At 42.0% G+C, this 256006-nt stretch overlaps 8 protein-coding genes across 11 annotated transcripts; 3 read left to right on the forward strand and 5 right to left on the reverse strand.

The window, feature by feature from the left end:
• Nucleotides 1-13479: 13479 nt before the first annotated feature.
• On the reverse strand, nucleotides 13480-31171 carry FBXO40 (F-box protein 40). Of its 2 annotated transcripts, none has more exons than XM_077174232.1 (5): nucleotides 31125-31171; nucleotides 27056-27141; nucleotides 19222-21117; nucleotides 18218-18703; nucleotides 13480-14193 (listed from the first exon to the last, which is right to left on the reverse strand). In XM_077174232.1, the coding sequence occupies exons 2-4, from the start codon at nucleotides 27062-27064 to the stop codon at nucleotides 18506-18508; spliced, it is 2103 nt and encodes a 700-aa protein (XP_077030347.1). In that variant the 5' UTR covers nucleotides 27065-27141; nucleotides 31125-31171; the 3' UTR covers nucleotides 13480-14193; nucleotides 18218-18505. The 2 variants fall into 2 exon arrangements, with proteins under 2 accessions (XP_077030347.1, XP_077030348.1); XM_077174233.1 differs by lacking the exon at nucleotides 31125-31171 and adding an exon at nucleotides 28992-30936 and having other exon boundaries at nucleotides 13481-14193.
• On the forward strand, nucleotides 30950-89237 carry KPNA1 (karyopherin subunit alpha 1). Its single transcript, XM_054653004.2, has 14 exons — nucleotides 30950-31096; nucleotides 43449-43582; nucleotides 44401-44508; nucleotides 46222-46321; nucleotides 46882-46976; nucleotides 50322-50453; nucleotides 58399-58487; nucleotides 59763-59862; nucleotides 60437-60600; nucleotides 61734-61812; nucleotides 64004-64129; nucleotides 76661-76788; nucleotides 77540-77718; nucleotides 78649-89237. The coding sequence occupies exons 2-14, from the start codon at nucleotides 43454-43456 to the stop codon at nucleotides 78834-78836; spliced, it is 1617 nt and encodes a 538-aa protein (XP_054508979.1). The 5' UTR covers nucleotides 30950-31096; nucleotides 43449-43453; the 3' UTR covers nucleotides 78837-89237.
• FAM162A (family with sequence similarity 162 member A) lies at nucleotides 85719-93811 on the reverse strand. Its single transcript, XM_054655081.2, has 5 exons — nucleotides 93677-93811; nucleotides 92554-92673; nucleotides 90244-90352; nucleotides 87043-87151; nucleotides 85719-85967 (listed from the first exon to the last, which is right to left on the reverse strand). The coding sequence occupies exons 1-5, from the start codon at nucleotides 93690-93692 to the stop codon at nucleotides 85881-85883; spliced, it is 441 nt and encodes a 146-aa protein (XP_054511056.2). The 5' UTR covers nucleotides 93693-93811; the 3' UTR covers nucleotides 85719-85880.
• A 114-nt stretch (nucleotides 93812-93925) lies between these two features.
• On the forward strand, nucleotides 93926-103194 carry MIX23 (mitochondrial matrix import factor 23). Its single transcript, XM_054627996.2, has 5 exons — nucleotides 93926-94055; nucleotides 95123-95248; nucleotides 95721-95867; nucleotides 98192-98251; nucleotides 101721-103194. Exons 1-5 carry the CDS (start codon nucleotides 94005-94007, stop codon nucleotides 101769-101771), a joined length of 435 nt encoding a protein of 144 aa, XP_054483971.1. The 5' UTR covers nucleotides 93926-94004; the 3' UTR covers nucleotides 101772-103194.
• Nucleotides 103195-107815: 4621 nt separating this feature from the next.
• On the forward strand, nucleotides 107816-115081 carry LOC129117411 (cystatin-A-like). The gene is made up of 3 exons (XM_054628059.2): nucleotides 107816-107945; nucleotides 112754-112855; nucleotides 114868-115081. Exons 1-3 carry the CDS (start codon nucleotides 107880-107882, stop codon nucleotides 114994-114996), a joined length of 297 nt encoding a protein of 98 aa, XP_054484034.2. The 5' UTR covers nucleotides 107816-107879; the 3' UTR covers nucleotides 114997-115081.
• Nucleotides 115082-115537: 456 nt separating this feature from the next.
• On the reverse strand, nucleotides 115538-120487 carry LOC129117410 (cystatin-B-like). Its single transcript, XM_054628057.2, has 3 exons — nucleotides 120251-120487; nucleotides 116482-116583; nucleotides 115538-116102 (listed from the first exon to the last, which is right to left on the reverse strand). The coding sequence occupies exons 1-3, from the start codon at nucleotides 120314-120316 to the stop codon at nucleotides 115974-115976; spliced, it is 297 nt and encodes a 98-aa protein (XP_054484032.2). The 5' UTR covers nucleotides 120317-120487; the 3' UTR covers nucleotides 115538-115973.
• Nucleotides 120488-123297: 2810 nt separating this feature from the next.
• Nucleotides 123298-197111, reverse strand: CASR (calcium sensing receptor). Of its 2 annotated transcripts, none has more exons than XM_054627968.2 (7): nucleotides 196847-197111; nucleotides 164940-165377; nucleotides 156518-156824; nucleotides 153224-154102; nucleotides 132917-133147; nucleotides 129336-129459; nucleotides 123298-126486 (listed from the first exon to the last, which is right to left on the reverse strand). In XM_054627968.2, the coding sequence occupies exons 2-7, from the start codon at nucleotides 165122-165124 to the stop codon at nucleotides 125036-125038; spliced, it is 3177 nt and encodes a 1058-aa protein (XP_054483943.1). In that variant the 5' UTR covers nucleotides 165125-165377; nucleotides 196847-197111; the 3' UTR covers nucleotides 123298-125035. The 2 variants fall into 2 exon arrangements, with proteins under 2 accessions (XP_054483943.1, XP_077030349.1); XM_077174234.1 differs by having other exon boundaries at nucleotides 196819-197111.
• Nucleotides 197112-222440: 25329 nt separating this feature from the next.
• Nucleotides 222441-233581, reverse strand: CD86 (CD86 molecule). 2 transcript variants are annotated; one of them, XM_054627930.2, is made up of 6 exons: nucleotides 233352-233581; nucleotides 233185-233234; nucleotides 231556-231897; nucleotides 227213-227524; nucleotides 225027-225167; nucleotides 222441-224241 (listed from the first exon to the last, which is right to left on the reverse strand). In XM_054627930.2, the coding sequence occupies exons 2-6, from the start codon at nucleotides 233228-233230 to the stop codon at nucleotides 224222-224224; spliced, it is 861 nt and encodes a 286-aa protein (XP_054483905.1). In that variant the 5' UTR covers nucleotides 233231-233234; nucleotides 233352-233581; the 3' UTR covers nucleotides 222441-224221. The 2 variants fall into 2 exon arrangements, with proteins under 2 accessions (XP_054483905.1, XP_077030350.1); XM_077174235.1 differs by lacking the exons at nucleotides 222441-224241; nucleotides 225027-225167 and adding an exon at nucleotides 225449-226392.
• Between the last annotated feature and the right edge of the window lie 22425 nt (nucleotides 233582-256006).

Below are 256006 nucleotides of genomic sequence, written 5' to 3' on the forward strand. Positions count from 1 at the left end.
CTACTGGGCTGTTGAATGTCTTCTCCCTTGCTACTGATGTAACTTGCCAGGCAGCAGTGGTGTCTGTCCCAAATAAGCAGCATGTCCATGTACACACTTCCACTCTTTCATGTCCCCAGGAGGCTGGTTTCCAGTGCATGTCTTCATTTGTACCTCGTAGGGCAGAGTGGCTGCAGAGAGCCACTCTGGTGAAGCAAAAGGGAGCCCCAGGGGAAAATTGAAGCTCTGTGTGTTATCTGTACCTTTCAGCATGAAAAGATGGGAGACTACTGGGCAGAATCATGGAAATAAAATATTGTAGGACTGAGAAAGTCCTGCTGGAGACTGGGTGGAGGGAACCCAGTCTCTCTTCCTAGGAGAATTAATTCAAGGTGAGTGGATCCCAGAAGACTCATCTGGCAAACCTGAATTAGCTGCTGTAATCTAGCTAACTCCCATCTGTTAGCTGACTCCCAAATGTAGCTGACTCCCATCTGTTGTCCATATTTCAGGGTAAGGGATATTGTTCCCTGGAAATGGTGTATCAGACAGAGTGCTGAAGAAGCCCAGTGACCCAGACCCTTTAGCCACACACCTTTGTGTCCAAGCCAGCTGCCATCTTCATTACTTGTGACCTGTTGCCTTGCACGAGAGAATCAGAGTCACCAAGCTCTACCTCTGCTGCACATTCCCTCATGGAGGATCTCTCAGCCAGATCCACAGCTCCACAGGCACTGATCTCATTCCAGTCCTGCTGCTATGGGACCAAGTGTGGAAATGGCCAGATGAAAATTCCCACCCACTGGCACAGCTAAGCTAAAACACATCTGGAGGCTGGGTGGACAGTCCAGGCTGGAACAGCAGCCAGCAAACCTATAGGACTGGTTCTGCATCTGCCTTGTCCTGAGGGGCAATTAATAAATGGGCAATCAAGATGGAGCCTCTTTGACGTCCCCCCACCCTCCCCTGCTCTCCCCAGGTGAAATCTTCAATTTCCTCATTCCAGCCCGAACAATATAAACATTATCACAGCCACATGACTCCCTGGCTCTCTGTCCCCACCCCTTTCCTGATCTCTCCTGCCTGTTCCTGGAGATCAGAGGCAGAAGCAGCCAACTCAGACCAGTTTTTCATCCGGCAGCTGCTGCTCCCCAGCCAAGAGGGATGGCAGGGCTGGGGCTGGTCCTGCGAGCCCAGGGCAGCACCTGCCTCGGCACAGCTCCGTGGATGCAGGTGCTCCCTGCTGCCTGCCTGCAGCTTTACCAGACCTGGTGATAGGACAGCCTTGCTTGTGTTTAGCTTGATTTTTGACACTGCCTCATGTGATTTTCCAAATGCCCTCCCCAGGCACTCCCATCCCAGTGGTTTCATGTTGCTTCTGCTTCTCGGCTCTGCTTTGCTGATGGTGATCTCTCCTCAGGAATACAAGCCAAAACCTATACCCTTGAAAAGGGAATCCAAATGTAATTAAGCTCTTAAGAAGAAAAGTCAATCTATAAATCCTGATTCTTTTATGGGCAAGGCCAGATTTCATAGCCAAATGGCCCAAGGGAGCACCTCCCACCACACCCTTCTCCAAAGGAGGAGCAGAAGGCATCACCCCCACTTTCCAGTCTCCCTTTTGTTTGTTCCAATGTTCAATTCATTCTTCTGCTTGAGAGGTTTTATGTCTTCCCTTGCAAGATCTTAGGCTGGCAGTGACGCAATGGTCTGGAAATGGTCTGAAAGGTCTGGAATGGCCCAGGAGGCAAAGAGCCTAAATTTTGTTCAAGGTGTAGCTTGATAAATTCAAGTGAAGCTTTAGGTTAAAAGATACTCTTTGGTGTTTTCTTGTTTTTTTATAATCAAGTAATCTGAGGTTTGTCGTCTGTAGGACTCAGAATATCTGGATTCATATATTAATTTTTTTATTTGTTTGTTTCATTCTTTCTTTTAAGCAGAAAAGTTTAGCCAACAAAACGTGAATCTTAGTCAAGCCATGTGACTACTTCCAGTGATACTGAGAAGAGTGAGATTTCTTCATTATAGTCACTGTCCCATTCTGTCATTTCATCTTTTAACTCTATATCAAGATTTCAGCTATCTCAGATACATCTCACCTACCAAGAAATTTCTACTTCTGGGTGAATTTTGGGGTTGGGAAGGGGTTTTCATCAAGTGAGACACATAGATTGTTTTTTTAGAGAAAGAATCTTACTCTGTACCTTGAAAAATGGTCTACTTCAAGGGGTCTCAGGCTTTTTGTCTTTCATATCCCCTGCCAGTAAAGAATGTCAAAGTATTTGCTCCTGGTATGAGAATATGCATGTTTATCAGCTGAGGCAAATGATCTTTCATGCTAAGGACTTATTAAGATGTTAATGTTATTTCATGGGAGGATGGGTCTGTGAGGATGATTTAGGTATGTACAGAAATATTAAAGAAGGGAAAACCAGCAATTTGTAAAGAAGCCAATACTAAACAAACACAGGGCTTCAGAACTGTTTTTAAAAGACAGAAAATGAAATTATAAAAAGTAGGGTTGAAAACAAGGGAAGGAGAGGGAGCTGAATGGAAAGAACAGTAGTAAAAGAACTGAAAAAAAGAAGAAAGTTGTGCCCTCCTTCTCTGCAAGCTGCACCTGGATATGGTGGGAAATCAGTGTTACCACCCCATACATCCCTCTGCTACTACCCTTCATTTATCCCTAACCCCTTTTGCTTCCTCTTGTCACCACACCGCTGTACCTGCTGGGGCAGCGTGGATGTTCCCTCTTACTCCTCTCTCTGTGACATTCCAGTGCCCAGCACTGATGACCTATAACAGCACCTGCCCCAACTGCTTTCTGCTGTGTGCCCATTTCACATTTTCATTGCCCGAATTCACTCCTGTCACACTTTGCCATCCTTGGTGACTAGGCACGCTCATGGGCTGAAAAACGGGGTGAACACCTTTTTTTGTGGGCTACAGAAACAATTGTCCAGTGGGGTAAGGGAAGTTCCAAAAAGCATCTGAAGTTGTCTACAACTGGAAAACTAGAGAAACTTTGTAATGTTGCATATGGGAAGGCAGCAAGTCAGGTCGAACAAGGAACGGCTAGCAAAAGGAATCAAAACTAGCAGATCTCTCTTGAAATGCATCGGACACCTGCCAGATGTTCTGAAGGGCAAAACAGTGATCAGGCTGGGCAGGGAGTGCCCAGCAGAGATAAGGCCATCACAGACACCTCTGCAGCCTAAGTGCTGAGTGATGAGATCAGGGTGGCAGAACCCATTCTTCAGCAGGGTGGGGTCTGCCAGCGAACGTGTCTGAAACCGAAGCGCTGTGGAAAAGGCTGCTCTACACACTGACAAAGCAAACAGTAACAACTTGCCGGGAGCAATGGCACTTGTCCAAGAGTCTTAAAGGATCTCCGGAGTAAAATGGCTGAAACTGCTCCAAGCAGTGTGTAACCCCATGTTTACCCCCAGTGTGGGACCTCAAGAGGGGAAAGGGCTGAGTGATGCCCCAGTTTGGGCAGGGGCAGGTGGTGGAACGGTTTCTGGGGCTTGTTTGGGCTTCAGATGAAGATAATATGAATAAAAAGATGAGAGATTAGTACAGCTAGAGACTAAGAGGCTCTGGAGCAGCCTGGAACACCACTCCATGGTGCTTATGTCCCCAGCAGGACATCCATGCTGTCCTCTACCAACCTGACAGTATGTGGGCTCTGGTCCACCTCCTGAAGGTTTGGATGCATGCTTGGATGAATGCTGCCTGTGGTACTGCAGCCAGCCAGGACTGGTGGAGTGGTTGGCTCTTGCTGCAGGACATAAGGGATGTGGTGGTCCATGTGCTTTGACCCTGGTGAAAGCTCCTGGTGAAGGGGACAGCAGCAGTGACAGAGGGATGTGTTTGTGTCTCTTTCCTTTCCTTTCTCCTTTCCTGATTCAGGAGAAGGAGCTCCCCATGCTGCCACCTTCCTGAGGACATGGGTGGGGATGGTCTCCATTCCTCTGCTATCTCCTCATCAGGGGCTGCTGCCAACTGCTGCTGGTGCTGGAGTCTGAAATCAGCCTTCTCGACTTCAGATGGGCTTTTTGAACTCCTCAGATAATTTTTCATCTGGAGAGAATATCTGCAATTTTTCAGCATCTGCTCATTGCTCATTGAAGGAAATGCATGGGAACCCACCTGGGTGTGCTGGGAGAAGTGGAATTTTCAACTGACCTGGGAGGAGGAGCATGCTTTTGCAGTGGGTGGGAGCTGGACTGACTTAATGTTACACATCATGCTCTGGAGGGAAGCATGAGTCCTGTGTTTTGTCTGGGACACAATTCAGAGCTGGAGGCCTTGAGAAACAAAAAGACTGATCCTTTTCCCTTTTCTTCTTTCTCCTTTTGTTCTTTTTTGTGTGTGTGTGTGTGGTTTCTGTTTGTTTGTGGGTTTTTTGAGAGACAGAGAATAGGAAATTTTACTGGCACTTTGTTGTCCATTGTAGCTTATCAGTGCTCATGTTACTGAAGTTCAGGTGAAGGACACATCAGAGAGAGTGTTCAGTGCAGAAGATTGGTGTCACCAGGAGAAGCAAACACGCAGCACTAGTGAGGACATGTCTTTGGTCAGCATTTTGTACTCCTCAGGGAGTTGTATCCTTGTAACCCTTCAGACCCAATAAAGGGTTCTTCAGTGTCTGATCTCTGATGAACTTGGCAATTACATGTGAAGGTGAGCACAACTCTCAAGGCTTCTTACATTTTCAGAGATGCCAAGAATCAGAGAATGGTTTGTCAGGGACCTTAAAGATTATCTAGTTCCAGCCCATTGGGCAGGGTCACCTTTCGCTGGGCCAGGTTGCTCAGAGCTCCATCCAGCATTCTCACGTGTTTCTGGAGTGACATCTCTAGGCTTAAAAAGCAATCCTTGGTAAGCCATGTCTTTCCTGTGGTGCACATACACTGAATTCCAGTGTCTCAGAGGTGCAGGTGCGTGGCTGGTGGGGGCCAGCACACTGACCTGGAGGGCTGGGAGTGGCCTCTCCTGTTCTTGTGTCTGCCATACTCCAGAAAAGGGCTTTGGCTGAGCATGGTGCCTGTGCTGCTGTACCTGTGCTGGAGAAACCAAGCCCAGAGCTTTGGAAGCACTGCAGAATGTGTGGCTGTGATATAATGTGAGGTTGAAGCAAACACAGTATATTTAAATGATGCACCTCTGGTCAGTGTATGCTTTCTTGGAGGCAGCTGAGCTTCAGCTCTGTTCATAAAGTGCTTTTAAACCAATGTAGTTAAACTGCTGAATCTATTTTGCTAATTGAAATTGAATGAGCAGAGGCATAATCAAACAAGCCTATGGGGAAAATATAATCCTGAGCTATGCTTTATTCTTTGAAAAATATCTGCTCTTTTAATACCACCTTAGACCTTCTGGCTTGTCCGTATCCACAAAACAATGCAGCCACAGCCTCCAAGTAATCTTTGTTGGCTCAAGTGCAAAGAACTTAATCTTTTGTTTTGCAGGTTGACAAAACATATATAAAATTTTGTATCTTATATCCAACAATTCTACTAAATAGTTAGTTTTAAATGCCTAAATTTAATATTTATTTGCACTGACACAGTGTGCCTTACAATGGGCTGGTGTGCCCAGCAGCTAATCAGATGATGACCAGAATCCTGCTCCTCGATCCACGTGGCCAGGCAGTGATGCCATGTGGCACTTGGCCACGGCACATTTGACCTTGGAAGGCAGCGTGGCTGTCTCCCAGAGAAGCAGAAGGACTAATATTATTTATCCCTGTCTTCTTAATGCAATCAAGTTTATATTTGATGCACTCTTAGTCTCAGTGACATTTTCTGTAATAAGTGTTTTATATTTAAAGTGGAATGAATATTGCTGTTAAGCACAAGGTCACCTTGTTTATCAGTGAGTATTACTTTTTTCTGCTTCAGAGTATCTACTTCACTTGTTTTTGTGATTTAGAACCAGCCTGAGACCTTCAGGGATGCAGTAATTGCAGACTCTAGTGGGGAGTATCAGAGAGCAGGTAGTCAAATAAAATAAAATGCCATGGTATATTTCTCCTTATGAGGAATATGACCACTCCTAATGCATTTCTTCCATATCTCCATTATTTTTCCTTCCTTCCAAGTCAGTTTATGGGCCAAAAAGCAGACAAACTGACAGCTCTCATTTCCGATGTAACACAGGCCTTGGAATTTTACCCAGTGGCTCTTTTCACTGATGTAATTAATTTTTTTAAAAATTTTATTATTGTTACAAAAGGACAGCTTGAAAAAATTATCCTGACCTTTATTTGAATACCTTGAAAGACAGTCTGCCCCTCTGACTGCCTGCTAGCTAGGACAGTCACCCTCACTGCTGGGGATGTGATGTCTTATTCTGCTCTGAAGGTGCCTGCATTAAACTCGCAGTGGTTGATTCTCACTGTGCCTTTCTCTGCAGGTGATGGTGCCACCAGCACTCTGTGTTTTCTCTGCTGTGACTGAGAGATTCTGGTTTAGCTAGACCAGAGCAATGGCTCAGCATGTTCCCTGTCAGGCATTGTCTGACCTTCCTAATTGCTCCTGTCATTTTGCTCCTGTCACCCTCTCCAGGCTTTTGGGATAACAAGGAGCCGTGTGGGCGGCTGCTCTGTGGGTGGGTGCTGCAGCTGCAGGCTTTGCTGGGCTTTCAGCTCCGCACTGTTGGTCACAGGTGACGGTGACTTCTCCAGTGGCTGCCAGCGAGGCTCCTCTCTTGGCAGCTTGTCCTTCCTCGCTGTCTGTACAGCAGCCAGTGGTCACTCACCCACCTGGGTGTGTCCGAGGGTGTCCAACTCCAGTGGGCCGTCCATGAAGGTTCTGTGAGTCCTGAGCCAGAGCAGCAGCATCAAAAGTGAAGAGGAAAGGGTTTGAGCAGAAACTGCTTCCACCAGCAGTTACACTCTGCCCCTGGTCACTCTTAGGTGTTCCCACAGGTCAGACAATTCGGAGGGATTCAAGGATCAGCAGCACTGGGGGAGCGTGGTGGTGCAGGACCTGAAGAGACTCCACCAACACCCCTGAGCATCCTGTCCTGGCTGAGCATGTTCACCTGGCCAGGTGACTCGTGCTCATCTGAAGGACTCCCTTTCCTTTAGCTACTGACCTTGACATTTGCAAACTTTATCAACAGTGTTTTTTACAGTTGTATCTTCTGGTGCAATTATTAAACTGCACAGTTCTTGCAAAGAGACACACATTTTCAGCAGTGATTGGTGCTTCTTTTCGGACAATGAAGTTTTGCCTGTTAGCTGCTAATTAATCCATGATGCAAATTGTGATGTATCCAGATACTACCGGTTTTTTCTTCAGAATTTACAAGTTTCTTCATTTGTTTGCACCAGTGCTTTCATCAACCAAATGTATTATTTTGTCAAAGAATGAAGTCAGGTTTGTTTCCCCCAACTTTTTAAAATACTAAATTATAAAAATTATTTTAATTGTTGGAACATCTGCTAGCTAACTTGTAGTAACTTCACACTCTCTTACCTATGATTATTACAACAGAACCATCTAACAGTCAGGTGTCATCTCACTTTCTGTCTCTGGACACTGGCACATGCTTTTCCACGACCTTGGGATTTCTCTAGTACATCAGGATTTTAAAATACCAAATTCTATTGGGTCACGTGCCTCTTCAGTAAAATTTTTCTATGATTTTGAGATGGATTTGCTTGGCTACTGATCTGAAAATACTTATGCTTAACAGATGCTGTTAAAACTTTCCTGATTTTGCAGAAAGATGAAGTTTTTTACTATCCTCTTGTAGCATGAATACACAAATCCATTTCTTTTTGTATGCAAACAACTAACTTTTCTGTATCAAAAAGCCTCCAAAAAAGTCATCACTATCAACAGTTTTACCTATATCCACCCAGTAAGAGCCTAGGCTCTCACTGCTATTTCTTAGTTTTCAATGTATTTTGAAAAAACTGCTTCCAAGTGCTGTTAGCACTTGCAGCAATCCAGTTTTTCCAGATTATTTTGAACGCTCCTTATCACCTTGTATGCTTCATAAATTCTCACTTTTATTGTGTGCCATATACCTCCTTTCCATACCCCTTTCTTCTGCTTTTTTTTCCCCCTGTTGGTTTTATACAAGATTTCTAAGTGTTAACCTTCAAATTCCCTGTTAGGGCAGAAAAGGGCTGAATTGTGTCTTTTTTTTTTCACAACTACAGACACACAGATCTTCTTCATCTTGTAAACTCCCAGCAGTGAAATGTCTATTAATAAAAATTTTATGGCAGCTTTCTCCTGGGGAGTCCTATTTTTCTGATTGCTTGATTTCCCATCAGTTTAACTCATAACTTCCCCTGCTTAAGGATTTACCATTTTGAAATACCAATTTTTGCCTATGTATATGCTTAGCCTCACACATAAAATGCACAAATACATAAAGATCTTGGTTAATGGCTTGTAGGCATTGACTAAGTGTACTTTGATACATCTACAGGTACACATCTGTATACATGTAGTATAGCATGTACACATACATGCAGGTACCTGCATTTCCACATCATACATGCAGTTGTACAGACACACCTCTATGCAATGTATTTTTCTCTGGAACCAGAGAAGAGGCATTTCTCAAAGTGTGTGCCTGTTGCCTGTAACACAGCCATGCAGCACAGAGCTGAGGCTGCCCAGGCTGCCCTCCCTGGATGAAGATGTGTTTTTCTGTGAGTCCATCCCTGAATGGTCACTCAGCTCCTCCACCAAGGGCAGCCCTCCCTCCCCATAGCAACCAAGCACTCTGTTAATATTTGGACAGGGCTGGCTTTTCTGAGCAGGATGTGTCAAGGGACAGGAGGCAAAGCACTGTAGGTGAGTGGCACTAAGGTGCCCTCTATTCTGAAGCCCTTGGACATTACTGAGGCTTTGGTTTATCTGAAAAGGAGAGAGAAACAATAAAAGAGGTAAAATGCAGTAAGACCAAAGCAGTGCAAAACATCACCTCATACTGCTTTCCACCAGAAATGAGTCTCCAGCTCATCCACTCTCTGCCTCTCCCTGCAGGATCCTGGGATATTCTGCCCTCCATCTCTCTTCAGCAGCAGTGCAGGGGAGAGGCAGATGCTGCTCTTCTCTTCACTACGAGGGCAGAGGCTCAGCCTTTTGAACTCCCACCTGTTCCTCTCCTGAGCACAGTGAAGAGGTCAGTGATGAAGACAGCAGCAATAACATCCCCCTCCTGTCCCTTGCTCTGCAGAGGAGGAGAAGGGTCAGTGATCTTGTGTTGCCTGGAGCAGCAGAGTACCCAATGAGTTGTCACAGCTGAACAACCCCGCAGCTGGCCATGTGTGCTGCTCTTGTCACACATGTGACAGGAAACAAGTGAGCCAAAGCCACACAGACCCGGGGTCGGGTGTGCTGGCTGCACTGATGTGTCATAACTCGTTAAACTGCAGGTATAGCTTGCTGTTCCCTGCTGGGTCACAAGGAGACACAGGAGCAATGTGACATCAGCAAGGAGAGTGTGAACCCCAGCAGCTCCAACAGGGGGAAGCATTTTTTAATAGAGCTCTCTAGTAGCTTCAGCCTCCAGCTGAACATTGGGTCCAGCTGCGTGCCCAACTCCTTGGGGCATGGGTGCTTTCTTGTGCCTGTGCACTTGCTACAGACTTTTGTTCTGTTGCTTCACCTTCAGTCATAAAATCTCTTTTTCCCTGAAGGAAATGAGCTGTTTGCTCCCTCAGAACCTCAGGGAGTCGAATAAAAGTTGAAGAAGTGAAAGGGTAGAGGAGGGCAGAGAGAATGGGTGTGAGAGGACACCAGAAAGAAAGCATGGGGAACCAGGAAGATGTGGAGTGACTCAGAGGTTTTGATCCCCAAGGTGGGTAGATGAGGTGCGAGGAGGTCTGGGCAGGATGAAGGACTTGTCTCTCTGACACCTACCTGGTGCCTTGGTGAGATGGGTACTCCCTGAGATGGGCTCTGCCAGGACAGCTCTAGGTGGCTGTGCCTGCATTGGGACTGAGCTGCTGCTGAGGCAGGAGGTGATGATGGAGGGGCCATCTCAGCTTTGCCAGTGACTGGAGAAATGTGTGTTTGGGAGAGGAATTTCTGTGTTGGGGCAGGTCAGACTAGTCTTCACATCTCTCTTGAATGATGCCACTGCTGGAATGACAGGAACTCTAGGAAGTCCTGGAGGAGGTAAATAGGGAATTGATTTATTGATAGCACAGTACAGTGACAAGGGAAAGAAGTTGAGCAGCTGTGACAATGGGTGTTGGGAGCAGTGGTAGGAGGGTGCAGGGCAGTGTCAGTGCCTGAGGACAGGGGACTCCTGTTGCCCCCAGGCACTTCCCTTCCTCACTGGCCAAACACAGCTGGGTGATTGCTGGGCCTGGTGCTGTGGGGTGGGCACACAAACAAATGCTGCATCTCTCGTCTCCCAGGCTCAGTCCTTGCAGCCAAGGGATGGGTCCCCACTTCCTAGCAGCTTTGATACATCCACATGGACTTTTGGCCACCTGGTCACCTGTAGTCAGCACTGTTCCCTCCTTGGCTGCTGCAGTGGGTTTTTCTGAGCAGCAGGGCAGTGCTGACCCTGCTGGAGAGCCACAGAGTAACCATGAGCCAGGATGTAAGGCAGGGCCCTCACCAGCCTGCTGAAAGCTGTGTGTGGGGATCTCAGAATCCACCTCCTCCCCATCCTAGACCATACACAGCAGGGATTCTGCATGGGGGATGGATACGACTGTCAGTGGACCCCTCTCATCCTGCACCATTTTCCCCTCTGGAAGAGCATTCAGCTTTGGGAGGACCCTGTTTTCACTGGGTGACCTTCACTACAGGGGTGGGGGTGCAGGAGAAGCCCCACACTGGCTACCAGAGCTGCTTCACTTTCACTCTGACAAAGCTACAGGGCAAAAAAACTCCCTATATTTAAACCTATTAACTCTTCCTGCACCAAGCTTGGGAGCCTGGAAGCAGCAGGGAAATGAGGCACAACCACTGGGGTTGAGGAGCCCTTCCCAACCTGCAGTGTTTGAAAGCAGTCACCTCTCTGCATACTTGCTTCTTAGACTACTTTATATTTGTGAAATACTTGGAGGCTGAAGTGGGTTTCTTTTTCTCTTTTTCTTTTTCTTTTTCTTTTTCTTTTTCTTTTTCTTTTTCTTTTTCTTTTTCTTTTTCTTTCCCTGCAAAACCTTCTTCAGCTGGAAAGAAGATGGTTGCTCTGCAGTGGCAGAGCCAGCTCCAGCTCCCCTTTAGCCCCGTGGGAGTGTAGTGCCATCAGCAGCTGCCAATTTAGCCCTGGCTTTGCAGGAAGAAGTCACTGGGGATAAAAGAAGCTGTGAGAAAGGAAATGGATGAGCTCTGAGGGTGTTTAACTGCTGCCTTTTCTCTGTCTTTCAAACACACAGGGAGAAGTTGACTGCTTCTCTGCTGGTTTGTTTCCTCTCCTCACAGTAACAGAGCTCACCCTTGCTGTGGGCAGCTGAAATCATGGATACATACCTGCAGGAAACCATGATAAGCACCAGACACAGCTCAGAGGTCTGAATACAGCCTTACCCTCTGCATCCCAGTCCCATCCTCACCCACCAGTTGAGTCCTGCTTGGAAAAGCCTTACAAGGAATATAAACTCTTCCTGCAGAAGCTATGCTCAGGAGCCATGAGCTGTCAGATGTGGCCAGCTGCTCTGCCTGGTGCTCCCTCTGCCTCTCCAGGCTAAGATCACACACACCTACCAGCACATCCTGTGAGTCCCTGCCAGTCTGAGATGCACTCACCTGTGCTCCCCTGGCCCTACAGGTTATTGTCCAGCATTACCCATGCTCTCAGAGGGGCACCCACATATTCCAACAAAGCACAGCTTTACCATGAAGGCATCGAGTTCAAGGGAGCTATTCAGTGGTGCTGCAGCTGCTGGGGGAGTGCTGTGGATCTGTTTTCCTACTCAGGGAGATGAAAACCTGTAAAATCACTATGTGATGACAGATAAGAGGTATCAATGAGCAGAGGCCTAGACATCAAGGGTAAAGAATACACTCCTTGTGATGAGAGAAGCAGCAGCAGAAAAAAGCAGCAGCCAAAGAACCATCTAGTTCAGCCAAGGGAAGCAGGTGAGGCCAGGGTGGCACTGAGGGAATCTCAAGTGATGCTGTGGGATCAGAGAAGTGATGCTGGGAGGAGACCTCCAGGGGTCTCTGGTCCAACCTCTGACTCACTCAGGTCACCATAATTTTGTCTAAATCTGGAAACCCTCCAAGAGTGGAGATACTGCCACCTTTCTGGGGACCTGTCCCAGTGCGGCTTTTTTGCCCTTCTGGTAAAAATGTCGTTCCTGAGGTTCAGCCTCAACCTACAAAGTTTCATTTTGTTGCCACTGTCTCTTGATACATCACCTGGTACTATTGAGAAGACCTTGGCTCCATTATCTTTGTAACCACCTTCTAGATATTAGTAGGAAACAATATAGGGTGTAAACTAGGTACCAGGCAAGTACCAGCAACATGGTAGCTTAACAGTCATCCCCGGTGTAAAACATTCTGCTGTTCAGGGCTGGTAGAAAGGAAAACAAAACCAGTTCATTAATACCACATGTATGATGTTACAGGTTGTTTAGATGGAACTCAGAAAGCTAAAAGAGGCTTTTCTGTGGTGCAGCTCAGTGTCAGCCATGAACTGCTCGAGTTCATACCTGGATATGTAGGGAGAGAGCAAATATTAAAAGAGATAAACCCCAGTAAGAACTCTGCTAACATGGGGAAAATAACTTCAGAGTTATGGACCAGTGAATCATCTCTCATCATCATAATGGGCCTCAGGCCTGTGATTCTCAGCATGACATGACAAATTCCTTCACCAAACCATCACTGAACTTACAAAAGATTTGCTAGCTGTAAATAGCAATTAAGTCATAGAGCAGGTGGCCATCAAAAATAAATTTGGAGTGTGTGATCATAATTTCCTTACATATAAATTCAGTGGGAAGATAAATAAGAATAAACCTGCACTGCTTATGCATGTTTTGTTTCAAAAGAAATTAAACCCCAAGGAATTTGAGAATCTTTACTGCAGAACGCAGTGGTAAGGAAACTGTATGTGAAAGATGCTCAGAATTTCTGACAGAGATGTGCAGTATCTCTGGAACATGCAAAGCAAAGAAGCAAAAGCCCCTCTGTAGCTACCTGGATGAACAACCACAAGGTGAAGGGTAAGGAGAAAAATTTTCTTCATATGTTTGTAGATATAATGTAGCATCTGGAATCTGGAATCTGGAAAATGGATTTTTAAAAGAAGAGATAGTTTTTCATTTAAGTAAATAACTGAATCAGGAAGGAGAAAGTGGCTGTGTAAAGAAGATGAGGTCAAACCTAAAAATATTTGTTAAAATTAAATAAATATAAAACATATATAAATAAAAGTCTTCAACCAGGAAAATGATAGTGAAGAGCAGAGCAGAGGACAGGAGCATAATGAATATGAGACTACAGGAACTGCCACACCTCGTTTGAAGGCAAAACATACATTTATGTGATGAAGTCAAGAAAACAATCTAGGACCTGAATTTGAATGGATTTTTTAATACCATAATAATTTTTATTCCTAAGAATGCAACAAGGAGTTACAGAATTTCACAAAATGACAGGCACTGTTCAGATAAACTTCACCTTATCTGTGCTCTCTCCGTTTTGGGAGTTGGAGGTCCATCAAAAAATTCCTTCCCTCAACCCAGACTTAGGATACATGTCAGCAGGTCACTTGCAATTTCACCCCTTAAAAATTATCTTCTGCCCCATGTTACTGTATAGCACCAGTTGGGAACTTCCAGAGTCTTTCTCAAGGAAATCCTTCTATCCAGAAAACCTCTGGTTTTGGCAGCACATCCCAACCCCTTTCATTCCTGTGCCCTTTCACCTGTCTCCTCTTGCCCCTCCTCACACCACCTACAAAGAGGCAGGTCTCTCTATCCAAACCCATTACCTTTTCTGGTTCCTGTCTTCTCTTGTCATGAGTTTTTTTGCCCTGCTCTGACCTTTCTGATTTCCACGATGCCTTCATTTCAGTTCCACTTTTCCAGTGAGAGGAAACACTGCAAGACACATCAGCCTGGAGTGTGTGGAGTATTGCTCTTGCACTTCACAGGACTTGAGGACAGCACAAACAAGATCAAAGTCATGAAGATCCAGAGTGTGGGGGCTGGACTGAGAGCAACCTCAATGCTCTGCTGGAATTGGATCCCCTTTTCCAGTTCAGACCCTGCCAAAACAATAGACTATTTTGAAAGACACCACATGATCAGTTTCTTCTAATCAAATTACTCAAGCTGAGATTTAACCAAAGTTTTCTTTGCCAAATTACAGACTCAAACCAGCAGCAAAGGACTTGCTGAACCCAAACCAAAGCCTCTCACCTTTTAAATAAGCCAGCATTGTGCTCACCAAGACACACAGTGCAGGAAAATTCAGTTCCCTCCAGCTCCTAAATCTTCTGCTGACTCTGCTAATGGCAGGACCACCAACACTGAGCTAGCTTGGCGTGACCCTGAGATTAATAAAACTGCATCTGACACCAGCCCAGAGCTCTCCACCCCTGGTAAGGCTGGGATGAAATGAGAAGCAGCTCCCTGCTGACATTGGCCAGGTGAGTATGCAGAAATGCAAGGGTGATCTTCCCGTCCCTGTACAGCTTTGCCTCTCCCGGATCAGGCTGACCAGACTAACCTGAAGATTTTGGCTGTGGACTTTCAGCTTTGACTGGATATGCTGAAGGTTACCTAATCAAATTTACAGTTTTTCAGAAATACACCTATATATTCACAGGAGCAAATATGTCTCTCTATGAATGAACACTCTGTGTCTCTCCAGCATGCCCTGTAGGGAAGAAGGGAAATGAGCCAGAAGGGAAATGATCCAGTCTCCTGGATGTTCTATGCACACCCTGGCTGATCCCACAAGGTAAGGGTTGCAGTATTCCTAACTCTGACCTCAACAATCATATTTCCAAAGGTTGCATCCCCCTGAAGTCTGACTCAGGCATTCCCTATGGAGGGAATAAGCAGAATCCATTTTAATAAGGCTGGAACTGAAGTTGTGCCATCTCCAGGAGCAGGGAGTGGCAAGAACAAAATCTTCTGGAACTGACAGAAGGCAGCCAGGAGCAGAATGGCAGCGGTGCTGGTGACACTGCCACTAAAGGTAAAATGAGCCAAATTCACACCTAACATAGGCCAAAATTTCAGGGCAGCCACAGCACTTTACAGCAGCTAAAGTGGCTGATCATGTGAGAGATTGTTCACAGGCTGAAATTTTTCATCGCCTCCTGCCAGCCTTGAACACTGACTTACTCTGAGACCTTATTATTTAAGCAATCTTTTTTTCCACCCTCCCCAAATTATCCATAAAAGTAAGTGGCTCCGTTTTCACACACCCAGCATAGATTCTGGCACCCAATTTTTTGGACATGCATTTGCAGATATTGTGGTCTGCAGCTACAGTTGGGTGCTCAGCATCCTTCAAAATCAGATACATGGTAAGTGAAGAATGAGTCCCTGATGTAGAGACCTAGGAATTCTAGGTCTCTTAGGTATTCCTAGAGACCTAGGAAGTTAGGAATTCTGGCTGTATGTTTTCACATCTGTCAACTTTGCTGGGTGAAACAAGGAGATAATATTGGGCAGCTCATGTTATGGAATGATTTGAGGACACATGAGTTTTTGTAAGCAGTTTTAAAGGATGGACAGTTTGTTTTTGTGCAGTGGCTTAAGCCTCAGGATGAAGGATCAGAGTGGTTCTAACTGCTCCTGGCCCAGCTTAGGTTCCCTGTGCTCATTTCCTTCCATTTCCTCTTTATAAACCTGGGATGCTACTTGTGTTTTCTGCAGGATACCTGTGCAGAGAAGTTAATTTTCATGTCTAAAGCATTGTGAGACTTCCCAGAAAGGATCTCTAGGGGCAGAAAATAGAGTAGCATAAAAGAAAAGAAGAAAAAAGAAAAAGAGAAAAAGAAAAAGAGAAAAAAAAAAGAAAAAGAAAAAGAAAAAGAAAAAGAAAAAAAAGAAGAAAAAAGAAAAAGAGAAAAAGAAAAAGAGAAAAAAAAAAGAAAAAGAAAAAGAAAAAGAAAAAGAAAAAGAAAAAGAAAAAGAAAAAGAAAAAGAAGTGCTGCTTTTCCTGTTCCTGGGACCATTCCACTGTCCTCACAGCTCAGACTGTATGCCCCTGAGGGTGTGTGTCTGGAGATGAAAAACATCCTCATATGGTTAAAAATCTCACAGGGACCACTTAAGCTGCAAGTGTAGGCAAGGCTGAGCTGTACTCAGGGTGGTTTGGGTCACCATGCAATTCATGCCTTTGGTTACCAAGCACTCAGCTCAGGTGCATCAGAAACCTCTCTGGATAAGAGAGGGCTCCTTCTTGCATGGCCACCTCATCTCACATCTGCAGTGAGGTCAAGGGTGGCAAGGGCAGCACATATCCTCCATCTGCCTGAGCCAGCTTGCACCTGGCCAGCACAGGTGAGAAGAGCAGTGCTCCAGGCCAGCAAATATCCCAGCTCCCAGCAAGGTTCTCCTGCCTGAGACAGAGGGATGAAAGACAGACCTCAGTCCTGAGCTCACATTCTGGCTAAGAACTTAAAAAAGAAAGGGGGTGAGTCAGCACCCTGTGGCTGTGCAGTGGCTGGAAACTGTCCTAAGCTGACAAATTTACAGCTGTTTCAGAGGAATCTCACCCGCCATCACATCCATGGCATTTCTGACTAGCACCACTGGAATGATTTCAAGCAGTATAATGAGACAGACACTGCTGGTAACATGTCTGTTCCCTCTCATCCGTTGCCTCAGCAAGCCCATTCTGGTTTTGGTTATTGTATTTATGAAAAGATAAACCAAATCCTAACCAGTCTTCTGCTCTGTAAAAAAAGATTCTATGCTCCAGACCATTCAACTGAAGCAAACATTATCCATACAGTTACTTGTCTTGGTCTCTCTGCGAGCCTCTCAGGAGCCCCGGGCCAGTCCTGAGTCGGCAGACACCGGGGGTCAGCCCCAACACGGCCGACAGCAGGGAGACACTCTCTGTGCCCCGAGGGTACTGAGGGCACCTGGGCTGGCAGGGAGACACTCTCTGTGTGTGCCCCGAGGGTGCTGAGGGCACCTGGGCTGGTCGCCTTTGCTGCAGAAGAGACACCAGAGACATCGGTAGAAGATAAAGGGCCGACCCTTAGCAGGGGTTAATCCAAGGTTTTATTAGGATCCCAAAGGAGCTCCTGCACCTCAGGGGCCTCCTGCTGAGAGCCGCGGGAGATGTGCCAAGGTTACATTTAAAGGGAGGTGGAAACCAAAAGTAGATAACATTTTACCAACCAATAAGTAACTCTAAGGGATGGGTGCTGGGGGATAGACATCTAGGACAGCATATGGGGCAAGGCCTGGGGGGCTGACTCCCAGCCTCTGGCTAATCACTCAACGACTTGGACCGAAGCTTCTAGATGGAGGGGATGGGATGCTGAGTGATTGACAGAGAGCCAGAGTGGGGGTTAGGGGATGATCTCATCCCGGGAGAGGGATAACACAGGTAAAGGGAGGGGAGTACAGTCTGGGATAAACCATTTAGGAAAAATATGGGGACACAAAACAAAGCTACTTCAAAGTATTACAAAATATAAAAATGCACTACAACAGTTACTGAATGGGTTACTGAATTACTTTTCTTTTATAGAAAAGAATATTATTTCTTTGACATCCTGTTTTAAGTTGCTTACAATTAGAATCTGTAAAACTGAGTTGGTAAGGTGTTCTGAAAATGACTTCAAATATTCTTTAATGGCTTTAATGAATTTTCAGATAAAACACAGAAAGTTGTTACCTTAAAATATAAAAAGTCAATTGAGTCTCCGAAATTATTTGCCACTTGGTTACTTCTAACAAAGAACAAGTTTGCTTGCTTTGGTTTGGTTTGAATGCTCCCATGAGCTCAGCCTTAGGCTTGCACTCAACTACGTGTGCTTGCCTTAGGGTCCTAAATGATGGTCTGTGGCTGCACAGTGAATTCCCAAGTTGTCACTGGAGTTCTAATTAATTAATGTAATTTTGGGGTGTCCTTTTCTTCTGCCCACGTCTCAGAGCAGGTTAGCAGTCCCTAGGTCTGCCAGGCAGGAGGGCACCTACTTGTGCTCCGAGAACTTGGCTTTTCAGACAAAACTAAGGTGCTTCAGATCTATTTGAGCTAAGTACATTAACTGCTCTTGCTTATCTCAGGCACATGGTAAAGGAGCAGCAGCCTACCTTCAAGGATGTAAAAATGCTGTTTTCAAATAAGATCCTCATTGCTTTCTTCAGGATGTTGTATTAAACCAGGAACAGAAAACAGAAAGCATGTGAAGTTAGTATGCAGTGGTCGAAGCTTTAAAAAATTAATGTAGGGGAAAAAAATGCAGAGGTTTCAAATGCAGCTGGGGAGAAGCCAATTTTGTACGTCCAAAGAAGAGCTGGAAGCAACAATCTTTACACCTGAATCCCCAAATCTTCATCTCAGAGCCCTGAAGGGAGCATGGCAGAGGGGAAGTAAGTTGTTCAGACTCTGTGCTTGAAAGTAGAGACCAAAGTCTTTCGAGTCTGCTCCTGAGACTCGCTCATGCCCGTCAGCAGCACGGGGTCTGTCCTGTGCTCTGCCTGGTAGAAGGGACAATTCCTCAGGTGCTCCGACATGCTCGGGACATCGCTGCGCTGCCAGTTGTGAACTCTGGAGAACAGGCTGCTGAACTGCCAGATCTAATGCAAGAGAGGGGATAAGAATTGGGAAGAGAAAATGAGGACTTTAAATGCCTGTCTATGCTTACAACGGGTGTGCATTACTCACTCTGGACACTGCAATGAATGTCTGATGGTGCAGGGCTGGCATAGCAAGTGAAAATGGGTCTGTATTGTTATGTACCTCATACTTACTGGTTTTGCTGCTTTAGTTATCACCTGCCATTTTTAATGGGGATGGTAGTACTTAAATATCAGGAATTCTTAGTTCTCAGTGCCTAGAAATGGTGCACATGCAAATGGGTTACCCAAGATGAGCTTGGGTGGGGACTTTCAGAAAATGCCTAGTTACACCTTCATCCTTTTGTTAGATGTACTCCACCCTACAGCCCTGGGCCCTGACAACAAACCCCCATGCAAATTCACAACCTCATGAACCTTCCCCACATCTGCATATTTATATGCAGCTTTTCTTGTCATCCCCATGTTTTATCTGAAGAGAACTCATGACTCTTTTTCCCAGTATCACAGTCACTTGCCTTTTTGCGAGCTCTCCAAGAAGTACCACCATGGGAATATCTTTTTTTCTCCCACACCAGCAGAACCATTCCCCTCTCTTGAAGAAGAGTGGCACAGATGTCCCTCATGAGCATTGACACTTGTGATAGCTGAGATAAACTGAAGCTGTCCAGGAATCCTGCAATGTACTTGAGCACTTCCACTGGGAGGCTGCTCAGCAAGTCCTTGCTTCTCCCTCGACTATCCACTATGAAATTGCACTTGCCTGGTTCAGCAAGAAGGGTGTCCACCTCTGGCTTAATGGCAAATGTCTTGAGAGGCTTGCTGTAAATAACCTTGGCCTTAAGTCCCTCGGGGCGGAAGTGATTTTGGACAAAAGGACATCCCAAGTAGGCCAGTGGGCAGCGATGCTGGAACCATCCGTCCAGGCACGACTGGATATCAGCGTGCACATTCTTGAAGTGGAATGGGAACTCATCCCTCCTAAAGAAATGACTGCAAGTGAACGTGAAAGCTGAACTGCTTTTGTTGTGTCTTCTGGTTACACATTCAGTGTAGAGCTCCATGTGCAGTTCTGGTGGGCTGTTTTCATCCAGAATATCTGCTAGAACTGCGCTGGAGGAGAAGGGCTCCAAAGGAAAGCTGTATGTCTGTGTTGCAAAATCCACAAAGAGTCCATCGATACCTCTTGCTTCAGAGATCTCATGGCCTTTCAGCTCTTTCTCCAGAGCACACAGCAGTGTGGCTTCAACTATATTTGTCTTAGGTAGTTCTTCTATGTTTATTCCCAGTTCTGAGGTATCCACTGACTTGTCTGAAGTTGGCATCTTGTGGCCCAATGCATCTCCTAGTCGTGCTCTTTTGCCACAATAACTAACTGGCACTTTGAAGGTGTAGACAGTCTTCACCTCCTGGGCTTCTAAGTTCCCATAGACAAAATCTTTTTCTCTGGGAGTGCAAGCAGCCATCTGGCCAAAGCGGATGAGCATTCCCCCGTGATGGACCAGATACATGTTGTAATCCGCTACACCGACTTCCTTCTTCAGCCTCTCCAGGACCCCTTCTTGCCAGGGAGCCAGTCCATTCAGTTCTCTACTTGGTGTTACTTGTTCAGACTTTTGGCCCTTTCCCTCTTCTGCACCATCAGGTCCTTCCTTTGCCTTCTCTGTGGAGCTGGCAGCACGGGAGGCTGCTGCTGTTTTCTTGGAAGCCTCCTCTGTCTTTTGTCCTGTGCTGGTTGCTGAGCCTGTTACCTGGCAAGCCAGAAGCTCTTTGCTGAAAATGTTCTCCCATGTTTTGTAACTCCCCAGATCCATTCCCTCTTTGTCCTTTGCCAAATCTTCCCGCTCACGTTGGCTGAGCTCAGACTGGTCATTGCCCTCTTGGGAACCACAGGCAGCTCCTCCCACAGCACCTGCTTCCCCACCCATGGCTTGATCCATTAGTTCTTCCAGTTCATCCTTTTTCCTCCACTCTGGAAATAATTCAGCTACTTTCAAAGCCCTGAAAAGTATCTGCTGGTCTCTGAGTGCCAAAGCTGTGTCCAGACATTCTTCATTCAAGGTCTCTTTCATAATATTCTTGTGCAGCGTTGTGTCTGAATCCACGTTTGGCCAGCGGTTCCACTCCATTGAGCAGCAGACAACACTGGCTGGACAGACCTGGAGGTGCTTCCCCAGCTTGAAGCGGGCCATAGAGAAAGGGCAGCCATAGGCTGAGTTGAGGCAGGACACCTGCTCCAAGGGGCAGAGCAATTTGTGCTCCTCCTCCTTGCACATGTGGAAGGTGGCCCCGCAATGGAGGCGGCAGCTGATCACCATGCAGGACACGGAGATCTCAATGGGTGCGCGGCAGTGCCGGCTGAAACATCGCTCACAGTGCCTGTGTTGCCCAGGGGGAGCTTTCTGGGCCTGGTGCTGTGTGTGGCAAAGACAAGGAGACAGGAGTTATTGTCTGAAGGAACGAGGAGGGCCACAGACCCTCCATGCCCATAGCTGGTTTCTACACATGAGGTGTTAGCATGCACTTCTGGTGGGAATGAGGCTGTGAGAAAGTGACTGCCAGCTCCATGCAGTCACGTATCACCTCTGAGCCCCACAGTACAGCCTGGCCTGGTAGAGCACAGACACAGACAAGGTCTTTACTCCTTAGCTCAGGCAGCCAGGGTATGAGCTGTTTTCTGTCCCAGCATTTCACCAGGCTGCTGAAATCAAGACTGCTAGGGGCACAGTGAAGGAGCATCCCACTTCCTCAACACTGAGTAGGAAAAATTACATTCCTTTTTCCTCTCTAGATTTGGCCTAGGCCTCTTCTCATCTCCCCACAAAGACATGAATGTTTCACAGTGAACCTCCCTTTGCTCTACACCACCAAGGTCAAGAGTGAGGATTATCTTCAGGATTATTCCAGTGTGGGAAACAGCCTGGGTAAGAGCTAGTTTCCTTGGCCTTCTTTACTCTGCTTTCCTGATTTACCCTCACACTCCAATTGTTAGCTTACAGAACTAGAGGCTGCTCAGTCACTACTTCCCTGTATACCTTCAACTGGTATCAGTAACTTGGCCCATAGAAAACCTGCTGCAAGTAAAAACCTCCCAGCTTTTGACTCCTGCTCCTTACTATAGGAGCTGCATTCCACCTGGTTCTGGAATCACTGTGAATCTTTGTTGAAAGAAAAAGCTAACGATAAGGAAGACCATGAGTTTTGTTTTTAAACAGGACCCAGGGTGCTTTTCTTTTTTATGTGAAAATAGGAAAAAAATTTTGACAGATCTTCCCCCCCTGCCATTTCATGCAGTAAGAACTATCATAGCCCCGGTAGACGCTCACTTGGCTCTGAGAAAAGACAGGAATTGGTAGTAAAATAATCTAGACTTTGTATTATTTTTCTTAGGTTAAAGAAAACAAGTTCAAGAAAAGTAGTGTTTACCTAGATGCTTTTCTTTTGCAAACCCAGGGTTAAGTGACCTAGCTATGGGGAGAAGTGTGCTGCAGAGGAAGTGGGCTCAGGCTGAGGGAAAGAGATTCTATGTGAAGAACTTCCTCTGTCTTTCTTGAAGGTGTTCTCTTAACTTCATATCTTTCACATCTTTACACCCTAGCAGTGGAAGCCATGAACAACACTGGAGAAGGAAAGACATCTGGGAAAGGCAATGCTTGTGGGTCTCTGCAATAAATACCAACGCTCACATTTGGAAATTTGATGTGCATTAATTGCTCAACACAACTTTGTTCTTTTGCAATTTCCAGTGCTGATCAATACCTACTTACACCTCCTAATGAATCAACCCCATTCCTTCTTGGCCCTGCAGAGTAAAGGAACACACACCCTTGGCGGTCCCTTTACTCAGAGACAAACTTGAACTCTCAAGTATAAGGTACCACCACCTTTGCAAGGAAAGAGCTCAAGACAGCAATGCAGAAAATAAAACCTTCCCTTTATAACATCCCTGCCTTGCCTTAGGAAATGCTGGCTTCTGCACAGAGGTGACACCAGGGTGCTAGCCAGGGTGGCCTCAGCCACACCAAGCCCTTAAATACATGTGGTTTGGGGTGGCACCTGTCCTGCTTTAGGCTGCTTAGTTACATCTACTTTTATGCAGTTCAGAGAAGCAGGAGATACAGATGGATTTATTTCACACTGGCGGCATCCTTGCTGCTCTCATTCTTGTAGCATTTTGCTGCAAATATAATCTCTAAAAATAGTCCCAGCCATGACTTGCATAAGGTCAGAGGAAGGCTGGGTACATTACACTGCAATAAAAACATGACTGTGTGAACAATACTTTCCACTGCAAAAGTAACTCTTGGGGAGAAAGAGTTGATAAAACCCCCCCTACATTAGAGGCATAGGGCTTCTTGTTCTCCAGAACACAGAAAGGACTGATGGCAAAGTTTCTGCAGAGAAGCTTGCTTTCACATTGTTGTGTGCTGAAATAAACCCTGTCCAAATCATGTGTAGAGAAAGAAAAGACATGCTTTGTTTATGAAAAGTGACCATATCACAGCATTCAGATGCCGAATCAGTCTTCCTCATTATTCAGACATTTTTTAGTTTAGTTTACCTCATCTCTAACTTGTATATGCTGTTCTTTTCAGACAAAAGATATCTATTCCTCTGTTCTCATTGTCAAATCTGTGAACATAGAGGACAGAAAGAAGGGACAGAGAATTTCTTTCTGATATTTATCAGGGTTTGAATGCTTCTTCTATTCTGACATGCCAGTAATCAGGAGCTCTGTATTTTAATTGATAATTTAGTTGGCTAAGGTTTAGTTGATGGTATTATTGCAAGTACACAAACTATAAACTCAAATCACTCAGCAGAAAGTTTACAAATTTTGCCTCAGTAGGTTTGATATGTAACATCCAGAGGCAGGTGACACACAGATAAGTCAGGTGACAAAACATTTCTCTAAACTTGTACACTTCTTGATTCCCTGCAACTTGCAAAATTTCTCCAGGTCTGGGTTAGGAAACAAAAAAACCCAAACAAACCAGAAATGATTACTTCAATCATGTTCAAGCTACTGTGTAAGAAAAGAATGCACATTACAGTCCATAGTCTGTCCACTTTGGTAAATATTTTTAGACCATAATGACAGCAAATCAAGTAAGGTTTAAAAATATACAGCTGCTATTTTAACTGCAGCTATGTCTGTGTCTGGAGTGGGCCAGTTCAGTGATAATAACTTACAGTTTATAAACCAATTAAAATTTATTTTCAGGAGACATTTAATTAATTTGCAGTCAATGAGCCAAAATAATACAAGTATTTTCTCATTTGGTATGTGATTGACCATTTGACATACTAAGGTCATACATTGTACCTGAGCTCTTTGCACAGAATCAAGAGATACCTCCCAGTTTGAAGAAACATCAAAAAGGGCCACCAGAACCCCAGATAATGACCCTAAAGAGTGCCTCTGAGATGAGATTGCAAATGAACATAAAACAATTTCTAAATTTTACAACATGATAACAAGCTCCTAAAAAAATCTCACGAAACTTCACATCCAAATACTGGAGCCAAGAATGCTGAAGTTATATATAATGTTACACCAGAAGGAATGTGAATACTTTTGGTGAAGTGTATGGGTCAGATGGGCAATGTTCTCTATTTCTTTTAATCCTTGTTACCCAATATATAGCGTTTATCTCATCTTTATTATACTGAAATCTTGAGGGGAATTGTCTTACCATATAGGAATTTTCATGTCAGTATATTTACTATCTTAGATCTGATTGTGTTCACAATAATGAATTTATCTTTGCAATACTAGAGAATCACTTGAGGTTGAAAAATACTATTGCTTCTATTTGGCAGATGTAGAAATAAAGTTTAGAAAGATAAAAATATATAGAATTAAATATGGTATTTTATACAAATATGTAAATGCCAGACAAAAATGCCAAGCATAGAGATGCTCAGGTTCTTATGTTTCGCTTGCAGTTGCATGCCTCCTGCACAAAAACTTTGGCAGAGCCAGCTGTAGAATCACATTTTCTAGGACACCAAGTAAGTTCTTTAACTAGTGATTTTCTTTTCCTTTCATGCACTGCTCTTCCTCAATCACTACTTGCTTAACAACCTTGTCAAGAAATCAGGCTTGGGTCTCCTTTTGCTAAATAGATATTTTTATTTCTTAGAGGTGAGGACAAAATCACTATGCCATTGGAAACCATAATGCACTGCATTTGTACATGAATCCTAGGAGCCCAAGTTTTCTTAAGTCCTCTCCTTAGACACAAAATAAAAAGCAAATCCAAGAATGTCACCTGGAATCATGGGGACCTCTAAGTAAGTCAAACTCCACACCTCAACACCCACAGCAGGGTGAGCTACAGCTTGGGTGACCTCCTTGGCACTCAGCACAGTGGGTCACTGTCCTTGATGGCACTCCTGCTCTGCAGTTGCCATTTCAGACTGACCTTGTACAATACTCACTGCCAGCCAAGCGTTAAATGAGGCAGGCAGTGAGTATGGTACGGCTCAGGGCAGGTGGAAAGGGAGAATTAAAGGTGTAGATGAAATCTTCATCAATAAGACTAATAGTGAGCATAAACAAGACCTGCTTTTGAGGTGACCTTGAACAAGTTCACATGGATTTTACAGGGGCACTTTGATTCCAGAACAATCCTGGTGAACTTCAAATCCTTAGCATAAGACATGAGGAGGAGTAAGATTTTCTGTGAAACAACTGACTTGTTGGATAAGCCCAACAATGGAAGGATGAAGCTGTGACAATTAGGGAGCTACCGCCTGTATTTCCTTCTGGGTATCATCTGGATGAGGCTGTGGTGTTTCATGGCAATAAACACTATTTCAGAGTTGCTGAACAGGTTGGAATTGCTTTATACTGAAAAAATAAATCCACAGTATAGTGCAGCAGTTGGGCAAGGACTTCAATTCATGTTCTTTGCCTTTCTTCTGGAGCATGCCTGTTGCTTAGGTTCTCAGAACAGCACATCAGCTTCTCCTCAGCTCCCTACACCTGACATGCAGGACCATGGAGATCAAGAGAAGCTGTTACACCATCAGGCCTCCCCCTTGCCTGGAAAATCTGTGCTGCACACAGGCAGTAAAGTGGCACCAAAATTTGCTTGTGCAATTTCTGTCTGGTGAAATGCACTAAAGCTGTTACAGGAGGAGCAGGGAGACTTCAGAGCAGTGAGGCACAGGTAACACAGGGCACTGCTGGTGGGAGCCCTGCACTGCATTCCCCACTAAAACACCTGGATCATCAATGTTTCTTGCTCCTCCCTACCTGGTGCAATGTAGCCATAGTTCATCTGAGAGAATCCCACCCAAAAATTCCAGGTGCTGAAATGGTCCCCTGGGCTGATGGCATAGTGCAGGATAGCTCAGCACCAGCATCATGTGCTGGGCTTGCTGGGGAGTCCTGTGGGAGACAGGCAGATCAGCAGGCTGTGACATGGAGCTGCTCTGCTGCTCCTCAGACCTGTCAGGGGTCCCTGTGCTGTACTTGGTAGACACAGTAAAGCAAAATTTCACTTTGCATTGGTAACTAGGAAATGGGTTTGGTCTTGGTTTGAGTTCAACAGGTGCTTTAAAAGAATAGGTCCAGTTTGGTTGCAGTTTAACGGGAAAAAAAAAAAAAAAAAAAGGAGGGTAATGGTCCAAACCATGGTTTTTTTTCTCTTTGGGCTCGGGTTCTATTTTATGCTCTGGTAACAATCTCATTAACATACTTTTCTGAAAGGTGCCCAGTATAAAGAAACTCAGAGCTACTGGTTAAGATCTAAGTCATAAAATAAAAATAAAAGAGATTAATGAATAAAAATTGCTAAGCAGTCACAAGACTAAATAGTACAGTAGTACCTTTAACTCTTGCAATTCTTACTCCATCATTCATTCAGTCTAGATTTCCAACATAAAGTTTGCAGTCTCAATCTACAAAACTCATTTAATTTTAAGTATAAGCACTTTTGCCATAAGATTGCTCTTGCCTTTCCTCTGACCCTTACTGTATGTTCTTGTATTCTCTGAGTTTCCTGAAAATAACAGAAATTGAATTTTTGATTTATCATCTGATCTGCTGCTGAAGCTCCCATCTTACAATCATTTTGCATGCAGTGCTGCAAACTACAGCTAATTCACTGAATATATTATGGAGGGTTTTTTTTTTTAGAGTAGTATGTCACAGAAGTGCTCACAGTTACCAGCTGCCTCTGTTTTAGAGTGTCATTTAAGACATCTCATGATTATTCTATTTCATCTTAATTACTAAGGCTGTTTTGAAGATGTCTTGATTTTTATAGCTTGCTATAGTAACCATTACATTCCATCAAGGTATGTCCAAAAAAACCTCCAACTCTATTTACAAAGCCTTACCTTGATCATAGAGTCCCTGTGCACGTACCAAACACTTCTCTCCTGGTTGTGCTCAGCTGGGCTGAAGTGAGGTGGGTGAAGGAGAACTGCACACAAAGAAAGAGAAGAGAACAGAAGGACACGGAGCAAGCCCAGGCAGAAACATCAAGTAGTTTTGGGATGTTAAAAATAAAACCTGTGCATGTGACCACGTAGCTCAGCTTACAGAGCTGTCTCCTCCACTGTATTTGTTAACTCTGTCACTCCTGGAGTGATACTTTGCAGACAAGTGGAGAGGCAGAACCAATAGCAGTCTGTGTCCCCTGCATGAGAGGAAAAGATCAAACCCCTTCCCCAGATCTGTATCAGCTTCCTGCTGCTCTCTGATGGAGTTTTGCCCTTGACAACTTAACTCCTCTTGGTGCTCACACCAGTTTGTGGTTTCTGCAGTTGGAATTGTTACCCAGTTCCCATTGTCACTGGATGCAGCAGCTGGCACAGACAGCAGTGGTGGTTTTCTGATCTGTCCAGGCAGGGTGCACACAAGGAGAGGAAAGTGGGAATGGCCCGGACTTGAGCAGCTGGGCAAAGGTGCCCGCCCTCCTTCTAGGGACCCCCAGGAGACTCCCAGGCTTCAATCTCTCCACTGCACAGTGAAAAAGTCCCACCAGCCACCAAGAGTAAGCCCGAGGGTAGAGCTCCCAGCACCACCCTTCCACAGCCAAACCTGGGCAAAGCAAAGGAGAGCAGTCAAGCTTTACTGCAGGCATGGACCCATCAAAGCATGTCACAGTGACTCCCATGGTGAGCACTTCATACTGATGGTGAGTATGGACAGGTCCTCCATGCCAGTGAGGTTCAGGGGTGCAGACGGGGCAGGTGCTGCTCCTCCCTGGTGGGTGCTCACCCCATGTGGCTGCAGACATGCCTTGTGACCCTGCTGCTGTTTGCTGCTACCTCTCACCGCCTCAGAAACACAGAACAACCCTTTTGGCTGTGGTGGCCTTGAGATCCTAAATCATGATGAACTTGATACTTTGCCTTATCTTTCTCTTTCCCATCTGTGAGTCCTCGGTGACTCTCATGGCTTGAAACATTGCAGGCAACTGTTTTCATTTTTAGGGCTGAACAAAATGTCAGTGGGTGACAACCAAGGCTTGCTGGTGCCAATTGCAACTTAGTAGAGCTAAATATGGTCAGCAGTCTGGCTCCGTGGCCTTTTTTAGAAAGGGCTGCATTATCGTGATACCATTTTCTGGCATCCCATTGCACTGGGGAAAACAAGAGCCAGGGGTATTTTGCCTAAACTCAAATTTAACCCAATCACAGCATGATGGTTGATCTGTTTACTCTGTCCACTTCCACTCTTCCTCCCCCAGCTCAGGGTCATTTGTCAGCCTTCACTGTTGTTGTCATCTTTTCAGGCTGTGTTTAAAAACATGTTGAGGGTGTGCCTTGCTTTTGCATGAAGAAAAATTCTGCTCAAAATTGTGTATTGGTTTAAGAGTAAATTCCCTCCATCTGAATTAACTCAGATTACAAAAACTCTCAGGGCTTCAGAAGTTGTTGTCAGAAATGAAGCTACCTTCTGTCTTAATTTTACCTGCACCTGATGTCAGCCTGGTCTCAGGTATCTCTGCTTTCAGACAGCCGGAACTCTGGTGGTGCTTTTTTGCTGTTTTCATGCCTTGCTCTGTGACCACACAGACCCAGACAGCCTAGACCTGCCTCTCTCTCTCTGGTAGGCTGCCTCACAGCCTCACCCCACACAAGTTTTGCAAATCCTTGCCTGCAGGTGATGACTGTGATCCAAAAAGGAGTCATCTGTGGTGACTGTTAGGTAGGTTATCACAAGACATGGAGAATGAACATAGTTATCCTGCCTGAAAATATGTACTTGGTGGGGAGAAGGGAGCAGAAGAGCAGAGAGACAGGAAACAGGAATTCATCCTTGTACCTGCATTGCATTAGCTCCATTGCACCTGAAACCAGACTTTCATCAAAACCAGGAGAACCAGAAGATCTCTGCTGCCACCCATAACTGTGGTAATTTGATTCAAGGTATATCAGGAATGCCAGCTAATACTGTAACCAGACCTCCTGCTGCATTACAGATGTGCTTAGGTAGGGTACAAGAAACGTGAAATCCCTGAAAGAAAAGCAGAACTGGTGTTTTGGTGTTTTTTTGTTTTGTTTTGTTTTTTTTTTTTTTTTTTGGGCAAATGCTTTGGGAGAAAGCTGTTGCCTGTCTGCTTTAATCTATCTTATCTCAATTCAATGGGTAGAAATGCTGTGCTTCGACATGAAGCCCCGTGAAATACACCAGTGTGTGTATGTACACAAATATATGTATCTATTGATGTGGCAAAATGATCTGAGATCTGGTAGCCTGAGAGAGGGGAGGCTGCTGCAGCCCCATGTCCATGTCCAAGCCATAGCCAGACAGAGTTTGTATTCCCTACAGGCACATGCACAAATTCACACATGCACCAATTAAGCAAATGCATATGGACACAGATTACACATCCATCCACGCAGAGCCCTCCCACTCAGCACTGGCAGCCTCATCCCACTCTCTGCTCCAGCTGAGCAGGACAGAGGTGCCCTAGTGAGCCTCTGTGTATTTACAGAAGTATTTACACACGTGTACAGGGTGTCTCCTTCCAGCAGCTGGGCTCAGGCAGTGCCCAGTGGCTGCCCCTCAATCCCGGCCTCTCCAGCCCCCAGCAGCAGCTCCCTGTGGTGCCCTGACCACGAGTCCCTCACGCAGGGCAAAGTGCAAAAGGAGTTTAATGAGGAGACCCGACAGGCTGCACTGATCAGGTGCAGGACGTGGACAAATCATCACAAACCATTGACACATGACTGGCCCTTTTTATTCCTGTATGCTATATTTGTTTCTCTGTGTGACCTAGATCACCCCTGGTTCCTGCCCTAATCATTCCCTAATGAGTCCTGTGCAATCCCCAAATGCTCTTCCCCTGCATTTCGTCCTGTATCCCAAACTTCTGAAGACAGCTACACCCCTAATCCTAAAGGTGCTCGGGGGCTGAGGCTCCTGGGATGGGGCTGGACAGGGTGTTCCTTTCTCTGAGTCCTTAATTTGGGTTCCCACCTGACACTGTGCTCCTGTGCCCCTCGAAATGGGCCTTTATTGGGCCGATGCTCCTGGGATGGGCCTGGAAGCAGCCTGGCGGGTGCTGCTTGGGCTCCCCCTCCTGCCCTCGTCACCCTGTGCTCCTCTGAGGGTGTGCGGGCCCGCTGGTGCCACACAATCTCATGTACGTGTCTGTCGCACCGTACACCGTGGCTGACCAGCAGCCTGTCCGGCCCGCGGCCGCCGCTGTGTCCGAGGCGGCCGCGGCATCGCCCGTGGCACAGCGAAATGGCTCCGCTGCTTGCCGCACCCGCAGTGACGCGGTCTGCGGTGGCACCGAGGCCACCGCTAGGGGACCTGCATTAATTAAAGTGGAACCATCAGCCCGCTGCACTATCCTGGGCCGTAACAGCCTCGGGAACATCCCTGCCCCTTTCAGCGCTTCAGCTCCCTGGCGGCGGCGCTGGCGGGCGGCGCGTTGGGGCCTAACACCGCGGTGACATTGGCGGCTGCTGCGCCATAGCCACCGCCACCTCCGTGTCCCAGCACACGACACTCCCGGGCGGCCGCCGCCACCGCCCCTCAGGCGGGGAAGGGACGGGGCGCCTCCTCCCCTCTCCCCAAACCCTCCCGGGCACGGCGCCACCGCCCGTCGCACTACAACTCCCGGCGTGCCCCGTGGCGGGAGAGGCGCGCCCGCGCGGGGGCGCGCGCTGCTTGCCGGGAGCCGTAGTCTTTCCTTCGGGGCCGCGCCGTCCTGAGGAGGGCGCCGCCGCCGCCGGCCGGCCTCGCCGGAAGGGCTCTTCCTCCCAGAGGGCGCCGCGGCGCGCCCCGCGCGTGCGCAGTGCCGCTGCCAGCCAGCGCCGGGCAGGCAGGGAGGGAAGGAGGGAGGCAGGGAGGGAGCGGCGCTCGCGCGCCTCGGGCCCGAGAGGAGACAGCGCGGTGCCGCGCCGGGCCGGCAGCAGGTACGGGGGCGGGGGGGAGGCCCGTTACCTCGGCTCCGGCGGAGCGAGCGTGATGGCAGCCGGGCGGTGCGCGGGGCCGCGTCCCCGCGAGAGGAGGGACCGGGCGGGGATCGGCTGCCGGCGGCTCGGGTTGTGGCGGGGGGGGAGGGGAGGCCCGGGCCGGGGGTGCCGCGCGCGGCGGGAGCCCTCTCGCGAACCCCCGGCCCGTGCGCGCGCGCGTGCAACAGGCGCGCGGGGGCCGCGCGCGGGGCGGGGCCGGGGCCGGGGCCGGCGCGGCGGGAGCGGCGCGCGCGTGGGCCGGGATCGGGACCGGGACCGGGACCCGGACCCGCAGCTGGCGGGGGAACTGGGGAGAGGCGGGCCGGTGCTGCTCTGCCCGGGGACAGGCTCCTCGTGGCTGGAGGGACTCTCTTTGGCTTCCAAAGCGCCGGCTTCGGAAGTGACCGTGGTTGGCTGCGCGGAGTCGGGCAACTCCGTGCCGCGGGGACGGGATGGCCCCGGTGCCGCTGCTCCCACCGCGGGACGGGCTGCGAGCAGAGGCAGGGCATCGGCTGGACGAGAGGACATCGTCGTAAGCTGAGCCAGGGGAGGTTTAGCTTGGACATCAGGAGGAATCTCTTCAGGAGAAGCGTGGTTAAGCATTGGAATGGGCTGCCCAAGGAGATGGTGGAGTCGCCGTCCCTGGAGGTGTTTGAGGAAGGACTGGATGTGGCACTGAGTGCCGTGGTCTGTTTAGCATGGTGGTGTTGGGTCACAATTGGACTCGGTGATCTGAGAGCTCTTTTCCAACCTGATCGATTCCGTGGAGGGGAAGGGAAACTTTCTCCTGGATCTTCCAAGCTTTTTTTTTTTTTTTTTTATCCCATGTGGTGTTAGTTGATTTAAGAAAGCTCTGCCATCTCCCTGCAAATATCACCCCGTAGCCTCGCATTATCTCACCTAAAATGTTATTTCTTTGGCTGCCTGTATACGATGGAAGGTTAGCGCTGGGTGGCCGTTTCCAGTTGTCCTGTTCCAGAGACTTTGTATGCAACAGAAACTTGTCCCATTCATAGTCTCTAAATCTGTGTTGCCCGTAGCGCGGTCTCTGTAACAATGATTTTAAACTTTGCCTCTTGAGGGCGTTTCATGAAAATGAAACACCGGGCTGAAAAGATACGTCATGAGCTGTGAAAATAGCGGGCTGCTGTTTCTGCAGAATTCCCAAATGGTGCTGAATGGTGGTGTTTAATGGTCCCTTTATCCTTTATTCAAGCTGCTGTTCCTCTGGATTTTTTTTGTTTGCTGGCGTATTTTCTGCTCTGACTGCTTGATGTTAATGACAGACTTAACAAAGTTGGGATATGTCAATGAGCTCTCAGGAAATGGGATTGCAACTTTATCCTCAGAAGGTCTTTATTTTAATGCTATTTTGGATATACCTCTGGCAGTTAGTAGTTAGCGTAGAATTCCCCCCAGCTGTTAATGAAGCACTGTGTAAATTAATAGATTGTATCAAGCTGATCTTTTGTGTATTTGGCCTTGTTTTTATTGTAACTTCATTGTGTTCTCCTTTCAGTGTTACCACCTGCATTGACATGTGAACTAACTCATTCAAAACAAGTTTTGAAGTTTCTACTTGAGCTGTGGTTGCACCTTTTAATTACCCTTTAGACATACCCATAGGCACAGGGGAAAGGAATTGTAGCTTGAGGCACCCTAACTTTAGATCACACATGAGGTGATTTTTCTCATAATGGATTTTCTTGTCACAGTCTTTCAAACAGATTCAGTGATGCTTCACTTCTGAGAGATGTGACTGTTTTGGGCCCTTGGCATCCCCCACTGACCCCCAACTTCAAAGCAGAGTCTTTGTTACATCCCATCTCTCACGCTGACACCGTACCAGGGCGTTCACCTCTTGCTGTCAGTGTCCCTGCCATGTGCTGATTTTTTCTATGTTGTCTTCTCTGCGTTGATGACTTCAGAGCTGGCATGCTCATGTGGTCCTGTATATTCAGCTGAGTGGTGGCTCCTGGAGAAGTCCCAGTTTAGTCCATTTGGAAAGGGAAAGGCAGCCCATGGCAGCAGCACTGGCCCAAGTCACCACGAGAACTAAAAACTCCTACAGTCAGTTGTAGCAGTTTCTGAAAGGTTCTTTATAGAAACTTTTAAGTGTAAATGTTTATTTAAGCAGGTTATTTGATAGTCTTATTTCAGCTTCAGTGTTTTTGTACAGTGCTCTTTACTATTTTTTAAATTTTTTTTATTTCCTCCCCTTCTGTTGAATAAGCTAATGTTAATAGAATGGTACATTTTATTTTACGGTCCTGTTTCTGCAGGCTTGCTTTAAAATCTTTCTGTTTGTCCCTCCCCTGGGTTGTGAATTTTTTCTTCTGAAGTGTTTCACAAGTTATTGAGGGGGCTTAATTTCTGTCTTTAAGAGCACAAAAGTGTACCTTTAAAGGCAACTAAAAAAGTTCTTAAGTTGCAAAATTTAACTTCTATGGCAAGAGGTTGATGGATGTAAACCAGTGCCTCCCTGAAAAACTGAAATCTAGTTTTTCCAAAATAGCATATAGCACATAAAAAAACCTGAGTGATGTGATTTAGGGCTAGGGGCTTTAATGTTAATGTGCAACATAAGAGAAATAGAAGGGCAGCAGCAAATAGCTTAATTTATTGCATTTGTTTAAATACTTCTGAAGGCCAAAGGGAATAGTGAGTGAGCCTGGTAGGCTCTGAGCAAGTAAAGAAAAATAAAAGACATTAAAGGAATTACACACTTGATGAAATATTCTGAGTGGCTGAAATATCTGTACTGGAGGTTCTGGAATGATGTAATGGGCAAACAAGTTAGAAAGACCAGACCACCTCTTTTTCAGAGAACAAGTGGAAGCTGAACTGATAGAAAAATTATTCAGCTTCATACTAAGGGGTGAAAGCATAATGGATGTACTTGTTTAAATAATATAATAATACTAAAAAAGAAATGGTGATGTAAATTGCAGAGAATAGAGGCAGCATTATGATAGGAAGTCATTTTTTTTTCTACTATGAAGAAAAAAACCCCTTGTCTGTTACAGTTTTTAAAGTCTGTTAAGCAAGTAAGTGGATTAAACTGCTCGGTGTTATTTCCAAGAATAAGTGTGGGGTTTTCAAGCCAGCAGTGGAATGCAAGGCCTGTAGAAATATCAGTACTTTTAAATTATTGTGGACAAGGTAAAGGGACTGTGGAAAAACAGAAGAGGTAATTTTAAGCTAAACACTCTAAAAACCTCCACTGAATATGAAATCTGTAGACCAGCAGGACTGGAAATGATATTATGCCACCTCCTGAATGTCTTAAATTGCATTAAACATTGTGCAGCCTTTATAATTCATTTTGAGGATAAAAAGTAGGTGTAGTCTAAGACAGGTGTCAGTAAATTTTGTTTCACCAGAATTGATTTATAAAGGATGTTAGTAGTAGGAAGGTATGAAAAAGTGTTAGAAAGTTGTGGTAGACTGCACATCACAGGGTCACTTCTGCTGGTCTCTTCATGTTAGACAGGAATAAATGGAGTTCAGTGACAGAAGAAATCTGGTTTGGAATAACGTGAACACTTTATTGAAGCATAATTATTGCTTAGTGTCATGGGGAGACAGGCGCTAAAGCTCATTGGAACTGAAAGAAATACGACTGTTCTGGGTGTGTGTAGAGCATTATGGACTCTGGGCTTTCAGAGTGTGACATAGGACAAGATTTAGTCAGTCACCTGCTGCCAACAGCTTCCTTGTGATCCACAGTATTTATTTTCTCTGTTTTTCTGTTTTTGTTGGTAGTTCAGAGTGCTTGTCAGGCTCAGCAGGAGGATTCGTATGTTCTGTGATACCAACTGGTTTGACACACACAGATCTTTATTTTATTTTATATAAAGTTGAGATTATATATAAGTGATGTGCTGCTTCTAAAACCATAAAACAAATACCCTGTGGCTAAACATCCTGAACATATCTTGATTGAAACAAGGCTTTGTAAGCTATCAAATTTAGTGCTAAGGTAACACTTGAAAGCAAATTCACCTGTTGAATTATGAAAATGGGCAAACAAGCCACCTATTAGTGGATCACAAACTGTAAGTATCTGTAAGTAAAGTCCAATAGTAAAGTTGTGATTAACATTAGATTGTTGTGGTTTTTGTCTGAAGTAGGGTGAGATTGCCTCTTAATAGACACAGAGATTCTTTGTAGAGCTTCCACATGATCCTTTCTTCAACTGAACTAAGCTTTGAAGTGCCTGTGGGTTTTGGCTTGATGTGGCTGTTACCTCAGTGCTGTGTGACTCCTTCAGTGCTGATGTCCAAAGCTAGGATGAAATCAGTAGAATTTTGACTTACTGTTATTTTGTTGGTTTGCACACGTATCTTCCATAGTGCTGAGTCACAGCAAATGATACAATTGTGGCAGGCAGATTTGTCACGGGAAGCATGAGGTAGCTTTGCTTTCAGTGCCTTCTGATATTTCCAACCCTAAACAAAAGCTGCTTGAAACTACAAAGTCAACTTAATTATTAATTTAGTTTATTTTTAACCTAATTTGTTTTAAACTGCCAGAGACTTCTTCTTTTCATTGTGTGAAATTCTGAAAGGTGCACTCTTGTTCACTCATAAATAATGTTTAGGGCAAGTTAGGATTTTGGAGATGTGAGGGTGATCTTTTTTTCTGACAGATGACTGTCAAATGTGGCTTTTCAAGCAGTCCCTCTTTTGGATATGACCTTACAGAAAATATATAGTTGGCCAGCCCATCCTGTGAGTGCAGGGAGCATGTGCTGCAATCTTGATCAAAATACAAATGTATCTCTTCTTCAAAAGAAAAACAGATTACACTTTCATTTGGCATACAGGAATAATCATATTCATGTAGTTTCATATGGATGGACACATTTATGTGAGGTTATTTTTTTTTTAATGTCAGTATAATCCTGTGTGGCTGAATAGTTTAATTCCTCATCACTTGCTTCTTTGTGTTATGACTTGTGGGACCTTTTGGTTTCAGGTTGATTGTGGACTGTGGGGTTATAGAAATGAAGGTGAGGATTTTTCAATTTAAACAGATTTTTTGCACTGTTGTGTCTTTGAACACAGTAAAGGAATTTTGTGTTTTCAACTCAAGTCAGAAAGTCTCAGTTAACAAATTTGAAGATGTTTTCATTTTAAATTGACCTGGCTTTGACAGTCAGTTTTTTTACCTTCTCACTCAAGTTAAAAGCTTTCTGGAACTTTGAAAACTATCTGCTGCCTTGTTAAGTCAAAATGGACCTTTTAAAAATAGAGCTCAAAACATCTTGTAAATATCTTCATGGTAGTAAATGTATAGTGAAGTGCTAAATACACACTATATAATCTTTTATTGTGCATGTTGCCTTCTAAAACTGTTGTCCAATAAACGTTGTAAATGCATTACTTCTTAATCTGTTCAGCAATGTTTCTATAAAAAAGAGAGGATAAAAAAGCACATAATCCTCAAACTTTTAAAAATTAAGTGTCCAGCTCTGTGGCTGTCAGTGGGTTTAACTAGTAATACAGGCTGATGTGCCAGATCAGTTTCTCAGGTAGCACCAATTCTAGGGAATTCTGTTTCTGTTAGTGGTTGGTTTCTTTATGCAACCAGAAATATACTTACTTGTTTTTTATTCCCTATGGTGGTTGGTTTTTTTTGTAGTGTAAAGAAGATCAGGAGCCTGGCAAGCTGATGTTGGCCTGGTTTTAAGTACATCTCTTAAAAAAAGTATGTACTTTTTTTGTTAGGACAGAAGATCTTTCTGAGTTACCTGGAGATATAATCAATGTACCCTTCAAGATCAGTAATTTTGCAGATACCTCCTTTGATGTGGTAGTTGTTTGTCTTTACTTTAGCCAACTTTTCAGCCCTTTTTTTTGTTTGTGGATAGGAAAGTCAGGATGAGGTGTGAAATGTGACATTGTGACATCCCTGCACATTTGACAGAGGTGTCTCAACATTGTTCAGATAGCACGCAATGTGTTCTCCCCCTTTTTTTTTTTGCCTTTGAGCAATATTAATGTTTGTAATTTTTCTGTAATGTCATATTCCATGTTGTGCAATGTTTTTTGTCTTTTAGGTCTTGTATTAATTATTTTAGGGGTATTCTTATTTTTAAGCAAGAACCAATCCAACTTGCCAAGTGGTCTAGAGCTAGACCATGCCAACCTAGCCATAGATTAGGTGGGTTAGTACTTGTTTTGCTATTTCACAGGGTTATAAAAGTGCTAGAACAGAAACAATTGTGAATTAAGGCTTACCAATGGGCAGGGAGAAACCGTAAGAGGACTAGGAAGCCTGCAAAATAAAGCAGATTTGAAAGATATGGAAATGGGCAGCAGTTCCATGAAGAAATCCACTTCTTAATTCCATTTTTTAACAGAAAGTCTCTTAAAGTCTGAACATTTCAAGGCTATACATTCTATTCATGTCTGGCTACCATTCTTATGTTGCATTTGAAGCTCCTTTAATCTTCTGGCTTTTTGGATAGCAGAGGGTGGTGATTCCTTTTCTTCTCCATTGTTCTTGTATGCTGGTTGCCCTAGGACTGTGGATCCCTGCTGTTGGGCTGTTGCAGCTTTCATAAATCACAGAAAATGGAATTCATAGGATTGTTTTGTTTCCTTGTTAGGGCTGGAGCAAAACTTACTTTACAGGTCTTTACAAATACTGTAACTGCTGATTTTATAGAGACTGTGAGACGTGTTTCCCAGTCCTCTTTTACAGCTAGAGAAAGGTAAGCAGAAGTCTTGGAAATTGGCTGTGCTTTGCTTGAACAATAGCTTTTTGTAATTGAGATGATTAAATATCCTTTCTTGTAGATGTCCTGAGCTTTACAAGAGTCTGAGGACAGGGAGAAAGTGAAACCCCTGTCCCTCAGATAGTATGGGTGCTTCTACTGATGGGCATTCCCACTGACCCCTGTAAGCATGGTTTTTCAAACAGTTTTGCATTTGAAGTTGGTACAACCTCATCAAAGTGTTTATCTGGCTGAGCTGGCTTTTGAAAAACAGGAGACAGCAGTGAAGAGAGAAGTCAATCTGTTGATTTCATTTATTTTTCTTTTTCTCTCAGATAACACTGTCAACAGTATAGAGACTTGGTGGATGTGTTTTCATCTCTGTAGGATGATGCCAAATGTAGGATTTTGCTCTAGTTTTTCCAGGGAAATAACATTAATCCCAGGTGATACTTTTATCATTCTATGCCCTGTTTTATTCATGGTTTTATTATGAAGGGTTTTTGTTGTCTGTCCTCTCCAAGAAAGCTGACCATTTACTTCCCCAGGATTTAAATAGTTCTGTTAGCATCCTGACTGGTTGCCTGTGAATTAGCAAAAAGCAAATCAGAAAGACTTTGCAGAATCTACACTTTATAGGGAAAAAAAAAGAGACACATTTGTGGCCAAAATACTGATATACAGTTTTTTTTTTTTTTTGAGAATGTGTTCATGAGGGCAATGAATGACCAAGTTTCAGGTTGGCTTTTTAAATTGGATAGGTTTTCTAGTCTCACATGGAAGAGTGTCAGAAGGTGATGTATCCTGTAATCAGAGCTCAGTGAATTGCTCAAACATCTGTCCAGGCTGTGCTGTAGGTATTTGGCTTGATGTCAAGAAGTGTGATTGTAAGGAAACTTCTCTAGAATCTCATGGCAGAGCCAGTAAACAAACTAAAATCTCCTTGGAAGTAAAGCTTTTGTGCATTTCTTCCCTTGAATAATTCCAGCTCTTCTCACTGCTTGACAGTGCTGTTACTAACACGAGTTGTCCTTTCAGGGCTGATGGTGCCTTTTGTGTCTTTTCGTGTCACTCTGGCAGCAATCTAGAGGAGAGACAGCAGTGTGACAGCACAACAGAGCTCCCAAGTCTGCCTCCAGTGACTGCTTTCCTTCTGACAGCCACCTTAGTTAGGAAATGTACTCTCATAATATGGCAAATCATGGGTATTTTGATAATTTTTTATCACACTGTTTCTCTTCAAACTCATATTCTGCCTTAATTTTCAAGTCTTCCCCTTCTGACCTATTCCCATTATGAGGTAGAATGTCATGTATAGATCTACTCTTCTGAAACACATTTTTTTTTCATATTCTTGCCTCTATTTCCAAAGAAGGAAAGTCTGTCTCTAATAGTCTTTAATATCAGGAGTGTATTTGGTAATCTTTTTTTCATTATGTATACGTGGTACATATATGCTATTACATGTGTAAAAAAATGGAATTTATATTTTTATATAAATATAAATATATATATATATATAATTATACAGCTCTTGATTTCTAAGGGCTTTATTTTTACATCTCTGTACCTCTGACGTGTGAAATATCCAAGAGTATTAGTCACAAGGTATTCCTTCTGGCAAAGCCCTTAAGTCTAGAGGCAGTGATAGCTGATTTAAGAAGGCAGGGAGTTCATTTTTATTCCTATCTAGATGATTGCTTGGGACAAGGTAGGTCATGGCAGTAAGTGACTCTGTATTTCCCAGTGCTTCGGAGTTTCTTTGACTTGATGAGCAAGGAGAAATGCAGAAGTTATTTCCCCTAAAAACGTGTGCTTAGAATACATCCACATTCGGTACGATTCTTGTCTTAATCAGCAAAAGATTTGGGATCATGTTTGCCCTATGGAAATGCAGACATCCCTGAATAGTGGGTTTAATTTTGCTAAAATTTGTGTTATGCAGACAAATTGTGAAGGAGAAAGTGTCATATAGGGCTTGAGTGGTGTTGCACAAAAGCCCAAGAAATACACCATGAAAATTCCTTACCAGGTCTCCAGAGGTTTTTAGCTGTAGCCAGGAGTATCAAAAATGTGGACAATGCTGTGCTATCTTTAGGAAAGAAAAGATGGGTAGAACATTTCCATGACAACCACCACAGATTTTCTCCAGAAGTAGCGTTAATTTTGACAATGCAGAGAAGATCCAGGGTTTGCTGTTTGCTGCAAGGGTGAACTTGAAGTAACCACTGAAAGATTTTCAGCTAAGTCACACCAAAGCTGCTGAAGACCAGAGAGACAATTTGAAGTTGTTTTGTTTCTGCGGTTTAGTCTGGGGAAAAGCTACATCCTCAAAAATGGAGGAGGAGATTTTTTATAGCAAACAGTCCTTGGATGACTGTAACAACTAAGATAGAGTTGTTACATTTTTAATCCTAAAAAGCCATTGTGTGCTCACACATTTGAATAGGTCCAAAGATGCTGTCAGTATGTGTGGGCTGGATGGAATCCTTGATACACTCGTTGAATTTTTCACCAGTAGTCAGGAAACCAATAAAAGAATGGTAAAGAAAGAATTGATTTTAAGATACCTTCAGGAAGTAAGAATTACTTCTAGAAAATAACTATGGGTTTAACAGTTATAGAGATGAGACAAACAGGTGTATAAAATAGGTGTGTGGCTTTGTGCTGGCATTTTATTTACTACCAGTGACGGCCTAGCATAAAATAAGGTATTGAACCCATCTCTAGTTGGATTGGTAACTTCTCAGTGATGAAGAGAATTTAATCTTTTCACCTTTAATGAAAGAAACTCTCTTCCTAGTCATTTGGTGGTAGGTGTTTGTACTCCCAGATAAAAGACACTATACTATTTTGAAAGGATTTTAAGTGTACAGTTTACTCATGAAATAGAGGAAAGGGTTAGTCAGCCAAGTGAGCTGAAATAAGCATAGTCAAAACCTGCAGCTGCAGCTTGCAGAGGGTATAAGAAAGATAATACCTGTGAAGCTGTTGGGTAGAGGGCTTGCAGTAAAGTCAGAGAAAGAATTCAAGTAAACCCTGTACCTGTATTTTCAATAAGTGAAACAATGGTTAAGGGTACAACAGGAGGGGCTAAGAGAACTCTGAGAGGAAGATGGAAATTATAACCTTAAAGACAGAAGCAAAATTAACTGAAAGAAGATCATTGTGCGAACGTGGGATGAAGGGGGAAACTACGTTAATAAGCACAGTGAGGAAGAATACACTTAAGGAAACTTACTTATGATGAAGTTGGTTGTGTCATTGATATTTAGAAACATTGGAACATTATATGGAAGCTGCATAATAGAAGTTAGATAAAATTCAGTGTCAAGGGTTGAAGATGTTCCCTGTCAAGAATTCAATTTAATTAAGGGCTTTTAGGTATTGAAAGTGAAGGTGTGAAATGACCACAGGAGTTTATCAAAGGAGTTACCAAAGTCCTGAAATCCCAATTAAAGGCAAATATGGTTGTATGAGTTGGAGAAGACAGACTTCAGACAAAAATGGAGAATTTTTAATAACATTGTGGAAGGCCCAAGATGTTATCTGGGCTGTAGTGTATGCCTGTGTTTATTTGTGGTCAGGGGCTGAATGACCAGAGTGTCTGCAAAGCCATTTTCATGTTAGGAATGTCCTTCTAGCTCATGGTTGTCCACTTGGTGTTTGAGTTCAACTTGCTTATTCTAAAATATATAAAATACTTTGTTCAAAATATTTTAGGAATGAAAGAAATTTTGAGTGTTTGTTGACTGAACTTCTTTTTACAGTTAAAATTCCAAGCTTATTCAAATAGTATGTGTGTTTAATATACAGGTAGTAGTCACTTAAACTAAAAATGTGAAGAACAAATAATTGCTAAGCATACTGTAGGAATCATGAACACTTGAAGCTCAGACATGGGGTCTCAAAGCTGTTAAAAAAGATGTAGGGAACTTCTGGTGCTGTGGGATTTATCTTTTTGTCATACCTTTATTATAAAAAAGGCTGTTTCAGGAGAGCCTTTTCAGCAAAATTAGGCTGCTGAATTGCTTACCTATATGCTCAGGTTGCTAATGTTGCATTTGGTGCAACCTGTGATTGACTGACAATCAATGTAGTAGTTCTGTGTCCCTGAACATTTAAAAAATCTTAAAATTTTTAAAAAGTTGTCAGAATACAGTAACACTTGAAGTGACGTCCAAAATGTTTTCTGTGAAAGTCAGTTCTGATCATCAGAATTCTTACAAATGGTTGTCAGGTAGTAGCAACTTAAAAAGAGGCTCTAGCAAGAAGCATATTTGAGTGTCTTTTTTTTTATTATTATTATCTTACAACTCTGTGCTAACTGAAAGAAGAGTTGTTAGAGTAGACTCAATATACATTTGATGTATTTTAAAGAGGAAACCTAAGCTGTTGAGAATCTGTACAGACTCATGTTGCTTAATTTTAAAGTAGAAAATGCACAGGAGATCATTTATCATCTGGTGATTCTGTGCTTATGGAATTTGAAGTGAGCCATACATTAGAGCATTTGAAAGAGACCTTTAAAAGTCCTGTAGAGTAACTTTTTATAAAGTGCAGCTTTCTAAATTCTGTATTACAGGATTTGCAATATGTTGGAGACTCTGCATCTCTGTGAAGATGCATGGAAACACTGACGTGTTGAGAATTTGATTCCCAAACTCTTTTGGATTTAAAGGGATGATGTAAGGAGAGAAGTAGCAGCAGAATGGAGCACTAAGAGTGGAGACCTGATCCACACCCATTGCTTTCAGGGGAATGAGTTCTTTCCACACAGTTCTCCATCACTGCTTTATGCTAAGTGACTCCAAAGTGTGGTGTTGTACATGTGCAAATCATCATGGGCAGCTATAAATGCCGACCCACTGAGTTACATAAGACAGATGGAAATCACAGACTGAAAAAAGACCCCTCTGCATAAACAGTGGCAGGATTAGGGATTGGGGGTGGGGAGGAGGGGAATAATAGCACTGCTTTGTTTGCAGGACTGAGCATTTTCAATGGTTAAACCATCTTCACCTAAAATTTTTATTTCAATTTCCTTGTAGGCCTTGTCTGGATAGGAAGAACACAGAGTTTCTTCAAGTTTCTCAAACAGGGTTGTGTTGAATTAGCTTAAAATGTTGGATATGAAGTGCAAAAAAAAAAGCCCCTGTACTGACAGGCAAAGTAAATTAAGATAAAAAGCAGCTAGGACACCTTCACTTTTGAGTAAAAACAGGAGTATGTAATTTGGCTAATTCTCTGTGTGGAGAAACGTTAAAATTTTTTAGCATAGTTTTCTTTTTCGCCCAGGCTATATACTCTGGCTTATAGACCTTTGTTCTTAGTAAAATATTTTACTTACTCTCCAGTGAGTGCCTCAAAATGATAAAATAAAAGTTTATTTAAGAGCTGACACACCGAAGTGACAATTCTGTGAAATTTTGCTTTCCACCTTCTAAATTTTATTAGAAGTTAGGTGATGGAATACGGGGGGGCACTGGCTGGAAGTTCATGGCTACAGAGTTTAAGGAGTGGACATAATATAAAAGGATGTGTTGTTGAAGAGTAATTTTATCTTCTTTTTTAAATTGCATTGTGAAGGAATCATGACGACCTCAGGAAAAGAGAATTTCCGGCTGAAGAGCTACAAGAACAAATCTCTAAACCCTGACGAGATGCGTCGCAGGCGGGAGGAAGAGGGTCTTCAGCTACGGAAGCAAAAGAGAGAGGAGCAGGTAACACACAGCAGTTGAGATATCTGTGATCAATCCTTAAACAGTCCTGTCTTGCAGTGGCTCTGACTCTCTGTTTCTCCCAAACCCCTTCTTAGTTGTTCCTGCCCTCCAAATTCATACGCAGTCAGTCTGAAATCAGAATCACTTGCACACTTCACTGCCTCCTCTGCAGGCTCTGCAAGACATAGAGTGAGTGCTCCTCATTCACTCAAGTGTAAGATTGGCCAGAGCAGCTTGAGGGTCAGACAAAACTGTCTGACCAGTAGCTGTAGCCGCTCCAGCTCTTCTCAGGACATCTTAAACTGGGTACCTTCTCTAAGTCATAGCGACCAAATTCTGCTCATCCCAGTATAATAACCTATGTATGATCATCCTCCAAAACCCTCTTTGCCACTGTAACTCGACTGTCAGAGCCCCTGCAGGTGTTCTGTGAAGACGTGTAACACACAGGAATTTATCCGGTCTCTGAACCCCAGCATCCTCTGCAAGAAGGAAATGGTGTGGAAGCTAGAGAGCTTGTAGATAGAGGCAGATGGTGAAGAAGAGAAGGGGACATCAGTGAACAGTTTTCCAGAACTGTTAGGAACCAATATTTTAGCACATTGCTGTTTTCATTTACTCCATGGCTGAGCTTTCTCCATGTGCTGTCAGTTGAAGTTCTGTAGCCAGTGTACTGCCTTCTCTCAGGTGATAGCATGTGTAGTTTTTATAGCAGCCTGATGCAATATGCTGTGTATATATTGGCTGTATAATATATATTAAATATACATATATATGTTAAATATTTTATATATATGTTAAATATTTTCTCTCTTTAGTTGTTTAAACGCCGAAATGTTGCAACGGCTGAGGAAGAAGCAGAGGAAGAAGTGATGTCAGATGGGGGCTTCCATGAGGCTCAGATGAACAACATGGAGATGACTTCTGTAAGTGATGAGAAATGAATAGTGTTGGTTGAAGCTGGGCAAGTCTGTTGTGCAGTGACATGATGGAAATGAAATTCCAGAATGATGTGAAGAATGCATTCAGAGATGGACAACTCTGAAACACCCATGTCAATGAACCACCCTGAAACAGATTACTTGAGAGAAAAATGCCAGGAATATATAGCAAGTGTTTTTTCAGAGGATATGTGCTCAAGAAAATGAAATAAAATGTCATTGTCCTGGCAGGCTGATCACTTCCTGGATTTAGTGCTCACCATTATGGGTGATTCTATCAACTGTTGCCCAGAGTTTTTATAATCTGAAATTCATACTGCTTGAAGCCTAAAAATACAAATCAGGCAGTGTGTTATTGCAATTTACAAAGTTAATAAGGGGCTTGGTGGAAAGCTTTCTTAGCAGACTTTCAAGTGGCACAATTTTTAACCTAAGTATTGGAAACCCTGCTAGACCTAGTTTAACTGTCTGCATGAGGCCTTGAACCCCTTTCTGTGCTAGAATTTAAAACTACAGAAGAATACTTCTTGTGGAAATTAGACTTTTTTACTTTCTCTCTGGAATGAAAAATGGTAAAGGTTTCAGTTCTACAACAGAAAAGTTTAAGGAAAGTGCAGTTCTCACTTAAAAGTTATCTTGCTGATCTTCACAGTGTCTGTGTTCAGAGTATGCAAGTGATGTTTCCATAGAAATCAGGCTGAGCTATTGATGGTTATATGAGCCTTGAAAATTACTGGGAAACAGAGAAATGCTTATAAACAGTGTGGTAGATCCATAATAGAATATATGGTTTTACTCTTCAAGATAGTATTCAAATATTGGGCAAGTCATCAATACCATTAATCATTTGTGTGGAAGCTTATATTAAACAAATAGAGAGTAAAAACGAAGGAAAGGCGGCTTTTGCCTAATTGATAGATAGTGTCATTATACAGTTTGCTATGTTAAATGCCATTAATTTCAGGCTCTTAACAGTTGGAGCTGTTGGCTGTTACAGACAACACTTAGTATTTTCAGCGCTGTCATCTGTCTCCCTGTCTGTCTAAGGGTTGGGTTCAGATGGATCTGAAGATTAGATTAGAAGTGGAGGAAAAAAAATCTGACTTTCCTTATGCTTCTTTACATGGGTACATTTGTGGTGAACAGAATGTCAGATTTTACCTAGCATAAGAAAGGTTGCTGATTTAATTTATTCATATTATTGGAAACCATCAGTATTATGGAAAATTTAATACCTCTACTTGAGGTTGATAACAAGCATTAGAGTTTGTTGACTCTTCTAGAAATGAGAGGTCCTATACATTTTGGTGTAAGAGAGTAAGTCAAAATGTACATGCTAGGGAAATCTAAATGCTAACATAATTATTTTTTGTTAAAGCAGACAATTTTACATTTAATTTAGAGGAAGGGAGAGAATACCAGTGAAAAATTCTGAAAAGGAATTTTCTTGCCATATCTTGTGGAAAATTTGAATTTTGGCTTTCAGTAGAGCAAAGTTGCATTTGAGAATGATGCTGCCTTATGTAGATGTTCATATATAATGATTCCTATGTTGTCCATAATGGTTTTACCTAAGTTTTTATTCAGTAAGAAATAAACTTTATACTGGTTTAGCAAATGTAACCTGTATGTTGCTAATTCCAGATTTTTCCCCTTTTGCTCTCTCACCCTCATTCTGTTTCCCCATGTAAATCCTAGAGTGCAGTCATCACTGCTGATATGATTGAGATGATTTTCTCCAATAGTCCAGAGCAGCAGCTCTCGGCCACCCAGAAGTTCCGAAAGCTGCTTTCTAAAGGTAAGGGCTGAAATTACTTAGAGAAAAATGTGGAAGCCTCCCTAGCATGTGGTTTTACTTTGACAGCAATAAAAATTGAGTTTCACACTGAAATTTCAGGGTCAAAGCTCTGCTTAACACAATGTCAGCTTGATGTATGTAATAGTCACTTCTTCTCTTGAAATGTGTACTGAGTGTTGCAGATGTGAGATCTCCTCTTGGATGTAAGTTCACATGTTTTAGGCAGTGTCTCTGTGGCCCAAACATGCTGATATACCAAAGGTCCTCTGCACGTGTGCATGCCAGAGTGACTGCACAGAACTGCTGCTCTGAAGTCAGCCTGCCTAAACTACTGAGTGCATCAGTGCTCTGAATCATGTTATCTTATTACCTCAAAACTCTGGAGTTTTCTTATGTTGACAGATAGGAATCCATTGCCTTTTAGTGAAGTATTGTAGAAAAAGAACACACTTCAAGAAAAGAGCAGTCAGTATGTCACTGGATATTGTTTTGATGCAGTAATTTGAGAATTTCCTTACAAAGAAATGAGTGTATCTAACATAACTTCTTATTTTAAACAGAACCAAATCCTCCAATAGATGAAGTCATAAGCACACAAGGAGTCGTGGCCAGGTTTGTGGAGTTCCTGAAGCGGAAAGAAAACTGTACATTACAGGTATAAAAATATAAATGTATCTGCCTTCCTAGTTTAGGAAGGCATTTGGTGATGCAAATTAGATAGGAAAAAAATTAGTGATTTGTTCAGCTCTACTTCCTCTCTTTCTTCACTGTGTTAAAAAAGCTATTTTATCTTCAGAATTTCTGGCAAGACCTCTGGGTGGAGGACAGGAGAAAGAGAGAGAGTGAGAGATGTCTGACATGCATTGAATGACTGATAGGGTGAGGTTTTCAGACTTCAGCAAATACAGAGTTTGAAATTTGGAGCTCAACAGATGAAAAGCTATTAAACAAAACTTTGATGTTTGTCTTCTTTGTACAAATTGAAGGCAGTTTTAAATCTTAAGAATTAGGATGTAAATTTTTGATTAAAGTAAAAAAAAGTTTGGAATTAGAAATAAATACAATCTGTAGTGAGAAGCATAGAAAGCTGGAAACCTTACTGTGGTTTGAAAAAATGGAATTATATGTGCTACAATGGTTAATTTTTCTTAACCTTTGTATTATTTCCAGCTGTATATTTTTCTGGTCAGTCTTTCTTGGCTAATAGAAAGTGAAGGAAAACTATTACCTGGTTAAGGAAAAATATGTTAACATGTAACATTATATACAACACTTAGATTAGAATCAGTGTTCTTTCTTTTAAAATGCATAAGACAACAGGTTTGTGAATGTCATGTGAAATCCAAATTTTGTTGACTGGAAATATGCAAAAAATTAGTTTTTTTACACATTGGAGAAAGCATTTACAGGTATTGCTTTTCAGATTGTTATCCACAGAATTCCAGAGGTCTCTTAGCTTCCTTTCAGGAGTCTGGGGACAGTAACTGAGAGTATGTATCAGATTTAAGCTGGTTGGTTTGCAACTCCAATGGAAGATTTATAAACTATCTGTTGTTAAAAAAAAAAAAAAAAAAAAAAAAAGGAATACATTTATTACTTATTGGGGTCATGCATAGAAACCCAAGACAGGCAGATAAATAGAAGCAATTCTTGTGACCCTATTGGTTGTGGCATTTATTGATTTTTACATGGAAATGGGAAAAATCAGTCAGAGTGGAAATGTGCAAGCTTGTCCTAAGGAGTTTGTAGGAAAGCAGTGGAAATAAAAGCTTGAGTATGTTGCTCTTAATACTCCATTCTACCTGGGTAATTTTCCTCCATCTTGCCAAATCTCACTGCCTGCTTGGCAATTTAGTGTCTGCAGGTAGAATTTTTTGCTGTGATCAGCTAAGAAGTTCTCTGGAACTCACCTTCTAATGTTTTTATTTGCTATCTCATTGTTTCCAAAAATATTCCTTTGGGCTTGGCATTCTAGGGTTTCTAACTGTAACCTAGCCTAGAAGGAAAGGATTTTCAACTTGTTCTGAGACAGTGAAGTATAATTTATAGCTGCTTGTATGGTGGATTGAATATGGCAACCTCCATGTTCATGAACTTGGAACTTAACGGGAATTTATGGTCTGTTCTTCTTTTGTGTTGTCAATGGAATATCCTGTAAATCTAGGCCTCTGAGATCAGTGATAGGAAGGCCTAATTTGTTAGGAATTCCTCTGTCCTATTTTTACTCAAGGTAAATGGAAGACTTTAAAATCTCCCCTGTTCTCCAGGGTTGCTTCAGCCATACATGAACAAATACATTTTTCTCATGTGGAGAGAGGAATCTTGAAAAAGAATGGCATCACAAAGATATCTTTGCCATTAATGTGTGACTGTTCCTTAGTTTATACATCCTGGAGCATCAGGTGTCCACAGAGAAGAAGGAAGAGAGAAACTGTCACTCTCTAACCTTTCTGTGACTTACACTGGAGACCATGTGAGTCTCCAAGCTGTGAATTGTTGAAGCTGGTGGTACCAGTAGGAAGGTGGAGGACAAACTTTAAATATGGATAAGAGACCTCTGTGGTAGAAAGATGAGTAACAGTTATGTTATAATGTACCCCAGAACACTGGATACTCACTTCAGAGAAAGGAGAATTACAGGAAAGCAACATTTTACATTCGCCTTAGGTTCTGGTCACACTGTTTTGCTTCTTGTTCATTAATGATGAATCTTGCAGTTTTGACTTTGTCTGTTTGTACTTTATTTTGGAGCCCATACTCCTTGTGCATTGCAGTGCTGTATTTTGAAATTGTTTATTCTGATCATATCTTACTAGAATGTTCAGTTGATCAGAAGGGCAGGATTAATTGTATTAATTAATTGTATTTTCAAAACCAAAGTCTTTAACAGCACTTAGAAATGAAAAGCCTTAGAAGTCTAGGCTTATTTCTTGAGTTCTTATTTCAGGCACATTTCAGGATTCGGTGCAACTCCTTAGCAGGAGTTGTTTTTGTAACTAAACCCTAAATATAAGTCCTTGCTCTATCTCTTCAGACAGTTTTTGAAGGTATGTCAGTATTTCCACTGGAATACTGCTGGATCAGCATCTTTTGATAATATCAAAGTCATTCATTTATAGCTTATGACTTTCCATTTTTACTGTTTGTTGGTTTTTACTTTTCATTCAACTTTTAGCAGTCTTAATTCTATAGATTCTGAATGTACCTAATAGGATGTAAATTTGCTAGGGTAGTGTAATAATCTTTGGGCTGAAGGCATGCAGAAACCTACTCAAACACGGACTTGTGGAATCTGTGTTTTCTGAGGCCTGAGGTCTCAGGTAGGGTTAAAATTTGCATTTCATCTTAAAAAGTTAATGCTTTTGCAAGTTGACATTAAAAGAATAAATGACAAAAACAGTTGAAAATGCAAAGTGTTTGGGATCTCACTTTTTCTTTAGGTTGTGAATAAAAACACCATACACTAATAGCATTTGGCATCAGTACTGATCACCAGAGTTGGAGACAAGTTCTTTGTGTTTTTTTTTTAGAAATCTGTTTTTATTTGTTTGGGTTTTTTACTTCTCTTTTAGATCATTTATTTGCTTCATATCCATGAAGTTTTGTCAAACAATGTCTTCTGCATCTTCAGGAATATCACTGGTGATTCAGTGAATGCAGGTGTCATGTTGTGGGAAAGCACATTGTTTTGTGTACAGGTTCTTAGCCAGTAAGAAAGGCAAAGGTAACATAAATGCATAGCAAAAAAAAAAAAGATTTGAAAAGCCACAGCAAAGTCAGTGTTCTCATAAGGAACTGCTGCAAATTTTTGTTTCAAGTGATAGTGATAACTCTTAAATACACGATTCTGGTTCTTTGCAAATTGACTGTTAATTGGTAATATCTCATGTTTTCCCTATGCCAAATCTGCCAGATCTCTCTGGTTTTAGAAGACATTTAGTGTCCATGTTTGATGTGGCATAGAAAGCTCCTAGTAAACTGACTTTTATTTTGTTTCTAGTTTGAAGCTGCATGGGTGCTGACAAATATTGCCTCGGGAAATTCCCTTCAGACTCGAATAGTGATCCAAGCAGGAGCTGTCCCCATCTTCATAGAGCTGCTTAGTTCAGAGTTTGAAGATGTACAGGAACAGGTAAAGATTGAGAACAATGTTGAATTTTGTGTGCATGTTAATTTATGGAATTGGAGGTTTTTTTGTTTGACTTTTTGTTTGTTTTGTTTGTTTGGTGTTTTGTTGGGTTTTTTGTTTCCCTTCTTGGAAAGGAACAAGGCTATCCTGTAAGAAAGCCTTTAGAGAAAATGCAGTATATGGAAATTACACACTACAGTTGCTTTGTGCTTAGTATGTGTTAAGTTACCTAAGCAAGTATTGTATTTTTCTCTTTCTGGAAATTATATACTTAACCATAGCTAATGAGGTAACTCATTTTGTTCTCTAATAGGTTGGTATATTTCTGTCTATTGAGGAATTCAGGGAGTCTTGTTTGAGTAATTGCTTTAGATATGAAAAGTTCGTGCCTGTTTCTCCTGAAGTTAAAGCATGAGTAGAAATTATAGTTTGTTCTCCAAGCTCCTTACAGCATAGATGAATATTCTTCAAGGCCCACAGGGATCAGTATAAAGCACAGACCAAACATCTGATTCAGTAGTTTCCATTTGAAGTCTGTAACCTGTATTTAAACAAGGATGTACTTCAGACATATAATCTTGCTTTGAAGACTTAGGGTGATGAAATATTAATGATGTTAACAAATTTAGTTTCAGCCAATATTAGTCCTAACTTGAAAGTATGTACCTTTGCTATACAAATTTGACTAGCTTTGGGTCCAGGTATTGCTTTTGTTACATTCTTTACTCCATTACTAAGCTCTGTGTTTTTTCCTATAGCTACTTGCAGACCATGGCTTAGGCTTTACTTGAGTAAATGAAATTAAGCACTGAATTCTCATTTGGAGAACGTTTCTGTGGTGGTTGGTTTGTTTTTTGGCAACCTTTTTCTGAATATTTCTTAGTTTCAGTATCTTTTTGTGGTGATGAAATGACAAGCACTGGCTATTCCAGTAGCACTCTTTCAGCACTGTTGTTTGCAGAGTTAGTGCCTCATTTTCACTTTTGCTCAATACTTTGGTGTGTAAATATCCAGTGTCTTTGTGGACTCCTTGCCACAGAAGCTGGCTGTGAGCTCAGGTTAAGCTGGTTATCCAGTATGATCCATTGTTCTTTTTAGAGTCACTGACTTCCAGGTTCAGTTCTCCATCCTGTAAGTGTGACCTCTGTTCTGTGTTCCTAGATATCTGACCTTGCATTTGGCTGAATTGAGATGCATGATTGGAGGAGTCCCAACTCATAGACATTGGACTGCTTTGTGTAACTTGCCTTTCTTTCTGTAGCTGGCTCAGAATCTACCACCTGTACTTAAGGTTGCCTGACATTTTCCACAAGACAGATTTTTTTCTTAGTTGCTTGTAGCTTTCAAGTTACTCCACTTTGTATCTTTCCATTTTCAGTGTTCTGTCTCAGACTGTATTATTGTTGAGAAGGCTTTTAAAGAGGAACAGAATTCAGGTGTTTGAAAAAATGTTAAATAAAATATGAAGTATTTTTTGTCCATTACTTTAGCTTTGAGGAGCTGAGTCTGCTGTCATTGTAGAAATTAGAAATGTGATAGGGAACTTGCCAAAATGGCAGATAAATGCTGTGTTCTGCCTGTGTGAAAATCCATCCAGACTTAGCTATATGGATCCTTTCAGATTTGTATTTTGGGGGTTGAGCTGGGTAGCATTGCTTTCCAAATTCAGCCATCACTTGAAGAGTGCTGTTCCTGCAGAATGATTGGTGCTCTGTATATAGTCAAGGCTGCTTTTTCTTATTTTTCTCCTAATGATTGATCTTCTGTGCAAGAGCTAAGTTGCTTTCTTTGTTAGGTTGTTATCATCCCTGCTGATGTTCAGAGAGCAGGTGGGAAGAGCAAACCTGTTTAGATTAAGTTGTGCAGCTTTCAATCTTTAAATGGGTGAATTAACGGAAGAGCTTAGGGCCACAGTTAAGTAGTTTATCTGGCTCCTTCCCCCCTCCCTGCCTCCCAATAAACTGCTGACATATTAAAATTCAGATTGCAGGCAGGCAGAGTGGCTTGGTTGTCATTACTGAAAAATATTCTTCCATGCAGTTCAAGTGCTGCCAAATTCATGATCTCTCTCTAGTAATCTCAAAGTACCAGTTAGAAATTGCTCCCTAGTAAGCTGTGCTGAAGAAGGAAAATGTACCATGGCAAAGTGTTACACTGTTTCATCATGGGTTTCTCTGCTGCAGCTCTGGAGATTGCAGCCCTGCTCACAGCTGACATGGAGTTTAATGCTAGCCAACAAAAGAGGAATTCTACTTTTTTTCCCAACAGATATAAAAAACCCCAAGTGCTTCACCATAGTATCCTCTGAAACAAAAATTAGGAGCATATAAGCCCTGAGAAGTTAGCTCCTGTACTTCTGTATTACAAGATAGCAGTAGTACACAATTGAATAGTATTTTTCCAGATGACTCTTGTCTCATTCAGTATATGCACAGATTGTTGCCCTGGTAACAGATGAGTGGGTAGTAAAGGAGGCCTTTATTTGTCACTCTATGACCCTGTTTGTTAAAGTTGGAACAAATTGTAGTGCATGGAGGAGAATAGGGAAGAAATTTTTACAATTAAGCCCGATAGTAGGTTTGTGAGAAAAATATTTCTACTGCTTAGTGTCTGATGTGGGATAATTTCCTTCTCTCAGTTTTCAGTAAGTGGATACTTGTTCTGGGGTTTTTAAATGCTCTAGGTGAAATATTTCTTTTTCATTTTGTATTTGAGGACAACTCAGCAGTGATTTTTATAGTTAGGCCTGTGTTTTGAGCAGGCCTAACTGGAGTTCTCAAGTTGGATTTCTGAAACTGGGTGATATTTGGCTACAATATTTTCCTGAAATGATCGCCCTAATTATGTCTCAGAGTAGTACTGTGAAGATTATTATTTTCAAGCAACTGCATTTGCAACTAATTACAAAAATACAGGAATTACAGAAAATACAACAACGTGTTCAGGGCAGAGGTCAGTAACCCTGTAATCATATAGTATAAGATGAAGAGAGAAAGAAGTATTGAAGGCTGTGTTCTAATTAAGATAGCAATTCTTTAGAAGGAAATGTTAGGTGATAACATTATTTTGAATATGTAGCATGGCATAAGCAAAAAATATGTATAATATCTTACTTATTGGCTAGTCATTATCCACTGTTTTTGTTTTACAGGAAGTCAGTTTTAAAGATTTATGTGTTTACTTTGTCTTTTATTTCTAGCTTCTCTTAGCAGTAGCTCAGGAACAGATATCAGTGTACCTTATCTTTTGATCACAATGTTCCCAGCATGTATTTTTCATATCTATATGCCAGTTTTAATTTTACACTTTTTTCCTTTGCATATGCTAGTTTCTGAGTCTAGTGAAGAGTCTAAATCAGCTGTTTTATAGAAGTCTGTGAGGGAATCTTTATAGCTATGTTTAATAAGCAACATGTATAACATGTATGTTAATGAAATGATTCCTTACATCCTTTTACAAGATCTGTTTCCCAGTAAGTTGTGCAGGCCTCATTTAATTAGCCACTATCGTTTAACTCTTTCATTGCTTGTATTGTGTGTCAGTCTTCCTCTGTGGTCAGTGGTCAAACCATTTAGCATACATTTTTCCCATCAGAGAAATTGAATTTATCACAGAATCTACATCTGCATTATTTAGGAAAAACACTGGCTACATCTCCCTTCTCTCCCCATTTCTGTTTTGGGTGTACTAATTTTTAGGTTTAGTTAGTGGTATATGTCCTAGTCCTTTTCCACTTATCACAGTTTTTTCCTTCCAAAAGACATCTAGAAATTTTGATCTTCCTGCCTGAAATTATTTATATTGAAAGACTCCATCAAAGCCCTTATGACATGCTTAAGGTTGATGTGGCTTCAGCAGTGTCTTAGCTGCAGTTCTTTCCTGACTTTCCCTACTGTGGTCCTTAAAACCCAGATGTCAGCTTGGGTTTACTTGATGGACATGGAATTTCCTTCAAAACCCATGTAAGCGTTGTGCTGCCTGTCGAGGAGGATCGTGAATGTCTCACAGTGACAGGTGTGTGTCACTGTGCTCTGCTGGACACACGGTGGCATGAGCATCCCCTGCTGCCCTGTTCCCCTTTGGGAAAGTTTGCATTTTCAGCTGAGGCAACCAGTATGTTTATCCCTCAGTGTTTTTCCATTTCTAGGTGTATTGCTGTTCCTTTTGGTAACCATCACTTGCTTGGCAGAGCTGACCTGTAAGTCTGCTGTCCAGGCTCTGTTTGGCTTTTACATCAGCAGTCCTATTAAGAAGTGTTTGGTAATCAAAATCAGGACAAACAGTCAAGGTGTGAGGATGAGCTGCTTTCTCTGTTTGTCAGATGAGATATGAGAAGGAGGAGCTATAACTACCCCAGCCACTGAAAGAAAGATGTTTTCTGTGTTAGGACATAGTAGCAGTCATCTCCTAGGAATGTGTCCTTCTGGTATCCTTCCTTGTGTTTACTTAGCCAATCACACTTGCATGCAAGCTAATCTTCACCATCTTCATTTCAGCATTGGATCCTTTTCCCAAGTCAGCACCCAGATGTTGAGGAAGGGGTCATTCTTTCTAATATTTCTTCTCCATTGAGAGACAAACTCTGCACACTCTTGGTGATTGGTTAAGCACTTAGTTTAAATACCCAAAGAAATAATTGCTGAGAATCCAGGGGATAGTGGAGAGTTGTCAAAAAGCACATGGATTATTCACAGAAGGTACCATGTGGTTCAACAGTACTCTACAAGACTTGCACTTTACTTTTACTGACTACTGAAGTTGTCCAACACTGCAGGAAAAAACACTGGAGTTCAGTGATGAGTAAAATAAATGGAAGATTTACAGCAAACCCTACTCTGCTGTTAGCAATAAATGGAAATTTATACAAGTGTAAAAATAGGTGCTGTCAATTAACAAGGCAACATTTGTACTTCCAGCTTGCACACAGCTTTCTACCTAAAACGTGGGTTAAAAAAATCAGGCTATAAATCTTAAAATTATTGTAATCTTTAAGTTGGGATTTAGATAGTGGAAGGTACTGAAATGGATTTTTTTTTACTGAAATATTTTTTGATTGAATAAGCTCTAAAATGGAATGAACATGAAAACATTTAAGTTGTGTAGAATGAAGCCAAAGTGTTGTGGCAAATATTTGCATCTTGAGGAGTGCACAAAAGAAGAAATGGAAATTGTTGAACATTATTCTGACAAACAAACCCTGAAGAAACCTGTTATTGTTCATGTGTTTGTGGAAACCATGACAGAGTTTTGTATTTATGGCAGTATTTGATGAGAAGAATTTAAATGAGCTTGAGTTCTGTTCCTTACTTATCTGAAGAGCTAAAGTAATTCCCTAAGGAGAGACATCTTCCTTATTGAATGAAACATTGCATATTTTTCTAAAGTCACCCCAGGACATGGTATTTCAATTAATTGGCATCTTGTGTCCTATCAGTGATAGCATTAAAAGGATTTGTTGCAACATCTTCTCTTACCAGCTCCTGTGACACCAGACTACACAGCCAGATTTTCCCTGCCTTAAAAACAATGAAGAATGGGAAAGCAGAGCTGCTATTTGACTTCTCTGGTCTGACTTTTTGATGTGAGATTTGCTGTTGCAAAACCAGTCAGTCATTCAGGGTCAGAATGGATTCTTGGATTAAGTGATTATCACTCTTGTCAACCTTAAAAATAGATATTGCTATAATGGCAGAAACAAAGACCACAGACAAATGAAATAGGGCTTCCTTGTTTTTTTACCTGTGTAAGGGTGTCCAGGCAAGGAAACTGTGCCTTCATACAAAATCACTCACATCTTCAGTGAAAGAGAATTATTCTTCCCCGCTCCGCCTCCCCCCCCCCTCCCCCCCCCAGAGTGTTTTCAGAGGATTCACAAATTTACTTATGACTGTCTGAAATCTTTGCTTCATTCCTCAGGCTTCTCCTTGCTGTAGAAATGCAAGTATTGGAGTGAACAGCAGGTGTGGCTCCTAAAGTTCTGACATGAGTGACATTTTGCAGGAGGTGGCATATATTCTGTCTCTTAAGCTAGATTCTTCTGGTAGCTCTCTTCTGTGTGTTGAGTCCAAGAGGCTGCCAAATCAAAGTTATATTTTTTAGATAAACTATTGTCACAATAGTTGTAAAAAGAATAAGAGATAGAATGAAAAATTATGATGATCAGTTTTGGGAAAACATTGTGTAGTTATAATGGCTGTGCTATTTCATAGCACAGGTCAGTAAAGTCTCGTGCCCTGCCTCTGACTGTGGCTGACAGCAGAAGCCTGGAACAGAGTAGAAAACAAAGCAAACTAATCCTTCCCCAGAACAGTCGCCTACTCTCTTCACAACTTGCAGTTTAATGGCTCTGATCCTATGCTGGTGTTGGTAGTACTGGTACAGAGGTGAAGTCTTTTTATTTTGTATCTAGCAAGCTGACATCTCTATCTACATTCAGTATATACCTGTGGTTTTAGCTGTATTCATTTTGCAGGGTTTGCCAATGCATTAGAGTGGTTGGAGTCTTGTTTTTTAAAGTAGCATATTTTTGCCACCATTTAAAAACATCTTAAAGGAGAAACCTAATGCCTTGAATTAATTGACACCATATTGAAAATGAATAAATAAGTTTATTTCAGATTATCTACAAATTTCCTTTAGGTAAAAAATTTGGCAATTCTGTCTGTTTTTTTAGAGGAGCATTTTATTTTAAATAGGTATAGAGAGACGGAAGAACATGTTTATTTTGTATGAGGAACTTGCTTTGTTCAATTGGAGAAATAGTTATGCGCTATAACTCATTTTACTGCAGCTAAATACGTAGCCTTCAACTGAAGAGAAATTTGGGGACGACATTCAGCTGCTATCCATGACAAACAGGATTGCTTTTGTCCTTTGTATGTAGAATTGGGAGTACTTCAGTGACTATGTAGATATATGTGTCTGAAGCCATAAGCCAACCAAATAAACAGATACATGTTTCTATTTGATATGACACTTAGTCTTCTGCTAACTTGAAGTAAATGGCAAATGTGAACTTCATAAGCTTTCTTGTGTGACAAAATATTGTAATTTGCATGGAATTCATAAAATTGCTTTTATACTTGACATAGACTATTTCTACTTTTCAACTCTATAGCTCACATACTAGTGGACAGTGTTATATAAAACACCATTTGGCCCAAATGTATAAATCAAAACCAGTTAAATCTTTTATTCTCATCATATTATAAAAGATGGATTTCAGGCTGCTTTAATTCTGGTAATTTTTGATCTTCTCAAAATGAAGTTAGGGGTAGTACTGATGCCCAAGCCCTTACATTTTGCCATGCATATGACTTAATCAGCAACACTGGTTCTGTCCATATAGTTTTATTTTAAAGAATTTGTCCTGGCCCACCTGAACTCTTTGATTCTGAATATTGACTTATCTTGAACATAGATTCTCATTTTTATCTATGACTGTGTAAACAATATATTTATTTTTATATTTATATAGTATATATATATTATATTACTATATATATAATATTATTATGCCTTTGTAGTAAATACTAGTATGTGTGGCTGTTCCACACAAACATTTTTGGGTAGATACAGACTTGTACAGCTACAAACATCTGGTTTTAAATTAGGTGTGAACAAGGAGGGTAGAATTAGAATGTTCCTAAGCCTGTGGAGGTGAGCTCATCTCTTACATTGTGGACAGAGCAAAGGTATGTCTGCCTGCACAATCTTTGGAGACATACATATTTGCTGTTATGGTGTTCTTCTTAGATATCCACAAATATTCCTGAATCATATAATGAGCTAGAGTGTATACGTGTAATATGCAATTAGAATGCATTCCCCTTCTGTACATTGTCTGGGACCTAACAGAGAGAACAGATTATCTCCCAACTCTAATACATATGTTAAACTGGTAGAATTTTGAGAATAAAAACAATTATTATTCTGTTTTTCCTTGCAGGCAGTATGGGCTCTTGGCAACATTGCTGGAGACAGCACTATGTGCAGAGACTATGTTTTGGACTGTAATATCTTGCCCCCTTTATTGCAGTAAGTTTGTTTTAATATGTTTTTTCAGAATTTTGCTTGAGTGCCTTATATGACTGAAATTTGGGTTTTGCCTTGAAGAATAGTAATACTGTTTTCTTTTACTGTGGACTAATCATAGCTATTAAAGGGGACTCCTGAACTACCTTTTTAATGAAGCTGAAATGCAAACATGTTTTAGAAGCAGCTAAGCTGGAACTATTTTATTCTACAGTGTGGGTGGATGTCTGGGCTTATTTTAGAGTCACAGAATAATTTAAATTGAAAGGCACCTTTGGAGGTCATCTAGTCAAAGCCTTTCTTCATAGCAGGTGAGATCAGATTAGATTGCTCAGCTACTTAACCAGTCAAATTTGGAACATCAAAAGTAGATTCCGTAACTACCCGGGGTAACCTGTTGCAGTATTTGACCATGGCGTGGTGAAACACAGTGTTCTGATACCTAATCAGAATTTTCTGTGTGTTGCCTCATGATAGTGCCTCTTGTCCTGTCACTTTGCATTTTTGAGAAGGATCTGCCTTCCTGTTTTCTGTATCCACCTGTTAAAGTGCTGCTAGCAGCAGTTGTATCTCCTCTTGCACCATCTCCCTCTAAGGCTGAACAAATCCAGGTCACTGACGTCCCACTGCGTGTCATTTCTCTAGCCTGCTAATTGTCTTGGTGATCCTCTGCTTGAGAAGCATATTATTGCTGAACCAGTGACACCATCTTGTGTTGTCATGTCCAAATTACAATTACCCCTTTGCAGACTGCAGCAGGGGAATTCTCCATTACTCTCATAAAGACATTGGTACAGTGGGAGATGGCTGTGAGAAAAAGAAACTAAATTGTTACACTTGTGGGAAGATTAGGTCTTGACTTTCTGCATTTAACTTTCAGCCAAAGTGGGACTCATAGTCTGAGACTGACATAAAAATGCAGTTTGGCTACAGGAATTATCTTCAAACTACCTGCATGTCCTCAGAATAATTTTGTCACAATTCCTGCACCTCTTTTGACTGTTAATTTGCCACATCAGTATATCCAAGCATTTGAGTGAAATTTAGTGTAATGTTTACTGTTCTTGTTGGGATACTAGGTTCCTGTGTCTAGCGTGTATATTAGTAGCCATCAAGGATGATTTTCTTTAGGATGTGTTTTCATAGGAAAAAACTATCATATTTTGCCCTGGTGTATGTTAAAAAGAGTTTGATTTGATGGTTCACACAGTTAACAGGGTTGCCTGGCTTTGATTTTTTTAAAAGCAAGGGTTGGATTTTTTTGTTGGTTTGTTTTAGATTGCTGTCAAAACAGAATCGTCTCACTATGACCCGAAATGCTGTATGGGCTCTGTCCAACCTCTGCAGAGGGAAAAATCCTCCTCCTGATTTTGCCAAGGTAAGAGATGCTTGAAAGAAAATGTGTTGTGAAGTGGTGATAAACAAATTATTAGTTTAAGGTGGTGAAACTTAAACTAAACAGAAGGAATGCTTCATCAGAGAAATTCTGAAATATTTGATCACCATCTTCCAGATGAAGTTTTTTTAAGTTTTTGTTCAGTCCTTTGGGCAGACATGCACAACCACTGTTTTAACATGGCTGCAATGTTTGTATACTGGAGACGATTGTCCCATGGCAGAAGAAAACTCTGCACATCTTGGCTGCTGTAGAGCAGCACCTGGCACATCTTAGTAACAAGTAACATCTTAGTGGACAAGTCTGAGTTTTATTGGCAGACGTTGTTCTGTAGAGGCTGAAGAGTTGCTGGGCTGCTTTTCTGGAGACATGCTTCTCCATGCTTGTATAGCTACAGTCATGCACAGAAGTGCTAGCTAGCTAGGTCTGAAATTATCTGAGTATTGAATCTTAAGATGCCAGTACCAAATCCAATAATGACATACAAAATCAGCTGACATAATAATAGATCTTCTGGCCATTTTAATTTTATGTATCTGCTCTTAATGTCTTACAGGTTTCACCTTGTCTTAGTGTGCTTTCCTGGCTGCTCTTTGTCAATGATACAGATGTATTAGCTGATGCCTGCTGGGCTTTGTCCTATTTGTCTGATGGCCCCAATGATAAAATCCAGGCTGTGATTGATGCAGGAGTCTGCAGAAGACTTGTGGAACTGCTGATGTAAGAAATCTGTTGCAAGCAAGCGTCACTCTTTTCCCTGACATCAAGATTATAACAATAAGGAGTTTAATTAAATAGGTCTTGAAATGTTGTGATTTCCAAAGAGCAAGATTTGAGTTTTAATTTTACTTGTCTGTTCAGTGTTCTCTATTTGTCATGAGTAACAAAAGCAATGGAATTTTTCTTGTACTAATTTTGCTGTTTCCTGAGATATTTTCCTGCACCTAAGAGATACATTTTTGTAAAATCTCTAACATACATTGGAATTTTCCTTGTGTCATTGAAGTCCATATTATAGTTACTTAACAAGGAAATTACCTAAAGGATACCAAAGATAAAAATATAAGGAATAGTTCATTTTACTAGAATTGACAGTACCATGGGCTTGAAATACAAGTAATTTCTTCAACCCTTACTGTAGAAGAGTAGATGCACACTTCGGTCAGAATAGTGTAGCTGTGAGAGTTGGGGTCACAGAGACTGGCCTTGTTCAAAGCCATTGTTTCAGATCCAAGGTCAGGACATGGCCTAAGAACAATAATGGTTTTCAGTGATGTAAATAAAAAGACAATTAAGGCCTCTAATGTTACAGCAAATGTGTTGCTGGATTAATGAATGGAACATATTGCCTCTAAGTGGCTTTTTATAAAGAAGTTTTGATTTGAGAAAAACATTCCTTACTTCACCTTTCGTATTCCAGTTCTGATTTAACAATGATGATGAAGGGATGCATATGATGATGGAAGATAATAAACAGGGTTTGATGGGTTAAACACACAACTTCTATCCCTGTTCTTCTGTCTCATTCATGGCCTTTGTGCGTGCTGCATTAAGTGTATTTTGTAGTTAAAGATAATTACTTTTTCCTCCCAAGGATGCTTGGAAGTACTCTGAGGTCCTTTTATTCTTTTAGTATTTTATTTTTGTGCTGCTGACTGATCTAAAGGTCTAAATCTTTAGAAACCCTAGAAAGTCTTACCACTAGTTTAAAATCAGATTGTTTATTTATGTAGTGAAAGTCAGATTTATCAGGGAAGTTTTCCCCTGGCTCATAGATGCCCCTTCCGTGAGAATGTGAAGCTGGAGATGCTTTGGGAAGGTTAATACTTAACATTTTTCTTTGTCAATTTTAGGCACAATGACTACAAAGTTGTATCTCCTGCCTTACGAGCTGTGGGAAACATCGTTACAGGAGATGATATCCAGACCCAAGTATGGATGAACTTTCTCTTGTGTTGTACTGCAGTTCATCTTTCTGTTAATTGTGGTAACCTGTTCACAAGCACCTCCTCTTGTTCCTTTTGAAGTTTGAAAGTGAAGGTTGATGACACTAATTGCTTCAAAGTGTGGTGGTTTTCCGTTTTTCTGTTCAGTCCTGAACTGCTGATGGTTCTTAGGTAGCTGTGTCTGGGACTTGTGGGCAGCTGTGCAATACCCCTCCAGGGAGGGATGTTTTTGATTTATTTCAAGCAAATCTGTCTCTTAGGCTGAATTTTGTGCTACGTGATGTAGACTGGTACTGCCATCAAAGGCCTGTCACATTCAGTGCTGTTGCCAATCTGTGATGAATCTATCATATATATGATGAAAATATGTCATATTTATGATAAAAACCAAGTGTCTGCTCATATTTTGGGTAACGTGTAGCTGTGTCTGGGCATTTATTTAGAGAAGCATAGGTAGGAGGCAGTGACTCCCACCCCTGTATTGGAATAAACTGGAAGGCAGGAAACTTTGTGCTTCAGAGGCACTAGGTTGTCACTGGGATGCTTCTGTAGTTCTGTGACTCTGAGACCAGAGTTAAAGATGAGTTAGCAGCATCAGGGCACTGTTTCAGTATCTTATTCCTAGGAGGAAGATAACATGATTTTTTGATTGTTAAAATATATTTTGCGTAGCTGAATTGCAGAGGCATTGTTGTGGTTTTTTTTCAGTGGCATTTGTTTTGCTGATCAGTCATAAAGAATTATTGAGGTGGGATTTCATAATTTCATTTAAGATAAAACCACAAGGGATCACTAATTCCCATGCAATACCGGTTATTAAATATTGCATGAATCTTAGATTTTAATTAAAAAATAGTTTAAATATTTTTGTTGTGCATGATTTTTTCTGAGGAGCATACCATGAGCTTTCCTAAAATTCTAGAGAGCTATATAGGTAGGATAGTTTGATAGTCCTGCGTGCAGATTGTGCTGTATGCTAAAAAATGATACAGGATGCATGTAAAAATCAGTAATCAGAAGGAAAAGCCCAGCTTTGAAAGCTGATACATTTCTGGATGTGAATGCAAGGCACAGGTTCTTCAAGAGTGTCTCTGTAAAACCTTGGGGCATAAGCTTGCTTTTACTTTTTCTTTCGTTTTCTACTATTAACAATTGGCAGTGCTTGAACATAGCTAAAACCATAGATAGTATGCAAGAAGAAAAAGAAATTTGTCCCAGCAGACACCTGATAAAATCCTGAACCATAATCTTTGCTTTTTTAATCTTAGTGGGGAGTACACAGATTTTAAGAGTATGGAGCAGGGGAGATGCAAGCAAGGGAATTAATTCCTCAGATTCCATGATCACAAGTCATGACTGTAATTCAACTTGACTGGAGTATTTCTCATAAAATTCTGTACTACACTGTTCTTTCCAAGGTGCTGCTTTTGCCACACAAGGCAGAACACTGTGCTTCTTGGTATACTCTCCCAGTTTTTGGCTTCATTGTTAGAAGTTAGAATTGAATTAAAAAAAAAAAAAGATGGTTTGTTTTTCATTTTTTGAATCTTATTATGCCCTTTTAGCAGGTCAAAAAGTCCTTCACTATCACACAAGACATAATCAAGGGTTCTGTCTTGTAACATCCAAGTTTGGGGCATTTTCTGTTGTACTTTGGTCGTTTAGGAAATTTTGTTGCAATTTTTCTGCGCTGTAAAATTGTAGGGCTATTGCAATTTTTGTAAATTTTTAAATAAGAGTTGTTTGTTTGTAATGTCACTGCATACAACTCTGATCACACTGCACCACAGTGCCAGCAGATGTGGAAACAGAAGTAGTTGGTGCTTACAACTGTAGAAAAATACAGGAAAATACCATAATTTTAATTTTGTTTGGTCATAATATGCTTAGTATCTTCTTATTTTCAGATGACACTGAAATCATTATGAAGATGTAATCTCTTACCTGAAAAACTTGGTAGTTTTGCTCTTTAGTTTTCCTGCAAAATTTATTTATTAATTCTTGCTGTGGATTTTTTTGGTGCGTGTGTATATTTAGTGTTTTTTTTTTTTAAACTTTGATCATCTAATGGGGTATGCTTTTTATATTTTCAAGACATTGTACTCCTTGTTCCTGTGATTCTTTATCCTAAATTTCTTCTATGATTTGTTTTGTTTTGTTTTTCTTGTTGTATTCAGGTAATTCTGAATTGTTCAGCTCTGCAGAGTTTGCTGCACTTGCTAAGCAGCCCAAAAGAATCTATCAAAAAGGAAGCATGCTGGACAATATCTAATATAACAGCTGGAAACAAAGCCCAGATCCAGGTAATCTTTTCAGCTATCATCAGTAATTTTTGTCCTGCAGGCTAGAAGGGACACGCGTGATTTTTTTGTACATAAAGTGCATATTTGTGTTAATGCATTGTCACAGATACATAATTGCATACAGGAAGTATATTACTGTGTGTAATTAGAATATTTAAATGGCCCAGTCATCTCCAAATTCAAATAATTTAATTTTCTAATCCTCTACACATTATAAGAGAGGAGAAGACAGTCATGGTAGAAAATGCAAAAATGTGGCTGAGCTCAAGAAAATTTTGTCATAAATAATTTGCTTTGTGCTTTTGAAAGTAACGAAGATACAGAAATTCTCAAGTATGAAAAGAATAGGCTACAAACTTTGAGAATCAGATAATTTCACATATTTCTTGGTTTCACCATTGGACACAGACATACATTTGAAAGTACTTTATTTCTGTTAATATTTCTTTATAATTCCTTTTATAATTTCCATAAATAGGCCTTAGAATGCCCCATTGTAGGCATGGATGCTTAACCAAATCTAAATCTGCTGTTTATAAAACTGAACAGTAATGGGGGCTATCTAACATGTTGTCCTGGGATTTGCCCTTTCTGATTACACTAAATGTTGTAATCCCTTCATATTAAGTGATAGCACACAGAAGCAAATGAGTCCCACTCCCTTACGTCAGTCATTACAATTAGGCTCCAGAAGATCAAATCATTGTTCTGAGTCTGGACTGAGTGTCAGCCATCAGGAAGAATTCTCAGGACTTGTCTCCAGGTGGTATAAATGAGAGATGGAATATCTTTTCCTCAGAGAAAAGTCTTTGGCTAGATGAAGAAGAAACAGCTCAATATGTTTTGTTTTCCCTGAATATCAAGTTTTGTTCAAGAACAGCTGTACTAGGGAATGTTTTGCTTGTCTTTCAGGGATGTGGTTTGACCTGATGGGATGTCAGGTGTCCCCCAAAGCTGCTCTGTGACTCTTCTTCTCAACTGGTCAGGAAAGAGAAAATAAAAGGGAAGTTTCATGAGCTGAGGTTAAGGACAGGGAGAGGTCACTCACTGATTACTGTCATAGGCAAATTCAGACTCAATTTGAGAAATTATTAGAATTTATTACCAGTCAAAATCAGAGTGGGATAATGAGAAGTAAAACTAATCTTGAAAGCACCTTTCCCCCACCCCTCCCTCCTTTCTGGACTTAACTTTATCCCTGATTCTTTTCCTCCTCTCCTTGGCAGTGCAGAATACAATCAGTTCTTCACAGGTTGTTTCTGCTGCTGCTTCCTCCTTGGGGAGGGAAGTCCTTTGCCTGCTCCAGCATGGGTTCCCTCTGGGGTCACCAGTCCCACCAGCAAACCTGCTCCAGCGTGGGCTTCTCTCTCCACAGGGCCACAAGTCCAACCAAGACTCTGCTCTGGTGTGGGCTTCCCATGGGGTCATAGTCTCCATCAGGCATCCACCTGCTTCAGCCTGAGGTTCTCCATGGGCTGCAGGTGCATCTCTGCTCCACCATGGGCTGCAGGACAGTGTCCTGCCTGCACCATGGGGCTGCAGGGGAATCTGTGCTCTGGCACCTGGAGCACTCCTGCCCTTCCTTCTGCACCAGCCTTGGTGTCTGCAGGGCTGATTCTCTCACATATTCACACTCTTCTCTTCTCTGGCTGCAATTACTTTTGCCCAATATTTTTTCCCCTTCTTAAATGAGTTATCACAGAACTGCTGTTACAATCTCTGCTGGGCTCAGCCTTGGCCAGTTGCAGGTCCATCTTGGAGCCAGCTGGCATTGGCTCTGTCAGACGGGGGAAGCTTCTAGCAGCTTTTCTCAGAAGCTGGTCCTGTAGCTCCTCCCACTGCTGCCAAAACCTTGCCATGCACACCCAATACAAAGAGCATTGCCTCATTCCTTCTCTTTTGCATAAGTGTTGGGAAAAGAGATTGTAGTGAATAATAGAATCATGAAGGCTTAGTTTGGAAGGGACCTTAAAGATCATCTAGTTTCAGCCCCTCTGCTGTGGGCAGGGATGCCATTCACTAGATCAAGTTGCCCATGGCCCTATCCAACCTGGCCCTGAAACCAGGCTTTATCTGATAAATACAAGTGTTTCTATCAAGGCAGTTGAATAACAATCTCATATAAAACAAACTTAGTTCTGAGGTTATGTTTTTCAATTCTTTTTTCCCTCATTGGATACATAAAGTATTTTCAGAGATTGCAGAGGGTAAATGAAGGTCTGGCTGGAGACATTTATTCTTTGAGGCATGGCAATAAATGTCAGAAATATTAGACTCTGGAAATATTTGTCTTACACAATTATTTAATTAAATTAATTAATTATTTAATTTAATTAATTTAATATTATTTAATAACCTGGAAGAAACAATGTTTACACAGAAAGTGAACCAAACCTCTTAATATATTGGCAAAAGTAGCCAAGGTGTACTTGTTGCCTCTGTTTCCCTTGGAAGGCAGCCTGATTGCTGCTCTTATAATGATGACTCTGGATTACTTATTCTGTATGACCAGAATTAGCATGAAGTGGTTAACTCTCTTCACCTATGGGGTGGAGCTACTTATCTTTTTGCAGAAAACTTGCACAAGACTATGAAAAGGCTGCATGATTTTCCTGAGGAATAAGTGTATTATAGCCTTTGCAGGTGGCACTTGGAATCTTTTTGGTTTACATTTTCCCTTGCAAAGAACATTCAGCTGCTGAAGGGGCAAGCATAAAGCTTTAATACCTTCAGTAAGGGCTTCATCTCAGAAGGCATAGGAAATAAAGTTGATACCTTTGTGAAAGATACTTCAGTCTTTGCTAAGATACCTGAAATTCCTGAAAATGAGAGTGAGTGCTCATCTAACATTCAGAGATCCTTATGTTAGGAAATGAGTAGGCAAAACCCAAAAACTTAGAAAGGTGGAAAGCTCTGTAGGTCCTTCTTGTTTGATGTAAAGAAGTGACTAAGATGGAAGTGGAACTGTGAGGAAAGGAACCCCCTACAGTGGTATTTGCTCTGGCTTTCTTGGTCAGGATTTTGTTTTTACCGCTGGAGGTCATGTTTTTTGTCAGATACAGAGAATGATATGGTTACTCAATCTAACCTTGGTAGAGCTCCAAGAATTTTGATTCTGCTTTTATTGTGGTTTGTGTGTTAATCTGTGGATTAGCTGAATTTCTAACAAAAGGTGCTGTGTGAAATCAGCAACTGTACCACTGGTTTTTTTCCCACATCAGCAATTGTAATGGCTGTGCAAGTAGCAGTTCCCAGGAGGTAGTTACTGCTGCTTATACCAAGGTAAAATGTTTTTGCCTTTGTATTTCTTGTGTTTCTTCTTCTTTCTTTGCTCTTTATTTCTTCAACACCCACCTTCAAAATACAGTATTTTCTCTCTAGAAGGGCATTTTTGCTTTTTCTGCAAAGTCTAATAGTATTTTCTGAGGAACAGTTCAACCACATATATTGTCTTAAGTTTGTGTTTTTTCTCAAGTCTGTTGGAGGGTTGCTTCAGGATGTGTAATTGTATAGGGAAGTTCCAAACTTAAGAAGAGCTTTAAGAAGCCAGGTACCTATACAATTCATTCCATAAAGACATATCAGAAGTGACAATGGAAACTAGTTTGTTGTTAGAGCATTTTTTCAAAACTTTGGGATCTCTTATTTTTCATATTCTTGATCTACTGAAGATACAGTTATGAGGAGTCCTAGAAGTAACTTAAATTCTAGTGCACCAGAAGCTATTTCAGTAATGTATTCACTTCTGTAACTTCTTTGTAACTTCTCTGTACCACATTGTCCTGTTTTCAAGTGAAGGAGTTGATGCCTGTCCTTGTTTGCACAGTAGTCATACACCTGGTATTCACTACTCAGGCACAAGTGAGGCTTTAGCTGAAGAGTGTTATCTGTATCCCTGGTAATCCTTGGTCTTCTAAACTGTTATCACACCTTTGTTTGAAAATGAGTAAGGATAAAATAACCTCTCCTTTGTTAAAACAGAATTTGCCTCATCTACCTGAACAAAATCATTAGTCTATGCATGTGTGTGTTTAGCAGTTTTAAAATGTTTTGGGGTATTTTATCACAGATCAGCTGCCCCTTTCTATTGAGAACAGATTAGAATTGCATGGTGACTTGAAAAGGTGAGGTCAGAAGGGAGAGGGAAATTAATGCTGTAAGCCATTAGTATTGCATCTTCATTTCTAGCAGTGACTCTCTAAAAGTGCAAAAAAAGCCCTTTAAATCTGCATAGAAAAATACTTGTGATTATTTGCATAGAAGTTCTCTTTCTCAGGAGTCTTGTATCAAGAAGAAAAATGTGTCAAACAAATCGCTAGAATACATGTGGGTTTAAAAGAATCCAGCTTAAAAGTAGCTGCCTTAGGATATGTCACAGACAAGGTTGGAACTGTGTTGATGTGTTATGCAGGTCCAGGGAAAAATAATGTAAGAAGCATTTTCTCAAATGTGAAAGCTGTATTTTAGAAGTCCCTCAGGCCCCATTCAGAGTAATTGATCTGCATTCAGACTCCAAGCTCACACTTGCTTTGTAGTGAAAAAATGACTGCCCTAAGTGCATGCCCTATACTGACAGTTACAAAAATTAAATTAAAACCCAGTGTTTCTGCTTATGAGTGGGATATAACTATCCTGGTAATGATGACATACTGCAAATCATGTCCATCATGAGGCCTTGATTTTTGGAACTGCAGAAAATGGCTCATTAGAGAAAGCTGTGAAGTAAAGCACAGTGGAGAGTGCTAACAACATGCTTGATTGAAGAGCTCAAAGTCAGTGTTTCTTGGAAGTAAAATTGGCAATTGCAGGTGTGATTGCAATGATCACCTTGTGTTGAAAGGAAAGTACCATCACAGATGTGTAACAAGTTCCAGGAAGACCCTTGATTCTTTAGTTTCTACTCTCAACCTGGAGAATGTTGTGTGAGGTACAAGATGTGAGGAAGCCTTCTTTCAGCTCCAGAGCTGATAAATGTGAATTTCTTTGAAAGTGCCTTTGAGGTATTACTTCAGACAACTCCTATTTATTGGCAAAATCATTGTAAACATTTGAGCTGAAAAGCACTTAAATAAAAAAGGACTTCTGAAGTTAAAAAATGCTGTTTGGTAAAATGTTTCTTGAAGATGGTCACATGCTAAAATGGAGAATAAAAGTGTAGTCTGTTTTTAATTGCTGTGATGATAAAGGATAATTCCCATCTGGGATGAATACTTGATTTAATTAAGTTCATGGGTGAACCTGTTTCATCTGTGAGTTGAGGTAGGTTTTTTTCCCTTTCTCTACATGAATTTCACATTGTAATGAATTAAAACGTAACTTCTTGAGAACTGGTCTTCCTTATAGTAGGAATTCTAAGATACTAAGATACTAGATGCAGCTCTAAATTAAATTATTTACTTTCCTTTCTTCTCAGTCCCTGTAAATTGCTCGATAGTTACTACTAGAGGTAATAAACTGGTGCAGATCTGTTCCGCTCTCTGTGGTGTTCACTGGATTTTGAACATGCACAATCTTTAGCCAGAAATCAGGCAAGAATGATTTCAGCATATGATAATTTTTTTCACATCTGCCTGGCATAGTAACCCACATTTTTGCAAGTTACCAGCTGATCAACTAGTGGATTATTGCTTCAGAACAGTTGGGATGTTAAAATACTGTGGAACTTTGGGTAGTGCTCAAGCCATAATCTAGCAATCCACGAAGACATTAAAATATTTTGATGAATCTAATAGGTATTTTACCTAAGCAGTATTAACAGACAGAACTATATTTAGTGTTGTCTAAGATTGCATTGGGTTACACTCCCTCCATCCACCCACTGTAAAGTATAGAAATATAAAGTCAGAGGGAAGGACTTTTATATTCATCTCCACTTTCATACTGCCTACGATGCTGTTTGGTAGCACACTCCAAAGGCTTTCACTGCCACTTCTAAAAGATAAGGCAGCAGCCTATCACGATTAGATTTGCACTCCAACACAAAAAGTAAACTCTTTCTAGCATTAAGGCAATGTAAATAACATGCATGAAATGTGTGAAAGTGCGTGCTGAACTTTCTTTGGTGGCTCTTACTAAAGCACAGGAAGTATGGGGTTTTTTCCCCACCAAAGGTGGAAGTGAAAGCCTTTCAGAGTGTGTTATCAACAGTGCCTAGGCAACAGAAAAGCGTGGTGGAATGCAGCAGTCTTTCCCCTCTTTATTTCTGTGCTTTCAAGGTTTGGGGTGGATGTGTATATCCTGATGCAGTCGTGATTGTCACTAAGTATAGTTTTTGTTTGTTAATTTCCTAGTTTGTATACAGCTTTGCTGTACTTCAGTGGATAGCTTCCCCAGTCAGGGAGAAGGGGAACTACACCTTCCTGGGAGTCAGAAGGAGAACTGCACAACTGAAGCTTAATCCTGACTGTCGACCCTTCTGAAGGGTATGAAAGGCTATCACATACCTCAGAAAATGTTCTGTGTCTTAACTCCGCAACCCGTTGAAAAGCTATGGAGGGCAGTACTCAGACACAGTCCTCCATGTCTGACAGTGAAGACATCATAGGAGTTCTCTGCTCTTGACAGGTTAAGAAACTTCTCACTTCTTTTCTAACATACCTTAAATTTTCACAAGAACATCTGGAAGTCTGAGTATGGGTAGGCATGGTAGCCACAGGATCTGTGCCATATTTTTCCTCCTCTAGAGTTTCTTAACCTTGCAGAAGAGTGACATGGGCAAATGTAGCAAATGATATATTGTGTGTCAGTTGTAAAAACTCCTGAATGAAATGCATTTTTACAAAATGTGGTGAAAGTTACAAGCTCAGATTTGTCAGAGGCTCTTCTCCAAAAAGACCACTGGGGACCACTCCAAAAGCAGTGCTGGGGACATGGAAAAGAAGTTACATGATTCACACAGAGCTGTGGTTTATACAGGCATCAAGTTAGCTTAAATATACAGTGTGTTTAGTTTATGTCATAGTTTGCATAAGTAACCTAAGAATCTTACCATGCTGTTTGTGGTAGTAGAACTTTAAGAAGTATATTCATTAAGAGCAAAATACAGCGTTGCTGACAAGGTCATATTAGTTTGCAGACTAGAGAAAGTCAAAGATTAATCTCTTTCAGGTTTGACTTTGTATTTAAGTACAAAATCTGCTTTCAGGCTTCTGCATACCTTATACCACATTGAGGGCAGCAGAGCTAGAGTACATTTAATTTCTGTATTGTGGCTGAAACCCACAGCAGTCAGTGGTGTGTTACTGCCTTTGGGAGGCTGGTTGGTCGGTTTGGTTTTTCCTTTCTTTGTTGTGGTTTTTTTAAGATTGACCGATCCCAAAAGCAGGAGAGAGCTCAACAAGGTGCTGCTCATTATACTGTAGGTTCTTCCTGATGGCAATAACAGCCTTGTGTAAACTGGCTAGAAGTTTGCTTCAAACACAGTTTGGAGGGTAGGCTTAGGTGTCTGTGTCAACAACATAAAGGTTCATTAGAACTGAGATCTGAAGTGCTTCCTCTCTGACTCTAGGAAGGCAGTGTTCTTTGTACCCATGCCATAGTGTGAAGTAGTTTCAGCTTACAAATATTTGCTATGTTATTTATGAAGCAGTTGTAAATTGAATAAATAAATAAGGTAACTGGAAAAGAAGTCACTGAGAACTAAAATTTCCAGCCAGGATGGGGAGATCAGAGCAGTAGAGCTGTATTTACAGCTGCCAATTATATGGTGACTGTTATTTTGATTTGTTAAAGGTAATGTGAGAGGTTGCAGGAGCAGGAAAAATATCACAGTCTAAGACTTGTTTGCTTTCACATTTATGTGATGAATGATATGTGGGCATGTGGTGCCAGCATGTGCACACTGAATGTGTGCGTATGTTTGCATATCACAAGTGATTTAGGTGTGGGAACCCAAAGGAGGAGAAGCAGATTCTCACAGGGCTCAAAATATGAATTTAATATACTAGGGCTGAAGACCTCCCTAACAACAACTAACAACATATTTTGATTAAGCATCCATGCAGGTGCAATGAAAAATTCATTTTTGTAATCTAGCTTCACTCTTTAAAAATCCAATCCTGTGAAGTGAAGAAACTTGATTAAAATAAGACAGGTGGAGTGTTTCCAAGAGACAGGCAACCCTCCTAGAGGACTATACCACTGGGATACCAACTATTAAAAAAACCACCCCAAACCAAAACAACATACACACCCCAAACCAAACATAGAAAAGTTGACACTTAAGAAGTGAGGGTCAGGTTTGCTGAAGTACTGAGCATTAGAAATTAAGTTTGAAAGTCCATATTTCAATTAAAATTCAATTTCAGTTAAAAATCAGTTTTGGTTTTCGGAAAGACTTGTAATTATGACTCCAGATGGGGTTCAGTTCCAGCAAATACCAATGGATGCAGCTGGGCAAAAACTTCAGTGTTAGGTTAACGTATTAAAGGACGGGCTTTGGATTGCCTATTTTGCAAAAAAGAGATTTCTAATGCATTTTGTAGATAGCACCTCTGTGCCTAGTAGTGGCAGCCTGAAATATTTTTATTTCTTTCATGTTTTTCAAATTCTTGTTGAACAGAAATCCCTTAACTCTCTTCCTTTTGTTTGAAAGCTATACTTATCTTGAGCATTTTCTATGCACTACACTTCTTTAGTCTTAAACACACTTCCATATCAGGCACACACATTATAGGAATGCTAAAAAAGTAAAGTAATTTGAATTAAGCCAGTCTAAGTCCTTAGAAGTTTTAAGTGCCTCATCCTGCCGCAGTTCTTTAGGGCTTTGCTCTGCCTGAGTCTTGCTTTTCTTAAAAAACAAGAAACAAAAAACAACAACAAAAAACCCCCTCACTAAATCAAATTCTGTTTTAGCATTTACTGTTTTATCACCTAAAGAAGTTTACCTGAAAGGGAAACATGACCTGTTTCCACAGTAACTGTTGTTCCCACATAAAATATCATAGAGATGGGAATCCTTAGGCATTCTAGTGTGCTTTCAAGAGTAACTGCTGTGGGCAGGCTGCAAGTCATAGGGTGTAAATATAGATGCTGCCTAGCACTTACTCTGTATTGGTACTTTATTGTTTCCTCCCTTGCTGAGCTTAACTAGACTTTTGAAATCTAGTGAAGATGTTAAGGTTAAAGCAGACCATTTTCTCACCTAGTTAATGTGGTTTTTTTTTCCTTAAACCTGAGCTCTTAGAGTTTCAGCTGTTTGAGAGGGTGCTAGTGGAAAAGCTTTGTGATGTTACAGGGGGAGAGTTGAGAACCTTTCACTCAGACTCATGCTAGGGTGAGATGGCAACACTTATGTTGCCTGTCAGGCAGCAGAAAACATAAAAGTATATTGACTAGTAATCACCTCTCTTGAGTCAGTCTCTTTCAGAGAAGTGCCTTATGAGAGGCTGTGTTTCATTGTGGTGCTTTATCCTGTTCTGCTTGGGTAAAGATAGCCAATTTCACTGTAGAGCAAAAATGAAGCAAGGTCCCCATAGCCTTTTATGCAATAGAAATAGAGGTAAGAGCACTCAGCCAAGAGATGTGAGATCTGGATTCAGTTCTTTCTGAAATTTCAAGTGTGTATTTCACCACTCTTAAGAAAAGTAATTTTACCCACTGAACTGAAGCATTCAAACACTGAAGCAAAGAGTTCAAAGTTGATTGAGCCTGAAGAAAAACAGTAACAATCTTTTGTGTTTCTCCCACTTAAATGCCCTCCTGTTGCTAATTCCCTTTATTTTGGAATTGTCTTACTATTTTACAAGTTTTAAGTTGAAACCTTTTAAGGTAACTTTTTTTTTTGGCAGTAAGAAGACTCAAGTGTTAGTTACTGCCTGTCAGATAAAGTGTGCTGATGTAGTTGCACACTATCATGTAACATACTCTGATTTTAGTATTTATTATAGAAGTTGGTTTTGAGAATACACTTTCTAAGGAAATGAATCTCCTGTAAAAGGATTGTTTTGAGGAGAGGATTTAAGAAGTGATAATGAGATTTTTTTTTTACTTGTTTTTTTCCACAATAGTAAAATCCTGATGCCCTCAAATATCCCTATCCTAGATCTGTGTCAAGATCTTTCAGTAGGCAGTGCTTGACCTCCTGGAACACATTGTTCTTCTTAGGGCTTCTGCCTCAACAACACCCTTGTATAGAATTCTCTGGACTCACATAAAGCAAAGTGTAGACTGACAAGTCCCCTTTCTCCTCTCTATCTGATGAGAACTGAAGTTCACTGGTGAAAACACTTATGCTCTCACTCTCTAGGTGCACAGTCACAGATATCCCAAGTACCAGTGTGGGTTCTCTGCTCAGGTGCTGTCCATGGCTGCATCAGGAGCTTTCTTGACTCCCTGTGGTTGGGTTCTACTCACTGGCTGGTTCAGCTTGAGTCTCACTGGCAAACCAATGAACACGTTTGTCTTGGGCATCTCCAGGCTTGCAGACCTATTGAATATCGGCACAAACCCTCTGTCCATGCCTGGATCCTGGGCCTCCCAGTTGCTACTCAGTCAGTTTGCCAGCAATCTAAGTACACTGTGGTCTTCCATACCCACCACTGTTTTTGGGGATAACATAAATTCTCTCACCACACACGGCAGGTGCCCAGGCAAATGGGTTCTGGGACCTGCAGTTCCTTTGCAGCTGAGGTGCTGGGATCTTCATTAAGCTTTGCTCCAGTCCCTCTAGTAGCTGGCATCCAGGCACATGGACCCTATGGGCTGTGGTCCTGCCCCAGTGGTTGATGCTGAGACCTTCACCTGCTCTAGTTGCAGGTGACCCTTTCATCCAAGACCTGGCACCAGTTGCTGCCCCCAAATTCACGTTTTATGGGACCTGATTTCATGGCCCGTTTTGCTGCTGACACACCCCACCCACTGCAGCTGCTGGCCCCACAGACACAAGGGGTTCTCCTGAGGTCTGGTCCAATTCCTGGCCCAAAGTGAGTCGTGCTCAGTTGCTAGCACCTAACCTTTACAGTGCTCAGGTGGGACAGAGAGAGTGGTTATGTGGTAAAATAGTTAAGGAAAGATTTGTTATTAAGTTTTGCACAGTTGCACTTGTCCCTGTCATCAGCTATAAAGTCCAGGCTGGCTCTCTGCCTCTAGTTTCTTAATGACATATTAATTAGTGACTGAACCCTTTTCTTCTTTGTGATTGTTTCCTTATCCCTTGTCTATCGGGTTTGTGTCACAGTGTGTTTTATTTATTACTTTCCTGTTATTTGTATCTGCCTTTGAGCTGAAAAGGTCCTTGATCTGATAACCTTAATGAAGCAGATGCTCTCATGTTCCAAATACCCTACAGTGATAATTTCACAAATTAACTGGTTTTTTTTGCAGTAAAATACATGAGGGGGTAAAATGCATCTCTTTTTTAAGATACTTCCTTTTATCTTTTTTGATTTTTTTAAATAGCTGGCTCCTGTTTATGACCGATCACTTTCAGTCGTCGTGTTCTAAAATTTCAATTAAGGATACTTTTTCAAATATTCTTGGCAATGTACAAATGCAGTACAGTGTGGCATGATGGAGATACAGCAAAGGAAAACTATTATCAGAAGTGGGGATTCTTTAGAATAGGAGACTGTTCATGGGCCTGTTGGTTGGCACAACTAAGAGGCTGTATGGATTTATGAAGCCGAGGCAGTGTGGATACCCAGACAAACAGGAAGGATAAAAGAAATATTAAACTATTGTTTTATTTTTACCAGGTTAGCCATTCACACTATGAATTGACTGTAGCTTTTTGCTGTATGTAATCTGTTTTCTTCTGCAGAACTTTGTGCAAAGGATCTTTTTGGCTTTCTTTGGATTTCTCTTTGTTAGTTCTGTGATGATTTATGCTTGTAAAGTGGTAGATTAAAAAAGTAATCCTGAGATCTTGCTTGGTTGAATGATCCTTATCAAAATGTTTCAAATCCTTGTCATAGGTATGTAACAAAACTGGTTTAATTTTCATCTTATTGCAAAAGGCTGTTTTCAGAAGGAGTTACCAGAAACTTTAAGTTGCTGCTCAAATGTTCATTTGGCTTCTATCACTTTGTTGAGCTAAGCAGGAGAACCCTACTGCCAAACCATCAGTGCTTTGTCTTTTCATCAGGTGGTTGCTTGTTTTGAGCAGTTCTTACATGAGCAACTTTGCTCTGTTGTCTTGTGCACTGGAAATGTATAATGGCATAGAGGCCTGTGAAGTTAAGGGATCTTAATGACTTAATATTTTACTGACTTAATAGCTGAGAGGTTTACTACCTGGAAAAATAAGGGAACTATGGCATTCTTTTGTTGTCAGGGGATGATTAAGTAACTCATTAGATATGGCAGTCACTAGAGTCTGAATGTGTTTTTGAATGAATTTCGAATGAGAACAGACCACAGCAATAACTAAGGTTTTGAATGTAAAGCTGAAAACTGATTTATCAGTTTTGGTGTTTGATAAAGTGATATTTCATTGTTTAATGTGTTATGCTGGGCATGCACATTAACTAACTCAGGGCAAAGAAGTTATTTCTAATATTTATTATGACCCTGCCATGTCATTTGTTTTTGCAGACAGTCATAGACGCCCATATCTTCCCAGCTCTTATAAATATTTTGCAAACGGCCGAGTTTCGGACAAGGAAGGAAGCTGCTTGGGCAATCACAAACGCGACATCGGGAGGCTCTGCTGAACAGATCAAGTATGAAGTGGTTTAAATCTTTGAGTGCAATAGACTGAGTTAGTGTTTGTGCAAGAAAACAAACTATCAGCCTAGAAACTGAGAAAGCTTTCACTGTGCTTTCAGTGCTGTATCCAGAGACACCATGTCCTTGTTATGAATGGGCCTTTCATTCCTTCAGGGAGAAATCATAAAAGTATTTCAGCTGTAATACTTATTTACATAATTATACCATTTGTCTTATGTGAAAAAAAACCTAAATGCAACTTTTAAACTAACTTCTGAGGGGTGTAGTGTGTAACAGAGTGCAGTAACAGTCTGGAGAGGAATAGCTCAGCTCCTTGGACAATGGCATCACATGCATTGTTTCTCCTGTTTTGCTTATACTGGTACATTATGCTTATATGCAGTTTTGTATAAAATAAAAATAAGGACTTTACAAACATGTTAAATTAATATAATTGCTCTTTATAGAAAATATTTAGAAGTTACTATTATAGAAATATAGTTTATGGTACAAAAAATAAATTATTATTTCAGAGCTATATGGAGAGAGTGAGACAGAGAAAGGATTTTAAAGTTATTTTCATTGTTTCAACAGAATTGACTAGATAGAAATAGATGTCTTTAATTTCTCTAATTTTTCCAGTCAAGTTGATACTTCATCTGATTGATTGTTTTGATTTGTTTGACCTTCATACTAAGTGCTTAAATGGCTACACCAATTATAATTTTGCAGACAATTTACTGGGTTCCATGTGATATTTTTCAGGTACTTAGTAGAACTGGGATGCATCAAACCACTCTGTGACCTCCTGACAGTAATGGACTCCAAGATTGTGCAAGTAGCTCTGAATGGGCTGGAGAACATCCTGAGGCTTGGAGAGCAGGAATCCAAACGCAGTGGCAGTGGCATTAATCCTTACTGCGCTCTTATTGAAGAAGCGTATGGTATGGGCAAAACACCTGGGGAAATCAGGGGATACTGACATGGTCACAAACTCACTGGAGTCTCAACAGCCCAGTTCTGTTAGTTCCCTTATCACTGTGACTGAAAATAATCTGTTCTTTGATACGTCTACAGAGTACTCCATCTTCTACATTATCTTTGTCTGTGTATCAATTGGAGAAGAATGTGCAGATCTTCTTTTCTTGATTCGTACAGAATAAAAGGTGTTAGAAGAAAACCACTACAATTCCCAGCAGTAGAGATTTACTAGAATTGCTAACATTTGGATTTCATTATAGCATCATTCCCTGCTGTATTATTTTTCTTTGTATCTGACTTCAAGGCTTGAGTTTGCCCGTGTCCTTTAAAGCCTGCCCAAAAACTGGTTGTCTGAGTTTAACTGCATTGTATACATATATATTATACAGGTTAGGAAATGGAGTCTCCATCCTTGGAAGTTTGGAACACTTGTCCAGACACAACATCAGATCTTATCTGATGTTGATTAGTACTGCTGGGATGGGCTGCAGGTTGGACCAGATGATTATCAGAAGTTTATTTCAGCTTACACGTAGGTGATTCTGTAGTCACAGTCTTCATAAAGAAAGCACTGTAAACATGCTTTTAGGAAATACAGCCCTAAAAGTCTTAGAGTTTGAGGCCTCATTCTTTACCCATACAAGCTTGTTGATTTAATTTTTGAGTGAAAGGGTAAAGGCAGACAGAAGGTACAAAACACATAACACAGTTACAGAGATCTCTGTAGTTCAAACTGGCTTTCCTTGGTTCTGGAGAGTACAAGTTGGATACAGGTCTCCATAGAGAAGCCTGTTCTTTCTGAAGGTGGGAGGGAATAATGAAACAGACTGAAAATTGTCATGGTCATATCCTTTGACTGAGCTGTAACTTTTATGTACTGCTTTTCTCTGCAGGCCTGGACAAGATTGAATTTCTGCAGAGCCATGAGAATCAAGAGATTTATCAGAAGGCCTTTGATCTGATTGAGCACTACTTTGGAACAGAAGATGAAGACAGCAGCATTGCCCCACAAGTGGATATCAACCAGCAACAATACATCTTCCAGCAGTGTGAGGCTCCCATGGAAGGCTTCCAGCTTTGAGGTGCCCCTGTGCTGTGTGCTCCTCTACCTAGCCAATCCTGTTGTCGAGCCACAAGCCACCCGTGGAGTGATTCTCTCAATGTTTTCCATAACCCTGTTTGCGCTCATTCGCTTGCCTTGTGCACATGCTCTTACATACGTCTGGAAAACTTTTGGCTCTCCGTGGCAGGATGTCCCCTCCTTGGCAAGGGGTCGCCAGAATCACCCTTCTCCTCTAGATTCTGAATCTCTCCACTGTCATCTTTGTGGAGTTGAGGCACCTTTCTATACTTTGAGATATTCCCTGTTCCTATTACAGGAAAGTAATCCCTCCTCCACTTGGCCCCCCACTTCTGGCATCCAAGAGAAGGCTGCCTTTCTCTTGTATTTGCTGCAGAGTGTGCCTGCAGTCCAGGGAGACATTCAGCCTTTCTGAGAACGTAGCTGAATTCATCCCTCATGTTCTCCCCTGGATGCCTCTTTGGACGGCTGCGAGAGATGCGTTAAACCTTCACACACGTTCTATCTACCTTGCTGTATGTGCCAGCTGGGGTTATTGGCATGAGGAACATGTTACAAACAATGGAGTAAGTTCTCTGGCCCCTGCAACAACAGGCTGCAATGGACATGTTTTGTGGTTCTTGGGAATACTGAACACATCTGGCCCCATCCCGTCTCAACACTGAGCTCCCAAGTTGGATTGCAGACCACTGTGGAGATTTGTATACCTTTCCAGTTTTAACTCTCCCTCCACAAAAAAAGAACCTGTGAATAGGTTACTCTTAACACCTCCCCAGAAATGACTTTCCAAAACAGCTTCTAGAATGGAGAAATTGCCCCCACTTCTGGTTGCCAGCCACAGTATGATCCAGCTGGGCCTTCCTTAAAGATCAAGCCCTTTCTGGCTCCATGCTCCAGAGTCTGGTCCCTGGTATTCTAGTTATGGCTGAAAAGTTCCTGTCTGCCTCTTTACATTTTTACACAGCATGACTTGAACAGATTTGTCTTCTGAAACGTTAACTTCTGAATACAGAATTCTTAATTTGTAAAACTTGGCACAAGGAGTGTTAGATCTCCTTTTCATTTTCACAAGACAAGAGCTTCCTCTCCAGCTCACCTGATGGAATACAGTCCTCCTGGCCAAGGCCCTTATTTAACTAAAATGACACTACATTCACAGGATAGTACTATTACATCTGGATCCACCTGGCCTTCTCATTTCACTTTTCCCTTTTGCTGTTGATGAGACTTCAGGTGAATTAGCGTGGAACGCATGGTTCCTCCAGGTGACATCTGTAAGGCATCGTTGACTGCATGGCAGCTGCCGCACACAGCTGGAGACTGCCCTTCTGCTAGCAGCATGTTCTTGGCTCTGCAACCTGCTTGGATCACAGACCTCTGATGCAAAGGCCAGCCACTCCTCACTGAGTTCAGCTGACACTGGCACCAAACTTCACACATCTGGGGAGATGCCGCCTGATTCAAAGTGGCAGTTCCATTTTGGAGAATGCAATGGATTCCCTAGGCCGTCCGCTCCCCCCTGCATCAGGCTATGTTCTTTCAAGCCATTTTGGATGCTTGGAACACACATTTGTCCAGTGTAAACATTTCAAAATTGCCACTGGCAACTGCAGCGTCACGTAGCTGTGGTAAATGTTTGTGGCAGAACTGTCTTCAAGATCCTCATGACTCCTCTCAGTGATAAGCCACTGCAAAAGCAAAACCAGCCCATTGGATACAGAGTTATAAAAACACATAAGTCACTTGTCATACTGCTGAAAGAAGCTAGGCAAAGGCCTGAACATCAGCTCTGTGTGACCATTATTTAAATAAAGTCTTCTGTCTCTGCTTCAGGATGGAGACTCTGACCTGTGTGGCCACTGCAGAAGCCACCTGCTGCCTCCCTAGCTAAGCCAGTTGGCCTCCACTTTCCCTCTCCCAGTTATTTTCTCTAGTGCTGCTTTGTGCTGAAGGAACATTTAGTTTACTGCACTTGATCTGTAAATGGACTTCAATTCTTTGTAATTTTAGGGGGTTAAATTTGGTGGTTAATTTAAAAAAGCAAAAAAAACCCCTCAATGTTGCCTTTACATCACATATAAATAACTGTGTTTCTCTTTTCTTGAAGGGTGATAGAAGCACTGATTAGTAGCAAAATCTTGTTTTAGCTTTTGGATTTTTTTGTGCTGGATTTTTTTACGTGTAAATTTCCAATAACATGTCATTTCTATAAGATTTGTTTAAAACCATGTACCTCTTATTGGATGGTATAAAAATGCTACATATTTTGTAAACAAATCTGAGCAAAGTGTGTGTGCATATATTCTGTATATTCATATATGTATATTCTGTGTATATATACACTAGCGTGTATATATACATATATACACACACACATATATATACACACACGCATAAAGTGTGTGTATATATATACATACCTATATATCTATATATATTAGTGTTTTCTCTTCCAGGCTAGTGAAAACAATGTGGTGCATTGGCGTTTCCCTCCCCTGCCCCCCAAGAAAGTAATGACAATTGCCTCTAAATGAGTGAATTAAAAAAGAGTCCATTTAAGCTGACTGGTGTGCCTTCCTGTGTAAGGAGCCTGGCCAGTATTTGTTACTTTTGCCGTGGATATGTGAATTCAGAGCAGATAAGTATAAATCTTTAAACTTGGTATGTTTGTTTGAAGTGACAGGCCTGGTTGACGCAGGTAATATTGTTGTCCTAAATACTTAGACTGTGTAAGGCATTTGACTGGTACTGCATAATATTTTGAGTGAAAACCACACCACTAGAAGAATCAACACGGCACACATTAAATGGATTAAAATGCGGCTAACTCATAGGTCTCAATGTAATTTTAAATGGTGCTTAATTGAGTGTATTTCCATCAGGATCTTCCAGCAACCAGTTCTTGGCATTGCTTTACTTAGCCTTATTAATAGGTTGAAAAGAAACAAAATCTACTTCGAACAAAGGCTGCACATTAAATAGGTACAGAAGGGAGATCAGACTTGTGAATGATAAAAGGAAAAGCTCACTGATACAGACTGACCAGAAATACTTCCTAAGCCAAGGGCAAGTAAACTACCTGCATTTAACAGAGCCAAACATGTAGTGTAACGTTACCATCTACTAACTAACAGTCATGCCACAGATGAAGGAATCTGTTTTGGAGGAAAGTGCCAGTGAAAGTTTGAGGATCATTATATCATATTGCTTGAACACTGCTTCCTAACGCAGTTCTGTTGGCTGTGTCCCCTGCTAGAAGCATTGAATTCTCTGCTCTCCTGAAGGATGTGCTCAGATAGGGACCATCTCAGAGAATGCCTCTAGCTGCCACTTTTGTGAAGGTCACGCTGTGTTTTGAATGATCTCTTGTTGTTTTGTGTCTAAATAAGAGGCAGCATGGTCTCATGTAGAGGGTAGGTGAGGGAGTTTTTGGAGTTCTTGTGTTCTTCTCTTAGCTTTGTCAGGCAGCATGTAACACTAGAAAAGTGTCTCATATTTTCTTCAAAATTAAAATACATGCATTGGTTTCTGTCTGCTTGTGGAGATCCCATCTAAGCGTCTTCCAAAAGCCCCACAGGCTGGTAATGAGAATTCATTGCTTTTTTTTTGAAACATCAGGAAGGAGGTGGAAGCACTGCACTGAGATTTTAACAATGTCTGTTTTAAACTGGGTGTTAGAGAAAGGAAGATGCAGGACTGCCTGGAATTGCTATCTAGCAGTCCAGCAGATCTGATCTGTAATGCCATTAAAGTTGTGGTTTTGTTTGGGCAGCAAACAGGAGCCATCATTCTTTCTGTTGGTAAAGTTCCCAGTGGAACATGGCAGGCAAGGTCAGTGTCTTGGACTCAGGAGGGTACAAAGGATGATGGAGCAGGTTACTGAAAGCTCAGTAACTAAGCCAGGGCCAGCACCTGGGGCTCCTGGGAAGGTATCACACAATCATTTGAGGGAACTGCTGCCTAGAGACTTCAGCCTGTTCCTAAATTCCTGTTTGTTCCTTGATGCCAACCAAACACAGGTCGTTGAAGACCCTTTGCCTAATGTTAGAAGAAGGGAAGAAGGCAATGACCCTGGACCTACATGTTCTTGGACTTGCTTTTTTTTTTTTTACTGTCAGCACCCAAGACTGTTGAAGGATTAGATTTCACCACATGGTCCTACGTGTGACAGTGCTCCTGGCAATACACATCTCTGCTTCTCTGGGGTCTTCCACAACAGCTGTCTTACCTCTGTGCACTTTGATCTCTATGTCAGCTTTAAGTAAATCCGCATCTCTTCCGGTATGGTTTTTTTTTTTTTTTTTTTTTTTTTTTTGCTTCTGGAAATTGGCACAACACACCATTGGTACTCTGCCATGCCTGTTTTAGACTTGAGAAGGTCTTTCTTCAGGTGCCTGAGTCTTAGAAAAGTAAGCAAGACCTCTTTGTGTACTGCTATGGCCATGTCCTGCTGTGCCTCCTGCATGTTCCACTGAAGCAGTGTTGGAGTTGTCAGGTGATTGCTGCCTTGGGAAGCTTCAGTTGCCTCTGGACCAGGTACAGCAGTAAGGCAAATGGTATGGGATTGATAAACTAGACTCTTCTGGATGAATGGGAATGGTGTTACAGACCAAGCCCAAGAAAGAAAATGAGGTACCATTTCAGGCTTAGTATGTTCCTTCCATTGTGCACTCTTGAAAGGCTTTGGGCTGAAGCTGTGAGCTCTCAGTGATCTGAGGGGTGTTAAGTTCTCCTGTCAGCAGGACTGGCTGCTTTGGCCAGAAAGGTGTGTTGGTTTTCTAACCACTGTCCCTGTTCAGAAGTGCTTCTTGGAAGCCATCACACCACGGAAGAGGTGGTTCCTTTCACTGCCTTGCTGAGAAAGATTTCCATCATTTTCTAGTGCCCAGCTACTTGCAAAGAAAACAGTGCAGTGGTTGGGAGCAAGCTGGAGACCACACAATGCCCATTCTCCTGGGCTTTGGTTTGAGATTTGAGCCTATGCAGAAGCTGAAAGAAAACACCAAGTTGGGCAGTGATGTGGAGTCTTTATGCCAGATTTTGAAATGGTGGAGATAGCAGGGTCACAGAAGGATATGTGGAGCTTTTGTCAAACCACTAGACCAGACTTCAGTTTTTGTGTAAATGGCATAAAGCTTATAGAAATTTAAGTAAAATGAAAAACTGGTTACTGTTGATGCTCTGAAGTGTTGCTTTTGAAGTGGTGTTTTGCCTATTTTTATATTTGAAGTACTTTACCAGCTGGATGAGTCCAAATAGTTTTATTTCCAAAACTAGGAGAGGTACCTGCCAGTTCTGTTCACAAAGTGCACTCAGAGGTGTGTTGAAAGGGTGATATTTTTGAGATGCACAGTTTTAGGCTTTGCCATCACCAAGCATAAATCACAAGGAAACCTGAAATCCACGTTCTCTTTTCTGGTGTCATTTAGTACATACATGACCACAGGCATGTAATTGGGCAAGATTTTGTTTTGGTTGCCATCTGTGTGCCTTCTGGTGTGGCAAAGGACCAGAATTGTCATGGAAAATCTGTTCACATACCTGCACTGAAATTAAATATGCCTTGCATTCAGTGCTAATTAAGTGGACAAATCTGTACAATCCTGCTCTGCTTAATTGACAGTGTACTTATGATCATTTCCATCCAGAGAATCTGATGACAGGTCGTTGTATCACCTGAAGGTTGTGACTTCTGTGATGGAATTGACTACACAGCTTTTCTGATAGGTTACATCTCACTGGTACTCAGAAATGCAATTCATAGATGGAACAGCATTTGCTAGTGAAGATTTACCCTGCATTTCTGTAGGGCTTTTAATTTTTTGGCAATACTGCTAATTTTTAGGGATGCAACAAAAATAATCTCCCTCTCACTCTGAGAAAGTTCACAAACTAATTTTGTTAAGCTGGTATGTCTCTTGATTTTGGAGTCCATAGGGCCAGTCAGCAGGGCAGTGCTGGGCAGTGACATTTTGAGCAGTCCTGACACTTCCAATCTACATTTCCTTTCTACAACTTGAGGCAGGTGATCTCTAGGAGGGCCTAGTATGATGAAAGCACAGACAAGAATGCAAAAGAGCAAAATACATATAAATCTAAATAAGATTCATAAAGAGCTTAGTAGCAGAGAGCAAGAATGCCTGATTGACTTTGTCATACTCGTGTGCCTCTAAATAGTAAATCTTACAGTAGAGGTTGAAGCAGTTGCTCAGTATTCCTCAAAACAGTCATCTCTGTTTCCTCATTTTCACAGTTCTGCTGAGACCACTCTTAGGTGTCAGCTGCCACACTGTGGTTCTCTGGAATGCTATTTCACTCTTCATCTCCTTCCTCATTTTCTTGAGGACAGGCAACTCTTCACAAGAAGTTACCCCTCACTTAAACAAATGCAGGCAGAATAACAGGACCTGGACCAGGGAATTAGGCTTTCTAATACCTTAGGATCATTTTGCTGATGTTAATGCAGGTCAGACAGTAAGTTTTGGCTCAAGGGCTCCCTTAATAATTGTTCTGTCTTGCACAAAGAGGAACATGTGGATTACTTGAAGTAGCCAGTACCAATACAGAATAAATACAGTTCCATTCTTGCTGAGGAAACCTGATGGCTAGTGAAGGTATTTTGTTTGTGCAAGTGGAAACCAAACGGACCCTTCTTTTGTGTTACAGTTACCTTTCTCTAAGTGGTAAGTAAGAATATGAGACTTCATGCAAGGGATTGGTACCAAGAATGCAGGTACAGGTCCTGCAGTACTTCAAAAGATGCTCTGGTGCACAGCATGTGGGAAACAATTACATTGCTTATCCACTGTGCTCATGTGTCCTGTCCCACTAACTGTGAAGAAAAGAGTTTGGAAGAAAGGACCCATTATAAGGAAAAGCAAATAGGTATTTCTGGTTTTATTGACTACAGAACAGCATCTTCATTCTTTCTTGGACATGGGTGTACAATACTAATATACAGGACAGATGTGATGATATCCTCCTGTCAGTGCTGAAAGGGTCTTTGCTTTTCTACCCCAGTCCTTGATCTCTTCATTTCCTCCTCTATGGTTTAGCAGATGCACTTTCTTCTCTCAACTTGGCTTTCTTCTCCAGGTTTATGCTTGTAAGGGATTCATGTCTTTTCATAGCCTACAATGTAATAACATCATCACTCATCACCTGAAGGACCACAGAGTTGAAACTTGAATCAATAACTTACCTGACCTATCCTTACCAAGGCACAGTTCTGTCAGCTTTAATGCCAGGAAGCCAAGAGGGTTAAAATAAAATATTGAGAGGTTATTTTGGCTGAAGGTAATTACTTCTCTGGGAATAAATTAAACCTTTTTTCAAGGCACTAGCAGATACATTCTGTGCTTCTGGTCAGTATTTAATACTGATCTGATTTTCATGAGACAGAGAAACAAATCAAAAGTTAAACATAATCACAGACTCACAGAATATTTTGAGATGGAAGGGACCACATGGATCATCAATTCCAGCTCTTCACTGGATGGCCCACTGGGGAATCAAACTTATAATCTTGACATTATTAGCACCATTCTCTGGCCAACTGAGCTCATCTCAGGAAACATAAATAATTTCAGCTGCTTTCAAAACAAGGATTCCAAAGTAGCTGTCCTCTCTTCCTGGTACTTGCATTCATACTTCTCCAGTACAGAGGAAAATGCTCTGGGAATCATCAGTGTTTGATCTCTGCTGTTAAAGCCAGGAAAAAATCCTTCCACTGTTTCATTTCAGAGTGCTGCATCTTTTTCATTGTAATAGACAAATTCTGATAGAAAATGTCAGGTGACACTCAGTAGCTCACAGTGCTGGGGTTAAGACTGTCACTACTTGTAAGGTTTCTCTAGAACACAGCAGTCCATAGAAACCAGACCTGAGCATTGTCATCAGAAGAGAGGCAGCATAGCAAGTAAGGCTCTTCTGCCACGCAGACACTTTAAGCTCAGGGTTTTTTGTTTAAAGGAAGCATCTTAATGGCGACATCATCCTTTTCTGAGGAGAATTAGTCAATGAGGGTCACTTTTGGGGAACCAGGAGGACTTGGTAAAATTTTGTTTGGTGATAAAATGACAAAAAACCCCAAAACAAACAAAAAACTCCAAACCCCCAAAGCAAGACAGTACTAAAAATCCCTAGAGGAGCTAAGAAGTTTAAATGAAGGTTTATTTGCCCTCATCAGCCCAAATTCTGTGCTTACCTGCTTCCCTCTGATCACCATGGTGATGCATCCCACTATTGTCAAGGCAATCATGACATAGCTGAACTTCACACGCAGGGTGGTCTGTGCTGCTCTCACTGTGTCAAGCCTCAAGAAAGAACAAAAGAACACACTTGTTATCAGAGACCCAAATAATTCACTTGGCTAATTATTTAATTTCTTCTAGTGTGCTGTCTTGGTAGTTTTGTGGAATGCTAACAGCACTTGGCTCTGTGCACAAAAAAGTTTTCCAACAGGAAAGGCTGATCTCTAAGTACCTTGGGAGATACATAGTAACAGAGGCATTCCTCTCAAAGCTGGAAACAAGCCCAACTTTTTAATCTTAGCTTTTTCTACTGTTAAAATACTGCCTTTGCAGACCACTTGACTGCAGTGCAAAGGAGGAAGGCTGCAGGATTTAAGTGTGTTTGTTCATTGTGGAAAGAACAGGGAAAAGAGAGGAATGGTTTAACCAATACTGTACTTTTCTTACTGTCAGCTCCCTCTGTGCTCACTACCACCTTCCAATATCTGTAAAGCCAGGGAGAACTCATCTGTGTTATAACTGTGATGTATTTAACATAGTAAAACACAAATTTTTCTCTCAATAGCAGAAGACTGGTAAAACCCAAAACATGGTGTTTTAACAGTTGAGAGTTCATTGGGCAGAGGGAAGCATTAGCACAGCTTTGCAATTTCTTCTGCCTGAACTTCACAGTGATTTCATTTATGATGCAGTCTTATTTCCCAGCAAGGTGCTTCCTCTGCTTCAGGACTTGAAAGTGCAATAAGTGACACACAAGCTGCTGAATGCAGCACTCAGAAATTCTGAACACGACTTGGTAAAAGACCAGTGGTCCCCACTCCTGCTGGAGTAAATAATCCTAAAGTGATCTGCTTCCCTGAGAAACAAAGGAGGTGTGGAGGATTGTAAGCTTTCCTACATCAGCTCTGGACAGAGGAACTCTTTAAATTTATTTTTTTTTATTCATTTTAGGGGGCTTAGCTAGCCACACCAGTAGCTATACCATCCTTTTGGGAAACCTGTTGCCTACTCTGCTGTTTGAAAAACCAGAAGTCTTCCACCAGAAGAGTAGCAGTTATTGACACCTTCCAGCTGTGTAGGGAGTAAAAACAAAAGATCATATTTTCTTGAGTTAACTCTGAAGATCATTCTACCCAAATGGCATCTTGGTTACAGCAGGTTTTCAGTCTGTGTAAGAGAAAACAATGCAAGAAGGGCCAGTGAAGCATTAATGCTTTTTACAAGTGCTGTCCATATAACCAAAGACCTACACCCTGTATATTTAACTCTCCTTGCAGAATTTAGGGCAGATAACTGCCTTCTCAAGGAGGGCTGATACACTGATTATATTTGGCACATGACAAAATTCCAGAAGACTGGAGAAGCACCAACACTGTGTAATGAAAAGAATAAATGCATCAAACTAGGTTAATTATACCCCAAAACTAATGTGGAGAATGGATTTAATGGAACTGGGAAATTACATGGAATCTGTTACTACATTTTGATCCTTACATTTGGAAGAAAAAAAAAGGTACTTCAGGATCCATGGTAGTTCAGCATGGTAAATCACACAGGACCTGAGAGCTGGGAAGTTTTGTTCTTGTTTTTATCAGAGCATTGATTTGAGTACAAGATTTCTGATCATAGGGAACAAACACATCCATCTACAATGAAACTAATGGTTAATTTTAGCATCCAGGTTATTTGCTTCTGCTAATAATCTGCAGTGAAAGCCTTGAGTGCAGGCTGCAATTAAGCTGAAATGCACAGCAGTAGGATTTTAAAAAGTTTGCTAGTTAATTTTGGAAATAACTTAGATGTGCTAAGAATTTACAAGAGCAAAAGGTAGATATCTCAAAACAACTTGCATTTTAAATCAGTTCAGTTGCTAAGTTTAACATTTGTTTAATAAATGAGTTGCTTCACCACATTTTACGAGATTACTGAGTTATAGCACAAGTCCTTACAACACATAATTAATCTCAGATTAATTAATTAATTAATCTCAGAACAGGAAAACAAGTTTTTGTGCTTTTATAGTTCTCAATTGTCTTCTCAGATTTGGCTGAATTATTTGTCTAAATAAAAAGAATTCCCTATGCACTTGCAGAAATGGTCAGCTTTTATCAGAAGTTGGTTTGTCCTTTCAATAAACTACTGAAATCAATCACTCTGCTAACTCTGTTTTCTTAAAAACACTCATAACAAGTGTTTGGTATGCAAAAATATATGAAGTGATAGTAAGTTTTAATAATTTACTCCTGTATGTATATCAAATGTAGTTTTAAGAAAAATTATTCAATACAAAATGGAAGGATTCCACTTTTAACAAAATTCATACAGGAGTGGATTTTCAATTCCTACATGGTGCATCCAAACAAACAGAAAATATGTAAGAGGGCAGCTACATCATTTTCTTACTCAAGTAGTGCAAGATTTACTGTTTCTTTTTAATTTAAATAAATACACGTACTTAAAACCATTACGAGCATGTTTTAAAAGATAACTATACTAGGAATGTTTTTTAAACTAACAGTTGTCTATTGTTGATAAGTTTGATCTTTATTTTTGGTATGCAAACCAGAACATTTTATTTTCTGCTTTTGACACGGGACAAAGCTTTTGACATTTGAACTCAGCAGCAACATGAAAATTTTGACTATATATAGTTAGGGAGCCTTAACACTGTTTGTTAGTTTAAATTCCAACAGTAAAGGAAGTTAGCCCATGCCCTTTAGGTATTCATTAATAAGTACTTAAATGAGTTTCAGTTATTTTATAGCCGTATATGAAAGTTTCCCACCGCAAGAGACTGACATATAATGAAAAACACTAGAAAAAGCTCACCCTAATGTTTGAAAAAAGCTTTCTAATTGTGAGAGAAGAGTAAAAAAGAAATGATGTGACATGGTTTTCTAATGAAACAACTGATAAATGCTGGTCAACCCTTTGCGAAAAAAGGAAAAAAAAAATCAAGAGGGATACATTATCTTAGCACAAGAGAATTGCTGAGGTCATTTAATCTACAAGGATGATAAACCAAACACAGCAGGGTAAGGTTTTTCAGCTGTGCAAACCCATTCCTTTTCAGAGAAGTTACTCTGGAGTTGCATGCAAGTAACTTATTTCTGCATAGACAAAGTCTCTTTTACAGTTTCAAAAGCAAAACTTACGAGACAGTCTCTGGAATATCCTCTGGCTTTTTGTAATGGCCTGCCCACAACAAACACCTTCTCTCCCAGGGTGTAGGCCTGTGTCCAGGCACTCCCGAAGCAGATCGACCTAAAAAATCCCCAACAGAACACACAAAGACACAACAACAAAACAACACCAAAAACAACAGTCAGAGAGGCTGGATGGTCAGAGCTGTAACAAAACCAGTTAGGGTGAGCAATGCACAACTCTAAATATGATTGCTAGAGGTAGTTAGAGAATGAAAACTGTATCACAGATTAACAAACGTGTGAATATGGGTGAAACTGAAGCCATGTAAGGAAAGCCAAATCCTTCTCAAAACCTCTGTATCTGCAGGTCTAAATATGCAAAAGCTGCTCCAGCATCTAAGGTTCCTAAGGTACTGTTTTTATATTTTATTTAAAAAAGGTTACAAAAAAAGAAATCAAATGGAACAGCTATAGAAAAGTCAACATGCTGCACAATAACAATAAAAGCCAGCGTAGCATCACAGAATGTTAACTTTTTCAGGCAGTGTAAGATTTTATCTGAAGGTATAAATAAACAGATGACCATTAGCAAAGACCGGACACATAATTTTCAGGTCAGTCTTTCAAACGCCAGGAACAAAATATTCATAATGTAACAGGGGAAGCTTTTCATATATAACACACCATTAAAATCTAAGAAACAAAGTGCAAAGATTGACAGCTTCTTCCTTTAAAACAATAGGCAGTATCCTGTATGGCCATGTTCTCCCTCATGGATTCCTGAATTACCTAGGGAGTGGGGTGGATACAGTGTGCTGACAACACCAGGTTATTCAAAAACATAAAGAAGAGGGCTGAGCCCAAAATGCACAGAGCTTTAGAACCCAGAGTCAATGAATTGCCCTGGGAACTCCCTTGTCCATAAACAGGAAGCAATTCCAGTTCACACACAAGTGACAGACTCTGCCCTCACTTATAAATCATTACCTAGGCCTGGGCAAGGCCTTGGGGTTCCACAGTGGTTTTGCCAAGGGACAGAAATGAAAACAGCAGGAACTCAGACCAACACAACAGCATTACTGTGCCTCTGTGTAAAACTGTGACTCCAGCTTTTTGAAAGGCATGGGAAAGACTTAGAGGGGGCTGAAATAGAAACAGGCACAGGTATGGAATCCTCACCATGTAAGAAACTGTGTCACAGACTGAGACCCTTTGGCCTGGAAAGCAGTGACTGAAGCTCTCTTCAGCCCAGCAGGGCATTACAAGAGGCATTGGGAGTGTGGATTATAATGAGGTCTTGGTTTGGAAGGGGTACTGAATAAAGGAAAATCAGATTATAAAACAGTGCACATTGGGTTAAAAAATAAACACAAGACTGTAGCTGAGGAATTTCTTAGAGAAGAAATTCTTAGGGAATTTTAACATCCACATTCTTAGAGAATGTGGATGCTAAAAATACATCCAGCTTCAAGAAACTGGGCAAATTTGTGGGGGGAAAAAAAAATCTAGTGAGGATTATTAAACACCAAGATGCCCCCTCTGGGGCAGTGGTATAGAGGAATCCTCTTCCTATTCTCTTCCTTAGGTTCTTGCTGTAGGTCACCATTCCCACTTCACAAAAGCATAAGGGACTTCCTTTACTAGTCCCTGCTGGAGACATCACACTTTTAAGGAGACCTTTTGTCCTACCCAGAGCAGCTGATCCATGTGTTTAACACAGAGTCCTGCCAAATGCTTCACATCTGTGTGCTCCTTTTCTCCTGCATGGGTGGGCCATAAGGAACCTGTGATACAAGGAGCACAGAAACTGTCCCAAATATAGTGAAAAAATGTTTCATGGCCTGAGCTTTCCCTGACCAGCTCCACCCTTAAACATGAACAATTCAGACTCTTCCCTGCAGGGCACGTTCAGTTTTTGGAACAGCTGGAGCTGGCTGCACTCCGAAAAACTGCAAAAGTCTTTTAGCTCACACAATATTCCTAAACATGAACAGTTTACAGTGGGGCTGAACAGGCAGTTCCAGAGCAGAGCTGAGGAGCCTCAGTGTAGGAGTGTGCACTAGATAAGGCTCTGGTGATCTGCTACAAAGTGAATGCTGTGTGACCGCCACAAGTGGAAACATTGACCCCTGGCTTTTTGTTAGAAAACAAGACTTAACCAAATTTAATGCTCCATTTTTCAGTCTAGAGACCAGAACTCTCACAAAATCAGGGATATGACCACCTGTGTCAGCCAAATTCCTGTTCAGATGATTGCAGCATGGATATGTGAGTATTCCATAGCATGAAGCATTCCATGACTTTATCAAAGATTCTTACTCTTTGTCTGAAGGTCTTGCCGGGGTTTAACACACAGCCTTCTGCTTATCTGCGGGTCTACTCCCTCAGTCATCCTCAGAACCAAGGGAATGTTTCTTCCCAGCAGTTTAACAGCCCTATCTGGGAGAGAAAACAGAGGAAGCCAAGAGGCCAAATTTAACTCAGAGCAGTAGAAACCAGCTTTGCAATGGAAGCATTTCAGGGTTTTTTTTTAACACGAGAGGAATAAAAGAAAGAAAACCAATAGGTAAAAATGAACCCAAGAAGTACCAGTTTTAGTTGTAATAGCCCACCAAAGAAATGAAAGCTTGATTATTAAGGTATGCCTTGAGCTTGCTCAGTAATCTTATGTAGAAAAATGTGAATGCAATTAAACTAATTTAGGAAAAAAAAACAAAAGCAAGATAATCTCCTGCCAGCAATTTCTGAAACACATTACAATTTCCAGAAACTAATCTATACATATGCTTTAGATACACTTAGGATGGTGCTATTTCGAGGACTGCACACCAGCATTCTACCAACCTTGTCACATCCCAAAAGCATTGACAGAGTCAAGTCAAAAAGGCAGAATATTTACACTGAGAGGTAACTACTTTGTAGCGCATTAGAAAAGGCAAGAGCGCCTTATATACAAACACATACTTCAAAGAAGGCGCTTCCGATGCATTAATTAATAGAATGAAAAAGTTCGGGGGAAAAAACCCCAACCAAACTAACTCAGAAACGCAAAAGGGGCACTTTAAAAAACCTAAAATGAGTTATTTTTTACTTAGTTTTACTGTCTGAAAGTGTCTCTCCTACGGCCCTTTACTTTCGAGGAATAATACACTCCCGCTCTGAAAAACCAGTAATTTACATTTACGGGCGACACCCCCAATGAACCCGGCCCCTTTTCAAGCTCTTTATAGAACCCGGGGCACAGCCCCGCTCCTGTCACTGTTTCGGACACCAGTCCATCAGACACGGCCCCTCACGCTCGGCTCCGCTCCCGCCGCAGCACCGGCCGGGGCCGCCTCTCCGCGCTCCGGGCCCGGCCGCTCGGCCTCCCGGGGAGGCGGCCAAGCGGCGGCAGCCCCGGCCCGGCCACAGGGCTGGGTCTCTCCCCGCCCGCCTCACTCACCGGCGCGGCCCCACATGGCGCTGCCTCGGTCCCGCTGGGCGCCGCTCAATGTCACCGCTGGGCCCCGCCCCGGGCCCGCGATTGGAGGGAGCCGCGCCGCGGGGCGCCCGGGGCCGCCGGGGCCGGCACCGCCTCCGGTGGGGGCGGCCGGAGCTCTGGCAGCGGCTGCAGGAGGCGAAGGGGCCGCGAGGCCGCTGCCGGTGGAGATGCCCGACTGGGGGCCGCTGCGCCGGGGGCCGCGCTCCGGCGGGTCCCGCCCCGCTCCGCCCCGCGCGTCATCCCGGCTCCCCGCCGGATTGGGCGCCGCGGCTCCCTCGGCCGATCCAGGATGGCGGCGCCCAGTGGAGCCGCGAGCTGCGAGGACTTCGCCGAGTTCCAGGTGAGCCGCGCGGGGCGGGCGGGGCCGAGCCGAGCCGAGCTGGGCCGGGCCAGGCCAGGTCGGGCCGGGCGCTGCCACCGCCGCCGCCTCCCGCGCCCCGCGCGCTCCCGCCGCCTCCCGGCGAACGGCCCCGCGGGAGCGCGCGCCCCGCGCGCGAGGTCACCCCGCTCCTGGCGGCCGGCGGGATGCGGCGGGAAGGGAGCAGGGTCCGGCCTTCCCCCCCTTCCTTCCCCTTCCCTCTTCCCTCCGGCAGCAGCGGGGCCGAGCACCTCCCCTTCCCCGCAGGTCCCATTCCTGGGACGGAGCGCTCGCGGCGCGGGAGCCACGCGGGCGGCGGGAGCTCCGCGGGCGCCTCCGCGGCGTTTGAGGGAGCGGGGCCGCCACCCGTGTCTTCGGCGCTGCGAGCGGGGCCCAGGCCGGCCGGGCCGTGGGAACCGGCCGGTGCCTCCAACACGGAATTCCAGAATATCCTGAGTAGCTCGGGACCCTCAGGAATACCGAGTCCAGCTCCTGACCCTGCACAGGACACCACAAGGGTCACACCAGCTGCCTGAGGGTGTTGTCCAAATACATTTTGAACTTGTCGGGCCTGGTGCTGTGACCGCTGCCCCGAAGAGCCTGTTCCAGTGCTCTGCCACTCTCTGTGAGAAAAACTTTTTCTTGAAACCCAACCTAAACCTCCCCCAGCTCAGCTTCACGCCCCCCGGAATGATGGGGGGTTTTATTCAAAGTTTGCCGTTTTGGTGCAGGTTGTGCCCGGTTTCCTGTGTGGAAGTGGGGATGGGGACTTGGGCAGAGGCTCTTCAGCCTGTCCATGCTGCCTGCAGGGCCAGGGGGCTTCAGGGGGCATCAGTAACTCACCCCTGCTCTGGCCTTTGCTGCCAAGGAAACTCCGTGGTTTGCAGCACATACTTCTGCATGTGGGATTGTTCCTTTGGTGCGCTTCCCACTCTTTGTAAGGAATCCTATTTACTTTCTATTAAAATGCTTGACTATGCAAATTTTTTGTCATAGGCTTTTCTGAGAGATATAACCAAGTATCTCTCTCTCTCTCTTTTTTAATACAGGAGCTGCTCAGGGTGATGAGGACAATCGATGATAGAATTGTTCATGAATTAAACACTACGATTCCAACAGCTTCCTTTGTGGGGAAAGTTGATCCTGGCCAGACGTGTAAAGAGCTGTACGAGTCTGTGAGTGTGCTCACCTTCCACTTTCAGCTCCCTTCCCACTGCTTTGTTGTGTGCAGTGGCCACTGAAACATCCCCAGGGTCTGAGGAAGACACTGCCTTGGTAGATCCTGCTTTGTGTATTCCTAGCTGTCCTGCTCAACATCTCCATGCACTGCTTGGAGTTCTTTGTTCTGCAATACTGATCCTTTGGGGATCTTTTAAAAAAGGTGCTTGCTTTTCCTGCTGCTCTGCAAGACTACTCATGTTTACCTTTGACTTTTGATCAACTTGGTAAGAGCAAGGATGACAGGATAGTCTAAATTGAGAGTAGCTGCTGCTCAAAGCAGTGTTGTTTCCCACATGTAGGTTATGAATTCAAAGGGATTTCTGTAGGCACAGCTATACCATGACTCTAGAAAAGTCTTTAAACTTACAACTGGGAGGTTTTTATTCTCTGATGAGTCACTGTGACTTTCTTCTTCTCCCCACTTAGTTGATGGATGCTCACACCAAGAGAGAAAGAATCATCAAAAACTGCATTTCTCAGACTTCTGCTGTAGTGAAAACCCTCAAAGAAGAGAGGGAAAAGGCCCATGAAGATGCAGCATTATTAAAGCAACTCAGGAAAGAGCAGACAAAGGTGAGTGGTGAGTGGAGCCTTTGAGAGATCACTTATAGAGGAAGAAGAAGTGGGTATCTTTCCCAAATGGAAGGACCAGTGTGATGGAGAGAACCTGAAGTGGATCCTGAGTCAAGCAGTCTTTTCCAAGGTTCTCGTTGGGTCTTGTTGGGTCTTGTGAGAATTATTTTCCCAAAGTCTCCCCAAAGGCAGAGAGCTGCTTTTATCCTGCAACTGGAGCATTTCCTGAGATTCTTCTACATGAATGCTGTAGAAAAACACATATTCTTTCCCATGGTGGATTCTAACCTTCACTGACTGACACCACTGAAGCACAGCTTAACTTTTCCTACAAGATGTTTGTTCTCTACAAGATGCTCCCAGGCAACCTTGAATTCCACTTATACAACCTTTTTGCTGTTTGGTATTTCTTGGATTAATATTTGGAGTACCTTGTGATGGTGTGAGAGAGAGACTTCTGGGTTTGCATACAGAATTCTAATGTGCAAATGCCCTCTCAACCTTCTGGCCTGTCGGTGGGAAATATTTTACCACAGGTGACCAGAGGGGATTGAGTATCAGAAGCGGATAAAGGAGCCCCATTGAAGTTCTCACCTCACTTCCAGGGCCCCTTTTGTAAGGAAAAGGATACTGAGAGAAGCATGTGGCAGACAAGCAGTTTTATTCTTAAAGCCTCACTTACTGAGCTGCTAACAAGCATGGATATTAGTCTGGAAAACTGGAGTGGTTGCTTAGTATTTTCTACAAATTTTGTTAGCAGAGCCAGTTCTTTAAATCATTTAGTTACTGAGACCAAAATCTATCTCTGAAAACACTGGGAAGATCACAATCAAAGTGTTTAATGATTGGGGGTGATTTCAAATGTTGAAAGCATTCCTTGACTTAGAAACATCTCAGAGTTTTTTATGAGATCACCTCAGATTTGTACTTGGACCGTAGGAGGTGTGATCCCCCCTGCTTTTTTTTTTTTTTTGTTGGCTCTCCAAAACACAGAGAGTTATGTTTTTTCTACAAGTCAGAAAAGCTATCTTGACAGAGCACATCCTAGTTTTAAGAGTGGGAATTTCAAATATCTCTTCACTTGCTTGCAGTACAGATCTCTTTTCCCTTGTTATGTGTGTTTCTCTGATCCTGCTAGTTGTACAACTTGGAGGAGTTCATGCAAAATTATTACTTCTGGGTCACTGAATGAGAAAACTTGGAGTAGTATTTTCTTTGAACTACTAAAGATCCTCTGAGTGTTTATTTTATAGAGGCTATCCTGGTCATCCAGTCACTCTGGATGCTGGATTCTTATTTCAAACAGATTGATGTCCTGTTGAGTTGGGGAAAGTGCATCCAACAGCTGTAGCAACTCTGTGTCCCTGGATATCTTACTTGGAAGGTTTTTAGTGGGATTGCTGTCTTGGCTTGCACCTATTCACCAGGTCTCTAATTGGAACCATGTATTGAAAATGGATAAACTCTGACTCTTTGTCTGTTGTGTTAAAGACTCCACAAGAATACATCCTAAATTTGGGCAAAATGGCAGATGGTTCTTAAATCTCCTACTATTGCCTCAGGACCAAATTACCCGAACACAACTGTCACACTTGGCCCTTGGGGTTTCTAGTAGGTGTGAAACAGAGAGAGTCTTACCCTTCTCACAGGTCAAGTGAGTGTTCAAGAACTGTGTATTGGTGGTAGTTCTTGCCAGAGCTTTTGCATCTGTGTAGAGCTGGTTTGTCCTGCAGTGATGACATGAAATATTAACTGGTTCAGATGGCATGAACAACACATGATCAGACTGCAGACCCTTTTTGGTAGGTGCACGGAGTAGATAGCAAATGAAGCAGAGAGATAACCTCAGTTTAAAATCCAGAATCCTAGCTGGATTCCTAGCTTTGCTGCCAGCTTCATATATGACTCAAATAATGCAAGAGTGGTAACTCAAGGCTGCAGAGCTAACCCCAGCTCTGGCATTCCCTGTGCTCAGTGCTTGCATTAGGTGCAGTTATTTGTGCTTGTGAAGCCATCAGTGTTAATCAGTTAATTGCTAGCAAATCTGGATGGGCATTATTTAGGAATAAAGCATGAGTAATGAGGATCTACTGCCAGGCTTGCTTTGTGAGTCTGCCTTCACTGTGCCCTTGCAGACCTGTGTGTGCCCTGAGAAGCGCCAGGCTCCCAGGGTGATTACACATCGTGCCCTTTGGTTTGCACCATCACAGGAGGTGTGCACCTGGTGCTGGGGTTGGGAGCTGGAAAGTTGCACTTGTAATAAATACTGAAGGCTGCAGGGAGACCTGTTTGACAATAACCCTTGTATCTGTTGTTTTCTGCAGTTGAAATTGATGCAGTCGGAGCTCAATGTTGAAGAAGTGGTAAACGACAGAAGCTGGAAGGTACTCAGTCATTTAATAGTGATGATGTTCTGTCCCAACAGACAGTCCTGCACTGGAGGGGTGGGACTGGTGCCTTGTGAAGCAGCTTAACTAGAAATAGATGAGGGCACTGCTGGGGGAAATGCTTCAAGTCAGTCATTTTCCCAGTTCTGGATGCAGAGATCAAAACTTTTCAGTTGCACTGCCAGAGGAAGAAAAGTATCTGATTTAGCATGGAGGAAGGAGTGTGGATTATTCCCTGTGTCCCTTTGTCCTCCTTGCTAGGGGCTGAGCACTTTGTAGGCTTTTCTGTGGTGACTTCTCTGAAAAGCTTTTTAGGGCCTCTAACAATGTCAGAGAGAAGGGTTTTTCACATTTGCCTGTATCTGGTGCTGATCACAACTCAGCAGAGCCCAGGAGAGGGTGAAGCTGTAGAAGCTGAACCTTTTCCTGATGGAGTTTCTTCAGGCCTGAACAGACACTCCCTGGTGCAAAGGGCAGCCTTGCTGTTGCACTCCTGTGTCAGCAGAGGGTGCAGATCACCCTCTGGACTGATGGCCCGAAGTCTGTCCACTGAGCTTAAATTCTGAGGTGGCTGTATTGTGCCACTGCAGCGTTTCACACCTGGCATCCTTTTCTGGTTTGATGTAGCTTTTCAGAGCTTTCAATACTGCAGAGAACCTCTCTCCCTCTCTAAATGCGAAAAGGAATTTTGCAAATAGCCAGTACTAGCTGCACCTTCCTTTTAAATCACTACTTCATGATTTTAGTCCCCTAGATTGCACCAGTGTAAAACCAATGCAGCTTTATGTCTTGGGTGTTTGTCAGTAACCTCAGTGCAGGCTGATGAAATGAGCATTTACAGTTTCCTGCATATGCTTTGCCATCAGTACACCTCTGTACTGTCCCAAAAAAGCGAAGCATGCACTTCAGTTTAATTTTAAACCCACTCAGATCTGACTAATCAATGCCACAGCCTTACCAGCAACATCCTGCAGGTCACCAGGGGCAAATATTTCACAGCAACTCTGCTACAGGGGAACAGCCCCCAGCCTACTCTTCATTCTGAAGCACCAAATTTAGTAATGATCCCAGAGGTTTCTTGTAGCTGCATTAAGCTTTTACTGGTGACAGAACTGTCTAATTTTTCCTGAAGATGGAGAGTTTAGAAAGAGTGAGGTATGCATGGTGCAGGGGTACTTTAGCCTGCTAGTGTATTCCTCAGCCAATGTTCAGAGTGGAGATTGAAGACATAAATATTCTGGGTTTTATCTCCAGCTCTGCTGTACTGTGCTCTGAATATTCACAATAATAAATGTCTCTTTTAGCTGCCTGTTAAAATGTCAGTTAGAGCCAGTCATGGTTGCAGACCGAATGCAATTTGTTACATGGAAGTGATTATTGGTGTGCAGGCTGGTGTTTTACTGTTGTAGACTTCTGGTTGGGAAGTATACTTGTGTATTTCCATTAATTCTGAACAACCAAAAACTAATTGGAAAAATCTGGTTAGGAAACAGATTTTTAAACACTGGCTGACTGTAGCAATAGTGGCATACAGATGGATGCTACTTTAGAGAAATGCATGTGGAATTTGGATGATACCAAACAAGGAATTGACTTTCAAACAAGACACTTGCATTAGTCTCTGTCCAGCACCTTCAAACTGGAATTTATTGTTGGAGTGGTTTATACAAATATGTAAAAGCCAGCAAAATTAAACTTTTGACTAGTAACATAAATTTTAAGGTTTCTCAGCCATTGCTTTTCCTGAAAAATGTGTGAAAAATGAGAATAGCACTTCATAGGTAGACCAATGGATTTAAGTGGCCCGAGTAACACACTGAGATCTGTGAGCCAATGATCCTAAAAGTAGGAGGCAGTGTTAGTAAGACTGCAGTGTTGATCATCCTGCCACAGGCTGTGGAGTTACTGTTGAAGATAATTTGAAATTTAGCATGATAGCAAGCAAGCTGGCATTGTTTGATGCTACAGACCCTTGCAGTGCTTTAGAGAGTATTTCCCTTTTAGACATATATACTATTAAAATGTCATTAACAGATGATGGACAAAAACCAGTTCCATTTGTTTAGTAGTAAAATGTTTCTGTATTGGACTTGATGCTGTTGCTCTTAATTTCTCCTATCACTGATCTCAAACCTTTACCTCAGCTGAACTCTTCCAAAGGTGTCCATTCCATGTGGCAACATAATGGCTGCACATTTCTGTGTGTGAAAGGAAGTATATCACAGCTTTTGTTTTCTGCAGTATGAAGCAGTTTGTAATGCATGTCTATTTCTTTAAATAAATTAAATTTGAAAGGTAGTTGAAAATTGCTCCAAAATTATTGAGAAGCAACGCAGTAACTAATGTGTGCTCCAGGCTTCACTTTTGCTGAAGTTGCCATAGGTTCTGAACTGTGAGTAAGATCTGCTGTAGAAGATTCTAGGAAGATAGAGCTTGAAATTGTGTATTTATATAAAGTGTTGGATAACTTCCCCAAAATTACAAGATCACTCACTCTGCACATAAAGCCAATGGGAGAGTTCATGAAGCTTCATATCCTGATGATCACAGGCATTTGGGTCTGCCAAATCCCTGGACAGCTTGGCAAAATATGCTCTTGTGGGAATGCTGGTGGGACAACCAACACCTGCCATAGCCTCAGCTTGGTGTCAGGTGGTGCTTGTGTCGCTTTCAGGACTTGTGCTGGACAAGTTGGGATAAAAACTGATAAATAACTAAATGGCTTGTGAAGAGCACTTGCAGCCTTGGTGGGAGCCTGTGTGTTTTGCTTTGGATTCAGGCTGCCTTACTTTACATAGTCACGTTTCTTGGCCCTCCTTAGGGCAGGCTGGCAGCAGTTCAAGCTAAATATACATGATCCTCAGTATCCAGTTCTGGAGGCTAAATTTTACCCAGAGAAGGTGCCAGAGGTGAGTGAGGCAGGAGTGCTGTGCCCTTTGCAGGGAGTACTGGCAGCATTGGCACAGGCAGGCAGAGCACTGGAAGTGTGTACCTGGCTTTCAGGAGCTCTTGCCCCTCTTCTTCACTGTCATGCCAATGTAAAATGTGCCTGCTCAGGAAAGACAGGAATACAGCACCCAGGTTTGAATGCCAGAGTGAACCTAACAGAACACAACTATTCAGGAGCCTTCCCATGATTATTTCCCTCTCTTTTAAAAACAAAAAGGCATCAGCATTTTTTATGATAACAGCCTGCCAGGATTAAGAGTCTGCATTTTCTGAGGGAGAACACTTAGTGCTGTGCAGTCTCCCAACATCAGGCTGCAAACTTTGGATTTACTAAAGCCAGGAGTGAAGGTGAATGGAGATGGATGTCTTGGTAAGTATCATTTATTGATACCTCAGAACTGGGCAGCTTGAGATAGATGCCCAGGTAGCTGAGGTAGTTGCCTGAACTGTCTGTGAAGTTCTGCTCATTTCCTGGATGGGGTTGATTCACTTTTGCTCTTCTGTTTTGGTGTCTCAGGTATTTAATGAGAGGTGCCGAATTCACTACAAGCCTCCGAAGAGTCAATGATGATGTGAGGCATTTTCCATCAAGGTGGTCCATAACTGTGAGAGCCAAACTGGAAAGAGACCTTGGGTGAGCTGAATTGGGACCCTCCAGAACCAGTAGAACCCAGTCTTGTTTTGTTTTGGACCTACTTAGCTGAATTCTCAAGCTTGAAATGATCCTCCTGTAATTAAGAGAAAACAACTAATCTTTTGTACAAAATATGTGAACAAATGAGTTTTATAGTATTAAAACAATTTTCAATCGGAATGCAAAACTGGCATCTTTCTTGAACTTCCACAGCTTCAGTGATCCCAGAGGGGAAGAAAGAGTAAAACCTATCCTGAGCAGGGAGGAGAAGGCTCTCCCTGAACTGGTGCCTGCTAAAATATCAGTGAACATGGTCTTTTTGTGGAAATAATCTGCTGAAGTCTGAAAGGAAATAAAGATTGCAGACTGATCAGCAAGTGTAGTATGTTCAGCATCTCTGAAATTAAGAAGTTCCCAGCCTTGTTCTGACCTGCTCAACACGAGCAGCAGTGGCTCAGAGCTGTGTGTGGGTACAGGTTTGCCATTGCTGCTGCAATGCTGACAGGCAGCATCTGTTGCTTACTGCCCTTTGGTCTGTGTTTCCAAGTTCTGGAGTTTTCCTTTATATAGGGAATATGGTGTCGATTTAAACCACTTTGGGTTGGAGCTGAAGATGTGTCTCATTTGGGAATGAGACTGTCCAGGGACCCTTTTTTGTCCCTCCCTCTGAATATTTAAGAGTAGTTCTAAAGGTGAGTTGTGTTTGAGCTGAGGAAACAGCTGTGCATACCTGATCCTGCTGATCCTGGCCATGATGTTGTGTTTAGAAAGCTTGAATGCAGCACCCCTGCAGTACCACAGCATTTAAAGGCAGATGAGTAGGAGGAAAGCTGAATTGCTGCAATTACAACTGTGTATTTTACTTTTTACTTTTTATTTTGTATTTATCTCAGATAGGCTGACAGTCAAGTGACAAGGTCTGTGTGGTTGCCAGCTGAGATGATCTTAAGAACCACTGACCTTAAACAGAGCCCTAAAAATACAGGCCCTGTCTTGCAAACACTTGAGAATTCAGCAACAACAATGAAATTACTGGACATACTCTCCAATCCCTAAAGCTTTGAAAATACAGGGAACGGGATAAATAAATGAAGGAATGTACCTGTGTTACTGAGAGCTGGCAAAGATCTGTGCAGCAGCATCTGTTTTATAGATGTTTGTGCAGTAAAGACTCAGACTGTTTGGAGGCCTTTTATTTTTAGGCACCAGGGTCATTTTGTCTCACCTTTTTTTGAGAATGAGGTAGAAATTTATTTTAAGTCTTTGAGGATATAAATCCTAATGTTCAAACTTCATTTTTTCCCCTCTTTTTTTCTCAAGATACTGCAACTGCTTTATGCAGAACTTTGAGTTGGAGCACTCATTCTTGAAGATTTCTCATTGTTTTTCTGCAACTCTGAAAGCAGAAAATGTTGTTCTTCAGTTGTTAAATTCTTATAATTGTTTATCATCATCATTGTAAATCAAATAATGCTCATCAACCTGGGCTGAATTGGCCCTAATGAAATTTCAACAGGAGATGATGGTCAATTAATGAGATGTTGAGAACAGTAAGTTTTGATTTCAAAGTTGGTACTTTATTATTGACCTCTAGTGTAGGTGTCTAAAATATTTGTTCTCTCCAGGGCTTGGATCAACTGCAAGGACAAATTCTCTTTTTAAGCCAGTTCTACAATAGAAACTGATACGTGTGTGTATAGACTTAGATCAATAGTCTTGAAATATAATTTTTTATTTCTGTATAAACTAGAGACTGTAATGAGAATTAATCATTGTCTTCCTTTATCCATCCAGATGTTTGCTCAGCTGTTGTGGAAAGCTTCTTCACTTAAGCAGATGCTGTGATAAATGACCTGTGAAATGGATGTGATGCGCAGATTTTTTTTTTGCATTACTTATGAGGAAACTATGTTAAAAAAGCCCAAAACCCACAACCCCAAAAAATCAGCCCAACATAGAATTATTTTCAGTTTGAATATAAGGCCAAGCAAGTAGTCCTATACAAATCTGAGTATGAAAAACTGATACCTTGAGAAGACTCCCAAACCCCCAGCATCCCTTCTCGGGGTGTTTGCATACAGAGGGTTGCAGGAAGACATTGAGTTGCTTTATTTGGTTTGCTCTGAGCACAGAGGGTGTCTCTTACAGTAGTCCCCAGCCAGTCAGGTGGCTCAGAGGCCGTTCAGGTTGCTGTTGAACTCGATGGAGCACATGGTGAGTAAATGGAATTGCATGCCACGCTTGGGGCATGGGGCAGGAGGACGCGGCTCTGCTGTTCCTGGGAGCCTCAGAGTGTGTGTGGAGTGGGTTGTTCTGGCACGTGTGCAAATGGCATCGCTGTGAGCTGTGTGCCACACAGGTAAACTCTGTGTCTAGGGTCCCCTGAGGATTCCAGGATAGGGTTTAGTCAGGGATTGAACCTTGCTTCAACGTTACCATTGAGGTAGTTACAAAATTACTGGGCTGTTTGCTGTCATATGGGGGTTAAATAGTGGACCCTACAAACTGCAGAATTTCATCCTTTCCCTGGTTTTAACTTCTGTTTCTGCAAGTAAGGGCATTTGAGCACAGCTGATGGCTGTGTCCAGAGTCTGGGTGCCTTGCCTCCTCTCCTGGGGCTTTCCCATTGCTTGCAGATGGTGAATAGAGGTGGGCAGATCCTGCATGCTTGGAAAGTCCTCTCAAGCTTGTGCATCTTTCCTTCTGTGAAATAGAAAGAGGTGTTGTTTGAACTTTTTCTATCATTCAGTGCTGTTGTCTTCTGCAGCCTGTAGGCATGAAAGACTGATGAAACAGGTAATTTCTTTATAGAATATTTTTAACAGTAGATTTCAGTTGTCTTGAAGCAGACTGGGAGGAAGAGGCTCAGCATAGGCTGGGCTGTGATAGCTTTGTGCTGCTGAAGGTCGGGTTTCTGTTGATCCTTTTTCATGTACAATGTCAGAAATCTTTCAAAATCAGGATGGGTAGCAGGAAGGGAAACTCTTATTGCAGACCAGCACATTGAAAATCAAGTCTGTTGTTCCTGTGACGATGAAAACAGATGTTCAGCTGGTACATGGAGGGCTGCTTTCCTCTAGAAACTCTTAAAGACATTCAGACCACATGTCCTGCCCAGCCACAATTACATGTTACTGTGAAACCAGAAGACTGACCTTACTGACTTGGCTTTCACAATCATTTCTACAGAGCTGACTTCATTCCTGGTTTAAAAATGACTTGTAAATACATAACCCTGGGTTTTGGATTTTGGTGGAGGTTATGATGTTCGCTTTTTTTGTACTGGTGTTTTTACCAACAATAACTTGGCACTCTTAAAATTGCTTAAACAGGACCAGGGAGTAGTGTCCTGCAAGTGGTAAAGATCTGTTTCTTCTGTGTTGGAGTAGTACACGGTGCAAGATGTTACTCAGCTTCAAAGCTGTACAGAATGCCAGTGGTGATGTCCCAGCAGATTTTCCAAGATAAGAGCAGCACAGTGACGTGAGGGGAAGCTGCCAGTTGTGCTGATGGAGAGCGTGGACTGGGACGTGATACCAGCCACGTCTCAATCACCACAGGGGGCACACTCACCTTGTTGTGCAAGAGACAGCGTGGGGTTGCTTCTTTTCAAGGCAGTGTTCCAAATCCTGGTTCATTACATCCAAAACTTAGTGTAGAGAGGGATGGGTGGAGGTGGGGGTTGCCCCAGATAAGGTTGATCAATTGCCTCTGGTCATCTTTGATCACAGGTCTGTGAAATGTCAGCACTTCAAAGTGGTTTAATGAAATACTTGTGCAGGATGAGTACTGCATCCCAGACTTAGAAATATCATTGGATTTTGGGACAGCCTATTAGCACTGCCGTGGAAAGGAAACAGTCTGATTTGCCTCTGTGAACTTCAGCATCAACTTGCTGATAATTAGTCTTGAATTTTTTTCCCCTTCTGCACAATTGTGCATTCTGGGGAAAAAAAAGTTGTTATGCTTTAAAGTGAAAAGCCAGCAAACCCAGAAATATGGAGTCCAGTGAATGATTTCCATGCAACATTAATATCTTTAGTTTCACATCTAAAGTCTTTCCAAGATTATAAATGAACCCTCCTAGACTTTGTGCTCAGTGTATTTGTTGCTAGACAGAATCAAGAGTTCTCCAGGAATGTACTGCTGCCCTGGGGAATCTTAACATCCCTTCCCAATGAAGTTAGCAGGATCTGTATCCTGGTGAGTGGAGAGGTTTATAAAATACCCTGTTTTAGCACTGGTGCTGTGCAGTTGTTGGACACATTCTCTGATTTCTGGCCTCAGTAAGGTGAACTGGCTCTTCCAGTTCCTTAACTTATCTGTCCTGCTCTATGAATAAGGCACAGGTGGTGGAACATGATCAGCATTTGAGTGAATCAGCAGGGTCTTATGCAAAAGAAGGTTTGAGTTGTCATCAGCTCCATGAATAGGGCTCTGAGGAACTCCTCATCTGGAGAGAAGTTGGTAAAAGTGGCAGAATTCCAGTTTTAACAGCTGTTACTCCCTATATTCCTGAGAACTGGAAGGATTTTTCTCTCTGTTCACAAAAATATTGTCTCAGGACAATGATTTTTCCTCAAATGCTTTTTGTCCACCTCCATAGCACTGGTGCTCAAGTCTGGAAAATTCTGCAATATCTTTTTCAGTAACATGCTGTAATACTAATCAATACTGTTGAGTGTAGGGCCCCTGCAGCCCCAGTTTCTCAATCTCAGGGGCTGTGTACCAAAACCAGGCCTTGAAGTCAGATCTGAAGTACTTTTTACAGCGTCTTGCATCATTTGTTACCTGTGAGGAGGAGGTTCAGTAGTATGGATAGGACACAGATAATTTTGTTGCTATGGCCATAAACCCAGCTCTTCCTAGCAAATTCCCTAATGCTGATCCTAGCAGAAATGCCCATTGCCTGTGTGCAGTATATATTCTCATTTCACCTGCTCCCATGTACCTGCCCCTGCAGACTAAAAATTGTGTCTGGTCTGTTTCTGCTTCTCTGGTCTTTGCTCTGGAACAATTCCTCTTATTTGCTGGAGAGGGGGATGGCAGAAATATTGACAGGGACTAATTTTTTTCTGTGGTCTTGAAGTGTTAGTTCTCCCTTACCATGTAGGCTGCTAGCAGTTATTAGCCTTCCCCCAGTAGGATTTGAGCTTTGTACATTCACATTCATGAGTGTGACTGTGCCATGTGACTGTAACTGCAGATTGAATACTTCTGGCTATATGTTCTCCTGTGATCTGTTTTAACAGCGTACGTTGAAATTGGGACAGCTTTTGTGTTTTTTCATTGTACTTTGTCTTCCAGGAAATTGGCACTGAAGTTAAAAAGATTTTATTGCACATTCAGTTGCTATTATGATTGCTTGAATGCAGCTCTTGGTTTGATGGGAAAGAAGCAGAAATGCCTTATTTGCAGTAGTTACTTGAATCTAGGATTGAATTATTTGCTACTTCTGATGCTGGTGTTTACCTTGGCACCTTTTTGGTCAGGCAGAGGAAAGTCACTGAATGTAAGATGCTATCTGCTCCAGTTTCCCCACTTAGAAGGATATTGAGAGAATAAAATTTCAAGTTAAACGGGACCTATGCTAAGGAAAGTGCTGCATCCTTTCCTCTGATCAGTAAAGGTGTTGGGAAATACTGGGTGTGTCTTTGATCTGTTTCCCAAGAGCTCAGCCTAGTCATCTGCACATGGGTGGGGAGGCAAGAGGTTCCAGCTGCAGCCCAAACTAACTCTTTAAGATGAGGGTGACTGGAGGCTGATGTTTGCTTTTCTTTTGGATGTGAAGACCATAAGCACTACTTTAAGTGCTTTTTACATTTATTAATAATATTGCCAATGCTTTACATTGCTTTTCCCCCCCTTTTCCCCATTTGTCTCCTCCTGTTCAGTAATGGTAGGCTCCATGTGTTGCAGGTCACATGGTTCCATGACACATGTGTGTGTGTATATATGTGAGATGCCTGGGGACTCTGCTCAGACTGCGCTGAACTTCCCTCTTCAAAGCCACTCATCATTTCCCAGAAGTCACCTGCCACCATGATGCCTGGGGGCTTATCTGACACCAAGCCAGCTACTCCAGAAGTTCAGCAGCTTGTTAACCAGGTGAGTTGCACCCCCTTTCTAGATTAAGTTACTTGTGTGCAAAGAGGCCATTCCTGAAGCTTGTGTAAAGCCAGGAAGACTGAGCCAGGTTTTAAACCTAAGAGGCTCATGCTAAAAGTGGGAATTCCCTTGACTGGCAGTGTTTTCTCAGCATTCTATGTAGGAAGTGCCTTGGTGAGACTGAGAAAAGCCACTTCTGTGTCTCCTCTTTGTCCATGGCCAGGCATGGTACTGGCTACCTTCAGTTAATGTCTGTGTGAAGTTCCAAGTCCAGCTCTGCTATGCCAGCAGTGAGGTCACTTGTTTGAAATGAGAGGTGGCATACTGGAAGGGAAGAGGTTGTACCAGGTACAGTTCATTCCTCAGTGAAGGACTGCACAGGAAAAACCACACGCTAGTATGCAGTAAAGAATTGTGTACTCAAGACAAAGCTTTTAAATTCTGTGTTTCCTGCTGGCATTATATGTTTTCTAGAGTCACAGCTGTGATACAGGGGCTGCTGGTGGGGCAAGATGAGCTTGGCACAAGGCAGGCCACTAAGTGAGCCCAGTTGCCAGGTGGCTGGTTACAGGCAGTGGTCCTGAACTAGAGCAGCTGTGTGAGCAGCACCTCTGCAGATCCTCTAATGCCCTGCAGTGCAGCAGCTCTTTTTAAAGAAAGTATAAAATGCATCTCGAGGAATGAAAGGGGTTCCCACCCACCCAATCGTCTCCACCCCTCTGCCTCTGAAAGACGATCTATTGTCCCTTTGGCAATTGCACTCAGGCACTCTTTGAGGAAGCAAAAATAGGAAGTAGCAGGGCTGAATGCATTGGCCAATACTGCAGCACACTCGCTATACCTGATGTGCAGGGTATCTTCTTTCCTGTGCCACCGAGGACAGAGTTTGCACCACCATCTTCCACAGCTTCTGCGATCTTGCAACTGAGACCAGGCAGCCCAGTACTCTGAGAGGGCTCTTTTCTGTAGTCCACTGGTGGAGGGGATAACTTTAACATTCAGTTTACTGATTAGAAGACACTCCATGTTACAGGAGGTGTCTGATTTAGCAGACTGATACAAATATGCTGGTAAATTGATACAGGTCTAAGTTACTCTTGGCAAAATGTAGCGACTGCAATCCCAGTTCTCTGAGGATGCCAGGGTGTTCTGCACTCCTGGTGTACAACACCCTCTGTGTCAGCACACTGGGCATCCTCAGTGACTAGGAAGGGGGATGTGGGTTGAAGTCACCTTTAGCCAGCAGTTTTCTTCAAAATTCTTTTGCCCAGCTGTTTAGTTTTTATACTCAGGGTTGGGCAGAGCCATGTGCTCACTCCCCCCGTGCTGCTCTGGCTAACTCAGGGGTGTGTTGCTTTCTCTTACTGAACTCGGGGAGTTACACCATCACGTGACCCCCTCTGCTGACAGAGTATTTATCAAAAACACCCCGTGGTCAGCCTTTGTGTTGAGATAGTCAGCTTATTTGCAAAGGCTGTGGTCAGTCACACCCTGCATTATTCTCCGAGTCTCATGGGTGGAACGTCACGCGCCCCTGTTCCTCTGAGCCTTCTTCCATTATAGGGCTTTATTGGTCAGTCACAGCTGGGGTCACCAGAGCTGGGGACATGTACATGAGGGAGGGCTGGAGTCTGGGGTAACAGGTTAGTCAGAGATGATTTACTGCAGAGCAGAAAGAGAAATGGATGATTTACAGTTGTTTGGGGGGCACTGACTGAATTACTTGGAAGCAGTACCACTGTTCCTTCTATTTTGGCAGGAATGTTTGAAGGAGCAGCACTTGCAGAGATCAGAAATTCCCTTTTACCTATGGAGGGGAGACCCTAGCAAGGGATTTGTAGCACCTTTGTGTATTTGCCATTCTTGTTTCCTCATGTTTAAGATGGGGCCAGCTGAGAGCTGTGAAATTTAATTAATGAGTCTGTGAAATGCCTTGAGCACTATACCAGATACTGAGCTTCGTTTTCAATGCAGGGCTGTGTTATTTATGGGTCATCAGAAGTCTTGCAGTGTGTATTGGAGGTGAAACCACAGCACTTGAGTGTCTGTGAGTGAACAGGCACTTGAAAATGTGAATGCTGGTTTCAGGCAATGCTAATGCTCCCAGAGTACAGGGCACACAGGGAATCTGAAATGTGAATAGTGCAAAGTTTCTGTTTGATTCCAGAAAAGGACTGATTCTAATTTTAGTCTTCTTTTGTTCTCAGTAGCATCAGGAAAGTGAAAACAGATTGTTCTTTGCTCTTTATTTTCTGCAAGGTGAAGTTTCTGCTCTGTGCTGAGAGCAGGAAAAAGAACGTTTCCTGATCCTTTCCCCCTTTGCAGAGAGTTTGGTATAGTTCTCTAAGGAAAATATTCTTATGGAAATCTTATGTTGGGGGAATCCTGCTATCCTTCCAGCATAAGTGTCACCCTTTTATAAAGCAATTCTGGGGGCTTTAATGCTCTGGTGAGCAGAGAAGCAACTCCTATCATTTCAGTGAAGCTGTGAAGAGCGTTTGCAAAACTTGGGATGCTCATGGGATTATATAATTATTTACTTATACCTGTGCCTTGTCTCTAGCCATAATTAGTGAGCTGAGGAATGTTAGTTATTTGGTCTCCCTGTTTTACAGCTGTTGCCCAAAACTGAGGAATGTTTTGGGTTTAGGATGCTTTAGATAAGAGCTTAGGAATGTTAATTTTTTTACTCGAGGATTAAGGAGCTGTTTGCCTTCTTGATTTTACTGAAGGCTCAGTCTGTAAATGACAAATGGGGGAATATAGTGGCCAGAGGAGAGAGAGCAAAACTGGAGAGAAGTGGCTTTGTTTTGTTTTGTTCTGAGGGCGGAATATCATGCACCAATAGTTGCCACTTAGGAGCATTCTAGGAGGCCCCTGCCCCTGTCAGCTGGAAGGTTGCTGGGAATTAAAATTTCCCTGGTTTGCCAGAGTTAGCAGCTCCTCAGCTGAAAGAATAGTTGTCTGTTCCTGGGGATAGAAACCCTGTGGAAGGTACTCAGCAGAAGAGCAGGGTGAGAAATCATGAGGAAGCTGAACAGGATGATAATTTCTGGCTCTTTGGAAACGATCTGGATGTTCCTTGGGTGCTTTCTCTGACCTTCCTGCTAGGAAGGAATGTCATGGGAGTGGCAGCCAGCTGTAGATGCTTATACTAGGAAAGTTAATTAATTCAGTGGGTTCCTGTTAAACAGGTGGGTGGTGAGAAGCACTGAGGTGCTGCTGGCCCAGCCCAGGGCAGCCTGAGCAGGCTGGCACTGACACTGACACTGCTCCTCTGCCCAAACTCAGTAATGCATTCGGTCACCAGCTGTGGCTGTCATGTGCAGAGGGGCACCACGTCACCCAGCCTCAGAGAGTGTCTCTGCTTTCTGTGTGGTGCTCATGCAGCCATCATGAAATAGGATAGTTTTTATTTCTTGGAGAAGTAAGGAAGGGCAACAGCAAAACCACTGCCTTGGACTTCTGGAGGGAAGACTTTGGCCTGTTTGGCAGACTGGTTGAAAGAGTCCCTTGGGAGGCAGTCCTGAAGGGCAGAGAGATCCAAGAAGGCTGGGCATTCTTCAAGAAGGAAATCCTAAAGGTGCAAGAGCAGGGTGTCCCCATGTGCCAAAAGACAAGCTGGTGGGGAAGAAGACTGGCTGAACAGAGGGTTTTGTCTGGAACCCCAGATAAAAAATAGAGTTTATAAGCTTTGGAAGATGGGGCAGGCAATTCAGGAGGATAACAAAGGTGTTGTGAGGTTATGCAGAAAGTCAGAAAGGCAAAAGCCCTGTTAGACCTTAACTCTGGTGACTGCCAAAAGCAATGACAGAAAGTGTTCTTATGAATATATAAGCAACAAAAAGAGGGCTAAGGAGAATCTCCATCATTTGCTGGATGTTGAGGAAATCATTGCCACAAAAAAATACAGAAAAGGATGAGTACTTAAAGCCTTTTAAATCTCAGTCATTAATAGTCAGACCTGTTTTCCTACCAGCTCCCTGAGCTGTAACACAGAGACAAGGAACACAAAGAAGCTCCCACAATCCAGCAGGAAGCAGTAACCTGCTTCTCCACTTAAACATGTGCAAATCTGTGGGGCTGGATGGAATCCGCCTGAAGCTACTGAGGGAGCTCATGGAAGAGCTCTCCAAGCCACTGTCCATGATTTACCAGTGGTCCTGGTGAACCAGGGAGGTCTCACACAACTGGAGTTTGACTAATTTGATGCCCCTCTAAAAGAACATCTAGAAGAATGGTAGGAAGGAGGATCCAGGGAACTACAGACCTGTCAGGCTGACCTCAGTGCCAGGGAAGGTCAAGGTACAGCTCATCCTGAGTCCCATCACACAGCATGTGCAGGGCAACCAGGGATTCAAGCCCAGCCAGGACGGGTTCATGCAAGGCAGGTTCTGCTTGACCAACGTGATCCCTTTCCATGACCTGCCTAGTGGATGAGGGAAAGGCTATAGATGTTGTCTCCCTGGGCCTCAGCAAAGCCTCTGACTCCAGTTCCTGCAGCATTCCACTGAAGAAGCCTGGACAGATGCACTGCTCACTGGGTGAAAAAACTGGCTGGATGGCTGGGCCCAGGGAGAGGTGGTTACATCTGGCTGGTCAGAGGTGGTGCACCCAGGGCTCAGTGTTGGGGCCAGTCCTGTTTAATATCTTTACTGATGATTTGGACAAAGGGTTTGAGAGCACCCTCAGTCACTTTGTGGAGTTTCATTAAGGGAGTATGTGTGGAAGGATGAAAATTGGAGTGGTATATACGAAAGAAATCCCTAAGTATCAACCTGCCAATCATTTTCCCCTTTCTTTTACAGGTGAAGCCACAGTTTGAAAGCCGGGCAAACATGAACTGTGGTGTCTTTACAGCCATAGTATTTAAGACTCAAGTGGTTGCTGGGACAATGTACTATATTAAGGTTTGTATATATTGTAGGAGTGAGTGTTTTGGAATTAAATGATACAGGTGACTTGCAGAGTGGCTTACAGCCAGAAAGAGAAGCAAACATCATAGAAAACTATCTGATGTGAGTAACAGAAGTGGGGACTACCTCCAAATGCTTATAAAATTCCTCTTTTTGGCACTACTGTCAGCAGGAATATAAATATTACAAAACATGCCCTATGCTTATTCAGATATGATTGGTAAGCTTCTTGGGATTATCCCCCTCAAGGACTATAGATTGCCTTCCCAACTCAAATTATTTCAACAAGTCATAACTGGTTTCCTGTTTCCTTTCAAGGCAAAATTGTATCTGAGTCCTTCAGTTGTGTTTGTTGGGATGAAATTGAAGCTTGAGGAACTGATGGAGAGATAGAGTCAATTTTGTGATGCAGTGCACACATGTCTGTTGACTAGTTTTGCATGCAAGCAGGTGTGTTGATGTTTTGGTTTTTGATGTGTCAGGTGCTGCAGAGGTACACAACCTGCCTGCTGGTTCTTTCTATGTTTTCAAAACTACCCCTGCTACTGCAGAGGAAAACTGGGTAATGCTTAATTTGGATCTCTGTGATAGCACCATTCCTCCTCTACTGGAAACCCTGACTGATGGATGTGAGCAGCTTTCTGTGAAGTAGCACAGAAGAAATGTCTGGGTGTATTTTTCATCTGAAGGCCAGCAAGTACTGCTGAGCAGCAGGCTGCCCTTGTGGAGCAGAGCAGGCATGGCCTGGGACTGCTGAAACCCCACGTGTGTGTGGGCATGTGCCTGACAGGGTATGCCATATTCCAAGGGAACTGGAATAATTCTTTTAGTAGAGGAATTGGCATGTAATGTTTGGGGGAGAGTAATTCTGCAGAGAGACACTTTAAGCTTTAGCTCCACACTTCTCATACTTAGTTGATCCCAGGAAAGACAGATGCTGCCAAACCTTCTTTCCCAGGTGCTTCCTTAAAAGAACTCTTAACTCAGAAACGAAGATTCATGTATTACTGAACTTGGAAGAAATCCATTTGTAACACTGCACATGGATGATTTGTCTCTTCTTTCCCAATTTTACCAGTGATGGAAAACATCACTGTTGGAATACACCCTCATTTTAGCATTAACTGGAACAAATTCTTTTATATTTCTGAATCTTCCACCTCATGATGTTTTACCAGCAGACTTACAGCTGAGATGCAACTCAGACCAAGCATAGTGTCCCACTGCAGCCACCAGAAAGCATGTAAAAACCTCTTGGAGCCTAAGGCATTACAGTTTCCATGTCCCTCACCAAGGGAGAGTTTAGTACCTGTTGTGCTTGGCTCTTTAAGAATGAAATTTTATAGCTTCCTGCCAAGTCTTTATGTGAGGACTTTCTAGGGGGGGAGGTGAATTTCTCTGGAAGAGTATTCCAGTCATTCCCAAGCACTCCCAAAAGCACCAGGATATGTCAGGTTCCCTGTTCAGGCACTGATGTGTTTGGAGTAACTCAGCAGACCAGGGATTCTGGCTTTCAGGTTGTCATTGCTTCTCAGGACCACGTGCTGGTCTTTCTGTATTAGATCTTTCTGTACCCTTTGGGAGCTGACATGGTGCCTGCACCGTGTCCCACCCCCAAGTCATGGAGGTTTCCTCATTGTCTCTTGTCTCCTATGAGTGTGTCAGGAAGCTGTGAGCAAAGGTGCTGGCATCCTGGTGACTGAAATAGGACACCATCAAAACCTTTCTCCTGTTGCATCTTCTGGTGCTTCCACGCCCAAGCAGTTCTGCTCATTTTCCCTTCACCTGAGATTGAGGGTTTTTAATACAGTTTTCTACAGGTGTAGACAGTTTCTGCCACCAGTTACTACCCAAACTTGGATAAGAGCTGTTGAAGTGAAAATGGAGGTACATCTAAAATTAAGATCCTGAACCAAGATGTTCTTTCAAGAATGTGATGAACAGCCTTTTGTTTGAACCTGCTTTGAGCCCATGATCTTCACTTCCCTGCTCTTTTGGTTTTCCAGGTCCAGGTTTCCATTTCTGAATATGTCCACTTAAAGGTGTTTCTGAGTCTTCCTCATGAGAACCTAGGTCCCAGCCTTGTCAGCTTTCAGACTGGCAAAACCAGAGATGACCCTCTGACCTACTTCTAAGACACCATGTGTTGCAGTGCCTCACCTCTGCAAATCCTAAGGGGATTCTGCCCATGACAGTTAATAAAATAAGTTGGGAAAGCTATTGTCCATACTTTCATTTTGATGCTGATATACCTGCAGAGGTCTTTCTTGTTAGATTTCATGTCTGTCACAAGACTAAAATAAAGTATTTTTAATTAAGATATAGAATAAACATAAGGTTATCTGGAATATAAAAAACAGTTAAGGAAAAAAAGCTGAGCAAGATAATAATCAATTGTGAAAACCAGTGAAGAGAACACTAACACGCAGTCAAAGATGCCATCTCAAGTCAAAAGAAATGTTTATTGTTATAAATGCATTTGTCCAGCTCAAGTTCCTTTCCAGGACTTTTCCATAGGACTGAGAGCACAAGCAAGCTGGTTTGGTATTTTAAACTCACACACCCTCTATGGGACATTACACGCTACTGCTGCAAGAGGATGAGCATGATTACCACGGGAATGTTTGTTTCAAACTACTGTAAGCCTCTTTCTCTTCCTTGCAAAATTGCTTCATTGCCCATAAAATACAAAGTACAATTTAAATCTACACATATATTTACAGTTGCAAAACAGCACAGAAAAGACTGAGGCTTTCCTCTTGTTCCTTGCTGCAAATATATGAGTGCTGGTGTCATTCCCCTTCTGATTTCCAGACCAAGGAAGTCCACAAACAGGACTCAGCCACAGTATTCTCTTTAGGTTGCACTAAAGCCTAAGTTAAGTTGCAATAAAAGTAGGGTTTACATTAGTGCAGGTAATAGGAGAGCCCTGTGACTCTCAGATTTGGAGATTGCACAGGAAGGGAATGGCATAAAAGAAATTGATTTTTTACACCATGACTTTAAAAAAAAGACACTTTTTTTCTGCCTTTGTTGGTGCAGGAATCAACATTTTGCAGCCTGTAGAAAATGCACGTAAGAACCAGCCAGGGAAACACGGCAGAGAAGGCTGTTAGAAATAAGCCAGTTCATCGTGCTTTGTCTTGCTGCCCTGGTAACTGTGGAGGCTCAGCTGCTCATTCTCGTGGGGGAGGCTCTTGAACACCCTCAGGTGCATGAACTCCTCATTCCCAACATGGACCTGCAAAGCATGAGACCCAGTGAGATCGCTGCAGGGGGAGCAGCCTGCAGCAGGAGGGGTGGGAGAGGCTGGGCTGGTTTGAGGATGGAGCAGCAGACAGGCAGTAAGAGAAACCACTGGCTTGTTTTAAACCAGACTAGGAGCCATGACTTTGCAGAAATACCACCTAATTTCCCATGAAAATGGAGAAAAGAGGATCTCTCTATTTAACAGATAGGGAGAGGGCTGGGAGGTGGATATTTGTGGTTTTTTAATGCACAATTCTTTTTCTTATTAAAGTCAAATCGTAAGCATTATCCTCTAGTTAAGAAAGGGAAAAACCCCACCATTCCAAAGATTATACACATTAATATAAAAGAAACAACCCAATGTCCTCTACCTTGATGAAGTAGTTTGTTCCAGCAACCAGCTGAGTTTTAAACTCCACTGCAGTGAAGACATCCAAGGCTTTCCCTTCTTTTTCTTCTATCTGAGCTTTTACCTTAATGAAACAATAGGTTCTTTAGAAATGATGAAAGATTCAAGTATTTAGGACTTCAGGCTTACAGTTCACTGCTGCTGAATTCCCCAACACAGAGTCCCTGCTTTTCCAAGACATTAAAAGATCAAAATGAATCATGTTAAGTTTTGTGTGAAAGCAGGACCAGGAACCTAGGGAGGTGGCAAAGCTGAGTTGGAGGTGGGAGTCAGTCACTACAGGCTGACGCCAAGTCTGGAAAACACTTGGCAGTTCTTTCAGCATGTCTGCTGGAATTTGTGTTTTCAAACTGCAAAACAGCGCTCAAGAAGTCAAAATAACCTGTCAATAACCTGTCCAGTACCCAAGAGGGAGCCATGAACTCCTGAAATACAGTTCTTCTCTCCTGCACTGAGCACTATAACACATTGTGGATATATGGAAAATTCTTGGTCGGGAAAGCAGAAAATTTCAGCCTTTGTTTTGCAGAGCAAGATGAGTTAGTCTTGGAGTCCTTGCTTGCAAAGTCCTTGCCTGCTCCAGGCTGCACCTCCTGCGCTGCATCATTGCATAGCCCTCCCTTCACTCCCAAGGCAGTAGTACCAGCAATAAGTAGATCCTCCAGCTATAAGGTGTACTTCTCCTTTTTCCTAAATTCAAGGAATATACATAGATCTACACTCCTGCCTAAATCCCACAGGCTTCCTTGGCGAAAGACAAGTGCCAACTTTCCACTGGTCAGGTGCTGTAGATGAAGCAGGAACAGAAGAACCATTCCTGCAACAGAGTTATGCTCTCCCACCTCTCCAACTCCCAGAACTCTGGTGCCTTTTCAGTGACCATCCTGTTCCTGTGTCCATGCTTTTTACCTTCTCTCAGAGGCCATACCTCTACACTCCTTCCAGGTTATCATCAGTATGTCACAAGCAAGATAATGATGTTTGGACACTCTCCTGTTTGTTTTTTGCCATACAGAACTCCAAGCTGCATTCTGAGATGCACTGAAGGGCACAGCCCCAGAAAGTGCCATGATTCAGTCCCACCTCCTCCCCTTCTCCTGAGTCACAGGCTGGAGCAAGTGGCTTCAGTTTTCATCACACTTTTACAAATTTTAAGCAGCGGGGCAGACTTAAGTCTCTCACTGACCCTTTCTTGTCCTGTTCTCCTTTAGCAATCCTAGGCACTGGGCAGCTTTGGTTTCTGAGGTCACTACATTACCCCAGCTCAGCACATTTTGTATTTCTACCAGCGAGCTGAACACTGGGCCTTGGGTGCAGAGAGCTCAGAGTCCTGCAGCTGCAAACTTGTCAGGGTGTTTGTGGCAATGAGTCACCACAGCATGTGACAAATGAGTACCCTGAGTCAGTGTGGAGAGGGAGATCCCAGACAGAAATACTCTCCCAAAGACCTGATCTCAGTGTGGATTTGGAAGTCCTGGAGGACAGGAGCCAGCACTGTGTCCTGCTGGTACCAAAGTTAATGGCATACTGGGCTGCATCAGCAGGAGCTTAGCCAGAAGACAGGCGAGTGATTATTGCCCTTTACTTGGCCTTTGTTAGAAAATGTGGAATCCTGTGCCCAGTTCTGGGCCCCCAGTACAAGCCAGACACCAATAAACTGTACTGAGCCCAGTGAAGGGTGACCACGAGCACTCCATGAGCACACCAGGATGGCTGGAACACTTGTGCTGTGAGGAGAGGAAGAAAATGAGCTTGCTGAGCCCAGAGAAGAGAAGGCTTTGAAGAAAACTTTCCAGTACCTACAAGAAGCCAGGGTCTTTCCAGGGATGAAACTTTCCAGATGCCAGAAGAATGAGACACAATGATCATAAACTAAAACTGGAGGCTCAGACTGGATATAAAGAGAAATATTTCCCCTGAGGACATTGCTGCAGTACAGGAGGAGTGTTCAGAGAAGCCGTGCAGTTTCCAACCTTGGAAGTTTTCAAGACCTGACAGGAGAAAGCTCTGAGCAGCCTGAGGATGCTGACCCTGGGCTCAGGCAGGAAGTGCAGTCCCTTCCCACCCAAACAATCCATGATTCAGTCACAGGGCTGGAAATGATCATGCTCTGAAGGCTCTCCACTGCCCTGCACTCCCAGAGCAGTTAAAAACAGATGGTTCAGAATCTGCCTGGATAAGCTCTGCCACAGTTACCAGTGAGAAGCCAAGGCTGAACAGGCCTGGGTGGAAATTCTTGCTGTGAGGAAGCTGTTCCTATGGGATTCCTAAGCCAGACACTGCCAAAGGAAGCCTTCCTGCCCCGTGTGACACTACACCTGCTGTGGGTCACAAAACTGAACAGCATGTGGCCATCACAAGGATTCTTACGAAACTGTAAAGTGAAGGCAAGAACTTGAAAAGCAGGAACAGGGAATATGTTTATGGCAAGCAAACTGGCAGGCTGTAATAAATCTCCACAAAGACCTGACTTTAAGCAAACAAAATGATTTCAGAAGGCTACCTTGTTTAACAAAATTAATGTTTTCTCCAGCAGTGTCCAGATGAGGATATGAGTGCATGGGTAAGTCTCAAGTTTGGGTTTTCCCACCTGTATTTAATTTAAGCAAGTAATTTAAACTGGCAGTCAAAACTCTAAAGTATCTAGGTGATTTAAATGAAAACATGAGATTTTCGGTTAATTCTGGTCACTTCTGAATCCAACAGGATTTTGTTTTTGGATTACCAAACCACTGCAGTGTGCTACAGAACAGAAAGTCAGGATTTCAAACCTAATTTTAAGCCATGTTAATTGTATATCTGCATCACCTTTAACATGACATGTAGGCCTTTTCAGGTCAAAGCAATAATTATGACTCTCAGCAATTCTCAATTGTGTGCTTATTGCTGCAAACTCAGGCTGGTGCTTAGGAGATGCACATATCTCTCCCTTTTCCTAAAACACAGAATCCTCAGACTGTACAAGCTAAATGTTAACTTCAGTGGCTGCGGTGCTCTGTATGTGTTTGGGAACTCCTGCCTGGGGAACAGGCCCAGGCAGTGACAAAGAGTGTCAGAAGCTGGAGCGCATCCTTCATCTTAGCTCTCCAGCTTACCACGTCCTAGCCGACAAAGCCAAAAAGCAGAAGGAACTTGAGTTTCCATGACAACAAGAACATGTGCTTTGAAAGAATTTAGTTGCACAATAGCATTTTTAGAATAAAAGCGTGTGGTCCAATAACATGAGCGGTAATCTCAGGTACTGTAAGTAGCATCAGGATTTGGAGCTAGCTGTGGCTGGAGCTGAATTCTGTGTTGGGGAAAAGCAGAAGCAGCGAAGAAGCTAACTTGCTTTATTCCACGTTTCACCCCCTCAAAAAACAAACAATCCCCCCCTTCCCAGACAAACAACAAAGAACCAAAACCCCACACGCAAGCACAAGGTTCAGATTCTGTAAGAAGCACAGGAGCTCGTTCCCCGAGCTCAAGGCAATGGCTCTGTCGGGTTTCCCCGCGCTGCCCGCGGTCCCTCTGGAGTCCACAGGGCCACGCCACGCGGGCACAGGGAAGGAGAGCTCCAGAAGCCGGCGACTGCTCCGCGCATTCCCCATTCCTCCCACCTTTTACACCGGGGGGCGGTGTCTCGGCTCAGCCGCGCACAGCAATGGCCGAGCCCACGCTGGGCCCCGCACAGGCCCCGCACGGGCCCTGCCCCGCCGACGGGGCCCTCCCGGGCGCGCCCGGCCCCTCACCTGCTCCGCGATCCGCTGCGTCTCCTCGGTGGCGGGCCGGGCCGCCGAGGCACCCCCGCACAACATGGTGGCACCGCTCCCCTCTGCGCCGATCCTGCCCCTCGGCAGGGCCGGGGCGGTGTCGGGGGCGGTGCCGGGCCCGGGGCTGGAGCCCGCGGGCGGGGGCTCGGCGGCCGAGGCGGTGGCGGCGGGCGGGAGCGGCCGGGCCTGGCTCCGGTCCCGCCCAGCCGGGGAGGGGCCAGCGCGGCCCAGCGCGACCAGGGCTGCCCTCGCTCGGCGGGGGCATCGCGGCCCGACGGCCGACTGAAGACAAAACCAGCCCAAAGCGACACTTGCCGTGCAAGCTGCCGGCAGGATTTATTCTGCGCCCTGGACAGAAGGGCTGCGGCCGATTCTCAGCGAGCGGCGCCTCCGTGACAGCTTCGCGGGAGGACAGGGCTGCCCTCAGCCGCTGTTTTGCCTTCCCCTGTGCCACCTCTCCCAGCAGCGGTGTGTTCCTTTAGCCGCATGGAAAGGTCCATCTCCAGGCTCCTGTCAGAACTCAAGAAATTCCTCTGGCTGCCCTGGAGGACTCGAGTCCCTGCCTAGAGGGCTAAGAGACCTTGGCACAGAGCCCAAAACCCCTGTGCCTTTGATTTAGCCCTTAGAAAAACAATTACCAACCTTATATGTAGAATTAAAAGCCACGAAAGTTTAAGTAGAATGATAGTGAATTTATCACAGGGTGAAAAATAATTTTTGGAGCTTTTAGAATGTGGGTTCAGGGGGCAAGATGGAGGAATCTGGGCATGTCCAGCCTTTCTCCTTCTTCTTGGCCTCCATCTTCTGCTGTGATGTTGGCACTTTTAGATTGGTTTAGAGTAGAAGTTCACTGTCTAACATGGGTGATAGGTATTGGAAAGTTACTGTAAATAGTGTACACGTAGTTTTTAGTATAAAAAGACAACACTGCCTCTGAGGTGGGCAAAGTGCCTCTGACTGTCTTGCTGAGCAGACCTCAGCAGGTCAGGAGAAAGAATTTTATAGATAAGATACAATAAACAATCTTGAGACTGAGAAATGAAGAGTTCTGACTCCTTCTTCGACTGCCAGGCTGGGAAAAGAGACTTTCTAACGTATCTTGGGGTCACTCTGACCAGCTAGAGTCCCGAGAGGCTCCCTCATTCACCACGTTCATCATTCCCTCTCTCAGGCTGATTTTGCCGCTCCTCAGCCAGCAAGCTGAAGGCAGCGGTGAATTATCCAGCCTCTGGGAAATCCCTGAGGAGATTTTAGTCTGAATGTTCAGGTCTTTACCTAAATTTCCCCACAATTTAAGCATCTACTCTTGCAAAACCAACAACAAACACCTACCTTCCTCCCGCTTTGCAGCACCCCTTGGTAAAGTTGGTGAATATAAACCTAAATTTAACAATAGCAGGTATTGCAAACTGAACAGAGCTCATGGACTGACAAGGAGGACACAGTGACCAGCATGAAATATAATGGGGAATTTTCTTTCCTCTGGTATCATCTATAAATAAATTCTTTGATGGGGCTTTGGGGAGGCAGAGTTCTGCCACGTTTGTCAGGAGACTGGGAATGAAGGGTTGGGCTCTTCACTAGGCTGCTTCCCAAGTTTTCCAGTGGAAATCCCACCAGAGAGCTGATACACTTTTGTTGCTTCACTTCTGGACAGTTCAGGAAACCCCATACAGAGGCAAGCTTTCCAGTGGCTTTTTGAGCCACGGTGGGTGGGATGAGGTGTTCACATGGGCATCTTCTGGTAGGAAATGTCAGTGGAGGTTCTCAGGCTCGTGCTTTCAACAGATGAATGTTCCCCAGCATGGCTTCATCAGTATTGTCATGTGTGATACACTGACAGGCATTTGGACAGGTGCCTGATCAAGCCTTGTCCTCTACTGGACTTGATAGAATGAGAACATATCCCCCTCTTTGTGCATGGGAAAGGGGTTTGGTTACAAAGCACCTTCCCAAAGGGGTCTTTTATTAGTGAATTTCCCTTGTGTCCAGCGTGTGTGTCAGCAGCAGCAGCAGCAGCAGCTCTCATGCAGCATTGGAGCTGGAGGCTTAGGGCTCCACAAACGAGAGCAGGGAGGGTGAAAGGGGCTTCCCCAGCAAATACAGCACAGCTGGCCATGCTAAAAAATGATTGCAGCTCTTGGAGACTCATTGTGTGGCAGGGCATAAATTCCTTTAAAGTAAATGTAAAGAATGGAAAACACCCAAGGAATGAAAAGCACCCAAATGTCAATATCATCTGCTGTATACAGCTAGTGAATATTGCTCTCCAGCTAGTGAATATTGCTCTCCAGACAAGGCAGCTGATGGTTTCTTTCTGTTTCTTACATTGCCTGTGTTCCTACACAGTCTTTTGTTTGTAAATTGTGCTGTTTTCATTTCACACATTGAACTCTTACAGGTTTCAGTGCTGTCAGCTTCACTTCAGGGGCTGTGGAGCTGGGTTTGCTCCATTAGGAAGGATTCACTTAGCACTAAAACCACTCAGCTATAGGAATTTTTGGAAGTGTAGCCCGTAACCAAAATGACTTTTTTAGGCCTCTCTGCCATCTAGTGCTCATCCCTGTTCGTGCAGTGAGACTCAGGAGACCCCGGGGCTCAATTCCATACCCTAATCTGAGCCCACGAGCCACATTCAGCAGCCTGGGGAAGGGACCTAGTTTTCAGAAGCAGTAAGCAGCTCTTGGCTGAGTCCAGGGGTAGAATGTGGTTTCCAAAATTTGGGCTAGAAGGATTTGTGTTTTCAAACTCAACTTTTTTTGTTTTTTCTCCCCCAATCATCTGAGCCAGTTTTAATCAAATATTGTCATTTGCAAGCCTTACAATTATAGTTGGGTTGGTTCTTATGTGGCGTAGTTAAAATTTGAGCCCACTCCAAGGGGGATGTAACAGATCAACAAAAGGGTTAAAACAACTTGTCTGAATAGCCTGCTTCTTGGGGTTCTGGACTTCCACTTTGCTCCTGTAAGTCAAAACTCCTCTTCCTTGTCAACAAGTGGAGGTGGCAAAACAAAGTTTTTATACAGTAATGTCACCTGTAAGTTTTATTTGCCTGCCCTGGCAGAAGAACAACCAAGCAAAAACAGTAACAAGAGAATTGTGGTGTTTTCCCCAATGCATTCGAACACAGTCCTTTTGTCTCTGCTCACACTGAGCTGCAGGCTCATCTACCTTTCTAGAAGAGGTCTAGACTACCTTCATGCTTAATGAGGGAGGGCATTGACATCTTCCTGACAGATGCCTGTTCTTCCATGGGGAATCTGGGAAGAGGGAATTAAATTCTGCAATGTAACCCTAGCCCCTCCTGCCAGGCTGTCCAGGGGTGTTTTTCCTCTCATCAGGCTGCAACAAATCTCTCTGCTGATGACTCTTTACAACTTTTCCAGCATGAATCAAAAAGAACGAGACATGCCTTGAGAAAACCAGGGGCACTTATATCTGCTTTAGGAAGAGTGGGACAAGAGTAATCCAGTTCTGCTATGATCTCTGCTGACATCCTTAGTGTTTTTCTTTGGGTACAGTCCACCATTCTTGTGGTAGGTGCCCTCTCTTCAAAATGGGAAATAACCTAGTAGGTGGCTTTTAGGAGCAAAACTGTATCCAGTTAATCCATTTGTCCCTGTATGTGTCCAAGAACCTAGGCCTGAATGTCTGTCTCACCGAGAGCAGCACACACACTTCTGATATTCACCTACTCCAGTGATCCTACTACCACAGCTGGGGGCTCCCCCTCCATCCCTAACTCCTCCATTTCTCCTTGTTCCATCTGCTGTGTCAGGCCCACCCGTACCGCCAGGACTGTCGCAATGCTCCGTGTAGGTGTGAGGCAGGTTAATACGGCAAAGCACAACGCTGACTATGGTGTGAAGGGTTAGCCTTGTATGCCTTGTGGGATAGTACAGCAGCAACATTTGGTTAAGCATACAACTACTAGCGACATAATCAATCAGGGATACATCTCATTGTGCTTTTGCAGCGTTCTCTGCGAGGGATTTACAAGCTGTTCTCCCCCTCCACCAAAGCAGGCAGGCTGGAGGTAAAGCTATTCCAGCTGGAGGAAACCAGTTGGAACCTAAGTAGCTTGGTCTAGTGCAATGGAGTCTACGGAGAGTATTGTCCAGTATTTCCTGTTGGGCAGAAAGGAGAGACTGGGACATTACTAAATATAAATTAGCAGGGCGCTCTGTCACATTAAATACTTTACATGTTCACACCCTTGGCTGTACACAGCATGCAGGACGCTGGGGGCTTTTTTATTTTCCCCATGACTGTGCTTTCCTGAAGTGAAACCGTGTACCTTGCTTTTGTAGAGCTGAGAGTCCTGATGCACATGGTTACAGATCACATATACTGGATAAAGAGGGAATATCATACATAGTGGGAAAGAGGAATATTATACATAAATGTAAAAGCAGGGTATAGTGGAATTGCCTAGTGCCTCCCATAGTCAGCTGAGTTGCAGTCTGGCAGGAAAAGCTTACGGAGGCAAGGCAGCATGCAGACTTCTGCTTAAGCCCCACCAGAGGCGATCTTCACTTGTACTTCTGAGATGTCCTGGTTTCAATAAAGCAAATGCAAATTCAATCCCAGGCTCCCCAGACACAGTCCTTCCTCTGGAGGCACATGTGCTACCCTGCCGGCGCTAACATTAAGGTGTGGTGGGGCTGTGTCACAGCAGTGTGTCTTTGTTGCCTTTCCTGTTCAGAAGCAAGAGGTAAGCAAGTTCCTCTTGGGGGCTGGTGTACTTTTTGCAATCTTCTTTCGTTAGGAATGTACCGTGTTCTCTGTGACAGAGCCACCTCCAGTGCCTATAAAATTTCGGGAGTTAACCGACGGCAGGGAAGGCTCCGCCTCAGGGCTCGGTCCCTCTTCTTTGTTGTCTCCCACCACCGACTCCTGCGAGCTGGTCTCCGGGCTGGAAGCTGCCTGGAAGCCGGGCTCAGCCCCGAGGGGCTCATTGATCTGCAGGGGAAGCAGGGCCCGGTGCCGCATCAGGCTGTCGTCGCTGTTCTGGGCCTCCAGGGAGTTCCGGCGCTTGGCGTTCCTGTTGGCCATGGCGTTCTTCTGCGGCTCCTCGAAGCTCAGCGACAGCGTCACCGTTCCACTCCCAAAGCTGACTTTCTGCTTGCACCCACGCTGCTGCTGGCGCTGCCGCTCGGCGCAGGCTGGCAGAGGAAAAGGGTCCTCGTGGTTGCTCTTGCTGCTGATGGAGGAGGAAGGGGTGGAACCGGTGGAGCCCCCCAGGCTGTTGGAGCGCTTGCGGGACACGTTGCTCCGTCTCAGTGTGGCCCTGGCAGCCACTTTGAAAGCGTGGGCAGCTGTACTGCAGCGCACCTCCTCGATTGTGTTGCGGGAGGGCTTGAAGAGGATGATGTAGACTTTGTTGAAGAAGATGCAGGCCAGAAGCCCAAAGCTGGCAGCCAGTATTGCAATCACCTCCACAGCAGACACGAACTTGCCGTACGTGCTGGCGTAAGCAGGGATGAAAGAGATCCATACGATGAAGAATATCAGCATGCTGAAGGTGATGAACTTGGCCTCGTTAAAATTCTCAGGCAGCTTTCGAGACTTGAAGGCAAAGAAGAAACAGATGGCCGCCAGTAGGCAGGTGTAGCCAATGAGGAAGCCGAGTGCCATCAGGGAGCCTTCGTGGCAGGTGATGAAGATGATCTCATCTTCCAGTTCATGGTTTCGGTAACTGGATGGCGGGGCCGTATAGAGCCAAATGACACAGATGACAATCTGCACAAATGTGCACAAGAAGACCAGGAGGAACTGAAGGTTGAGGCCCCACCACTTTCGGTGGAGACTTGTGGGGATCTTTGCTTCGAAGACAAGAAGGACACGGTTGGTTTTCACCAGGATGCAGGAGATGCAGAGGACAAAGCTGATGCCAAAAGCTGGCTGCCGCAGACGGCAAGTCCAATTCTGGGGCTCGCCAATGAAGAACAATGAGCTGGAGAAGCAGCATAGCAAGGAAAAGAGGAGGAGGTAGGATAGCTCCCGGTTTGTGGCCTTGACGATGGGTGTGTTGCGAAATTTGGTGAAGACTCCCAGAACAAAAGAAGTCAGGAAAATTCCGAGCACAGCAAAGAGAGTCAGAGCAATCCCAAAGGGCTCAGTCCAAGCCAGAAACTCTATCTGCTTGGGGATGCAGGATGTGTGGTTCTCATTGGACCAGTAATCCTCAGGGCACTTGTCACAGGCACTTGCATCTGAAAAAGAAGAGATAAGGAGAGGGAAGGTTTATCAGAATGAGAGGCTGAAGTGTGGGATGACATATATGGCAGCTACACACCAGCCTTGATCTTAAACACACAGAGTGTTCCGCTCCTGTGAGCAGATCCCCAGAGTCATATATTGATGTCTCACAGTTTCTTACTCTGAAACAACCAGCCTCCCAGGGGCTATATAGGAAAACTCAAAGCATGCTTGGTTCTGGCTTAAAAGAAGTCCTGCCTCTGCCCTCATGTTTTTTGTAATACATTTCTTGGCAAAACTTTGCAAACTACGATTGCTATCAGCTCTTACACAGGCTCTGGTTTTCCCTCTTCCTTGTTTCTTCACTTTTATCTTCTACTTCTGTCTGTCTTCATACCTCTCACACTTTTATCATCATTTGAATATCCTGCCTTTTTCTATTATAGAGAAAATTAAAAACGTGCTTGCCTCCTTAAATGCTTTGAGAGCCTATTTCATATTCCATGGAGGCAAGTCTTACTGTCTAAATTGCTCTTCCCTGAGGGCAGGCAATGCCCTTGACTTGCAGCACATTCTCATTTCACGTTGGAATGCCAGGGAAAGATGTGTCTTAATAGTATCACTCTCCCTATACCCAGCAAATGTCCCACTAATGCAAAGGGAAAATTGGTGCCTCCATCTCCTTCATGAAAGTAGTTGGGCCTGCTGTGATAGCATGGCCATGCCAATGGCTTGCATGATCAAAAAGCAAGGACCTGTTGCTTCTGCTCTTCTTCTTTGACTCAAATGGGTCTTGTGCTCTAGCAGGGAGGGTCACAACTCTTTAGATGGCAGTAGAAAGGAGTTGCGAGCAGAGAGCTGGAGGTCTCAGCTTACCTCTGCTTTTGGGATCCTAGCAGGATAGCAAGGGGCTGCAGAGAGTCCACAAACTCCTTTAACAGCAAGCACCCTGAGTTTTGCACCTGAGCACAGACACAGACTCTGACCACAGCTTCCAGAGCAGAGATTGATGCTAATGAGAAAGTCAGGAATGCCCAGCTAACAAGGCCAAAAGTTTTCAGGCTCTCTTGTTCTTGAGATGTGGTTGGAGAGACCATCCATGACCTGATATGACACTGCTTTCCTAAGGACTTTTTACCTCACCTAAGATGTTTATTTGAAAATCTGGCACTAGATGTAAAAGCTCAGTCAGAAGCTGTCATCGCTACATCATTTCATTTACATCCATTCAGCCAATAATTCTTATTTTTCTTGTGCCTTTTACCTGGGAGTTCATTACAAGCTGCAAGCTGCAGACAAAGCAAGGTTAATTTTGTGTAGCAGGGAATGCAGCAGCCTCTGCCAGAGACAGCTATTCAGCACTGCACCCTAAAGACACGCTTTAACTGCTGTCTTGTGGTGGCTTAGAGACTGTGCTGCCTCTGAAGGGAGTCAACCAAGTCTCCCTCCTCCTGCAAGGCTGCTCATTCTTTCCCCCTCCTTTGTGTTGTTAACACCTGAGGGCACACAGCTTCTCATTCTAGTTGGAAACTCAACCTCCCAAGAGCTTGTTTTCCAGAAGACCAAAGACCCCATCCAATTCGCTCCATGGTTGCACAAGTGCCAGCACTGCTCCCAGACAAAGTGTGAGAGCAAACAGCTGGGAAAGGACAGATTGTTTCCTCTGCTAGCATCGCAGTCTCAGCTGGATGGAACTGGTTGTAAAGCTGCTCTCTATGTCTATAAAACTGGCAAGAATGGGAAATAAAGACTGTTACTGTTAGCTGAAATTGCAGCAGGAAACTGTTGAGTCAGAAGACAGTCGCCACCTCAGCCCCATAAATTCCACCTCCACACCAGAACTAGCTCCCAAAATTGTGTGAAAAACACCAGAAGACCCCTCTTACATATGACCAGAATTGCTTCTATTTAATCTGAAAATCCTGCTTCCAAGCATCCTATAGTACTGTATCGTCATGCTAAAAAAATATCAATCCTTTCTGATAGAACACAAATTAGATTCTCCCAAAGAACACTTGTTCAGTTTTGCAAGGAGTTTACTGAATTGTTCCTCTCTTAAGAGGTCTGCAGTGTTTACTGGGACCAGCGCACCAGAGAGGGTGTGAGGAGGTCCCAAGTGCCTGACAGTGTAGAGAGGACTGATATCCTGAAATAATTTACTTGCCTTCATTACCCTGGGGATGCCCAAAACTGAGGGAGCATTAGTGGTGTTGGAAAACCAAAATTTCTCAACCATTTTGAAACCTGAGTTTATGTTTTCTGTCTCTTCCAGAGCCTGGGTAGCTTGATCCAAGCTCCCAATGAAGCAAAAAACATGCCCATGGGTACTCAGTAGGATCCACAGATTCTGATCTTTTGCAGTGTCAGTGATCAAGAGAACCTGTAGTTGGTGAGTTCATAAAGGGAAATATTTCTCTCTGCTTGTGAAATCTGGGATGTAATGGATTTTATTTCTTTGTAAAGCATGAAATAAAACCCTGACAGTTTGAGGAAAACATGGGGGAGACAGATAACTGCAGAATTTAGGATGGGGAATCTCTCCCTCCTCCAGGTTTTTGAAGGAAAAACTACTGCTACAGTGCAATAGAGTTTGTTTGTGGCTGCCTGAGAGGCTTTCTATATGTAAGTTGTTTTTCAAGTTCTCTGCCTTAATTTTCCTGATGCAGGGCAGAACGCACAAGCAGGCTTAGCAGTAGACAGGACCTGAGGACCACAGGACTCAACTCCTGTAAGCTTTTCAGAAGTCCCTCAGACTTTCTGTGAAGCCTCCTGGCAAAGCAGGCAGCAGGCCAGCCCCGCAGGGAAGTGATTTCAGCACAACTTCAGGTGATGATCAGGCCCAGAGCAGCTCTGGGGGCATTACCTGTCTCGTCACTGTACTCCCCGTCGGGGCAGTCCACGCACTCGAAGCAGCAGGTGGGCTCCCCCTCAATGATGCCCTTCCTCGTGCCTGGCAGGCAGTCCCTGCTGCAGTTGGAGAAAGGCACCTGCAAGAAAAGAGCCCGAGCAGGTTAATGGTGCCAATGCCTTACTGTGGCAAGATCTTGGCTTCCACCAAGGCAATTATTGCTTGGTTGGCATGCTGGATGAAGAGCCTCAAATGCTCACCTCTTCCACCCACAGAAAAGACACATTTTGCACAATAGTCCTTCCCCAACCCACTGCAGTGAGATTTCTCTGAAGGAACACATCAAGGGATAGTAAGGAAGATCAGCAGACCTTTGTAATCTCTACTGTGTTGTGGACATTGCAAACTGGAATGTGACCATGATACATATACCTCAAAACAGTCATTAGATGGTTAGAAGAAAAGACAATCAATCTCTACTGGCAGGAATTTGAGTCAGCCTTGGAGATGATGGGCCCTGACATCTGATCCCCAATCCAATATATTGCATAATGTCTGCTAATAATTTGTGGGAATTATTTTAAAAAAACTTTTCTGAAACTCACTTCTTCTTTAAGAACACTGAACATCTAAAGATGCAAATCAGTGGCACTTCACAGATCCAAAGGTTTCCAGACCTCTGCTGCAGCAAATGATGTCACCTGCTGGCTGTGCATTCCTGCTGTGTCTGAGCCCACCTGAGCACTGTCGTGTCCTGGCAGCAAGTGGTTGCATGGGCTCACTGCATACCTGAAGTACACTGACACAAAGACTTCAGCATGATGAATGGAAGCCTGGGACTTTGTCACACAGTCATGACCTGAGGTTGAGCTCACCTCTTTCCAACTAAATTAAAGAAAGGGAGTTGACAAAGAACATGACTTTCTCAGCTCAGGAGAGTTAAACTTACAATTTCCACTGCTAGCAAAATACCATGATCCTTACGTAGTCAATGGCTGTTCTGTTTGGAAGCCTCCATTCACCTTTTTGGAAGTTTGGTGCTAGTTTACCCAAGTGCTGCCAACCTGCTGATCTCTGGGAACCTCCTGCATTGATGCATTTGTACAAGGAGTCCTAGCTATGGTTTGGAAGTTGCCTATGTGCAGGCTTGATGCCCTAGCCACAGGGGAAGCAAAGCTCTCACTAATGACAGCTGCTATGTAGAGATGAACACTGTGGCTCAGTGAGGGCAGTCTCTGTGTCCTATCATTGCTGCCTGAAGTGCAGCTGCAGCACAGTTTGGGAATGCTGTTCCTAAGCTGTTCATCAAGATTACATCATTGATGGGACAGACACATACACAGGGCAACTCCCTGCTTGAAGCACTCTGCTGTTAGTGCCTACTGCTATAAACACAGTGCTCCTATTCCTTGGGACAGCCTTTGAGCAGGCAGTGCATCCATCAAGAGGACTTCATCAGTCTAGCCTGTCTTTCCCTAGCTGCCACCTGTGATTTTGAACAGAGCTGAATCAAAGGCCTGGCTGAAGTTACACGCTGCTTCCCCATTATCTACAAAGTTGATTTAGCTTCCAAGGAGAAAAATTAAATTGGTTTGGCATGATTTTATCTTGACAAATACATGTTGGCTTGTTCTTATCAGTTTATTATCCTTTAAGTGTTTATAAACCGTTTAATTTTTTTTTATCAAGTCTTTTAGGTTACTGAAGCTCAAGTCAATTGTGTATAATTCCCTTGGTTCTCCTATAACTGCTTTAAAACCAGGTATTCTGATTGCTCTCTGATCCTTTGAGACATCATGCATCCTCCACATTTCTGGAAGATGAATTGCTAGTACTTTTGTGATTGCTTTGGCTGAATTCTTAAGTATTCTGTGGGGAATTTCATCAGGTTCTGCCAAAATGAATCTATCTATCTTACCTACTCTTTAACTCATTCTTTTGCAAGTCTGTCCAATGCTCAAGTTCCTAAATGTTAAAATTACCTACATTTAAACTTTTGTTGGGGGTGACAAGAGGCACAGTGAGTGAAGTACTGGCTACTCATTTTGAAAAGAGCCTTTTATCTGAAAGAAATTGGGAGTATATAAACTGAAAAAAAGAGGCTGCAGGAGACACAGAAATTGCAAACCCCTCCACTGCACATAATTTACATACCCTGGCACTACACTCAGCAACATCCTGTCACATTTTTAACAGTTTAGGACAGAGAATGAAGTTAAATATTGCACTGCCAGAGAAATTTAGACCAAGAGAACACAATCCCTCAGTTTAAGTAAAAACCAATAAATCCTAACTGTTGGAAAAAGTGCAAGATGCATTTGCAACAATCTGAAGGAGGGATCATAATATCAGAGTTTTTTAAGTTCCACTTGTAGTTTGTACTTAGAGACTCCAGGTGGACATAGAAAAGCTCTGAGGTCAGTATTTCTGTGGTAGTATGCTGTGTTCAATTCATGCCTCCTTCAGAGTGCTCTGGACTTGAACCAGAAGTGCAGCTGGAGTAAAGGAAAGGCTGAACTCATGCTGTAACTGTTCTGGGCAAGTAGCTAAGGCAGAAGCATTACCTGATCTGCCAGCCAATGTGAATAATCCCCTGGAAGTGAATTCCCTCTTTCATTAATCAGGTGCTGGCCTAACACATTGAAACATCCCAGCAGGGCCTGGCAGTGACATTTCTGAGCTAATACTCTACTTCCTGTGTCAATTCCCAGATCACAAACCATGTACCCACTCAGTATTCCCTCTGGGAGTCAGAATTTCTGCCTAGCTGGCTGCTGCCAGCTATGACAGCACTTCATTTGGCTCTGGTCTGGAGATGTCTGCACCATGTTTCCATCACGTGAAAACAGCCTGGCTGCTAGTGACAATAATTATGCTGAAAAAGAATTAAACATGTGCAAGACAGTGGAGAAGGACTTAGACCTGACTGAAGTCAATTGATACCTCTTGAGATCACTACTTCTGAGGCTGCAGAAGCATTCTCAAGGAAAATACAAGGAGAAAAAAAAAGGTAGCAGGTGCTGGCGTCTTCCACTATTTGAGCACCATGTCCAAGTTAACCCAGGCAGATTGACAGGGCTTTTTTGGTTGGTTTGCAAGGCAAGGGTGTGAGGAAGGCTCTGGGACTTGGTGGGTGAAGCCAGCAGAAAGAGTTGTAAATATAACTAAGAGCAAGCAGAGGCACTTCTTGATACAGAAATAATTGGAGTGAAAGAGATGGCTCTTTTCAGCAGTGAAACTGCTGAGGTCAGAAAATATTGATTTAGTCAACAACCAGACTTGGGTAATGAATTTTTTATTCCTTTGAAACACTGCTATAAAATTCTACTGTATCTGCTTGGGCCAGGAAAAAAGGATATAATTTAAAACATTAATACCCATTAATACCCATAGGTAAACAAATGTACAGAAGGGGAGGAGACATTGTCTGTAATTTCAGTGTGTAAGAAGGGTAAGAAAGACTATGGCAGAGACTGTGTATACAGTAAGGTGAATGGATCCATATCATGGAGCCATAATAGGAGGAGTGTGCAGGGCAAGTTGAAATTTCAGCTTGTGGATCTGGAAAACATTGCTGTGAGGATTTAAGCACTTACCTCCTTAGAGAGTCCACCCCACAGGATCTTGTTTTCATTGATAAAAAGCCTCTCCCCTTTCTTGGCATAAACGTTGTAGTGCCCAACTTCTTCAAAGACGACTGAGCCATCCTCCGGAGAGAGATGCCAATTGATTATTGAGTAATTTCCTACCAGGTCCCCAAACTCATCAAAATCCACCTGCTCCCCCATGTTATTGGTGAAATTTAAGTGTCGCAGATGCTTGAGAACCTAGAGAGAGACAGAGAGACACTGTAAATGCCTGTGTGTTACAACTCTACCACAGCACACATCTGCTATGGGGGCAGTCCTGGGAAGAAACACTTTACTACAAACCTTAATCTCTTCAAATCTTTTAATTGCAGCAGTAGGAGGTTTTCTATCCCATGAACACACAGAGCGTGTACAAACCTTGTAGACAACACAAGGTATTGTGGCCCTCTGGGTGGCTGGCCACCCATCTGTAATACTTACTGATGCTACCCCATCATCCATTTAGCATTCCTCTTTGCTCCTCTGAGTCACCTCTGCAAGCCCAGAGCTCTTTGTTAGGGCCAGGGAAGTGGCAGCAGCCTTTCATGTGTTTCAGTCACACATACATCACTCTCACCCTGCTCTTGCAACCACTGCATGAATGCTCTCAGTTGGTATCTCTAGTCTCTGAATGATCGATCACTCAGAAACAGGAGTTCTTGAGAAACAACTCAGACTTGACTCTGGATTGAAAAAAACCCAAGCCCAGTGCACTTCAGTAAGAAAACACCAACAAATCAAGTTCATTTACCATATGGCAGACCTGGAGAGTTCCTACCACTTTTTTTGGCTTCTGTCTCATAGTTGCATAGCTGAAAGTAATCACATTCTGCCTGTTCCCTGGAGTTCTTCCCTGTAATTTTCATCTCATGCCTTTAAGTGTTATATAGAATCATAAAATCATTAAAATATGAAAATATCTCCAAGATCATCAAGTCCAACCATTAACCCAGCACTGCTCTATTCACCATCAAACCATGTCCCCAGGTGCCATTTCCACACGTTTTTTGAACACTTCTAGGAATGGTGATTTCACCACTTTCCTTGACAGCCTATTCCAATGCTTGACTATCCTTTTAGTGAAGAAATTTTTCCTAATATTCAATCTAAGCCTTCTCTGGCACAACTTAAGGCATTTCCTCTCATCATGTCACTTGTTACCTGTGAGAAAAGACCAACCTCCTCCTTGCCACAACCACCTTTTAGGGAGTTACAGAGAGTCATAAGGTCTCCCCTAAGCCTCCCTTTCTCCAGCTAAACAGGCCCTTCCTTCCCTCAGCTGCTCCTTGTCAGACTTGTTTTCCAGACCCTTCACCTGCTCTGTTGCCCTTCTCTAGATGTGCTCCAGCACCTCAGTGTCTGTCTTGTAGTGCAGGGCCCAGAACTGGACACAGCACTGGAGGTGTGGCCTCACCAGGGCTGTATATGAGGGAACAATCCCTGCCCTGGTCTTGCTGGCCACACCATTGCTGATACAGGCCAGGTGCCACTGGCCATCTTGAACACCTGGGCACAGCTGGCTCATGTTCAGCTGGCTCTCAACCAGTATGCTGCATGTCCCTAATTCCAGGGACAACTGTAGTTGTAAAATTCATGATCTAGATTGCCTAACAAGTAGACCTAAGAAACTGCAGCATAAAAGAAAGCCTGTCCTGGCAACTGTGATACAATTCAGCCATATTGTATTTCTGTTCAAAAAATAATTGCTGGTTTAGGCACTTCTCAGATTTCTCCCCAAGCTCATCTATGGAAAGATAAGGTGACTCTGAGGGTTCCTGGCTGTCAGCTGCCCCTAGACTCCAGCAGCACAGTTGCTGCTGTGCTTCTACTGCCCGTGACAGCTTGTAAGCCCAGTCTCTCTCCCTCTCTCTCTCCCCCCCTCTCTCTCCCACCTGTGAGAGCCCAAACATACAACTCTGGATGGCAAAATGTGAGAGAAGCCAAAACTAAATCAATTTGTCTGGGCAGGCAGAGTCCTCTTCACCCCACAGACAGAACAGACAATATTGTTTTGATGAATCCTTCTCACCTGGAAACACAGGGACAAGGGAACAGAATCACTTCATTAATTCCTGTCAGTTGTGCTAAATTGTCTCATTTTTCGCTGTTTCCTTTTGGGATCCTCCTAGCTCAAGCTAAAATCCCCAGAGCTACAGATACCCTCCTCCCACTGCCTGTTTCAATGCCAGCCTGAGAGAGTCTGGAAAAATCATTGTAGTACTACAAAGGATGTGACCAACAATACCTTTTTGGCTTGTATGATGTTGATGGAAGGATATAAAAAAATTGCCACAGTACTCAGTCTTTGACGAATGGGTGAGACAGAGCAGGCAGGATTTTTTTCTGTCTCATTCCTGTTGCCCCTCCTCTGGAGACCAGCTCACCCATAAGGTGTGCAGCTGGAATTATCTCACCAAAGAACCAGGACATGTCCCTGAAAGATCTCACCCTCTGATGGACACAGCAAAAGAAAGTGCTCTGTGCTGGCACTTTGCTGTGAGGAGCTGGGACATGGCCTGCTGGGTAAGAAAATAGGAGCCTGCTCCCCTGTCATTCCCCTCATTGCTGAGGGGTACCCAGGAGGGTGCTACTTGCCCAGCTCCACTGGGGGACAGTGAGAACAGAGCAGAAGCAGCCGTGAGGTCAGACAGGGTCTGCAGCTCCCCAGTGATCTGTTGTACTGCCTCACCTCACTCTGGCCTCATCTGCACAGGGGCTTCAATCTTGGTCTGGTTGGTACCAGAAACTTTGTCTGTCAGCAATGCAGGTTCTCAGCAGGCAGCTCACATTCCTCTGCAGGCTCTGGCACCTACCACAGGGTGACAGCTGCAGCTTTGATGTCTAGATGAGGTTTGTCCTTACACTGAGCCTAATGCCATGTTTCTCTTCACTCCAACTCAGTATGACACTCATGCAGCACTACTGCGTCCTTCTGAAGGACACCAGGATATCCTGAGTATCACTGCTGGGTTGGTTGACTGTGACCTGCACAGACAGGAGACCCTGCCCTTGTTTTGACTGCAGTTACTACACACACAATCTTGCAAGAGCCATATCGAGGATTCTTCTGTTCAAGTCCTGCCTTTCCTGGTCAGCTGCATCAGCAGGAGGCTCACTGGCCTTAGGGTCAGGAAGATGAATGGTGGAGAAACTTCTGGATTCCCTGAATGCAATTTTTTGTTTGTTTAATTTCGTAACATTCATATCAATTAGTCTGTTCCTTGGCCTTCCCTCCTGTCATTAGGTTTCTTAAAAATAATACATACCCCTGGCTTTTAGTGGGGTTTTGTAGGATTAGTTTGATAGGACCTTTCCCTTGGTCACACACATTACACCTGAGGATTAAGGTTATAAATGAGTTCATGTATGACTTGATATGCCTGTCTGACTGTTAATTCATATAGAAGTGCTGATCTGCAAATTGTGTTGTCTTTCCCCAGGCAGAGTGTACCAGCTTCAGCTCTGCAACTGTAGCTAGTGGGTACAAAATGTGTATTAGTTCATCCACGAAAGGCACATGACCTGATTAAAATTCCAAATGGAAAGGCAACAGGAACAACAGAAATAACAAAGCCTGGGGTTTTTTCTTTTTAGAAAACAAAAGCTTTTCTTCAAATCTAAATTTCTGAGGGGCAGCTTGTAAAATGAACCAGCAGAACATGTTCCTTTTGTAGAGAGCAAGAAAGTCCCAGGATCCTATCTCTGTATCTCACAAGTTCTGCTCTTTACAGTGTGAAAATACAGTTTAAACAGACAAGGAATATATAAACACTAACCTTTGAAAGAGGAAGTTGTAGACTCTGAATAACCCCAGAACTATTATATATTCACCAGTCTATCAAAGATTAGCTAAAGGCTTACAGTTAAAAAGTGTCACTGTGTTTTGTAACTAAAGATAGAAACACACATAACCAGGACTAAATCCACAAAGACCTAAAAGACCCTGCTTCAGCCAGGCCAACAGCATGTGTCAGGGGTAGGTGTATCATATCCTGGAACCAAGAGTTTATGAAAGAAGTGTTGACCTTGTGGCTTGGATACACTGTCAGCAGCTGGTGGAAGCCTGTGGGGAGAGCATTGTGCAAACTGCTGTCTTCAGATATTTCTTTCTGTAATTTTCCCTTCTTTTCTTTTCTCTCTGTCACAGACTTCATGTTGAATTGCAGTGCCTTTTAATTAAAACACCTATTATTGGAAAGGACTTGCAAGCTACCCTCTAGTTCACCCTCCTATTATTCCTGGTAAGGCCATTCCCAGCCATGCAGCATCCTATACTTTGTCCAGGCTAAATATTCTGGGTCATGTGGTTTCCACTTTTATGGGAGGATCATAGAGCTGTAACATAAATACAGTTGTTATTAGACCAGGCTGGCAGCTCACCTGCCCAGGACCTGTTTGGGACTAGGGCCAAGAGCAAATACCCATAATAGGAGCACAGGGGCTGTGGTACTCCCCCTGAACACTCTCACCCATTTGGCAGCTCAGTGACTTCCCCGGCCAGAGCTTTTGTACCTGATAACCTTTGGGTGGATTTTTCTTCCATGATGTTGCACATTAGTGTTTTGTACCTGTGTGAACTTTTCACATCCACAGCCTCCTACAGCACAGAGACCTAGATTTTGTGAGACAAGCACTTCTTCATCCCTTTTGGAAGAGCAGCTACAAAACTCTTTTGATTTTTATGCTTAAATTGGTAAAGAACTGTCATTTGCTGGTCATCTTTTCATGCCTCTCAGGACTTTACAATCACCTCTCTTCAGACACCTCTTTCTCAGGCTGCTGAGCCCTACCTGGTGTTGGTATATCTTGTACAGAAGCTGTTTCACTGACCCTTCTCCAAGCATTCCCAGTCTTCTTCATCAGATCTGAGTCCTGCACAAGATACTGAAGAGAGATGCACCAAAGGGTTGAGAAAGCGGCCCCAGGACACCCTGTTTACCTCTGTGTCCCTTTTCCAGTGCGACTTCCAGTTCTTAAAAGTGCATTTGCTTTTTTTGACTCCTATTCAGATAAGCCTGAGGAGTCCACCATAGACTTGATCAACTTCATTTGTGATGTCAGGTCTCATAACTGATTTTTATTCGCTGCTGACTGTCTTTCAACCAACACACACATAAATTCTGAATTTGCTGACAGACTACCAGAAGATGTCTTCAAGAAGCCTGAACATGCTCTATGAATAGAAGTTCCATTATCCATATACATCCCAAAGCCTTCAAAGCACTTCAGGATGTTTGTGAGTTAGAGCTTCTCTTTAGAGAAGCCATGGTCACTCTTCCTCAGTATATTCTATTTTTCCTTCCTAAATTTTTGAACCACAATTTCTAATAATAGGCTCAACCAGGCTCTGCTAGTTCCTTGGCTCTCCTCCAGAACCCTTTCAGAAAATTGATGTCTCATCTGCCAGCTTTCTAGACCTCAAGACCTAGGATTTTTCAAGTGAGGAGATGGGCACTGCAGCCAGCTCTTCTGCTACTTCATCTGTGAGTCTGGCACATCCCTTGGGTGAATATTGTTCACTTGCCCTGAAGTATCAAGGTTCATTTTGCTCTTGTGTTCCATAGTTTCTTCTATAGTCAGTTCAATTAGACAGATCCTCTAAAAGTCCCTCATAAATAACTAAACCTTCTTAAGTTTGTCCATGAAGAGCACACTTTTCTTCTGTCATGGCCTTACCTTGTCTTTTGCAGTGATAATCTATAGCTCAACAAACAATCCTACTCCTGAAATGTTTAAAGTATGATTTATGAGCTTTTACCCCATTTCAGGATATTGCTTATTCATTTTTCTGGCCTGCCTTATTTTATTTGTACATTTAATCTGCCAGAGTTTATGAATCTTCCTATTTTACTCACTGAACATAACTCAGTTATTTGAAGGATGCTGTCTCACTTTTAACAAACACCCCCTAATACCTTTGTTTTGCTTTGCCAGCTTTCTTTCTCCTCCTTTTCTTGATCTGCAGAATACACACTAGTGACTTTCTGTCACTAGTACTGAGGCTGGTGCCAGGCAAAAACATCCATTCTAAATTTTGGATGCTGTCAAATAGCAGAGAATTTTCTGTGTGCATGCATGTCCAAACCTGAACTCTGAGCTGTGTTCTGAAGCACAAGCCATAGACTAGTTGAACATTTTGATAACAGCTGGACTAAACAATAGTGGCATGTCCTAAACACTCCAATTAGTAACAAGATAGGAGACAGATCCACCAGTTAGGAGGCTGATTGCAACAAAAACCTAGGGCTCAGGGCTAGAAACAAGAAAATGAAGATGATATTTGGATGAAAAGCACTGGGTGTAGGGCAAGATCCTGCAGATGAAGGATATGTGTGGAGACAAATGTTGGGGGATGCTCAGTAACCTTGGCCAGTAATGCTTGAGAAAGGTAACTGAGAGGAGCTGCACAGCATAAAGTGAGAATTTCCACCTTGACAGACCTCCACCATGTCCCTACCAGGAGGGGAAGGTGAGACCACTGGGCAAAGCAAAAGTGTGTGAGATATCAAGCAGTTAAAAGTTGTAGTCTTGTTAATTCTTAAGTAAATGTAAATAAACCTCAGTATGCAGGTGTGCTATGAGCTGTCCTTTACTCTGTCTCAACTGTGACAGGTCCTTAACTAGTCTCCATGTACTGTCAAAGGTTTAATATCCTTGGCTTCTTTCTGCGGTTTCTTTCTGATGTGTTTCCTCCCTAGGTCAAATGGTCCTGCAATGGAAGAGAACCTGGGCACATTACAGGTGTCTGTCACCATGTAAAACACAGACAATTGCCCCTCCTAACACACAGCTGCAAGCAATCCGTCTCAACAATTAACATACATTTTCCCATGCTTAAGTTTTAATTTCTGTCTACCTATCTTTCTTCAGGCCTGTAAAACAGTTCTGGACTGATAGGTACCAAATGTTTTTCTCTTTGGTTTGGTAGAATCCCTGTGCTGAGAGCAGCCAACAATATCACATCATGGCTCAGTGTGAATGAAGATGAAAAGTTGGCAACTGTCCTTAAGATGGCAAGCCCTGACTTTCACTTTGCATTGCAGAAGGCCCAATCTCCTCTCTTGTTTCGGATCTCTCATCAAGCACATGGAGAAGATGCTTTCATAATGATGTAACAGGTGTAAGGCCTTGAAAGATCAGCTGTTGCATTAGGCCATGGGTTATGGTGCACAGGACCTGGGTTTCGCCAGTGGTCAAATATCATGAAGAAATATGCCCAGGCCAGTTCTGAAAGAGCCACTCATAAAATACTTTAAGAGAAAAGTTGTTTAAAGCAATAGTTTTTTGGTGGTTTTTTTCTTTCTTCCTTTCACTTTCAACTACCTATGTGTCAATTTTTATTTACAGGCTAGAAAAACTCAAGTTTTTGCTTTCTGTATCAAATCCTTAATTCCTGCTGCATTCTCTAATTTGGAATATGTTGTTCTGCCCTTTTTTATGTAGGGCTAACACTTGGGCTCTCTGAAAGGCAGGGCTGTCATCACAACATCAACAAGTTCTGACACACAGGAACTGAGCAGGCAGGAAGGTGCTGGCCCTGGCCCCCTGTGTCAGTAATACCTGTTTCTAGGAGCCTGAGGCAGGGCAAGATGAATTTTACCCTTCTGTCAAAACATTCTTGTCAGCAGGAGCTGAACTTTCCTTCTCCTCTATAACCTCTCCTCCTTCCTTGCTTGTACACCAAGAGGGACAGCATCAGTAGTAGTGCTGATGTAGTTTTTCAAACCAAGATTCCAGAATACGCCAACAGCATTAATCTCACCTTTTTCCAAAAGCCATTCAGAAAATAATGGAATTCTTCAGCCAGTGAAGGATGTGATTCATTGCCTCACACCACTCGCTACATTCACAGAATCATAGAATATTCTGAGTTGGAAGGGACCCACAAGGATCAAGTCCAACTCCTGGCTGCACAGGACATCCCAAGAATCACACATATGCCTGAGAGCATTGTCCAAATGGTTCTTGAACTCTTGTCAGGCTTGGTGCTATGACCACTTTCCTGGGGAACATGTTCCAGTGCTCAGCCACCCTCTGGGTGAAGAACCTTATCTTAATATCTGATCTACACCTCCCCTGACACAGCTTCAGGCCATTCCCTTAGGTCCTATCTCTGGTGACCAAATTCCACCTAAGCTGCCTGATGTCTATTGGTTTACTGCTCTGAAGAAGTGACTGTTAATACTTTTTATCACTTTAAAAGTATCTTAGGTGGAGAAACTGAAAGGTACCCAGGAACAGAGCTGTGATTCTCACTGTAAATACCTCAAAAAAAAATTGGATGTCTTCCAGTTACACACATCCAGCTCCATGCACAAGGAGTGTCTGGTGTGTAGTTGGGATGCTGAGCACTTCATGCCAAAATAATGAAAACCAGTCAGCACCTACTGTGCAAGGCGTGGGCTGTACTCCAGAATTAAACTGTCAGGTTGGCAACAGGGCAGATGAACAGAAGGGGATGGACTCTGGAACAAGGGCTGGTGTCAAAGAGAGAGGAATTGATAGTCAGCCAGCAATACACAGACAATACTCCCAAGGGAAATTTGGCAAGACAGGATGGACATCCCAGCTCTGGTGAAACACTAGAACTGCACTGAATTGAAAACAGAATGAAAACAAGAGTTCATTCAATACTCAAGAATAGCTGTGAGAAGCCTTAGAATAACTCAAGAACACTCAATGTTGTTATGCTTTGATAAGAACCAAATTATTTCCTTGTAAATATGGGAAGGTCATTGGATAACACATTTAGATGTGTATGACAAAAACAATGTGCCATATGTTAGAAGTAATAATTTAAGCTATTCATAATCTTTATTGAAGAAAATTAACTAACCGCTCAAAACAAAGACCTGTTCATTATTGTAGGCAGCTCAGCAAAATCACTCTGTGCCTTGTGCAGCAGGAAGAACAAACTAAATATTAGGATAAGAAAGTAAGAAAAAATTATTCTGAAAATCTAGCACCAATAGTACAAGTCATTATTATTAACAGTCACTTCTTCTCCCCTGGAAAAAGCTGTTAGTTCAAGTCATTTGATCAGAAAAGAAGAATTAAATTAAATTAAGATAAAAGAGGTCCACAGGTGGTGATGATAGTTCTTGGCCAGTCAGCCTTCCATTTCAAAAGAAACGAAAGCATGGAATTATGTAATTGTTCATGACATACGTAGTGATTTGTGGGAAAGAGGTGGTGTATTCTCACAGAAGCAGAGACCCCTGTCCCTGCAAAGGCAACTGACCTTATTCACGTCTCTGGAGAAATACAGCACATCCAGCTGACACAACAAGATGTGCTGATTGTCATATTGTAACTGATAATTGGTTCTGTTCTGCTTCTGTCCAGGATATGGTCCCTAGGCAGATGGGGGCTGGATCTCTCTCTGCCTCTTCCATTGACCAGTGTCCTTGGGGAGGAACAGTACTGGTGCTGACATGGGGACCCATGCACACACTCTGTCCTTTCTTTGTGTGAGAGAAGCAGCATCTCCAATAGAAACTTGCAGAAATTGGGACAGCAAGGAACTCATGTGGACTGTGTAGGAAATACCTTCACTTGCTACTCAGAGGAAGGTGCTTGGTGCTTCCCTGTCTCATTGCATGCTATGAGTGCTTGGAAACTGGTGAAGTCCAGAGTTTCCTAAGACAAGGACCAGTTCTAGTGCCTGTAACTGGGCTTGATGGGTCAGCTTATGTGGTGTTCTCACCAGCAACCAAGTGACCCTGCTCTGCTGCTTAAAAACTGCAGCAACTTTGATGCTTTATTGACAATAAAAGGTGACAAAATGAACAAATTAATAGTTACTACTACAGCAGTAGAAGCAAGTAACTTAAACCAAAAATGTCAAAGGCAAGCTTTTCTAAATGGGACTTGATAGAAAATGGGACTAATCTGATTTAGGATCAGTACCATATTTACAACGATGTCCAGAGATAAATCAAAAGACCAAGCCTAGTGGATTTTATAACAGAGGCTGCACAAGTCAGGTCTGACTGTGATACTTCAGGAAAACCCATTTGATATTTACTGGTGGCTGCAGATGCCTTGATTCTATTGCAAACCTGAGTCTGAAATGCTTCTGAAAGACTTGTCTGATGATTCACAGAGGTTCCCAAAGGAATCAAGAAATGATTTTGCTACATTTTGGCATTGCATGGCTGCTTTTCCAGACTGATTTAATCATCAGTAGGAGGTTGTAGGATGCAGTAAGGATGGGACCAGGATATTTTGTTTGCCCAAGGTCCTCCAAAACTCCTGCTGGCCCTGTGCACACTTACAGTTCTAAATGCAATTGTCCATAGAGCACCAGTCCTGAGCCTGTACTGTGTAATGCCTAGCTGATAGTAAACACCATCTCACATAGGTGTGCTCTGGTAAAGAATAATGAGTTCGCCCAGTGACCAAAGATTTACACAGGGAAACATGAAATCCTCTCAAATTAAATTCAGTACAAACACATTTTTTAAAGTCAAACTCAAAAGTGTGACCTTCAAGAGACAGTTCTTTTTTTAACTGTAATTACTTTTTTTTTAGTGAGAAAAAGAAGAAACAATTCACTTTGAGTCTGTCAAAATGCTGGTTTGGACAGTGATGTTTCCATTAAGTGCAATTAGTGAATTTGACTATCTCGAGAGTAGAAATGAGATGACAAAATACTTTTTTACATCTAACATTTACCCTTTTTCTGTTTTAAATTAAGATCCAGCTGTATGATGGTACTTCAACATATTTGTACGGCCCAAAGCATGATAGTGTAGTATTAGTTCCCTAAAGTCCAAAAAATCCTTCCTACAAGCAGCTTCAGGAGTTAGCCTCAATCCCAGTTCAGTGCCATCACAAACAGACTTAATCTGATCTACTGACTGCAGGAGGTTTCTTCTGGGGAGAAATGGCTGAAAGTGACTGCACCTCTCCCCTCCTTAAGTTCTATAAGCATTAATTATTTTCCTAGGAATCAGGACAAAAATTATGGCAGCAAAATCAAAAATAATGTCTGTGGAAAACCCCTAGATGCAGGATATAATGCTATATAAAATCAAGGAGACTTCTGACTAGTGTTTACTCTGGGGTTGTACAAGCATAGGATGATGGAACTCCACAGAATGGAAAAAAATCCATGGACAAGCTAGAGGAAAGGACTGACTGACTGTACCCTATGCATGATAAACCCATTTTCAGTTCAAAATTTTGCCTGTGCTCATTAAAATAAAAGCTCATTAATTAGAAAGTGATAATATGCTGCCATCCTCATCATACAAAGAGAGCTCAAACAGCAGTATTTATTATGGTGGGCTCTAAAAGCACTAATCCAACATGGAACATCCAAATAAGACTGAGAAATACAGGTGTTGTGTTGTCAGAAAGCAGAACATAAAAAATCCTGGAGAACAAAGAAGAAAAAATCACCAGGCAATATATAAGAAGTTCCTTGAACATATTAAAATTGAAAGGTGCCATGTATGTCAGATCCTCACGACATTAAGTAAGCTGTAAGAGACAGCTAAAGAGGATGGAATGCTAAAGAGAGAGCTGAGGAGGGGCAGGAAAGCTAAATGAATGATGTGTTAGTACCCTTGCTATCAGAAAAAATCACAGACATCTCAAGGGCACTTGTTTAGGAGCCATAATGTGACATTAACTGAGGTAGAAAGTCCTTAAAGAGAGATTAGAGGGCAGCCTGAGCAATTTAAATTGGATTTAAAAGGCTGACAGAACCAGACAGTTCATCACAGCAGTCCATGAGCAATAAAGAGACCACTAATACAGTAGGTTTATGATATATACATAAAAATGCCACTGGCTTTGAATGACAAAGTCAATATGCTATCTAATCTTATTCCACAGCAACCCCAATCCACCTTTCTGCTACACCTGCAAGTGTAATGCATTCCCAACACTGTGCCCAAAGTTCTGCTCAGTGTCAGCCTCTGGTGGGCTGCAACACCTGCCAAGAAAAGACAATTCTGTAAAAGGCAGAGGGAGGTCCTCTGAAGCCAAAGGCTGGTTAGCCTGACATGAATCACAGGAAAAACAATGGAAAACAAGAGTTCAGGATTGAGGAGTGATTGATAAAAAACTGTAGGACGGAAACATAATTGCTGTCACCTAGTAACATTTGAAGAATACAGATCTTCTTAAATTCAAGTTGGATTGACAGACATACCTGTTCAAAAGTGAAATAACTGAGCTTTATACTTCACATATATGGATCAGGAATTGCCCAACAGATATCAACAGAGGCAGATCATCAGTTCATGGGGAATTCCTCCAGCCTCAGTAAACAGCTCACTGTTTCCTAATATGTTCATCAGTACCCTGGCAGCAGCTACAAACCACTGCTGGAAAAATTTGCTGAAAATTCATGGATTAAGGTAATAGTAAATAATATTAAAGAAAAAGTATTTCCCCTCAGATTGTTCTCAAATATCTGTTTTTAATACAGGGAAATTCAGGCTTGTGCATCAAGGCATAAGGAACTCACACCAGGCACAGAAAGGGTACCACCTGCTGCAAAGGATTACTGGCAACTAAATGTGACCTTTCCATTGTGGCACGGAAGGCTCAGGTACCTTGTGTTCCTACAAATGAGGAAGTAATAGGAGTATGCAAATGTGGGATTTTTTTTCCCTGTCTGGCTGTGCTGAGACTGTTGAAGGAATACTGAATACATGCCAAAAAGAGGGATGAGTGAATGGACAAGGTACAGAACTAAAGCAGAAAACATACCTTGTGACTAAAAGACCACTCTGTTTAAATTATCAAGGTAAGACCGAGGAATAATTTGATCAATGTGCATAAATATTATATGGAGAAAAATGATGCATACTTTATGTGGACTTTTAAATCTAATAAAGCAAGGCCAAGTAAGGACCAATGAAACTAAAGGTCAGTAAATCCCAACAGGAAATCAGAGATGATCTGTGACAAGAGACGTGGCCTGCCATGGATCATACTAATTAAAAAAAAGGTCTACCAGTCAGCATGTCTTTGGGGAAAATAAATCTTGTTAAACACAAGTTTGGCTGTCAAACACAGCCTTTCAGAAATGAAATACCTAGGTTTTACATTTGATGTGAAGCAGCCTTTAGCTGGATCAAGATTACTTACTTTCCTGAACATGGCATAAATTTACATAATTAATTATACAAAGGATTTCAAACTGCATGATCATTTGGAAAGTGACTCCGTTTAAACATGTTTTAGGTTTCTGATGAGGTTTTGTGGAGAGAGATGGTCTCTGTACAGAAAAAGGCAATTGTACAGCTACAATTGAAACCTAATTGTCAGTGCTGCTAGATGGTATTTTGTGCTATGTGCTCCTGTCCTTACCAGCCATGGCATGAAAAAATCAGAGCCCCTTAGTCTAGACTTGATGCCACTATTGCTTTGGTTTTCACTAGCAGTAAATAAAATATGGAGAAGTCTATCTGGTACAATAGCCCAGGTTGCTGCGTACTAAGGGTGAAGGATCTATTGCCAGAAGTCCTAACTGAGTAAATGATGCTTTAATGATGCTCTTGGGACATCACCATACTGCACAATAACTCTAATGTTGAAGTACCTAACAGCTTAAGATAGGGCTCTTTTTATTAATTTAAGTTTAATATTAAATAATATGTAAAAAAATGTCCTATTAAAGCTACTAGTAGACCCAAAAGCTCAAGTGCTCAGTGTTTTCAAGTAGTACAATTCACATATGTTGTCTTGTGCAAACAAAGTCTGATTGAAATTTTTTTTTTTCTGGGAGGTGTTTAATGCCATCCCTGCCCAGCTGTGCAGAGAACAATTGTGTAGATGTGTCCCTTTACAGCCCTTTGCTGTCACTTTCTTCAAACAGCCCTTTATGGATCAGTCTGTTCAGAGCCCCACTAAGGTCTGAAACTTCATCCTGCACAGAGCACTGCTGATACTGCTCTGAAGAACTGTGCTACTCCCTAGGCCAGGAGAAAGTCATAGCTTTTGACTGTAAATCCATTCCTGTTTGGAGCTACAGGATGAATTCCTTCAGTGCTTGGGTAAGCTCTTTGTTAGAATGAGAACCAACAGATTCTGCACTCTAGGTGTCATTTCTTTTAACAGAAGCATGGTAATTCATGAAACCTGAGTTCAATGCTTATTTATAATCTATTCAAGAAGTACTATCCATGGAGGTAAAAAAAAAAAAAAAAAAGTTTCCTATAGTCACAGTGAGTTAACTGAACTCATGGAAGTATTTCAGATATTCAGAGTGGGCAAGCACAGTCATGGGTCCCATCAATGGTGAGCTAATGTTCCAGGGGATTCAGTTACTGTGTCTGGGCACATGTTCCACTTGGCTACTGGCTTAAATCTGTTTTTTCCATTTCCTCTATCAATGTAAGTCTTGGCCAACAAAGAAATCTTATGTCAAGACTTTGATTTCTTCAGTCTTTCATGTCATTCTTCCTACAGACACTGGTAAAAGTTCATTCAAAGTATTGCTTCTAGTCCAGTTGGAAGATCACTCATAATTCTACAAGGCAAAAGGGTCACCATAAAAAGTAATTTGTTCTCATTCCTCCTAACTTCTGTGTGGTGCAACACCAGTCCTTCATAGTGCATAAAAGTTCACTTTGGGGATAACTAACTGTGACTGGTTAGTAAAGCATTTGTGAAGATAGCTGACTATTCAGAAAGAAATGAAATAATAACCTATGCTATGGTTATAATGACTTTGAAGTTAGCTTCAACCCCATCTTGAGATAAATGGAAATTTTTTATATATCCACTTGTTTCCTCATCCCACTTTGTGAGTGCCTTTAGGAAGCTCTCAAGGTGCTCTTTGTCACCAGCTCCATTTGTGAGTAGTATCAGGAAAGGTCAGTCCTGGAAGAAATTTTACATCCTTTTGTGCAACAAAGACATGCTGTGTCTTTGTAACAGATACAGGTGTCTGAGGTCTTGGTAATTCAAGGGATAATTGTTATCTGAAGCTGTTACAGAGAGACATTGTATGAGCATTTCATGGAGCCTTCCCTAAAATTCCCGCTGTAAGCTGAAAAACTGACTTTTCCCCAACTGACAGAAGTACTTATTAAATGAGCTTCATAAATATAAAAAGTTCTTTTCAAATACAGCTTTTGTTGTAAAACAGCACATAAATGACTATATTAAAGGTGACTTTTATGAAAAATTCAACGTGTTTGGGAGCAGACAAGGATACTGTGTGCTTGGTTAGCAGGCAGTGTGTACTACCCAATTCAGAAGAATCTCAGCCATTCTTTACTTACTAATTAATAACCATAACTCCTTTGTTGTATTTGCTGCATGCAGTTCATTCACCCTTCTTCTAGCAGCCTTGTCAGGGCAATCATTTCCCAGCACATTTTCTACTGGTGAGTCCAGTTAAGTCTTTCTCCTTTTAGCTGTAGAGACATTTAAATAACACTCCATCTATTGTCTGCTTAGTTGATGCTCTCAGCTGATGGCAAGTTGTTATCTTCAAACTGATGAATAAGCAATTGTTTGTTATTGGCCTGGTGGGGAAGTAGCTGTGTTTGCTCTGTTGACCCCCATATTTCTGTGTGTGGCCCAAGTAGTGTCCCTCTCAATCCTGCCTCCCACAACAAAGGCACACCTCTTGCCTTCTGTTCACAACAAATACATCTCCAGTGCATTTGTATTGCAGAGTAGGCAAGGTTTTGCAGTTGCCTGACATTCAACAGCTTCCTCTGTTTTCTTTGTGATTCCCCCCAAATGACTAATTTTCCCACTAGCCACAGCTAATAGCTGTTCTGATACTGTTTAATTCTGTATACCACAAAGCAGCTGGTTTTGAATTGTTCAGACAGGCCTCTAGTTTAATAGACACAAAAATTGATTAGATAAGCCATTAGGCTCAAAGGTCTAAGTCATCTAAGGCATTATTTACTTCTTTAAAGCCTTCCACAATCAATTTCCAGCCAGGAAGACGCACCTAAATGTAAAGCTGGAGAAGGTGCCAGTCCATTTTTACCTCTTCACAATGAGCATCACCAGCACTGAGGAAGGAACTGTTGGCTGGGAGGTGCACAAGTGCAATAAAAGAGTTTAGATGTTGCTAGGTGAAGCCAATTTGTATTTGTTTTTATTTTCTGGAACAGCATATGGCAACTTTTCACTGAGTCTGAGGTCAGTCAGATTTCCAGGCATAGAATAATACACACAAGCATGTCTCTAACCTGCAAATCATTAGCACAACACATTTTTCAGCCCTTGCCTTGTGCTTTTCCTTGGTGCCTAAGAGAGCTCTTGATTTTCACTTATGCCAAAGTTCAAAACCTCCAGAGTAACAGCAACCTGCAAATTATGTGGGAGTCAACCCAAAGATGCTCTGCTCAGTGACCCTGTGGCTGCACACCTTTGCCTTCTCACATCCTTGGGAGCCTGTCTTCCCCATTTAATCACAATGCTTTTACTGCAAGACAAAGAGAGATCCAGCAGCTGCTCATCAAGAATCCAAATGAATGGGCAGAAACTGAGTGACCTCAGTCCGAAAAAAAGACAGGTCTTTCATCTTCTCACACAAAAATAATATGAAGCAGGAAATATTTGCTCTGACAGACAGATTCCCCATTAGTTTTCTCCCTATTTTTTGCAGGAACACCAGAGAGGCTCCTGTAAATGCTCAGAGGGGAACTGAAAAAAGAACAGATGGACTTTTTCCTAGAAGTGACTGCAGAAATAGCCTCATGAGCTATTTGACTAAGAAAATGAAGGAACTTGAGGGACTTGAGAAATCTTATCAGGGAAGATACTAAGAAAAAAGGGCTTCAAAACCAGACTGTTAAAGCAGTTATGGCAAAACAGGCCAAAAAAGCAGGTAATTTTGACAAAGAGGCAGCATCAGTACAGCAGTTCTCAGCCTGGATTCCACCCCTTCCCATAAGTTCCCACTTCCATTCTGTAGCTTATGGGAGAGCCTGTGTTTGGGGTAGGCAAGTCCACAAACCAGAGCAATGCACAGAATTAGCTCTACTTGATATGGTCTCCTAAAAAGTCACAACCCCCCAGCAGAAGAGAGTAGTCTTCTGACAGCCAGAGGTATTGGAAACCTTTATAAGGATTTTTTCTGTTCTACTATTTGCACCCATGCACTTGAATTCTCAGTGCTTTTCCTAAAATTTTGCCTTGCCCCGAAGTGACAGGATTTATACATTTTGTTCAGGATTGCCCTGCACCTTTTTGTTACCTGAACAAAACAGTGCAAAAAGAAGAAATTGATCTGATCTTGTTCAATATTGTACAGGACACAACAATGGCACATGCAGACAATACTGTCTGCCCTTTGCAGCAGGCATCTTGCAAAGGTGTGCACCTCGATTATCTTCTGCCTTACAGCATGTAGATTCTTAAAACAAGACAGCTCAGATAGCTCAGAATAAGGGCAGCACAGGCATCCTAATAAAGTCTGCAATTTTCTGCAGAGTTCTGAAGTGCCAGCTGCCTCATTTTCAGATACAGGATTCTGAATTGCCTGGCCAGCTCTGCATGTGGAATGAGTGGCACAGGTTCCTCTGGGCACAGCCTGGAAGCTGTCCTGCCTGCTCACCAGCTCTGCACGCATCTCTGCATCTCTGCACATGCTGGGCAGCCAGACAGCTTGGGTTGGCCAGTCCCATCTCCACTGAGAATGCCCATAGCCAGCTTCAAAGGCAAAAGGAAGCAGCATTGGGTTTATGGACAGGATCTTTCACAGATCACTGACCCAGATGGAGAAAATGAGCAAACGGTTTCTTGAACAAGTAGCTGTAAATAATTAAACATGAAAGTTGGTAGTATTTCACCTTAGGAGACAAAAATCCTGCTCTCCCCATGCTGAAACACACTAGAGCCTTCTTAAACTATAGATGGTAAATTCTTAATAGGAGAACCTCGCTCAGTTTAACCAACTCACAGTGATTTGTGCTAGGCTGTCCATTTCAAATGAACTGATCACTGAGGTAAAAATCCTGGGTTTATATATGGACCCATACAAGCACCCTCCACAAATGATACAGAACACATCCCTCAGAAGATTTGTGTCATAAATACATAAAATTAGCAACTAGCAAACAACAATAAAAACTCGTAGGTATGAAAAGGATAATGCCATTGAAAGGCAGCAAAATTAAATGGTACGTAATTAAATTGTGGAATGTGTCATTTTTGCTCCCCAGCCACAACCCTGCTGGCAAGGGCTGCTCCAGACAGGAGCTCAGGCTAATGGAGCCACAAGTTCAGCAGGTTCACCTTATCTGTACCACACAGCACCTGGCCAGTAATTGCACATACTGTGAGCAGCTGCCCTCCAGTCACAGGTATGGGAGTCTCCTAACACTGTCCTTGCCCTCTCAGGTCACTTCCCATCAAGAAAAGCCTGACCTGACTGTGAGAAAGGGAGCAGGCAGTGAACACTGGCAGAAGTACCACTGCAAATGAGATTGACTTCAGTAGAAAGATTTTTTTTCCTGTGTGGTTCTCAGAAAATTACTCTGGAAATGCTGGAGGCTGCATGTTTGTGAGGTGAACTCATTACTCCCAGGGCTGAGGAAACCTTCCTGAAAGTAATGAGCTGCAATGCCTGGTATGAAGTAGGTGTGCACACAAATTTGGTATTTACCTGCTATTCATGTGTTTGATTTTGAAACAAAGTGAAAAAAATGCACAAGTAGGCTTCATATGATGGTGGTGGTTATAAGTATAGCCTGTTCCTTTGTAGTGCTCCCTGCTCCTGCCCACTGGGGTTATTCTCTACATACTCCCAGCTGATTCCCTCCTCTCAGGCAGGTATGTATACCCAAATACCTAAATCAGCAGGATGCTTTACATTTTGATGTGTATATCCTTCAGCACCCGACAAGCAACACAGAAATGAGAGGTCATTCTTCTCAAGCATGGAACCTTCAACAAACACATTCTTTTACTTAGCAATGGCATGAATATCCAGCTTTACTTTCCAAGCTGACAAGGCATAAAGGAATGAATTAAACTACATTTATTCTGGATCATTTTTACTGACAACAGTGAAAGCTAAATCTGTCTGCGACTTGCCCATTTCTGCCAGTATTTTCCTGAAAAGCAGAATAGCTTTGAAAGACAGGAACTTTACAGACAGCCAGCAATTGCAGGATTCCTCTAAATCAGGGTCAAACCTTGCACTCATCAACTCTGAGTAAAGTGGTTTGATAAACCTGTTCAGGCACCTAGAGCAGTGCAAGTTTCCCATAAATGCCAAGACAAAGCCTTTTACTTTGATCTGACTAATGTTTTTGAGTTAATGGAGACTAGACAGGAACCAAACTGCAGTTCCCATATGTGAGTGTGACCTGACATCTGCAGTTTGTGGCAAGGGCAGCCTTTGTTTTGGTTAGACTGTCCCAAAGAGAGGAAAACACTAATGAAAATGGGGAGGTGATCCTCCATTTATTCACCTGTGTTGTTCTGATTTCAGGCATGTTTGGGCTCAAGTGTTCTGTGACAACCAGAATGAAACAGACAGAATTTGCTACATATTTGACATATCATTATCAGGTCATGCTAATTGTGTTAAGAATGCAGTAGATATTAAAACCACAAAGTGAATACCACATTGGATAGCATGATCAAACACATAGTAAGGTAGAGAGTATTCATAAAGGATCAGAAGACAAAATGTGATCCATGTGCCAGTGGGCAGAATGCATTGAATGAATGGGTAAATGGGACTAAGTCATTAATATAATTTCATCCGTTCACAAATACCACTGCCAAATCAAAGCAGCTATCTATTTTCTGCCCAAGAGCCACACATTATTTTCCTTCATTACGCAATCTTCTTTGGTTTGATCCTATATAAGCTTAAAACTGTGAGGAAAAAAAATCCAGTCTGTATGGAAAATTGCTGTGGGATTGCAAAAGATTTAAAGCTTGCCAAAGAAAATGAACTCTAAAAACTGTTTTCCTTGTTTATGTGTTCTCCCCAGGCCCTCTTGTTTATGTAAGGCTCAATATATGATCAAGTTACCTTGCGTCAGCCAGGCTGTGGTAATTGTCTGTGTGTGCACTTTTGGCCCGCAGCAAATGCAAGAAAATGTAACCTGGTTTAAGCCTCTTTCACTGCAGGCCTAGCCCAACTTACCTTACATTCCCTGTGGGTGGGAGCATGCACCTACCTCAGACACAGTCACACACTGCATCCCAGGAGCCTTATGCTGTGTCTGAGACCCAGGATTAGGAAAGGCACCCTAAAGGGCATTTGGGACAGCTTATCTTTCCTTCTGCAGGTATATTGCACAGGCACATGAACGAAGGGCTTACCTGCCATGCCTCCACCTTCTTTATGTCTGCACAGGACCCGTTGGTGAAGAGTCCCTTCCCAGGGGTACAGGTATAAATATCCTGCAAGGCATGGGCGATGGAATACACTGCCAAGTACACGTTATAGGATATCCGCAAGTGTGTGTAGTCCATGTATGGCGTCTCCACGCTGGTGATGTTCTCATCCCCCGTGCACGGAGGTCGGAAGGCAGATGTTCCATTTCCAGCTCCCAGCCCCTCTTCGTGGCCCTTGTGGAAGGAAGTTGAAGCAGGAGAATTTTTGGATCCATCAGGGAGATAGCAGTTAAATGTCTCCTCCCAAAACTCCTTGGCAAAGCCGTTGTTGGTGGACTTGGGATGCACCTTCTGCAGGAACTCGCGAAAGCCTGGGATCTGTCCTGCCTTCAGTGCAAACCCGATGGTGCTGCCGATGACACGGAAGAACTCCGGCATGGCTATTAGGGAAGAGCTGGCCCAAGCCTCGCTTGCCAGCCAGATCTTGCCAGTGATGTTTCTCCTGACAATCTCTTTGATGAGAGGCTCCAGATCTGGGCCACTGGAAAAGACAACAATCACTCTTGCTGTGGAGTTCTGGATGACCTCTACCACCTGCTGGATCTCCTCTTCGTCTGAGTACTGGGAGATGAGCTCGCTAAAATCAATGCAGATATCTCTCTCCTCCGCCTCTTCCCGAAATTTTTCAATCCCTGGCCGGCCATAGTCATCATCAGCTGCAATTGTTCCCACCCAGTTCCAGCGAAAGTACTCGATGATGTCTGCCATGGCTGTGGCCTGATGCTCATCATTGGGGATTGTGCGCAGGAAGGACTTGAACTGGTTCTTATTGCTCAGGAGACGACTGGATGAGGCATAGCTGACCTGTCAGAGCACAGCAAACAAGCAAAACACACCATAAAGTGAAATGCCTGAAATAAACTGCCTCCATTTACCTAGCACCACTGTCAGCCTGGGAAGCACATTTTCTTAGCCTGTGTTTGCAGGTGATCCACTCTGAGGGTTCTTCTAGCTGTGCCTGTCCTACAGAGGAACTCATACAGGAGCCCCTGCTCGGACCTGAGAGGCTGGAGCCAGCTTGTGCCCACCTGCAAGGTCAAGGATCTGAGGGAGAGAGAAATGGACACTAGACTGGAGGAATAGCAAAGATTTCTGTCAATCCAGAAATAAAAAGAATGTGCCACCTAGATAAATGAGGGGAATGCACTGAATTAAGACAAAACACAGGCTTTCTCTGTCCTGAACCAGGCATGAGACAGAAGGATGGTATTGCCATTCCAAAGCTACTCTGTCTTTCTCTCCTTGCCTTTGACATCCATCCCCATCCTTAAATGGGCTCCTTTTGCCTTTTATATACAATCCCTGTCAGCTAACATAAGAAGAATGTGAAGTATATCAGCTTCCTTGATTCTGCAGAGTGTTATGGTAATGCTACTTTAGCAGTGTTTCCTGACTGCTGGCCAGAATCAGCAAAGAAGCCAGTCCATGTTTCATAAGCCACCATGTTCTATGGTTAAAACTGGATTTTATTTCCTCTTCTAAAGCTATCAAGAAATACTTTATTTTCCTAATCAGAACAATGCTCTTAAGATATAATTTGAATTATCTGCAAACAGGAAGAAAACCTTAAACCCCAGATTATAACTGTTTAAAGATCTGGAGAACTTCTAAAACACATTTTGAGATTGGTATCTGAATTCTTTGGGACTGACTCTCATTTGAAAAAGTCTTCTATAAACAGTTCATTTTGTACAAAGTGGAAATTTACAGAAAACCTTATCTTCTCCTTGAACTCTGTTATTTACTGTTTCTTCAAGAAGAAAGAAAAGGAAGTCTCATAGTGCAGTTTCAAATGCCACAGGAGTAAACCCTCCTTTTACAGAACTGTACTTTACCCTGGCCAGGCTCTTGCCCAGTGCTACTCTCACCTCCATCAACCTTTTTCCAGGAGTACAGGCAATGTGTCCCACTGCCACATGTGCTGTAAGGGGACACTGACCTGAGGTACTGAGAAACAGAACAGAAGTTGTAACATTTTCAGTGTCTACGTCAACAGAATGAGAAATGAGTCATATATTAATTGTAAAATACAACTCCAACTCCCACAGAAATGCAGGGCCTAATAAGCCTGGATTTGCTAATGGCCTTGCTATAAATGGCTGTGACAATTCTACTCAACATCTGCCAGCCTAAAAGCCTGCTTTCAGTTGTCATGCTTCAACCACCTGGCTGAGACTTTGTTCCAGAACTGAACCTCCTGACATCTACCCTTTTCTGCAGCCTCTAGATAAGGGTACTACCTCATGGGACAAATGTCATTCTCTGTTTAAAGAGAAAGTCTGAGAACTGCAAACATCTCTTAGGTTCAGTTGAACTCACCAACCCTTCTCGGCTGCCCCTGTTTACCTGGTAATGGGATGTGTAAATCAACAGTGCCCCATAAGATGTCATCAGGGTGATTGTTACATGCCAGCTTCCAATGCCACTCTGGGCAATACCCAGATAGCACAGCTTAAACCATTCCTGCCCTGCTCAGAGAACAAATGTCCAGTTTTTCAGACTCCTGCAAAGGAGGCAGACTGATAAGACTCAACAGACAAGATATATTACTGTGCATAGGGCAATCAAGAATCCTTCCTTCTTCATTCGTGGTGCAGATGGGAATTGCAGCCCTGGCTGAAGCAAAGATACATTTCTCAGGACAGACTGAGAGCACATTCTGACACAATCTTGTTATAAGGGCTCTTGTGAGCTCCGGCACCTCTATTAATTTTGGAAGAGGGATTGGAAGTGTTAGGCTATACAAGGCCAAGCACTTTTTCTGAAGCTGACCTCAGTGTAGAAAAGTAAAATCAAGAGCAACAACATTAAATCAGCCTTGTACTTTACTTAAGGTCTTGACAGATCAACCAGCCTCTTAAACAAAAGGATGAGGCCATGGACACTGGCACTGGCTCCAGCAGAGTCAGAATGCTTACAGTTACTGTTGCATCCACAGACTAAACCACTTTAGAGGACTCCAGTCCTCCTAGGCTGGGCTGTTGTTGGCCAAATGTTGTTATGGCTGCTCAGTAACCTTTATATTTGGGGACTGCAAAGTGCTAGCAAGACACATTTCTATCATAACAATAACACCCACACCCCTCCCGCTCCCATTTTATTGTTTCTCTCCTATAAATTCTATTGGAAATGGCAAAGATTAAGCAATCTCTTCTTAATCTCTGCAGAGTAGAGGAGCAGGCCACTTCTGTAACCTAAGCAAGTGAGGTGGAAGCTTACCTGAGGTATGTAAAAGAGTCCCAGCAGATTGGCCACAGCAGTGGAGATACCAGAGCCAGTTGCTCCCACGACTGCAATGGTGGAAGGGATATGTTCTGAGCAATTACAGAATTCATCCAGGTTCAAGGAGTCTATCTTGTTCTGGGCCACAAAACTCAGTGTGGCCTCCAGGGCTTTTGAGACTGTATTGCAAGTGTCAAATATCCTATATCCCAGGGTCATGTTGGGAAGGAGAGTTGGGCTACTGTTTATTTCCTCTATGGCAAAGATCATAGCCTGGAGCCAGCGGAAGCCTCGGAAATTATACCTGGGGGAGCAAAAATAAAAACAAAATAGAGTGAGAAGGAGGAAAACAGAGCAGAGGAGACCAGGAATGAGGCAAAGACAGAGTGAAAAAACCCAGATACAAAAGGCAAAAGCAACTTACGTTGATTTCTTGCACTTTACTAAATTTGGAAAGTTTTGCTTTTGTCTCTACTATAGAAGAGGCATGTTTTTGCTACAAGGTTTAGTTCTGGCTCTCAACTTTTCAGTTTGGGAGCTCACTTCAGAGGTAAACTTTTCTAAGTCCCCTAAAACGTGGGAAAGTTAAAAGACAGGATGTCTGGAGTGATGACTGGCCTGTCCCTTGTGCTCAGGACCCTCAACCTGATCTCACAATCCCTGAGGAAATGGATGTTGTGATCCTCTGACTGAAAGCTACACCTACCAGGTTTGCTTCCAGGCTCCTCTGACATGTTTCTGAATGCAGATGGCAGTGTCTGCTAAGCCTGTGCTGATGCTGCCTGGGACTTAGGCTCGGGATACTCCTGGAGTGTGTCAGCTCCTTCTGGCTTTGGGCAGGCAGAGCAGGCTGAGCCACAGCACTGGCACACTGCTGGATGCAGAGATGCCAGGGAACTCTGCTCAGGGAAATTCGGCCTCACATGGCACCCTTCAGTTTGTGAGAGAGAGCACAGTCAGACTGTTCATGCCAGAGATCAGAGACACGCTATAAATATTGGGCCTAGTGCAAACTGATAACTTGTTAATTAGATACTTCACAGTGCCTTTGCTCAAGGAGTAACTTTTCTCATTATTATGGCTCTCTCACACAATCTGCTTTAGACATGAACTCAGAAGATGCCCTCAGAGCTGGTCTGTGAAACTGAAACTACTTTTTGAAGCCTCCTCTCTTCTTTAAGATGGAGAAGCTGAGTTTTCTGATTATCTTGCACCTGTGCACGGAGCTAGAAGCAGAGCTGCAGATTGATGGCAACTGTCCTGCAGGAACTGTGAGTCCCTGTTTATGGCATCAGTGGCCTGGCAGTGGAAGAAGCTGAAGCACGATGATTGCTTATCCACAAAGGAGACAAACTTATTCGTGGAAAGCAGCAGCAAGAAAGTACCTTTGATACATATTATTCTGAAGTTTTACTGTGTTTCCCCTGTAAAGTTGCCCTGGCAACCAGTTGTGTGCCTGTGAGGATGCCGTGTTTTAGGGTGATGCAGCTGGAATGGCAGAATCTTTCATCAGCTGAAACCTGCCTTTCCTTGGAATGCACTAAGAGTCAGGATAGCAGCTAGTTTGCAGTTTTGTGCTGAGTTGCAGGTGAAAACAGGAAAGTGCCAATGCTGTTATGCTTGAGATACACTGGGAAATGTGACAGGCCCCAAAATTGGAAAAGCCTGGGGAAATAGCCTGGCCAAGAAGAGATCCTATATGACATGGTAAATTGTAGGCTTCACATGAGTTACATTTTGAAGTGCTTAGAGAAATGTTTCTATTACTAAGGTGAAGATTTCTAAAAATAAGCTTAATGAAATCACAACCTTTCGATCTCTGAGATATATGACCTAAACATTTTTAATGGCTGGATTAAATTAATTGCTTCCAAAGTTGATGTTAGCTATGTCTGACTTTTTCAAAGCTGAATGAACAAAGCCACATTACTTCCATTCCAGGAGTTTTATCTGATTCATCTGGGGTCAGAATTTCTAATGATATCACATCGAAGGTTTATCTTTAAGTCTTAAAAACTTCATTTATTCAACTTGACTTCACCTCTCCAGACATCTTTGGCCAAATTCCAAATGAGGTTCAGCTCTGAGGTTATGCCTCAAAGCCCAGACAGCACAATTTCAGTACAGATCTCTTCAGGTCAAAAAGTTTGAGTCCTAGTTATAACTTATTACCAAAGGGACACTTAGCTTTATTAAGATTAGTCTTCAGAAGTATGGGAGTGTGGGATACTGATAGAAGTAATTTGGTCATTTAGAATATTTTTTGCTCTGGTTCCAAACTATTAAGGACTGAGATGCAACAAGAGAGCTCTGGAATAAAAGGGCAAGGCTCAGATGGATCGAGTCAGTGAGTGCTGTGTACAGGAAAAGACATGTTGGGCACACCATATTGCTTCAAGTGGTCACTAATGCATACTGGGATAAATGGAAACAATGTGACACCTCTTTTTCAAAAGCTGCACATGGTTACAGACATTTTTAATATGAATAGGATTTGAAGCAAGGAGCCATATTCAAGCTCCTCATGTAAAAGAGAAAAATTGGATTGCATCTTCTATATTTAAAGAGAAGGCTACTGAGAACCTGGCAAGTTCAAAGATACCACTATACTGCTGGGAAAAGCTTCACACATTTGAGTGAAGCAAAATTAAAAAGCAAATTTAAAGCCTGCTCACTTTAAATTATACAGGTGAAGTATGACAGAAAATTATTTTGCCTGCTTGAAGGAATTTGGCTTTATTTTTTAAAATGCCACAAGGTGATATCTTCAGATGGTATCTTTGAAAGCAGTGAACTGGATCATCTTACCCTTTCTTTCAAAGAAATATTTGGCATTTAATTCAGTAAATGCAGACTAAGGCCCACAATACACAGTTGATTTTATTTTCCTTTCTGACATATGCTCCTGATTACTATATATTTACAGTATAAGACCTCTAGCTCAGGTACTTGCATTTGGAATGATTTTATTTTTGGAGGGAAAGGAGAGTAGGGCTGTTTTCTGGGAGCTAGAATCCAAAATATCTTTGAAATACTTTCAAAAATTTGTCTTAAACTAACCTAGGCAAGAGACCTGCTGTTTTCTTCACTTGCACCTCTCCTGACAGCAGCATCAGCAGCTCAGGAGGAGAGGATCAGATGGGATGAAGACAGCACTCCTCATTCTGTCTTCTTTAACACCCGATAGATCTTCAGACATGCTGTCATTTTGTCATCTGAGACAGCGTTGTATCGGTTCCATAACAGATATGGTCAGACAAAGGCAGTGCTGCCAAATGGCTCTAAATAAAGCAAGATCCTTCCAATTTCTATGAATGGATATTTTGTAGACAACTTCTCTCCCACTATACTGTAAGATCCCAGCAAGGGGCTGCAGACAGGTTCCTCTTTGCTCAGTGTGTACATGAGGGATTGCTAAGAGCAGCCTTTGAACCTGGCAGTAAGTCCCACCGATGCAGCTGACCTCCTGTGCCATGCTGCTGCTGTGATTAATATGATCAGTCACTGGAATGCTCTGTCAACCATGCAGCAATTTGACTGGTAATTTCCAATGAAGAAACTGTGTAGTATTTACTATCAGAAGTAAGGTTTCATTAGATTTCCAGAATATCTAAGTAGCCACTGGTATTTTCTTGATGGAAAAGAAGCAGCCTCCAAAGCTCATTTTCTGCCATATTACTTTCCATGTATGTTCACATAGTCTTGCATTTTGTGAGATGTAGTGCTATGAAAAGTGGCCATTAAACTCTAAATGAGAGTTTAATGTAAATAATTCAGAGCCCACAGGTGTAGAGGGGGATTTTTATTTACACTCCTTCCTTAAAGGTTTCCCTTCTGATACTTCTCCCACCTCTCAGAGTATGCAACCCACTGATCTTTCTATTCCCAAGGAGGAGCACAAACTGGGAGAGAGCAATTGGAAAAAATACCTCACTGGAACTGCCACCTCTGCAGAGGACAGCTGTGCAGCAGACTAGTTTGCTAGAAACTAAACATGTCTGTCAAACGCTGCTCAGGATGGCTTAAATGTCCCAGCCAATGCTTCAAAGCAAGGCTATGCAAATGAAGGGGCACAAGCTGTCTGCATGGTTTAAGCTCCCCATAGCTCTATCCCCTGTTTGTTTGTGTGGTTTGGTTTTAACAGCTCTTACTGTCTGGATCCAGCAGAGAAATTGGTCCTGATCCTTGCTAGTCTCCACAAAGAAATAATTCACAGCCTCATATGTATTCATGACCTTCATTTATCACACTTGCGAAGTACTAAGCAATGGAATATGAAGCAAAAAAAAGAGAAAGTGATGTGAAAGCTCTGAATAAAGCTTTCACTTACCCCCCCATATCTGACAGGTACTTATACTCAGAAATGGTGGCAAAGCCTGCATATACCTTTCAATCACACCAGCACTCCTCTTTCTCTGGTGGTTGTATGCACATACTAATTTCTCTGTCCTCTCTAGATTTCCAGTACATTAATTGCATGTTATTGCTGCTACTGTTATTTCTAAGCTATGCAAGGGGGAGACCTTCAGTCATTTGTTGGATTCCTGTAGTCATAGGTATAATGAGTTGCTTACCACTCTTAAAATCAAGGACTGTGGGAGAGGGGAATTATGCAGAACAAAGAAAATAAAAAAATTAAAAAATTACAATTCAGAAGGCAAATGGAAGAGAGAGAAAATGATATAATTACATCTTAGGGAAGAGAAATTCCAAATACCTTGTTGTACATTCAGGTCTGCAATGGGATTAGCAAATACATCTGCAAGGGCTAGAATTAAAATTCTGTTCTCTCAGATGGGCAGAGAAGCTCAGTGGCTACGGAGTCCTGGAGCCATGCTCTGTGAAGTTTTACACTATGACGTGGGGACAATGTCTCACCCCAGTTTCACAGCTTGAAAGCTTTGTGTCACAGTGTGGGACCTTAGCTAGACTGATGATCAGAATACAAGAAAACTGCTAATCTCACTGAAATCAAGAAGGGGCAGAAAAATCAGGTTATGAATAGGCCTCTTGGGGTGCTGACAGGGAATGGAATGGGGGTCAGGGCTTGCTGGTGCTGTGCTCAGTCTCTGCCTCCCCCGCACACATCAGATATGCATCAGCAAATGTTATGAGGAAAGTTGCTGCAGCAGCACCTGAGGCATACAAAGACAGGAGGTGTATTCATATCAAATGTAGGATCCTTGATTGCTGAAACAACAAACAGGAAACAAAACTGCTCTTGCTTGGTGTATTCCTATCTGACATTTAATGTGGCACAATCATGGGTACATTTTCACTTTGGACTCTACAGTTCAGTGTTTAGAGCACAGGGATGCATTTTCAGTAGCAACACCACAAAAAGAATGGGGAACTGATTGTTACTGTTCCCTTTTCCTTTCACTGCTGAGTTATCTACATAGTTTCTAAATAATCATGTGCCAGCTATGCGCGGTAGGTTCAGGCCAGTATGTTTGCCGAGCTGGAGAGAAAGATGCTGAGCCACAAGAGCATGAAGAACATAAAAACTGAGAAAGTGGAGAGAAAACTGTCCTATCCTTTTTGAGAAGCCTCAACTGTCCTGTCCATTGGGAAGTCCAGTTTGGGAGCATAGGTATGGGCACTCAACACAGCTAAATGTCCAAACAGCACCAATCAGCGTAAACAGTCCTCAGACTAGAGGAAAACCACATTATCTAAAGTTGTTTGATTCTGAACTCTAAAATAGACGACCCAAAGGTTTCAGTGGGACCCTCAGGTCTTGTTGTGGAGATTTTCATACAGCCTCATGACTTGCTGAGACCATGAGGAAAGAGAGAGGATGCTCATTATCCTGGAGTGACCTGGGTCTAATTTTCTTATGTGATACGAGACGCATTTTTCTACCTAATAAAGAGATCAAAAACTGTATGCAGCGATCTGAAACGGGGCGGGTATAAAACTTATTAGCCTCAGCTTTGAAACGATACACCAGTGCTGGAGAAGGCTCAGAGAAGGGCAACAGGGAAAGGTAAAGGTATGGGACAGATTCAGCACCTTTGGTTTGACCACGTACAGTCACCTTTGTGCTTCCCTATGGATTTCTATCTAATTTGCTAATCTGTGGATTTCCCACCCTACAGAAGTTTTTGACACTACAAGATCGGGGAGACTTACCTTGTGAAGAAACTAGAACCTGTATTTTTTTTTTCTGCCCCCAAAAATACAAGTTTGATAATTCCAGACCAGTCAGTTGCCTGGAACCTAGGAAACTCACATGTGATAATGTAAGATTTTAGCAAAAAACTTGAAGAATGTATTGAACTCCTAGAGTCAGCATGCACAACCCTGCCACAGGCTAATGCCTGATCACAGGGTCCAAAACAAAAAATGGCTACCATGGTTGTGTTGAGAGATTTCTGTACAAGTCAAGCAGGAGGGATTTTCTGACTTCAGTACTGCTTAAAATAGAAAATCCTTTCAGAAAAAATATCTCCTCTCAATTTTATGTGTACCAATAACAAGGAATACACACAAACATTCCCATGTATTTATTACCTCCATCATTAAAACCTGATGACCAATCTCAAAAAGTCTTATTAATCCAGCCTCTTTTGAATTCAACATTTCCTGCAAATGGACATTTTCTGGAAAAGATGTGTGCAATGAAGCAACTTCCGGTTATTTCTGGTCCAATCATCCCCTTGTTCCTTTTGTGGTTTCTACTACCTCTGCAGCTAATCTCTGACCTTCATTCTTTCTCCAACTGCATTATATTATCAACTCACAATTTATCCAGCTCCCTGAAGCTTATGTGCCACAAATGCCTGGCTCTGCAGACATCTTTTTTTTCTCTTTTCCACCTACATCTTCTTGGTGCAAGGGTAAAAAGAACAGGAATTTTATCCAGGCAAATTTCAGCTGGAGGATACCTTTTAGCAGATTGAAAGCCACTCAGAAGGATCTCCCATTGTGTCCTTAAAACAGCTAGTCTGGCTTTTCAGGATTTGCCTGTTGTTGGCAGTGCTACCTCATTAACATGCCTTTTGGCAACCACACACTTGTAGTACTTGTGGCAGAACATTTTCCAGCCATCTCTTCCAATAATGTGACCATGTCAAGACAGCCACTGAGGCTGACCCAGAGTTGATAGAAGTGAAAGCTGTTTAGTTTGCAAATACGTGCATTGTCCTGCCTGCCAGCTGGAGCAGGAGAAGAAGAAAATAGAGCTGAAAACATCCATTGCTTTCCAGCATTCCACTTTTAAAATAATGCATTTGAGAGAGGAAAAATTGCTGGCAGAGATTCTTGCTCCATGAAATCGACATTGCACATACATTTAGTTCACGACTTTCCCGTGCACACACAGAAGAAACCAAAATAATCCCTGATTATTGACACCTGTGTGTGCTCCTTGTGACAGGAGATGGTTCTGGGGATGATCACATAACCTAGATGGACGTGTCTTGCTCATGGTCCCAGTGGGAAACCACACCTGAAATCTGTGAGTGTAACAGGAATGCTCTCAGCCCTCCTTCATTGCCATCTGCAACAAAACTGCTAAATCCCCAGCCTAGGATGAGAGGTCCAAATAAATCCAGATACACAGTTCTCCACACATATGGTAACAGAAGTCCCATAACAATGAAATGTTTTCTCATGCATTGTCATGACAGAAATCCACATGAATTTCTAATATTTTGTTTATATGATCCAGTTGCAGCAGTTTCTGTCACACTTTCCACTTGTTCTGTGTATTATGTGTAGGCTTGTAATGTTAAAAATTCCTCACGTTTCATCATGCCTACACTTCAATAGTAAGAGAAATTGTTTTCATATGTATTTCTCACTCCAAGGTTAACTCCCAAACACTTAAGACAAAACATAGATTTGTTGTTTACACAAAAGAGAAGAACTCTGGGTGAGGGAAGCCTGGTCTAAAGTTTAGGACTTTTACAAAGTCCTAAGGAGACATTTATGTGTCATTTATTGGGATTTTTCAAAAGCCCTGACCTATCTCACTTCAACATTTTCACTTGTTTAGGCAACTTAACAGTTTTTAAAGTCTTAAAAGATGACAGGTGGAACTGGACAAAAAATTGATTTCTAAACTATTTGGCCATGAATAACTTTAATCAAATGAGCTAAAGGGCACTATTGGTAATTTTCTGTTCTGCTACGGAAGCTAATTTTCAGATGCTATTCAAATGTGCCCTGTGAATGGCCAGATAGATCAGTATATTAATGTTTTGGCAGGTTCAGGTAGTACAAAGATTGCCCTCTTTTAGTGTCCAAACAGTATTTATGTTACTGTTTAACATACACACTTGTTTTTTCCATTATTTCCATCATACCTTCCAATCGCAAGCATCAGATTTCAGACCATATTTACACAATATAAAGTCAAGAAATGTGAAGATTTCCCCACCAAAATTTTTTATATTCCCTTTTACTAGCTTACCTTATACACTCCACTGATTCTGGCCTTGATTTTAGATCCTGGTCTTTAGCAGCCACTCCAAAATGAATGGGGAACAATCCTCCAAGAATAATGTCTCCCTTCTTCTGTGCCCGTTGGTTTGGCCCATAGGCAGCAGTGCTCCAGGTAAACAGCAAAAGAATCAAGCAGCAGCTATATGAAGTCATTGTTCCTCTTTTCACCAGGGGGTTATCGGGTGCAAAATTGGAAAAGATGATGTAAGAAAGCAGATGTCAAAGCTTTTCCTTTCCTTAATACAGAACAGAGAGGATTTGGGGCACATGTTGGCAGGGAGATAAGCAACAAGGTGGGAGCCACAGTGCTGGTGTTTCTCCCTCTGTCTTCTCCATTGCAAAAAAACAATTCAGCTTCCCTTCTTCCTTCATAACTGAAGCATTATGGAGAGCCCATCTCTGAGAACTGTAAGAGAAAGATTTGAAAAGTGATTCCAGCTATACACCAGGACCCCTCATTGCCATGATGGTTCTGCTTTGTCAAGCCAAACCCTGAAGTTCAACAACCCACCTGGGACATATCACAACCTTGGCAAAGTCATCCAGGCACCCTGGTGACACAGACCCACCTCCTCAAATAATGTCAGATGCCTGATTCTCTGCCACATACCTAAGGTAGGTGGCTTAATCTTCCTATGGTTCTGTCTGGCTCTGGTCATAGCAGATGCTGTAAAACCTGGGATCTGATCGGTGTCTATGAACAGAGCACACTGTGAGACCTGGGTGGGCAAGTGGGGAATAAGGAAGCATCAAACACAGTAAGAATCAAGCCTTTCTCTTAAGGAAATAACCATAATAATCTTTTGGTGTTGGTCCACCATCTCCTGTCCATTGATCATTCTTAACCCTCTGTCTTTGAACTTATCCTTGATAAAAATAAAACAAGCTCTTTCAGGCTCAGAAAGAGTTCTTTTGCATTGAAAGGGAGAATGAACTCCAGGGAAGCATTTGAAACCAAGATACTTCTCCATAATGAGTCATGAAGGCTTGAAAGGTTTGAGCATTGAAAGCTTAGCTATAGCAGCCTTTGAAGCCTGTTTCCTGGGGATGAAAAATTCTGCAGCTTCTCCATGCTCAATACATTTTCCCTGCAGCATGTCTACAGGCGTCCCAAATGAAGAACTAACTTAATTATGGCATATGAAAAGGGCTATGGCTACAGGAGAGGAGATAGCACAGAAAATTCACAATGAACAACTCTTCAGCCTATTTGAAACAGGTCTAAAAGCTGGTAGTAAGAATCTGAAGTTAGAGAAATTTAGAGTAGAAGCTAGGCATACATTGCTAATCTTGAGGACAATTAATTTCTAAAGCAAGTCATCAAGAGTTTTTAAGTGCTGAGAACCTTTTTATGAGGCTGACTTATTATCACTAAATGCAGCTATATGGATTTGATCTTCACCTAGGTCAAATAAAGAGCTATGCAGGGAAAAATTGTGATTGTGAGGCTTCTTCTGGTAGCCAGACTGGATGATCCTGCATGCTGTATGACCACCAGGCATGTGGAACTATTTCATACATTTTCATTACAATGAAGGTTTGGATGCAGCAGTCAATGAGAGAGGAGAGACAAAGCTCCTGCTGTTCTCATGCCTCTGTGGTCACTGCACTTAGCTGGGCAGACACTGCAATTCTCTGTGGCAGGTCTGCTCTAAACTGTTCTTTGGCCCTGGCTCGAACAGTGCATTTTTATTGGCAAGGGCAATCAAATCTTTGGCTAGATATCAAGATATGTCTAGGTATTGGCAAGTGGCCCTTTGACAGCTGGATGATAGAATTTTAGCCAGAATCAGGATTAGGAGGGGACAGAGCAATGCAACGAGTGAGTGTCATGAAGGTGTTTGGGTTTTGATCTTTTCTCGCAGATGGATGGTGTTTTGTCTTCTTCAGTGCCCAACAGAATAAAGAACAAAACACTTTTCCATATTTCAGAGAGAGAAATGTAATTTTCCTCCCATCACCTGTAGTTTCAGGAAAGATACAAACACTGGTGAAGTGCTGATACAGTGTCCTGAGGTGAGGGCCAGCACTTAGAGGTGAGAGGTTTGAAACAGGGCAAGCAATTTCTGAAGGGACACTGCAAAGACATGGGATGGTCTGACTAATGCTCTTTAGCTCAGCTCATCCCCTCACCCAGGTGCCTGTGGGATGGCAGGGACCCGGGGGACTGCATGCTCTGATAGCTGCAGGGATGGCGTTCCTGGAGTCTGGGCAAGGAACCACGCGTGGGACTCAACCAAGGTGGGATGAGGTCAGCGACTTCCCCATCCGCTGTGGGAAGACCACAGCCTGCTGATTTACTACTCAGTTTTTCTGCTTGTACTTTAATAAGGCTTTCTTTTGCCTTTGGGGTTATTGGCTTATGAAAAAGGAAATTGTTTCCATCAGCAGCAGACAGACAATATAATTTTGTTTGCTGGGCTGCTGTGTAGGGGTTTGGGCTGATGCTACTGAATATTTTGGAACTCTTAACCACAAGAAGGTACATGGCTGAAGTATGAAATGTAGAAAAAGTAAATTCACATTCTTATTTCTCTTTTCTCACAGTAGACAAAGTCAAAGCATCCAAACTGGCAAAATACAGCAAATTTTAAAACAGCACTTACAGCAGTTAGTAGTCCCAGTTGCCATTCAAGAGCATGACAATGGAATAGACAATGAAAACAAAATCATTCATTCATGGTATAGGGCATCAGTTGGTATCTCTCTGAGTAATTTGGAACTAGCAGTTCTCAGAGACAGGACACAGAACTGAAGTAACATCAGAGTCTGGGAACAAGATGGGCTGTGTATACATAAAGCACACCCCTGAGGCAGAAAACTGAAGGATAAATGTCCAAAGATGCACTGGCACAGAAAAAGAAAACAAAGTGTATGGTCAGCTCCTTATAAATCTCACTATCCAAATTTACAACTCTCCATACCAAAATTTCAGCTATAGCTGGAAAACCAAACTCATTTAATGGGAGACAGAGGACTCACAGCTGCTTTCAAGTGCCCTGCACGCCTGAAGATGAGAATATTTGAAGGTACCGATTTCCTGATGAACGGTTGTGATCTTGTTGCCAGTGCCCCAGATAATATCCTCTAGTATCAATTTCTGTTGTTGCAAATTTTCCTGCAGCTCTCTTTTCTTTTATTAGATTAAGATTATGAGCCTCTTCCTTATTAAAGAAAGCATTACACAGCTAATGATTGAATTAGCTGTTGATGTATGCTTACAGACATAAAACTCAGCATACTACAAGTGGAAATTGTACTACTAATAGAACAAATTACTGTGGTCCTTCAGTTTTAGCTAATAAATAAAAAAAAAGATTAAATTAACAAGCAACTGAATTAAGATGGAATCCATTGATATCTTTTTCTTTTGCAAATGTTTTTACACATAGAACATTATATGAGCTCTTCAATGCAGAACACCTTTTGTCTGTACATATATTCAGCCAATAAAATTCTATAAGATTACCTTTGCAAAAAAATATAAAAGCTAAATAGTAATTTTATCTTTCTTTCTTTTTTTTTTTTTTGACATGGCCTGATTTTTAATCCCCCTTCCCTTTTAAAAATAATCCTAATAATAGTTTTTTCACTCTATGTCATTAACTGTCAGACATTTTAATTCTGAGCTGTCTTGGAATAGAGCTTCTAAGCTTCCATGGAGGAATTTGAACTAGTTCCAGGGACAGGATGAGCTACCAGGCAACTATTGCCATGGCAGGAGCAGTAGCTGAGGTGGGGAGGGAGGGTAGTCAGGTACAGCTGTGGGTACTTGGAAAGATTGCAGCAATCAGTACCATTTTGCCAGCTGAATGAAAGTTTTAGTTGTCAGACTAAATCAGGCAGAAAATCCAGAAATGTTCAATAAATCTTCGGTTTTTTGGGTGAAAGGAAGCTGAATGGCACACCTATGGCATGCATTACTGATGAAGAAATTATTAATCAAACAGTAACTAACCACAACTCTCACAGCAGCTGCTCAGGTACATTGAAGAGCTGGCATGGGAAGGATCTCAAGGGATCGCCATGAAGCTGCCCCTTAGCCCAAGAAGGACTCAGCAATAGTAGTGCACCTCCTGGCCTATTTTCTCTAAGACCTTATCAGGAAGAAAACCAGTCAGACACCCAGGGCAGCCTACTTCAATGCTTCTCTGCTCTTACCAAAGAAAATGTTTTTTCGCATCTAATTTCAGTGTTTTTTGTTACAGCTTAAGCCTGTCTTCTTCTCCCATCTACCACATGAAGGCCAGTGCTTCCCTGCCCATAATCACCTTATTTGGGATTTGATTCACCTCCCCTTTTACTCTTTTTCTTAGACCAAGCAAATTAAATTAATTTTTTTTTTTTTTAAATAAAAATGCTTTCCTGAGCTCAGATTATTCTTATTTCATTCCTCTGGCCTCTCTCCAGCATTCTCCACATTTGGTGCAGACCAGTGCCCAGAAATGGACACAGTGTCCTTGTTTGGCCCTTACAAGCACTGAGCAAAGTAGTATAATTACTTTGTGTGTCTTGCAGACTACAGCCCTGTTTGTACATCTTAGCACGGCATTTATCTTTTTTTGGAACAGCATGATATTGTTAACTAATGGTAATTTATCAGCTAAACACAAGCAAAGTTCAGCATGTTTATATTCACAAGAAATTATCATTTTCCAAAAACTTTTCCCTCACATTCAGTTCAAAGGTAGAACCTGCTAAATTTCACATGATCATCCCGGGCACCAACAAGGAACTAGCATGGACAAGCTCAACTGAGTCTCCTGGGCATTCAGGACCTTTACACAGCAGAGAGCTGGGGAAAATTCCTGCTCACAGCCATGGAAAAAGACCGTGGCCTCACACACATCAGGTTTGTTCTGCTTCTGGGAGGCCTGGATGCCCCAAGGAAGCTAAAGAATGAGACTTTAGTGGACAATGGACACAGAATATAAGTCTTCATACTTCTTCTATACTTCTAAGACCAGACCAGACTTCTAGTGGTTAGGTACCACGACAATACAAGAAAAAGTAAATTGTTCACATTTGTCACCAGAGCAAGCATTAGCTCAAGCTTCCTGCACCTCTTTGGTCAAAATGAGGGACAATTGCATCAAAGATGTAATCAGAACCAGAGTGTTGGGGTGCTCAAATGGAGGAGCTGCGCTTGCATTTTGTGGAACTAAACTGCTCCATCTTTAAACAAGGCAAGTGTTAACTGAAAATTTACTACAGAGAACATTTTGCCTATGGAGAAAAAGACAATTCTTACACAACACACTACCTAAGATAAGGAGGAGATTTTTATCTGGACAAATAGCATGATTGAGAGATGGAATGTCAGCCTTGGAAAAATCTGGAGATTTCAGATGAGTGTAGAGAAAAATTCAGATCTAGAACAATGATTCTGTTCTAAAAACACTCCCCCACACTTGGTTTTGAACTAAATTCAAAACATGAATTCAAGAGCTTTAAGCAATAAAAAGATTTTTAAAATCATCAGGACCATCAGGGTCACCAGGACAGCATTTCCGTGCCCTGCTATTATCTTAAGGGCATGTTACCTGTTATAGATCCTATTTTTCTGGCAGAAGTCAAGAAGGTAATATACTATTACACTACAGCAAATGTATGCTAAAAATGATATATTACAGTCTCACCTGGCATTATAAAAGCTAAGAGGAAGCCAAAACCACAGCACACAAATCAGCCACAGTACTGAAGAAGCTGCTGAAGCTCATACATAACAAGACTTGGCCAGTTCAAATGAAGAAAGTCATATACTTAGCACTGGTAAGAAGAGACTGCAGGAGGAAATGTGGGTCTAAGAACCTAGGCTGGTCATGAAAAATTTGACCACTTGTTCTAGAGTAACATTCTCAATTCTCCAGGATAAACTAAATATTGAAAGCAGTACAGTAAACCAGGCAATTATAGCATTCAATCCTGCTATGTCTGATATACCCAACATTGTCAAGTTTGTCTAAGAGTTACCCTTTAGGTTTCTAGAGTTTTCATATCTATAACATTATTTTTATGTAGCAGCCAGATCTTTAGCTTTCCTTTACTCCTAAGGTCATATACTGGTGTCCCAATAATATAGAACTTACCATGAAAGTGTGGAGTCCTACCCTGATCTATTTAGCACTACGAAATATCAGAGTGACAGAAACATGCCTAGGATATCACTGCTGATACTCTGCTCAACACAGAAACTTGATATCAAGGAAGCCTAAAATGTTAGAGGCTGATGTCCCAGACTCTTGGGAACTGCAGGTATGGATGGAAAATGGAACCAGGAATAAGCAGAACACTTTTTTCACAGAGTCTCAAACAAATCTGGTTGTAGCAGCAGCAGTCAAAAGAGCATCAGCTCCTGACAGTTGCATAACCAGGTAAAAACCCAAACCTGCCCACAAGCAGCATTTTTCATGGATTTAATGTGGCATTACAAGGCCTCTGATCTCTCTCCCACTTCAGCACAGGCTCACAAAGTGCACACAATCCCACGCCAAGCCACGTAGCTGCGATTGCACAGCTTTGCAGCAACCACCTTTCCATTAGGATTGTACCTGGCTTTGGGATTCACTGAACATTTCATCAGTATCAAGTTCAATATCCCTGATCAGTGTGATCTGGGATGTGATATCCCTTTGTGGAAATAATTCTGTTTGCTGATGGCAGGAAGCAAAAAACCAGAAGTGGCAATAGAAAATACCTTAGAGACTCATTGGATGCACTCAGCAAACACCATTAGCAAACACAGAGCTGTAAGTGGTTTTTGAGTGGAAATCTGTGTGGAGGGTGACTTATGTCTTTGGAGTCATTTCTTCACAGGTGTGACTGTAAGTCAGGCTGAGAAGCAGCTCCAGGGACCTCACAGATGTGACTGCTTTTGCTTCTGTGAAAGCCTTAAGTGTTTTCTGCAATGAGAGCTAAGGCTCATTTCTCCAAGCCGTATCACAAACCTCTGAAACAAACACTGGAAGGGAATAAGACAATTCTACAACTCTTCATCTTTCCACTCCTGTGCCTTCTTCAGTAAAAGTGTGAAAAGTGCATGTGTGCACACATCCAAGGGAGCACTGGAATGCATGAGTTTATCAAGGCATCTTGGACAAGAGACCTGTGACAAATTCATTAGAACTGCTAAGATATGCTTAAAAGCTACAGCACCAAAGAGGATCCATGCAGAACAAGTAGGCTTGGAGGGATTTCCAAGTCCTACGGAGTTCCAGAGCCACAGCAGCCCTTTTGGGAAACTGCCATAAACCCACTGGTTATTGATTACTCTAATTTATGCTGGGAGCTGCACTGGACCCTTGAGCAATCTCAGATTTAGAGAATTCAGGTACCAGGGAATCCATCTTGCCTACATCTTAAAGGTGTCCCGTTTTGCCTCTCTGTGTTCCAGATTCTGACCTTCTGTTGCTCTGCCATGATTTGCTAACTTGGTTGTTTCCTACCTTGCCTCTTAAAAAGCCCATTATTTTATCAATTTACAGTGGATGAAAAGATGCCTTTGATATAATACCAATCTAAATACTTCTTGGTAGTTTAATGATTTTTGTCTTTATATATGGAGGAGATCAAGGGAGACCCATAAGAGATGCAATAAAATAGCAAGTGAAATACTTTGCTAAGGTAAATTTTTATTAACTTGATTTCTCTGGATTTCCTTGCTCCTAAAGAAAGTCTCAGCCATGATAACCATGCTAATGACTGTACATTTCAGTCAGAGATACTTTACCCCATCCTATATTTTTGACTAGACCCTCCTGGACAGATAGAGAAAGGATGCCTGGGGGATACTCTGAAGAATGAAGAAAATCTCCACCCTTGTGGCATGGTGCATCCAAATGGCACTGGGATGTGGTTTGTGAAACTTGAGTTGTTCCGATTTTGCCTGCAGGCAAAACAGCCGTGCACTCACCCTGTGTGCCTTTCAGGGCACCTTACATTCCTGCACATCATATGTACACTCCTGCATCTCAAAAAAGTCTTTCCTGGACATCCAGTGCAGAAGCTTTGCCAGCAAGTGTCACCCAACCAAACTGCCCCTAGTTCCTGACTTGCAGGATTTATCTTTCCTGTGTCTCTGGCCTTAGGACACACAGAAGTGGCCCTAGGACACACAGAATTCTAATCTATGTTCTTCCTCTCTTACAAGAAACATCTCTGGGGCTGACAAAAGGACTGAATTCCCCTAGCAAAGTCCTTTTTCCTTGCTCAGCATGCCCACAGAAACAACACGATTGTGTTATGCTCTTTGCATAAACCCAATTTTTTAAAAGATGAGCTTTTCTACAAGTAAATGAAAAGACTCTTCAGCTTAGTTCTTTAATATAAAAAAATGCCAATCAAAGAACACAGTTTATGGAACTGCATTGCTGTAGTCTGTCTGGAAAGAATAAGGAGGAACTATTGCCGTTATCAACTCGTGGATGCTCTATACCTTACATTTCTCTCTAATTTTTGTCTCTCTTTCTTCTCTTTAAAAAATAATAGGTTAGAAAGACTGGTCACCAAGATAGGACATCTTGAACTGCTTTTTTTTTTCTGCTCTACATTGTGAGGCAGAAAAGAACAGAGGAGAGGTCAGGGGGATGCCAAAGCAGTAGTCATTTGTGAGTAGTTAGAATTAAAGTTACACAATTTAGTGAAGTGTTATTCAAAAGAGATGTTCACGCTTTTTGATTGGCCAGTGTTAGATCTGTGGTGAGCAAACCAAAAGGTCAGGGAAGATGAAATAACAGAAAAAGAATTCTCAAATAAGGCAATGCATAATTATCTTTCTGTATTTCTCTCAGTTAATCAACCAATTTTTGATTATTCCTCTACTAAACAGCAAGAGAAAATAAGCTCAGATCATGTAAATAAACATGAGAAGAATCTGATTTGTATCAGCAAAATTATTTCCAAAGGCATCTTTGATCAATCAGGATTAGGTGCAAGACCCTAGAAAAGTCAATCTGTCTGTTAAGTGCAGCTTTTAAATAAACTGGGATAACATGTTTCTGATTACAATCTGGTACGGGTTTGTTGGAATTGGTGCCCTCCCACAGCTGTTGTTGGGAAGGACCCTTGACATGATACCTGTTTCTTTATCCTGCCTGGCTTGGCAGCCACATGTCAATTACTTTGAGACTTTGCTTCCCAACTTGTAATAGTGTCCAGAAATAATTTTAGAAACATATTGCAACTATGCTTTGTCTATGTCTACAGATGTCAAACTGAGTATGAGTTGAATCAAGGCTGATTCAGGCTTTTCTCTAACAAAAAAATAAAATACAGATCTGAAAGCTGAACACTTTTTCAAATCCAGCTTTGTCAAATTGCTTATGGGTGAAAACATATTTTGCTTAGTAATTTATTTTAATTTTACTTCATTTTGTTTTTTAAAACATCTGTGCTTGAAGTAAAATGCTTTATTCACATTTTTTCCCCTGAAGAATCCTCAGTGGACCAAACAATAAGGACAACTGTAATTCAGAGCCAGTTTCAACATAAATCCAATTCAGAAAAAACACTTAAGTATATGCTCAACTTTAGTGAGACTTGTCTTTAATGAAATTTAGTAGATTCTAAAAGATTAGCATGTACTTATTGGTTTGCTGCATCAGAAGCTAAAGTGGCCTCTGGCTGATTGCTCCTTTCTCATTTATACTATTATTAAAAACAAATAAACACTTCCTTTGTGTTGGGTAATTTCTTTTTATACTGACTCCAGCATGATTTATTAATAAATTCTTATGGATTTTTGTGGCATTTTTATTCCTAATCCTTTCTTTTATATTTCTAGTTCTCTACTGTCACAGGCTGCCTTTTCTTCTCTTCTTTTTCTTTTTCCTTTTTCTTTTTCTTTTCTTTTTTTTTTCTATGTTTTCCCATTGCTTATTTTCTCTTCATTATGATTTTCTGAACAGAATAATTATTGTTCCTTCTCCAGTTTTCTTCTCTCCCCTCCTTTCATTCTAATACCAAAACATTCTTGTCTATTTTTGTATTTCTTATGCCTGTACATGACCTGTAACCTCTTCCTGCTAGAGAAGGCAGTAGTGAATAGGGTCTCCAGGAAAAAAAAAAAACCAGATTCAATGTAAAGGGAGCTTGGAAAGGTCATCAGAAATATTGAACTCTAGCAAGGACAGAAGCTCTGCAAAACCCATAAATCATTAAAATAGATCAGTGAAAGGCACAGAAGAAATTCAAGAGTAGAACTGCAAGAGTGAGGGGAGGTGAGTTATGGGCACAGACAGGCACATGTCCCATTCTAGTCCTACACTGAGAGAAGGCAAGTTTTGCTGAGTTTTCTTTGCAGATCTGGCTTGTGCTAGCATGTCCCATGGAATGGGGCACAGGGAGGAATACAATCCTGCACACTATACACTGACCCCTGGAATAGGAACAGTGACCCTCATCTGCCTTTGCAACACGCTGGAAGATCAATGTGATATGCAAGTACTTGTTTATCAGTTATGATTATTTACTTTATTCACCCAAGAAATGCTGTCTGGGCCTGTGGAGCTGCATTTTGTGGCTGCAGATGTCAGTAAGATGATACCACAGATCTATGACATGCAGCCAGCAGTGGCAAGTAGCAACATCAATGCAAACAGCCAGTGTTGCTCTCCCCTGTTGCACCCCCTGCCCTCTCCAGGGATACATGATATTATTTGCAAGTTTGTAGGAAGTAAACTTTCCACAATGATTTGTAAAAGATGGAGTGGACAAGTGTAAACACTTTACTCAAGGTTTTACAGAATTCATCTTGAACCCTACAGATGCATGTTATCTGCCCTATAATATAAGAAGACGCTGGAAATTGCCATCCAGATTCAAATCACTGTCCATTCAGTATAAGAACCAGCCTCCAGCAGTATCCAGTGATACCTGCTTCAAAAATGTTGTGTTAGAAAATTATAGGGCCAGGGTCTAATAAAGGGCATGTCTAGCTCCACTAGCTAGCAGTTGATTGATGTCCTAAGCAAATAGGACAAAGTTTTATGAAAACCAGCCCTAATTTTACAAAAGAAAAAAAACCCCAAAATCATACCCTCAATGAACAAGATATTTCCCTATTGAAATTTCACTGTCACTCTTCTCAGCTGATATAATCACCAAAGATATCACGTCACTGTGATTTTTCATTGCATCACTATTGGAGATCATGAGGAGTTGTCAAAATGTATCTTGAACCCTTACCTTAGCTTTCTCCTGAAAATGCAGTTTAAGTTAAACTGCTGTGATGATGCAATTAACCAACTGAGCTGGATTTTGCACTGAGGAAGAGCAGGAGCATGGCACTTGCTGGGGAGACTACCCAGATGAAGAGCAGGCTCTTTTTAGATTAGCACCTCAAATAACTAAATCCAAAAGAACACGTCTAATAATGCTCAAGTGTGGGCTCCTTTTGACTACAGCTATCTCAACAGGTCCACTATCATGCTTTTAAATGAGAAAAATGGGAATTGTATCCTTCTCACTTCTAGATTTATTTAGTTGGTGAATTTAGTATTACTACTCCCACATACTTCAGGAATTTTCATATGATTTAGCTGGTAACTAAGGTATTGCTCAGTGAGAGTAAAGACAGCAGAACTCAAGTGAAAGTAGGGACAAGCAAAGCTATTTAGCTTCCAAAATAATCTGTATTCACAGCAAAGGACTTCATCCATTATCTTCATTGTACAAAAATAAAATTCGTAAGAGTGCATGTGTTATTTTTCTTTCAGCACACAACACCTTATGTTCTTGAAACAGCATATTATGGAAAATTAGCCTCTTTTCTGGCACAGCTCCTCTCTGAAATAAAGCAGGGGATCCCAGGCTTTAGTGTACTGAATTGCTAGGCTTTGTGTCCTCTGCCTTTCTAAATAGGGCCTGTTCCCACTGTGTTAGATATTATAACATAATTTTTTCCAGTTCATGATTTAAGCATCATTGGTGAGGAATACCAGAGCTTCAGGGCAGGAGAGACAACCTCATCCTCTGCATAATTTTCATATCCAACACAGAATTCCCAGTAGCTTGGGAATAGAATCAAATACAGGGATTGTGCCACAGAAAGAATTGAAGAGCACCCTGCTTTACTGCACCTATTGGCATGATATGAATGATTGAAGGCTCTCAGCTGGATAGGGAGCCTGGATGCTGGAATACCAGCTGTCTGTCAGGAGAGTGGGATTGCTCACTGCAGACCTAAGGGCAGGGAGGGAGTTCTTGACCAGCAAGCAAAAAACTAATACCAGAACTACTAGAAGGTACTTGAAAGCTTTCATGGTCTTCATGGCTCATTCTGCCACACAGTCCAGAAATCAGAAGACACCGTGGCCACCCACTTCCTCTGTGCATCCCTGAGAAACACAACTGTGCTAATTGACCACAATGTGGCCACTTCTAGTTAACACAGCACTTTCAAAAATAATATTATTTTTCTGACTTCCCCCTCACTCGTTTTGAAGGTGATCTTTCTGCAGCAGAAAAACACCTGGGGTCACACTCAGCCACCTTGCCTGCCTGCCTGCCAGCTCTGCAGCTCTACGCGCTTCATCTCCGGGACGACGGTGTGACTTTTGGAGGCTCTATGCCTCATTTAGCCCTGGTAATGGCCTAATTGGGCTGGAAAAATGCAGGAGCAGGAGCATGATAAGGAAACAACTCTTCTGTGCTTATTTCAGCAGGTGGAAAGAAAGGAGAGGAGAGGAGAGGAGAGGAGAGGAGAGGAGAGGAGAGGAGAGGAGAGGAGAGGAGAGGAGAGGAGAGGAGAGGAGAGGAGAGGAGAGGAGAGGAGAGGAGAGGAGAGGAGAGGAGAGGAGAGGAGAGGAGAGGAGAGGAGAGGAGAGGAGAGAGGCAAAGGCAAATCCTCCAAACCCATATTTTCTACCTTGACTAGATATTTATGTCTGTAGTTTTATTTATAATGGGGCATTATGCTGACTAGTTCTGTGGGTAGCAGGATTAATGTGTCAAATGAAGGAGTACCAGAAGAGGGCCAGATTTGGATAAGCATTTCCACTTCCAGAAATTTTCTACAGCAGACAGCCCCCTACCCATAGGGCTTCACTCCATCCCCACTTAGCTCTTAGTTAAGGGCTGAGAGAATGGGTGCTCTCATTATCTAAGTGGGAGGGGAAAGGTGAGTGGGAGAAAAGGTGAAAGGAAAAGCAGGTGACAAGTGTGACTATTTCAGGAACAGCAAAGGAAGAAGCTGATACCACTAGCCAAATGTCCATTCACCATTTCTCAGCCATACTTTCTCCTCTCCTGGGAGGAATCTTGCTACTTACTCAAAGAAAACCATGCTATCCTCTTTCGAATTGTTCCAGTTTTCTTTCCTGCATCCCATAAACCACTCAAAGAATGAAATGGTACCCCTTGCCTCAGAAAAAGAGAAAGAAATATAGACCCTTGTAAGTTTCAAAAGGTGAGGATCCTCTTTCTGTAGGGATCTGTTCTTCAGCAACAAGAAGAGTGGAAGACCAGGGGATGAAACAGATTCCCCTTCACCTAAAGTGACAAACCAAAAAATTCATTTCACAGTGGAAAGGACAGCCTTCCCTTTGGATGGTCTTTTTTTTTAACAGCTCCCAACAAGATCCCAGCTATATACCTGACTTTGTTTCCTCCCTTTCCTCTCTGAGTGGGAATCCTGTATCATCTCAGAGTACAGTCTCCTTAAGCTGGAGCCAAAATTGCTCATACAGCATTGGAGTCACAGAAGTACTCCATACTTGCCACTGTGTAAAGGACAACATCTATTTTAGTTCTCTGCCTTGGGGACTGGTACAAAATATTCTGTTTTATTCAGGTCTTGTATTTAAACTTTCTAGAATAGATATTTGGCTGATAGAAGTTCCAGAGGATCCTGCTGTAAATCAGAACACATCCTCGCTGGTAACATTTAAAAAATCTGATTGAGTCTTGGTGCTCTTATTTACATCACAGCCCTATAAACATTTCTATCAACACAACAGCAGGGGCAGCAAACAGCATGGAGCAAGCACAAACAGCCAGTGGGAGGAAAAAAAACTCAAGGATTTTCAGGCAACCTCTCATGCTTCCTTTGGGAAACTCACTGGAATTGTTCCTAATAACCTTTTATTCTTGTTTCCTGTCTGCTGCTTATTACAATTTCCTTGCTAACTTGAAAAAAATGTGTTGAGGAGGAATTACTGTACCCATCAAGTGGCCAGCAATAAGATGATTTTTAAGTTTCCTGGGGCTCTAGTGGTAACATAAAAATTTCCCTGTGGGAGCTCAATCAGCTCAGCCACAGGATTGTTTTTGATGGACTAGAAATTTTTAGTGCTTGCCTTCATCTGGTAATTGCCTGGGTACCAGTAATGGTGATGTGGTTACAATTACGATATTCAAGCAGAATGTGGCATCAACCAGTAAGAGGGGGTTGGTTTCAACCAGGCTTGGAGCTTTAAACAGGACAAACTTTAACAATCATCATTCCCACTGGCTGGTAGTGTAAAATCAATTTGAAATGTAAATTAAAGTGTTAAGCCTATCCAGTCATGGACCAAAAATGCACTTCCAGGCACAAAAATATTTACACTAAGCCAGAAGCTGTCTGAAAAAAAAGTTGGCAATAAAAATACTAAAACCCACTAATTTGTAGTATTGAAGAAAGGGGAAAGTAAAAACCATTAATAAACGCTAAGATTCTAAACACGCAGGGAATTTATGAGGGAGTTTTATAAGATCAAGGAAGTACTAAATAGTTAACAGAGATAAAGAGGCAAAAATGATATTTTTATAAATATAAATGTGCCTGAGACTGGCCATGAGCCCGTTGCTTGATGCGGGTGATAAAACTGTAAATGACAATCCAAAAAAGGCGGAAATATCGAATAAACATTTTGTCCTTCGCACATTGTTTTGTCCTTGGAATGAAGCTGTAGAAAGTATCATCCCATATTACGTCAGCCCAACAAAATTCACCGTGGGTAATAAAAGGAGATGTGAGACGAGATCTGCTAAAATTAAATGTTTTCAAATCAACAGGCCTGGAGTCTAACATAAACTAAATAAGGAGTTCTCTGAATCACTAGTGTTGATACTGAACAACTCATGGAAAAATGGGAAAATTTCAAAGGGTCAGAGAACTGCAAGTGTATGCAGTTATTAAATATCTACTAAAGAAGGAAGGCCCAGGAAATTATAGGCACCATACCCCAATATCCGTCTGGGTACAATAATGAAATCAATTGAGCCAGCAGTCTTTCTAAAAATCAATGAGGATAAAATAGTATTAATTCAAACCATACTTTTAAAAACCCCCACTCTTCTTTTTACGAAATTATGAACTAGATAAAGACAACTATATAGACTACAACATGGACATGTCCAAGGCATATGACTGACCAGATTAAAAGTTGCAATTAATAGATTCAAAACTAGTTTATAGATAGATCTTAAAGGTTTTGTTTAAGGGATGGTATCAATGAGAGGAGTCTTTTCTAAAGACACTATCCAGAGATCAATCTCATTGTGAACCTATTCCATATTTTTTAGTCAGTCCTCTAGATTGTAAAATGAAGCGATGTTTGTTAAAATCTGATACAAACACAAAAGCTAGCAGTGAAGAAGGCAGTTTAAATGTATGATTGATCACTAATGTTGGCATGTACAAAACTAAACTCTCCCCTAGGCACCAGAGATTTTCTGTGCTCAACATACTCATCTTCCTCGTGGCTCTGCATTGAAATGACTCCATAACTCACTCTCATGTTTCAAGGCTTCTGTGGACAGCCTGCAGGAGGGAGAGGACTGCTCTTTTTTCTGATGCCCAATTTACCAGCATGCTCTAGGATGCTTGAAGGAAGACAAAGCTTCACTGATTGGCAGCAGCTAGACTGAGACCCTGAAAAAGTTGCACCAGTGTCCTGCTAGGACACGAAGGATCTATTTTTTCTTAAGTGCGTATGTTGGTCTAACTTGCTCACACGCTGAGGGTCAAATTTAAAGTCAGATATGGAATTAGGAAGGAATTTTCCATCCCACAAAGACTGGCGAGAATCCCAAGTGCAACTAACTCACTGTTTTCTCTTCTTATCTCCCTAGACTTGTACAGGGAGATGCAAATAACAAACTTAAACCCAGAGATTTAATAGACTTACAAGATCTTAAAATAAAAAAGGGACATATCTCTTCAGGGGTTGCAATCACTGCATGACTCAGAGGCTTGACTCTCCTGAGTCAATGAGGGGCAGAAGGCACGCATAGTGTTTTGGTAAGGGAAGGGTATATGTGATGTTGTATGTGTCACAACAGTTGTATTAAGAGCTCCTCAGGACACAACGCAAGCCTCAGGGCATAAGGAGAGACAGTGTGTATAGACGGTGCTGTGGTCATTTTATGACAGTGGCAGTGATGCAACTGTCATAAAATGAGAACAATGTGATACTGAATTCTGCTGCAGATCATCAAAACTTTGGTTGTTGAGGAGTTCCTCCACTTAGACCTTTCAGCTATTTAAGATGATGCTCCTAGAGCCCATCTAACCAAAGTGACCAGAAAATCAGCTAAAAAGTAGCCACTAGCTAGAACTACTTCTGGTGTTGACAGATCAACTTACTGACAAGGAAAGTGTTTCCTATAGTGTCAGCACAGTAAAGGTTGAAGTCTAGGTCACATGTATACTTGTCTCAAGCATAAACAAAAAGCCCTGATAAGTTCCAGATCTAGAGCCCTTTTCCTGTGGGTGCCACTTTAGTGAAGCAGAACAAGCCTGGCTTGATGTTCAGATAGCAGGCTAAACCTGCAGTGTTAGCAATGGTGTGATGCCTTGTTTTGACTTACACACTGAAGAGAGCAAAGACAAGGCCTCAAAAGGAGAATAAATAGAGATGAGCAAGAGGTTATTTCATTGATATCTCACTTTTAGACAACTGCCCACACTTACAAAGGGAAAAGCAAATGCTGAACTGGAAATGCATCCTCAAACCCTCACTAAAGTGATGTCTGATTTTCTCTTGCTTTTAACAGATTCAATACTCAAAATGTACCCTTGCTAAGGCCAAACCTACCAGATCTGTAGCCATCTAAAGAGCAATATGTTACAAAGTGAAAGGAAATACTCTTAAAATTAACTTATCCATGGATCTCCCTTCCCCCTATTGAAAAGACAGACCTAAGGTGTACCACAGGAATGCACTTGGATTTCTGCAAACAAGAAAACTCTACTAAAACAGCAGACTGGCAATGAAAAAGCACCACCACAATAGTCAAGGCAACAAACATTACAAAGTGACTGGGAACAGCAAATTTTAATCAAATCATTCAACCCTTTTGTTGTTGCTTACCTTGATTATGTCAGACAACATTGTTAAAGAGTCTTGCTAGAGACTCCATGATATTACCTTTCCAAATTACAAAGGATCAAGGCAGACTGCTCCTAAAATTTCAGAAGACAGCATATTTATCTACCAAGCTAAAGGCAACAATTTCAAACAAACAAAGCCTCCCCCTCTGGGTCCTTCTGCAAGGAATCAAGGAGAGCACAAGACTACCATTAGCATATGTAACCTCTTTCTGAGCTAGGTCCATTAGGTACGGAAACATTGCTAAGAAAACAGGAATAGGAGGCACTTCAGTGAACAACTACATCAGCAAGATTTCAAGTGTTCACTGTATATGCCTAATTTCTTGCCAGCTTCATTTCTTGCTCATTTATTTCTTGTGCAACATTGAATACAGCAAAAAAAAATCTCAGCTTCCCTAGCCAATAAATAGATAACAATTAGCTGTGACCACTTTTGTGGAGGATGGAGGATGTTGAGACTGAATAATTGTTCCTCAGCAAAATGAAAGAACACAACATTATTATATATAAAATTATGATAATGATCTGCGGACACTTCTCACAGCTTGTCTCCATGGATATAAGACTTCCTAACAAACATTAAATTAATCCTTGCCTCCACACTCTTGGAAGACAAATGATACTTTACTACAATTTGTTTGCAAGTGGGAGAATGTAATGAACAGCTAATGCTTACACATCTAATTTTAAAAAATGCTTTCATGATTTTATTTCTAAATGTTTATTTAATTTCCCAAAAGTAAAACTGAGAAAAGTGTACTATTTCATGCCAGTCTTCTCTCCACCCCTTTGGCTCTTTGAAGCCTTACAACATCAAGCCTGTAAATTCAATTTCTCTGTCTGGAGGCTCAGATCTAATAGCTCTGTCTGGAACATCAGTATCAAGGGATCTTGTCTTCAGAGTTTAGAGGAAACCAGCAAAGAGCTTTCTGGAGAGACAGAGAGAAAAATTCTATTATTTCTTTTAGAGAGAGATTATTAAGAGGTGACAACTACAAGAACCTGTTACTTTTATTAGTAGCTTCTCAGTATTACAGTGTACATCAAAATTTATGTACAGACACAGAAAAAAAAGAATGTAGTCTCACCTATGTGAGATAACTTGTCCAGGTTCTCTCTCCAACAGAAATCATTAATGCTTATTTCAGAACAAGTCACAACGAGCTGGGATAGTTAACCTCCCACCTCAGGTCCCACCATCATCCCCAGCAATTTTAAGTTTTTTAAGCACTGAGACAAAAGGACTTCATATTTCTATCAGTAACTGTCATCATTAGCAATGAATATTCTGACTGCTAAGACTTACATCATGTAGTCTTAGATCACCACTTTTTAAAAACCCATTTTTGCAAGCCTGCTGTATTCTTGGGCCAGTTAATTTTCACCGGTGTTTAAATTTTCTGACATACTGACATACATATGAAGGGTGTTTTTAAAAACCTACACTGATTTTCTGTCTTCAGTCTGTCCTGAGTGATGCAGCTGGGTAAGTTTCCCAACCACATTACTGTGCACATGGTAAGACCATCAGGAAGAGTCAATGCTCAAACTGTACTCAGGAGACAAAAATGAGGACTGTTGTACTGAGATCCAGGCACCCAAGTTCAACTCTTCCTTTTCCTTTTTCAAAGGTGAGCAATTTTTCAGCCAATTGTCCTTACCACAGGTGTTTGTCATCATACCTTCTTACTGAGAACTATGAATCAGACACCACCATTGCTCATATTTTTGTATTTCGGTGATTAATATTTCTGAATTTATAAACACATGTTTATACTCAGGTATTTAATGTATTTATGTATTTAGAGACACATAAACCCATCAGTGTGTCTTTGTGTGTTTGTCAGCCTGTATTCTATCAGCCTAGCTGTTCCTATCAACTTTGCTGTAACTTCTGGGATCTAGTCATGTTGAATAAAGTTTACATCATAGCAGGCCAGCAAAACTTGCAGGTTTAAAACAACACAATTTTTATGGAAAAAAACCAAACAACCCAATGTCTCATTTGCAAGGGCAGAGATTTCAAACCCGTATGGTTACACAGGTCCATCACCTTAAGAGGTTCAGGTTGAGACAGGTTTCTCTTTAAGCACCATTTACTGTCAATGCATTTGACACCTGTTGAAATGGATCAATCCTTGCAGTTAGATCAGCTTTCCCTAAGCCAGAGGGTTTTATGTAGACCTATAAATACAGATCTATTTCCAGCAGAGTTCCAGCAAAACACATTGGTACAATGATTGATTAACAGGAAATGAAGAAATTCCCTATATAAGTTTTATATGCTTCCATGATTTGATTTAAATAATTTCAGTTTCACTGTCAAATCCTACCCTCACTTCTTCTTTGGAGCAGTATAATCCACAACATCTTCAGTCTCTTCTTCTCTATTCACAGAGAAGCACAAGCATCTGCTGTTTTGTTTGTGAACATGCTGGCAGTTGTCTCAGATGCCTGGCTCAGGTCTCAAAAACTGATGTTTTAACCTGGGCTGAAGAAGACGTATCTCACCTGCAGAGCATGAACCTCCAAACATGCTTTGCCAATGGTCAGACCACACAGCAAGAGGATCAAATCAAACTTGCCATGGGGGGAAGTGGTGACAGGAGGAAATGTAGGGAAAATGCACAACCTCCAAAGCCAGGAGCTGGATTAAAAGAGGACATAGCTTTGAACAAATGTTCAAACTCTGCTCTAATTTTTGAGTGCAAAAGAGATGTCCAGGCAAACAACACTTGAAACAACACTTGATGACCTTCCATTCTCTTGATATTGTGTGATCTTAAAAGGACCCAACAGTCATGCACATGCTTTCTGATTTCCAAACTAATAACAATTTAGGACTATTGAATAGCTAATATTACTTGAAGAGCTGCAAACTAATTGATTCCCAATACAAATTTCTAAACAAATACTAAAATCTATGTAAAGCTAACTAAAATTTCGGAACCTGCTTTCAATTTTACCTATAGTTCCTTTGTAATTACCTGATTACTTATGCATGATTTAATCACACTGTAGCCAGGGAGCAGGAGTTTTTCCTCAAATCACAATTAAACCTGAAATATTATTTTGCTATTTTATATAAATTAATTGAAATAACTTCTGTCATGGAAACACGAGACTTAGGACAGAACTGAAGAAATAACTAGCTAAGCCTCACAACATGAGCTCAAGTCTGTACTGCTCTCTCCAGCCATTTTTTTCATCCTTCATCCCAGTATAGAATGAACGAGAATGACCTTTTGATTTTTCAATTGAGATTCTCTTTATCACACAATCTGTGTGTACAAAGTCATAGAGTATTCCTAGAATAATACCATATCAAGCAGCTGTTACTGTAGTTTTATATGTATTGATGTAGAGTCTTGGAAGATGCAGAATACTTCTAAAGAAATGGTCCAGGAACATAGTGTAAGAAGGACAGCTCAGTTCTCAATCTGCAGGGGAACCACAAGATCCTCTTCCTTTAGGCATTTAGGAAAAATTGAGGTATAGTAAATAAGAATTGGGATAAGGTTTGCAATCTGACATAGTCATGAATTTTGTTCAGAATGAGGGCATCTGTATAGTTTTAAATGCAATTGTTACTCTTAACCATTTAAGTTGTACTGTAAACATACACTATGTTAAACAGATGTCAGGCCTGCAGAGGGCTTTACAAATGAAATAAACTTGGGAGAGAGGTTTATTTTTTTCCTCTTTACAATTTACACAATCCATGCAGATAAGGATTTTATTGCTTTACTAATAAAAAATAAAGACAGCAGAAGGCAATGGATCAAATCATCTGTGACCACCCATAGTTTAAACAGTTGACTGAGAAGAGACTTTGTGCAGCAGCAAACAATTACACAGAAATAATCATTGCTGTACAAGTCATGCCAAGGTTCTCCAAGGTTCTGCTCTTGGCATAAGACCAGCAAAGGTGAAACAAAAATAGCTTTATGTCATCCTTGCAATTGCCCAAATCAAGTAACACAGAGAGAGGCCAACCCCAGCCCTGCATGCCACAGTGTAGCTACAGGACTGCTTTGCCTATCACCCACTTGCCTGTGGTTCCAGCAGGGTATTTGATAACTGAGGACCATGGGGAGAAGGTGAACTTTAATTCTCACAGGTGTTTTCCCGAGGCACAGGAAACATTAAATGAGCTGGCTGGTACCAAGGCAACAGGTCTCTGGCTTTTAGAAACAGCCCAACTGAAAAACTCTCGTCTGTGAACTTTTTGGATGAAACAATGGCATAATATTAACTTCAAGCACTTTAATTTAAACTGGGCTAAGTATACAGGCAAGACAGGCAGAGAGTATAGGCAAGGCAACTGAGAGCAGCTCAAGGAAGCCTTGGGATGTTGGTGGATGGAAAGACTGACATGACCCAGCAATGTGCACTTCCAGCCCAGAAAACCAACAACATCCTGGCTGGCCACCAGGGCAAGGAAGGTGATTCTCTCTCTCTACTCCACTTTCATGAGACTCCACCTGGAATGCTGCATCCAACTCTGGGGCCTCTGACATAAGAAGCATGGAAAAGAGAAATCTGAGGGACAGCATATGGCAGCCTTCCAGTAAAAAAAAGGACTACAAGACATCTGGAGGGACTTTTTACAAGGGGATGTGGTGACCATATGAGAGGTGAAGGTCTTAAACTGAAAGGGATTTAGATTCAATATTAGGAAAAAGTTCTTTCCTGTGAGGGTGGTGAGACACTGGAACAGGTTTCCCAGAAAAGCTGTGGATGCCCCATCCCTGGAAGTGTTTGAGGTCAGGCTGGATGGGACTCTGAGAAACCTGATCTGATCGAAGGTGTCCCTGTCCATGCAGGGAGGTTAGAATGGAATGATCTTTATGCCTTCTTCCAACCCAAACCATTCTATGATCCCACAAGTCACCATGTTCAATTTCTATCAGCCCACAGCACTGAAAGAAAAAGATGAGACCCATGAGTTATCTAACTCTACTGCCAGCTCTTTTGGTGAAATTATGTTCTCTTAATTAAGAGATAAAAGTCTCATAATCCCTTTCCCCAACAGGATGTGAGCTGTTGCTCATCTAAAATACTTGACCGAGGAAGGACATGAGCATTGTTAGGTACACAGCAGCACTGCTGCATTACATGCCAAACTAAGAAGTATGAACTCTTTTTGCTTCCTAGTTGTAAGGCTATTGGATACCTGAATAATTTTAATTGCTTTGCTTCTGAAGAAGATGGTGCAATATTAGTGTGAGCATAACAGAGATACATTAACTGGCAATTACCATCTAAAGTCAGAGACAAATAATCAAAAAAAAGAAAAAAAAAAGAAAAAAGGATGAATCCTAGTGAGGAACAAAATATTTAGGCTTTTACATGTTTCAAATGCTTATCAAAATTTCCTCCTTTCAATCTCTGGGCCTGGAAATCAGATCATTTTTCAAAATTGAATGCAAGTTGCCATCTAAACCTATATTTAGATCAAGGACATGACTATGAATGTAAGCATCCAACAATAGAAATCTGAACCTGAAAATTATAGTTATGCATTTTTTCTACTTTAATAATCCTTGATACAAGATGGGAAGTCATTACACTGCAATTAGACATTTTTAAATGTTCTTTCAGATCTCTGGATGAAACACAATATCTGGATGCCAAGCTGTTGTTAACATTTTTACTCTCTGGAATTGTATGTTTAAAACTATATCACATCAACCTTTTGTATTTCTGAGACAGCTATTTCAATGTGTTTTGATTTACTACATGAGACCTTTCAAACAAGGCCATGTAATGTAGGGTTGTTTCAAAGTGCCTATAATAAAAAAATCTTAATAGTCCACATGTGTTGCGTGCAAGTGTTCTCCTTATAATTTACAAGATGTTATTGTTTTTAATGGACATCCCTCCAAACCTACCTGCCAGTTTGCAAATTGCTAACAGCAACAGGAAATTGTGAGGACAAACTGCACTCTTGGTGTCACATACAGTATTCTGCATCCCCCAGGTTGCTGGCACAACTGTCAACAATTGTCAACTACAAGTCAGTAATTCTTTGGGCAAGGTACACAAAGAGAGAGGATACAAATTGTTGTGTCAGGTCTGCCAGTTTTGCAATGTTAATAGAAATTACAGCACCAAGACTTATTTTAGACTTTAGTAACTGCAGCTATTGCCCTGATAAACATCACAAAAGACATATTGAGTAAGAAAATGAGACTGCTACAAATCCCCTCCCAGAATAAGATTTTCACTTTAAAAATTGCAAATATGAACAATGTCATGGCATTGCTTGTAGGAAAAACATTTTGGTAAAACTCTAAAACTTTCAGGAAAAATAAGTAATTTCAGAGTAAGTAATTTTCACTGTTTTGATACAGAAGCATTAAAATAATCTGTTCCTCTATAATAATCTTTGTCAATGGTCTCTTCTCATTGGATGTCATTGGTATTTTCAGTGTCATCTGCCAAACACTGTCACCAACCTAAAGGTTCTTAGAAATACAATCATCTGTAGCTATAACTAGCTAATAGTCTCTACCTATAATCAAGGAAAATAAAGTGCTATGCCTCAGTGCCAGTAGCAGGCAATGAGTCTATTTGTACAAACACATTTTGATGTACAATGCAAGAAATTAGTTATTAGGAGAGAAAGAAAAGAGACATTACATAGGGAAAGCATCTCATCCTCATACAAACAACAAACAGGGAGCACTCAGCCTCACAGTCTCTTGTTTCACCTTGTTGATCCTGTTCACTCCAACAGGGATGATGTTCTTCCCACATTTCCCTTAGGCAGGTCTCTAAGCTGGCACTATGCACTCTGGCACAGTGCCAGCTCTCTGCCTGCCTCAATTCCCACCCCACTTCTGCCTCTTGTCAGGTCTCCCCATGTGCTCCAGACCCTCTCACTGCTGTTGGTTTCAGTGCTAACCCTGCACACTCTCTCGCTCTCTGCACTGTGCTGCCAGCTGTGGTGCTGATGATAAAACATCAGACGTGTCCTACTTCAGCTAGAGCATTTCCAGTTTGACAAGTAGGGGAAAATGGCTGTATGTAGGCTCCTACATTCGTACCTTCAGCTCTATCACTGCACACACCCAACCACACAGAGAACCACTGCACTTCTCTCCATATTGTTCACCTATGACAACAACCAGAATGTATGGATATTTCTGATTGTACTGAGTTCCTTTCCATTAAGTGTCCAATTTTTCTTGTCCTTCATAAAATGCCTCAGTTTACCAACTGAAAACTGAAATAGACTCTATGGAAGGAATGAAAATAACTAAAGCAAAACAACAAAAAAATACTTAATCTACTTCATTCTGGCTATTTCCAACATGTGATGACTGATCATGCCTGTGTCAGATTCCAGCCACAGAGTTCCTCATGTGCACAATCTCAGCAAGAATGTATCTGTGACTTTGGTGATCAGACACCACGTGGTTTCATTTGAACCTCAGTTTTCAACTTAAACTAAACACCTCTGCCTTTCATGGCTGTGAACCAAAACTTGAGTGCTTAAGTAGAGTAAAACAAATAGAGCAAGTGTTGCAGAAGCTCCAGAAGAGGAAGAGGTTGCAGTTACAAACACTGAGGAGCTAAAGCTCAGATCCTCAAAAGTTCTTGAGATACTCATCACCCTCTTTAAGCACTAAGAATTTTCCACCCCCAGAAGTGTCATGCAGCTGCTACTTAAGCCTGGAGGATTGGGATCTCATCTCTGCAAGCCAGTACACTGACACTGCATCCTGCACCACTTCATGGAGAGACACTGCTCAAATCTCTCAGCTGAAAGCTCCCAGGCAGAGTATTCAAAATATGTGATCTAACTGTGGAGGAGGGAGGGTAAAGGCCTGTTTAAGATTAAGCTCAGCTTTCTGATTGACTGATGCTTTTGAAGGCTTTGCTGTGAAAATGGACATGACACATCAGAGACCATTAACTATGTAAATACTGTTTCCTAAGAAATGAAAGCAGCAGTAATTGTACCCTAGCTAGCTGCTGAAATTACTCAACCCAGGACCATCCTGGCAAGTAAAAGAAGCACAATATGCTATCAATGTCTTTGTTAAAGACAAAAGTCTAAATGTTATGAAGAATTCATGTTTATACACGCATATATATATATATATATATATATTCACACATCACTGATGATATTTATGTTTGTAACCTCATTACAATGCTTTAGACGAGGATATCATATGGAGTAATGTACTGAAAAGACATCGTAGCACAAAAAGTAGAACCTATTTCTGTTGTTTAGAAACCAGACTTTTATACTCAGTTTGTCACTCACTGACTGGATCCAGCCCCTTCAATCTCTAACACATGAACCAGGACAATCACAGCTGACTCCCTAAGGTGAGATAAAGACTATAGGCAGGTTCCTTGAAATAATAAACACAGGCAGCAGAAGATTTAGTATTACAGCTTGGTTTATAAATCTATGTGTTTTTCCCATACTGAAGGCCACTAAATGGAGGAAATTCATCAGCAGGGTATGACATTTTATAATTTGTGCAAGAATATGACAGTATTACAAAATATATGGCTATGCAGAAGGCATAAAATATCTGTGGGATTTAAATGTGACATGGATTAGTTGTCCTTTGAGCAGATTGTTGTCTTTCCAACATAAAGTTCCGGAAAGGAACTACCTCTACAATTCAAAATACTTACAGAACACTCACATAGAAAGAATGGCATCTGTTGTAGAGCGTACTGCTTGGTGTTGACTGGGTATAGCTTAGTTAAGTTTCTCCTCAAAGGCTAAATGTAGAAAATGTTCTCAGAGAGATCTGAACACTGGATCTTTGTTGCAGGGTTTGGACAGCTGGCTTGCCTAGGGTTAGTCAAAAGGTCCTGGTGAGTACCAATTATGAAAGGTTCAAAATATTTTAAAACATATAGAGCTAAACTGGTGATCCTGGAAGCAACTACCATAGCAGACAGAGTGTGGTACATGTGGGCCATGCCATCATGGCTTCCCACAACAGGGTTTCAAGCAGTGTCAAAGAACTGAGCAGAAATGTGGGTTGTGTGTGGCAAAGACAGCAGTGAGGTAAAAGGTGGAAGAAGATGGGAATAAGGAAAATATCCCTGCCACAAGCACCTACTATTGAGGCACTAGTCCAGACATTTAAACTTGCCTGTACTGTGCCTTGTAGAATATCAGAGATAACTGCAGCATCTGGCAGAAGTGACACAGGACCTGCAAAAGATCTACTCTGTGCACCTGAAATGGTACTCACTGAAAATTTTAAAGGTACCAATCTTTCTGAGAAGATTAAAGGGTGCAAAGAAAACTGTGTGACCAGGTCCCTAATCTGTAAATTCATTGATGAACTCCATCACCACCAGACCTCAACCCCCCTTTTCCCTTGTCATTGTGGAGTTTTGTGCAATGGCCCAAGTGAACACAGCCATGGTGGATGGTTCCATGGGGCTCCTGAGTTTGGTGGACACTTTGACACTAACAACGAGTGTGAGAGACATGTATCTGCTGCATTCACTGGAACAACCAGTCTGCTCCCAGCCCTTATGCTTCCATGTCTAGCTGCTACTAGAGGAGCCAGGAAAAATGGGGCTAGAGGAAATCCCCCCACAGTACTACATTCATTCAGCAGCTTGTCTTTAGTAATGTTCCTTTACACAGGCAGTTCTTAAACAAACTTCACAAGTAAAAGCTTAATTAATGCTGCGAGGCCATGGGTGAGCCAGAGGGTGGAAAAACAGGAATGGGGAATGAATGTCCTCATTTTCAGGAAGATTAGGGCTACAAGGTAACAAGAAAGCAGAGAGGACCGAAAGCAGAAAATACAGGTTAGATAGTACTTCTTGGAGGAAAGGACAACATCTGTTAAGCTCTCTCTTGAGATGACATGAAATTGAAAGATGAAGAATCTTTCATCTCCTTAACCTAGTCTGCCTAAGACAACTTCAGCACTCTGTGGCAGGGACCAGTTCTCTTTTCTGTTTGCAGAGCACACTGTAGACCACTATTCTGGTTTGTAACATGTTCTCCTAAGTGAAGACGAGTATCAGGTCGAGTATCAGGAGCCCCATGGCTTGCAAAACCCAGCAGACTCTGAACAGTGTAGTGGTGCTGGAAGGACTTGCTGACTGAAGGCAGAAAGTCAGCAGAGCTTCTTACAGCAGGAATGATTTTTAGTGACACTTCAATATTAGACTTTGGGTTGCTCCTAAATGTTCTGCTTCTCATAGTATGTATGTAAAGAACCCCCAAACCCCTAGTTTCTCAATGTTTTAATTCGAGATAGCAAGTGTCCAAGAATGTCAGCAGCCTAATAGGCAAAGAGAAGCATCAAAGGTTAAATTCTTTCAAGTAAAAATGATATTTCTGTAGATTAGTAGACCTATATATATGTTGATTATTCATGTTAATTATCTGAAAAAAAATCCTGAAATTATCTGTCTTAAGTTTCATGATTTCCTGTGTATTTGGTTTGCTCTGGCAGGTTGGTGCATCTGTTATTTATCTTTTAAAGCTCCCAATTGTTATTTTCAAGTAGAAAGTTTAATTAGGAAAAATTACTAAACAGATTCCATAATTTAAGGAAGTCCTGTAGTGAACTTATTGTTACTCATGAGAGGTCACTTAATGTGTTTCTAACTTATTAAGATGAAATATCTGGTTTTAGATGCTGAATACTGTCACAAGTCTCAAAAATAGTGTATTTGTGCAAACTATTACTGAAAAAAAAGTTCATCAAGGAATTCCTGTAGATACTAGCATAGACACCAAGATAACTTTTTTAAACAGATGCCAACAGTCTAGCTGCAACAATCAGAGTGTTCACATAACTTACCTACTATTTTGATTGTGAGATGTCTTTGTGTTGACTGACTTTTATAATTTATTTCAGAACCTGAGTGTACCTTCTGGCTGACTCACAGCTATGTAATCATTTTTTGAGAGGACTGAATTCCATTTCATGACTGGCTACAGGCTGCATCATAAATTCAAGACTCCTCACTCTCCCCTGATCTCCCACAGATGCCAAAAGGAAGCTTGTACAGAGATCAAAGGAAGAATTTGGGCTCTGTGTAGTAAAATAAAACTTTCAGTTGTTATTTTTTACATCACATTCAGAACTGCTTACTGGAAAATGTTCCCTTTGCTGCTAGGATCATTGCCACCCTTGCCTCCTGTCTCGTTTCCCTTCCCCATTCTCCTTTCTTTTCTCTGTCTTCCTTTTCTTCTCTTCACAGGTGTCACAGCAGATTCCCACTCCCTGTGCACTGTGTTGGAATGGTCACTGTAACACATGCAGTGCCACCATTAACCACAAGTACTTGCATTCTGACAACTCCAGAGGAGCACTGGTTCAAATCTCTCTCCAAACTGAAGACACAGCACAGTGGCCCTCACTTTCTGCTCAAGAGAATATTGCATATTTATATCTGCAATGTCACAGCTGGGTTTAACACTTCCTTTCCCCCAGTATTTTTCAAGAATCAAAAATCATGACCCAGGCACTTACTAACTGCTTTATCCATTTCAGACACTCACCCAGGTGTTCTGTATCTCATCCACCAAAGTATTCAACGCCAAGTACTCCCTATTCCAGGCCATGGAGGCAGAGGCAGGTTAACGTTCCAGCCCCAAGTGCCCCAAATTAACTATTAATAAAGAAAAATTAAAAGTTCAGCAGCATAAAGTTTTCCCTCCAACTCCAAAATGGATTTAGATCAGTAAAGCTGGTTTCAGACACAAGGGTTCTAGTTATAAGGACCACATGAAGGCTGCAGATCAGAGAAGTGGTCAACCAACTCTATGCACCACAACAGTCAGTTGAATTGTCCTGAAAATGGAGGGAAAAAGGATCAGATACTTTTGAACTGCTCTGCTTTGCCTGTTCTCATATGTCAATCTTACCATAAAACACTGCAAAGTTTTTTGCATGGAAATTCCAGTGTGCTTTAGAAACCCCTGTTTCTAACCAAGGTATTTCTAATAAGATCCTGTGAGGTACAGTTCTTATCCTCACTTTTTGCAAACCGAAAAACTGAAAGAAAATGGTTTGCCTGAGGTCAGTGTCCAAGCCCAGAACAGGTTCTGAAATGGTTGTTACAACTGAGTCACTAGATTGTGTTGCCTTCACCATCATTTAATGTAGGCATGACAAGATTATAATCTCTCATGTTTTTTGAGCTGGGCAGTTCATCTCACCTAACTTTCTCAGCTGAACAACAACAAAAAAATGTGCTTACATAGAATTAGCCTTGAAACACGAGCAAAGAAGACTTTGGTACTAAAGCTACCACCTCTTTGTCAATGTCCTCCCTCAGTCTACTTGGTGTCAATAATGTTCTCAAAATCGTTGGCACAAATTAGTGCGGGCAAAGAATTCTGCACTCTTGCAGTTAATAAGTGACTGAGGAAGGCTATCAATTTATGCAGAAGAGGTTGTTTGCAACCAACAATAGATGCAACAGCTTGCAACCAACATGCAGATGGAATGAGAATGAACTGAAAAGGTCCCCCTGTCTCACTTGACATTTTTGCTCATAATTCAGAAGATAATCCTAATAATCTTATTAAATACCAAGAAAGTATTGAGGTTTGAGAATGGTAGAAAGAGTGTCAGGCTGGCAGTCCTGGGATCTGAATTCTTCCACTAAGCCATAAAGTTTAACATAGGAGGTAGCTGTTCAACCTTTTCTGCCAATATTGGTCTATTGACATTTTGAGAATGATGTCAAAATTTTGCCTGCTGTCACCCACTCCATCACTGACCTTTCTGAGAAGTTAAGGGTAAGACAATCTGGTGTCAAATACTGTAATGAGATTTGACACACACTTGGGCACAGAGTCAGGAACACCCTAATAATTTTATAGATGTCTCCAAGCATCAGCCTTGTCATGTCCTAGAACGAAAGAAATTACTTTGGGATGCTTTGTATGGTTTCTAATCACTAACCTGCCACAATCAATCCTCTTTAAAAATAATTACATTTCAACAACTTCAATTACATCAATTAAATGCAAACTAGATTCTGGAATAGTATTTAATCTGAACAGCCATCACCACTGCTCAGTTAAATATTCCTAATAATCATCCAACTAATTTTTCCACTCTCACAGCTAGAAAAGATGTAAGAATTCGGTCTTCACAACACAGGAATCGATGGGCAGACCCCAGTGAATGCACAGAGCACAGAAACAGATTTTGTTATTGGGGTTGAAACTTCTATTTCTCGTTGCAAAGAGAGCTTAGTCCTGCAGCGTGGTGAGGGGAAAAGCGTAGAACAGTAAGTGAAAAAAGTGCACAACTGCCCAGCTTCAGACTAAATCAAGCACAGGAGTTAAGGGGTCTAATTTCCACAATTAGCATAAGCACTTTCAGGGGCACCCACAGTGCCTGGGAAATAGCCTTAGCAACGCCTCACTGATACTCCCTTGACCTTGTCCCTCCCAGGACATCCTCTCTGAGTTTACACCGAGTGGTTAAATTCGAGTAGGAGGCAAAAAGTCCCAACTGTGATAGAGACGCTACTCAAAAGGGGAAATCGGGAAAACCTGCAAAGTCACTCTCCTCCATGATACATGAGCAAACAGGAGAACTGTGCTGGCCATGGCTAGGAGATGTAGGGTTATCAGCCCTCTCCTCTGCTCCTCTGAATCCAGCCCAGAGTGTCCAACAAGGTTAATTTAGTTTGCACCATGACTGCACAGAAAGACACACAGAAGTGGTTTTGGGGAGTAGAGCCTGAGAGGGAGCAAGAGGGAGGTGCAAAATGGACCACCTGTTTCAAGTAGGAAAAAAAAAACAGTAGAAAGGGAACAAATAAGAAAATAAATAAAAAACAAATAAGGAAATAATTTTATCATATACTATATCTACATAAGTAAAAATGAAGATTTTAAGGGCAGATTCAGGACTTCTCAAAAACTTTCTTCATATATATGGTGAAATTTGTTTGAGTAGTGCTAAGGCTTCAGAAACTCATAACTGTGGTATAAATCAGTTTTCAAGATACTGCTATTAAGCCACTTTCTATCAGGATCAGTGAGGTGATTTTTTTTCCCAGCGCGTGTGATTTCAGTAAAACAACTTGTTGCTCTTTAAAGTTTTGTTATGAATTACTGTTCTTCTTCCCCTCAATATTATTCCTAGATAACTTGAGCCAGAGAAAACACCTCAGAGCTCTACGGAAATTTCTCCTTTCGCCTGATCCTACATGTATCAGAAACCACCCTGCCCAAGATTTGGGGAGGGGAGGCGGAGGGGTCCCTCCGTGGAATTACGTCTGCACCTGGCATGGCCGGCCGGGCTCAGCCTGAAGTGCCCCCGGCTCCCTGTCGCCTCGGCCTGCTCCGTACCCCGCCTGGCCAGGGGCTCTGCTTCTCCAGGTTTCTGCACCCCAAAGCCAGACCCGGCGCAGCGCTCCCCGCCCGTCAGACCCCGCGAACTGTCCCCGTCCGTCGCTCCCCCGTGTGCCCCCAGCGCGGGCGGGCTGCTCCCGGCGGGAGCGCTGCCCGCCCCGACCCCATCCCAGGCTCCCATCCCGGGCGCGCACCCACCTGCCCCGCGGGCCCGCGCCCCGCTCACCTCGTCCCGCCGCCGGGGCTGCTCCTGCCGCCACCAGCTCCTGCCCTCACTCCGGCGCTGGGCAGGGCGGCGGCAGCAGCATCCCCCGCCGGCCCCCCAGCTGCCGCGGCGGCACTTGCAGCCTCACGGGAACCGGCGGCGAGGGGAGGAGGGGGTGGGGGAGAGAGAAACCCCTGGCCAGGGCCCCGTCCCAGCCCTCCCCGCCGCCTCCGGCACCCGGGCCCGCTCCCACGGCCGCGCAAGGCGGGGCGGGCGGCGGCGGCCACAGCGGGGACCCGCCCGGGCGCTCCTCTCTCCGCGCCGCCCCGCGCTGCCCCGCAGGTAGCGGCGGCCCCGGGCAGGCACCGCGCGTACCGCCCCGGAGGCGCAGGGCACTCGGATACCTGTCCGTGAGCCTCCCTGCTGCCAGGCTTCGGGGCGCTGACCCTGCGGTTCCCCGTGCAGCGGCACCCGACAGGTCGGCACACGGGTACTTAACCCTGCAGCAGGATGCTACTGTGGAGGAAGAAAAAAAAATCATTGCTTGATCAGTTTTCTTTTCAAGACTGGGGTCTTCTTCCAGCTCTCAAAGAAAAGGTCTGACCTCCCGGTTTATGCTGCTCCCTGGTACCTGAAGCTCACAGAGTAGACACCAGGGACTTAAATTTCTTGAAGATGAAAATCCTCATCTTGCTCTGTACAGTTAAATTTTGGTGTGGTTTTGCAGATTTTTACTGCTATAGAGCTGCTATACCCACCAGTTGATTTGGATCTTAAAAATTGAAATGCAGAGAACAAAATGTTTTCATTATTATATGGTAGCACTTACATTATTATACTGCTTCCTTAGTCCAAAAATCTTTCAACACCGTTTGAGAGCAACAGTCTTTTGGGATCATTATACAGTTTGTATTTGAAAACTCTTAACCTCATAAAACGCCCTTTTTTAAGGAGAAGTAGCATGTAGCTCTATACAAAGACTCTGGTGCCATTCTACAGCCAGCCCAACCTTAGATGTTTGGATCTGTCCTGAGCATACAGTTTTCCTTTGCCAAATAATAACAGAAAAAACGTTGATAGAGTTGCAATATATTGCTGAGAGTGACACTTAAAATGTATTTACAGTGTGTTGTATTTTTACCTTGAAGAGGTGATAGAGACCTTTATTTCTGAAGGAGATCCATGAGACATAACTTTAGTAAGTTTGTAGTCTATGTTTTACTTCAGAATTATCCACAGACCTGAAGTCACTTATGTACTCAAATAGCATTTAATGTATTAGGAAACAGCTAATTTTGCTAAATAATTAGTTTTCCTATTTCTACTGCAATACACTAACTTTTTAAGAAATAGATCATCATCCTTTTGATAGTTAATACAGTAAAATTGCACAACCATAATAAAATGCCAGCAAATACTTTTCAGATTAAAAAAAAAAAACAAAACAATTATTGATTCCAAAGGGGAAAGAATAGCTTTCTTGATTCTTAATCATGCTTAACTGGAGATGGTTCCAGATACAAGGTCTACAGATACAGAGAATTCTCTCCTAATGTCGTACTAAACTTTGATTTACAGCCCCAAGAAAACTTAAGACTTCCCTGCAGCAGTCAAAAGTGTTAATGTTTCAAATACTAAATCAAAATAAAATCTTGTTTGAAGAAACAGTACACCAAGTATTTGGACTCAGGCTCTTCAGGGCCATGCTGTAGCATGGCAATGAAATGGAACTTTTTTTAAAAACTGTTCTCTTGTGAAGAAACCTGAGGAGAACAGGAAGTTGGTTATTTTAAGTAATCATGTAGTTGTGGGGCAGGGACAAAAAAGATGAAAGAAAACCTTTAAAATGGCAAACTCCAAACTTCTTCCACAAAATCTGTAAATCAGCTATTGCTATATTTATTGCTGCACTACCCCACATAGCCAGCCATGCCATTTATGCCACAGGAGTTTTTGTGGCCCAGTACTTCATGCATGGTTGTATCAAGTAGAAAACAATGTAACAGAAAGTTTTATTTTTTAATTTCTCTAAATATTAGTTGTAGCTCCCCATTATCTGTGACTTCATCACATTGTGATGCCTTCTTCCAAAATGTTTCCAGCAATAAAAATCAGATGAGGAAGAGGCAGCAGGACAAGCCCACTGGGACAGTCTTTGACCTTGCTGGACATCTCCTTGGCTTCTAGAACTCAACAACACAAGGCAAGGTGTCAGGATGACATCCATTCAGGGCTCTTGCAGCACTTTCTTCCTCTTTCTCACCTACACAGTTCGAGCAGATCATACCAGAATGTGTTTTTCAGGGCACTCTCAGATCCCAGTGTTCTGGGGAGCCCAACCAGGATGTAGAAGGCTCAGTTCTTTCAATTTCTAAGCAGATTTGAAACCACATCTCTTACTTAGCAAGCAAATAGCCTAAACAGCTCACCACAGACCATTCCAGAGGAAGAATTACCTATGCTGCCCTTTTCAAACCCATGCTATCCTTCATTCTGATTCACATGGCTTTATTTTATTTTGAATTAGGTGGGAGGAGAAAGAAAGAGTAAGCTACTTACACCAGGGAAATACTAACATTCTGTGTCCTGTACTAATGACAGTAATTGTGGGTTTGACTCTATTGCCCTTTTCAGATGAAGCTGACATTTTTAGTAGAGAATCTGGACCCAAGCCAATTTCACTAGTGATCTGATTTTGGAGTCCTTACATCGTAGCTTCTCTCTGCCTTTGCCATACACAACAAACACATAAAATACAGCACAAAAATAACAAGTAAAATCCAAATATTAATTTATTTCCTTCTCTATTGCAAGACTGAACAGCATCAGCAGCTCAGTGATACAGTGCCCATGAAAGGAGGAAACCAACAAATACTGAGAATCATTTCTACTTAAGAGGCACATGTGAAAGCAAAAGGAAAAAGGATACACAGAACTACTGAACCTTAGTTCCTTTGAAACTACAAGTCAAGCCTCCCTTTGAATATTTCCCAGAAATATCACAAGCTGTGAAAGAAGGAAAAGCTGGGAAGGCTGAGATGGCATATCAGACATAAGGATAAAGGAGAGAAAAGTTGAGGTGGCGTGGAAGCCAGAGGTTTCTCTGGCTTCCACGATAGTGTGGTCACCTCTATTGCACTGTGGCCTTCAGGATTAGGTCTCAAAGGATCAAAGGCTCCACTGTCAGGCCAGTCTGCCTAAGTTGCAGCAGGTCCCTTGGGATGGAAAGACATCTGTGGTGTCAGTGGGCAGATTCTTCAGGGAGCTACCAAAGGAGTCTCACAGAACAGGGAGAGAGTTCAGAAAGACAGAAGGATGCTCAGAAACAGCTACTTTCCTCTTATAAGAGTTTTGTTTGATTGAAAGGCTTGTTATGGTTTTCAGCTGCATCTCATCAGATGCCCAGATGCAGTAGCAACTCAGCCCAAAGCAGACTGGGAGAGAGGATGGCAGCTGCTGGAAAGGGCTCTTGGAAGAGATCGATGGGAGTAGCATCTGTAATCAGCTGGGCCTATAAAGGGTTGATGTATATGTTGAGCAGAAGTAAGGCAGATAGGGTCTCATGGACTGTCTTTTAGGACACTGTTGGGCAAGTTATGCTGGTTGATGATTCTCTTGATGATGTCTCTGATGATTCCTGGTCAGAATAATGGCTCTGTTGGGTGGCATTGCACAGACATCTTACACTGGCTTTGTGAATGGTTTTCTCTATTCCAAGTTAATTTCCTAGTGAGTAGCCAGAGTAGGAAATGTGCAGATGCCATGAGGTGATGGAGTCTCACAAAGATGAGGGGAGTGGTGAGGTCCTCTGTTGATGCAAGCAGGGCAGGTGACAGCTTGTAAGACAAAGTACTGAAGGCTCCTGATTGCATACAGGCATTTTGTTCATTGGTTATCTCTAGCTGTGAAGGACAAACTAATCCCACAAAGGCATTTTCCTGCAGAAACTCTTCAGAGGGGCAACTCTTCTCATCATCCGGACAAAAATGTTGGCCACCTCCCAAACAGAACTCTTGCAGCTCTCAGGTCAAGTCTCTCAAGTCAGCCAGCACTGCAAAAGGGCTTGGAAAGCCACAGCTTGATTCACCTAGTCCTTGTCAGGAGTATGAACTGGTGCTAGGACAGCCTTCCTGTCCTTGTAAGTTAGGCTCTTCCAGTTTACCTGTGTCCCTTATCCAGGGTGTGCATGTCGCTGGGAAAGAAGAAAGAATCAGGGAGGAGATATAACAGCTAGATGCCAAGGTGCAAAGTTAAATGGGATAACGGGAAAATTTAATGTTCCTTCTGACAAAGCTTTCTGAGGCAGAAGTGAAGCAGCTGGTGTTTGTCAGAGATATACCTCATACAATGGATGTGGATATAAGTGCCTTGAGCCAGTTGCTGGGAACCTGAAGCCCAAATCTGAACCAAATTACTCATGGCTGAGTCTTTTCCCGAAGGCCTGGCATGCTGAAGAGAATCATACAATGAGGCCTAAACCAGGTTCTCCATTGTCTTGTTCTGGAACATAAGTTCAGAGAAGTATGCGACCAGGAGAATGACATTGTCTACCTCAACTTCTTAAACTACTTTTAGTGCAAATAAAAAAGCTAGACTGATAGTTTGAAGACTGACAGCCTAGAAAGCTGAGGTCTTCTTTCCGTTGTACAAACTGAACACCACAGGCAAGGCTTATCCCTGTCTCCCTCTGCCTTAGAATGTTCTTCAGCTTCAGCATGTACTGGAGAATCGGTATTTTTAAAGCCTTCTCTGCTGAGACTGAATGGTGAGTACTCAGAAGAAACATGCAAGATGTGTTTTTATAGGGATTCAGAGAAAACTTGAGCTGCTGGGTTGTGAAGGAAATGCTGGAGAGAGGCTGGGGCTGTTAGAGGGGTGTGCTTTGGTTGTGTAGATGTGGCTATATCACTGTCTAGTGGCTGTCCCATGGAACACGAGTCCCCTTGCTGCAGCTAGACTTTGTGGATACATCACGTGCTCAAATAATGAGTTCTATATTTTTTAAGCCAAAAATTTTTCTCCCCCTGCTGCGGAACGTGAAGTTTGTGTATCTGCAACACATGGATTCCTTACAGAGGAGGAGATTTGCTCTTGAAGGATAGTTTATATTGTTTTAGGCAGTGCAGGAATGAAGAAAGGAATCAGATTTTGGTTACGAAATGCTTAAGGATTAGACTGGTATTGCACGACCCAAAATGAAATCTACTGGTCCAGCTAGGAGTGAAGCATAAACAAGGCAAAATCTGAATTAAAAGCTGCTAGAGAGAGACAGCACCCAGAGTGCATTGGATAAAACCAGCAGCCCTGTGGACTGAGAACAATCCAACAACAACTCTAGCCCAGCTCCACAAATGTTATTGAACAAGTCTCATGAAGGTGTGTCCTATGTGAATTAGCCTTAAACAAAGAGGACTAAAAATCTCAAGCCTGTTCCTTCTTCCTCCCTGCTGTCTTGGTTTAAAAAGTTGAAAAGTCATGATTAAATTGGCTGCACTTGTTATTTAATATGTTTTATTTAGTTTGTATCTATGATTTTTTTAAATATTTATCATATTGCTAAAGAATGGTGACTGTTTTCATAGAAACTGGAGATGGAAGAGACCCAATAAGTTCACATCCAGTCCATCCCCCCTGCTGCCACTGCCGAATTGTTCTGCATTTTCCAGGACCACCTCCAAACTAATTTTGAAATGTTCTACTTTCTTGGCGAGGGTCTGTACTCCTCATGTACAGATCTGGAAGTAGCTGGTGATGCCCATTCTCATTATCTTTCACTCCTTTGCCCTCTTCATCTTCTTTATTCTTGTATTCCTTTTTTGGGCACAAGCACTTCTTATTTGGTTATCCTTAAATGTTTCTTCTCCCTCCTTAGATTTTTAAAAGGATCTGCGCAGTTGGGCAGGGTTACTCTGGCAGATGTAAGCAGCCCAAGCAATATCATTTGAGCAGTTATTTGTTGAGCAACCCTACCCTGGAATATCCTGTCCTGGAGAGTATGAAAAACCAAAACAAAAATCTCCAAGGTATTTACTGAATATCAAAGCAGAAGCACACAGAGAACATTGGCCCTCTATTAAACACAGCCAAGCACACTCTTTTTAAAGTCCTATTCTGTTATAATTCTTTGGCAAGGAATTTTCTGCTAAAGATATTATTTATAACTATTGCAGTTCCTTTGTTTGTTACCCAGTCCCTGCATTGGTTTGATCTACAGGTCACACTTGGCCTACTTGGGGCGCTTAGTAAGCTGGCTGTTTTCCCTCAAGACAGTCATCTTGTGCTTCAGGAGCTAGCTATGGATAGAATAACAGTTTCATGTCCACATTTTATGATTGCAAAGAAAACTTTCCAGATGTGAGCCACTGTCTTCCTTTATTTTCACAACCATATTTCTTCTCTGTATTTCCATAATTTGGTTCAGGTCGGCTATGGAAAAAACTTGCACACATTGCCCTGTCCTTTTTACCTTAGGCTGAAGCACAAAAGCAGCACATCAGCCTAAGGCAATAGTGATTATTAAGTCTACAGGTCTGTAAATGTTATTCCCTTTGTATTAGTCTGCAGTTAGTGAAATGTTGGGATGGAAAACCATCAGATCTGACCTCAGAGGATGCTTCCAAACATCTGTTCAGCACAGACAACCCAAGCAAAAGTTATACTATAGGATTAAAAACAAACACAAAAATCAAAAATACATTGAAATCAGAAGGCCTTTTGAAGTTTCAGGAGTGTTTTCCCTTTCTAAATTTAGAAGGGCTTTTGGAGCACCTATATGTACATACTGAAAATTTTCAAGGTGAAAACTGAACCAGAAGTGCTCGTTTACTCTTGGGAAGCCTCTTGATCTTCTCTCACGTTTCTCACAGCTCCTTAGCTGCCATCCTTCCTATTCTGCTGCTCTTCTGTCAAGAGAATGAGTCACAGAAGTGCTGCATTTCAGCCAGATTTCTAGCCATATGTACATGCGCTTGCTTTTTTGAGTTCCTCTCCCAGCTCCTTTCTTCCTCTTGTAATTTCTATTCCATTTTTGAGTTGCACATACTATCTACCCCAAAATTCTAACATTCCCAGAGAATTTGCACTTTGAATAATAAACAGCCTTCTAAGAACAGAAGAATCTAAATTAGTTCACACACTGACTATAATCTGAAAATGTGATTTATTCAAACAGTCAGTTCTGTTTCATGTGATTGCAAATGTGAGCAGATTTTGACAGATTGGCTAGGTGTGGGTTTTGTGTTTGATATTGGTCAGTTCAGGTATTATCTGCCTTGACAAACATTAACTGAGATGAATCTTAAGTTCAGCTGCTGTCGTGGTTAATTATTCTTGATGATAAAAGTTAATAGCTATTTTTCTCTACAATCTTTGCAAGTCAAAGTTTTTAATCTAGTAAAGACTGAATACTAATGCACTGTTCTACATAAATCACAGGGATCTGCCTTTTTACAAATTAGTTACTGTCTCCTATTGTTATCTAATAACAATAGACATGAAGAACTGGTGGAGTGAGCAGTGATGTAAAGCAGATCCTTTAGAATACTTTCTGTATAACAGGAGGTGATTCAAAGTATAAGGCCCCATCAAAAGATCTGAACAGCCCTCTGAAGGTTCTCTATGAATAAAGAGTCAGCATGTGGCAATATTTGCTCCTAAACAAGTTACTTCATCCAGGACCTTAAAATTTGAATGAAAAAAAAATCTTAAAACCAGTATGAATGTAGTCCTCCATATCTTTTTAGAGTCACACAAAATGCCATCAGTCTTCCCTCTGCACTTCTACCCATTCACAACAATCTAACCACTTTAGCTGATGTTGAGTGAGAAATGAGATAATAAGAAATTCACACACATTGACATTTGTGCATGTGTTCACTAAGCCCTAGGCCTCAACTGCAATGAAAGCACTTGGACATCTCAATGGACATGTAGATGAACATCAGGTTCACCCAAACAATGCTTCCCAGAAAAGTGTTAATTTGTAAACTGAGGATCTTCTGCCTCTGATTTGCACTACTGTGGCAACAGATGGAATGATGTATCAAGTGCAAGTGTTCTTCCTTTAAGACAGATGGCCTTAAAACTGGAGATGAGCAAGAAAAAGGACATAAGAATGATGAAAGATTGGGGGGGAAAAAGCCTCAGTGAAAATTTGAAAGAGACAGATTGGTTTAGTTTATGAAAAGGAAGATGGAGGTGTGAATTTATCACAGCCATTCAGTACCAACATGGTGGTGGGCAAAGTGGTAAATAGAGTTCAGTTTCAACATCAAAGTCAATTTTCTGGTACTAAAAGGAAAAAAGTAAATAACCTTTCCTGTTTGCTAGGCCGAAAGAGATGGGTAAGTTCGCAACTCCTCAGATATGGAGAGACACCCATTTGCCTGCATTTACACCCAGACACCGAGTCCAGCAAGAGACAATTATTGGAATCTGAATTTATGCAAATTCAGACTTGAATTCAAGTAAATTTGGTAATGTTCCTGACAAATATTTGTCAGAACAATTACCAACAATTACTCTTGGAAAATATTTTCTATTAAAAACTGGGGTTTTTTAGTAGTTAGGGCATTAATACCAAATCAAACAGTCTCTATTACAGAGGAAGTCAAATGATGCATTCACAATACTCCTGTCTTTGTAATATCCAGCCTGAATTTATGCTTTCATTACAGTATGGTTTGATCATCAGTCTTAATGAAGCTCTCATTAACCACCTCTGCTTTCCTGCGAAATGGTCACACATACTATTCAGCCATTACTGAATAAATCTACTCATTAAAGAAAGGAAATAATTAATCTCCTTTTGTCATCTGTGTCACAGTTGCTAATGGGATGATATGATATCTAAAATGTAGATTAAAAAGTAAATTGTGCTTCTTTTTAAAAGCATAAAAAGTAATTGAAAATGTTGCTATTGTGTTGTACCTACTTTTTGTCATACCATTTCCCAAACTTACCATGCTTTAGAATGTCCTTCTTGGGTAGAGTGAGTCTTCAAGGTTTTATAGACAATGAGAAATTTCTGGCTGACTTTCAATTACTCATGTTTTGGTCAATACTGACATTTGTGTTTGAAGAGCAATAGAAGAACAGGTAATCATGTTTAGCTGTATGTCCTACTACATTCTTTTTATACATCAGTCTTAGTAGTTCCCATGACAAGATGCCTTGACTAAGGAAGTATTTTGCTTCTCGGAAAGCTCCTTGCTCCAAAACTGCACTTGTTTAAGTATTTCCTCTCCTTTGGGCATAGCAATCAACTCACTTGAATTAATATCCTCATCCAATATTGCAGAGATAAGTTGCAGATAGTTACAAAAATGAGAAACTCCATTGGGCATTGATTTATTCCACAGGCTTTTAGTACTGGGTATTTGTAAACCTTTCCACCTTACTAGCTGTGACTTGGTCTAATTGTCTGTAACAAATCTTGGTACAATCTTGTTTACCTCATTATCTGTCAGTGACTGGCCAGTTTATCTGACTGATTCCATAGGCACACCCACACCTCTGCCTGGTGGCTGATTCAGTAACTAAGTTATTGTTGAAATAAAACATAAGGGCCTGACCCCAAAAGTTCTGGATTTTTATCAAAAAGAAAGAGCCTAACATAAGCTCCAACATAAATATTCATATAGATACTTAGATACTTAGATATTAATCTAAGTATCTGAGTGTCTATATGAATATTTATCACCTGATGGAATCTGAAGCTCTGGCTCCAAGAAAATCCTCCTAAGTAGAGCCACAAGGTTAAGGGATTCCTGTTTGCTTCCCTCAGGTACCCAAACACTCATTTATCCCTCTTTGTTTGGTGTGGTTGACTGTGGAGATGGACATGCAGTTGGGGAATAGATCTGATTAAAGAGTCAAAATTAAAAATATATATGTGTTGAATCTGGTCCTATCTCCTATACAGACACACAAACATTAGTATCATCATGACTAAAGAGGCTGGGTAGGGGGGAAGGGAATCTGCCAGAACCAGGAGAAATACCTGTAGAAAGTGGCCTGAAAGGATCCCTCTATTCCTTGAAGTTTCCTAAAACTATTCTAAGTGTTCCAGAGTCAAAAAATTAGTATTCTACCTTATTCTTTATGTTGATTATTGCATAGTCCTCAATCAGTAGTTGTCTCACTTACTGCTTTCACTGTTTTCTTTCTCTTTTAGTCTTTACACTTGCTTTGAGTTGTTTGCTTTTCAAGTAGGACTTTCAGCCCTCAGAAAATATTGTAGTTATTAATTTTTTAACTTTTCCCAGAATCCAATTATTTTGCTTGGAGTTTGAATTAAACCTATCATCCATCATCTTGTAAGACAGGAGACAACACTTGGCACTGTAGCTTGGTGTTAGTAACATTTTTCAAACTTATTTTTCTACTGCTGGTTTGTTTTGGGTGATAGCAAAAATGTTGTAATTTGCATTGGCTTTTTTCTTATTTTTATTTTAATGGTAGATGGTTTTATTTATTTTACTTGTGGTTTTTAGAAGTGCTTATGCAGTCCAAGAGGACTTACAGTGATTACAACTGCTTGCATCTCAGCTACCAGCTGTTTACCTTTCAGCTTCTTGTTGAATGTGGTAGGCTAGGAGATGTCATGTGAAGATTAAAAGACTGTCACGTCCACATCCTGAATGCTGTCCTCAGCTCTGGTCTTTCCCACTGAAAACAGGATATACTGAAACTAGAAGAGGTACACAAAAGTATTAGGATTGTCAATGAACTGGAATAGCTTACATACAGGCAGAGATTAAATATGCTGTTCAGCTTGGAAATGAGGCTGAGGTATGTTATAGTAGAGGTCTGAGAAATCATGACTGGGTTGGAAAAACAAAAGATAAATTTGCCATTTCAATGCCTCCCTCAGGACTGTTTTGGCTTTCAGGGAGGACTAGAACTGGTTGATTTTAGAACATAGGAGACAGCTGAACTACATTTGGACTGTTCATTTACTCCCTCCCTCAGCATTTGTCACTAGTCTACAGGGGTAGTATGCTGCCTTCTTAACTGGACCTTTAGTACAACTGGGGATGACTGCTCTCACCTGCATAGGCAGCCTGGAACCAGGGAAGGAGAGGTGGAGAGGAGGCCTGGATGCACCACGCTGTGAGATCAAGTCACCAGCGAGACAGTCCTGAGTGATGTTATTTCTAGTTGACTGCTGGACAGGAAAGGCAGATATTAGGAGAGGAGGGAAAGAATCTGCCTTTTCCTCTCCTGCTCCTGCACTTTCAAGTGTCTTAGATCACAGTTTTCACTGCAAGGCTGCTGGCTTGTTTTCTACCTTCCCCATGTTAACATTCTCTTTGTGACCCTTGCTTGCTTGGGGAAGCAGTTTCTTTCTTAACTCTTTCAGCATAGGCATCATATAAGTAAGGTGTTCATGGCCATGCTTGTTTCTATTCCTGCCCCTTTCACAGACACACAACATTCTTTAAATCAAATATTACAGGCAAGGTATCAGTTTAAAAAAAAATCTGCCCTGAAATAAACCTTACACATTCCATAACATTTCCTTTGTCACCAGAAGCCCTGCAAAAATTTAATTTCTTCTGCAGGCTGCTGCTCCTCTCTTCTAGCTGCCACATTTTTCATTCCAGGCCAGCTACTTCAATGTTGCTAATGGTTTCCCCTTGTTGTGCACCCAATGTATAAACAAAAATCTTTTTGCACAAAACAAAGTCAAGTTATCATCTTTGATCAGATTGTTTGGATCAGGTTCAGCTGACAACTACAGAGTTGTTTTTCCACCCCTATGCATTTTCAACATGCTGCAAATCCCTTATGCTTGTGGGATTTCTGTTTGTTTGCTTGGGTTTCTTCAGAGGTTAACTTCTCCAAAGAGCAGTGTGGAAAAGAGAGGAATGAAGCAAATTTCCCAGATCCTGAGGAGCAAAGAATGTGTGTTGCTGGCAGAATATGATTGCTAAGAAACATCTTGGATGCCATCAAGCTAAAAGCATAAGGGCTGTGAAGTCAAAGAGTGCATCCACAGAAAAAAGGTGAAGCTGAAGCTGTCAGGCCTTTGAGCATATGGTGCACACATGAAATAGATCTTCAAGATCAAAGGTTAAAAGTTATTTTTTAACTCATGTAAACAGTTCTTTGTGCTTCCACAGTACCTTTCCCTTTGTCTAGGGATGCTAAAGCGTTTTTGTAACTCTGGGGACCATTACCTTATCTAACAATCAGGAACACTAATGTACAGAGAGTTGAGGTGCAAAGTCAAGTCACACAATCAGAAAGTAAGCGCTGGCAAAAGCAGAGACTGTGCCTTTCTCTGTGGACCTTGCTTTTACAACATCAAAGATTTAATTTTTAAAAGGGCCAAGTAACTTTTAGTTGTGTGATTATGACCAAGCTAACACTTCCTATGGCCAAAAGACTATCAAAAGATTATTTTGTACTGTGATTTACCAAAGGGAAGACTGATGCCTACACAGATAATGAAACATTATTATTATTTCCATTTTAAAGATGAGATACTTAACACTCAGTTTTGTGTTCTAATGGGTGAAAAGACACTTCTACCTCTACTCTGCCCACCTTTGTAAGAGCACACATACTGAAACACACACCTTTAGACAAAGCAGCAGCACTGTTGCTGAAATCTTAGCCTTCCTGCAGGCTCTGATTTTGTCCCTGAGCCCCAGGTATCAACTCTCCACCTGGGACACCACACATTGGGATACTGATGCCATCAGTATCAAAGAAATTATTTTATGGATACAGAGCTTGACAACAGCAGTGCTAGGCATGTTTTGTCCATGTTTCTACTAAACATCAGTGCTCCAAGTTCAGATTTGATTTATGCTTTCATGTGCTTACATGTCTCTTCACTTGCCCTCATCAATGAGGAATGAAACTAGAAATAGCACAGTACTGAACAGATAGACCAGATTGTTCTTACACTACTGTAGATCCTGGAAGTGAAATATGAAGTAGTTGTTTCTTTGATCTACAAAGTCTGAATAACACCTTGAGTACCAAAGTGATCTACAGGAAAGGGCATGATGGAATGTATTCATGTTGCCAAATGTCTGTGAGTTTAAATGAACCACACTAAACTCAAGCAGATGTTCAGAAAATAGGCAAAGTTATTGGCAAAGGCCCTAGTAAGGACCACTTTAGAAGAGTGCCTGATTTGCAATATCGGGGTAGGCAGTTTACAGAGAAGTCTGAAGCAGTTTTGAATTCTGTGGTGGTCTGATTTTGAAGTATCTCTTCTTCCTAGTCACAAAGTGTCACAAAGTGTCACAAAGTGTCACAAAGACCCTAAGCTTACCAAAAATAGTGAGTGGAAATTCTGTGAGGAAAAAATAATAGGGGACATTTGAAATATTGTTACACTGATTTTGAAAAACACTTTTTCCATCTGAATTTCTGAATATTTTAAACCTTTTAAAACATAAATGTTGGAAACCAAAAGGTATCCCAGGTAAAGAATGCCTAATTTTGGAAATATTAAATTCAGATAGCATAACCACATAATTTCTTCCCCAGATTTTACTGAGTCAGTTAATAAAAAGCTGCACTTTCTCACCAGCAGGGCTGATTTAAATGAATTGGCTTTTCCTAATAAACAGTATTACTTCAGAAAAACCATAACCAGTTTTAAAAGGCGCTGTGTTCAAAAGCACTGCAAAACTCCTCACATGGAGGCCTGGGAGCCCATGCTGCTTCTCAGTAACAAACATATCATCACCTGGTGGTAACCAGCTTTTTATCAATAGCTGTCAAAAGGTACAGGTCAGCAAGACCAGCACAGAAAAAAAGGTGCTGATGCAGGTATTCTGAGTACGAGGCCTGACCAAGTAAGATGAGGAGATGATAACATGAGGGCTTTCTTTTTTTCCTTTTTTTTTTTTTTTTTCTTAACAGAGGCTGGAATTACTGGAGGTATCAATTAGTCACATGGATGAGCACACAAGAAAGTTTGTTCTCTGTGGTCTGCAAATGATACATGAAATAATTTGCAAGGAAATGAGTATATTTCTATATGGTCCCCAGCATGGTAAAGCTCAAAAATTCCTGATCAGGTTTGGAAGTTGATCCCTACTGCCTGCTGCCAGCTTCCTGGCACTTCCCATAGCTATCTCTGCACAGTATTGCAGATGTGATGCATTTCCTTGGGTGTCTAGGAAGTGAGCAGCTATAAAAAGATTGTTATGGAAAAATCTATTAACACTACTGTTTACTGATTGCACATGTACAATATTTTAGGATCCAGAAGTCACGGAAATGCCAATGGCTGGTTTAAGAAACAAAGTTATTAAGAGAAGATTAAGTGTATTCACTTGGATGAATATTATGATGAATAGCAAAAGGGATATTTGCTTTAGATAGTGCATAAGCATATTCTGACGAGAATATGGGGTAATCAAACCAATAAACCAATTCTTCCTTTAGTTCACATTTGTCAAACTGGTACTTGCAAGCCTCTGACTTGATTTGTTTCCTCCACTGTGCTCTTTTTCCCTTGCAGATCAAAATCTGCTCAGGTTCTACATATGCTTGTTATCCAATTGCCACTCAGAAACAACCACATCCTTTCTTAACCCAGTTCAAGCAAAGCCCAGAATGTCAATTTCCTCTTGGAAAAGTGGTCTGCACTGACTGAGATCAGTTGTTGAGCAGTTGGCTAAACAAGGAAGAATGGCCTTGTGGATTAGAGACTGGAGTGATTCTCAGGAGATCAGATGCTGTACCTTGCTTTTTCCCAACTTTCCTGAATGACATTGGCCAAATTACTTAACTTTGTGCTTTAGTTCTCTTGCAGTGTGACAGTACTTGTCTACTTCTCTTGGAAAATGTTAGTATATTATAATGATGCTGACAAATAAAGCACATAAATGTCTAGATAACTCCAATTCCAATTTCTGTATCTGCCCTGACATAAACCTCAGTGCTACAGATACAAGGACCTTCACAGATGCCTTCTCTCAGTTAGCTTTTTCTCAGTTTCAGAGTTTAAAAGCTAGTGTTTTCTCAGCTTTTGTTTGGAACCACTTGGCTCCATTTTTTCAGTTCCAGGCTTTCCTTAATGCTGAAATGTTTCATTTATGCCAGATCATAAATCAGATTGTAGCTAATGGAAACAGCCATTTTATTTTTTCCCATCTACTTTCAAATGCAGGAAATATGCTTCTTGGAATTTTCAACTAGTCAGCCATTCTTCTAATTTCATTTGACGCATTTCACTGTAGGAAATGTTAAAAATTGCTGTGGTCCTTCTCAGATATTTCAGTAGTGAGTTGGTCCTACACAGAATAAATGTGACATGCAGAGAACTGGAGCCTTGACATGGCTCCCTCGCTGAAGTTAACAATATCCCAGGTGCATTTCCTTTGGGTCTGAGACTCTGTTGCAGCTCATTCTTGGAATGTGTTACTGTAGCAGAGGTCCACAACACCAGTATCCTGGTTTAGGGCAAATCTGGGAGAAAACCTCCAAAGGGGTTCTTCTAGAAAGCATATTTAAGTGTCTCCTCTCTCAACTGATTTGGGAAAATATTTCCTTGGAGAAAAGTGGAAAAAAACCTGTTTATTTAACAGGCAAAGCATTCACTAGCACAAAAAAATGAACAATATTAAACAATAAAACCTCTTGCCACTCTGAAGGGATGACAAACTCAGGAAGTCTCCTTCATGGGCTGTAGCTTGGCTTACTCAGTCTCTTTCTTTATCAGTCCAGCTCTTTCCTAGAGCTGGGAAACGCTGCGGCCCAGGCCTGGCCCGGTGGGCCACAGGTGTCAGCTTCTGGTGCTTTTTTGGGTTTTAAGTCCAGAGCAGGTTTAAACAGTTCTAAGAAAAAGAAAAAAAACCACAATCCAGGGAACTTCTCTGCCTCAGCTAGCTAAAACTAACTAAAAGTAAAGAAGAGCTCTTTCTTGCTGTCTGTCTGTGCTGCAGACAGCACAGTTTAGGAGAAGGATGTGGGGGAGCAAGTGCAGTACTTGATAACAAACTCTGCACTTCTTCTCTCCCCTCTTTTGTTCTCAGAACTAGTCTTAAAGGTGCAAAACTTATTTCTGGGCTAAACAGACAAATGCATCATAAAGTCACCTGAGGACAGCCAGTGACTTGGTTTCACTCTCATCAGGGACTGAGAGGAGGATGAGCCTGCAATTCTTTTTCTTATGACTTAAAGTGGCAGATTCCTCCTTTAGTTTATGAATTGAGAAATTTTACTTTGCTTAAAAAAATTTCTCCCCTTGTTTGATTTTACATCAGGCTAGATGACTAACAGGGCAACCACCTCTTTTTTGCTGAAATCAATTGTACCTAGCATTCTGCTGTAGAAATTGCTGAACAGAATGCAGCTTTGAACATCTTTACTCTTACATGTGTAAGAACAGAACATCCACATTTCCAAATATGCAACTAGACGCAGGTAAGTTCACCTCCTTTTACAGGTATATGTGTACCTACCAGAAAGATGATCCTGTGATGTTTCTTCTAATTCCCAGCCAGCATAGTTCATACAAGATTGTTTCCAGGGCCCGTTATATTTTCTAGTTCAAAGTTCCACAATTTCACCTCTTCTCACAAATCTTCAGATTAGTCAAGAGGGGCTCTATCACTCACCTGCTTAATCACATCAGCGGCTCCCTGCTCTCAGAAGGAGGAATAGAGTAAGCTTGTTCCTCTTCATAACAGGCATTTTTGACCAGGGGGACTGGGCATCCAGGTCAGAACAATCTGTGTTCTCCATTATGTGTGAAATCTAGCTCACTCCTTCCTGAAACTGAATTTCTACTATATTGGACTACTTGCTTAAAATAAAAGCTATATTGGACTACTTGCTTAAAATAAAAGCAGTGCATCCTCCCACTGAATGCTGAAAAACAGTATTTCAATTGTACACAAAAGAATATTTTTTTCTGATTTTTTTTATCACTGAACTACTTTGAAGGTGCTAATGCACCAAAATCTAGGTTTGCCTAACTAATGCTGAGAAGCCTGTGGTGATCTGCTGTCTTCCTCATCTTTTCACACAAACAATTTGGTTGTATTTACAGCACCTGGAAGAGAAAAAGGCAAAGACCCATTGCAGTTGCCTGCTGTCCAATATACTGTATTCGTTAACAGACTTATTAGACGCTTTTTAAGGAGTTCACTTGAACTTCTCTGCATGATTTTCCTGCATATGTTTTTGAGCTTCTTGTGCAATTTGCCTTTCAGGTAATGTTTTGTTCATCCAGAAAGGGCCCAGACCTAAGAGCTGGCAAGTACAGCACAGAGACTGTTATTTTACTTCAAATTATTCAGATATTTATAGTGAAAATTAGAAAAAAAGATGCTCCTACTACAATCAAGGTATCAATTGCAACAACTCAAGTGATAAGGATGGCTTTCTTCCAGAATATTGTGCATTCTTGGAACATGCAGAGATGCTGCCATGACTAGATGGGTGGGACTATCCTTTTTTTTCTTTCTTTTTTTTCCTCTTTCCTGCACATGTGAGAGGGAGAAAGAGATGAAAAAGGAGTAGGGGTTTTAAGTGTTTTTCAAATCTTATCAAGGCAAAAACTTCCATTAATATTGCTTGTATGGCCAGAGCAGGAATGTACACAAAGTGTCTCAGAGAAGATCAGTAACAGATAAGTGACATTTTTATATAAAGCCAATAAATAATTATGGGAACGTTTCCAAGTCTTTAAGGCCAATGAGTTCCACAGCTCACCTCCTAAAATGTCCAGAGCAAGCAAAAAATTGGCTGCTAAAAATCCACAACCACAGGACTTCTTCCTTCATCTCCTTTGCTTATGCACTATTACACTGTGTTATTATGTGAGGACATGATAATGTTATCTTACACCTTAAGATGTTAAACTCAAGAACAAAATGTCACTGTGACACCCCTACCCAGCTTAACACTTTTGTCAGCACCACTCTGCATTGCATGGGGGAGTCACTGCAGGTGTGTAATAACTGTGATCCTGGAGCCTTCCCCTTAGGGTTCATATTCAACTCACTTAAATGCTAGGGAATTGTCAGGGGCATGTAAAGGAATGGATTACCATGTCTCAGAAGTACGGAGTGTTAATATAAACTGAAAGGATTGGTACTACAATCTCTTGGCTTTTCACAGTTCTGTCAGACGGAGATTTTTTGTCAAATTTGTCTTTTATAGCCTGACATTCCTTCTTTTAGTGGTATTACTTTTTTTTCATATTGTTATTGTTCCTGAAATTGTACTTATTCACACCAATAAAACATTTAGGAAACAGCTGATGGAGACGTGTATGCACAATGGAGTTGTACAGCACTATGGAGCTTAAAATCCACCATATACTTATATTGATACGTGTCTAATGACTTGTGTTTGATAACCAAAATTATCAGGTCTCTTTATTCAGTGGTAGATCAGCCTCTGAGTACTTCTCTTTAGTTCAGTTGAAATCAGCTCATAAAGACAATTCAGTGCAGGAAAGCCTCTGGTATTAGAACAGAAACTTTCAACAGATTTTTAAATTTCTCTTGGAAATGCTGAAAACAATTTGCAAAGATTGTCTCTGTAAGTTGGGGGGAGCAAATAATTAAACATTTAAAAGGATTTTTAAAATATTTTATATGTTCTCATTCTGTTCCAAATTTTGTTTGGATTATACTTTACTGTCTCTATTGAAATCAAATGCTTTGGCTAGATTTTTTTCAAAGGTTTTAAAAATACTTTTTTTTTATAATTTCCCTTTTAAGCATATACTTAGAATTCTTAATGATTTCTCTGAGAGGACAACTGCTTTCTATCAGCTGCAATTTTCACCCGCATGTTTTGCAAGTTTTATTAAATAGGAACTTCTCTCCTTAGAGACTCTTTGTCCCTGTCTCCAAAGGGCTATCATCCATATTCTCATTTGTTTGCATGAATTCAATTTTTCCTCTTGCATTCAGTTGTCTGAATAGCTTTAGACTTTCAAACACACCATATAATTAATTTCCCCTCTTTTCTAAACCTCAGTCTTCTTGTCCCACATCGTCTTTCCCTTGACTGCCTCAGAGTTCTGTTCACATGAATAATTCTCCTTTTCTGTATTTTCTTCTAGCTTCACATGAAAATTTCCCAGAATGAGAATGGAGCAAATTGCAAAGAATTTGTTGAGAGTGGGCTAGACTTGTGGGATTGATCATGAGGCAGGCCTGAGTGGAGAGGAAGTGACAAGAAAACTACTGTGCAACATTAAACACCAGCAGAGGGAATGAATAGGCTCTCAACACCTCATGTCCCAAAGTGCTCTAGCTGCTCTGGAGAAAAGGTGGAAAGGGGAAGATGCTGGTGAGATGACTTCTGTCTCTGTAGCTCATGACAAAAGAGTGGCAGCAAACAAGGCTGATGTTTGCTAGGGCGGTATTGACAGCAGCATTGTCAGTAGATTGTGTGAGGGGAAAGATGCTACTGCTTTTTGTTCAGCACTTCTTAGACCACCTCAAGAATAGCCTGTCCACTCCTGGGTTCCCCAATGCAAGAAGGACACAGATAAATTACTGCAAGTTTGGTGGTGATGGGACTGGAGCACTTACACTGTGAGGAGAGGCCAAGGGAGCTCCCTCTGTTTGTCCTGGAGAAGAAATACCAAATCACATCCTTCCAACAACCACAAGGAGGTTATTGAGAAGGTGGAGTCAGGTTGTTCGCAGTGGTGCATGGTGAGAGGATCAGAGATGGCAGTCAGAAACTGAAAGAAGAGCAGCTCAGGCTTGGTGTGAGGTAAAAATTTTTCTCTACAACACTCAAGCAGCAGAGCAAACAAGTACTTGTGGAAGGGTGTTCCATTTCTATCCTTGAGTGCAGAGAAGGGCAAAAATCTGTGGTAGGATCAGGCAAGTCAGTCCTATGAAGAGTGGCTAAGGGAGCAGAGGGTGTTTAGCTGGAAAAAAAGAGGTCTCAGGGGAGATCTTACTGGTATCTGCAACTGCTTGAAAGGAGGTTGTAGCCATATGTGGTGTTGGCCTCTTCTCCCAGGCAGCTAGTGACAGGAGAGGATGAAGACTCAAGCTGTACCACGACTGGTTTAGGTTGGACATCAGGAGGAATTTCTTCCCAAAAAGGGTGATTTAAACATTGGGATGGCCTGCCCAGGGATGTGGTGGAGTCACCGTCCCTGGAGGCGTTTAAGGAAAGACTGGATGTGGCACATAGTGCTCTGATCTGGTTGATGTAGTGGTGTTCGGTCAAAGGTTGGACTTGGTGATCTGGGAGGGCTTTTCCAACCTTATGGATTCTGTGATTCTGTGTTTCTATTTACAGGACCTGGCAGGACACAGCCCTGGGCAGCCCAGTCCAGCCTCATCGCTGACCCCATTGGGAGTATGAGGGGGACTGGAGCCCTCCTGGCATCGCTTCCAGCCCTTGGCGCTGTGACCCTACAGCTCTCCCTCAGCACGCCCTGACGGCAGCCCCCGCACAACAATGCACAGCCCCTCACAGCCTCTCAGACACTCACAGCCCCTCACAACCTCTCACAGCCCCACACAACACCTCACAGCCCCTCACAGCCTCTTACAGCCTCCTCACAGCCCCTCACAGCCTCTCAACCCCTCACAACCTCTCACAGCCCTGCACAACACCTCTCAGCCCCTCACAGCCCCCTCACAGCCTTTCACAGACTCTTAGAGCCTCCTCACAGCCCCCTCACACCCTCTCAGCCCCTCACAGCCCCTCACAGCCTCTTAGAGCCCCCTCACAGCCCCCTCACAGCCTCTCACAGCCCCTCACAGCCTCTCAGCCCCTCAGAGCTCCTCAGAGCCCCCTCCAGCTCCCCACAGCCCCCTCATAGCCATCTCACAGTCCTGCACAGTCCCCTCACAGGCCCCTCACAGGCCCCTCTCAGCCCCTCTCAGCCCCCGCGCGGCCCCAGGGCCACCGGGCCGAGGGAGCGGCCTCCGGAGCCGGCAGGGGGACCTCGCGCCCCAGCCCGCGGTGCCGGCGCCGCAGCCTCGGCTTTTAAGGAATAAAATCGATGTGGACTTCAAGTGAAATTGAAGTGGAACCCAAAGGGTCCCGTGATGTCAGTTCAAACCGTGCTCCTTGCCACAGGGAGTCTGGGGAGCGGGGGCCAGGCCTACTCGGGGTCTGTGGGGGCTGCTGGAAGGAAAAAGGAGGAGAAAGGTGAAATAAAGACCCAAGCCCAATGGCCTGACTGGGCACCGTCATCATAAGACAACAATGTTTTCCCTCTGTGGTGTACAGCCACTGCAGGTGTTTGTGCTGGGCTTTAGAGCGGGCAGATACAGCCAGCACTGAAATGCCTCTGTTGAGTGGTGTCAGGGATGTGGATACCCTTGAATGCAGATTTCCACTCACTCTTTGCCAGTGAGAGGAAGCTTAGGAGTCGTAAAACTGATACGAGACGATAAGTAGATGCCATGGTTCCTAACTCTGTGTTCTGGGATCAATCAGCTGCTTTGCATCTCTTTAGGGGAAGCTGGGGTTTGATGTTTCAGTGTGCTACGCTGATCAAGCATTTTTGTATTTTCATTGATAAAACTTCTATGTTCCTGTACTGAGTTGTTTTTTATACACTTTCTGCTCTGGGTGCATACATAATATTGAGGGACTTAACCACTGACCTGATTAAAAAAACCAAAAAACCACCTTCTTAAAAGTCTAATTGAATTTCTATAAAGGCTTAGGTCTGCAAAATAGTTTTCACTCCCAAGCACTTCTAGCCTGCTTTGCCATGATTTCAAAGTTCTTAAGCAATAGCTTCGCCTTTTAAGTATAAGCTTTTACTCTGATTGAATTAAAGCAGATGAAGGAATAAGTTGTTACTGAGAGGTTCATTATTTTAAATCGTCTTTTCCAATACAGCTGGACAAAAATGACTGGCCATGCGACCTGTTGTTATCCCTCAGCATAATTCTGCCAGTTTCAGCCAATCCAATCCAATCCAATCCAATCCAATCCGATCCAATGCAGCCTCAGCTGTGTCACTCTCCAAACAGTTAATTGGACAGCAGGTCTTGCACATTATTTCAGACACAGAAAGAAAAAAACTCTGAAGAAAGAAGATCTTGTAGTTTTAAGATCTTCTGCTTCTGGATGTCTGATCTACTAGGAAAGGCTTCTACCTTGTTCACAATATGCTCTGTTGCCATAGGCAACTTGAGAAATAGAAGCTGTGGTTCTCATAATTCTTTCAAGAAACTATCCAGTGATAAAGGAATAGGATACCGAGCATCTTTTTTTCTTTCCTTGGCTTTGTCTTGGTTTTTCTTTCCACACAGAATCTCTTGCTAGGTGTCATAATTTGTTTTCCCCCTCATATTTTGTTAAATGAGTCCCTTTCTATTCCACATTACAAATGTAATATATTCTTGATGTTCCATAAACGTTCAAGAAACCTGATTATTCTGACTCTTTCATCTCCACTTCTTTGTCTCCTTTCCACGCAGCAGCACATGCTGGCAGATGACAAGCTGGAAAGCAGCTTTGCAGAAATAGTTCTGGTGGACCCCAAGCTGTACAAAGTGACAAAGAAAGCTAATGGTGTCCTGGACCGGGTTAGGAGGGGTATCCTTCCCCCACTCAGCACTGGTGAGGCCACACCTGTAGTACTGTGTCCAGTTCTGGGCTCCCCAGTAAGAGTCACTTGGTAGGAAGGATCTTTCACACCTTCCTTATTTAATCAGTCATTTAAAGTGTTTTTGCACTGGACAGATTAATCAGGTACTTTCTCCATTTTCTTCATCACCTGCATAGGTTGAACTCCACAAACTCCACATTGTAAATATGCTTTCTAGAGACCTAATCATCTTTTTTCACTTCTCCAATTCTAATATTTTACCTTTTTAGAAAATATGACTTAAGTTTCTGGGTATGGTAGTGCATTTAACAGTGCAAGGTAAAGAAGTAAGATCTCTCCATTGTTTCTATATCATAGTCCCATTTTAAAACCTGTACAAGTTAGATCAAATGCATGTTTCGGAAAAGGGCAGGCAATATACATGGTGCACCAGCTGTGCACATAGGTCTGCAACTGCAGTCTGAGCTACTCTCAACTCATCGTTTCCATTTTTTCCTAGGTCTGTGCCCTTCTGAAATAATAAGCACTGCTTATTAGAAGCACGTGGCTGGCCATATTTTTTTATTATTTTCATGAGGTTGTTTTTTGTTTTGTTTTAAGAGATTAACAAAAGCAATGGACAAAAGATATGCTGGTCTCAATATCAAGAACATACCAAGTGGAGGATAATTTGAGCTTGCATATCTGCAAGCTCAAATTCACAAGTATGTGAGGAGGTATGACATGTTAATGTCTGTAAGAATATACCGAATTTCTGGACCTCTATGCAGAATCTTTCTTTGCTAGTGGCAAGCCTTGCCTAGCTTTCCAGGAGTTTGTGAAGCTGCTCTGCACTTGATGCATTGCACTTCCTGTTGCAAGCCAGCCTGGTGTATCACTCATCTCCTTACACTTTCTCAGTCCTCATCCATTTCCCATCTTTCACAGCTTTCACCAGCTTTCCTGTCTAACTGTAGTTTTTGTCTTGAAAACCTTCTGGCAGTCCATCCTGAAATCAGAAAACATGTTTTGCTTAAATCCTTCCCTGTCCCAGCATTATGGTCCTCCTAGTGCAGAAGATTAAAAACCAAGGAGAAATCAGTTATGAATTTATGACAGTGTGGCATTCCAGTGTAGAGAAGCATTTTGTGTATATATATATATATATATATATATATAAAATTTTGCTTTTTGCCTTCTGAGTTTGGAAAGAAGGAAGAAAGATAATTTGAAACCAAAACATAGATAGATATCTATAATAGAATTATTATATTTTTCTGGTTGAGTGTAACCTCCAATAGCAAATAATTCACCTGAAAGAGAAAAAAGTGCCCTAAGGCCTACTTGCTGTGTGGTGCTTTTTTAATATTGATCTCCTCAGAAGTAACTGTAGAATATTCTGGAAATGCAACACTCCACTGTTCCATCACTTGTTAACCATAGGGAGATATTGCTTGTTGCAGTAGCACTGGCTGGCATTAAGGAATTTTCAGTAAAACTAACTGACTTTCCTCTTTGCTAATAACCTTTGCTAATGACCTTTATGCTGGGAGCAAGTGTACACTCACCAAGTTTAAACTAAAGACTTGGAGGAGTGGATCCCAGACAATTGTGTGGCCATCCAGAAGGGTCTCAAGAGGCTGGGGAAATGAGCAGAGAGGAACCTCCGAAAAAAAATCTAAGGAAATCTAAAGTCCTGCATCTTGGGAGGAATAGCCCCCAAAATGCACAGGCCGGGGCAATCCATCCGGAAGGCAGCTGAGCTGAAAAGGACAGGGATGGCCTGATGGACAAGCTGAAGATGAGGCAGCAGTGCGCCCTCGTGGCAAAGGCGGCCAACAGTGCCTGGGCTGCATCAGGGAATGCGTTGCCAGCAGGCTGAGGCACGTGGTCCTGCCCCTCTAATCAGCACCAGTGAGGCACCATCGGGAATCCTGTGTCCAGTTCTGGGCTTCCCTGCATGTGAGAGACGTGGACATACTGGAGAGAGTCCAGTGAAGGACTGCAAGGATGATTTAAGGACTGGAGCATCTTTCATCTGAGCACAGGCTGAGTACATTAGGGCTACTAAGCCTGGGGAAAAGAAGCCTGAGAGAGATCTCATGAGCGTGTATAAATCCCTGAAGGGAGGGTGCAAAAGAGACTGAGCCAGACTCTTTTCAATGGTGCCCAGTGACAGGCCCAAAGGCAATAGGCACAAACTGAAACACAGGAGGCTCTCTCTGAATACATTTCAGAAGGAAATCCTTTTTACTGTGAAGGCTGAACCCTGCCCCAGGTTGCCCAGATATGCTGTGGAGTCTCCCTCCTTGGAGATATTCACAAACTGTCTGGACATAGACTTGGGCAACTTGCTCCGGTTGACCCTGCTTGAGCAGGAGGGTTGAGCTTGACACACTCCCTAGATCCATTCCAATCTCAACTATTTGGTGATTTAGTGCTGGTAATCAGTGAACTTGAAATAATCTATCACAACTCTGAGTCTGATAACAAAATTTTACATTAGAGCATTGGGTGCAAATTTGATGCATCTTTGCCATTTCTTTGTTAACATTTCTTTGTTTTCTGAAATTCATAATGTTCTGCCTAAAAATAAAGGAATGGTGGTTTTGAGTGAAGCTGTTCCATGCTGTGGTACATAGTGGATGTACACTCTTTCATGTGCTTGCCACATTGATGGAGTCACTGACTGAAAGCTGCCAAAGAAAGAAATGAAGTATGTGAGGTGATAGCCTGGAAATGTGAATGCATTTGTATGGAGGACAAAAACACCAGCACATCAGCCATGCTTTTCCTGTGCCTTGCTACTGTGCTCATTACACCTGCTAGTGCAGAGGATTAATGTTTCAATGCACAGAGACAAATTAAGATTTTCCCGGAAGCCCATCTGCTGTTTTCCCCTTAAATCTTTACCTGAAGGAAGGAATTAGACTTGATTTAAGGGAAAGAATAGAGGAGGTAGAGAAATTGAGCAGTTAATAGAAAGAGGCTGGCAGCCTAAAGTAGAGGGATGGCAAGGGAGAAAACAAACAACTTCACCAATTAGGAACAAATTAAGGATGGAAAGGAGTTTTCAAAGGATAAACCTAACCCACCATGTTGCCTTTTCCACTAGTTACAGCTGCTGATGTACATATCATATGTACATATGTACGAATGAACATATGAAACCTCTAGTTATGCCATTCTCAGTCATTGCAGCAATACCTTTTTTATTCATTTGCTTCCAAGACGTAATTCTGGAAATGTTTCCTCCCTGAGAACACCAAATGTTGGTATTCCCTAACAAGATGCTTTAATGGAAGGAGAATAAAAACAGCAACACAGAAAAAGACATATGTTTTAATCTGTCATTAAATAAGTTTGCTAGAAAGTATAAACTTTTACAAAAAATTAAAACCTTAACCTTTTAATAATGTTTGGATGATATTAATCTGAATGAAAATATTTTGAATGTTAGTGTAATAGCTTAATAAACTGACTCCCAAATAGTTTAGCTAACTCAAAAGGACATGCATTTCTCTCACATACTTGAAAATGGAGTAAAAATTGAGGTGAAATCTAGCAACTCTCATCATTTAACAGAAAAGAATATTTCTACCCAACAACTGTAGAAAATTTATGTCCCCAGACTGCAACTCTGAGCTGAAATTTGTCTTAAGAATATGATGCTAATGTCCCTGCTCTTTCTGAAAGTGTCAGACCAACAAACACAATCAAGATCTCAGAAGAATTTTGTCTCAGTTCTGCTGCATTCTTCCTCTGGAGAGATGTCAGTGCTGTTGAAGAATATAAAGTGCAGAGATCATTCAAGATTGGAGAACTGACACATTTTGAGTGAAACAAAGGATCTTTTCTGAAGGATAAAACTCCTTCCTATGGCTGAATATACCACAGTGTATGAATTGCTCTATCATCAAGGTCTGAAGTAAAATTAAGAACATAGTCAACCAAAAAGGAACATGACTTATGTAATATTTTTTCGTTATCTGTTCAGCCGAATTTTTTATGGTTAAATATACACACATATGATACCTCATGCTATCATTTTCTATCCCTGCATGCACCCGAACAACTCTTACAACTCTCAGTCAGAAAACAGAGGAACAAAGTGTGGAGGTACTAACTGTCTGGGTATATTAAGCTTGGATGATATTAAAAAAAAATAAAGTTAATCACAAATTATTTTTAAAGCAAGTATTTCCTTTAGATTATTTCTATATTCAAATGCTTGATAGGAACTCCATGACTTTTCTCAGAAAGTGGGGATATACCCCAAAGTTCCTCTTCCTGATGTGAAGCTTTACAAGAAAGTTACAGGTACAAAGCCACAGTCACTCTGCCAAAAGCATTTATGGCTCATGGTTAGGGAGGAGGCTTGAAACTAGATGACCTTCAAGGTACCTTCCAACCGAAGTCAATCTACTATTCTATGGTTCTATGATTCTATGATTTATGGGTAATAGCGTACTTCTGATCGTGTTGGCAGTGATGGTTATGATTCACAGATTGTGGCTCAACTCTTTCTATTTCTGAGATATTCTGTGACCCATACAGCTCTGCTTTCTCCATTGACTCTCAGGATTTTACATTGTCACAGTGCATATTAAAAGATACAACAAAAAGGTAGTCATGCAGACAGGCAGAGCATCATATTTACTACCATTTACTACCTATTTGGAGCAACAATAAAAGCAGAGAACTCTGGGCAGTAGGTTTCAGCCATCACACAAAAGTGTTGCATGTTGTTCTGTAGGGCTTCTGGGGAGGATTCTTGTTCTGGCAGAACCTCTGAAAACATGGGACCTCATGCTTTGCTGGATGCAGAGGTGGTTCCCAGTCAGCAGTCTGGCTGATGGCCTCAGTTTCAAGCTGGATAGCTTCTAGACTGCTAGACTGACACCTAGAATAGATCAATATGTGATTTACAGACATGTGAAAAATAGGAGCTGGTAAAGGAGTTGATAGTAAATGTCCAGTTATCTTAGAATTTTAGAAAAGAACAAGGTGGGGCTCAGGACCCTTGACTTTATAGGGAAACAGGACTGACTGAGGGATGCATTTCCCTCTTGCTACAAGGAAAATAGATTTTGATGTCAACATGATTCAATGCTGAATAAACCCTGGAGTGCTGAGAATTAGTCTCGCAACAAAATAGAGAAATGAAATTCCAAGATCAAGTTCTGTTCCCAGTACAAGATGATTCTTTCAGCCCAGTGTGTGGGCAGCTTGTGGTGGAGCAATGTTTAACTCTGTGATGACAGAGATCCTTCTGTGAACTTCATGTAAGTTCCTCTCATCCCTGCCCCAACTCCACCTTTCTTATAGTAGTGATAGGCAAGAAAGATTTATATAGTTCAATGACTTTAAGAGCCAAATCTACCCCAAACCCAGAAAAAAAAAGCATGAAACTACTGGAAAAGGTGGTAAGATGGTGCCATGACAGTCTCACAGAGCACAAAAAAGGGGAGAAGTGGATTCCAGGATGAGACAGGAGAAAGATGCTTTGACTTACTGCAGGATTGACTAAGTTGCTACAGGAACTAAATTGTCCTAGGAAGTTTAGCTTAAGTCCAACATGAAACCTAACTTTCTGTCAGCAGCTTGAAAGTAGGTAAAGGGATGATTACAAAGGGTAAATCCTGTGACCTGAGGGATGGTAGAGCTGAATGACAAGTAGTAACTTACTCTGGTTGGTAGACAAGATATTTCTCTTCTTCTTTAATATCACAAAACCCAGAAGAAGTGCAGAAATGATCACTACAACCACAGCTATAAGTGGGCCAAAGAAATTTATCTTTGCTTGCTCCATTTCTTTCTCTTTTATCTCTGAATAAGAAAACAGAGAAGATACACACAGCCAAGATTTAATTTGGTGACAATTACTTTAAACACTCTATCCCAAAGTTACATGAAATAGAAGTTTAGGTCGAGACCCTTGGCATCCTTTTTACTTTGCTATTGTCAATAAATCACTATCCACATTATTTTATTTCCCTTTCCAATAACTAGTGAAACTACCTGGTCTTACTGGTCACTTCAACAGCAGTAAAGCAAAGCATTCTTTCTAAGGTTTGGGTAACATGTGAAAGATCAGCAACTTAATTGGTGCAATAGCCAATGAGGCAGCTACTGTGCCAATGCTGCTCCGTGTTACCATGCAAGTTGGAAGAACCTGGAACGTGTTACTACTTGGTGTCTGTTGGAAATGATGGTCAAAGCCAACTGAAATGCTGTAAGGGATGTGAAAGTAGTAGGGAATTCAAAGGACTTTCCCTCTATTTCTGGTTTTTGTGTTTTTGAGGTTTTGGTTGGCAGGGTTAGCAGCTGATAGAGCTTCAGTTATTGCCAAACAAAACTTACGTTTGTGTGGAGTTCCTGGTTTCTTACCCACCATCACTGTTTGTCAGGTATCTATTTTCATAAAGCCAGAGAGGAGAGAATTGAAGAGGAAAGAGGAAGATTCAGCATTATAGCTAATATAACCATTTCAAGACTAATAAGCGATGTGCAGAGATGAACAAACATTAGAAGGCTTCTGGATTGTATTTTAAGAGTATTTGAAAGTCCTAGAATGCAAAGACATCAGAGGCAGTTTGCCATATCTGGTGTTGATAACTTAACCCTTTACCTAAATTTATATTAAGGAAACTTCACTGTAGAACTTTTTCAGAACAAGTGGCAAATTTATTTTACATCTGCAGTAATAAGGTGCATGTTTATACTGCCCTGGTAAGTTTTCTTGCAATGCTACCATTCCCTCTTGGCTCCTTGTTCCTGTTAATTGAAGCACAGCTCTCCATCTTCAGCATTGTCTAAAAGACACATGTGCAAGCCAAATGAAAGTATGACCAAAATGGGAATTGTCTTTATTTTGATGTTCTTGTGCCATAGCTTATAAACAAAAACATGTGAAAAGAAGTTTTCCTGGTCCAGAAGATAAATAAATACTGCTTTAGTTTAAAGAAAGGATCAGCCATGTGGAACCCTGAGATAATCCATCAGTAAAGTCATAATGGAACTCAGGTCCCCAGCTTCTTCTTGCAAGAGGTGTCTGAAAAAAGACACAGTTTCAGAGATGAAAAATCCCCAGATAGTCATTTTGGAATGTGCACTTAATTCTGCCAAATGTTATGAAAACTACCAGGAATGCTTCTAATATTAGTCCAAGTTTCATGGTCTTTACAGTTAAACTCAGCACAGTTTATTTGGCAGTTTGTGAACCAAATATGGTCCATGGAACTCTTCTGTTTAGCCTTCTGCCTCTTTCTAAGGAATGATTAAGAATAGCAGCTCAAGCACTTTAAACCAGTAAAAGACCCCTTTTTTACTATCAGGGTAGTCAAACTCTGGAAGTTTGCTGAGAGAGGTTGTGGGTCTTTATCCTGGGAGATGTTTAAAATTCAACTGGATAAAGTGCTGTGCTACCTTTTGACCCTACTTTGAGCAGAGTGGTTGAACAAGATTATCTCCAGATGCGTCTTCCAACCTCACCAGTTCTCTGATTCTGTGAAGTGACAACCTCTCCCAACAGCTGTCACCTCCAGAGACTGGTTGCTGCCTGATCCAGACTCCTAGGTTGCTTTGTTGCTACTGCAGCATCTTCCAGGGAGGGGATCAATAGGGCTGTGTTCTGGATTGTGTAGCAATTCCTTCTCTGTGCCCTCTCCTTGTTGTAATAAGATTTCCCATGTGGAAAAGAGAGGAAGTTCAGCGGTGAATAGGATAGAGAACCCACAACCCTTTTAACCAACTTCTACTCCTACTTAGAGTTTATTCCCTGCCTTGACCATGCTGCTGTCTGTGATCAGCTGTCCTGCACTACTACCGGCTCCTACCTGTGCAGAAATTGGAATGGCCAAAGGGAGACTCACCTATGCCCAGTGGGACTGAGACAAGGCTTCCCAGCTGCTCCCTAAGGCGAAGCAAGCAGCTGATATTAGTGGGGCTCCTTGTAGGAACTGGGATGTTCAGCTTGCTGGTAACATTGTACAGCTTTGTCACAGCATCCTGTGAGACATCCATGTGAGCCGTACTGCTGTGTGTTATGTTCTCGTGTGAAATCAGCCAAGTCATCTCCTTGGGCTCTGGATAACCTCCACTGGAAGAACAGGTGAGGTTCAAATATCCGTTGGGCTTTAGTTCCCCAGAGTGCAGTTCTGCTATCTCAGGTTGACTATAGTTGGCTGAAATAGACCAAAGACAGAGCATCATGAGCCAGCCACGCCACATTTGTGACAGTCTCTGCCAGTTATTTAAGATTTAAGTTATTTAAGATTTTCAGGCAACAACAAGTCTAAACACTTTTCTTCAGGAAGACAATGGGCATTCCAAGAAGGGATTTGTATGGCATTTTTTTTTTGGTGTGTATGAAGACTTGCTGCTTCTTGTTCTCAGGGTGTTTCAAGGATGCAAGTCTGATCAGTCAGACAATGGGCCTCTGTCTCTCTCACCTCTTTAAGACATATTAATACCTCAGAAAAATGAAACCTGGCCTGCTAACAAATAAGGGCTTAAGCAGAAAATGGGAAAGGACCACAATGTTCCCTACCTTTGGCATCCTGAATGGGTAAGGGGAAACCCACAAACTTCTAACTGGGAAATGTAAAAATAGAAATAATCTGAGAGAATCCAGATGGGGTAAGTTCAAAGTTCAGTGCTGTTTAAGTAGAAATGTCCCTGGTGTCTGTCAGTATTGTAAGTAAACATTTTGCAGCATATAATTCATCATCACTTTGTGGTAGGGTTCCCTTAGCTTAGCTTTTCTGATGGAATTGACTATAGCATAAGGATTTTTTATTTTGTGTCACTCACTCATCATAAATGAAAAACACACCTGTTGCTTTAAAAAGCCAAGTTTCCCATGCAAGAAATAGTGAAACAGGAATGGGAAGAACTATTTAAACATAAAATGTGAATGATAAATAGCAGCTTTTAACCAATACCCTCTCTTAATTAATCTACATATACTCAACCAGGATTTGTTTGGTCAGAGGTTTATAGTAAAAATAATAGACTATAATGGAAAAGGAGAAAGAGAGAATGTTAACATAATACTGACCACTAAGTTGGCACATAGCAAGTTAAAAAAACCCCAGAGAACCTCCCAAAAAGTCAGAAACAAATCCTGAGAAGTAGACTTAAGATTTCATTGCAAATGCTTCATTTTTTTAGGGCCAATGGGACTAAAGACAATGTGCAGAAATATTGGAGAAGGTAAAAGGGTTCTTAGAAAAATGTGAGTCTTAAGAGGGTCTCACTCTTCTGCACACACACTCAATGTGTTGGAACAAGGATCTAATCCTTGCCCTAGAGGATTGTTAATATGGATGAATGAAGATACATGATGCTGCTTTTATTTTCTCTATCCTAATACACAATGCATAGGATTTAGCTTAGTCACTTAAATCCCCCCAAGAGAGTCTATGGATATGAATTCAAAATGGAAAAAGGCTCCCATTTTCTATACCTCAAAATTTAGTTAAGTTGTCCTTCAGAAAAGCTCAAGGTCTGACTTGCTTTGCTGACTGCTGTCAGACCTTTGGTCTGGAGTATTTATTCTCTCCTTGGTATTTTATAGGGATAGCAAGAATGCAATCCACGGCTATGAAACTTGCCACAACATCCAAGTGATTTAAGGGCTTCAATCTTATTGACAGTAAGCAAGTGAAAATAGTGGAATATAGGTTGCACTTCTCTTTTATAGTTTCTGGAACCTCAATTTACTGAAAAGTGATGCTGGGTGCATTCAGGGTGTGGGCTACATATATGAGGTTTATGTTTGTTAATAGAAAAGTACATTTCAGAAGTCTTTTGTATTTAATGATAGTGTCTTCCAAAAAAACTTTGGGATTAGCTTAAATAACTCAAGAGACAGCAGTCCATCAAGCCCTTAATATTTTTGTCAATGGCTTAATCACTTTGCTTTTGTTCTATTTTCTTAAGTGACCATCTGCCTTACTTCCTTCCAGACACTGACTGTCGCAGAATAATACTTTTTTTTTCTTTTTTTTCTTTTAATATGCAGCATTTCACATGTATTTCAGGTTCTCACATTCTGGAAACAAAACTCTTCTGATTATTCTGTGTTATAAGGTTGTAAGATTGTTGTTTTAATGTTTCTAGTTGACTGTATTTTTTCCAATATTCAGATAACTCTACTAGGGCTTTTTTCACACTTTTCAGTTTTTCAACATCCCCTTTAAAATGAGCAACTGTAAGTCTCTCTTGTGACATCATTTCAGTCTCAATGCTCTGAATAGTGCATATTTTGAAACAGCTTCCCTAGTCTCACCTACTTCCCTTATTGATCTATCCAGAGGAAGCACTGCAGACATGCCACAATAGCAGATTTTCCAGTTAAGCTGCTTGTCGGCATGGTCCCTACCTTGCATTTTTAAGAGCCAAAGTTTTCCACTGTGAAATCTTCCTTCTTTTTCTGGAGAAGGATCTGAGTCTGTTTTTATATTAGTCATCATGGCTGTATGAAATACATCTAACATATATATAGAATCCTAGAATTTCTTGAGTTAGAAGGGACCAACAAAGATCATCAAGTCCGGCCCCTGGCCCCACAAAGGATGCCCAAGAGTCACAACCATGTGCCTGAGAGCATTGGCTAAACTGTTCTTGAACTCTCTCAAGCTTAGTGCTGTGACCACTTCCCTGGGGAACTTGTCAGTGCCTGACCTCCCACCCACAGGGTGAAAAACCTTTTCCTGTTCTCCAACCTAAACCTCTCCTGACACAGTTTCATGCTATCTATATATTGTACTGATGTAATACATAAAAATGACATGTTTAAATTGTATTCGAAGGTACTGCATTATTTCTGAATGCTTTGTCACCAAGTGATCCAGACAGCTTTGTGTGACTCCCCTGTCATTCTTGTACAGCCCTCAGGTGTTCTCATGCCCATTTTAAGTGTCACATGCCAAACTACAAAAATCCCTCCCTGTATGATATGAGATTCTAATTAAAAAGCAGCGTGTAAGCACAGGTACATTTCAATATTTGCATTTTTCATCTAATTATTTTGAAGGGCTTGAGTTTTTTTAAAATATGGTTTTATACTGCTCCTTCCTTTGTGAGTTTATTGAACAGAGAGTAATTTGGAAGGAAGTCAACAGCACATTGTTAAAACTGTCTTCCTAAGCTAAACCTTAAAAGGTGTAGGAGACTTTTAGTCCTAAGAGTGAGATATCTGTAACATCTTGCTCAGATTTTGGGTAAACTGATAACTGATTCAACTGTTTGAATTGATTGAGCACTTGATGCTACACATCTTAAAGCAAGGGCCTTGATACTAAGTGCACATTGTGAGTTTCTGAGTTCCGAAATGCCACTGAAAATGCCTCTCTAGTAGATCCTGGGAGAATCAAAATTAACAATCTACATTTTCTGTCTGTGGAACAAGGGAACACTTGCTAGTAGCACAAAGCTAAATAGGGTCAATTGTCCTGGTACCCTGTTTTTGGCTGCTGTTACACTTGGCCTGTTCTCTTTTAAAGTAGTATGCTGAAGCCTGAAAACACCAGTGCAAGTTAGAAGCTGCCTTATTAATGACTAGTACTATCACAGTGGAAGACAGAACACAGGCATACAGATAAAGGCTACTAACAGAATAGTTTAAAATAGAGAAACATTATATATTAGGAATTTAAAAAATATTAGAAAATGTGAAGAAAACATTGGTGCCTCACTCCCATCTCCCTGTTAAAAGATTTACTGCCTTTTCCTCTGATTAGAAAAAATTCTCTGATGCAGAAAAATCAGGTGGTATCTCACCAGTGTATGTATATAATTTTCTTCAGAGGTATTTTCTGCCTTCCTTTAGCTGAACATATGAATTTCTACTCCTCCATGTGGGCTGTTTTTTCTTTATTTTCCCTGTGATTTATATGATCGTAAAATAGCCTGTGTGCTTGCAGAGATCTTGCTATGTTTCAATTCTAATTTGCCACCAGTGTTGATAAGGTTGGATAACTACTGCTACTTTTAATAGAAGGTAGTTTGTCAGATGCAAATAAACAAGTTTATTTTCCAGAGTCCTAAAAGCCATAAAACTTGCAGGAAGCAAGTCTCTTATCCATCTTTAGATATTCTGCTCCAGAACAGGCACAATTTCAGGGGCTTGGAGACAGGACCCATATTTCTGGACTGAACAAAATCACAGAGAATCCCACAGACCAGATGGCAATGGGAAGAGATTACTTACCAATGATGTGCAGTGACCACTCAGATTGGTGTATGACCATTTTTGGTTGTTCAGGGGTTTTTTGCATAATAATACACTGATAGCGTCCCTCGTCCTCAACTCCTGCATTTAACAACTGCAAGGTCCATTTGTCCATGTCCACCTTGGTGCGATTTATATATTCAGGACTAAGGTTCTCATGCTTTTCTTGGCCATGATATACTTCGTGCACCACTTTACTGTCTTTTTGCCAAAAGATTATTAAATTCTTCACATCAATTTCCTGAGAGTTTGGAAAATAGCAGGATAGGTGTACAGTGTGATGGAGAAATGCCTTCACCGGATGCACACTGGCAGCAATACCTTAGACAGAGAGAGAGAAAAATCAAGATTTCCACCAGCTGCAAAAGAATATCAAGTTGCACTCAGAGATCCAACACTTAACAACAGTGGGAATAAAACCACCAACATTTAGACACAAATTATCCCACTAGGTATGACAGGACACAGTAGTGGTTCAAACTAACTCATTTAGTCATGACGAGTTCAGGTCATAAAACTATTTCTTATTTTTCTTCCCATATTTTACTTTCCAAAGAAGGCCTACCACACAGAGATCATGAGCATCTATATTTTAGAAGACTTATCTCCAGGCCAAAGATTCAAACAATTCTTGCTCGCAGCATCCTGAGTGTAATGAGGTTCTGCCACAAAGAAGATAGATGCACAATTTCTGTTTAAAAAGTTGAGTTAATTCTCCTAAGAAAATAACAACGCATTAAATTTTTGAAGAAACTGTGAAGTACACACTGTGTGGTAAGTGTGAGTGTCTAGGGAATGCATGAGCAGAAGGTCAGAAACAGGTGAATACTTTCAATCTCAATGAAGAATTAATCTAAAGTTTAATGACAAATTAAATGTCAGATTTAACTGTTCTGTAATTAATTTAGAATTTAATGACAGAGTAAATGTCAGATTTAACTGTTCTGCTGCTGATCTTGTTAACAGAAATGGTCAATAAACACAATTATGCCTTCATGCAAAGAAGGGAAGAACTGCACTACAGAAGGGATGATTTTTCTCCTGCTTTCTCCTGTGCATATGTCTATTATGAGTAGTGGTCTGGGGGACTGTGTTTTCTTGGAATAAGAAATGCAGCCCTCTGTCCCAGAAGATACAAACATCTCTGCTATGTTCAAAAGGAGAAGATGATTTACAGTCTCTCTCCTGGTGCAAAGTTTTGACTGTTCTTCCAGAGCACAAGACTACAAAATGATCTCTGTGGCTGCCTCAAACTCCAGTTGTCCCATATCAGACTGCCAGTTTTCGGTTTAGTACCACTCTTCTCTATAATGCACAGAGGTGATACACGCACATTTTAAAGACAGATTTAAATTGGGAATTTAGGAGCAACATGAAATAAGTGTAATGTAAAGATATAAAGTTGAAGAGAGGAAGTACTTACTATATATATTTTATAGAGTCCCTGCACACAATTTAAATACATGTCACATGGGCTATATGACCTTGATTGTGCAATGGAAGTGATTAATACTACTAAGGAATGAGCTTCTTAGTGGATGAGAAAGTATCACATAGTAGGACACAAACAATCAAAATAGTTTTAAAAATTAAAAATGTGCCTTTTACCTGGGAGAAATATCATAGCACAAAGGAAGAATATGCAGGCCTCCATGACACTGTAAGAAGAGGGAAAGAAAGAAATATGTTAGAGGTTGAAAACATTCCAGTACTCCCAAAGAAGTGGTAAAACAAGAAGTTTTAGCAAGAGAGAGTATTGAGAAAGTTAATCTCACCTTTTTCTATAGATTGGTGCAAGGGATTCTGTGTGTTTCCCAGCCTTTAGCAACCACAACTAGCATGCTTTGGCAGATCTCTGGTTTACAGAAAAGGTGATGATGTGCAAGATTACTGCAGACTGTGTATGCCATGGGAGGAACACAGAGTCCCTGAGGTCCAAAGGGCAGGACAAGTACCCAAAATGCCTGGAGCGGAGGAAAGAGGAATGGGGAGCATGCTTGGCCTGGCAGTGTGGGGAAGAAGATGGGGAATTGAAAGTAGAGGGGGAGGAGAGTGTGATGAAGAAGGAAGAGGTGGGGGAGACATCTCGGTGATGTCAGCTACCAGAAGTGATGAAGTGTGTGACCTTCAGTTTTGTGACAGGAACAGGAACCTATCCTGAACAACAAAGGATAACAGAGAAATCTTATGATATATGATACAGAGGGCTGATGCTAAACAGCACATAGTTCTCGGTAAAGAAAAAATTAGTTTCTCTTTCGAAAACAATAAAAAAACCCTATATTTTGTCTCCTAAGCAAAGCACCTCTCTGGCTGCTTGGGTTCATGTGGTGTAAGGACCCATAGTCCCGGTAAACAGCCAAATTTCATTCCCACGCAACCTGAGAGTGGCACCTGCCTCCAGTCTGTGTTTGCTATTTTGCATTTTAGCAGCACCTTTGTGGCTTTTGTGTGCCTTTTCCATATATTTGGGAGAAACCTCCATACTGCCCTTACCAAAACTTTCACTCTCCTCCTTCAAACAGCTCCAAAGAAATCACTTTGCATGAGCAGATGTAAAACTTTCCAGCTTTCATACTACCTAAAACCAGTGAGATCTCTCTGTCTGCTGTCCTCACTAGCAGTATGCTTTCCTGATGGATGGTTTCCCATTTTTTGTCATGTTTTATTTTAGGCTGGTACACTTGGGTCTTTACCTTTACCCCAGGTCTCTGGTGTCTTCTTCTGTTTAATACAGAATTCCCCTCAGTCCACCAACATATGTTTTGTGAGTGTGCTGTAATGTACAGGACTGACAAGGGTATTTTTTCCAACTTCGTCCTACCTTTTCTTAGGAAAGAAGAGAAAGAAGTCCACATGGCTTGGAGGATATGGATAACTTTCTTTTGATCCACCTGTCATAGCAAGAGAGGCGGGAGGGGAGGGAGTGCTCATGCAGAATCCATTGTCATAGACAGAGGTCATTCTTTTTCTGCTCCAGCCACCCAATTGCATGGTAAACTTTTATCAAGGGATTTTCCCCTCCAAGCTGGGCCCCACTGAACTAAATCAGACAACTGACTGCCGAAGTAAAAATGCCTGTGCCAAGCCACTGAAAATGACAGAAACTGCTTTGCAGCAGTCATATTTCCATCCTGTAAATAAGAATTTTAGCTTTCAGTCAAGTGAAAAATAAAGGATAGCTCTATTTTTTTTGATTCAGTGCAGGTGTGTAAGAGGAGAAATTAAAGCATTTCAGCAACTACTGACATAAGGGGAGAGCGTGTTCTGCATGTTTTGCAATGACTGTCTCACAGAAGCAAAGAGCAAAACCAGAACTGAAAATGAGAGTGAGAGAGAAAAAAACCCAGGGAAAAATACCAAATAGCATTGCATGCCTTTCTTTATGGTTTGGATTTGGAGCTGTGAGGACAGAAATCCTCAAAGTTCCTACATGTATTCCTGGCTGCCATCTTCCAGGAGAAGGCACATTGCTGGGGGTGCTGACATGAAGAAGCATCCTGTGAATCTGCAGAGGGGTGTACACTCACCTTCCCAGCAGAGGGGAATTGATGCTTCTCTCATGGGAGCTGCTTTATAGAGAATTGCTGAATCATTATTCAGGCTGCTACAACTTCAGTGCTGCAAAGAGCTTTACTTCCCCTTTTTTATAAAATGCCTTTAACCAACAAATGCAAATCCTTGGAACCAGTGTCCAGAAGACTGAAGGGAGGAAGGGGAATTACACAGTATCACTGTGGGTTACTTACACTATTTCTTTGGCATATTCAATACAAATTCTGTGCTCAGTTCTCCCTTATATTTTCAGGCCACTGAAAGTCTTCAGTCCCAGAACTGACCAGCAGTCAAAGGTGGCCAGGTAAGAGAGGAAAGATAGACATTGCGGGTCTGTGTGTGCATGTGCGGTTTTGCTGTTCACAGGCTGAGTGCATCCATCTATGGAAGTGGCATTTTTTCATGGATAACTGATGAGATGGGAGTGGTTTGAAGACCCAGGGCTTTAAAATTATCTCTGACATCCTGAATAATGTGAGGTCAGACCATGGGGAGGTAAATATTTTCCCTTGCTAAGTAAAGCTAGCATACATGGTGTGTCTTTCTTCCCCTTTGGAGCTTTTTCAGCCATTCCTGGAGATGTCTCCATGACTCACAATTACAAATCACGTGTGGATGTCAGAGATGAAAATGGAGTAGCATATTAATTGAAATTATGTCAGTATGCAGTCCGGGGTCACACTCGACTTTTTATTTACTACCTCTGCAGTGCAATCACTGAAAGGAGAAGAAACTGTATGAGCACATGCACTTTACAGGCCTGATTCATGAGGGCTTTGGTTTGGTCCAAACCAGTCTGAGAAAACTCATGAGGCAGTTCCCACTTGGCTCAGTACAGGGGGATTCCTATCCTGAATCATAAAATCATAGAATGTTAAGAGTTGGAAGAAACCTTAGGGATCATCTAGTCCCAGTGCCCCCTGCCATAGGCAGGGACATCTCCCACTGGACCAGGCTGTTCCAAGCCCATCAACCTGGCTTTAAACACTGTCAGGGGTTGAGACATCCAGAACTTCTCTAGGCAACCACTTCCAGTGCCTCACCACCTTCATGGTAAAGAATTTCTTCCTAATATCCAGCCTAAATTTCCCCTCTTGCAATTTGCACCCATTCTTCCCTTTCCTATCACTACAGTCCCTGATGAAGAATCCCTCTCCCTTCAGATACTGGAAGGTTGCTATGGGAGGGACTCCTTGAGGCCTTTCTCTGGACTTGCTCCAAGAGTTCCATGTCCTTCCTGTGTTGGGGGCACCAGAACTGTACACAGCACTCCAGATGGGGTTTCATGAGAGGAGAGGAGAGTAGAGGGGGATTATCACCTCCCTCAGTCTGCTGGCCGTGCTGCTTTGGATACAGTTCAGGGTATGGTTGGCTTTCTGGGCTGTCAGTGCACACTTCCTGCTCATGTTGAGTTTTTCATCAACCATCACGCCCAAGTCCTTCTCCACAGGGCTGCTCTCAATCCCTTCACTTCACCAACCTGTTGGTGTCCCTGGGATTGCCACAACACAGGTGTTGCACTTTGCTTCATTGAACTCCATGATGTTTGCATTGATCCACCTCTCAAGCATGTCAAGGTGTCCCTCTGGATGGCAAAAACTCTAACACCAATGTTTGGGAAAAAGAGGCACTTCATTCCCTTTACTTTTGAGGGCAATTGCCAGAAAGCCCTGTGTGACTTATTGAGATTTGTTTTCTGTCTCCTGTTCCTTCCAATCCAGCGTGTGAAACCAGCATGTAAAACCCCAATAGGCACAGTGGAGCATGAAGGTCTTGGAGTAAACAAGAGCTTTGTACCAGGTACGCTTGCCTGGGTTTTCATTTGCTCTCCTTTTTGCTGTTTTCAGTTTTGGATGTAGTCATTATCTTTTAAAAGACACCATCACATCTGTGCTCTTTGACTCCTAAGTTCCTTCATTACCCTTAAGTTCCTTCCAAAATGTTCCATTCTTGCATATTCCCACAGGTAATTAGTTTGTTTTCTTACAACAGGTACACATATTCTATGGGAACACTCTCCTGCCCCATACTGAACTCAAAACAAAACTAAACACTGAACTAGTAAAATACTCTTTTTATTTTTCTAGCATGGGGAATTTTTCTAAAATTTCCACCCTATGCAACACTGAGCAGCTCCATGAGCAGTGCTGTGAGCCTCCTGGAGGCAGGACATCTGTGACAAAGACTTTCCACTGCTGACTTGGAAGCTATCCCAGGAGCTTGTAAATTAAATTATCCTAAAAATGCATTTACCAGCCTTCCCCCATGTTGTAAATACAGGTTGATCTGTACAAGTCTTATGAAAGGAAATCACACCTTAAGAAAATTTCCTTAACATGGCAAGTTCAGAGGATTCTATGATGCCCTCCACCCTAATACTAAGCCACACGACCATATAACTATCCAACAAGGGGCATATTTTAAAAACATACATTACTCAGGCAACTTGTGTTTCCTATGTGCTTTCCCAGTCAGAAAAGTTGTCACTGTTTTAATCAATTGCAAAATATTTTCTATTGCTCATTCTTTTAGAACTATCTTTCATTCCAAATGACATTTAAAAATTATGGGCTTGTTGTTTAATTATTTTTTATTACATGAAGAAAATCCAACCCTCTGTCTTCCTGATGTTTGATTTCTGAATGCATTTTGTATCCCTTCCGATTCAGCAATATCTTTACTGTACCTAAGAACTTCAGGAGAACCATGACTTTCACTGTGATTCTGGGATCACTTTGCTCTAACATCTAGAAACTCCTCTTTTAACAGCAATAAAAAACATCAATTATTTAAATAATACCTTTGGTCCAGAGATCATGGAGCATTCCAGTGCCTCTGCAAGCAGAATCCTTCATCCACGACTTGGGGCAGGTATCTGTGAAGGAGTGCACAGCGGCTGCCTAGTGACACAGAGTCCCACTGCAAAAATGACAGGACACAAATGTGTTCTCCCTGCAAGTGAAACTGTGGGGGAAATTTGGAGGGGAAGAACGTCATCAAACCAGAAGAGGCATTCGTTTGGATTAGCTGTGGTATTTGAGTTCCACCTAAAGGAAAGGTCAGGCGTACATATTTTTCCACACTTTAAGCCACACTTGGGCACGAAGTTGGCAAGTTGGTTGAACCACTGCTGCATCATAGGTACAATAGGTGACATCTGTGCTCCTTTCCCAGCTCTCACACTTGCATCAAGGCTAGTAAAGCAAACTTGTCAGCTGGGAAGCAGCAGTTGCTGGGTTCACGTCGCACCAAATCACAGCAGCCTGTTTGACTTTGCAGTGAAACAGAAAGAGAGCACACCCCTGTTCCCACACAGGTCACTATTTAGAGGTGATAGCTGATTCACAGGCCAGTCAGTTGCTGGAGACTCTTCAGGAGTCATTGTACAGAAGAGGGATTGTAAATGCCCATTCCCAAGCTGTCCCTCTTCCAAGCCCCCCATTTCTGCACAGGACACTGCCTGGAAATGTCATCATGGATACACAATGCAGTGCAGGCATAATTTCAAATAGCAGTTTGCAGGGCATCACTGGTGTCAAGGTGTGTGATGTGTATACAGAAAGATGAATCTGTATTTGATTCCTAACTATACAAACGCAGCTAACGAGGATTAGCTGCCATGCAATATATTCTGTGCTTAGTCCTCAGGTGTTACATGCTTTATTTTCAGTAGGAGTCTTTCAAAATCAGCTGAGCATGTGACACAAACCTCATACTGCTTTTCAAACAGAAGGATCGCTGATCAAGTGCTACTTTTCTTGCAATAAATTAATCTCAATTATTAAATGAAGATGTGATATTCAGTAGCTCAGTTAAATGAGCCAAGCCTCTGCTCTAGTGCAGAAATCACTCTGGGGACACATACTGATTTTCTCACAGTGCTTCTTATGGCACATTAACTTTACAAAGGTAAAGGAAAAGATTCTGCCTTTTGGTTTTGGTTTCTCCCTTCAACCACCAGAACTGAGCTGTGAAGAAAGGACCTGATTCTCATACTCACTGGTGCAAATTAGGATCAGCCTCCTTATAATGTGTATGATTGGACTACACCCTGGAGATCCACTTTGGTCCTTTCACCCAGGTCCTGATTATAAACATCCTGCTCCAGGAATTCAGGAAATGATTGTGCTGATGCCACCATAGGATGGGCTCTGGCTCATTCTGCTATAGCCTGGTCAGCTTGCTTCAGGAAGTAAGGGATGTGTGTGAAGCTGCTATGACAGCAGCTGTGGCTCAAATGAAACAGAGAGCAGCTGTGGAGTCACTTCACTGGTAGCAATTATGTTTTTATGAAGGTGTGCTCCTACTTGTTTATAGAAGCATTAAAAGTGCTTGTGTCTGTAACTGTCCAAATCATTATCAGATAAAGAAGAAAGGCTAAAGCACTCAATCAAAATGATTATTTCAATACTGGGGAATGCCTTATTTCTTTCTCCAGTGTTCCTATCTCAGAGGCAGCAAAATACTCCAGTATGGATCTTGCTTGATAACAGAAATGTTCATCCTTTCCTCTGTCCTCAGTGCCTGTCTTCCACTGTGTGCAAAAAGCCCAGATCACAGAAATTCCACCCTTTCCTATCAGAAATACGTTTGTGCTACTTATAGCAAGTACTCTCTGTGCAAAAGAAGCTTCCTCTTTTTAAGCAGAAATTCCCCTTTTAAGGCACATTTAATTCTCTCACAAGTGTCAGTGTTATTCACTGTGTCCCTGAGCTGCTGTGTAGCCCCAGCCTTCACGAAAATCTTTGCTCAGATTTTGCCTGAAGGAAATAACCCTTTTTGAAGAAGTTCTTACGGCTGGCAAATACCATTCACTTTTCTTTGCTTAAATGGGTCTTTGAATATAAATACAGTTTTTTGGCAAAGACTGAAGTTACTACAATGAGATTTTAAAAAAAGCAGCCTGTCCTTCCCCAGTACTCCACTGCTGAAAGTCACCAAGTTAATTTAAGAACTGATGACACAGTAAAAACATATCTGAATGGATTGTTATGTAAGAACAATGATATCAGTACTGATTCCATAATATTTATAGGAAATTGAAGAAATTTAAGGCCATATCTATGCCACAGCTGCCCTTCTTGTTATATTCTCATTGACTTTTCTACATGACTGAGTAAAGACTTTGTGATTATGTGTTTGACTATTTATATGTATAATTCTTTGGTAAATTGATAACTTCATTTTCTTGTACTGCCAATTTATTTACATGGAATTTGATTTCTCCTGTAACCTCATTTTGATTCTGCCAGCTTAGTAAAACTTGTAATTTTATCATCCATTTAGATTTGTTTCAAGTTGGCTTATGAGCATGCAGTGAGCCTCATAAAAGCCCAGCTTAATGAGTGCAGTTGTTCTTGCCAGCTGTAGATCAAACAATATTCACACCTGAGTCCCTTTTGTCTGAATCAAATTTTATATGTGGCATTCAAAAAGGGACTGCCTGAGGAGAAAAAAAAATCCATCCTGTATCCTTTGCCTATTAAGCATCTGCATCTATTGCCTAGTATTAGAAATGAATTCCAAATCAGTTTCTGTATGCAAGTTTTTCTTTGCCCAGGACAAACTACTCAACAGCTCTGATTAAAAATAGAGAAGTAGGCTGTTAGGAGTGAAGAAGGGGAAGTTTTTTCTCCAGTCTGTAGCAATCAGAGAACTATAATTTACTTTTAACAGTTTCCTGTGAATGCAGCCAAAAGAATAATTTCTTCAACTAGATTGATTGAAGACTAATTGGACCTAATTTAAGTGTTTCCCAAACATGTTCAGCAAAAATCTAAAACCTAGGAGCATTTACAGGCTTCAGATTTTTTCCTTGCATGCAACTTAGTCTTTCAGTTAACAAGAAAAACAGGGGAAGTGCATATGATTTTCAGAGATGATGGAGTATCCTCCTCCCACTCTAAGATGTCACCAAAAGTAATGATGGATGAGACCTAAACTATGCCCTGGAAGAAATCAAATTGGGAATGTTAAATATTCTTTGTCTTTCTGCCTACAGAGTCTCACCATTTATTCTGAATGTCATACTAATTTATTGAGTTCAGTTTTCATCTGAGTCAAATCCCCCACCAACCAGGCTGGTTGCAGTTGGATTAGACGGTAATGCTCTTTGTATGAGCCTGGGTAACTTTTGACGAGATGGGATGTGATTCCCAGTTCATGGGGAAAGTTTTGCTATGCATTTATAGGTTAGCTTTACCTGTATTTTTATTGATAATCATATGTATTTAATGGGGATAGCTGTGTTGGCAATGTATTACTGTGATGCTCTCTTAAAAACTTGTTGGGTGACATCTGAAAGAGGAAACCAGTGTGTCTAAATCAGAAGAGAATCTAAAAAGTGTGAAGCAAGACAAAGAGAGTGTGTAGACAAGGAAAGAGAAACTAGATCAGGCTTTAATTGAAACACATGAAAACTACATGAGAAGATCATAGAGCATAGAGAGGCACGGATTTTGCAGAATAGAATTAGAAGTTAGCAGCTGATAAGAAGGTTTTTAAGAAGAGGTCAGTTTAATAGTCTTAGGGGAAAAACATACTTCACGGTAGGTCATAAATAAAAGGTAAGCAATTATTTAGAAAGACAGACTGAACTTGAAAGCCCAGGCTTAAGAGTTAGTTTTCATCAGAATTTCATCCACTTCTTTGTCTGTTGCTAAAAGAAAGACCTTGAAGTCTAAATTGAAGAAATAACAAAGATAACAAAGTAAGGATTGAAAATAGATCTCCAAGTTGGCACATACAGAAAGAGGAAACCTGTTCTTTGTTGAAACTCGGTCACACAAAAAGTGTGTGTGACTAATACAGCACAACCCTAAAAGCTGACAGATGTTTGGAAAGATGTTTCCTTGTAGCCTAGATTCCAGCTCTGAAAAGGTTTCCCTTGGAGATACGTAGCAGCAAGGACAAGATGCTATGGTGTGCACAGAGCCCCACTGAAATTTACAATTGTGCATCAGGGCTGCAGGTTAAAAAGGTTTGGCAATCTAGAGCTGCTTGGGATATTGCAATACACTTACATTATGGTAGGACTGTAGATGCAAAAGATGGATTGAAGCATATGGGGATACATGGGGACATAAGCCCGTGCACTCAGCACAGGTGTGAATGCTGTGAGCAGCCCAGACATGCTCAGCAGACACCCCAAGCTGACACAGGGCCACAGTGAGGATGCCTGAAGTCTTATATTTTTCTACAAACAGATACTACTTATCAGTTAATGTTAGAAAGATTTTACTTATGGTAGGCAGATGTTTTGTAGGTGCTTATCAGAGTGGGAAATGCATGGGATAAAATGATCAAAGGCAAGGAGATGGTGTACTGAACCATGTGAGGATGTGGAGAAGTTTTTTTTAGAAAGCTGGTATTGGGTTGTACTGGAAAGGAGGTAAAAGACATCCTGGAGGAAGGGGTCTTAGTGCCCTAAGAAATGGTGTGTCCTGAAAGTAAGTGCTGCCTTCCTTGGGAACCCCAGAAAGCTTCCACAGGAACTGTGTGATCCAGTGCCTAAGGCTGATGTAGCCACCAGTAAGGCAGGTGAGAAATCATACGACCCCAAAACTGCGGTGATGGCATCAGTGGCAAAGAGAACCACCCATTTTACAGTGGCAGAACCCCTTAGCCATATGTGGGATCTGAGTTTTCTGTTAAAGGCATAAAGGATGGCAAAATATTCTTCATTATCCCCAGAGTATTAAATGCTGATGCAGAAATTATGCCTGAGTGATTAAAAAGCAAGATGAGTTTCATAAAAAGGTGTGTTAAAGTAACAACAGGGTGTTATAGTAACAACAAGGTGTTGTTAGGAGGTATCTTGACTCTGGAGATAGGATTAGGAAATTGTTTTGGCAATGTTCCCCTAGAGTCTCTGGGTACCACCAAGGCCAAAACCTCTGCTAAGTGGCATAAGGGTATGAAGACGAAAAAGACGGAGAAACCAAGCTGTCTTGTTTCTTCTCCCACAGTCACAGCTCACTGTGAGAAATGAAAGGCACGGAATATTACCAAAATGGGTTGTACTGGACAAATCTTAAAATCTAGGGAAGGTGGTGATGCATATTTTACCATGAATTGATGAGGCAAGTTTTGTAGACAGGGAAATATCTTTTATTAATCCAAATATTGGCAGAAAAGACAGGAGGAGCTTCAAAAGCCTTCAAAAATGCCTGATAGTCTGATTTCTTCTTCCTGTTTTTTTCCTTTCTAATAGGAAACATGATCTCTCTACAAATCTTGCTTCATTTAGACTATCCTGGCTACATCAATACTACTATTATAATTAAGGCTTTGAATGCCCACATCCAGAAAACAAGAAATGCTAAACACAATTAATGGGGAGAATGCAATGCTTCCAAATGGAAATTTTGGTAATTAGAATACTGAGGAGGAAGTCACCTACATGAGTCTATGGGAGAAGCCTGCAAAAATATGTTTTCAATCTGATCACTTTCTTGGATATGGCTTTCTCATTCTATGCTAATAGGTACCTGATTTTCCTCAGGATTCCCAGTCTAAAAGCTTGTTCTGCTAAGGAGGCACCTTCATCTTCTCTAAAAAGAAGGGTGCACCACTGTATCATAAGGATACAAGCAAATCCCTTTCCCCTTCTGTAGGAGGCTCAGAAGATTCTGACTTGCTTTTTCACACTGCAGGACTACTTTGTGCACCAGGCTAAAGGCAGTCCTGTAGTAGGGCCAAATCCCTTCTGAACCAGCTCCACTTTGCACAGGAGAGTTACAAAACTCTTGGTCAGAAAAGAAGGAGCATAATGACCTCCCTTTACTAGTGCTTCAAGTGGGATGTGGGAGCTCTGGATTCATGTTGCTGCCCCCAGGACTGCATTAAGAGTTTTGTGTTAAGTATTATTATGCCAAATGCACAGGCAGTGGTTGGGGCTACGAAAAGAAGACCAGGAATGACCTCTTCTTTGAGACTGCTTGCATCATGCAGTTAAAGCAATATTCCCCCTTTCTAATTCACAGGTTCAGGAGAGGTTGAGGATTGCCATCTACCAGGGAATAGCTGTCTACAGTGCTATTCCATAATGTGAGAGTTGGAAGCATACCAGCATCTGACAGACAGGACTGGGAATTGGCCTGCACCCTCCTTGCCTCTGAATGAGAACTCTAACCACTAAGCAAGTGTAAAAACAATCCCACTCCAACTGGCAGTGAGAGACATCATTCTTCTTACCATATTTCAAAGGAATAAGCACCTGCAATCCAATTTTGTGCAGAGACTTGGTCAACAAATATGTTCTGAGACAACCAGCTACATCAAGTCCATCAAACAAGACAACCAGAGGAAAGGCTGGGACTGGCTTTTTGTAGGGTCTGAATTAGTAACTTGTCTCTAAGCATCTCAGGTTTTGTCACTTGCAAACCTGAAATTCTGGAGGCCTAAAGAGTTAGGCTAAATAACAGCTGAAAAGGGGCTTTTATCTTTGTCAGTCTGTGTTTGGATGCCTTAAATCCAGCCCAGGAACCATCCTAAGTACTGAGAGATTTCAGTGGATTTGTCCTAACTGGACAGACTTCTTGTCTCCTTTCATGGCCACGGGCAGCTCCTGCACTGCTTTTTGTTATGTCTTTGATCACTGGTGAGTACCAGTGTCTACTGAAAATTGCATCCCACCCATAGCATGGAAAAAACTTCTGGAGATAAAACAAATCTTTAGGAAGAAGATACTTATTACAGTTCCTAGGAGCCATGGCCAGCAGTGCCTAGGAAAACCCTCTCCCTTCAGAAAAGTCTGAGATTTAAAATTCTGCTGGTCCCAGGGCCCATTTTGGCAAGTCCTGACAGTTGTCCAGGAATGAGAATTCTCAGGCACACCCTGCTTAGTTTTGATTCAGAGAAAGAAGGAGTTGCTATTATGAGGCAGGGGAACTACATTTAAACTTCAGTCTTTAAGTTTATTTAGTGGACTGGATCTTACAGGATGTTCCAGTTAAACTGGGAGCAAAGTTTATTTGATGTATAATGCCTGCATTTTGAGAGATGGAGATTAAAGCATCCAGTGCATTTGGAGAGGATTTCATTCTCATGGCATCTAGTTTTGCAACTTATTTAAACAAAATGTGATTCTTTGATGTGGAAGTGATGCTAACATGCAAGGGAATAAAATCCATGAAATTTAAATACAAGGAATGAGTTTACAAATACTTAACCCTGTATATATGCTGATGTACTGAAGTGCTCTTGTCCCATGCATCCTATATACTTATTCAGTCTTCTTATATATTATGCCAACTGGAAGAATTATGACATTTGAGACCACAGCAGAGAGAATATCCTTTTCAATTCAAGTCTTCTCCAAGCATAAGACAATCTGGCAGTCCTCCTAATAAAAAAAAACCAAAAACTGGCTGAAAATGGAAGAAAATTCTGCAAACTCTTCTGCAGTGCAAGTCCACTGTGTGGAAATATTATCAAAGGAGAAATATAAGATTTTGCTTTTAAATGTTTTTGAGGGTTTTTTATATATACCTTAAAATAAATTAAACTCATTGTTGGAAAATGAAAATAATCACATAAATTGACAACTTATAATCTCTCAATCACTTTTGTTCATTTTTTAAAAATAAATTCTGAGAATGACTGGTTTCTTTGAAGCCATTGCTTGGAGACAGCAGTAAAATAATAAACTCCTTTGGACAAAGCTCATGTATTTAAAGCTGTCTTTCCATACTCTCCTATCTAATGCTCTGCTAACATTGGTTTTACTTGCTTAACTAGATTTCTTATTAGTGTACCTGCAAAAAATTCTTTTGCCAGGGGTGACCTTCCTTTGGATAGGGTGAATAAAATGACTTAATTCTCCTGACCCTTTGCTGCTCACAGGACTAAAAATAATTGAAAAATCATTGAGAGAGTTCAAAATATTGGCAGGTGCAATGGGAGTATCAATGAAGTCAGAGAAAATATTGGTGAAATAGATCATCAATGAAACTAAACAACCAGAGGAAGTGAGAGAAACTGACAGCATCATCAATTCACCTCTTATCCTATGTGGGATTTGATAAAAGAGCTGTGCACTAATCTCCTTATCCTGAAACCTTCCTATTTTGAGACCCTTCTATCATGGCTTTGAAAGAGGTTGACAACATGCAAACAGCTAGCAGAAGAGTTCAATTTACAGGGTTTGACATGGGGCTAAATTGCAGATAATCCCTGGAAGTTAAAGAGGGCAGAAAAAAGAGAGGAAACAGCACATTTCAGAAATGTATGATGTGACAGCCCTCAGTACATCTGAGCAGATGAAGAGAAAGGAGGATCCCATCCATAAAGTGAAGCAGCACAGGAAGTTTCCTCTGGGACAAACAAGATGCAGATTACTGCTGTCCTGGGGCTAGTCCAAAGCAGATGTCAGCTCAAGGCTCTGCAAACTTGCATATAGATGGTTTCCCTATGGGTGACTAATATTTTTAACCTTTAGAAACTGTGATTAAGTGTGTCTGCATGACAACTTGTACACATCCAAATGTGTAGAAATTGCTGTCTTAAATCATATTGAATTCCAAGGGTTGGAAACTGTGTTTGTTGTGTATTAGCTTGCCAAAATGGGAAAGAGAGGGTTTTAAGCCATTTTGAAGGAAACAAGGGCAATTAGGTTAAATTATGGAAAATTGCATAAGTTGCTCAATAAACAACAATTCTGATAAGCCTAGCAGCTGCCTCAAAGAGGCTGGAAGGAGGTTATGTTTGTTATACTGCCATTATCATGCGTTCTTAGTCTCAGGCAGGTAATTTCACAATCTGAATCCCACTTGTGTTCATATAAAGTGCAGTTGTTGACTTCATACTGTATCTTAAAAGTATATTAATTCGCTTTATTGCAGTTGTAATTTAATTTGAGATCTATCCTGCTTTATTTTATTTAGCCTAATGGGTAATACTGGGTTTAGGCTTCTTAGTTTATTAATGGGTAATCACCCTTGTAAAAGGCTCTCAGGCATAGGGTTTTTCCCTTTCAGAAATGTAGTTAGGTTATAAAAGCTGTAGTAATTCTGATGGTAAATATTTATCCCTATCTCTTGATGTATCTGTGCTCTTCCCAGCACACTATACACTTCTGTGTAAGATACTTGCTTACCTTAGGTTTTGGGACTCTTATATTAGATGCCTACATATACCTGTGTGTCAGTAAGTACAATATGAACAGGGTATGAATAAATATTAAAAAAACCCTAGTTATTCTAATTAAATATAACTGCAGAAGGTTTGATGGACTGTTTGAGCAACTATGGTCTCCCAAAAATCTATTTGGTCTACACTGCAGTTCCCACTGTATTTTGTCATCTGCCATCATTAAGCATCTACTTTTTTAACTACTGTAACTTCTAGAATTCGAAGTACTTCACCTTGAATTTGCATTATGTATAACAGCCAATGGATCTTGAAATATTCTTCAAGGTGATTTAATGTGCTTTTGGTACCTCATCACAGATCTGTCAAACACAAGTGAAAAGTTGTGGAGTTTTTTAGCAATGCTGTAAATATTTAGTCCAGCAGAATATGCCAAAAAATGATTATATAATTGACAAAGATGTTTTTTATACATTCTAGATTTACATTTTTATTGCAAAGGCAGGCTTTTCAAAACTCAGAAATTCCTGCATATATTATAACGCTCCACCTGCCTTGCTCAGTGCATTCATTCATGTACGCCTGAAGGAAGCAAGGTACCAAAATCAGAATTGTGCAAGAATGGCATCATCAAAACCTCTTTAACTGAGGCAGATGTGTCTGCATTTGTGTAGTACCATTCAAACACCTCCTTCATTGCATTATTTCTGTTACATACTATTTATATCCTACAAAAAGTCGGGAGGAGCATTGGAGTACCTCACTACGCTGGCATAGTAACATTTGAAATATTATCAAGGATTTTGTTTTTATGAAGCATAAAGGCTGGGTTCCAGTCTGGTGAGGAAAAGACCTGAAGAAATGGTACAGCCTTAATAAAAAGACATTTTAATTTCACTGACATTATCAATTACATTGACCTGCTGAGCTGTTAATGATGTGAATGTTAACACCTCTGGTTATGATGTGATTAAGACAGATAGAGAGGAAAAAAAGAATTTCAGAGGACTGTACAGTGAAGATACAATTACCTTGTTTTAGGTCTATAGCTCACAGAGCCATGAATTATTTAGCTTGGAAGGGATCTCTGGGGGTCATCTGGGGGACCTCCCAACTCAAAGTATAATTACATCAGGTTGCTCTGGACCGTTTCGAGTTGAGTCTTGAACACCTCTTGGGAAGGAGATCCTTTAACCTCTCTGGGAAACCTCTTCCAGAATTTGACCACTCTCAAGGTAAAAAGAGAAACCCAAATCAAACAAAAAAAGGTGATCTATAATTTAAGTTTTTCATGTTCTAACTTGTGTTTTTGCCTCTCATGTTATTGCTGTGCAGCTGAAGCAAGAAGTGAATCAGAAGTGAAGATTCCTAAATGCCTGTAGACCTGTGTGCTAACTAACACTGGAAAATACAATGAGGCAGCAGGGTGGAAGGAGAGAATAACAGAAATATGAAAAGGGCTGACCCCTTAAAAGGGTTAGAAAACCTGCAATTACATTGATGAGTTATACCTAACCAAGTTTTTGTAATGGGCAGAATTCAAATCTGCACTGTTATGGGGAAATTAAAAATTTAAAGGTTTGCAGTTACCAGTTTAACATCAATAGAGATTAATTTTTGTTCAAAGAATTTCAGACTCTCTGGACAGAAGGGACCTCCCTGTTCACCTAGGCTGACCCTCCCTGTGCAGAGGCTGGATAAAGTTTTTCCAGAACTAGATCAAAGAATGTCTTTTTAAAAGAGATCTAATCTTGTCTTCTGCAATCAAAGGTGACCTAACCACTTTTCCCAAAAAGTTGGTAAAATGTCACTTACATAACTAAAAAGCCTTACCATCATAGGATAAATATTTTGGACTTCACTACAAGGAATAAAGATGAAAGTTGCTGAATTGGAAGCTGGTGGTTACCAAGAGACCAGTGTTCAAGGCCTGATTATATTTAGCATGGCCAATCACATGAGAGTCTCAAACACAGCTTCAAAAGCTTTAATTTATGAAATCTCAGGAAAGTCATAAGGAGAATCTGTTTGGGTAATATATCTGGGCAGAACAATGTACATGGAAGATGATGGCTCTTGAGGAGCATTTATTAGCTGTCCAAAAGTCACTGTCTAAGAAAAGAACATTGGTACTCTTTTCAGTTGTTGAGGAAAAGCCATGACAAGAAATAATGAAGCAATTTTTAACAAATAAGAACAATTGGATACAGGCCAGAAGAATGTCAAATGAGGAGCCACAAATCTTGGACAATTGATATGGTAAGATAAAGCTGCCAAAGAAGAAGGTCTCTGACTGGAAAATCAAAAGGGACTATAAAGTTAGGAGCATAAATGTAAAAAAAAATACCAACAAACCCCGCCCTCAAGCCCCAGGAATGTTTGGTCATAGCTAGATAAAGCTGGTAAAATTGCTTTTAATGGTGCAGAAAAGACAAAATAAGAATTTCCTTACTCTATTTGGAAGAAATCAGTATGATACACGTATATCAAATGAACTGCTTTCTGACCCACTAATTATTGGCTTGTTAAGTAACAGATGCTAACATCAATAAATCTGCAGGCCCAGGTTATTTGCTCCCATGAGTTATACAAGTATTGGCCAACTTGACTTCTGCATCTTTGATAGTTTTAACAGACTTAGGAATGATGAAAAAAACCCCAGAAAATCATGTCTTAGTGATAATATTGTGTCAATATTCAGAGAATGAGAATGATACTGCTAATTATAACTTAGTTAGCCTGATTCAGTCATGGTAAAATAAGGGAAAAGCAGTTAAAGGATTAGCTGAGAAAGACCTGAGGGGTAAGATTATCATTAATGTCAGTTAGCATGTTTTTAGGGAAATGAGTCAGATCAAACAATTGTGCTGGGAAGACAGCAAGATACACTGATAAAGGCAACCCTGTTGATACACAATATACAGATGTTTATAAGGCAGTGGATTCAGTACCTCATTCCACTGATCAAAACTTTGCACAGTGCAGTGAGAAGGGAGCCCACATAACCTGGGTTAATAGCTGGCCAAACCAGGGCTCCCAGTACCAATTTGCAAAGCAGGAGCCGTGGCTGAGCAATTGTGCTGTGCTCCTGGGAAAGAGCAGTGCCATGTGCTGTGGGCTCCTCTGCCACTGCTTCTGGGCACAGGCTGGTGGCTGGGGCTGTGCTCAGCAGGGCTGCCCTCTGGGGCACATCCCTGTGCCATGGGAGCGACTGTGAGGAGCCCGAGGACTCTCACGGTGATAACTGTAGCACAAAACCACACGTAAATGGACCACAGCTTCTTCCCCAGATGGTTTTGAATGAAAATGCCCACTTTCTCAGCTAAAGAGTGGAAGACTCTGGTTGATAGTCCATGAACAAATAGCTCAGAAGAGCCTGGTGCAAATCAGGTCAGAGGATCTGATAGCCATGGACTGGATCTTCTTGGGCAGGAAAGCCAACTTGATTCCTCCCTGACTGTGGCAGGAATGCCCCAGAAAGATATTTTCAAAGTCTCCTTACCTAATTTAGTCAGGACTTTTCTTTTTCAATTCATTGCTCAAATTGGCAACGGTTTGGAGATAAGATCGTAACACAACGGGAGTTCCCCCTGCTTTCCTGATGAGAATGGCTGAAATTTGTTTTGCTTAAACTTAACAGAAGAAAATTCAGCAACCGGATAAACCAGGCATGGGAAATTTTTGTCAGAAGGTAATTATGGGCAATTGTAAACAAGAGAGTTGAATTGAAACCCTTATGCATCCTGACCAAAATGAGCATTCAATAAAACTATGTTTTAAATTATGTATCTTTTGTTTAGCCTCAATTTTTCAACTAGTTTCTTTTTTTTTCCCCCCTAAAAACAGGCTCAGTGTAGGCACATATTTCTCTGCTTCCCACAATCTGTGTCCATGAGCACTGAGCAGAGGCAGACTAAAGGGAATTTTGGAAGGATTTTTCAGAATGAATCTTGGGTGCTTTCTCCTTAGGTGCATTTCTCTTTCAGTAATGATAAAGAAGTACCACAGTGGAACATTTATTCTGACCTGTGGGGAATGTGTCATGATTTGTTTCCTGCTTGAAGACTGATGAAGCTGCTAGCATGTGAAACTCCAGTTGTTGGCTATGCTGACAAAAAAGGAATTTGTAGTTTTTAAGAACTGCCATTAATCATACCTTGTGTCAGGGAGGGAAGAGTGCAGCAGTGCCAGCATATTTCTAAGGAAAGCTGACAAAAAGGGGAGTGGAACTAAAGAATTGTCTATGCCTGGCTGTGAGGCTGTTTGGTGCTGTGCCATGTGGGTGGAGTGTGCTGGTGTCCCAGGTAAGGGGGGTCCCCAGGCACATGCTGAGCTGCTGATTCAGGAGGTAACTTTCACAATGCTCATGCCTTTGGGAGAGGTGTGGAAGGTACAAGTGGGTTGTTTGCCCAAACTTTTCACTCCTTTGCTTCCCAGGGTCCGTGCCAAGACTATTTTGTACTTGTGCACCTTAAAATTATTTTTGAAGTGCATCAAATTGGTTTCCTAGTACATTTCAATTGTTAAATAATGTCTGTGAGGGATTTGAAGAGTAGCTGCTGACAGAGAACATTCAAGATTTATGTGCTGTCATTAGCTGTATATGAAGTTTAGTGCAATAAGCCATACTTAAAAGCCTTCTGTCTAATGTAAACAGTACATTTCTTCTACCTGTTGGTAAGTAGGTAAATAGACATGAAATAGCATAAACAGAACCATTCCAGGCACAGATCTACACTAAATGTTACAGATATTTGCATTATTTATTATGGGATATCCATGAACAATCTCTCAATCTCTGCCATGAGAAAAATTCAGCCAAAACTAAATTTCAAGCTCTTTATAAAAAGAAATCATAAAAGCCTGAATGCTGGTACTTTAACAGTAGCATTTGAGCAGAAATAAATGGTGATAAATTAGTCAGAGCAAATTTAAAACAGATGCTACAAGATTTTAATCACTGAAGAATGAATTTCTGGAATATTCTTGCACACTGAGATGTAGGTGCAATGAGATTGAGTCAAATATAGCACCAAGGAGGCAGAAAATGTGGGTCTGGTATGCCATAAACTCATAAAAATGCAGCTGATAAATTGAGAAGCTGATATACCTGATGATGGGAGAATGACTGGCTGGGGAACATGTTGGTTTAGCCACGGGATTTCTGTCAGAATTGCTCCTCTTCACAAAAGCAGGCAGAGTAGGAGCAAGCAGGAGGTAGAAACCAGGCCTGGCAATATCTAGTCAGGTCCTTGTGTCTGTGCAGAAATGCCACAGCTGCAGAGCACTCTATGAAAGAGTTTTGTGAGGCACTGTCTACCAAACACACGGGAAGAACAAGCCTTTAGTATTGTAAAAATTCTGCAAGTTACAGTGATCTCCAAGGCCTTCTATAAATATTCTTTTGTCTCTGGGAGACATCTCTTTCCTGCGAATACAACTGGGTGTGATGCAACCGGCTCGCTCAGATCTGGGTCAGGTTTGTTAAGGAAGCTGATTTTCTGTAGTTACACACACCTTGTTAAGGCAAAACACATGTGCTCCCCCTGAGATTCTGATGGAAACTCACTGGTTGCCTGGGTGTACCCCATGCCCTTATCTCACTGCTCTGCTTTGAATCGATGCTGCTCAGATACTCGGTTCTGGAATTTCTCCCCTAGTGTGGCATTTTGCTCTTTGACATTTCAAGCTTGCTCCATGTATATAATAATTTTGTTTCAGTTATTACTATTTCTGCTTTCACTTTCCTTGACAGTGTTCTGTGTGTTCTATATGTTAGAATATGAAACTTCTGTGCCTGGTTTTATTAGTTATTCTCAGAAATTGCACATTTCCCCTTCATCCTGCTTACAAGGACCTTGCTCCCAGTTATTCCATCTTTCCTGCCTTGTATGTACATCTTTGTGAACTAGTTGGGCTTGTCACTACAACTGCTGGTATTTTAACATTTTCTGTTATATCTGCTCAAACAATGTCAGCTGCTGTTTTGCTGATGTTGTTTGGCATGTTTATTTATTTTGCTTTTTTATTTTTTATAGTCTTTACTGAAATAGTTTTAAATGGGTTGTTTAGTATCATGTAATCTGTTCCTTTTAAAGACCTTTGGGATTTTAATTCAGTTGTCACTCAGATTTCTTTTTCAATGATTCACAAGTTTCTTATTAATGAATAGATCTGATTAGGCCAACCAACCAACCAGCCAAAAAAAACCCCAAAAAACCAAAAACCCCCACACCCCACAAAAAAATTCTTCAGGGCAGAGGGGAAAAATCCTACTTCCTCTTTTTATTCTGCACTCTTTCTGAGAAACTGGACATTTCCTCCTATAGACACAATGTTCTTCCTACCTTTGCACTGGCATTTCAAACCAATCTTCTCTTTTATCTCTCTATACAAAAGGCAACCTGTACTACTCAAACCAGTGTCATTTCTTAATTGTCATCTCTTTTACTCGTCTAAATGATTTTCATGTACAACAGAAAATGCCAGTTGAATCCAATCTTTTTCAAGAGTTCATTAGCATCTCATAATTTTTAAAGCTGCTATGTTATTTACACAGTGCCACCCCAGAGAGGTTGAAACTCTACCTTTATTGTGATTTTTCTGTACCAAGGTTAGTGATTTTCATCTAACATTTTTGAGTTATAAAATCATTTAGATTGGGAAAGACTCTTAAGATCATTGAGTCCAACTGTGAACCTGACACTGTCAATCCAGCATTAAACTATGTCCCTAAGTGTCACACCTATATGTCTTTTAAATACTTCCCAGGATAGTGACTCAGCCTCTTCCCTGGGCAGCCTCTTCCAATGCCTGATCACCCATTCCATGAAAGAAATCTTACCTAATACCTAGTCTAAACCTCCCCAACAACTTGAGGCTTGTACTGTTGCTTGTTACTTGGGAGATGAGACTGAATTCCACCTGGCTACAGCCTCCTTTCAGGGTGTTGTTGAGAGTGATAAGGTCCCCCTGACCCTCCTTTTCTCCAGGCTAAACAATTCCAGCTCCCTCAGCTGTTTTTCCTCAGACCTGTGCTCCAGACCCATCACCAGCTCTGTTGCCCTTCTCTGGACTCGCTCCAGCCCCTCCATGTCTTCCTTGCAGAGGGGCCCAGAACTGGGCAGAGCACTCGAGGTGTGGCCCCACCAGTGCTGAGCACAGGGGCACAATCCCTGCCCTGCTCCTGCTGGCCACAGCATTGCTGATGCAGGCCAGGTGCCACTGGCCTTCCTGGCCACCTGGGCACAGCTGGCTCATGTTCAGTCAACCAGAACCTCCAGATCCTTCTCTGCCAGGCAGCTTTCCAGCTGCTCTTTCCCAAGACTGTAGTGTTGCATGGGGTTATTATGACTCCAGTGCAGGATCTGGCAACATCTTCCACTGCCTTGATCTTTTTTCTATATTTACTGTGACTTGTGATTTCCATTTTAAGGATCCTAATGCATTGAATTCCAATTATATACAAATTTTAGGTACCAAACCACAAACAGTAAGCACAGCACTCATGCTGCTATCTTTTATTCTAGCTTTTGACTTGGCCACTGTCCCTGAAGAAGTATGTGAATATCTAGCAATAATACAACACAATAACCTGTCAGCAGTTATTTAACTATTGGATGGAACATAAACTTCCATTGCAGCATTTATAGGGAGGCTGGATAGGCTCTCTGAGGCATGAAAGGACTAAATGTAAAGCTCTGAGGACATTCAGGTAAGATCAGCAGATTTTTAGTCATGCTTGAGAGAAGGGATGAAGTTGGCTTCATTCTTCCTGAGGGGAGACAGCTCCCTGTTCTTTGTTTTCAGAGTGTGTGCTCACATGTGGGTGTTTCTGGAAAGGGAAAGAAGAGAATGCATAATGATGGTGAAGGTATATAGTCACAGATACAGTAGAGCAGAAGTTCCCAGTCTCCTGTCTCTGGGCATTTTTATCAACAGTGGCAACACTGGTCATCACAACCAGTAGAAGCAGGCACAGAAACACCTTTTTCCTTCACCCATTGTCCCATGCCTAGATTTACCCAGAGAAGCTCTGTTTCGGTATCCAGAATTTCAAATTCACTGGAACAGGAGAATTTCTAAGTGTATCTAGTGGATCCAAGTAGCTGCAAATCTCCTGCATAGTTGTTCCAGCCGGGGGGGCTGTGTATCAGGAAGTTAGGGTGGTTTCAAACACAGACCTCACAAAGATGCTGCATAGCTGTGAAGTAGAGCTCGTGCCATGAGGATACACTGGGCTCAATTACTTTCTGTCTGCTACAGCTGGTGGAGCCTGAACAGCATTTTAAGCAAATTCTGGGTTCCTTGTGTGTATATGACTTTGATTCATACCTTAATAAATGCAGCATGATCAAAAAGGTCAGGCTTACTACTCACCCACACCTACATACATCTGGGAAATCCCACACCAGCAGTGGGAGGCCACTCAGGCTCACATGGCACAGCTGGAATACAGGCAGGGACCCTGTGGGATTCGTGGCTAGAAAGCTCCATGCAGTGGAAGAGGGGAGGGTGTTAGAAGTTCCCAACTAGAGGCACTTCAGAGATGCAATGTAGGACCTTTGCTGGATACATTCCCATTGCAGCTTCTGCAGGGAAGCCCTGCAGTGCTAGTCTGATGTTTGGATACGTGTAATTACAGACCCACGCACAGGCTCAGCTAAAAGATGGTGGGTAGGAAAAGCAGTAGCCACCTGAGGGCTGGGTGGCTTTAGATGACTTGGAGGGAATGGTGGGAGAGAGGGAGAAAGTGTTAGATAAATGAGGGCAGGATTACTGAATA

Source organism: Agelaius phoeniceus, chromosome 2 (assembly GCF_051311805.1).
Source record: "Agelaius phoeniceus isolate bAgePho1 chromosome 2, bAgePho1.hap1, whole genome shotgun sequence".
Taxonomy (NCBI): domain Eukaryota; kingdom Metazoa; phylum Chordata; class Aves; order Passeriformes; family Icteridae; genus Agelaius; species Agelaius phoeniceus.

Excerpts from the sequence above, each read along its gene's own strand:
- FBXO40 (XM_077174232.1), bottom strand. Across the intron at positions 18,704-19,221 it reads CTTGGAGAGCTCGCAAAAAG|ATCTGGCAGTTCAGCAGCCT; the intron begins GCAAGTGACTGT and ends CTCTTGCATTAG.
- KPNA1 (XM_054653004.2), top strand. The coding sequence starts at position 43,454 with ATGACGACCTCAGGAAAAGAGAATTTCCGGCTGAAGAGCTACAAGAAC. Across the intron at positions 58,488-59,762 it reads ATCTTGCCCCCTTTATTGCA|ATTGCTGTCAAAACAGAATC; the intron begins GTAAGTTTGTTT and ends GGTTTGTTTTAG. Across the intron at positions 59,863-60,436 it reads CTCCTCCTGATTTTGCCAAG|GTTTCACCTTGTCTTAGTGT; the intron begins GTAAGAGATGCT and ends AATGTCTTACAG.
- FAM162A (XM_054655081.2), bottom strand. Across the intron at positions 90,353-92,553 it reads GCAAGACCTTCAGACAAAGA|GTCGATCTGCTTCGGGAGTG; the intron begins GTAAGAATCTTT and ends GGGATTTTTTAG. Across the intron at positions 85,968-87,042 it reads TGGTGATCAGAGGGAAGCAG|GCTATGAAAAGACATGAATC; the intron begins GTAAGCACAGAA and ends ATTACATTGTAG.
- MIX23 (XM_054627996.2), top strand. The coding sequence starts at position 94,005 with ATGGCGGCGCCCAGTGGAGCCGCGAGCTGCGAGGACTTCGCCGAGTTC. Across the intron at positions 95,249-95,720 it reads GTAAAGAGCTGTACGAGTCT|TTGATGGATGCTCACACCAA; the intron begins GTGAGTGTGCTC and ends CTCCCCACTTAG. Across the intron at positions 98,252-101,720 it reads TAAACGACAGAAGCTGGAAG|GTATTTAATGAGAGGTGCCG; the intron begins GTACTCAGTCAT and ends TTGGTGTCTCAG.
- LOC129117411 (XM_054628059.2), top strand. The coding sequence starts at position 107,880 with ATGATGCCTGGGGGCTTATCTGACACCAAGCCAGCTACTCCAGAAGTT. Across the intron at positions 107,946-112,753 it reads TTCAGCAGCTTGTTAACCAG|GTGAAGCCACAGTTTGAAAG; the intron begins GTGAGTTGCACC and ends TTTCTTTTACAG. Across the intron at positions 112,856-114,867 it reads GGACAATGTACTATATTAAG|GTCCAGGTTTCCATTTCTGA; the intron begins GTTTGTATATAT and ends TTGGTTTTCCAG.
- LOC129117410 (XM_054628057.2), bottom strand. The coding sequence starts at position 120,316 with ATGTTGTGCGGGGGTGCCTCGGCGGCCCGGCCCGCCACCGAGGAGACG. Across the intron at positions 116,584-120,250 it reads CGCAGCGGATCGCGGAGCAG|GTAAAAGCTCAGATAGAAGA; the intron begins GTGAGGGGCCGG and ends TGTTTCATTAAG. Across the intron at positions 116,103-116,481 it reads GAACAAACTACTTCATCAAG|GTCCATGTTGGGAATGAGGA; the intron begins GTAGAGGACATT and ends CATGCTTTGCAG.
- CASR (XM_054627968.2), bottom strand. The coding sequence starts at position 165,124 with ATGACTTCATATAGCTGCTGCTTGATTCTTTTGCTGTTTACCTGGAGC. Across the intron at positions 156,825-164,939 it reads GAATCAGTGGAGTGTATAAG|GTATAATTTCCGAGGCTTCC; the intron begins GTAAGCTAGTAA and ends TTGCTCCCCCAG. Across the intron at positions 133,148-153,223 it reads AGAAGGTGGAGGCATGGCAG|GTTCTCAAGCATCTGCGACA; the intron begins GTAAGCCCTTCG and ends GTCTCTCTCTAG.
- CD86 (XM_054627930.2), bottom strand. The coding sequence starts at position 233,230 with ATGGAGGCCTGCATATTCTTCCTTTGTGCTATGATATTTCTCCCAG. Across the intron at positions 231,898-233,184 it reads TGCTATGATATTTCTCCCAG|GTATTGCTGCCAGTGTGCAT; the intron begins GTAAAAGGCACA and ends TCTCTGTCTAAG. Across the intron at positions 225,168-227,212 it reads CTCAGTCCCACTGGGCATAG|AGATAAAAGAGAAAGAAATG; the intron begins GTGAGTCTCCCT and ends TTTCTTATTCAG.